We start from the raw sequence: 288,358 nt of genomic DNA, 5'->3' as shown, positions 1-288,358 counted from the left end.
TGGGATCCATCTACATTCACTCCAAATGGCCATACCATAATAATCTTTTCCACACAATAGCTTCCATTATATTCTCTGCCACTTCTATAATTTTTCTGATTTATTCATTTCTGATATGCTCCAGTACTCTGCCCCCCAGTAATCTGTTTCCATGGCCAGTAGTTGATGTATTATCTATTTCTTGTCTCAGAAACCTCTAACCCATATTACATATGCTTTCTATTGCTGTTTTATATAAATCTTATCTCATATTGTTTGTGACCTTAATACTCCAAAAGGATTGACTTTAATTGTTGACTAATATATTGTCTTGTCAATTCTTATTTTTAAAATCTTCTACACTCCTTCAGTTTGCAGGTATAGTTACAGTGCAGTATATACTCTATTTCCTTTGTGTTTATTTTTTAAACCCCACTGTCATATTCTCCAAACATCTTTGTCAGCACATTGTAAGAATCCTCACTATCTTTGACAGTTAACACCCGACCATTAGTGAAGTGGAGGACAGTGTAGTTTTCCACCTCTCACTGATGTTCGCATCAGGCTACATTTACTTGGTGTTAAAACATTGTTTTTACTTCAGCTTGTCTAACAAGCCTCTCTGCTGAGTCAGCTTTGCAACCAAATGGTGGTGCTATTCAGGTCTCCTAGTTGTTAGAGTATATGTCAAAATCTTCTGTCGTGCTTGCAGTAATCCTTGAATGTCTGTGTCAGGCACCTATAAGGGGACAAAACCGAAGTATTACTTAGGGACATGATTAGAGAATGGTAATGACACCAAATAAAGGTAGTGGTTTTGCTATACTTTTATGTGCATGCACTAACACAGTGACTTTTTTATGTCTGGGAAGCAATGCTGCAGGTTGTGACAGATGCTCTGGTCGCAAGATAGGCAGATTCCCAACCTCAGCCGCAGGGTGCTGTAGCTTCAGTGATCACCTTGGAGCAAAAGTGGTCATCAGGAGATCCATGGAGTGTACTCCATTATAAAGAAATGTTGTTGACATTGAATTCCATGTTGTTTTGCTCAGCTGGTTATGAGACTCAACTAAGTGGGTTGAGGCTGATATATCATATCCAATGTGCACATGAGAATGAGTATGTGCTCAAAATTAGCTATGTGTGTTTAGTGAAGTGTTAATTTAAAATAACATTATGGTAAAATGTAGTCATTTATTACTGGAACATATGTAATTTAATGTATTTGATTGTAACAATATTATGAAAAGGAAAGTTGCTACTCACCATATAGTAGAGCAACTCAGCACTCCACTATATGATGAGTAGCAACTTTCCTTTTCATAATATTGTTACATTCCATCTTGGGTTTTCCATTGTTTAATGTATTTTATTGTATCAAAAATATGAAGCTTTGAATGAACATAAAGTACAAGAGAATTCTGTGTTGAGATCAATTTTTTGAAGGGGCAAAAGAAGCTATAGAAAATACACAAAGGGTGTACTTATAAGTTGGGTAACACAACTCCTTGTCAGATTAGTATGGTCCCTGGCATAACCCGGTAAGATTTTGTCTGCTTGTAGTGAATTTTTTCTCCACAGCTGTTTTGCTTTTTCCTAGTTTTTTTGCAGTGGCGGGTGTAAGTGAACAGCACATGGCTGTAAAATTTTGCCTCATGCTACAGAAACTGATGTGATAATGAAAACAGCTTGAAAAGATGACTGTGGGAAAAACAGCTGCATAATTTTTTTGTTTTAAAAAATAGCAGCATGTAAGTTGACTACATATCTCATTATGTATGTCCATCAATTGGATGACTGGAAAAATATGTTGAGAAAATTTGTGAACTTTTCTTGAAGACCAATGATGGACCACTGAACTCATGGTAGAGAGAACTTGATTGCCTTTTGATCTTGTTTTAGTGAATTATGATACACGATTTGGGAATGAGTGGGGTTGCTGCCAAAACTGTACTTTGATTCCTGACTACCTAGCAAAAAGATCACTGAGTACAGCATTCCATGCTTTGAAAGGGTAACACCAAACTGACGCAGAATTTTTGTTTTAAAGGATGTTGCTAGTGATGAGTCATGGTGCAAGTGATGGGCCATGGTGCTATTGTTGTATACTGAAAACCAAGTAACAATCAAGCAGATGTCATTGTCATGTCATTCTCAAGCAAGTTTGTCCAGATATAGTACATCGTACATTAGAGCTTGTTCCACAAAGTCAGACCATTAATCATAGCTTCTATTTAGTGGTTTGAGAATATTGCACAACTGTGCATAAAAAAAAAACCAAATCTATGGCTGACATGGGACTGATTTTTCCATCATCAAAATGCTCCTGCTCAACAGCCCCTTCCGTGTGCCAGGTTTTGTTCACAAAGAAGCATGAGTCTCTAGCATCACACACCTAACTTATCTGACCTAGCTTCATGCATTTCCTTGTTCTTTCCTCTGTAGAGAGGACAATGAAAGGATGACAATGTGATGATGTAGAAGCAGTCAAGGAAAAATGTGGGAGGAAGCTGTCTGCCATGACTGCAAATATGTATAAAAAATATTTTGAACAATGGACTTCCCTCAGTGACATCGGTTTTATGGACATTCGGTTGTGGTGTAAGGCATATTTCTGTGCCAGCAGTTTCAACTATCTAAACAAGTTTACATTTGAAAATTAACTGTTGTAACTATCTTTTGTAGATTATGAGGGTGTCTCTCACAGTAAGGGACAAATTGTCATTAAACACAGAAAATTGCCTTAGACCATGACCTGATTCCTGCAAAACCAATGGTGCCAATTTTATTTTACTTATTTATTTATATTTATTTTATTAGCTGGAAGAGCCTGTCTTGCATGATCAGTGAAATTGCCAACTGGCAAGGACAAGAATAATTCATTTTATTTTATGGCCAAATTTGGTGTTTTCCTTGTTTTTGTATTTTGGAGTTATTTATTGCCTGCTTGTTTCTCTTTTCTGTTATTTATTTCATCCTATGTAACCATTTTTGAATGAACTGTTTAAAATTAAATTATACATATCATTTACATTATGTTTGTTACACATTACACATCATGTTAATGTTCATTAAACTGAGTTGAGCAGGAAGCAGGGGAAGAATTTATGATATAATTGATAATTAAAGAAAAAAATTCATGTTAAGGCGAGCAGGTTTTCAGCCAAATGCTGTAGACAGTTTTTCAAATTATAGCATTGTCACGATTTTTGTATTATCTTCAGAGAGACTGTGCTACCAATATGTGTCAATGGTTTGTTGTGGTTAGAAAATAGCCTCTCCTATGTTTACAATGAAACATGGAATCTAAATAGCTTTCAGTGCCACAACTGCAAACTGTTGACTATCAACTCCTGTTGTCTGCAGATATGTGACCACCAGTATGTTAACACTTCCATGTTATATGAAGATCTGCTATTCAGCAATACTCTGAAGAGATTTATACCCTTTCATAGTATCTTTCATAAGACCATAAGATCTTGGCCTTCCAGTCATAGTGTCCTTCTGTTAAAGTATGAAGACTGGTTTGTTTGAATCTGTGACCATAAGAGCTAACAACCTTCTTTAAAGACACAACCCAGAGTGTTTAGACCCCTCCTGAACTTTTGCATAAAGCACCTGTCTCTTCATCTTTTTTAAAATCGTATTTCAGTCACAGACAGCACAAAAATTAGACTGCTATACATTTAAGCTTCCAGCCAAAAGCCTTCTTCTGAAATAGAGAATACAAAAACATTTACACAATCACAACTGCAGCTGGACTTCAGATGACAACTATGCCTGATGGGAATCTGCAATCTGGTGTGGGAGGTGGGAGTAAGGAGAAGGAATGGGGCAAGGAGGGGGAACGATAGCAGGGTAGTGGTGGGGACGGTATAGTGATGCTTGTGGGAATGGGCGTGGACATGTTGGTGACACAGTGGGACTGCTAGCTGCAGTTGGTTGGTTTTGCGTGTGTGCACATGGGGAGGGGGAGGGGAGGAGTATGAAAGGGGCACAGAAAAGAAGAACAGAAGTGGATAAGTGGAAAAAGACTAGTGGCTGCATTGCTGGAAGACTGTGTAGCGCTGGAGAGGGAGCAGGGAAGGGGATAGGTAGGTGGAGGACAGGAAGTAGCGAATGTTGGAGCCAGTGAATCGATACCAACCAGGACCGGAGCAACTGAATAACATTCTCTGTCATGGTTTTGACTACCTCTTGTCATGCCCTGAAATGAGGAATGTGCTACCTTCTATCCATCCTACCCCTCCTACAGTGGTATCCCATACCACCGTACCTATGCAATATTTTTGTCCACCTGTATTTCCACCCTTGCGCCCAACCTCGGGGCTCAGTGCTCGTATCCCTGCAATAGATCTATATCCAAGACCAGTCCCATACATCCTTCCCCTGCCACCATCTACTCCCATTTTGTCCTAGTCATCTCATATCCTGTCAAAGGCTATGTGAAAGCAACCATTGTGATGCACAAACTAAGTTGCAATGACTGCGATGCTTTCTACGTGGGCATGACAACTAACAAGCTGTCTGTCCACATGAATACAGCCACTGAAAAATTGTGACCAAGAGACAGGTACCCAATATGATGTGCTTCACTTCAATGTTCACAGTCTGTGTCATCTGGATGCTTCCTACCAACACCAGCTTTGCTGAACTGCACGAGTGGGAACTCTGCCTCTAATACATCCTGTGTTGCCATAACTTCCCTGGTACTCCACTAGTACTCCACTACCTATATTCTTCTCTGCTGCCACTCCAGCACTACACAGCCTATTATTCTGCCAACACAGCCACTAATCTTTTCCCCCTTCTCTACTTCTCACCTTTACTGCTCCTCATCCCCCCACCCAAACCTTCCAAATGCATCTAGTATATCAACCCTGTCCCCATCATGTTTCTGCACACTCCCTCAAGCATCACTACACCTTCCCCCACTCTTACCCCACTATCCATCCCCTCCCCACCCAAAGCCTCCTCCTTACTACTGCCGTCCGCGACAGATTACTGCTCCCCATAGGCACAGTTGTAGTTCACAGTCTGGCCACAGTGGCCAGAGACAATGGTCATTTGAGTGACAGTTACAAGTGTGTGTGTGTGTGTGTGTGTGTGTGTGTGTGTTCTCTATTTCAGAAGAAGGCTTTTTAGGCAAACGCTTACGTTTATAGCAGTATTTCGCTGTGCCTATCTGTGATTCAGTGTCTTCTATATGTGGTGAGTAGCAGTGTATCCAGTTCACAATATTTCTGTTATTCCCATTCTGGACTTTCCATTGTTTAATTTTGCCTAACGGCTTTTCTTCCATCTCGTAACACATCGCTGTTTTCTTTCACTACTGTTCCCTAACACAATACTTAACTCAGTGTCCATCTTTTTCTTTCTCTCCTTGCCTGTGCTTTATTTGTTTCATCCAAAACCACCCACTTTATCAAAAGTCTGCTACATGCACAACACATGACTTCATAACCACATGAATTGCTGGTGCAGCATCTCATGTCCCGTGTTCTTCCCATTGAATTAGTTATTCCTAGACCTTAAAATTGATCACACTTCCTCCCTCACTTTCACATATTTTCAAGTAGTGTTTTCCACACCTTCCTGTGCCCGTGTACTTGACAAGTCTCGACCTTATTAAGCCATCCTTCCACTCCCCCTCTCTCTTCCTTTATTCCTGCATGCACGTACTATCGTCATCTAATCCATTTACACTTACTGCTTCCTCTCTTTATACTTGTCCAACTACTGACCTGCATCCCACTTATTGTCCTTTATTTATTTCTCTCTTTGATCTCATTGTGTTTTCACATCAATTTTAGTTCATTTTTATGCTTCGTCATCGGTGCTACTCCCTCTGCATTCACCTTTTCCCCTATACTTCATCCATTCTGCCCTTTTTGTGGGTTTTCCCATGTATTTTACATATTTTTAACCTGCACTGTGGGTAGTTGCTCCTTCCACCTGTACAAATACAGAATACTTCCCTTATCTCTATCCAGACCCCAATCCCACATACTATTCCTGCATTGTTGTGTAGCTCATAGAATCCCTATAAGTAACCTGATCATCAAATTACTCATATCAGGCTGCAACCTCTCCTTCCACAGTGACCTCTATCTGTTCAGATTCTGTCATTCCGTAGCCCTCACCATCCTAGTTCTGCAAAACCATGTAAATCAGGCCCAAACCTCCTTGTAATACTTTCTCTCTATCTGTAAATCTCTACTGCTCTGCAGTTCCAAATTCCTGCATCCTATCTCTTACACTGAAACTCTTGCCCTCCAGGAAATAGAGGAGCATGCACAATGCCACCTCAAAAAACTCTTCAACCTGTTCACCTCCTACTCCCACCATGAACTACCATCATCGGCCGGCTCTACAGGAGCTTTCAGAGTTCCCCTGCATCCCCTCATAGCTGACAAATCCTGCCACCCTGACCCTCAAAAACTCCCATCACCATATAGAATCCAAAACCTAAACATTTGAAACAGTTTCATGAACATTTCCTCCAAAAGCCCTAAACACACAGCGGTATCTGTCCTTTCCAAAAGCCTTACTTTTTACCCCACTTCCAAATTCAGTCATGCTGGACTTGTTAAAGACCTTCTCTAAGTCCTACAATGGAAAAACATTTTCACCACCAACACTGCCAATAAGAATGAAACCAAGTTAATATTGACCTCTGACTCAGTTCAATCCTTCATCCAACAGTGGTCTACTTTTCACTGCCCGCAGATCACACCCCTATTAACATTGCAGAATTTCTTAACCTCATACCTTGCCTCACCATCATTCCCCAAATCCCTAAAATGGAAACTGACCTTACATATGCAGAAAGAACACACCATTTAAAAGATGTTCCTGATCTTATAATCCTACCTGCCAACAAAAGGTTCCACAACTGCTGTTTTCAACCATAGGAATTACCTGGTGGAGGGACTCCGCCAGCTGTCAGATTCGCCCACTTACAAATCCTATCACAATGAATGCATTCCAGAAATCCAACAGGATCTACAGCCCCTCCTCGAATCTTTAGGCCCATCCCAGAGCTCTCTCTCTCTCTCTCTCTCTCTCTCTCTCTCTCTCTCTCTCTCTCTCTCTCTCTCTCTCTATCCTCCCCCCCCCCCCCCCCTCCTCGGCTTCAGCCTTCGCTAGTCCCTGCCCTCCACCTACCTATCCCCTTCTTTGTTTCCGCTTCAGCACTATACAGCCTTTTATTCCACTAATCAGCCACTAGCCTTTTTCTCCTTCTCTCTATTTCCATCCCCCCCCCCCCCCCAATACCCCTACCCCTGACTGCACGTAGCAGCCCTACGCTGTCCCCACCACTCCTCTGCATGGTCCCACAAACAGCACTGCTCCTACCCCCTGTTCTACACTGCTATATTTTCCTCCGTGTGTGTGTGTGTGTGTGTGTGTGTTCTCAATTTTGAAAGAAGGCCATGTGGTCAAACACTTAAATGTATAGCAGTCTTTTCATTGTGCCTGTCTGCTGCTCAGTGTCTCTACTATATAGTGAATAACAATCTATCCTTTTACAGTATTGTTATCACTCCACTCTGAACTATTTGTTGGTTAAAATCTTATTTGCTGTGTCACCAAAAATTTGGAAACAATTTTTGCTCTTGTTTGTATACATGTTATGGTGGGTTTTCACAGGCATGAATTACTTACACATGCATTCTCCCACCACGAATCACATGAGTCAGTTTACATATGGAAACATCCTGCTTTCTCACTGTCATGCCAACTAATGTATAAATTACAAAAGATAAAAGGCATTTAATTTTGTTGCATGATGCTGCTTCTCTACCATTACCTACGAACTTCAGCAACTGTCGATAGGTGGATCTGCTCTCATTCTGCTTTGGTTCATTTGACAGCATGGATCTTACACCTTTGGTAATGAGGTTGAAAAGTTAGTGCCATGACAAAATAATAGGCTTAATTTTCAACTACAGAAATAAATACTTTGTACACTGGCAAAATGTTGTTAAACTGTGTGATAGGAATTTCGAAGTTGCATTTTGCAATTCCTTAAAGTCTCTAATTTGTAACAGAGTGACAGTTGAATGTTGTGCAGAGGCAGTTGAATTTAGTGAAACTAAACTTCCAATTTTTGTTGTTTGTATGTCCCCCAACCCTGACTTCAGAGCATTTCTGCTCAAGCTAGAGAGGGTTCTTGATTCACTTTGTAGGAAGTACCAGAAATTAGTTGTATGCGGTGACTTCAATATAAATTTTGTATATGATGGTGCAAGAAAAAGGGTGTTCGTAGATATCCTAAATTCATATGATCTGAGGCAGACTGTGTTTTTTCTGACTAGGGCGCAGGGGAACAGTAGCACAGCCATAGACAAGATTTTTATTCATTCTTCATTACTAGATGGGCATTCTGTCAGTAAAAGGGTGAATAGCCTTTCAGACCACGATGGACATATTTTAACACTAAAAGGCTTTTGTACTGAAATAAATGTCACATACTAAACAAACTATGTAGGAAAGTTAATCCAACAGCAATAGAAAGTTTTTTAAACCTTGTCAAGGAACAAGAGTGGCAGGATGTTTATGGTGCCGAGAACATAGATGATAAATATAACGCTTTCCTTAACACATTCCTCATGCTCTTTGAGAGTTGCTTTCCATTAGAACATTCTAAAAGGGGTACTAGTAGTAATAGGCAACCCGGGTGGCTGACTACTGGGATAAGGATGTCATGTAGAACAAAGCGGGAATTATATCAAAATGTTAGAAGTAGTCACAATCAAGCTACAGTAGCTCATTACAAACAGTATTGTAAGGTGCTTAGAAATATTATTAGGAAGGCAAAGAGTATGTAGTATGCAAATAGAATAGCTAATTCACAGGATAAAATTAAAACCATATGATCAGTTGTGAAGGAAGTGTCTGGTCAGCAGCACAAGGTTGACAATATAAAGTCAGTTTGTAGTAAAAATATTTCTGTTACTGATAAATCAGTTATATGTACAGTATGTACTTTAGCAACAGACAGCAAAAGGTCATTATCCACAATGTTGATAAAGGCTGCGATGTGGGGTCTGAGTGGTGTACAGTGTACAGTCAAGTGGGGAGGGGGGGGGGGGGAGGCAGGGATCAGTGTTGGGGCCACTCCTGTTGCTTGTTTGTATAAATGATATGCCCTCTAGCATCACAAGTAACTCTAAAATATTTCTATTTGCTGATGAAACTAGCTTGGTAGTAAAGGATGTTGTGTGCGAAATTGGCTCGGTTTCAAATAGTGCAGTTCATGACCTAAGTTCATGGCTTGTAGAAAATAAACTAACGCTCAATCACAATAAGATTCAGTTTTTATAGTTTCTAACTCACAATTCAACAAAACCTGACATTTTAATTTCACAGAATGGGCATATGATTAGTGACACTGAACAGTTCAAATTTCTAGGTGTTCAGATAAATAGTAAACTGTTGTGGAAAGCCCACACTCAGGATCTTATTCAAACACTTAATGCTGCCATTTTTACTGTTCCAACGGTATCTGAAGGGAGTGATTGTTCGACACAAAAATTAGTCTACTTTGCTTATTTTCATTTGCCTATGTCATATGTTATTATATTTTGGGGTAACTCTTGCCATTCTAAAAGGATAGTTTTGGCTCAGAAATGGGCAGTTCGGGCAATAAGTGGTGTAAGTTCACAAACCTCTTGTCAACCCCTGTTCACAACTCTGAATATTTTGACATTGGCCTCTAAATGTTTATATTCCTTACTGTCATTTCTTGTTAACAATATTAGCTTATCCCCAAGAATAACCAGCTTTCACTCAGTTAATACTTGGGAGAAATCAAACCTGCATTTGGATTGGACTTCCTTAACTCTAATGCAGAAAGGTGTGCAGTATACTGCTTCATCCATTTTCAATAAGCTACCACTCAAATTCAAAAATCTTAGCAGTAATCCACATACTTTCAAATCGAAACTGAAGAGTTTCTTCATGCGTCACTCCACCTATTCTCTCGAGGGGTTCCTTGAAAAATTTAGCTGTTTCTTGTTGTATTGTTGATTGTGTTTACTTAAACTTATGGGTTGACTTTTTTCAGGTTCATAAACATTTTATTTTTATCTGTTATTCCTTTTATGTTGTAATTTCATATACTGACACGTTCCATGACCTTGGAGATTTGCTCCTCCATTTGGTTCAAATGGTTCAAATGGCTCTGAGCACTATGGGACTTAACTTCTAAGGTCATCAGTCCCCTAGAACTTAGAACCACTTAAACCTAACTAACCTAAGGACATCACACACATCCATGCCCGAGGCAGGATTCGAACCTGCGACCGTAGCATTTGCGCGGTTCCAGACTGTAGCGCCTTTAACCGCTTGGCCACTCTGGCCGGCGCTCCTCCATTTGGTCCTATGGAACTTGACATATAAGTAAAATAAAATAAAATAATAAAAAGTGGAAATTTACTTGTGACTTTAGATATATAAAGCTACTCTAGATAATCATTAAAATCACATTTAAATACAACAGTGTTCATATTGATCCTATCACTAAGTAATGGCCATTCTGCACAGTAATACAAAGTTTGGTTAACAAAACTTATGTACCATACTGGTAAAGGAAATGCTATATTTACAGCATCACTGACTTATCAGAACCTTGACTAACTCTAAAAATAAAAACAAAGCAGAACTGCTGAGACAAAAACCTTGCGTTGGAATGTCAAGTTCACAAAACAAAAATTGTTCGCATGAATTGACAAGCTCAAGTACCTTCAGTTGTCTTCAGCTCCCACCATTGGTAACACAACACGCACTGGCAAGAGCAGCTGCACCATATGTAATACACTTTTAGCAGCATATTTGTTGCCTTCTTATAGTAACAGTTTTACTTATTATACTATTTTGGTTTTCTGTGATTTCATGTAATTACCACACATTGTTTTATATATATAAAACACTTACTATTATCTATTTGAAACACTGAGGTGCTTATGGCCTGAATAACAAATAAGAGCAAGTCAGTATAATTACATGGTAGCTGTGTGACAGCATTTGGCATTCTGAAATTCAACTTCAATAGTTATGGTTCATGTCCCCATGATACTTTTGCTTTTCATGTTGTATTATTTGTTGATGTGCTGCAAGCATAATACAAATATAGGCAAGGTATACCGAACATAATAACACACTGCATGACAGACAAGTATATGAGAAACAGTCATTTACTGCCAGAATGTCTCAGCACATAATGGCCATGAAAGATAATGTCTTTGCAGCTGTCTGTTGTGATCATTCCAGTGCATATGAAGTGGCAGTCAGAGGCAGCATACAATGTCGCTGAAGCCAGAAGTGGTAAAATGATGGTGAGATATAAGGGTTATTGCCTGGCTTCAAGGGTCAGGCTTGAGAAAAGGATTGATACCTCAGGGAGACAACAGGCCCATTTTTTGAACAATGTTCATCTGAAGAATGAGGCAAATTTTTCTGGATGCTCGCAAACTATTTGCAATTGGTTCTGGCACTGTTTGTGACATCAGAGTACACACTGAAAATGCCCGATGTGGGACTTATCCATTTTCCATGTGAACAGTTTTGTTTTGTTGACTGTTTCTTCAATGTTCTAAATAGCATAAAATTAAGAAATAGCGCCTATCAGAAAGCAATAGATTAGAGATTAGATGTATTTGTTGTTCCAACAGATCCATAATGAGGAGATCCTCCAGGATGTAGAACACACAATAAATTTGAGAATACACAGTAACAATTTACAATAAATAAACAAACAATTAAATAAATAAATATATCTAAAAAGAAAGATGATGAGACTTACCAAACAAAAGCGCTGGCAGGTCGATAGACACACAAACAAACACAAACATACACACAAAATTCTAGCTTTCGCAACCAACGGTTGCCTCGTCAGGAAAGAGGGAAGGAGAGGGAAAGACAAAAGGATTTGGGTTTTAAGGGAGAGGGTAGGGAGTCATTCCAATCCCGGGAGCGGAAAGACTTACCTTAGGGGGAAAAAAGGACAGGTATACACTCGCACACACACACACATATCCATCCACATATACACAGACACAAGCAGGTAGTGGAATGTCTGCTTGTGTCTGTGTATATGCGGATGGATATGTGTGTGTGTGCGAGTGTATACCTGTCCTTTTTTCCCCCTAAGGTAAGTCTTTCCGCTCCCGGGATTGGAATGACTCCCTACCCTCTCCCTTAAAACCCAAATCCTTTTGTCTTTCCCTCTCCTTCCCTCTTTCCTGACGAGGCAACCGTTGGTTGCGAAAGCTAGAATTTTGTGTGTATGTTTGTGTTTGTTTGTGTGTCTATCGACCTGCCAGCGCTTTTGTTTGGTAAGTCTCATCATCTTTCTTTTTAGATATATTTTTACCACGTGAAATGTTTCCCTCTATTATATTCATATCATAAATAAATAAATAAATATAAATAAAATGATAATGTATCTGCCACAGATCCCAAGTGAAATGGTCCTCAGGGGTGTGGAATAAGTCAAAAAAATCTTAAACATGTTTTCATTTTAAAAGTAATAACAAATTTGTTTATAAAAAATGTAAATGTTCAATACACTGAGGAACATATGACATTTTGTAGGCTATTGTAGCCATGCATCATTGATTGAAAAAATCATAAAACACTTGGTTACAATGAGCGCATTATTGCACTGAATTTGTAAGGAAGTCAGATTGCATTAATAACTGCATTATTAGATATTATTCGTAACATATACACATCAACTGGTTCCACTAAGAAATTCATCAGTGGAGTGGGAGAAGTCAACTACCAATAAATTCTTTAGGCTCTTCAAAGGCTTTCAGTGACATCAGCTACATTTGGGCCTCAACATCCATTCTTTCAGTGTGGATGGACACCAAGCCCAATCTTTTGCAGGAATTCCAAAATGGAGAGTAAGGGGTCCATAAGTTATGCTAGAAGTGTATAATAGGCTGAGAATTTGGGTCAAATAGAAAGTGTGCTCGGTTGGCTGAGGTAGTGATGATGACTGCTCATGTTAAGCGGGAAAACAGGATTTCATTTCTGGTTGGCACAAGTTTTTACCTGTTACGATAGTTTCATTTTGATGCCCAAATGCAGCTAACATAATTGAAAACCTTTGAATAGTATTTCTATGGCTGCTGGATCAATAAGGTGTCTGTTAGTTTAGACATGTCTCAAAGAAAAGACACCACATACATTAGTAAGGTTTGTACATGTATTGCCATGTTCCAGTTGCCAGACACTGGGATGTTACTAACAATTTAATGCGAACTTTCATAGCATCTTGCATATGTGTATTAGACTTTGTACAGAGCCAGGAATGTGGCTCAAAAGGATTTTGAAATTGATTTTACCATTAAAAAATTCTTTTTGAAGGAAAACAGCATCTTCAGCAGGTAGCTCCCTTATTAGTGTATTGGATGCTCCCAGATGATTCCTATGAGATACTGGGTATCTCCAAACCTAACATTTGTAGTTCTGCTTTTCCTTCATCAGTGTCACTACAAGCTCTCCAGCTAGAAACTGCACAACTCCTGTATGAATAAATTCACTTGTCACCATCTTGAAAGCCATGCAAATAGCATTCAGCTTCACCCATTTTGCTAGAACAGTTAAATATCACTTTCTTGATGCTCTGTTGTTTTAATACTAATGGCCACTGTAGATCAGCCATTCCAATTTCTGATTTAGACAGCATTATGGCTGTTTCCCTTCAATTAATTACTGGACTACTTCCCCTTTGCTGTTTGAAAACTCTTTCATCTGAGATTATAGTTATTAAATTAATAACACCACTGCACCACTGTTCTTTGCTGAAGTCTCTTATATTTTATCTTTGTCTTTTATTCTATTGTCTAGCTGCTTCCATGTTTGCTATACACATGGTAATTTGAGTATAATTAAAGTGCACACAAAGTGATAAAGAAAACAAATGCATCAATGAACGGAGTACCACAACATTATTCGGAATACTTCTGGAGTTGAGAACAACCCCTTCCACAGTGAAAAGACAAAAAAAGTCCATTGCACAACACACAGTATAAGTGAAACATGAAATTGTTGTGCCAAAGCATCATTTCACTGACTATGCAAATGGTAGACAAAGACATGACCAACATTCATGCTGTACAGACCTTCTTGGCAAGGTTACACCAGAACAAATTTGTGCCAGTTATCAACAACATTCAGTTCAGGTGACAAGTGCAGGCCAATGTAATGAATATGCATGGATGTTTCCCAATCCTTTTGTGTCACTTCCACCGCTGTCGAATCCATTCATTACAAAATATGCAGTCCAGTTGGCTGGGCCTTGTGAGATGTGTTCAAATTTTGCATCTGCACCATGAATTTGTGATGAGTTTGGACTGAACATGCCCTCACAATGTAACCTAGACTTCAGTGCTGTTCTGATAAGATCTGGTGCCATTCCTATACTACTAGCTCTTCAATGTGAGAATGCTGCATTATGGTTTCAAATTGCTGGACTCATTTTACAAAGCCAAATTTGTGATCTTATTAAATAATATTGCAAATTATGCTCTTGTTACCAGCAATATTATCTATGCTTCAGCTGCTAAAAAACTTCATACTGCAAAATCAGTGCTACTTCAACGACTTGTCAAGACTCCTGAACTATAGCTACATTAGGTTATCTATAAGCAAAGAATTGGTAGCAAAGCATCCTCTCAACTATGGTGGCAACTGCAAGAGACTGTCTCTCCAAGCATCGAGTTAGATGCACTCTTTGGTCAATCTGGTTACTCAGACTACCCCCACTAATTCAATGTGCATTGATCTCAAAGGAATATGATTTATGCTATTCTACAACAACGACAAGGAGGACTGGAGCTGTAGTGTTCCCCATGCAGATTTACCAACTAGACAAGTTTCTCAACAGATGCATGGGGTTACGGTCCCAAACACTCACAAACACTGCCAACAGCCCTGGCTACAGTACACTGACCTAAAGTCTGCTGGGGAGACCACACACTCCCACCGAGCGAGGTGGCGCAGTGGTTAGCACACTGGACTCGCATTCCGGAGGACGACGGTTCAAACCCGTCTCCGGCCATCCTGATTTAGGTTTTCCGTGATTTCCCTAAATCGTTTCAGGCAAATGCCGGGATGGTTCCTTTGAAAGGGCACGGCCGATTTCCTTCCCCATCCTTTCCTCACCCGAGCTTGCGCTCCGTCTCTAATGACCTCGTTGTCGACGGGACGTAAAACGCTAATATCCTCCTCCTCTCCACACACTCAGCAGATGGTAACACTTCATGTGTTGCTGAGATGGGACGAAAACAGTGGTGCTGGTTCCATACCTGTTTTGGTGAGAGCGCATGCAACTGCTCACAACCCTGTGACTTCCTGAAACTTCAGAAGTGTCTCACAACAAACACTCTAAATTACAACAGACTGTATAATCACTTATAATTGGGAGCAACAGCCAAACCAGTTTGACTGAGCCAGTAGGAGCAGATGAAAGGCTTTAGGTGTGGGACTACATCTCTAACAGATACTTCCTAACTGACACTGGATCCACAGTGCTTATTTATTTAAATCAACACACAACATGTCAGATGCAGAATTACACACCATCAATGACCTCTTGGTCAAAAATTTCGAAACTGTGGAACAGAGAGTAGATATAGGGCTACATGGCAATTTGTTATAGCACAATGAGCAAAGAAGCCATGTGAAGGCAGAATGATTACTACCCTCCGCAACACACAATGCGTGCTGCAGAACTACATGATCAAGAAATACAAGGAAGCTAAAAGAAAGAGTGTTTCTATGCTCACTGAAAACTCTGTCTCGAGAGAAAAATTATGTCTGTTGGAGACAGACCTCAACAACAAATGAGATTACCTCACACAGTTACAATGACCGCAGCAATTACTACAGCATCCATCACCTTCATCAGCATCATCTACACAGCAGAATAAGGCAGTTGTTCAGCAACTGCAACAGCAGAACCAGCAGCAGCAGCACCACCCATCACCGACTCCACAGCAACAGAATTCAGAAATTGTGACTTGCACATCAGTGTGTGCTCAGATAAGTACAGTTAACAACACTCCCAGTGTGTATGCTACCCCCACCAGTGATACACCAACCACTCAAGCACCATATGGGTGAACCAAACAATGTGGAGTGATTCACAACACTGTTCATAGAATCAATACCACCCCTGGACCGCCAGTGCTTTATGAAGCATGGTGCCTGGCACTGGATAGACTACATGCCACCAGAAACAACACAGATGAGGTACTACAGGTGGATATTTTCAGCCACCAGAGAGTTCAAGAGCCTGACCCATACACTTAGTGACAAATAAAGACAGTTCTTATAGAATCTGTGGTGACTATCTTTCAATGAATACATGTACGATACCCCATTGGTACCCAGTTCCGAATATACTGGACTTTTCATACACTTTGGATGACACTTTTTCAACAACTTGTCAAGACTCCTGAACAATATCTGCATCAGGTTATCTATGAGAAAAGAATTGGTTGCAAAACACCCTCTCAACTATGGTGGCAACTACAGCATCATTATCAGATTTATATGCCAAGTGAAGATGCATTAAAAACTGCCATAATAACACCGTTTGGATTATGTGAATTTATCTTCATGTTGTACAGTTTAAAAAACCCTGCTCAAACATGATAGCATTTTACGGACTAGATACTACTACAGTTCCCTTTCTGCTTTTAGTGTGTGGATGGCATCTTGGTCTTCTCATCATTGCCCCAAGCATGTGAGGTACATCTCAAATGTATTTTCAACACTCTAGAAAAGCACTGTATTGTGATAAATAAAGACGAATGTTAGCTCTGACAGAAAGCAGTTACATTTTTTGGTCACTCTGTCAATCAGGTGGGAATTTACCCTACAGCAGAAAGTATCAAGCTACTGTGCTCACTCCCGCAACTATCATGACTTAACAAGATTCCTTGGCACTATTAACATTTACAGAATACATTTTCCCAAAGCTGTGATGATGCATGTCCTGCTTATGCTCGCACTAGCAGAAAAAAAACAAGCACAGCAAGATAACTTCATGGACAACAGAGAGGCAAAGAGCATTTGACAGTATTAAACTGTGTCTGCAACAAGCTGTCACCTTGGTTCACCCTACAGCGAACACTCCTTTGTCAGTCATAGCTGACACTAGCAAAGCCACAGTTTCAGTGGTCCTGCAACAATTTGTAAATGGACAACAGCAGCCATTATGATTTTTTTCTCACATAAACTTACCCCAGCACAACACAGATGGTCTGCATTTGACTGGGCACTCTTGGCATTTACAAGGCTGTCTCTTCAAAGCAGAGGTGGAGGGCTTGCCATTTAATATTCATATGGACATCCCCTAGTTCACAGATATCATAAGAAATCTGAGTAATGATTGCCCTTCTAAAGTCTATCGCCACCTAAACCATATGAGTCAATTCTCCACTATCATTCAGCATATCAAGGATGCTGAGAACTTAGTGGCAAACTACTTGACTCAAATAAAAGCTTTGTCTACAAAAACTGAAGAACATGAGTCAACAATCTGCACACTAATACAGGACCAGTCAACTGGTTTGATTTTCAAATATCACTCTCTTTGCGAATCTGATAAACAGATCTGGTGTGATGTATCACAACAAAGTGCTGGACAACTAGTTCCACTTTCAATGCGGCATCACCTCTTCTAATGTTTGTAACATCCCAGAATTTGACCTTCCACCACACTAGTCACAGGTCACACATGGAATGCAAACTGTGGACACAGGCTTGCGAAAGCTGCTAGCAATGTAAAACAGGGTACAACGCAAATCTTGTGATTGGAGAATATGGTGTAACAGGAAGATTGCACCACATTCAGCTGGACCTAAGTGGCCCACTCCTGGTGTCTGGAGGATGTAAATACACACTCCCCACAATTGACCACATTATGCAGTGAGTAGAGGCAGTGCCCACTCAAGATACTGCAGCAGAAATCACTGCTATGGCCTTTGTACAACTTTGCATCTCACACTTTGATTATCCAGCTGCAAAACCACAGACCAGGGACGCGAATCTCAGTCAGCCGTATTCTCAGAAATATAAAAACTGTGCAGAGTGAAACTCTATCACATCATAGCCTACCACCTGCAGAGCAATGGGCTGGTGGAGTGGTGGTGCCACACTTTAAAGGTGGCATTAATGTGCCACTGGGGCCATTGGACACAAACACTACCTTTGCTTTCACTGGGGTTTCATTCAGCTTTTAAGGAAGCCTTGCAGGTAGAGATTTTATATGGAGAGCCTTTGAAATTACCGGTGGAGTTCCTCAAGCCTACAGCACTTCCGAATGCCCATCAGTTGCTAACTCTAATCAGCTGTGTGATACAGCATATGTCACATGCTAGAATACCACCGTGGGGACTGATGACCTAAGATGTTAAGTCCCATAGCGCTCAGAGCCATTAGAACACCACCTCCTCAACACCACAGATATTGCATAGCTGCTTCCATATTTCCTATACACATGTTAATTTGAGTGTAATTAAATTGCACATAAAGTGATAAATAAAAGAAGTGCATCAATGAACAGAATACCACAACATTATTCATAGTATTTCCTGAGTGGAGTCCCTTCAGATATTTAACCATTTACATAACCAACCAGAAGCGGTACTGGAAAATAGGTTCACGAAATCGGATTTTGGAAGCTTTATGTAAACGTAATGCATGTAAATGTGACTCATAGTGTTTACAGGAAGCTCCCCCGATTTTGTAACCTGGCTTCCCAGTACTTGTGAGTTAACGAGCATTTCGCTCTCATTTAAATATATGGCCGAAAGAGTCAGTCTTCAGGAATTGTGAAACAAACCCTGTTATTCAGGACCATGTGCCACAAAGAGTGCAGATTTGCCACAAGATGGGGAAATTCACAGGTGTCTATTATGCTGAATGAGGCCTAAGTGCTGCAGTGTGTGATTGAGACAGACGAGAACCTATGTCACAGGAAAATCCCGTAGAAGCTGTTTGTGGCCAGGGATATGTAGCAGTGTTAAATATGGCGGACCTATCAGCCATAAAAGGAAACATTTATGAAAACTATTTAATTCTGTAATAATGCAGGGAGTGAAGCCACGGTAGTTTTAATCTGCCATCCTCCATAAATTTTCATGGCAATCCCAATAAAACTTGAATATTGATCATATCTATAATAGTTTAGGATTTACTGTTAAAGTGAAATTAACAAGTTTTGTAACAAATACCTGACTGCTAAAATCTGAATGTCTTGGTCGATCTTAATGATCAACATTTTGTATAGAAGCGCATCATTAAAATGAAAAATGTTGTAAATATTAACTCTGTAATTGTATTTGTTTAAAACATATAGTAAATTTAAATTATCAGTATTTTCAGTTAAGCATCAGATCATCATTTCCTCCACACAAAACACGTTGAACAATGACAGCATGACACCTTATTGTATCATTAGGTAATAGAATATTTGTTGTAAAGTTCAGTGCATAATAGCTACTTTTCTTTTTTATTTATTTATCAGAAAGCCTGAACTGGAAGTTATCCCAAGTATAACAACTGCACAACTTTTGAACACCATGTTGAGCCAAAGACAATTTCATGTGTATAAGGGGAAAGATGTAAGCAATAAAAGATCATTGAACAACGGGCTACCTCAAGGGTCGGTTCTTGCTCCCTTGTTGTTTAGTCTGTACATTTCAGACATGCCAGAGACACTTTCAAGGAAATTCGGATATGCAGATGACTGGACAATTGCTATCGGAAAACAAACCATTGAACAAACAGAAAAGATTCTGACAGAAGACCTCAATAAGCTGACTCAGTACTTCAAAAAGAGGGGACCAAACCAAACACCAGTAAGTTTATTGCTTTCATCTAAGCAACAAAATGGCTAATAGGGAGTTAAAGGTGTGCATGGACAACAAGTAATTGAGACACAACAGATACCCTAAATACCTAGGGGTCATATTGGATAGAACGCTGTCTTTCAATCATCATCTCCAAAATGTTGCTGCAAAAATAAGAACTCACAACAGCATAATTCATAAACTATGTGGAACAGCTTGGGGATCTACAACTGTGATGCTCAGCTCTAGGGTTGATGTACTTGATTGCTGAATACTGTGCTGCTGTCTGGCTCAATAGTGCCCATACAAATATCATAGATACCCAACTAAATACCACAGAGTGTCTTCTTATCACTGGCACAATCAAATCCACTCATATACACTGGCTACCAGTACTAAGTCATATTCCCCCACCAGATCTCAGACGTAAACACGTTCTCTTAAGAGAATTCAACAAAATAATGGACAATACAGAACTACCAATAGTTTCTGACAGCAGCAATGCAAATGCCAATCACCTACATTTGAGAAAACCACAAACAAGAGACGGCATAAACTTGAGGAACAGCAACTACCAAACTACCACTGAGTGGCAGAAGAGACTTAACGACAAATGCTGCCCAACAATGCCTCCTGTGAAGAAGACACCGCCACCTGGTTTCAACCTCCCTCACAGACAATGGTCCACACTAAACAGAATCCGAACCCCCCATGGGAATTGTGCAGCCTCCCACTTCGAGTGGAACATAACTTCAACATCTGAGTGTGACTATGGTGCTACACAACAGATGATCCAGCAAATCATCACTGAATGTAGTACAAGAAAATATAATGGCAGTGCTAGTGACTTTGGCTCTCGCGACTCCACAAACTATAGACTACATTCGTAATCTAGACACACAAGTGTAAATTTCAATCATGATAGATGATGTATCTCTAGCCATGCACTAAATAAATAAATAAATATCAGAAAGCACATTGTTGCAGGGCTACTGGCCATGGCATTCAAAGCTAACATGGAAATTGTATTGGTTTTATGAAAAAGAATTTATCGTTTATTATGCAATGGATATTATTGTTACTTTATTTAGAGCATGAAAGTGGTCAAGCTTTGATTATTTGAATATGTTAAAATGTAAAATAATGTAGAATAAGCTGTAGCCAATCATATGGATGGCTTTAGGAAAGGGAACTGCGCTAGTCAGTTCAGGAAGGACATTCGGCGCACGGGAAATGTGGCTGGGGATGGGCAGAGGGACAGTGCTGGTGGAGACATGAAAGCAAATGGTCGATCTTTAGGAAGTGAAATGACTTAGAAAATTTTGCGTTGTGTGGCGTCGCAGGACTTGGTCTCTGAGCGGTCAGCAGCCATGTGCCTGGTGTGAACTCTAACATTTCGCATAGTTATCGAGGTGGAGTATTGGACTTGTAATTTGCGATGAGACTGTGAATGATTGAACTGTGTCAAATGGATATGTGCTAGAGTGTAACAGTAATTCTAAATATGCCCACTGTTGTTATTAGTTTGCTTTCTGAATAAACATTATTCTAACCGAACCGCAACTGTGTGGCGTACATCATTTATGGTTTGTTAATTTAGCTCCTGATATTATTATTACAGTTGTTATATTAACATTGTGTTTATACAATTTCGCAAACTCGCCATCAGCCAGACAACTTAACCCAAAGGTCACAAGTGTCTAATTCAGGGCATGTAATGCGACACCTAGACAAATTTGAGCCACGACATTTCGACGAAGAGGAACCTCATATGAGCCCGAACATCTTTGGGATGTTAGCTTGCAATTGGGGGCTTGTCCAGGATAGTAATTTGGAAACTGTTAGTTGAGAGATAAGAATGTTGCAAAATGTTGGAATGGGATCGGATTTTGCAAAGTGTTAGTTGCAGAATATGAACTCTGAAAAGTTTTGGAATTGGATGTTAATTCTGCAGAGTGTTTCCAAAAGTATTATCTGAACTTTGATAGGCAGGACCTCTCGCAAAAGTTAAATGTGAGATCGCTTAAGGACTGAATATTAGCATTCTTTAATAGTTATGAAATTACAGTTGTAATTCTCACAGTTAATGACATTCTGTGATTTAAGTCCCAAGACTGTATGTGTGGGAGCTCCGAGCTAAAAATTTTGCAACAGTTGTGTGCACTGAGTTTTAGCAGTGGTTGGGAGTGATAAAAAAGTAATGCAGAAGAAGAGTCAACATCGAAAGCATGTGGTTCCAGCCAGAAGCGGAATCTTCAACAGCGATTCATTGTGCAGCGGCATTTGCAGTACCACAGCAGAGGCTAAGAGATCTTCAGCTTCGGCTTCAACTGCAACATCGACAGCAGTACCATGGCAGAAGAATCCAGCATGACAAAACTAAGTACCTGTACTCCTGGTGAGATTATGTTTGGTACTGTAGTTCAATCGCCAATAATAGATGTCGCTAATATTAAGCAGTTGGCCAGTTTGTGTGGGTCCGAAAATACTAGTGAGCCACTTAGTCCAATGTCGGAGCAGGAGAGAGTGATTGGTGGTGAATTTAGTGGGGCAAATAGTCTGAAATCAGGCAAAAAGAGATGAATTTGGGGGAGACATGATGTCGCAATTAATGCAAATGATAAGAGGATTGGGATCCAAAATTCTTCCGTTGTGAAAGACGAAATAGGTAAAATTGCTAGTGGAATCGAGGAATTGATAGATGGAAAATTAAAAACCATTCAGGATAAAATGGGCAAAATTACTGATGAAGTTGGCATACTTTACTCTAAGGTAGATCAAGCCAAGAAAAATTTCAGTGATAAGGTGGAGAAGTTGCAGGCAGATCTGGGAGGCAACATAAGAAATTGTATGAGTAGAAAATATGCCATAATGGCTGAGACGACACAGGTTATTTGCAACTTATCCGTTCAAATAGAGAAAGGGGAGAAAGAAGTAGATAAAATAAAGGAACAAGTAGAATCTGGCAATAAAATTGCAATTGGTTAAGTTAAAAGGCAAATCAATGAAATAAAAAGTGAATTGAATTCTTTAGCTGCTCATCAAAGTGATCGGTGATCAGTGTTCCGTTGATGAAATCGGGTACGGTTAAATGTTTTGGAGACGATGGGAAATATCACCCAGTAAATTTTCTAGCAGCATGCACGGATAGCTTTATAAGGGGAATGTCTGACAAGGTGAAGATAAAATTCATGAAAAGACATTTGGAAGGTGAACAACAATCATGGCAAATACACAAAGTGATACGTTCACTACCTATGAAATATTTGAAAGCAGTTTACTGAACAAGTTCTGGAGTGGCGCGAAACAAATGCGACTCCAAAATGAGTTTCTGAATGGGCCAACATTTAAATATGGGAATGGGTCGATGCGAGAATGTTGTAAACGTGAACCTGCGAGATTAATGCATGTAAAACGTCCATTGGGAGTGCTTACTGAAATTACGATGTTGAAAAGGCAATTATTGAAAAATTTGCAGTGGGATCTAGTGCACAATCGTAGCAAATCAATAGGCGAATTTTTGGACTTTGTAGAAAAATTAGAATGGGTGTTGAAATTTAAACCGCCAAGTAACTAGACAAATAGTTTTCAGAGTGGAAATCATAACTACAGTCCAAGTGATTACTATGAAAGACATCCGGAAAATTATCAATGGAATGCAAATAGCAGTTTTGATAAGGGAAACAGTAACAGGAACATATCCAATGATAAATTTCAAAGGTGTAATGGGAACGGACACTTTCGTGACAGGGACTGACACCAAGAATGTAGATTTGAGGGACCTGCACCTGGCAAAATGATCCAACATAATGGGAGATTGGGAAACTAAGTTTTGCCGCAGCTCAGGTCCGGAGATGGCAAAATAAACTGGCGATGAATAGGACGCATGTAAATGGAAATATGATAGGTGTTAATAAATTGGTAGAAAGGCGTCAGAATTTTGAAATGAAATTAGTAAGAGATGAGAATCAAATAGGTAAATTTTCAAATCAGATTGTACATAAAAGGCATAATCCTAAGATAATGAAAGATAACGATAAAGGCGATGATAATGATTTAAGGCTGAATGATTTGTTCTATGAGATGAAAGAGTGTGTGAATGTTAATACAATGAAAGATTCTATGTGCTAAAAGGAGGCTGAGGTGGAGTTGAATTTGGTGCCATTAGATGGTATAGAAAATTCTAAAGAGGTACTAACCAGTGGTAACGATTATAGTGATGAAGGTGATGATGTTTCAGGTGATATTGTGATGGTGAAAGTTGTTAAGGACAGCGCAGCATTAGTTTCGTCAGCTGTTGATGAATTTATGTGTGTATCGGTGGATATTGGTGAATTATTTTTGAAGGAAGGTAGTAATGATGATTTGTGTTCTGAAGTTACAAAAGTTGAAACTGCTGGTATTGGTACTTCAGGGAAAGAAATCTGTGCGTATCTTTCTACTAATGGAGGTGAACCCGAAATTCTGGATAGATTTGTGGATCTTGAATGTTTGTTTGAGAATGAATGTGGATCTGAATTTGATGTGTGATCTGAAATTAATGTGGCACAGGAGCATGTAGGAGAGGAAAAGGTATTATGCTCAGGTTTAAATCAAAAAGCAATGGAATTTAATGGTACTGTAAGATTCTCAAATTGCATGATACTGTAGCTGTAATTTATGTGATGTAATGGCAGAGGATGGTGAAACTATGAATGGTTCTTATATTGGTGATTTGTCAATGGAGGTAAATGAGGTTTTATGTAGCGAGTTGTATGATGTATCAGCAGCTGTTTAAAGTGCTGTTCGTGAATGTGTTTGTAGTGACGTGGAAGTAAAAAGTAAGGCTTTATTTCATGATAATGATGTTGTAGTAATAATGTCAATAATTTTAAGGGAGACTACAGTGAGTTTGATTCTAATATAGAAAGTGATATTTGGACAAAATGGTATCTTAAGGAGGAATGTGATTTTACTGTAACTGATTGGTGATGGCACAGTAGAACATTACAATCGTTATTGCCTCATTTGTGGACTCAAGAGAAGATTAAGATAGTGAGAGGTCTAGAAGGGGAAAAAAATGAAACTTGGGTGAAAGAAGTACTTAATGAAGTATTTTGGGATGAGTATGAAATTCAGGGGTGGATTGAACAGGATATGTGTACTCTAGAGATGGAAGTGAATGAACAAGACACGAATAATGATTTATTGAGGGAACAGTGTTCAGATTATAAGATTATTTGTAGAGGTAATTTGTAATGTTTTATTTCAGGATTTATTGTAGCTTGTTTGCTGTTTCGACGCATAAGGATTTTTTTTTGGCACCAGGTCTGTGCAATTATAAAGAGATAGATTAGACACACATTTGGGTGTGAGGAGGTCAGAGAACTCAATTATTTAGTGAATGGTATCAAATCAAAAATCAGTGCACAGTATACATATAAATTAAGTTTTTGGGGGTATATTAGGTATTTATGTGTTAGGTTTAAGTTTTTGGATGGTTTTATGTTTGTTGTAATTTACAAATTATAAGTTATGGTCACGCCAATTTGGGTGCATGGAGGTCAGAGAAATTTGGAAAATGAAAATTAATAATGCTTACCTAGGAAGACAGATGTATGTTTATCTACTTATCTGAGAATATTTTGCAGGAATAATTTATAGTTGTATGGAGTATTGATTAGTGTACCCAACTTCACTACACGGGATTAAATGAGGGGTGAGATTTGTTCATATTTGTTGTTAGTTTTGAGTCTAAGGGAGTTATTTAAATTAAAAGAAAATATTAATTTGCCAATGAAGTCGATAGGGAATTTGTCACGAGATGCACGTCTCTAGTGGGACTCGAATAACATGTTAAAGAATTTATGATCCTCTTGTAAACACTGTAAATCAATTGTTTACTGTGTAGTCTGTATCGATTCCACTGCTGGAGGTGTTCAGTGCAGATCCTGGGTGATTTTGGAAAGTGTTTGTTTTCTTGTATCTACACCCGATTCGAATTTCAACAGATTTGTTCCCGCAAAATGATGGCGATGGAATGCAGAGCCATACAGAATTTCAGTGGGGTACTCGGCTCAGAATCTGTGGAGTGTCGCTGGAGACTTCGTTGTGATGAAAACGTCCTGTGCAAGTGAGCACAGTGGTGCTGATATATATGCGGCATTTCAATAGACAGTCGATTTTGATAAATGTATAGTTTTATTTGGCATTTAATTAAGATATGGCAAATCATAATTTATGTTAGATATAAGTTTCTTTAAATTTAAAGCATGCTGCTTCACCACCGTTACAAATAATTACACTATTGATCTGGTGCTTAGGATATTTATGTTATTGTATTATGAATTTGTGTCTTGTGAATTTGGGTGCTACTTCATAACACATATGGCACGCCAACATGTTATGAAGTGGAGGTGTGTCAGTTAACGAGCATTTCATTCTCATTTAAATATATGGCCAAAAGAGTCAGCCTTCAGGAATTGTGAAACAAACCCTGTCGTCCAGGACCATGTGCCACATAGAGTGCAGACTCACTATGAGATGGGGCAATTCACAGGCGTCTATTATGCTGAATGAGACCCAAGTGCTATAGTGTGCGAGTGGGAACAGAGAAGAACCTACATCATAGGGAAATCCCGTAGAAGCTGTTTGTGGCCAGGGAGACATAGCAGTGTTAAATATGATGGACCTAAGATCGGCCATAAAGGGAAACATTTATGAAAACTATTTAATTCTGTAGTAATTCAGGGAATGAAGCCACAGAAACTTTAATCTACCATCCTTCATAAATTTTCATGGCGATCCCAATAAAACTTGAATATTGATCATATCTATAATAGTTTAGGATTTACTGTTAATCAAAGACCTGAATGCTAAAATCTGAACTCTTTGGTCGATCTTAAAGATTGATATTTCATATAGAAGTGCATCATTAAAATGAAAAATGTTGTAAATATCAACTCTGTAACTTTATTTGTTTAAAAGATATAGTAAATTTAAATTATCAGTGTTTTCAGTTAAGTTTCAGATCATTGAATGATGACAGCATGACACCTTATTGAATCATCAGGTAACAGAATATTTGTTGTAAAGTTTGGTACATAATAGTTACTTTTGTTCTTTATTTATTTATCAGAAAACACATTGGTGCCAAGCTACTGGCTGTGGCTTTCAAAGCTAAGAAGGAAATTGTTTTAGTTTTAAGTAAAAGAATTTAACATTTATGTAATGGATATTATTGTCACTTTATTTAGAACATGAAAGTGGTCAAGCTTTGATGATTTAAATATGTTAAAATGTAAGATAATGTAGAATAATCTGTAGCCGGTCAGATGGACAGCTTCAGGAAAGGGAACTGCCCTAGTCAGTTGAGCATGGATATTCGGCGCACGGGAAACACGACCGGGAACGGGCAGAGGGACAATGCTGATGCAGACACGAAAGTAGACAGTTTGACTGGAGACACCAAAGGGTACAGTTCAGATTGAGGTGCAAAAGCAGACAGTCAGTCTTTAGGTAGCTAGGAAGTGAAACGACTTAGCAAATTTTGTGTTGTATGGTATCGCGGGACTTTGTCTCCGAGTGGTTAGCAGCTGCATGCCTGGTGTGAACTCGTTAACTTTTTGCGAAGATAACGAGGTGGAATATTAGACTTGTATTTCACGATGAGATTGTGAATGATCGAACTGTGTCAAATGGATATGCATTAGAGTGTAACAGTAACTCCAAATGTGACCACTTTTGCTATTAGTTTGCTTTCTGAATAAACATTATTCTAACTGAATCGCAACTGTGTGGCCTACATCATTTATGAGTCATTAATTTAGCTCCTGATATTATTATTACTGTTGTTATATTAATGTTGTGTGTTTATATGTTTTCGCAAACTTGCCAATAACCAGACAATTTAACCAAAAGATCACAAGTGTCTAATTTAGGGCGTGTAATGCAACACATGTTGTTCAACCCCTAGACAGGTTTGAGCCAAGACATTTCGATGAAGAGGAACCACATGTGAACCCGAACATCTTTGGGATGTTTGCTCCCATACATCTGGTTGCTTCAATAAACACTCCAAAATTGATTCTGGAAATACGATTCTAGCTGCTGGATTCCCTCTTCTGCAATCAATTTTCATTCCCATGTAAACACACAACCGTGTCTGGAACATGCTTGATTTGACAGGTCGCAGGTCAATTTACACTAGCCATCATGTCAAACCATTTCACAATGCATTTCAGAATGCGGCATTCAAACAGGCTGTCAACAGAACATCACTTATGTCATGGTTTCTTGGGAAGAAGGTTCTGATGGCATCGTCGTCAGCTAACATTGGTAGTTAATGTATTTTCGCCACCGTCACTCATATTACAGAACTGCAAATGTTCCACTTATTGAGTGTCCTTTCACAAGTGGGGTCAGACATCTGAAAGCAAAAACTTATTTAGGTTTTACAGTAACAGTATAGAGCTGACAACTACACTGTATACAGAGTGAAGAAAAATGCCGCACTTGGCAGTTGGCATGCGATTCCTCGTCTCACTTGAAGACAAAAACCTAGTACCTCCAAAAGGCCTAAAAAATGAAACTCTGGCAACACTGTAACTTCATGTAGTATGGCCAAGAACAGGTAGCATGAACTCTGCACATTGCCGGAGCTGCCCCATTAGCTCAGTGAGATGAGGCAGTGCAGTGGGGAACAATATGCAGTTTACACTTCCACAATACAGTATCTTGTGTCTTTGTTTTTGCTATGGTTACCTGTTACGTGATCTTCTTACAGATGTATGCAATCACTTTGTTTTGTCCATGAGACAAATAAAGCCAATTGGAAATAATCGTGGATACAGTAGCATCATCTGTATCCAATGAGGTACAAAAAAACACAATAGGTAGGCTGCACTAGTTGCACATCATGCTGCACACAAAAATTCCATTCTGTAGGTTTGACATCCTGCATACATGTATGAACAACGTTCACTTTAGAGAAGATGTTCAAAGTGACCACATTGCATTCGCAAACACTTTTCCACTTCCTGGATCATACTTTGCTGGATCCTATGCGATGCACTTGCATTCACCATTGCCGAAGCGGCATGCACGCTAGCTATTATGTAGTGTACATCCATGGGTGGAGTACTATAAACTTCGTCCTTTAAGTGTCTCCATAAATAAAAATATAGTGAATTAATGTCTGGGGGACACGGAGACCAGAACATTGGACCTCCATGACCAATCCATTTCCCTGGAAATGAATCATTTAAATTCATTACGTACATTCATTCCAAAGACTTTCCCTGCTGTAAACAGGTTAGTTATCAATTCTATTAGTTACTGATGTTGCAGGTCTGGCAGTTAGTCTAGAAGGACAAAAAAATCTGCTCCAATAAGAGACTGTGATGTATCTGCCACTGTAAATTGCCACTAAACACATGGCGTAGCCCCAGGTTAAAGAATAATGTTACTCGACTGTACATTCTAATCTTGGAGTCATTAGTCGTGAATGGACAGCAATCATAACAGCTAGGGCACGGTAGGCGGTGCTGGATATACTGACACTTCTCCCCTGTATTGACCAGGTATTGTAGTTTTGTATTCAGGTCTGTCACAAAAAGTCAGCATGTGTTTGCAATAGAAGTAGTCACTGCTACAGTGTCTGATACATGCTTTCACTTGCAAGGTGGTGTATACTTTAGCACATCATTACCAAACTTCCTGTTGTACCAACATAAGTTTTGTGCTGACAATGACTGACTAAAATCTCATGACTGTTGGTTGCATGGCCATTGATGATTGTGCATTGTTTTTAATGCAGATACCCACGTGGTCAACTCTGCTAATTGTGATTGCAGGGAGGATAGGGTCAGATTTTCTTGTTTTGGCTTTAATGTTAAGACATTTGATGTAGGAAACATTTCAGCTATCATGTCAATCATTTGTGCCAGTGCATTTAAATCCCCCACATGCACTGTGAGAATTTTTTGGTTGTCTGACAGCAATTGGGACAATCATATATTCCATGACACATTATCGCTTACAGTGTTACTTACTAATGCATGTAAATGTCTTAAAGAGTTGTGACGGAGTGCTATTTCTGCACTCCTCAGAGCACAAAAGCTTCTCTAGGAGTTTTGCTTCCGATTGTGACACATGTAATCAATGCATTTTTAATTGATGCATACCATTTGATAGCCAGTGGCATGGGTATAATATACTGGACTTCTGCTGCTAGATACTCCATGAGTGCTCAAACATATAGCTATATTTAGTCTTGTTCACTGATATTTGTGCAAGGATGAACTGACTTTCTTGCTGGGCAAACCATAATAGAGAATTATATTGCCAGAATATATAAAACGTTCTAGGACTTGCAAATACGCTTCTCAGGCTTGCCGCCGGATCGTATTGTGTAAATCACACAATATTTCTTCAATGCAACTGCTCGACATCATCAGGTGGTGGTAGCTGCTGCTGTCACTGCTGCAAGGCGCGACTGATGATGATCGCACGCCGGCGTCAGAATTTATCATGACGGGAGCAGGCAATAAGCATGCGCGGGAAGACGCTCATAGTTGGAGAAAGCGGCGCTCATGGTGCCCCCTACTGGGAGATGCAGAAAGGCCATCCACGCGTGCGCTATGGGCAATAACTGTGCTGCCGGACACTCCTGCGGTTAAAGTCTGAACTAAATCTCAGCTACGCGTTGCGTCACTTGAGGAAACGTAAGTTCTCATTTTCCCTGTTTTTGATTTAATGGCAGCCAGGATTCCAGGCGGCGTTCAGCTGAAAACCTACATCCTTGTTGATAAGATTGTCCACTGTGCGAATATGTATGGCCTCCTTAATAACACAGTCCCAGAAAGATGACGCTGGGGATAAAATTTCCATCTGTTCGTAAAACATACGATGTCCTGTGTCCAGACAATGTTCCGCTACCGCTGATTTATCAGGTTGCCCCATGCGTGTATGATGATGATGTTCGATGCAACGTTCTTGCACGGTTCGGCATTTCTGTCCAATATAAGATTTTCCACATTGGCATGGGATTTTGTACACACCACGTTTTCTGAGGCCAAGGTCGTCTTTGACAGAGCACAATAAATTCCTCAATTTTGCTGGTGGCCGAAAAACACACTTGACGTCGTGCAACGTCACTGGGAAGCTTCAAAATTGCCTGTTCTATGCCAGCTATGACATCTCGGATTGGAGCTGTCCGTGGTGTTGGTGCATAGTTGAAACCTTTCTCGAGCACTGCAACAGCTGCGTCGTCCAGGATTCTACCCGTGAGATTAAACACAGTGCGTCGACGTGGTGCATTCCCTTCTTGCTGTTGGGCCTCGAGACGAGAATACTTAGACATTTGGCAGGTCTTGCCTTGTTGTTTTGACCAGTCTGCTAGCGCCTCTGTCTCCCATGGTGGCCAACTATTTTATGGAAGACTTTGAGGAAAGAGCACTGCAGTCGGCAAGTTTCAAACCTTCTTATTTTTGGCAATATGTAGACGATACTTTTGTGTGGCCCCACGGAGTAGAGACATTACCTGTGTTTCTCCGACATCTGAACTCGCTACATCCCAATATACAGTTCACTATGGAAGTGGAAAAGGATGGCGTCTTACCATTCCTGGATGTCTTAGTCAGAAGAAGAGCTGACGGTACATTGGGACACAGCGTTTATTGCAAATCAACTCATACAGAGCTATATTTGCAAGCCACAAGTTGCCATCCTCCTGCGCAACGCGGTAGTGTCCTATGCTCTTTGGTCCAAAGAGCACATGTAGTCTCAGATGCCGAAAGTCTACCTGGTGAGCTACAACACCTGCGAACAGTATTCCAACAGAATCGCTATTCCGAAAGGCAGATATGCCATGCATTCCGTTCTCAGCAAACTCGAAGCAGGGATGTATATGAAGATGCGGAGGCACCAACTGCAACAGTGTTCTTGCTCTATTTTGGCAGCATGTCTTTGAGAATAGAAAGAATCCTCAAAAAGCACGACGTCAAGTGTGTTTTTCGGCCACCAGCAAAATTGAGGAATTTATTGTGCTCTGTCAAAGACGACCTTGGCCTAAGAAAACGTGGCGTGTACAAAATCCCATACCAATGTGGAAAATCTTATATTGGACAGACATGCCGAATCGTGCAAGAACGTTGCGTCGAACATCATCGTCATACACGCCTGGGCCACCTGATAAATCAGTGGTAGCGGAACATTGCCTGGACACGGGACATCGTATGCTTTATGAACAGATGGAAATTTTATCCCAAGCGTCATCTTTCTGGGACTGTGTTATTAAGGAGGCCATACATATTTGCATGGCAGACAATCTTATCAACAGGGATGCAGGTTTTCAACTGAGCACCGCCTGGAATCCAGCACTGGCTGCCATTAAATCAAAAACAGGGAAAATAAGAACTTCCGTTTCCTCCAGTGACGCAACGCGTAGCTGAGATTTAGTTCAGATTTCAACCGCAGGAGTGTCCGGCAGCACAATTATTGCCCATAGCGCACGCATGGATGGCCTTTCTGCATCTCCCAGTAGGGGGCACCATGAGCGCCGCTTTCTCCAACTATGAGCGTCTTCCTGCGCACGCATATTGCCTGCTCCCGTCATGATAAATTCTGATGCCGGTGTGTGATTATCATCAGTCGCGCCTTGCAGCAGTGACAGCAGCAGCTACCACCACCTGATGATGTCGAGCAGTTGCATCGAAGAAATATTGTGCGATTTACTCAATACGATCCGGCGGCAAACCCGAGAAGCGTATTTGCAACAGATCCGTCGGTAAAGCATGAAAAGTCACATTCTAGGACTTCTTGCTGCATCAGTTCATGGTAAAACCTTGAGCTTTCTGCTATTAACCTCCACCATCTTTGTCAGGAGTAACTGACTTTCAAAACTGCTACTGTGGTGGCAGTCCAAAGATGGTTTCTGATTGGTTGGTAGTTACGTCATACTGTTGCAGAAGGTGGCACTGTCACACCAAAGCATAAACACTGTGATAAATATCTCTGGATCTTCTCTGCATCAAGAGCTTGCTTCTGTGCATGGCTAAGATATCCTCTGTCTTACACATTCTCATTTCTATAACCTATTTAATTAAAGGATCCCAGTATGTTGGAACTAGCACAAAATTTCGTTTCATCAAACAGTATTTTATGTTTGTTTTTGAGGCTGTACTCAGCAACAAGAGATTTGTCCAGCTTTCGATTTTTAGTATGCCATTGATATTCTGCACAGTGCAGGTGGACTGACCAATGTAGTTGCTACAATACTCACAAGGAATGTTGAAAATCCCAGTGGATCCTGAGGCCAAGACTGTCCTTAATACGGCATAGCATCTCCTTCACCTTCTTAGGAGATTTGAAAAATGGGTCTGATACCACATCTTCCCAGGACTATGCCTATTTCGCTGGATGTAGTGCTTGTAATATTATTGGGCTTTCCATCGTGTGAAATCTGTGAGTACCCTGGGAAAGGCATTCACTTAGCTGTGTATTAAATGAGCCACTTATGAGATGAGACCTATTCTTTGAAAGACATTTGATTATATAATTTACATACCGGTAACTGTAAAGATGCGCATCTAGTGCGAACACTAATACATCAATTGCGCAGTCGAAGAAACATTTTAACAGGAGCTGAACTGAGTGTTCCGCTTTGATCTAAATAAAAAATGATCTAAATAAAAAATATGACGGTAAAAACCTTTGTAGATCTTCAGATTTTATCGTACTTCTTCTTGTAATGTGAAAGCATAAAGAAGGTCATCTTAAAGCCATAAAAGTAAGCAGGTCTTGCCAGCGTGCAGACAATGGTTATTAATTAATAAAATTCAAGTAATTTATCTTCGATACTGTACATCGGCAAGTTATTGTTATGAAGATGTTGAACGGTACAAGAATTGTCTCAAAGGAAGGAGAAAAGTAATGAGTGCAATTTGTGATAAAGACGTGAACCAAGAAGCGAGCAGAGGACAGGCTGAAATCTGATCACACCAACACAGTCAGAAAATTACTTATGTAAGTTATACTGTTTATAAATAAGCCCTAATTGCTTGTGAGAATTATTTGAATATATTTAATGTTTACCAGCTTTCTTATTCTATTCTTTTTTTTTACCTCCATGTCATATTATTTTTATAAATGTCAAACAGCCCTTACTACAGCACAGAATACTGTGGCATCCTGGTCATAGACAGAAGACCACTCCTTGTTTTCTATACAACTCATAGCCACCCCATTTATTAATGATTTCATTTGAAAATGCAATGTTTATTGCTCACTGTTAAAGGTCACTTAGGTAATTATAAAATTCATACTGATTACATAAAGGAATCCGTGTTGTTCTTTTCCAAATAATAGAAGCCTTTGCGTAATCAAAAACTAGCCTCCTCCTGACAACAATCGGGAGCCGACTAGAAGACGGACATCTTAGGCCTCTTTCGTGTTTCCCATGGCAAAACTGTGCCAAACTGGGAACATGACATTTTAGTATGAAATACAACACCTGTATAAGTATTAGATCAAAATTGAAAAAAATTGAAATATATCAATATTTAATTTATTTTTGTATCATACTAGATGCTGCAGAAGGGAAAGAATGCAATGAGCGGCTCATCACGTGAATATTCAACATTTACACATTTTATTTACTTGGATAACATTGACTTCATATCAAGTGACCCATAGCTGTTCTTTTGGAACATGTACTTCAGGTGATTAATGTTGGAATACAAGTGGTCTTTATCAGAAATTTGATTTGTGTACCAGTGTATTTAAAGTTGCTCTCTTCTGGATTGGATGGTGAAAACTGGACATTAAGATAAAAATCAGTGTACATTGTATTGCAGTACACTGAGTGGCCAAGACATCCATCTGACCTTTTGTTGTACCGAAACACCTAAAAATGATAGCATTCCCTCTTTCTCTGTCTCAAGAGTGAACTGGATGTTTGGGTGCATGTTTTTCATGGAAGTACTCAAGAGCTTCTATGCCATTTGGTCAAGCCATAAGTGTGTTGTCACATAACAATGAAGTGAAGATGTATGAACGGGACCCAAATTTAATGCACCTTCCTCCAAATGTTCCATAAAAATGTTGGCCATTGCTAATGACAGCAGAGAACCAATAGCTATTCCATTTGTCATTCCATAAAATTTATCCCCTTACAAGAAGTAGGTGGTCATCATAACTTGTCAGAACAAATTTACCATTTCAGGAGGAAAATGCTCTGTCAACAGTTTCAATATGTCTTCCACAGGAAATTGTGTAAATAGTGAGACCACATACAGGCTGACTAAAATATTGTTTGGACCAACTCAAAACAGCTTAATTTTCTCAATGAACAGCTCAGACTTTTTGATGTGTTGTTCACAGTGGTCAACTATCAGAGTCATCAACTTAGTTAAATATTTGGCCAGCCTGCAAACAGGAGAACCAATAGCACTAACAGTTTGCCTCAATGGAATACCTCCCTTGCAGACATTAGATAACACTGTTCTACAAAAAAAGACCTTTTTTCTATTTCTGATAAAAAATATTGTGATCCTAGTTGTATTTTGAGTGCTGAATTGAAAACTGTTTTTGGTTTTTTTCTGTCAGGGATAGATTATGAGTAATCGCAATTTTATTTCTCTTTTCAGTTTCTGATATAGTGCAGCAAACGTGAGGTGAAATTCGACAAACAAATGCACATCTTTATGATGTTATAAGTTCATCACATTAATGGAGGATGGGATCTAACATATAACACAGTAACCTTTGTGTATACACTTTGAAGCATTTATTTAACATAAGAAATTACAGAAAATTGACAAACAATGAGCCACTGCCTTGTAATGCACATCACTTTTTTCTCTTGTATTGTGAATCTTTCTTCTCTCGAATGATATTCCAGCAATAATCTGCCAACATAGAAGGTACCCACTTCCCTTCATAGCGCCTTTCTCTGGTCAAAATGTCTTTATGGGATCTTTCCCCATGTTCATCCGATACGTCACTACAACTCTCTGTGAAGTAGACCAGATGAGAGTCCATCATATGTACCTTCAAAGACATATTGCACCCCAAATCCTGATATGCTTTGATCATATTCTTCACCATTGCTTTGTAGTTAGCAGCTCTTCTTCTTCCAAGGAAGTTTTCCGTCACCATCTTTAAACAGTCCCATGCGGATTTTTCTTTATCAGTTAAACATGCTTCAAAATTTGCATCTTTCTGCAGCTCCCTGATTTGTGGGCCCACAAATACACCTTCCTTTATTTTTGCAGCTGAAAGACGGTGGAATTTGGTAGCTAGATATGCAAACCCACAGCCTGTTGGATCCACAGCCTTCACGAATTGTTTCATCAGGCCAAGTTTGATGTGAAGCGGTGGATGTAGTATATATTCAGGAGCTACCAGACTTTCACGTTGTACATTCTTTTCACCAACTTTCCATCTTCGCCTGGGCCATTTCTTTTTCACGTAGTGAGAATTTCGGTCTCGACTATCCCACTCACAAAGAAAACAGGCAACGTCATTGCAAAATGTCAGTGCTTCGTCAGTTGAAAAATAAGAAATAAAGGCATGTTCTCTGTGCCTGAACACACTGATTTTAGTACTTGGGTGCAGTAGATTATGCTCTTGTAGTCTTGAACCAAGCAGCTGCGCCTTTTGTTTACTTAGTCCTAGATCATGTACTAAATCATTTAAATCTGCCTGTGTCAACAAATGTGGCAATGACTCACTTGTGCAGTGATATAAAGAATCATCATCTGTGATTTCTTCAGTACTACTTATTTCACTGTCACTCGGAATTTGACCTCGAGTTCTTGAAGGTACTGGAAGGTTGTCGGAATGCTGCACTGGCATTCTCGCTGAATGCAGATCTGGGTAAACAATGTGCATCTTCAACTTTTTGTTTGTAAAACCCTGAAGTTTTGTTAGACAGAAATAACAATCAGTAAAACAAATACTAACAAAGAGATAGAGGGGCTGGCCAGTACTTACCTCAGCTCAGTACAGCCGATAGATACACACAAAACAAAACAAAACTGAAAATTTATGTTCCTAGCTTTCGGAACAAATGTTCCTTCATCAGGGAGGAGAGAGGGGAAAGAAAGGGAAGAAGGGAAAGGAGATTCAGTTACTCACAACCCAGGTTATGAAGCAACAGGGAAAGGAAAATAGGGAGGGTAGCAAGGATGGAGGCATGGTTGTCAGAGGGAAGCCAAAGATATTCTACTGTAAGTACTGTGCCAGCTTCAAACCAAAGAGGATGCATACAGAAGTAAAGAGGTATATAGTATAAAGATAAACATAACTATGTAGGATGAAAAGATGTGTGAATGGCTAAAGAGGAAAGGGAAAGAGGAGAAGACTGAAGAGTGAATGGGAGTGAGGTTGTTTAACGTAGGTTCAGTTCAGGGGGATGGCGGGATGAAAGGATGTGTTGGAGTGCAAGTTCCCATCTCCACAGTTCAGAGGGACTGGTGTTGGGTGGGAGAAGCCAAATGGCACATACGGTGTAGCAGGTTCCTAGGTCCCTAGAATTATGCTGCAGGGCATGCTCCGCTACTGGGTATTGGGCATCTCCTAGGCGGACAGTTCCTCTGTGTCCGTTCATGCGCTCAGCCAGTTTAGTTGTTGTCATGCCGATGTAAAAGGCTGTGCAGTGCAGGCATGTCAGTTGATAAATGACATGTGTAGTTTCACATGTGGCCCTGCCTTGAATTGTGTATGTTTTACCAGTAGCGGGGCTGGAGTAAGTGGTTGTGGGGGGATGCATGGGGCAGGTTTTGCAGCGGGGTCGGTTACAGGGGTAGGAACCGCTGGGTAGAGAAGGTAGTCTGGGAATATTGTAGGGTTTAACAAGGATGTTACGGAGGTTAGGGGGTCGACGAAAGGAAACTCTGGGTGGTGTGGGGAGAATTTTGTCAAGGGATGACCTCATTTCAGGGGTTGACTTGAGAAAATCATATCCCTGGCGGAGTAATTTGTTGATGTTTTCGAGGCCAGGATAATATTGGGTGACAAGGGGGATGCTTCTGTGTGGCCTGGGGGTAGGAACATTGTTGTTGGACAGGGAGGAATGTATTGCTCGAGAGATCTGTTTGTGGACAAGGTCTGCAGGATAGTTGCGGGAGAGGAAAGCACTGGTCAGGTTATTGGTGTAATTGTTGAGGGATTCGTCACTGGAGCAGATACGTTTGCCACGAATACCTAGGCTGTAGGGAAGGGAGTGTTTGATGTGGAATGGATGGCAGCTATCAAAGTGAAGGTACTGTTGTTTGTTTGTGGGTTTGATATGGACAGAGGTGTGGATGTGAGCTTCAACAAGATGAAGGTCAACATCCAGGAAGGTGGCTTGGGTTTTGGAGAAGGACCAGGTGAAATTCAGATTCGAAAAGGAGTTGAGGTTATGGAGGAAATTAAGAAGTGTTTCTTCACCATGAGTCCAGACCACAAAGATGTCATCTATAAACCTATACCAGGCCAGGGGAAGCAGCTGTTGGGTCTTCAGGAAAGCCTCCTCCATGCGGCCCATGAAGAGGTTGGCATAGGACGGAGCCATCCTGGTTCCCATGGCCGTTCCCCTGATTTGTTTGTAGGTCTGGCCTTCAAAAGTGAACTTACCAACTTCATCCTCACCCATAATTACTTCACTTTTGAAGGCCAGACCTACAAACAAATCAGGGGAACGGCCATGGGAACCAGGATGGCTCCGTCCTATGCCAACCTCTTCATGGGCCGCATGGAGGAGGCTTTCCTGAAGACCCAACAGCTGCTTCCCCTGGCCTGGTATAGGTTTATAGATGACATCTTTGTGGTCTGGACTCATGGTGAAGAAACACTTCTTAATTTCCTCCATAACCTCAACTCCTTTTCGAATCTGAATTTCACCTGGTCCTTCTCCAAAACCCAAGCCACCTTCCTGGATGTTGACCTTCATCTTGTTGAAGCTCACATCCACACCTCTGTCCATATCAAACCCACAAACAAACAACAGTACCTTCACTTTGATAGCTGCCATCCATTCCACATCAAACGCTCCCTTCCCTACAGCCTAGGTATTCGTGGCAAATGTATCTGCTCCAGTGACGAATCCCTCAACAATTACACCAATAACCTGACCAGTGCTTTCCTCTCCCGCAACTGTCCTGCAGACCTTGTTCACAAACAGATCTCTCGAGCAATACATTCCTCCCCGTCCAACAACAATGTTCCTACCCCCAGACCACACAGAAGCATCCCCCTTGTCACCCAATATTATCCTGGCCTCGAAAACATCAACAAATTACTCCGCCAGGGATATGATTTTCTCAAGTCAACCCCTGAAATGAGGTCATCCCTTGACAAAATTCTCCCCACACCACCCAGAGTTTCCTTTCGTCGACCCCCTAACCTCCGTAACATCCTTGTTAACCCTACAATATTCCCAGACTACCTTCTCTACCCAGCGGTTCCTACCCCTGTAACTGACCCCGCTGCAAAACCTGCCCCATGCATCCCCCCACAACCACTTACTCCAGCCCCGCTACTGGTAAAACGTACACAATTCAAGGCAGGGCCACATGTGAAACTATACATGTCATTTATCAACTGACATGCCTGCACTGCACAGCCTTTTACATCGGCATGACAACAACTAAACTGGCTGAGCGCATGAACGGACACAGAGGAACTGTCCGCCTAGGAGATGCCCAATACCCAGTAGCGGAGCATGCCCTGCAGCATAATTCTAGGGACCTAGGAACCTGCTACACCGTATGTGCCATTTGGCTTCTCCCACCCAACACCAGTCCCTCTGAACTGTGGAGATGGGAACTTGCACTCCAACACATCCTTTCATCCCGCCATCCCCCTGGACTGAACCTACGTTAAACAACCTCACTCCCATTTACTCTTCAGTCTTCTCCTCTTTCCCTTTCCTCTTAGCCATTCACGCATCTTTTCATCCTGAATAGTTGTGTTTATCTTTATACTATATACCTCTTTACTTCTGTATGCATCCTCTTTGGTTTGAAGCTGGCACAGTACTTACAGTAGAATATCTTTGGCTTCCCTCTGACAACCATGCCTCCATCCTTGCTACCCTCCCTATTTTCCTTTCCCTGTTGCTTCATAACCTGGGTTGTGAGTAACTGAATCTCCTTTCCCTTCTTCCCTTTCTTTCCCCTCTCTCCTCCCTGATGAAGGAACATTTGTTCCGAAAGCTAGGAACATAAATTTTCAGTTTTGTTTTGTTTTGTGTGTATCTATCGGCTGTACTGAGCTGAGGTAAGTACTGGCCAGCCCCTCTATCTCTTTGTTAGTATTTGTTTCACATCTCTATATGAGATTTTCCATTAATCATCCATAACAATCAGTAACATGGTCCTTAGGCTCCCTCCACACCATGGGAACAGCAAACAACGCCACATTCTCTTACCTTTCCACCACTGAATTAGTTTGCGGTAATATGTAGCACAACAGAAATGGGGTGCCCATTCTTTATCTTGGTCTCCTACCTCTACTCCAAAGTACTGTTTGTATGCTTTCTTTATGACTGAAGAAATTTTCTTCCTATTTCTGGCAAAAGTGAACTTCCCACAGATGTAGCAGAAGTTGTCCGGCTTATATCGACATCCAAGGCGACACGACGTGGCATTTCTGCAAATTTAAAAATACCACTTTGGTAATACACCTGTATTAAATTAATAGTAGGGAACTATAGGAACGCTGATGTGTAAAAACAAGCAGTCGTTTTACCTTCAGCACCAGGATCAATCAGTTTACACACAGGAACTAAAAAATTCAACCGTGCTCGGAAATATGACATACAGTTACTTGTCAGCCAAAACACCCACTCATTAAAAGACTGACACAAATTGCGGCTAACACCACTGTTGTAAACTCGATGCACCTGCCCCTAGGAGGCGTGAAGCTTTACTGCCGAGGCAGCGACCGGTTTTCGCCGTTCGAGTTAATGAGATGTTTCAGGTGGTCTTAATGACATAGGTGTGGCGGGGGATAACCTAATGATGTGTGATTCTTTCCACCTGCTGTTGCACAAGAAATTATCGTGTTCTACCACTACTGGATGCGGCAACATACCCGTATTTCTCTATAACGTCTCTGTGTTTGCCAAGAACTGTGAATATACATATATATACATATTACATAAAAAGTATCCCTGACAACGATATTTTGTTTACATATTTGAATTTCCCACGGTAAAATGGTCTAGAAGCACATACTTTAATATCAGAAATAGAACCCATGTCGAACAGTGTAATCCGTTCAACCTAGGGGGTCTAGGAGCTTGTGCTCTAAGATTTTTGATAACATCCTCTGGTAGAGCAGAGTTCTTCAGTAGCGCCATGATTCTTCTGCTGTATGATGGAGTTGGGTCCCTTTTAGGCATTTGTATGTGCTATCTTCCAACAATGATGCCATTAGGCTGTAACACTCAGTGGTATCAAGAACAACTGTGGCATTTTCCTTGTCAACCAGAAGTACCAAAAGATCTTCATCTTTCTGCAAAGTGCTGAGTCCCTCTCTTTGCTCTGCTGATGTTACATTTGGGTGGCTTGGCTGCGGCTAAAATGCAACTCGTGGAAAGCATTATGAGTACATCATCAGCATCATCTTGTGAGAGATGCCAAATTGCCTGTTCCACTCCACTAACAAACTCCACAATAGGTAGAGTGCATGGTGTATAAGCAAAGTTCAGTCCTTTATTAAGGACTGATACGGCACCTTCGTCCAGGTCCTTGTCCAACAGGTTGATGACAGTGCATGCCATTCCATGAGATGACACTGATGTTTGAGTGGTTGCAAGTCTGTCACATTTCTTTGTTTCACCACTGTATTGTTATGATGAGCTTTTTGATAAGCTGCCATTGACATGTCAACCCACTCCCAGTCGAGAGACAAGAGAACTACACATTAAAAGAAATGGCAAATATATAAACTGTGTGCATTAGATTCCCGGTCATACCTTGTATATTGTATCCTTTATTTGACAATGGCCAGGTCTGTCTTCCATAAAGTATTATTCACTCTTACCGACCTTATGTGATATTTAACTACAGCAACCTTGGGCATGCTCTACTTATCTTGACAGCATTGCAGGAATAACAAATTATTCTGCAACTGTGCATATTTCGCATGCAGCTTCTCCAGTTGATAAACCTGGTGCAAGATGTCCTCCCAGTAGAGAAATGTTATATAAGACTGAAGTCTTTCACGATGGCACTGTTGTATAAAACATTTTCACACTTGTCGCCATGTCAGTTAAAGGTAAAATCTCAAGCTTTCAATGATTATCTCCATTATCATTTCCAGGAGCAACTGATTGTCAAATTTGCTGTTGTGGTGGTCTTATGAAGTCCAGAGATGCCTTCCGATGGTCAGTAATTACATCATGCTGTTGCAGATGGTGTCAATGTCTGTGCTGGTGGCACCACCATTCCTGGTATAACATAAACATTGTGATGAATATATCTGGCTCTTCACTGCATTGAGAACTTGCTTCCATGCTCCACTAAGATTACATCTGCTTTCGTGGTTGAAGATTTTTTCACACTTTCTTATTTCTAGAGCCTCTTTAATTATGGACTCCTGGTATGTAAGAGCCTGGCACAAAATTTTTGTTTCCTCAAACAGTATTTTATGTTTGTTTGTGAGGCTGTGCTCAGCAACTAGAGATTTCTCCAGTTTTCGATTTTTAGCATGCCATTGATATTCCACACAGCAGTCAGGAATTGTGTGGGTGGACTGACAGATGTAGTTGCTAATACTTCGTCTGTAGTGCCACACTTCAAAAGCTTCTATTCTCTTCTTCTCTAAACTGTCCATGTTTCACTTTCATACATGGTTACACTCCGACTTTCATATATGGTTACACTCCATACAAATACTTGCAAAAAAGACTACCTGACACTTAAATCTAAATTTTATTTTAACAAATTTCTCTTCTTCAGAAATGCTTTTCTTGCCATGCCAGTTTATATTTTATATCCTCTCCATTTCAGCAATCATCAGTTATTCTGCTGTCCAAATACACTATGTGATCAAAAGTATCCAGACACCTGGCTGAAAATAGCTTACAAGTTCGTAGCGCTCTCCATTGGTAACGCTGAAATTCAATATGGTGTTGGCCCACCTTTGGCGTTGATGACAGCTTCCACTCTCGCAGGCATACGTTCAATCAAGTGCTGGCAGGCATACATTCAATCAAGTGCTGGAAGGTTCCTTGGAGAATGGCAGCCCATTCCTCATGGAGTGCTGCACTGAGGAGAGGTATCGATGTCAGTCGGTGAGGCCTGGCACAGAAGTCAGCGTTCCAAAACATCCCAAAGGTGTTCTATAGGGTTTAGGTCAGAACTCTGTGCAGGCCAGTCCATTACAAGGATGTTATTTTCGTGTAACCACTCCGCCACAGGCGGTGCACTATGAAAAGGTGCTCGATCGTGCTGAAAGATGCAATCGCCATCCCCGAATTTCTCTTCAACAGTGGGAAGCAAGAAGGTGCTTAAAACATCAATATAGGCATGTGCTGTGATAATGTCATGCAAAACAACAAGGGGTGCAAGCCCCCTCCATGAAAAGCACGACCACACCATAACACCACTGCCTCCGAAGTTTACTGTTGGCACTACACACGCTGGCACATGACGTTCTCCGGGAATTCACCATTCCCACACCCTGCCATCGGATCACCACATTGTGTACCGTGATTTGTCACTCCACACAACATTTTTCCACTGTTCAATCGTCCAATGTTTACGCTCCTTACACCAAGCGAGGCGTCATTTGGCATTTACCAGCTGCTCAACTATGAAATCCAAGTTTTCTCACCTCCCGCCTAAATGTCACAGTGCTTGCAGCGGATCGTAATGTAGTTTGGAATTTCTGTGTGATGGTCTGGATAGATGTCTGCCTATTACACATTACGACCCTCTTCAACTGTTGGCAGTCTGTCAGTCAACAGAGGTTGGCCTGTACGCTTTTGTGCTTTGTGTGTCCCTTCACGTTTCCATTTCACTACCAAACTGGGAACCGTGGACCTAGAGATGTTTAGGAGTGTGGAAATCTGGTGTACAGGCATATGACACAAGAAACACCCAATCACCTAACCAAGCTCAAAGCCCATGAGTTCTGCGGAGTGTCCTGTTCTGCTCTCTCATGATGTCTAATGACTACTGAGGTCGCAGCACACTGCACCTAATATGAAAAATGTATGTTTTTGGGGGTGTCCGGATACTTTTGACCACATAGTGTACAAAACTCATCTACAACTTAAAATGTCTCGTTTTCTAATCTAAGTCCCTCATCATCACCTGATTGAATTCAGCTACATTCCATTATCCTTGTTTTGTTTTTGATTGATGTTCATCTTATATCCTCCTTTCAAGACACTGTCCATTCTGTTCTGCTGGTCTTCCAAGTGCTTTGCCGTCCCTGACAGAACTACAGTGTTGTCAGAAAATCGCAGAGTTTTTATTTCTTGTCCTTGAACTTTAATTTCTATTCCAAATGTTTCTTTCATTTCCTTTACTGCTTACTCAATGTACAGACTGAATAACACTGGTGATAGGCTTCAATCCTGCCTCACTCCCTTCTGAACTACTGTTTTCCTTTCATGCCCCTTGACTCCTATAACTGCTGTCTGGTATCGATGCAAGTTTTAAATAACCTTTCGCTCCCTGTAATTTACCACTGACAACTTCAGGATTTCAGAGAGAGTACTCCAGTTAACATTTTCAAAGTTTTCTCACAGTCTATAAATGCTATGAAGGTAGGCTTGCCATCCTTAGCCTATATTCTAAGATAAATCGTAGGGTCAGTATTGTTTTGCGTGTACCTCCATTTCCCTGAAATCCAAACTGTCTTCCCCACAGTCAGCTTCTATCAGTTTTTCCAGTCTTCTGGACAGAATTCATGTTTGTATTCTGTGACCATGATTTATTGAACTGATAGTTCAGTAATTTTCACATCTGCCTTCAATCACTCTCTTTGGAATTGGAATTATTACATTCTTCTTAAAGTTTCAGCATATTTTGCCTGTCTCATAAACTTGCACACTAGATGGAAGAGTTTTGTAACGGCTGTCTCTGTTGTCTACAGCCAGGGCCATGTTGCGACTTAGGTCTTTCAGTGCTCCGTTAAATTCAAAAAATGGTTCAAATGGCTCTATGCACTATGGGACTTAACATCTGAGGTCATCAGTCCCCTAGACTTAGAACTACTTAAACCTAACTAACCAAAGGACATCACACACATCCTTCATTAAATTATCTCACAGTATCATACCTACCATCTCATCTTCATCTACATCTACATCCCTTCCATTTTTATACTATTGCCTTAGCTATACAAGACATAATCCTTTCACCTTTCCCTTTTTGCTTAGGACTGGTTTTCCATTTGAGTCCTTGATATTCAAACAGCTGCTTCTCTTTTCTCCAGAGGCATCTTTAAGGTACTGTAGGTGGTACCTATCTTTCACCTAGTGAATTATGCTTTTAAATCCTTACATTTGTCCTCCTGCCATTCCTGCTTAGCCATTTTGCACTTCCTGTCAGTCTCATTTTTTGGACGTTTGTATTCCCTTTCACCTGCTTCATTTGCTGTATTTTCATATCTTCTCTTTTCATCAGTTAAATTCAGTATCTCCAGTGTTATCCAAACATTTCTACTAGGCCTTGTCTTTTTACCTATTTGACCCTCTGCGCCTTCACTATTTCATCTCTTAAAGCTACCCATTCATCTTCTACTGTATTCCTTTCCCCATTCTAGTCAACCACTGCCTAATGCTCCTTCCGAAACTCTCAACAACCTCTGGTTCTTGCAACTTATCCTAGTCTCATTTCCTCAATTTCCTACCTTTCTGCTATTTCTTCAATTTTAATCAACAGTTCACAATCAATAAACTGTGGTCAGAGTCCACATCTGCCCCTGGAAATGTGTTACAGTTTAAAATATGGCCCCAAAATCCTTTTCTTACCATTATATAATAAATCTGAAACCTTGTCTCGCCAGGTCTTTTCCACGTATACAGCCTCCTTTCATGATTGTTAAACAAAGTGCTTGCAATGATTAAATGCTTCTCTGTACAAAATTCTACCAGGTGGCATCCTCTTTCATTCCTCCCCCCACTACTGCCCCCGTCCATATTCACCTACTATTTTTCCTTCTGTTCCTTTTCCTACTATCAAATTCCAGTCCCCCTTCACAATATGGGATGAGAATCAATACAGCAAAAACAAAGAGTATGGTGATCGGCAACAGAAAGAGACTGTTGTATATTAAGATAAGGTAAGTTGTTACTAGCCAAGTGAGACCATTTCAATATCTTGTAGGTATGATATCTGAAGATGTGAGGATGTCATCAGGAAAAGAAAACTCACACTGCTATAGCAATGGAGGCATGCAATACAAAGACGAGATTATTATGTTGCAAACTAGATAAAGGTCTGAGGAAAAGAAGTGGCAAGTATTCTGTCTGGAGTGTGGCACGCTATAGGCAGAAACATGGACACTGACAGGGGAGGATGAGAAAGATCTACAACCAATTGAGATAAGGATGTGGAAGAGAATGGAGAGGATAGATTAAGAAATGAAAGAGTATTAGAAACGTTTGGTGAGAGGAGAAGACTGCTGCAGGTTATAAGAAAAAGGAAGAACTAGGTGGGACGCTTGATGAGACGGGAATGCCTACTAACAGGCACTTTGGACAGTTTAGTTTGTGTGAGGAGACTGAGAGGAAGGAGGAGATACAATATGATAAAAAGCATGCAGGGAAGTGGAAATTACATGGATCTAAAGAGAAAGGCAGAAGAAATGAGAGCATGGAGAGTTACCATATGAAAACCTGCCTTTAGGCAGAACACTGATGAAGAAGAAGAAGAAGAAGAAGAAGAAGAAGAAGAAGAAGATGATGATGATAATCACAAAGTTTTGTCTCCCTTAACTGTCTGAATAATTTATTTTATCTCATCATCATATATTTTTTGAGCCTCTTCATCATCTGCAGAGCTAGTTGGCACATAAACTCATACGACTGTGGAAGGTGTGTGTATCTTCGCTGCAATAATGCATTCTGTATGCTATTCGTAGTAGCTTACCTTCCTAGTTTGTATTAAACCCATTCCTGCATTATCCCTATTTGACTTTGCATTTATAAGACCTGTATTCACTTGACCAGAACTTCCTGTTCCTCCTGGCATGAACTTCACTAATTCCCACTGTATCTAACTTCAGCCTATCCATTTCCCTTTTTAAATTTTCTAACCTTCCTGCCCGATTAAGTGACGTAACAGTCCACAATCGGACCTGTAGAACACCAGTTTTGTTGCTCCTTATGAATGACAACCTCCACAGTAGTCTCACCCGAAGATCCGGATGGGGGATTATTTTACCTCTGGAATATTTTACCCAAGAGGATGCCATCACTATTTAACCATACAGTAGAGCTTCATACCATCAGGAAAACTTACACCTGTAGTTTCCCATTGCTTTCAACTATTCGCATTACCTATACAGCAAGGCCATTTTGGTTGTTGTTACAAGGCCATATCAGTAAATCATCCAGACTGATGCCCCTGTAACTGCTGAAAAGGCTGCTGCCTCTCTTACAGAACCAAATGTTTGTCTGGGCTCTCAACAGATACCATTCCATTGTGGTTACATATGATTCATGGGGGGGTGGGGGGGGGAGGAGTTAAAGAAACTAAATAAAGAAAAAGATGTTCATATAAACTTATTCATTTACTTACGTATGTAGCATAAGTCTTCCCCCGTAAATTTATCAAACTTATTGCAAATTAGAAGAAGAAAGACTACAGATGATGGTGGCATACATCATCTAAGAAATACAACAACAGCTACATAAGAAATGAAGCATTTAGCAGCTGTCAGAACTCTATGGAAAGTCCTACACCTTGCTCTTCATAGTGGAAGGCTTGGATACTTGCTGAATTGTTTTTAACACTTCTGATAATGATGTAAGACTATATTTTGGATTAGGTTTTATTTCCGTCGTGTATTGGAAATAAAACTTAAAAACCAAAATAATGATGGTTGATGGAATTTATTCATAAAATATATATCTTTTGCTCTCTCTATGTGTCACATGAAACCACTATGGATTCATACTAGACTGGAATCCCTATGATCCTGTTGTGTACAGTGATCATTGAATGTAGACAATGGAAAAAAAACCAGCAATCGACTGTGAAAAACGATGGATTTTGCCATCAATTGCTGTTCTTTTCTCCATAGTAAACAGTATGAATTTGCTAAAAAATGAAACATGTGCTCCATTTCTCGCATCTCTATTGCTATACTCCTTACACAGCATGTCCCACAAACATCTGCACTCTTTAAATTTCTTGAGAAACTCTGTGAATAAATTATATGAATGCGTGGTGTCTGTCATTAACGTTTCATCCACCTCGCACTCTTTCATGTATGTTGGGACAGCATTTAATCTAAAGCACAGTAACAGAAAAAGGAACTTTTATCAGATGGTTGGCATGGCAGCGCTACACACAGCACAATTTGTTGAATGAAATAGTGTGTGTGTGTGTGTGTGTGTGTGTGTGTGTGTCTGTGAGTGTGGGGGGGGATGGGGGGGGGGGCAGCTGTCAGATGTTCATCATACCTACCTGACCACCTGACAAGAAAAGTTAATCGTTCGGTTGGCCAAAGTGCCAACAACCATCCAATTCGTTCATGCATGTGACCCTGTAACATGTAAACATGGCAGCAAGAAACAGTTTCTGAAATTCAGTTTTCATCTTCTGGAAGCTGTGTCTCATGTAAACGTATCAGCTAAAACATGGTTGAAGTTGTTTTAACTTTGAAAAACTTTGAGTGAGGTGGGATTTTTCAAAGTGAAGTATCTCAGAAGATACTGGCATTTAATGATATCAGCAGGTATCAGAACATCAGCAAAGAGGAAGAGAGAGAGCTTTTCTCCCTCAGCAAGACTAACCTTAGCAAAAGTGAACAATTTAAGATTTACTTCAATGTAAACAAAAGAATATTTAGAAAGGTGGTGTACGCTGCTAAAAAACTACAAAATGTCATCCTTCTGAAGTCTTCATATAATAAAAGTAAATACTTGTAGCAAATAATTAATGCAAAAGCAGGTAGGAACAGGACAGTGTTAGTACCATTAAACTTAAAGTAAATGCAACATTGATTACTGACCAAGAGGAAGTAGCTCAGAAATTTAACTCATACTTTACTGAAAGTATATAAAAACTAACAGAACATCTAAAAAGTAATTTCCCTCTGAATCAGTGCTCAGTATCTTCATCAACACAATTTATCACCAACATTGGGATCAGAGATAGAAAAGATAATTTGTACATAAATAAAGAAAAAAATTATCAGCAAATGACTGATCTGCTGCTTCCTTCTCCAGATTCAGCAAACTTATTAGTAAGCCACTGTCTCATGTAATAAATGCCTCACTTTCAGATGCAACATTCCCAACAGAACTTAAACTAGCAAAAATTATACTCATACATAAAAAGGAATCTAAAGAAGATTCCAGCAACTACTGTCCAGTTGCAGTGCCATCTGTATTCAGCAAATATTTGAATATGCAATGGCTGCCAGATTAAAATTACTTCTTAGAAAAAATAACATTCTTTCTTCTGCTCAGTATTTTTCCAAGAAAATAAAACCACTGCTAATGCAATACACGAATTTCCTGATACTCCACTACATCTTTTTGACAAGAAATGCCCAGCCATAGGTGCCGTTCTTGACCTCACAAAGGCTTTTGACGCAGTAAATCACAACATACTTTTGCAAAAGTTGGCTTCTTACATGATGAGTGTAGCTGTCCACAGCTGGCTTAGCAGTTATGTTAAAGATCAAACATATTACATTCATGTAAATAAAGTTATTCAATCAGGAATCCTAAATAGGGTGCATTCACATACACAAGTCATAAAACATGGCGTGCCACAGCACTCAGTTTTAGATTCCTTGTTATTACTACTTTATATACATGATCTCCCCTCCAATTTAGCCACTAGAAAGGCAGTTCTGTTTGTTGATATAAACATCTTTATCTCAAATGCAGATAAATCTCTCCAGTCAGAAGTTAACAGAAACCACAGGCCAACTAACTCACACCTTACATCAAATGGACTGCTCCTCAATGTGAATAACACAGTATGCCCAACCTTCCACATCATTCATTCATAGCAGAACTGTCCAGGTTCCAACTGTAACACAAAGTGGCAGCGATGTTGAATTTGTAAATGAGACAAAATGTATAGGGATTCATATCACTGACACTTTCACTTGGAAAACCACATCGACACAATTAGTTCCTGGTTAAGCAAAGTCTGTTTTATGCTCCACTCAGTGAGGGATGAGCTAAATGCCAGCACAATGACATGTGCATATTATGCTCTTTTCCACTCAGTGGAATTATTATTACTATTATCATTTTTTAAAAAGAGTAGTCAGAATAATACTGTACAAACAGCAAACAGAAACCTGTACACCACTCTTTAAAAAATTAAATGTACTGCCTCTCCTTAGTCAATTTACACTCATGGAAAAAAACATCACAATGCCAAAAAGTAATTAATGTAGAGTAATTAATTTTTGGGAATACTTTTGTCTAGATAAATGTGTAAGTGATTAACATTGTACAATTGCAGGTTCATGTAACCACGAGATAAGCCACTGCAAATATGAAATGCCAGTATATTAATAATAATAGAAATAAACATGCCTCTTTAGTAGAAGTTGGCACAAGCCTACCACAGGGCTCAGTCCTTGCCCCTTCTTTTTCATTGTGGCTATCAATGACCTGCCCCATTGTGCATCACAGACTGCTGATGATACAACTTTACTTTCTTCACATAATGACATCCCAAACCTTAAAAAGATCTCACAAGAAACTCTTGACTCTGCATCGAACTTGTTTCTGGCCAATAAATTTGTCTGTAATCCATACAAAACTCAAAAGCTTATGTTAGGATTGACTAAAGAGATAGAAAATAAATGTGTCAAATGTTTGATGCAAACTCAGTTGGGAAGTATATATCAATCAAATCTGTAAAACGGTCTCAAGAGCGTCCTATCTCACATGGAAACCTAGAGATATGGTCAGTAATAATTATCTTCATATGGCACATTTTGGGCTCTTTCAGTCACGCATCTCATATGGCCTTCTCATATGGGGACATTCTCCTCATATCAGCAACATTTCAAAAGTCCAAAAAAAAGTTGTCCGCATATTATGTGAGGCTGGTCCTAATTAGCACTGTCACAGCTGTGAACCTGTACATCTATGAGTCTGCACTCTTTGTCAAGAACAGCATTAAGGAATGTGTTCTAAGGAAACAACACACAAACATGACACCAGAAATAAGGCAAACATTGACATTCAAAGGCACAGAATAGCTATTACAGGAAACTCCCATAAAGTAAATGCCCTGAAAATTTTTAACTAGCTGCCTCTGATTGCTTGATCCCTGACATTCAAAAATTCAAAACAAAATTGTATGACTGACTGACAAAAAACCTATTATACAATATGAAAGAACAATATGATATGGACAATATTAATATTAATATTTAAAATTATAGCTGTATATAATTGAAGGTTGATTATAATAATTTAAGTGCAACTGTAACTTGATATTATTAAGATATTACCTGATATTATTAAGAAAGACTATTTTATTGTATGTGGTCAATGGTAATGAAAGATTCTGATTCTGACCCTGATACTGATCATTGTAACAGACAGAATGATGAATATGTGCATGCACTGTGTTGTACAGGTGCTGGATGTCAGTTTGTGGGATTGAGTTCCATGCCTGTTGCACTTTGTCGGTCAACACAGGGGTGGTTCATACTGTTTGTGAATGACATTCAAGTTGTTGTCCAGTGAAATCCCACACATGCTTGATTGGAGACTGATCTGGTGATTGAGCAGCCCAAGGAAACATGTTGACACTCTGTAGAACATGTTACATTACAACAGCGGTATGTGGGCTAGAATTATCCTTTTCAAAAACAGTCCCTGGAATGCTGTTCATGAATGGCAGCACAACAGGCTGCATCGCTAGACTTATATCAAAATTTGCATTCAGAGTGCATAGGATAGCTCCTGCTGTTGTACGAAATTGCAACCCAGACCATAACTCCAGATTCACCCAAAGAGCCAACACATATCTATTGATCGATGGTCAAATCCTGATGGTCCCATGCCCACTGCAGTAGTAAATGACAACATCATTGGGTCAACATGTGAGAATGTAGGGGTGGTCTGCTGCAGAACACCATGTTCAACAATATACAATGAACAGTGTGCAACAAAACACTTGTGCGTGCACCAGCACTGTGCTCTTTTGACAGAGATGCCACAGTTCACCATCTGTCCTACTTAACAGAGCAGACAACCCTCCAAACCTCACATTCTGTGAAGAGTCATGGAAGTTCAACCATTTAGTGCCCAGTGGTAGTTTTACTGTCCTTCTACCTCTTTCTGTAGATGTCTACAACAGTAGCATGTGAACATTCGGCCACCTTCACTGTTTTCGAGATATTCATTCACAAGTTCTGCATAATAATAATCTGCCCTTTGTGAAAGTCACTTACCTCAATGGGTTTTCCCATTTGGAGCCCACATATTTGCTAGGGTGATCCACCATCCAAGTCTGCTCTGCTTACATACTTTTGTTACCACGTCATGTGCCCGTAATGGCACCAGATGGCAGCCAACATTGCGATGGGCAGCAGTCATAATGTTTTGGCTTATCAGTGTATATATTCAGTGTGTTTTACACTATAAGAAACAATGTTGTGTCTGTATGTGTTTTCGTATCATCTGTTTGAATTGTCCTGTATCATATTGTACACCTCTGTACAATGAATGAATGAGTGGATCAATAAAGATACAATACAATACAACGTTCTTTACTGAACATGGCCACCACAAGAAACCAAATCACTTTGTCATACAATAGCTTACTGACACACCATACCAAATACCAACAACAGACAGCTCCACATTCATCACTAAGAAAGAATCCAATCATTTTTTCAAAATACGGTGTCACATATGTGGCTGTAGAGAGTGATGTGTTCCAGAATCTCAAAACTGGAAGAGGAAACACTTCTGCATCTGCCTTCTTTCGCTCCAGAAACTGCAAATACAAATGTTTATTATTTCTGGTGTTCAAGAACGCACTCTTTAAGTCGTGTGTCATCTTTCACAATTTTTAAAATGCCATTGATGTTCTGTACAGTGGTTGGAAATGATGCGGATGGGCTGACAAATGTAATTGCTTCCACATTCACATGGGAATGTTGTAAATTCCAGGAATCCTGAGTCTGAGACTGTCCTTAACAGAGCGTAGCATTTGCTTAATCTTCTTAGGAGGTTGGAAAGCAGATCTGTACATCTTCCCAGGACTCAGCCTATTTTGCTGGATGTAGCACTAAAGAAAGAAAGAAGTGAATCAGTAGCTCATCATGTGAATGTTCAACATTTTCACATTTCCTTTTCTTGGTGAATGGCATGATATTACGTGAGGTGTAGCCTTTCTTCCAGTACACACACTTCAGATGACTGATTTCAGTATTGTAGTGGTCTTAGTCAGAAGTGGTTTTTGCTCTGTCTACCAGTTGTGTTTAAAGCCGCTCTCTTCTGTACTGGATGGTGTAAACCCTTGGTGCTCAGATACAAATCAGTGTGCATCAGCTTACAGTACACTGAGTGGCCGAGACATCTATTCAACTTTCGTTGTAGCAGCACATCTGAAAACAGCAGTCTGCCCTATTTTTCAGTCTTGGCAGTGAACTGGATGTTTGTGTGCATGCCGTTCATATGTTCCTGGAATTGCTCAAGAGCTTCTGTGCTGTGTGGCCAGACCATAAACGTGTCACCAACATGACGATAAAATGAAGGTGGATGATAAGGAGCTCAGTTTAATGCACATTCCTCAAAATGTTCCATGAAAATTCGGCCATTGCTCTAAACAACGAAGAATCCATAGCTGTTCCTTCCATTATTTCAGAAAATTTACTGCCATACAAGAAATAGATGGTCGTCATGACATGTTGGAAAAACTTCATCATTTCCAGAGGAAAATGCCCTGTCAACAGTTTCAATGTGTCATCCACAGGAACTTTCATAAATGGTGAGACCACATCCAGGCTGACTAAAATACCATTTGGGCCAACTCTAATCCTTTTAATTTTCTCAATGACATCTGAGAGGTTCACATATGTTCAGTTCTATCAGAGTCATCAACTTGGTTAAATATTTTGCCACCCTGTAGGTAGGAGAATCAGTGGCGCTAACAATTGGCCTCAATGGAATACCTTCCTAGTGGACTTTAGGTAATCTGTGCAGCCTAGGGGGTCGAGGAGCTCTAAGATTTTTGACGACATCTTTCAGTAGTATAATTGTCCGTGTCTTGGAGCCAGAACTGCACTACAATCGTTTGAGGAGCATTATAGTTATCTCAGATTGATGCCTCAGTGACTAAATTTGCCTGATGTAAAACCATAAGGGTCGTTATCGAGCGCCATCACCATGTACACAAATCAGCGACCCGTTATGTACGCAAATTACATGACCTTGTTTCGGAACACACCGTCCATCGTACATTGTTGAACATGGTGTTCTGCAGCATACCACCCCTACGTGTTCACATACTGACCCAATGACATTGTCAATTATGAGTGTAGCAGGCACAGGACAATAAGGATTCAACTGTCGATTGATCAATGGGAATGTGTCAGCTCTTTGGGTGAATCAGTTTTTTGCTACACACACAAATGCCATCACTGAGGTGAATGGAGGCTCAAAACGTGCAGCACACCATGGACACAGGCTGGTGGGAAGACATTCTTCTGAACTTGAATGGGACCTATGGTAGTAATCGAAAACACACTGACACCTATAAACCACCTGCATCATGTTGTGCTTGATGTCTTCGCTGATGGCGTTGTCATCTTTCAGCTGTATGACTGTCTGTGTCTTGGGGCCAGAACCATGCTACAGTCATTTGAGGTGCATTATAGTCAACTCCCATTGATGTCTCAGCAACCAAATTTGCCTGACATATAAATCCAATGGACACATCTGGGACACTATTGGGCATCATCACCACGTACGCAAGTCAGTGGCCCTACATTTACATGAATTATGTGACCTGTGTGTAGATGTCTAATGCCACATACCTCCAAAAACTTACCAACAATCTTTCAGATTCCTGATATGCAGAATCAGTGATGTATTTTGTTCCAAAGAGGGCCAAACAAGCTATTAAACAGGTGGTCATTATGTTTTGGCTCATGAGTGTACATATACTGGGATTTGGATAAACATGACAATATAAATATGAAGTTTGAGTCACTTTAAACTTGCTACAAACATAACTATGTTATTGCATTTACTCTCAAGGAAATAAAAGTAAAAAGTAGAACTAACACATTGATAACACAAGGGATAAGAGGATCTGGAGTGAGACAGAATGTTAAGTAAATCATCAAGGGTAAATCCAATTTTGAAACTTAATGTCAACTATTACAGGAAATTGTACAAAAAATCATTAATACAGAAAAGTTTTTACACCAGTAAAACCAAAGGTAACAAAAAATGAAATCAATTTGGAAAGTAAGAATACAAACATAGACGGAAGCAAAATAAGAAACAACAACATTGTTATGAAATGTGAGGACAAAACTATTAATGACCCTTAACATATTGCCAGTATATTCAACTGTCATTATACTAGTACAAACCTTATAAAGACCTGAAGTCATACAAAGATTAATCATAAGACCTCTGTAAACCCTAAAACTATGTTTTTGTAACCTGTAATAATGCAAGACATAGAGAATACAATCCACAAACTAAAACACTAAATTTTTCTGTGGCACTCATTGCATTGCAGATGATGTAACAGCAAATATATTGTTTTTCTGCTTGTAGACACAATTGTGGTGCCAATGAGGTCAACACCAGCATCAATATACATTTGTCTCTAGACTCCGAGCATCGTCTTTGGATGCGGAGCATTGTCTTTGGGCTGTTCTGCCATGTCTGTTCTTTGTGAGCCTTTGATGTGTTTAGGTGAATAAACGAACTACTGTTTAATTGGTGTTGTTTGGTGTAACCAACCCGAACATCCACCCCATACTGGTGACCCCAATGCTCACGAACACCGCTTACGATGCCAGAAATGTGCACTGGAACATCGCCACGGACAAACAATGCAGCAACCCTTTGTCGGATTTCTACATCCATCGACTTCGCATTGCGCCGCATCTGGATGCAGTGTACACGAAGAGTAATTAGTGTGTAAATTCCCGACTCTTGTGTGAATCGTGCTTTTTGGTAACTTCCGTCACCTTCTCACACATCGACAATGTGATCAAGGTGTACATGTCGTCCGTCAAAACCCGCTCAACGTGCCGGTAATTTCACTTCCGGACAGTGCAGTGCTCCTTCGCTGATTAATTTGGACAATTTTGACTTGATTTTGTGTAATGAATTAACTTTGTGCAGTGCTTCAACATCGGACAATCATGCCAAACAATGGACTGCAACAAACGAGGACTATCATTATATAATTACATACATTATCTGTGAAAATTTGAGTGACAAGTACACCAGAGCGAAAGCCGCTTTAATTCAGCACCTGGCACCAACATCACAGGAACAATTTCATCAACGACATCCTACCGATCAACGAAAATGCACCAATTACACCGACGACAAAGCTGGCTGTTTCTCAGTGCAACACTGGACATTGCCACGCCTCCCTCTACGCAGCACCCGAGCCGCACCAACTCTACTCGACTGCTACCGACAGCGACGTCATGGCCGCCACCTGCTGGCTCACTGACCTCGACCCAGTGAAAACAAACAGCTGCGCGACATATGATCCCGCCACGGCTACCACACCCGCATCTTGTCAACAACTCGCCGACACTATGCACACTTACCGCCCGGCCGTTCACTACTCGATCGTGCCCGCAACTTGTTCACCCACCCCAGAAGATGATTTCAACCATATCAACGCTTCATACAGCAGTAAACGTGTTCTCACTCCGCCGCTGCTGAGTACTGAGTTTCACATTCGCGATCATACACACGATGTCTTCAACTCAAACTGTTACGTCAATACTGTGCCGCCGACCTTGTCTTGTACGCCAGGTTACCCTTTGATAGAGAGAGATTCTGATTTCGACCCCATCTTACTCAGTGATACACAGCAGACTGCTTCACAGCATACATTTTTGCCTGAACAACTGCAACAACTATGTGAGCAAATTGCGACATACAACTTGTTGGTACAAGATCAGTTACACATGCTGCAGCCGACACCGACCGAGCACAACATGCAACGAGATGCTCCTGTCATTGTTCCACCTTCGACTGCTGACGAGCAGACTGCTTCACGACATACATTTTCACCTGAGCAACTGCAACATCTACGTGAGCAAATTGCGACATACAACTTGTTGGTAGAAGATCTGTTACACATGCTGCAGCCGACACCGACTGAGCACGACATGCAACGAGATACTCCCGTCATTGTTCCGCCTCCGACTACTGACGATCCTTCGCCATTACTACCAGCTAAAACTAATACCCTGACGATCATGCCACATGGATCTACGCTCCAGATGTCACAACTGTCATCATCACGCTGCCTCAAGTGAAAATTCTATGTTACTGATGTGATACAGGCAACTTACTTACGCCGCTGCCACCTTTCCTTGGTAGTTCCAGACACTTCATTTCTGTACCACGGCATAACCAGCTGCATTCCAGTGCCGCTCGCTTTGTTGCCCTCTTCACTACCTCCACGATGTATGACCAACACATCTGCCGTTTCTGCTTCGACGAGTGAGCATCTTTCCGCTCCGACACACGACCGTGCAGCAGTTTCGCGCAAGCAGCTTGCAGCCTTACAACTTGACCACAGTGCCGACAGCAACAGCACACACGCAGCTCCAGTTCCATCGAACTGTGTCACCTCTCCACCACAGACCAGTAGTTCATCCACCGATTCGACTTCTTCACGTTCACATTACGTCTCATCGGCTTCCTGCTCCGACCATGGTTTTGCCGACCATGTCTGCCCTCCACCGCCTCTTGCCGTCACCATGCCTCATACACAGGGCTCACTGCCATGCCCCCCCAACCTTCGATCACGGCTGTTTCGCACATCAAAACACTAACACCATCAACTCCGTTTGGAACATCCTGCCATCTACCGCTGTAACACACACACCGTCCACGGACTCTGAGGTGACGCTTCCGTCTACACTGCAGTCATCTGCCGCCAAGGTCAGTCATGTGCAGCTTGCTGTTTTCTCCCCTGCTGTGACATCAAGCGCCTCTATAACTCCCATCATTACCGCGAGAGTTGCTCATCCGGCATCTCTTACGCAACCTGTTAAGCCACAGCATGCTTGCTCCTTTATGTCATATGGCCAATAACAAACTGTTACCGGACACGATGCACTTACCATGGCGCTCGCCAGCAAATACTTTGCCAATACATCGCATCGCATCTTCGAAGCGCTCCGCACCTTTGATCGGATCAAAACCCCGCTGCGCTGCACAGCCTCGGCACGACGATGTCCTCCCCACCAACACGCCGCTGCCTTCTGCTTCCACCGTGCCATCAGCAGCATGGCACGGTCAACCTGTGGATGCCTTCCGCGCCTCCTTCCCTCTGCTGGTCGCACCTACCAAGACACCGAGAAATGGTCCGATCGCGCCTCGCACTAGAGCCTGCCACGACACGATCGGTCATGCGCACCTGCGTTATCAGCCGGCCAGGTGCACAAATGCCTCTCATCCTTACCATGCTCCACACTACCGGCGGGGGCTCTGTGGCGGTTATCGACTGCAAGAATCGACCGCTTCATCTTTGAGAACGAACTTCTTTGAAAACTATTGATCTCAGTGTGTTCCGAACTCGAGCGGATGTGTTTGTACCGACATGATCAAAATAAAGTTAATTCATTATAAACAAGTGAATACTTAATGTTGGGTTCAATATTACCATACGTAATATCCCGATCCCCATACAATTAATGCTTCTTTCAGCACAGGTACTTTCCCTATAGAACTTAAGCTACCAATAATAAAACCATTATATAAAATGGTGCTCCTTAGATGAAAGAAAAGGCTACAGACTTATCAAGGTTATCTTGTTCCTCAAAAATTATTGAAAGAGATAAGTATGAAAGACTCTGCTTTCCTGAGCAAAAATGAAATATTTGTAATGAATAAAATGGATTAACAGGGTGTATACGTGGACGAGGATAAAGAAATCCTGGATTTCCCTGTTAAAAATACACTTTCTCCCAGATGAAAATACACTTTTTCTGTGTTAAGTAACAGTATACTTTTCCTCGGAACTGCAAAACTTATAAATCCTTTCAAGGTTGTGGTTTTAAACAACACTGTAGAATTTCCCGACACTTCAGAAAACGAAACTCAGGGGAAAAAAAAAAAAAAGTTTCGGAAAGATGTCTGATGTGCAGCAACATGAACAGGGATGTAAGCCAGTCTTAGCTCATGTTATTCATATCACAGGACATGTGATGTAGTCAGCCAAGAGCAACATAATTGTCAAGTAGCGCGAACACACGAAAAGGTAATGGTTTAAATTTACATACTAGTGTTGCTACAAGAAAAGAAAAGCTTTCACACATAATGTTGGTATTTTTTGCACGTGTTACACTTTCAGATACATCACACAAATGCGCCAGTAAAATTTTTAACAGCGACATATATGTCTGGTCTTCTGGGCTCAAAATTATTCTAAATGGTCATCCTCAAAGAGTAGATTTTTGAATGAGAGTCAAACGCTCTGTGATTTAAGAAATTCATCGTACATTCGAGCACAGAGTTCACCTTGCATAAAAGGAAATTTACTTTGAAAGTAACACTTTTTAAACAACCATTCGGAATATTTTTTCGCAAGCTGTTAGAAATAGGTTCGCTTCAGCAGTTGCCAGAGAGCGCCAGATAAAACATGTCACCGTGCTTGCACAGCTACGATGACGCAGGAAGCCCATATGTTCGTATGTGTAAAACATTAAAAGATCATACATTATATCACACAAGAAACAAGACATTGGAGGATACTCCAAGGGCATGGGAGCTTTGTGAACCCTAAAATGCATAATTCGGCTTAAAGTGCACATTTGTACGTCCAGATTCAGATGTAAATTTTCTTTGAGTACCAGTAATGTATTACTTCATGTTTGGTTCTTTATTATGGCATAATGCCAAACATGCCAGAAGATGAAAACGTGCACTTGAAATGCAGCGAACAGTTGAAACTAGCCAATAGTGTGGAATTAAACACACTGCTTCAGCAGAAAAGATTAATAAAAGTCAAATTTCTTTTACAAACCGACAAAAATAACTTCATTGTTCTCCAAGGCGATTAATGGCTGACTGTCAGAAATAAAATAAAATCTGAAACTAATAACGTATTTTAGCCTTCCGTAATTATTTGAATGTATTTTAATTCAGTTGATAGCTCCCAGTCACAGTAATCCGTTCTGTTTTCATTTGACGTGGGAGCAATAAACAAAGAGGAAACAGCAAAATCACTTAATGTAAACACTGGTCACACTCCCCACTACAACTCAGACTGCTCTTTGTATCGGGTCCGGATCTACGATATTCCCGAACCATGGCAATATTAGATAGTGGTGCTCCCCCTCCCTCAAGCATTTGAGGTAGGATGCCAAAAATGTAAAAAATCGACTTTTCAAAAAGATTGTCATTTTGTAGCGCACGTCTTTCTGAAGAGTTTGATACATAAAAGTTATATGTTCGAGGGAATGTAAGACATATTATTTGGTTGTTAAGTGTGCCAAAGTGCAGTGTCATGCCTCTGCACACTGCTGTCTTCCATTACACATCTCTGTATTTCGGTCTGTGGAATTCAAACGTGTAATATTTCCTAATGGGTGCCATCAAACCATATTCAAGGCCAGAGGAAATTAAAATGTCCTGTAGTGCCTCTCCTGCTCCCAGTCGGCTGGTTTGACATCCTGCCCCTCTTTTTTTTTCCTTAAAAAAAAAATAAAGAATAAAAAACTCGCAATTGATACTGGATGGGATTATTTGTAACCGGCAGAACAAGAACTCTTCAGAAGATTTGCAGTCTTTACTGCCTATTAAATAATAACTTGCTGTTTTGTGTAACATAAAATTAAATATAGGATACATAAAACCAGTTAAGACAAGCACAACAGTACACATTTCTTCAATCCTTAAGTCCTAGCATTTTTTTCTCTCTAACCTTAGTACAGCTTTACATGGCATGCTTTCCTTTCTGGAAAAGAATCTATCACCTCATCGAAGTTCGTCAGCGTTTTGCTAAAGAAAAAACGAAATGTCATTGTCTAATACTAGAAATGCTGTTAATACAAGTAGTACCCAAGACTGGGGTGGTTTCTCGATCTGATTACATATATTTTGTCATTGCTTGCTAGATAAAGAGAAATAGGCCTGCCTAATACTAGGCCTGCCAAATACTGCAGCAGTTGTTACACCAAATAAATGAGACTGTTTTGGCACAAATGGCCATTTTTATAACACGACAGAATGTAACTCACTTAGTACCAATATCAAATGCCTATCGGCCCAACTACAAACAAAAAAGTTTTATATTAGGAAACAGTTTCACATTTCATTTATACTCTCGAGCAAAGTGGTAGTACGAAATTTTTATATAAATTTGGAACTGTCACATTCTTCCGTAATTTTGTGTGTCCCCATTTCTTCTCCTTCCTCATTCTAACAAACAATCTGGTCATCACTCTTTCTGTAACTATTCCTGCCAGCATCAAAACTTATTCTCTTGGTTAACTTCACTGACCCTGCCACAATCACCGCTTTAGTTATCCCACATTTATTCTCTGGTTAGGCTTTATTACATGTTCGTACAACCCATTTTCCGCACTACTCCCAGAATAAAACTTTAGCGGCTGCTAGCCGGGGACTGTATAACTCGCCCTTACTAGTGTAGCGGTCTGTCATAAATTTTCTGTCAAAATTTCATCTTCTTGGATACACGGAGATGATAATACGTATTCTTTGTTACCTGTTACTCCTGTTAGTCATTTATTTCCACTCTGGTAGTCTGAATCTATGGATTTCGCTAGTAATTATAACAACGCTGATCATTTTCAAACCCAGCCAACCACATAAACAGCGATTGGCATTCACCAGTTCGACTTCATTCCGCTCAGCTCGTACAGCCTCGTCCCCTTTCGTCTGCAGGAAGTTTATTTCTAGATGTGACGGGGATTCCCCTGGCAGAGACATCACGTACACTATGCATGTATTCAAAAATCAACTTACGATTCATTCAGAAATCAACTTAGAATTTGTTCAAAAACCAACAGGGATGCGTTTCAAAATTATATGAATAATCGATAGACCAACGTGCGCTGGATGCTATGCGCTTTGTGAAACAAGGTCTTTTTCTTCCCTGAAATTGCCACCCGGGGCAGATACCCCTATTTGTGCCCGCATCCTAGATCCGGGCATGTTGAGCGTTCGTGAATCTGGCAGCTTAGCCGCACCAGTAAAATTTTTGCGGATAACTGGCTGCTTGCCGCTATTACTTATACTGCCACACTTCTGCAGCCAGAAGCTGGAGAAGGTGCTACTCATATGCAACTCAAGTGTGCATGCACATGAGCTCAGTTGCAAATGCTCAAACGAATCTAATGTGAACAGTTGTGACGTCACGCTCATAAGAGGCAATTTGTTGTTATGAAGCATTGCATATAGTCTTTCTAAAGCCTTTGACACATTGTGCTGTTGGCAGACACTTGTATGAGGACTGTGTTGTTGTTGTTGTATTTCCTTTTCAACTTAGGTTTTATTTTCTTTTTTCTTTTCCAGTTTTCGCCAGGATGAAAAACTTACCGGGTTTCTCCCGGATCCTGTGTGCCTGGTCCCAGCAGAGGTTCGAGTCTTCCCTCGGGCATGGGTGTGTGTGTTTGACCTTAGAATGATTTAGGTTAAGTAGTGTGTAAGCTTAGAGACTGATGACCTTAGCAGTTACGTCCCATAAGATTTTACACACATCTGAACATTTTTTTCCCTGGATCGTATACACCCTGATTAAAAAATTGGCCAACCGAAATTGCTATACATAATTTCCTAAAACTTGTTCTATATTCTATAATCATAGTCATCTGTGGGGCTTTTTAGATTTATCCAAGGCACTCTTATGTTATCGATTGTAAACTATTGATCAAAACACGATGCTACTATGGAGACTGTAGAACTGCTCACATGTGATTTAAATCATACTTAACTGGCAGACACCAGAAAGTAAATTATAGAGCACCCCATGATTCGATGGTAGAACCATTTTTGTTCTTGATATTCATACGTGACTTACTAGCTGTATAAAACATTGTCAGAATCCTTGCCACTCAGTTCAGGGTAAAACCTCGAGTTTTTGATGATTTCCACCAGCGTCATTGTCAGGAGCAACCAACTATCAAAATCACTGTTATGGTGGCCTTATATAGCTTGAAGATGGCTTCTGACTGATCAGTAGCTGCATCATACTGTTGCAGATGGTGTCAATATCTCCGCTGGCAGCATCAGCATTCACCAAATTTTGAACATTCATCTGATGTGCCACCAATTTCATTCCTTCCCTTCTGTGGCACTACATCATGCATAATAGGGAGAGTCCTGAGAAAATGAGGTATCAGATCTGTTTTCTGACCTCCTAAGAAGATAAAGCAGATGCTACGCCCTGTTGAGGACAGTCTTGGTCTCAGGATTCCTGGAATTTACAACATCCCATGTGAAAGCAAAATCAGTTACATCAGTCAGTAAATACGCACCATTTCTGACTGCTGCGCAGAACGTCAATGGCATATTAACCCTTTGCACTATGTAAGGCTGACACAGGGCGGCTCCGCGCACTCTTATTTAAATCGCCGCCGCCTGGGCGGCAGTGCACCGCAGAGATTTGTGCGGATCTCTTTGTGGAAACAATGTGGCCATTGGCCAACAATTGGGGTATACATTGAAACAAAATGTGTGCTTTCATTCATATATTTACGTAAGCTATTACAGTACAAAACTTTCCATTGTGTGGTATTTTTTGAAACACTCTTCAGGGTGGAGAGCTGGGTTTCGTGAGCATGTTTCGCAGTAATACACAGTTTCACGCGTGCCACTTTTCTTTTTTCTTTCTGAGCACACTGCACAATCCTTATGCTTGTTCCCAGGAAGCTTGTTGATAATGTGCAATTTTCCATTCAAGCATTCCTCGTCGTCAGAAGTTGAACGACGTCCTCGTTTCTGTCCTCGAGTTCTTTCTTCGGCAACTAATCCTCTTATAACACTTTTACGGAATGCTTTGTGAGACGGTATTGTCAAGTTGTTTTTCTCATAGTGGTTCTTGTATAGTAAATAGCTGTTTACAAGTCCTATCTCCAACAGCCAGAAGTATAGTTTTCGCCACCACTTGAGACTTTTCATTAGAAAACCGTAACTGGAAATAAAATTGTCAGATCGATCAACTCCACCCATATTTGAAGTATAATCAATAATCACATTTGGTTTCTTTATTTCTTCCCTTTCCTTTCTGTTTCTCCTTTCCATAAGTGACACTGAGTTATTGGCTTTTGTAGAAAGCATGAGAACTGTTCGTTTATCTTGCCATGCCAGAACCATCATTTTGTTGTTGCGGAGGTTTTTTTTATTTTGTGCTTCCTTAGACGCAGAGCTCATTTCTTGATTGCAGCTGGAAGGTTTTTGCGATTGGCCTGAATCATTCCTGTGAGATGCATGTTCTGTTTCAACAGTTCATCAGCTAATGCAACACTTGTATAAAAATGGTCAGTGTACAAATGATACCCTGACTGCCCTGTAGCATTTCTGATATTAGCTATCACCTAAAGAACTATTCTCTCAGAAAAATTCAAGTGTGGACAAATCAATGACTCAGTTGTTATAGCGCCAAAATAGGGTATCAAACTGCAGATATAACCATTTGATGAATCCAAAATTACATAAACTCTGAGTCCCCATTTTGTTGGTTTTTGAGGATTGTACATTTTGAATAATACATGACCCTTGAATGATGCTGTAGATTCATCAGCAGCTAAATACTGATACGGTCGAAAAATTTCGAGAAATATGCGAGACAAGTAATTCAGTACATTTGTCACTTTACTCAGACGTGACTGAACCTGACTGTTGACATGTGTAGCACTCGTCGGATTAGAAACATGAAGTGCCCAGAAAATTTGCATAAATCGTTGGCAGCTAAAACAGTCTGGAAAGAAGTTGGATGATTGTAACCATTCTCTTGAAAAAAAAAAAAAAACTCATGCAGGTTCTTACACTTTTGTAATGCCATATTCAGTAGCACACCATGGAAGTGTTTCATTTCTTCCATGGTAACATTTCTCCAGTCCCACCATGCAGAATGTTAGGGGAAGTGGTGTCACTTTATGTATTTTTTACGTAGAATACCTATTCATTTCATCTGCTATTTGTTGAAATAGGTTATCTTTAAAAATTAATTGAAAGAATCCGACGGGCGATGATGGACCAGAATTACTTTCTGTTACAAAACCACACTTTGATTCGTCAAAAGGAAAATCTGTGAAGTCAGTGTCAGTGTCGCTCCACATTCGCCACGAATGCTCTGCTGAATCACTAGAAACATGCACATTGTCAATGTTTTCTTCGTCATTGTCACTCGAACTGTTTTGAAATGAATCACTATCATAATCAAAATCATTTTCACTCTCGATTTCACTTAGAGATTGCTCTAAAAGATCTAAAATCTCTTCCTCAGAAAGGACTGTACGTGAAGAACTAGCCATTTCGAGCGCGTGGACTTGAACGTAATAATTACAATCTTTGACTTAACACAACTGCTACTGTTTGACACTGAGTTAACACTAGTTCTCCTAGATGGCAGCACACTGCAGCAATAATGCCTAGTAGACTCAAAATACGTCTGAGAGCTTCGAAAAGTCATGCCGAATGAGGCTCGACATCGGAGCGGAAAACAAATTTCGCGATGTCGAGTGGCACTCGACATTGGAGTGGAAAGGGTTAAAAATCGTGAGCTGGAGAAATCCACACCTGCTGAGCACAGCCTCACAAACATACATAAAATACTGTTTGACAAAACAAAAGTTTTGTTCCAGGCTCCTTCAAGACAGTGGGCCTCTTTAATTAAAGAGGCTGCAGAAAAAAGAATGTGTAAGAAAATCACAACTGTGACGGTGGATATAATCTTAACAGTGAATGGATACCAGCTCTCTATGCAGAGAAGATCCATATATATTCGTAGCAATGTTGACGCTATGGTGGGAGCAGTGGCACCACCAACAGAGACGTTGAAATCATCTGCAACAGCATGATGTAACTACCGACCAATCAGAAGCCGCCTTTCGGTTATATAAGGCCACCACTGCAGTGGTTTTAACAGTCAGTTGCTCCTTACGATGATGATGGTTGAAATCGCCAGAAGCTCAAGGTTTTACACTGAACTGACGTGCCAAGAAGGCCATGAATGTTTTGTACAACAGTGCCGTCACGAAAGACCTCATTCTCATATGACTTACTAATCTATCTAACACAAGCTCATGCTGTACTGCTTTTTTAATATTGATAGTCTTGTTACTAAAGGTCAGGATGAGACTGACTTCCACAAAAAATTGAAACAGCAGCAGAAGAGGCAGGTAAATGGTTTAGAGGTAACTGATGTAAATGACAGAAAAACACTGTGGATGAATTTCAGCCACAGATCAAACAATGTGAAGCCCAGTGTAATTGTGATGTTAGACAAACAGAGGATATTACAAACACCAAATATATATTTTTTACTATTTAAAGTGAGATAGACATAGAGAAGTGATCCATTTAAAGGTGAGCAAATGCTGCTACATATTTAGAATGCTTAAAAACTGCTGCAGTGAGCAAACAGTAATGTGTGCTAATTATGCACTAGTTTATTGTGATATTGTATTACTTTCGGGGTAATTCAAGTCTGGTAGAACACTCATATACTATTCAAGAACTAATAATAATAATAATAATGATAATAATAAAGGGGCTGCACCTAGGTTGCCCTGTAGGGTAATTTTCAAGACATTTACAATTGTAACTCCTCCATCCACTTATATCTATGAAAATATCTGCTTTTTGAAACTCACCCTCCAATTTCCATCCTTAAACAGCAAGATCCATGAAGATCCAACAATACAAAGAAATGGTTTTCATAGAGAACTTCATAAGAAACCAGACTGAAGCGCCTAGAACCACTCGGCCACAACGGCTGGCTATTGCTCTTCCCTTATGAATTAAAAGGATACCAGAGTTGTACATTTTTTAAAAATGAGTTTAGAAATGTGAATAAGGTAAAGCTTTTACAGTGTTGTTGAGTACACGAATTTTCACAATTTCAGTACACCTGTCTCATAATTCAAGTTAAATGTAGCCGTATTGACTGACTGATGCACCGAGTTACTACAGAAGTTGGTTGTTCATAACTGTTGTTATGGTCTTCAGTCCTGAGACTGGTTTGATGCAGCTCTCCATGCTACTCTATCCTGTGCAAGCTTCATCGTCTCCCAGTACCTACTGCAACCTACATCCTTCTGAATCTGCTTAGTGTAGTCATCTCTTGGTCTCCCTCTACGATTTTTACCCTCCACGCTGTCCTCCAATACTAAATTGGTGATCCCTTGATGCCTCAGAACATGTCCTACCAACCGATCCCTTCTTCTGGTCAAGTTGTGCCACAAACTTCTCTTCTCCCCAATCCTGTTCAATACCTCCTCTTTAGTTATGTGATCTACCCATCTAATCTTCAGCATTCTTCTGTAGCACCACATTTCGAAAGCTTCTATTCTCTTCTTGTCCAAACTAGTTATCGTCCATGTTTCACTTCCATACATGGCTACACTCCATACAAATACTTTCAGAAACGACTTCCTGACACTTAAACCTATACTCGATGTTAACAAATTCCTCTTCTTGAGAAACGCTTTCCTTGCCATTGCCAGTCTACATTTGATATCCTCTCTACTTCGACCATCAGCAGTTATTTTGCTCCCCAAATAGCAAGACTCCTTTACTACTTTAAGTGTCTCATTTCCTAATCTAATTCCCTCAGCATCACCTGACTTAATTTGACTACATTCCATTATCCTCGTTTTGCTTTTGTTGATGTTCATCTTATATCCTCCTTTCAAGACACTGTCCATTCCGTTCAACTGCTCTTCCAAGTCCTTTGCTGTCTCTGACAGAATTACAATGTCATCGGCGAACCTCAAAGTTTTTATTTCTTCTCCATGGATTTTAATACCTACTCCGAATTTTTCTTTTGTTTCCTTTACTGCTTGCTCAATATACAGATTGAACAACATCGGGGAGAGGCTACAACCATGTCTTACTCCCTTCCCAACCACTGCTTCCCTTTCATGTCCCTCGACTCTTATAACTGCCATCTGTTTTCTGTACAAATTGTAAATTGCATTTCGTTCCCTGTGTTTTACCCCTGGCACCTTCAGAATTTGAAAGAGAGTATTCCAGTCAACATTCTCAAAAGCTTTCTCTAAGTCTACAAATGCTAGAAACGTAGGTTTGCCCTTCCTTAATCTAGCTTCTAAGATAAGTTGTAGGGTCAGTATTGCCTCACATGTTCCAACATTTCTACAGAATCCAAACTGATCTTCCCCGAGGTCGGCTTCTACTAGTTTTTCCATTCGTCTGTAAAGAATTCGCGTTAGTGTTTTGCAGCTGTGACTTATTAAACTGATAGTTCGGTAATTTTCACATCTGTCAACACCTGCTTTCTTTGGGATTGGGATTGTTATATTCTTCTTGAAGTCTGAGGGTATTCATACATCTTGCTCACCAGATGGTAGAGTTTTGTCAGGACTGGCTCTCCCAAGGCCGTCAGTAGTTCCAATGGAATGTTGTCTACTCCGGGGGCCTTGTTTCTACTCAGGTCTTTCAGTGCTGTCAAACTCTTCACGCAGTATTGCATCTCCCATTTCATCTTCATCTACATCCTCTTCCATTTCCATAATATTGTCCTCAAGTACATTGCCCTTGTATAGACCCTCTATATACTCCTTCCACCTTTCTGCTTTCCCTTCTTTGCTTAGAAGTGGGTTTCCATCTGAGCTATTGATGTTCATACAAGTGGTTCTCTTATCTCCAAAGGTCTCTTTAATTTTCCTGTAGGCAGTATCTATCTTACCCCTAGTGAGATAAGCCTCTAATCCTTACATTTGTCCTCTAGCCATCCCTGCTTAGCCATTTTGCACTTCCTGTCGATCTCATTTTTGAGACGTTTGTATTCCTTTTTGCCTGCTTCATTTACTGCATTTTTATATTTTCTCCTTTCATTAATTAAATTCAATATTTCTTCTGTTACCCAAGGATTACTACTAGCCCTCATTTTTTTTACCTACTTGATCCTCTGCTGCCTTCACTACTTCATCCCCCAAAGCTACCCATTCTTCTTCTACTGTATTTCTTTCCCCCATTCCTGTCAATTGCTCCCTTATGCTCTCCCTGAAACTCTGTACAACCTCTGGTTGTTTTAGTTTATCCAGGTCCCATCTCCTTAAATTCCCACCTTTTTGCAGTTTCTTCAGTTTTAATCTACAGGTCATAACCAATAGATTGTGGTCAGAGTCCACATCTGCCCCTGGAAATGTCTTACAATTTAAAACCTGGTTTAAATCTCTGTCTTACCATTATATAATCTATCTGAAACCTGTCAGCATCTCCAGGCTTCTTCCATGTATACAGCCTTCTTTTATGATTCTTGAACCAAGTGTCAGCTATGATTAAGTTGTGCTCTGTGCAAAATTCTACCAGGCGGCTTCCTCTTGCATTTCTTAGCCCCAGTCCATATTCACCTACTAAGTTTCCTTCTCTCTATTTTCCTACTACCGAATTCCAGTCACCCATGACTATTAAATTTTAGTCACCCTTCACTATCTGAATAATTTCTTTTATTTCATCATACATTTCTTCAATTTCTTCGTCATCTGCAGAGCTAATTGGCATATAAACTTGTACTACTGTAGTAGGTGTGGGCTTCGTATCTATCTTGGCCACAATAATGCGTTCACTATGCTGTTTGTAGTAGCTTACCCGCATTCCTATTCATTATTAAACCTACTCCTGCATTACCCCTATTTGATTTTGTGTTTATAACCCTGTAGTCACCTGACCAGAAGTCTTGTTCCTCCTGCCACCGAACTTCACTAATTCCCACTATATCTAACTTTAACCTATCCAGTTCCCTTTTTAAATTTTCTAACCTGCCTGCACGATTAAGGGATTTGACATTCCACGCTCCGATCCGTAGACTGCCAGTTTTATTTCTCCTGATAACGATGTCCTCTTGAGTAGTCCCCGCCCGGAGATCCGAATGGGGGACTATTTTACCTCCGGAATATTTTACCCAAGAGGACGCCATCATCATTTAATCATACAGGAAAGCTGCATGCCCTCAGGAAAAATTATGGCTGTAGTTTTCCCTTGCTTTCAGCCGTTTGCAGTACCAGCACAGCAAGGTCGTTTTGGTTATTGTTACAAGGCCAGATCAGTCAACCATGCAACTACTGAAAAGGCTGCTGCCCCTCTTCAGGAACCACACGTTTGTCTGGCCTCTCAACAGATACCCCTCTGTTGTGGTTGCACCTACGGTACGGCTATCTGTATCGCTGAGGCACGCAAGCCTCCCCACCAACGGTAAGATCCTTGGTTCATAACTAGCAGTGTTATTATGAAGTTCTGCTTAAGGAAATGTCAATCATATGATATAGTTCAGTGTAAAATACTTATTTTTTATGTACAATAAAAATTTGATCTGCCATTACAGAGTATTAAAAAACACACACATGATGTGCGTTCAAGAGGTATTGAGAATCTTCATTTTTTTTTTTAAACAATTTTATTTGTTCTTCTACATTAATGTTACGTCATTAGATATTATACACTTCAGCCAGCACTTCCTCCGTTCCCCGTAACTCTTCCAGAACTTGATCTTTGTGACAGTACTTGGTTGCTTCAGCATCGCGCATTCAATCTCCTCTATGTTTGTAGGATGATGGCCCTTTAAAGTTCTTTTTATTTTTGGAAACAGTCGAGATAACAGAGGTTCACATCTGGCGAATATGGAGTGTGGGGTATCATTGCAGTGTGGTTTTTTGCCAAAAGCTCATGACCAAGCAATGAAGCATGAGCAGGTGCATCATCATGGTACAAAACCGATGAATTGTTTCACATCAAAAACATCTGAAATGATTTCATGGTGTAAGTCAACTAACAAATAAGAGAAATCAGCATGCACAGAAATATTTCAGTGCTTGTTTCTCCTGCACACCGTTCGAGAATGGAATGGTACAGAAAAAGCTTGAATATGGTTTGGTGAACTATCCGCCAGGCACTTTACTGTGAACTGCAGAGCATCATAAAGATGTGGATGCCAACATCTTCAGCAATGTCTCTAATTGTGATTCGGTGTTTGTTCATAGTCATTTCTTTCACTTTCTCCACATTTTCATCAGTTGTTGATGTTCTGGGATGTGCAGAATGTCATCATCTTCAAGGTCATCTTGGAAACAGTTATACCACTCGTAAACCTTTGTTTTATTCGTAGCAGACCCACCAAATGTATTATTCAACATTTCCAAAATTTTGTTATACTTTATTCATTTTTTGGCAACATTTAATGCAAATTCTCTGATCCAATTGTAAAACCAATCAGTAATCACCGCAAGCAAACACGTGTAACCTTCTTGACAACTGGCAGCAGAGTCAAATACTGAATATTTAGTCTGTGTGGCTAGCAGCACACAGTTACGTTTCACATGTGTGTCAACACAAGAATGAAAAATTGTACAAATCAGACTGAAATTGTACAAATCAGACTGCTACAGCCCATGAAATTGAGGCAAATTCACACTATCTGTCACGTCATGTCTCATCAAAACATTCTGCAATACATTTCAAATGGCGGCATCCACACTATCTGCCCCATCACATCACATTACTTCATGTCACCGTCAAGGTTTCTTGAAATGTACATTTTAATGAATGACTTAAACCATCCATTGTTGATCACGATCCCCGAACTCATTTCCTCCCAATACACTGTCATGTTTTATCCTTCCACAGCCCGTATTTTGTTTCGTCGTGCTGGTGCTAGGTCACGGTTAAAAGTTATTATTCTCCACCTTTGTTATTCATTCCTTGTTATTGTTTTGTTATAGATTGTTAAATTGTTATTCCTTTCATGAATTTCAATAAAGAATAATGAAATTTTAATTGAAGCAGTAAGGCAACAGTCCGAATTGCACGATACAAGCAAAAGCAAGATATTCAAACACCGCTGGAAAAGAGGCCTTATGGAATAAGATGCCAGGTAAGAGACAATGAAATACATTTGTTATACTGTAAAATTTACTTAAAACAAATAATTTAGACTAGGCATACACAATTTCAAATTAAACTGTCTCATATGGCCCCTCCCATGAAATCTCTCCATGGGGGCTATGTAAAAAGTCCACGAATATCGTTCTTACAATGAATGCAGAGTTCTTGGCGAAGCCACCTTGCCTGTTGAGAGTATTTATGTTGGCTGGTGGGTTTGAAGCATTGTTTGGCCACTCAGATACAACATAACATTTTTTGAGTTGTGCAAAATGTATGTAGCCAAAACTAAAAGCACACGAACAGAACTGACATAATCACTGCACTACACTGCTAGACGAATGATGGGCAACTGATTTTCGACATACGTGTAGCTCTTCCGGAAAAGGCCACTTCCTCTCACAAGAGCGCTGCTTGCTTGTGAGTTTACTGACAGATTATAGCAGTTGACTACACAGTTCCCTCCATCGACATCCAGGTCAAAACTTTCTTCCCGACAAAACTTGACAGTGACATCCCAGATTGTTCCATCCTACTGACAATCTATGTAAATGCCACCATATGAAATGCACTGTTCATTCTGTATCATTCTGTGACCTGTGAATCAACTTTGAAACAATTATATGATCAAAACACTTGCAGTAATATGAAATTCAACTGAGTAAATAGTTGTGTAGGTTTTTCTCTGAATGGAGAATCTCTTCCAATGACTTTTGAAAAAATATCCAAATAATACGGTGATATTAAATAATATTTTTTTAAGTCGGTACACATTACAAGCTGCACTTACACTGTGAGAGATACAGTGTTTGTTGGACTTTCACCCCCATGATGCATGATGAAGTGTTTCATCTAATTGAAATTTAAATTGCATAACACGTTTAAATGTTCAATAATGATACTTGTGTTACAAAAATATCTATTAGCAGTAATGAAGCGCAGCATTCAACGACAATGCTATTGTGCACAATATTGTTTAATTGCTAAGGTTGGCAGCAAGTGGACGCAAAACTGCTCCAGTCTCATTTTTTAGTGCGAGAAATGAACTACTGCTTTCAACTAGGTCGAATAACACAATTTGTCCTTGTTAAGAATTCAAAGAATTCAATAATTAATTTCAGCATTAAATGGCTACCTGCTGGCACTGACATCCTCTGATTTACAACACTTTTTTTAACTGAGAAATGGAGAAAATGAAATTTTCCTTGACATATCATTAAAAACTGCTGATTTCACATTAGTCATCATATTATCTTTTAAACAAAATTTGCCTCTGTCCACCAATTGGGCAACGTATTATGTAAGTCGGTTCATTTGGGGGAAGTGGTCAACAGCGAGGTCATCATTCCCCTCGGACTAGGAAAGGATGGGGAAAGAAGTCAGCCATGTCCTTTTGAAGGAACCATCCTGGTATTTCTGAAGCAATTCAGAGAAATCACAGAAAACCTAAATCAGAAAAGCCAGACACGAGTTTGAACTGTCGTCCTCCCGAATGCGAATCCAGTGGGCTAACCACTGTGTCACCTCGCTCGGTAATGTATTATGTACAAGAGAGGCTATGAAGGATATGTTTTCTAATTTTCGTAGGAGCTCCTATTTATGCACTCAGATAAGAAAGAAAATATAGCAATATTCAAATAAAAATCTACAAGGCTGGGTGTATAATTTTACAGCTCCCTTCCTCTCTCTCTCTCTCTCTCTCTCTCTCTCTCTCTCTCTCGTGTGTGTGTGTGTGTGTGTGTGTGTGTGTGTGTGTGTGTGTTTTTTGCCAATAGGTAAGAGAACCCTTTCTTGCTGTGGAGTAGACCATACTCCAAATTTTTACAATATCTTAATCAAGCTTGATATACAAAAATAAGGGTCAAAATTATAATTGCTGTTCCTCTGTATCTGTACAAAGAGCTTTCCAAAAGTTGCTGAAACTCTGGAAATGCGTGTATTGCTGTTCAAGTGGTCTAATGAGAACAGTGTAGTAACAATCATTAATGACATGAGGGCAGCTTCTTGAGGGTGACATTGGGAGGTCTGCTCAGCACCACGGATCATTAAGAGCTTTCTTCTTCAAACTGACACCCATAAAAATGTACGGAGGCCTGACCAAATCTCAAGATCATTAAATGATTTGTCAACAGATATGAGTTGTAAATATTTTTTATAAAAATCATACATCCATTTGACAACATGTAGTCCATAAATAAATATAAATGCTTCACAGGTACTGTCTTAAACAAAAATGCTTATTAAAATGCTCAGAAAAGATAACCAACATACAAACATATATACAAAAAACAAAATATGCATATATTAGCTGTATGCATCTCTGATCATGAGCACATTTCTTGCAACATCTTTGTTATACATTGCTGAGACACACTTTAGCCGAACTAAACCACTTTGGTAACCACTTGCTATCCAAAAGAAACTTCTGAAGTTTGGATTCCAAGCAACCTGTAAAAAAAAGAAAGACATATCATTATATAAGAGTACATAGCATGCTGTTTCAAGAAACACAAAATAATATAGGACTTCTTTAACATCTTGCACTGCTTTCAGGTCTAAAAAAATATAACATTCAGTCCCCATTCTCACTCTGTCTTTACACATAACTCCCTTCACCAGTCTTCAAGATATATAATTGTGGAAAGTGGGGGCCTTTAGAAACATTGTCTTTTTTAGACTGCCGGGAAGAGCCTCCACATTGTTGGCTAACAGAAAACAAACAAACAACATTTCAACATAACCTACATGTAATTTTCATTATACTTGATGAGGCCTTAACATTCCTTGAACATTCAGATGGATGACCATTGAGTATAGCTGTAGCTGCAACTCTCTCTCTCTCTCTCTCTCTCTCTCTCTCACACACACACTCACTCACTCACTCACTCACTCACTCACACACACACACACACACACACACACACACACACACAATGTGTGCGCACGCACAAGAGTAGGTAGAGAGAGAGAGAGAGAGAGAGAGAGAGAGAGAGAGAGAGAGAGAGAGGGGGGGGGGGGGTGGAAGGGACCGGAAAGGGGAGGGGGGGGGGGGGAAGAAATGGCCATGTTATGGCTCGGTGCACAGTCTGCACAATGACATGATTAGATTAATTAATTCTTTTTCCATAGACCATCAATATGACACTTTGTTGAAGTAATACATGCACACTTCAAAGCAGCAGGCATTAGAAGTGTGTTGTCATCGATGAGGGTGTGCTGTGAAAGAGCACTACTGTGAACTTCTGATAGAGTTTGCCACAGGTGAGAGCCTATTTAAACTCTGCCTCACTATGCTCGCAATCAGTTATTGTGTTATTACTGTTTGCATACATTTGCCTTATCATATTGTGTTTAGTGTATGGTATGGTGATTGGCGTACATGCTGCAGTCTAATAAAGTTGTACTGACATTGTTGTTTATGTTGTGTGTCCAAGTCACAATATTTGTAATAATGTGGAACATGTCAGTTTAATGAAAGGTTTCTTTATATGACATAATTCAATTTCTTAAGTAATTGTAAAATTTCTAATTTATATCTGAAAATTCATCTTCTGAGTAGGAGCTGCTATTTAAAAATTCTTATAATTTATTTTTAAATGCTGGTTGGTTATCTGTCAGACTTTTGACGCTATTTGGTAAGTGACCAAATACTTTTGTGGCAATATGCTTCACCCTTTTTTGCGCCAAAGTTAAATTTATTAGCTTTAAGCCAGAATAGTGAAGTTCAGCCTTTCTCCTACTGTTGTAGCTGGCCACATTGCGGTAACAACATTTTTTAAGCAAGTCCACATTAATCTGTAATAGTGAGTTATAGCTGTTAGAAGCTCTACAAGGAGTTGTTTTCTGCTTTGCAGAATATTCTGTTACTACCTATCACCCATAAACTCAAAACAACAGTACTGGGTTCAGGTGTGAATGTATGCCGAGAGCAATTAATTTAGTACCAGAGTTATTCTCCTCCTCCGGTCATGGTCTTCAATTTGTTCATCAAATTTACTTCAGAACATTTCTTATTAAGGTAAAAACAGATCAGGACCAAGCAAGAGCCAAACCAGAAATCAAGTGGTCATTGTACGTACCTATGTTCCCCAATCACACTTGTCTAATGAAAGTAAATGTACAAAAAATGTGGACAAAAGATTGGTGCATACTTTCTGTATTGCAGGTGGACTTATTATGACATTCATTCAGGCTTGAACAATGTAGGTTAAAAAATGAAAACTGCTATCCTGTAACATGTATTCCAAATCATATTGCCATAAAATCACCAAAGTTCAGTCAATAAGGAAACTCATTCCGCCACAGCAATATGCCAGCTTATATGCCAACCAAATCTTGTATGTGGTTTTAGAAGTTCAAAAACAAACACTTCACTACGTAACTTTCAACTCCAACATGGCTTCATGCAATCTATTTCTCTTCCTAAAAGTGAAAGAAGCCACCTGTGGGAACTTTTTGGATCCTTGAAAGCAAGTGTGCTTTCCTACAAAGTGTTCACACAAAGCTCCCCCAAGAAGGCACATAATATGCCTTGAAGAACAGTCATTGAGAAATCTTGGAAGTAAATATTCAGAAAAATGGGTGGGGGATGGGGAGAGGGAGGGAGGGAGGGAGGGAGGGAGGGAGTGAGTGAGTGAGTGAGTAATATGCATTGCATGGCCCTTGGGTGGTTGTTGAAAGGTGGAAAAATGGTCGCAAATCCTGAATCTTCTAATTCAGATGCAAGTTGCATGATTGGTTTATGGTCTTTGGCACTAACATCCCAGCCAGATAGTTAAAATATTTTGTTATTACCTTTACCAAACAAACACTTTCTGCTGATTCACATTTTCCCCAACCTAATCCAGTAATAACGTTTTGTAGAGTTCAGCTGCTGCTGAATAGTTTGTCTTTCCTTTTAAAAGCTGTAGGCACAGTTCTGTTGTACATTTGCCATTTGTTTTATGAAAATCATCTATTTTAGTTAACATAATTTTACCTCAAACATTTCTTATTTATCAAGATCCAACTTTCTTGCCAATCAAGCTGCTTACTGCAATCAATGATTTAGTGCTTCCAAAATTAATAGGTTGATCAAGATAACTGTCATTCTTTAGTGTCATTGCTTTGACTTTGCCCAATTTTTCTAACACATACTTCTTAAGTTTTTAAGGGACCACACAGAACATTTCTAATTTTACTTCTGCATCTATACTCTGCAAATCATTGTGAAGTGCATGGTAGAGTGTACTTCTCACATATTATGGTGTCACTCCACACGAAGACAAAGACAGCCACTAAAGGTCTGATGCACCTCCTTAACTCACTCTTGAAAATCAGCACACAGCTACTGTGGATGATGATACCAGGTCTCTACCACCATTCACTGACTGCAACAGGTGAGTGAAAACACTGTTCACTTTCAGTCAGTCTGATGACTGCTAATTTATCATCAATATGTGCAGCTAAGAAGACACTTTATACTGATAGTGATGACACAAATTCTGTCACAGAGGGCATTCATCAACACGGCACCTGCGATATCAGTATTTGCTTCAATACAAAAATTTTACAGGTGGGAATATTCTCAAAAACATTTTTGTTTATTGTTTTTATTTTCTGTAGTTTCTTTTGCACTCTGCAACGTCTGTTATTTGATTTCTTTGTTTCATCTTCTTCTTTTTTTATTTCCTTCAGTACTTGTACTTGTTTTATATGCTGCCATTATTCTCGGTCTTACTTTCTCCTTCCCTTATCTCTAAATTATCATCTGTCACCTCTGTAACACCTAGTTTCTTAGATTTTGGAAGGACAACTTCCTTGACATGCCTTGTGAGATGTCTTCAGTTTCATGCTGTAAAGTATCCACAACATGTGTTTTGTCATGGTTACTGGACACTTCAGAGTCCTGACATCACAAAGAAACATGACAGATCTCATTACTGATTAAACTGAAATTCCAACTGCACATTTTCATGAACTGACTGCAATTACAGTACGCAGCCCCTGGCTGGCACTGGCAGCAATTCTTGCACTGTCTGTCTGATATTTATCTAGATATTTACATATCCTGCAATGGTTATTGAGATTGTGGGTGGGATGATCTGGAAATTATTTCAGATCTCTAATGTATGGCAGGTGGGATGAAAATCTGCAAACTGTTCAGGCTGTGTTTTGCACAGGAGAAATGATGAGAGGGTGGGAAGAAAAATTATAGTTGGAACACAAGCTATAATTAGACAAGTATGGTGAAAGAAACTGGTTATGTTCTTTTGAAATAAACAGTTCTACAATTCACCTAAATTTTATAGACAAAGATTTGGATCTCACTCCTCTCAAATGTGAGTCCAGTGTATTATCTGATGCGTCAACTTGCTTGGCCGTTCTGCAAAATGTAGCACTGGCTGAGCACAGAGCACGGAAGAATTGTCGAAAAGGGAGGAAAATATATATATATATAAAAAAAATCATGGTTTTTGCCTCACAAAACCGAAACCAGTTCATAAAAACAATGATGACAGTGTTACCTGAGGATAACTTACTCGATTAATAGATATTGCTGGGTACATTTCAGTTGGAAATATTCTCATTTGATCAGACTGCCGCATCCAACGTCTGGCTTCCTGTGGCATTTGTGAAAAATCATCCTGGAAACATTAAAAATAACTATGTTAAAAATATTGTTACAAGACTGTTACTCTTTCTTTTGATCCTCCTCCAGTTTTTTTGTCACATTGTTACATTTCTAGTACACTAGAACTATGTGTAAAGTGGATAGAGACTTAAGCTGTGAGGCAGCTGAAGAAGACAATTATTGTGGATTATTAACAAACCAAGTAAGACAGCTATTACAGATTTAATATTTTGTCTTTGTGAGTGATACAGCATTCAATACATGTTCCATTACACAAGCACTAGGAAGGTGTCAACTATGTCTTAAAGTGTTACAGCACTCAAAGTGCTCTTTATGTATGATGTAAGACAGCTGGTTGCAACACTTGATGAATTGACATTCTCAGCAAGACTGCAGAAAAAAAGTTTGTAGGGTCTGATTTTTACATTCCACTAATTTTAATGTCATTATAAATGTTACATGAAGGATGAAAAACAGATTTAAACTAGCCCAGAAAACTATAAGACTATACCTAAATGAAAGTCATAGAAGAGTGGTTAAAATCAGATCATATAAGAACCGAGTTTCATTATCTGGGAAAGAAGAAGGGGGTAAAAAAGAGGGAGAGGGGCCGCAATCAAATATTAATACAATCAACAATCTGACACGGTAAAATTGGTCTTCAAACCACTTTTTATACACCTAAATTTACCCATAAATGAGAGGCTTTATGGCATAAACACGTGGAACAAAAATAGGAAGGATGAGAAATGAAAACCATCTGTTAATGCGTGTTCCCAATTTCTCAAGGCCCTAGAGACTGTTTTGTCGAACAGATCTGGCTTTTCTTTTCTAGTACAGAAATCGACTTACTAAATTTCAGCCTAAATATTGCATGCAAAATCAAAAGGAAACAAGCATAACTTTTACCCTGTTTGTGCTTGGCTTCATGACCCCTACAGCTGTATGAATACTGTACCTACATGTGAGTCTCCATTTTGATGTAGTTGTTAGTTTTGTTGTATGGCAATAAAACTGTCCATTAAACATTAAGATTTCTGTGCTTCAGGGTTTACTCACTTTCAAAACTTGTTTCACTTCCTCAACAGCACCTTCAGTCCAAAAAGTTTTGGGACTAGATTAATGAAAAATAGAATGAAGTTAAGATGCTTCAGGTGTTCTTTATGGTGTTCCCCCACTTAAGTACAGTGCACAAAACATTCATACAACCATCTAGAACTCAGAGAAGTCCTTCTTTGGGATGTTGTTCAACTAACACATCACATTGGCTTCAATGTCTCTTATGTTTTCAAAATGGTGAACCTTCATGTGAATTTCTGCACAGTGTCATTTTGTGGCAGGTTCATATTGATAACACTAAGTCTCTTCACTCGTGATAATTTTTCCACAAAATAATTGTTCATATTTTGCATTTGAATCAAGTTGTGGCAAGCTTCCTTTTGTTCAGGGGTCAAGGTGTGTGGGCTCTACTATGCTCTCATTTTTGTCTTCTTCAAAACATTCTGGAGAATGTCTTAAACACTTGATTTAGAGATGTTGCTTCATTGCGATTTGTGACACAACACCACTGACACACTACTTGACAGAGCCAGCTCACAAAAGACATATCAAATGTATGTGTTGTTTACGGTTACCAGCTTCACCCTTTCTGATATGCCCATTCCCAGACTCTGCCCATAAAAATCTTTTCTTCAGCGAAGTTACCAATGTTAGTGGATTCTCCCACTTTCCCTGTTGTGCCACATGCCTGGCAGCATTCAAGCTCTCAGTAGGCAGTAGTTATAAGGTTTGATTCATTGGTGTATGTGCCTATCAGCCTCTGAAAACTACAGTTATTAATTCCAACAGTGTGGTTATGCACAGTTTTTGTAAAATGTAAAACTGAATGAAGGACTTAAAAATCTCATGTATTAGAAACAATGATTTTTACTGTAAATACCTGTTTCTTGTCATGTGCCTGTTCTGACTCTAATATCTTTCTTTACATGGTTATTTCTATAATGGTGACATCATTCGACAATATTCTACATTATTTTCTGATTTCTTGCTGCATTAATTTATGAGGAAAGAATTTTAGTCCCAGGGTTTTGAACTGTATGCACCTGGGCATGGCTTCAGTAAGCTATGTAACCATTTCTATCACCAGTTAGTATTTTTTCTGATTACGCACTTTATTTTCTGTTTTTCTTATTGAAATCGCCTCCCTCAAACACACACACACACACACACACACGCACAGACAGACAGACAGACAGACAGAGAGGGAGGGAGGGAGGGAGGGAGGGAGGGAGGGAGGGAGGGAGGGAGGGGGGAGGGGGAGGGGGAGAGAGAGAGAGAGAGAGAGAGAGAGAGAGAGAGAGAGAGAGAGAGAATCATCTTCACTTTCCCTTATTCACACATAATCGTGATGCAAAAGACTCTCAGAACAGGACTAATTATAGTTGCAAACATTTTGTAGAAAAGGTGAACATAATTTCTCATACACAAGACACAGTACTTAAGGCTTGATGTATGATTATTAAAATTTGTACATACCGTTGGAAAATCACACAAAACAATTCCGAAGCTTTTTTCGACATCACTGTAAGTCCTAGGCTTTAATATCAAAGTTTCTTGTGCTTTCTCTGCTGCCTGCTGTGAGTCATTCTGCTCACTCCTAACTTCTTTCTTCTTGCACTGCTTGTTGGCATCAGAGGCTTGGCTAGATGTGGGTGAGTTCACCTGTGAAGACAGAACACTCTGACTGTCATCGCACGTTGACACATCTATCTCGCAATCCCTTACAGAGCTGAAGCTTGTGCATGTTACATCTTCAGAATATTGTTCAGTCTTCAGCAGATATTTCAGATCACTTGAGTTTTCGCTCACACTGACACTGTCATTTATTTGTTGACTCTCGTCCAGTCCTGCCTCTTCTTTAGCAGTTGAAACAGGGTCATTCACACTTTTGTTATCATCGCTGATTTCAATGGGTAATAATTCATCCACCTCCCTTTCCATGCTAGATCCACATGCCTTTTCTGAATGTGTGCCACTGGCAACATTAACAGTTTCTAAATTTTTTCCTGAATCAATACCAGAAGAAACCTGAGAATTCAATGATACTAAGCTAGGGACACCACCGGTCGTGAACTTTGATGCTGATGCCTGTTGCTCCACAGTCTCAGATGGCACGAGTTCCTTCTTTTCATCTTTCCCAGCACTTCCAGACAGTTCAGATGTGGAAGAGGATTCTTTGAAATTAATAAGCTCTGCGTAACTCAGAATCTGAAACAAGAATTACCTCCTTTAAACTTGTAAATAAAGTAATATGGTAAAGCTGTGTACAACAAAGTGTTTCACAGGTGATGGTAAAAAATAACATAAGATACTTTACAGACATAAGCATTAAACCAAATATACACTAAAAACATAGTTACAAACACAAAAGTATTAAACAAGTAATACCAGAAAGAAAGAAAAAAATTATTTGAATCTTGGGAGAAATGAAGAGGAAACTGATCTGGAACAGGAATAAATGAGTCCTGTCTCTCTAGCTGATGACAACAATAATAAATTAGTCAGTAATGTCACTCTTGCAGAGGTTAGTATAAACAAGGGAACAGGGTGCTATCTGCATTTTTAATTGGCTTTCCATCTCCACTCTTTATCTGTACATAAGACAGCTCCTTCTGAGTAGACGGTTGTCACCTAACTGCTGTGTCATCAAATGGGAACCACTGGGTGGTGTTCTGTTCCCTGTACTTTTTAACTGTGTCTTAACCAATTATTCAAACAATGGAAAATCCAGGATGGAATGGAACAATATTATGAAAAGGAAAGTTGCTACTCGCCATGTAGGGACAGTGTGTGTGTGTGTGTGTGTGTGTGTGTGTGTGTGTGTGTGTGTGTGTGTCTCGTCTATTTTCGACAAAGACCTTGTTGACTGAACACTTATATTGTGACAGTCTCTTTTGTAACCAATTATTCTATGTAAGAAACCCTACTCTTTTGATCTTTCACCTTCCTTCATCTGATACTACAAAAAATGAACATTCATTCAATACCTACTTACCTCAACAAAGGGAGAGATAGATAGATAGATAGATAGACAGACAGACATATACATAGATAAATATAATGTAATCAGATAGATAATAAATCTATTCACCAAGCGGCAGCAGGAGAACACACATATAAAAAGTATTGCAGTTTGTAAGTTTTCGGAGCCAGTGGCTCCTTTTTATGGCAGGAGGGTTGAAGGGCAAGAAAGAGGGGTGGAGGAAAAGGACTGGTGGAGTCCAGGAAAAGAGGTTGAGTTTGGAAAAGTCATCCAGAACCATGGTTCAGGGGAAATTTAATGAACAGAATGAGAAGGAAAGACTGACTGTTGGGGACTGCACCAGCTGGGATTTGAAAAAGTGAGAGCTTAAAGGTGTAAGACAGTGTAATATGAAAGACAGAGATTACTGTTAAAACACAGTGCACGAGTTAATAAGAGTGGAAAGCTAAATCCATTGTATGTGATAGAGGTGGGAGAGGGACAGTGAAAAATAGACACGTTCGAAAATGTACACATGCTAGATTGGCCTGATTGGTGGTGGTCTCAAGTGGTCGATGAAGTCTTTAGGACAGGTAACAAACCATTTAACAATAGAAAGTCAGCTCTTATTATGGGATGTGTCCCATTCACAACTGCCACTTGAACTTATAACATAGGCTTAAGTTTAGTGCAACCATTTGTCTTTGTTGTAGACCCAGCAGTGAAGAGGTGACGACCATTACAGTTATGATGAGGCAAAAAGTGGACGGATAAACAGGCACAACCGTACTGGTATCCACCAAGAACTGGAGTTTGTTACAGAGATCGGTAACAAACAATCGACAGCTGCTCTTCGGAACACCAGTCAACATCATTACCGACTTCCTGACATGTTTCCCATCTCGCATGGCAGAATGCATTTCTGTGCTTGAGGTACAAACCTTCTGTGGTACCAACAGATCTTATTTGACAAAGGTGGTTGGCTGTGTTTTCCAGTGAGCGATGCCACTGAGATGATGTGAATGGAATGTCTTGTTTGCAGTGCAGCAACTTGTACAGTGAGCGCCATGATCTGCACCCGTAGTGGTGCTGTAACAGAACTGGCCGATGAGCTAACAGTCACTACCATTGCAGGTAAGTCCATATTTGTACTGCAGTCTGTGGTCTGCACTAACACGTCAAGGTGTCCAGTGCAGACTATAACAATCTTCTGTGCATCTGAAGGGAACCACGAGAGCCAGATGTTCCTTACAATGTCCTCATTAACAGCATTGCTCGCTAGTATTCGTAACCAGCACAGCAACTGCTAAGGAGTGCAGTCACCTAACTCCTCTGTGTGCAACTACTTCTCAAGCTGTTTTACCTTGAACTGGGATAGATGCATGATCAGGGCATTATTCAGCGTCATGTATCAGTCAATGCTTGATGTTAAGGCCAAAATATCTTGCTACGTCTTCGTTAAGTGCAGTGACAACATAACTGTACTTAGTTTCATCAGCTGTGACATTAGTGAGCACCAATTCAATCTCATGTTGCATGAACCATAGAATGGGGTTCTGCTGCCACAAAGGTGGTCAATGGATAGTGCTGTGTGTGACACTGCTATATCTGTTGACATGCAGTAAATCGGTTCTTGATGTCTGAAGCACGTGGATGATGCAGTAAGCGGATGATGCGCGATTGATTTGCACTTGATGTTTGGAATGACAGCACAAATGCTATGCTAGTTGACATAGGCTGTTGCCTACAATCACTTGGGGTCACAAAAAATGTTGCAGCTCATGAGCTCTGGAGCTATAGAGATTTTTGGAGTATGCAATGTGCCAGGAAGCTGCATAGAAAATATAAGAAAACTAAGAAAACGAACATGCAGTTGCTAGTCTGTGTAGATAGTTGATATACACAATAGTACTTCACATCAAATTAAATAATGCATGAGCTGAGAGATACACCTGTATGTTCCCCACATGATCTGGGATTAGAGGGACAGACAGTGGAAGAGAATGTAAGAAGGAGGTAGAAAAATGAATTAGAACAGTCAACAAGAGGACTAGAACAGGAGTAATGCAGTGCTGTTTGCAGCAAAACCTTAATGTGTTTTAGCATCTACGAGACACAGAGACCTTTTTTCCAATGTCACTATTTTCAAATTTCACAGATGGAAAACCATCTCTCACATCTCTATCTTTTTCCATCATTTTCCTTTGTTTTTGCAGTCACCACCCTTATTCCATTCCCTGAACCAATCAAATGTGGATTTTTCTCTAACTTCCCATCCTTCCTTCTACTTTTTCTCTTCCTCACCATATTATATCTGCTATTCTTTTGAGTTTTGTGTATCTCTGCCAATTCTTTACTTTTTAATTTTGTTCTCTGCTTCTACTGCCTTGTTTCGCCTTTTATCTTTGATCTGTTATGGGCAGTTTCTACACATGCAAACTTTTAAAGAGGGAAGCTTCGGGATTTAACGCCATGATGACAACAAGGTCACTAGATATGGAACAGAGTTGGGAAGGATGGAAGGGGAAATCGGCTGTGCCTTTTTCAAAAGAACCATCCAGACATTTGGCTTAAGAAATTTAGGGAAATCATAGAAAACCTAAACCTGGTTGGACAGATGGGGGATGAACCACCATCTTCCATAACCTGAGTCAAGTGTCTTAGCAATAAGCCAACTCACTAGCGAACCGTAAGTCACTGTCATGTGACACAAATTAATTGTGAAGGAGTAATAGGATAGAACATGTAATTTACAAACACACACACACACACACACACACACACACACACACACACACACACACACACACATGTTCAGCAGAACTGCACATAACTAAGTGTGACAACGTAGCTAAGTGGTAAAGTGCCAGACTAACAATCCAAAGGCCACGGATTTTATCCTGCCAGTCTTAGGATTTTAATCTGTTGCTTAGCAAATAATGGAAAATCCAGGATGGAATAATGACAATATTGTGAAAAGGACAGATAGCTACTCACTATACGGTGGAGGTGTTAGATAGCAGATAGGCACTACAGAAAGACTGTCAAACAAGTAAGTTTTTGGTGGTCTCATCAGCCAGAGGTAGTGATCATGTGTGTGTGGGACACGTTTGTGCATTTGTGTGTGTATGTGTGTGTGTTTATTGTCTAATTTGGATGAAGGCCTTTTTGGCCAAGTTTACTTGTTTGATAATCTTTCTGCGACTAAACATCTCCACTTTTTCATGATCTGTAATTTATCATTTTTTTAGACTCTGGAAATGAGTAAACTGCAGGCCTGGTCCCCCTACAACTGTCTGAATTAGTCAGTTCAAAGTTTTTGAGGACAGCAACACATACCACCTCCAACAGGACAATGCTTTGTCATGCACTGTGGTGTTCAAACACTCATTGCACCCCCCCCCCCCCCCCCCCCCCACACACACACAAGGAAAAACTTAATTTAGGAAACTAAAATGTTTGACGAGACAAAAATGCTGGCCAGCAATTCCTTTTGAGATCAAATATTCAGTAAAAATACACACACTATCACTGGATGTTGTGTGATGTCCTTAGGTTAGTTAGGTTTAAGTAGTTCTAAGTTCTAGGGGACTGATGACCATAGATGTTAAGTCCCATAGTGCTCAGAGCCATTTTTTGAACACACACTCTCCTACCTTTCAGAACTACTAGTTCCTTGTGAAGGAGAAGGATAGGTCTCCCAATCTGCCACTTCTTTTTAACGTCATAACCTATCCCTCTTTCCTCCCTAAGGAAGGAACTAATGGTTCTAAAAGCAAGGATAGTGTTTGTACTTTTATGTGTGCATTTCAGTAGCACAGAAACTTTCATATTATGAATTTATTAAGTGATTACCATTTTCTGAAGCAATGTAAATGTTTTTGTCCAGTTAATATAGGAGGGCGTGCGGAAACATAATGCCTCTGAATTTTTTTATGTGAAAACTCATAAAGCTTTTTAAATAAATCAAACTTTATTAACATTCTACATCTTTATTCTTCTTGTCTACATGTTTTCAGCCCCTTGGTGCTAGAAGGCTCCAATCTATAGCCTGTAACATGGCTTTGTGTGACGTAACTGTCGGTGGGTGAGAAACAGCATGCTGTAATTGAGTTTCAAATTTGAATAGTCCATCTGTACACGAAGCACACACTCCTTCAGCATGATAATGCCAAACCACACATGAGTGCTGCAACATCTGCAACAATCCAAAGCCTTGGGTTCACAGTCATCAATCCCCCTCCATACAGTCCCAATTTGGCTCCCTACAATTTTCATCAGTTTCCAAAACTTAAAGAGCATCTTTGAGGGTTCCACTTTGATAGTGATGAAGCAGTGCATGTGGAGTTGAGGTTATAGCTCCATCAACAAAGTCAGACATTCTACAGTGACGGTAACAACAAACTGGTCTCTTGTTGTGAGGGACTGTTCATCACCAGGGTGACCGTCGAAAAATAAATATCAAACAATGGAAACTCCAGGTACAAATATCAACATTGTAGGAAAAGAAATACTGCTATTTACTGTAAAGAAGACACATCAAGTTACAGATAGGCACAATTAAGAGACACTTACATAAAGCTTTCGGCCACAGCCATCATCAGTAAAAGAGAGGCACACATCATTCACACATACAAGCAAGCACAATTCATACACACACACAACCATCAACTCCAGCACGTCGGGCCTTACGTGCTGGAGTTGGCAGTCGTGTGCATGAAGTGTTCTCGCTTCTGTGTGCGAATGGTGTGTGTGTCTGGTGTCTTTTTTTTTTTTCCAGCTACGGCTGAAAGCTTTATGTAAGCATATTTTAATTGTGTTTGTCTGCAACTCGTGTTTTCTTTATGGTGCGTAGCAATTTGTCTTTTCCTACATTGTTGAAAAATAAATATGCAGAGATGAAGAATGAAGATGTAGAATTTTAGTAATGTTTGTTTTATTTAAAAAGTTTTAACAGTGTTCACATAGAAAATATGGAGGCATTACTTTTCAGCATGGCCATGTAGTGTTCATTTTTATTGAACCACAGCATTACTGAACCCTACACTGAGCTCTTTTTTACTAGCAGAGAAATCAATTGCTTTGTGTTATGGGGGGGAGGGGGGGGGGGGAACAATCTGAATCTTTTCCTTGCCGAGAATGTGCTCTATCATTTGTCCACCTCAAGGAACAAATACAAGTTTCTAAAATGATAGGAAAAATGAAGCACCAGATTCAAAGCTTAACATTTATGGTCTGTGTGACACAACAGCCATTTAAGATTCAGAAGAATCACAAAAATTACCATTCGTTTGTTCTTCATGCCCTTCTCTGTATCAACACCAATTAATAGCTGATGCAGAAAAATGGCTGACAGTTCTCCTGCAGAAGTTCCCTGTGCAACAGAATTCACCCAATCTGATGATGAAAGGGTCTGAAAAAGAAAAAGATTGTGAATAAATGTAAAGACTTTTTTCCAGAAAGTATCACACTTTATTTCAATTTCTTCTAATGCTCTTCAATGTGCAAGAACTATGCCTGACACACAATGAAATTCAATGTTTCCAACAGCCACATCACTTAACCCACCCAAGCAACAGAGTTCTGTGCCATCACAGGATAGCCGCTGTACCCAAAGTTGCGCACTGGCATCACTGTAGAGTTGGTGTGGCACCGTCTGTCAATAAGAAAAAAAAAAAAAAAAATTCATTCCGCAGTAATTATCACATCATTGTTTTTTTAGCAAATGAAGAAACAAATAATTAGAACTATATATGTTTTCTTTACTTACGAGTAAACATCATCATATGCACTGACAGCTGATGGCCAATGTGTGAGCCAAATTCCATCCGTCACCAGCCCCTTGAATGTTGAAGTGATGGGTTCAGCAGTGTCATGTGTATCCCAGAATTTACAAGTTCTATCATATGAACCAGTCATTAAAAATCGCTCATTCAGTGGGTACATTGCAAGAGCTTAAAAAAGAAAAAAAAGGACAATAATCTTATAACTATAAACACTACTAAGTATTTCACTGTGAATTTTAGTGCACCAGTGTTCCCACCAACCTGTCACAGGTCCACCATGCGGCTGAAATGTATGATATGGATATATTAGTTTCCTCTTTCCACACATTTTGTACAATAACCTTGATGATGATTCAATATCCCATAAAGCCACCATGCCATTAGAAAAACTGCCTGCAATTATTCTGAAAATAAGAGTTATTTCACTTTAACAGAAAATTAAAGATACATGAATTCATTAAAAGCTTGAAATATGGTAGTGAAATAATAAGAAATGAAACATTTTCACACCTATACAACTTAACAAAACAGTACAGTTGAAACACACAAAGATGGAATTACTCTGTTTACTACCATTCTGCTCCTTTACATAACAAAATTTTTTCTTGTTTTTTAACTGATTGAGCATTTTACACGAAACATGGTAATTCACTACACAGATTGAAACCAGGTAATTCACCACATAGACCTACAATGTACCAATCCAATTGTACCTTTTAACTTTAATACTTTTATAAATATCTAGCACACAATTAACCAAAATTATTGTTGTGCTAAATAAGTTGAAACTACTGCTAAATTTGAACCTTATCTTATTATAAATTAAAATATAATTACCGATTTCACATAGTATTCATACACTTGTCTTTATCTACTCCCACCAGATATTTAGTCCTCAGTGAGTGGCTAGAATTAAAACAGTTAACATCCATTTGTCAATGTCTATGTTTAAAGTCTGCGCCTAGTTACTAACCAATTAATACTTCAATATTGAGGTCTCTCGCAGGATTCTTTTGAGCAACATCTCTGAGCCAATCACCTTGAAAGTCTGCGATTAGTCATGAACATTTGGATACCTGTGTATAAGAATATTCCACTGAGTTGTGTCTTTTTTGTGAACTTTTTTTTTTTTGGGGGGGGGGGGGGGGGTTATTGTGTGTCTAGGTATCCATTCACAAACATCTATGAGTGAATATATGTATGTATTTTTGTGTATGAACTCAGTGGGACAGTCAGTCTGTGCGGTTTGGAAGTACAATGTGGGTGCGAGCTATGACTCCCCCTTATGAAGGAGAAATCTTCCTAGGGAGGGGAATGCAAATGTACAATTGGATTTTAGCTTAATTTTAGCTCATTAGAATTTGACTAGGGCTAACTGTATATCACTGCAAAATAGTTCCTTTTATTATGATCTCACGTTTAGTCCTTGCAGATCTGTTAGCTGTGTTCCAATCAAATCTACGTAGCTGGGTTTTACAAATAAAGCTAGATGACACAATAAACTTGCTGAAATTGCTCTTGTTTATTTAATAGCAACAGTTTATCAATGTTATCTGAGTAACTTCTGCATTTGCCAATTTGACGGACGTTCTTAAAGTCTTGCTTACAATTTGCGAAAAACCATTCCTACTTTTCTCGAGTTTGACCACACTTCCCAAAACAATTTTACTCCTCAGATGTAATGCCACTGACAAAAGTTTTGCAAGGCAAGGTAAGTCCACTGAATGCCTGAAGTTTGTACAGTTTTGACCACACAGAAATCTTCTCAATTATGGTATACTCTCCAGATAAAGCAAAATTCAGAAACTTATACAGTTCAGGAAATACAGCCCCTTGTAAGACTGATACATCTCAACCTTCTGAAGTCCACAATCCACTAAAACAGAAACAAAGTCTGGACTCTTCAATTCACTAAAGCAGGAGCCACAGCTTCTTTTCTAATGAGTAAATCTGGACTCTCTCCAGTCTCCATCTGGACTCTTTCACGACTTAGCATCAGTCCCTACCTTAACCTTCTATATCTCCACTATAGCTTAACCTTATATATCCACCCTATTTCTTACAGTCTGTCTGAAACTGGCTGCCAGATCTACGCTGCTGTAAGGTGAATTTTAAACAACTGTGAACCAATTGGCCAATCTTAACAATGTTCATAGAAAAAGTTCAAGGTATAACTGCACTTAAAAGCTTGTTTTAATGATACTAAACATTATATATTTACTAAACTAATCTCTCACAAAACTTATGTTAACTTGAATTATTTCATTATCATGAGTTAATTTTGTCACTGACTTAAACACATGCATCTTCTTCACATTTCACTAACAGACAATGCCATTCCTGTTTTGATTTAATAACACAGTTGACTAAAAGCAAAAATGGGACAAGCAGATTGAGGCTGAGTGTTCCTACATTACATGACCTTATGTGGGTGGTCTCCCTAAGCAGAGGTAACAACAGTTATTTGGGTAATGTTGCAAGACAGGCCACCTCCGATGCCTGTCCTTCAGTGGTGTTTAATGAATATGCCAACAACAAACCAGTTGAAAAATACAAAATCCAGACATCCACTCTTAGATGGCTAAAGTGTATGACCATCTCACATGTTTTAACAAAGACAACGTCTCTTTGTCTTGTCAAGCCTTTGAAACACATGCCCTGCAAACGCCTGGATAACCTGCAGCATCTAACAAATATTATCACTTTTGGTCACTAGGCAACACAAACTGATAACTAATTGTATCTGTGGGTTTCCAAATTCTTTACCTTTGAAAGTGTGCAACCAACACCTACCTACCTATTAGAAGAGACAATGTTTTCTGTGTTGCATTTTAAGACAGGTGTCCCCTTGGTGCTGGTGTCATCTTCAGAATGTAAGGAGTGAGTCATAGGACAGCAGTTTACCTCAGGGCACTCCTACTTGACTGTGACACACCTAGCCTCCAGGAATAAAACAATATTCTCTTTAACAGTGAACTTTAAACATGCATCTCGCTGGCCCACGTGTTGCCTCCCAACTCACTCAAACCCACAGGCAGTCAACTCTGAGCAGCATGTGTTAAAGACACAACCCCCAGATAATCCTGGTCCTCCCACAGAGCAATTGCCACATGGCACAATAAGCCACATACAGCACACAGCCCAGCATTCCATTGGCCTGCTCATATATGTTACAGAACACAACTGGGTCCTCCTCTGTTAGCTCTCAAGAGGTGACACTAGCAATTAACTTGTTAAAATACTATTTATGAATTATTCTGTCACTTTCTAATATTTGTATATAGGGTAACTAACTTGGCTAACAAGTGTCATCATCTTGAAGGAAAGTTAACTCATCAAATGAGAGTTATTAATGAAAGTCTCACCAAACAAACTTCTGATTATATGAGGAAATGTAGGGAAGACTGGCCATTAATTTGAATAAATGTGCAAACAAGTGAAACTTAAATCAATAGTGTAGTGTATGTTACTGCTCAATTTGGTTACAAACCTGTTAGTAATCTTATATAGTGTGAAACAAAGTCAAATTTAAAACAGTTATCAAGGACGTCTATCCAAGTTCATTGTAAAATTCTTAAAATTTAATTTTATTTTATTTTTGAGGTTACATATGTGTACTCCAATGTACTTCATCTGCGTACACTTTACTACTATAAAGGCTGGGGACCTGACAATAACAAATTATTCGAACAACTTACAGGAATGCAGCTGGTTGATGTCTTCAGCAAATGCCAATGTTTTGTCGGGTGCACATCCTGTCATTTTCAAGGCATAAATGCAACAAGGGAGTTCTGTGCAAGAATATTTAATACCTCAGTAAATGCAGAAGACAACACATACACCATAAACAACTAGCACCACCACACAAACAAAGATGACTAGTGTTCAAAGTTATCAGTGGTGTATATTTACCAAAGATGCTGTAACTTACCAAACGAGAAAGTGCTGGTAGATAGACACAATAAAAAACACACAAACACACATACACAAATTTCAAGCTTTCGCAACCCAAGGTTGCTTCATCAGGAAAGAGGGAAGGAGAGGGAAAGACGAAAGGATGTGGGTTTTAAGGGAGAGGGTAAGGAGTCATTCCAATCCTGGGAGCGGAAAGACTTACCTTAGGGGGAAAAAAAAAGGACAGGTATACACTCGCGCGCACACGCATGCAGACATGCACACAAACATACATACAGACACAGGCAGACCTCTTCCCTCTTTCCTGATGAAGCAATGTTGGGTTGCGAAAGCTTGAAATTTGTGTGTGTGTGTTTTTTTTATTGTGTCTATCTACCAACGCTTTCTTGTTTGGTAAGTTACAGCATCTTTGTTTTTTATATATATTTTTCCCCACGTGGAAGAGAGAGAGAGAGAAGGGGGGGGGGGGGGGGAAGGATTCCAAGCAGAATTTAAACAAAAAGCCTCCTCCTGTAATTATAAGATCATTAGCTAATTTAATCACAATTGCTTTCGTAATAATACTATACCAATTGCTGGAAGTGCATGCCAGAATCCCTGTATTATATTATGTAGGATGATAGGTGCCAAGGCAATGAACCACAGTTTAGCAAATTGCTTAGCTGTTTTAAGTATCTGTGATGCTTATGCTCAATGCACTGGCCCACCACAGTCATGAAGGTGTGACTGATGCATGACATGCCACAACTGCACGGGACATAGAAGACACCCAGCTTTCACACACTGATACCATCCTTTACAGACCATAGAAGGGCTCTAATGTTAGACAAGTCATCGAGAACATACTTCACTCCCAGGGTTTCCACAAAATATGACCAATACTGTTGGGTATGCTACTTGTGTAAGGCAAATAGGATAAGTAGTGAGTCTGCAATACATCGGATCAGATAGTAAACACTGCATCCTTTGAATGCAATCCTACTTATCCAAAGCCACCTGAATATTCGCTTCATGACAGAGGTGGAAAAGGATGGATGCCTTCCACTCCTTGATGTGTTGGTTAGGAGGCAGATTGATGGTAAGTGTGGACATGTCATTTACAGGAAGCCAACTCACATTGATTTGTATCTTTGGGCTAACAGCTGTCCCCCTCCAGCTCAGCATAAAGGGGTACTTTATGCCTTAGTTTGTAGGGACCGCATCATCACCTCAGATTCTGAAAGTTTGTCTTTGTCGGCTAACTTCAAAGTCATCTTTTGCAAGAATGGTCATAGTGAAAGACATACCAGATGTGTGTTGTGCTACTAACCGACCTCGAATTGGGTGAGTGATGAAAATAAATTGTTCCTAAGTACATGGCCCTTTTGCCCTATGCAAGTAGCATTTCCAACAAGATTGGTCATATTCTGCAAAAACACTGTGTGACTTGTGTTTTTTGACAACCATCAAGGGTTAGGGCCTTTTTAGGATTTCTAAAGGATGACCTCGGTTTGCGAAAGATGGGTGTCTACTGTATCCCTTGCAGTTGTGGCATGCCATACATTGTTCAGACCATCAGGACCAAAGCAGATTGTATGAGAGCCACACATTCTTACAACATCCTAGCAATCTGTTACTGCAGAACAATACCTTGACACAGATTGTGCTATGGAATACAACACAGAAATCCTAGTGCACACTTCCAACTATTGGTATAGTACCATTAAGTAAACAGTTGAGTTTAAAATAGACAGAGACAGATTTTTGTTTAAATTCTGCTTGGAATCCTGCTCTTTCCCTGATCACACATTGGAAGGGGGTGCAGAGATAGGATCACATTCTGATGACTTAAAGATGTTGCATTCGGTAATGAGGACCTAAGATATTCCATTCAGTTATGTATATTTAGGACTGATCAGAAGTGCCAGGCTCTAGTTTAAAGGAAAAGGAAGTATTCGCCTCTGGAATCTTTTCTTCATGGTACAGAACGAGAGAGCAAGAGTTTATTCTATCTATTTACTACAGACTGTAACCTAATTTACAGTACCAACTTTCCTGGAATGTTAGAGAAATTTAGCACCAGTATGATGTTAATGAATGGAGGCTTCACTAATTTGTCTAAAACAACCTCAAAGAGCAATGGTTCTCCATAATGGCAACAAATAAGGACATTTCACAATATAAATAGATAGCATTCGTGACCGATGTCAGCCCTATTAAAGTTCTTCTATATGTACTCCTACATCATCTTATAAAATGCTGAAGTACTAAAATAATGGACACTTTGATTTTGTTGTAGTGACCTTCATCAAGGCAAAGATTAATTAGCTGGGTAGTGTGTGCCTCAGCATAATGGTGTCATAAGACCACAGTTGTCATGTTTCTTAAAATTTTACTGACTCAAAATGTCGTTAGTCAATGTAAGGAGAGAGGGAGGAGATGTGTGGCAGACGATTTGTGGGCTACACAGCCTGGTAGCCCGATAATGATGGGTGACAAGAAGCAACCACGGCTATTTTCAAAAGTATCGGTGATGGGTTGGAATAAAGTCAACAAAGTAACACACAGGCAATCCAGCATGCAAGAATTGCTCTAAAACCAACAGAAGAAGAAATCTGAGGAACTTACAAGAAGACTCTTGGTACATGGACAGTACTGAAAGCATCGCAAACTGTCATAAACCTGTTATCATAGAATATCAACAAGACAATGATGTCAGTACTGACTGTGGGGCTGAACTTTGCGATTACACCCACATGGACCTTTACAGAAAAAATTATTCAGCCCATCGATGCAGCACTATGACGAGTCCCACAAGTTAAATCTGAAAGAGTAAGACAAAAAACAGTCAGAATTTTACAAAGAGCAAACCCATCCAAACATAACATCTCTTGGGAAGAAAGAATTACCACAGTTGTAACGGATATTATGCAATATGAATATAAAATGAGTGATTTGTTGAGTTATCCCACCACCGAAAACATCAAGCATTACCCAACGGCAAAGATAATGAAGACGGGAGCCTTAATTAAAAACTCCATAACAAATTGTGACACAGCCAGGGGACATTTCACCAGTCGTTAATGGGATCAACTCACCTACCTACAGTCTGGTGAAGAATCAGGCTAGAAAACTATATCCCTTCGTAGGACACACAGAATCATTTGTGATAGATTTTTATTCAATTCATCCAACTTCTATAGGGGCAACATGTACAGAAAAGTGATGTAATGGTTATCTTTGACATTAAGTGTCTTTACCAATCGGTCAAAGAATGAGATTAGCAGTATCATTCAGGAGTGAATACCACCCAATACCTGAGACCTGGTTTGGTAATTTTGTAATGAATCTGTTTCACCTGAAATAAATATTATGAATAACACTCAATAGCAGCAGACATCTTCATGGGTGCATTTGAGAAAATGCTTTAAGCTCTGCATAGTTCTGCCCACCCGATTGGATGACACATTCATCATTCGGCCACACGGAGAAGCAGAGCTGCCTAAACTACATCAGCACATTAACAGTCTGTGTAAGAATATCCAATTGATGTTAGTACAGGAAAGTAACTGTATGACTCTTTTCCTGGATGTGGAGGTCTACAGAATTCCCAGTGGAATTCTGGGACACAAGACTACCGAAAATCTACCCACATGACTGGTCTCTACACAATGAAACCCATCATCATCTGAACCATACATATTCCACACTACATACGCTGACTGAATAAGCCCACAGCGTCAATCAGAAAAACAACACTAAGCGAGGACTGAAAGATCTGTGCAAAACATTCCAAGCCAATAGAAATGAAGGACTGTCTGTGATCGCAGGGCAGTGGCCTCACAGGAGACTCCTGCAACTGGATAAACAAGCAGCACATGCTCTGCTAACGTAGTTTCTCTACAAGTTAACAGCATGAAAACACTGCCCACCAGAAGTTTGTCACTGACTGGTAGTGGGCCAAGTCTGCAGCACAGCCCCCTTCCTCTCTCCTAACATTGATCAATGATATTTTAGGGCCAATAAAATTCTTACAAATTTGGCACAGTTGTTCCTATGACGCCCTTAGAAAGGCACTTTATTCATTCGGCCACTCCCCAACTAATTAGCCTATGCCCTGATGAAGGTCACCACAACATGGCTTAACAAGATATGGCAGTACACCAAGAAGGATCTTAATGAGGACATTCTACTTATGCTTTGCTTTCATACTCGCAAAACTGTAAAACAGTGGTAATGGGCGGATAATGTGTGTTGATTTATTTCAGAGCTTCTTGGGCAGACCTTCCCTCCTGTTGATATAAATGCTACAGCCATGACAGAGGCCAGTACTGAAGGAAGAAGAGACTGTCTTCCAGAATTAACTTAGAGCCTAAAAATATATGTACCGTATTTACTCGAATCTAAGCCACACTCGAATCTAAGCCACACCTGAAAAATGTGACTCTAAATCAAGGAAAAAAATTTTTCCCGAATCTAAGCCGCACTTGAAATTTGAGACTCGAAATTCAAGGGGAGAGAAAAGTTTTAGACCACCCCTCCAAATAGAAACAAAGTTGGTCCATTGTAACATGCGACACAATTGAGGTCGAACAGCTGCAGTAGTGTGGTTCGAGTCGTAAGCTTAACAGTTAACCTTTACCAAGTAGCCATTGCTGTGTGTCAGGCGCTCCATCCGTATTTATACGGGTACCCTTCCTTTTTCAAGTGCTTCGTCTGGTTTGAATCAATTGCTTATTTTGCTTTGATCTGATAAGTGCCGTTCTCTTTGTTATAGGTGTTTACGTCACTCTAAGCTGAAAACGCATTATTGTATTGTGTCAGGCATTGTTTGTCGCATTCTGATAATGAGTGTCGCCGCTCGCGGCATGGCTTGCTTTTGTGCGTGGTATCGTGGTTTACAATTAAAAAAAAAAAAACAATGGCAAGAGACTGCTATTTGTTGTTACTTACACTGCTTTGATAATGATCAACAAGAACCAAATAACAGACTGCGTATGATAGAATTTATTCCGAATGAGAGTTTAGCGAAAATTTTTCTCTGTTTGAAAATCTTTGCAGACGCCTCTTTAGTACATTACATTCTGCACAGAAATTAGTCATCTTAGATTCGTGCTTCATTTCCGGCTGTATCACAATTCAGCATAAGAATAATACGAATATAAACATGACTTATATGTACATTCTTCCGCGTTTGCTGTTGTCTCACTCAAGTTTCGTAGTTTATTAGGCAGACAGAATTTAAATGAGATAGCAGCAAACACGAAAGAATACATGGCATAATGTTTACAGTCTTCTACCTTTTCTTTTAATTTATTTACTGACGCATAGGTTTTGGCGCCAGTATTTCTCTTTGTGCGTGCAAAGCATGCCTGTGTAGTGCTACATATATTAGACGGCAGAAGCTAGTTTTGGCGGCACCTACCAACATTTTTCAGAACTTCCGCTTACTTTGCACTCGATTCTAAGCCGCACGTGGTTTTTTGGATTACAAAAACCGGAAAAAAAGTGCGGCTTACATATGAGTAAATATGGGTGTGGTCCACCTCCCAAAATATTCCTACCTCTATTTTAAATAAGATAGGCTTAACAAACATCCATGATGGCTTTGGCAAAAGAAAGTAAATGTTTTAAATATAGTAGTGATAATTTTCTGGCATTGTTAGAAGCAAAACTGAAAAAAAGGTGTTTTTGTTCATTGAGACACACTAAATCATTTTAGAGATATTTTCCTTGTGTCAGAAGTGTGCTAAATATATACAATTAAATATACACAATTACATAACAATAATTGTTATATCTATGATAGTATTATGAAAAGAAGAGACAGACTCACTATATAATGGAGATGTTGTGTCGCACACAGGCTCAACAAAGATTGCTAAACAAGTAAACTTTTGGCCAGAGACATTGGTCATGTGTATGTGAGTTGTGTTTGCACGAATGAATGTGTGTGTGTGTGTGTGTGTGTGTGTGTGTGTGTGTGTGTGTGTGTGTGTGTGTTTTGTCTACTTCAGAAGAAAGCCTTCTGGCCTAAAGTTTACTTGTTTAGCAGCGTTTTTTTCTTTTTTTTTTTTTCCCCCACACCTCTATTGTAGTGATCCGTGCCATTCATTGAAGGGTATGTATCACATGCAGAGCTCAGAGTAAAGATGTGCATGATCACAGTAAGTTTGTAAACATAGGGCCACATACTGTGGGAAAGTATTACTGGACAAGTTTGGAGCCTCCTGCTGGAGACCACTTGTAATCTCCATGGAGCAAGGGTGAGCAAAGAAGTTCCTGTACCATGGAAGAACTCTGGCACCACGGAAGACGAATATGATGTATATAAGCGATTGTTGTTTTCTACTATTCACATGAGATGTCTTTGAGACAGCAATATTAGTTGGTTCTGGAAGCAGTAACTTTCCATGTAACTTGTAACTGTTTATGAAAGTTTGGGACACTATACAGAATTAATTGAAACCAATCTACACTTTACTTAAGTAGAGGAGCAATGTTTTGTTTCACAGCCATTTCACTTAAAGAAATCTGCACAGTAGAAATTAGTTTGATGCGAAATAAGAGAAGGGCACAGCATAGCTGGACCCTCAGATAAATCACAAGAGTTGCGAGGTTGAATCTCTACGCCCATGTAATGTGGAAGTGTTAAGGCAGCGGTGTTATGTGCAGCTGCATGGAGTAATAGGTCTACAACAGATGATGTTCAAGCAGTTGAAACATCACCATGGCAGATAAAAAACACATTGAAAGGAAGTAATCGGCAAAAACAAAGCCAGCACACAGCCCTCAATGACTGATCCATCACCAGAGTGCAGCCTACATCACTGTGATGTCAACACACAGCCAACATCAACAACTGATCCATCGCCAAAGTGCAGTCTACACCACCGTGATGTCAGTACGCAATCTACACCACTGCAATGCCAACACGCAGGCTGAACCACTGTCATCATCATGCCATCGTCAGTGACCAGACCACTGCCAGCATGCAGTACGACTACAGTGAGGTACATCACTATTTCACTTCAAAACTGTTTTTGTTGTTGTAGTGAGGTGATTCAGTAATATTTGTGAGTTTGTTTATGCCAGTGATAACAAGGAAAATGTCGACAAGAAGTTAATCTGGAAATATTATTACAAAAACTGGAAGACATACAGAGAGAGTCTTCACAAGTAACACAAAAATCTAATGAAAAATTTTCGAAGATCAATAATAGACAGTCATGATAAATTTCAAGTGAATATTAATGATAAGTTTGTACAGCTACATCAAGACTTATGAAATCTGATTAAAGACACTCATGAGCAAGTAATGGGAAACCAAAACAGACTGCAACAAGAATTAGAAACTTGGATTAAAGATGCTCATGAAGCTTTAGAGGCATGTTTAGGACATAAGCTAGATCAAAGACTCAATGTGTTAAGAGAAGAAACGCACACCGAAGTCTTGAAACAATGTGACTTAGTTCGGGAAGAGATACATGAACATATTAAAGATTTGCATACGAACGTAGATAGTTTACACAAGTTTGCAGAAACAGAATGTAAATTGGTAAAAGATCACATCAGATGTGCAAACGCGGACAGAAATTTTAGAACAGAGAAGCGGCAACTGAGCTTCTGTTTATTCACACAAGATACTTTCAGGTATGGAGGAAAAAATACAAGCACTGTTACATCAGAAATTGCACGAGACTTCACCCACTTTAGGTAATGGGCAGCTTTCTCGGGAGGAAGTCGCTAACAACATCAATGATTTTAAAAGACTATGGGACAAATTGGCAAAAAGTAGAAGGGAATTAACAAAAAGTCAAGCAAAGCTAAATCTTTCGATGCAACAACGCTATTAGAGGAATTGCACATGGGGAGCACAATGAACTTTTATAAACATTTTCCACAGTTTAAACCCGGTGGGGAAGAACATCCAATGTACTTCCTGTGAGTGTTTTCCAGGCCATTACCATAAAAGTGTTTTGAGTTACTTATTAGGGGATGCTGCTGAGTGGGGAAACACTCGGAGGAGTTTACCTCATAGGATGATTTTCAGGACAAATTCAAGTGTAAATATTGGTCTAAAACAATACAAGAGAAATTGACACTACAATTATTAGACCAGGAACACTTTAACACTTCATGGAGTAGTTTCAAAAAGTATATAAAATGGCAGATAACAAGATCTAAGTATTTAGATAACCCAATAGATTAAGTATATCTAGCAAAGATACCGGTAAAATATACCTAAAAACAAAGATGATGTGACTTACCAAATGAAAGTGCTGGCAGGTCGACAGACACACAAACGAACACAAACATACACACAAAATTCAAGCTTTCGCAACAAACTGTTGCCTCATCAGGAAAGAGGGGAGGAGAGGGAAAGACGAAAGGATGTGGGTTTTAAGGGAGAGGGTAAGGAGTCATTCCAGTCCCGGGAGCGGAAAGACTTACCTTATGGGGAAAAAAGGACGGGTATACACTTGCGCACACACACACATATCCATCCACACATATACAGACACAAGCAGACATATTTAAAGACAAAGAGTTTGGGCAGAGATGTCAGTCGAGGCAGAAGTGCAGAGGCAAAGATGTTGTTGAATGACAGGTGAGGTATGAGTGGCGGCAACTTGAAATTAGCGGAGATTGAGGCCTGGTGGATAACGGGAAGAGAGGATATATTGAAGAGCAAGTTCCCATCTCCGGAGTTCGGATAGGTTGGTGTTAGTAGGAAGTATCCAGATAACCCGGACGGTGTAACACTGCGCCAAGATGTGCTGGTCGTGCACCAAGGCATGTTTAGGGATCACCCAGTGGCTAAACATGCCTTGGTGCACGACCAGCACATCTTGGCGCAGTGTTACACCGTCCGGGTTATCTGGATACTTCCTACTAACACCAACCTATCCGAACTCCGGAGATGGGAACTTGCTCTTCAATATATCCTCTCTTCCCCTTATCCACCAGGCCTCAATCTCTGCTAATTTCAAGTTGCCGCCACTCATACCTCACCTGTCATTCAACAACATCTTTGCCTCTGCACTTCTGCCTCGACTGACATCTCTGCCCAAACTCTTTGTCTTTAAATATGTCTGCTTGTGTCTGTATATGTGTGGATGGATATGTGTGTGTGTGCGAGTGTATACCCGTCCTTTTTTCCCCATAAGGTAAGTCTGTCCGCTCCCGGGACTGGAATGACTCCTTACCCTCTCCCTTAAAACCCACATCCTTTCGTCTTTCCCTCTCCTCCCCTCTTTCCTGATGAGGCAACAGTTTGTTGCGAAAGCTTGAATTTTGTGTGTATGTTTGTGTTCGTTTGTGTGTCTGTCGACCTGCCAGCACTTTCATTTGGTAAGTCACATCATCTTTGTTTTTAGGTATATTTTTCCTTCATGGAATGTTTCCTTCTATTATAACCGTATCATTAAAAAGATACCGGTAAGATATTTACATACTATGTAACAAAGATAATTTTATATAGACTTTGGTCTACCATGAATGAATCGCTGTCCATTATTGACAATCTAGCTACAATGAATAATGAGCACAATAATCCCAGTCATAAACCTATGTGCCAGGAAGGAGGTAAATTTAACCCTGAATACCAGAAAAAACAAGAGGTTAATTGTTGTCAGGTAAATAAAAGTCATTAGTAAATCTAAACAATAATGACGGGGAGTATGAAGCACTGATAAACAAACATTTATAAATAGTGGCCTAAAGAAAGGTGCTAGAATAATGCAGCTTTTTTCAACAAACGAAAAAACAATAGTAACCGAAAATGATTGGCATCCTGGTCAAGGGGTCATGACTCAGAATGTGTCCAACTAAGTGTAGGCCCAAGAGAAAAAAAGTTGGTTGCCTCTCATGAGGTGACACCACTGCAAAACTGGTTACTTGCTGAAGAAGACAAAGAAACAGGTATCGAGTTTACCAAACCAATAGTTTCAGTAATGATGGAGAATCAGGAAGTGAGTGTGTACATAGATTCTGTTGTGTGCAAGTCTCTGTAAGAAGTATTAAAACATAAGAGTATCCAATACTGCCAGTTACTGGGCTATACGTAGTAGGAATAACTGGGAGCAAAGCAAGACAAGTCAGGAATGAAGTGCGGTTACCGATACCATTAAACAGTTTTACGTTTATGCTTGGTAGTGCCTAATGTAAGTTTGCAGTTGTTACTAGGGACTGTTTGGCTGATAGGATTTAAAGTAATACTGAATTTTCCAGCGCAGATATTAACAATTACTTATCAAATTCAAATGGCTCCAAGCACTATGGGACTAACATCTGAGGTCATCAGTCCCCTAGACTTAGAAATACTTAAACCTAACTAACCTAAGGACATCACACACATCCATGCCCGAGGGAGGACAAACCTGCGACCGCAGCAGCAGCAGCGCAGTTCCGGATGGAAGCGCCTAGAACCGCTCGGCCACATCGGCCAGCATTTACTTATCAAGACCAAGTATTTGTAGTACCATTTAGTGGGAAGATTACTCTTAATACCAAAACATACAATGTACGCCTTGCAGAATAAGCACTGTGATGGATTTAGAGAACACTTTGGATATGCAAAGTATTCTGCAAGAACTAATTAGGACGAAAGCTTATGAATCTGATCTGTTGACTGAGTTGCAGAAAAATGATCTATACCATATACTGTATGATCTATACCATATACTGTTCAAATGTTGTAAAGTTTTCAAAGATAAAACTGGAGTACTTGGTGACTATGTATGTAGTTTTAAGATCAAAGATGAATCGCATCTTTTCTGTAAACCCTATCTGGTACCATTAAGCTTACAGCCAGCCATACAAGAGGAGATTAATAAAATTTTAGAAGGAGAAATAATGGAAAGAAGTTCTAGTGTAGTAGTGTGTAAAGAGATGTCTAGTATTGGATGTATGTACTCTAAATAAGCACACAGAACCTGGAAGAGATTGACCAGTCAGTATACATGAAATATTGATGATGTTTGAGCACACAAATTATTTTAGCTTCATGGATCTCTGCTTTTTTTTGTATGAGGCTAAGTCACACCAATTCAGAGTGTCGCCCTTTGGATTAAAAATATCAGTGTCAATATTCATATAAGAGCCTTGGATGCTGTTCTGGGTAAGGACTTATTGAAAGAACTAATAATCTAGGTAGATGACATATTACTAGTATCCAGGAGTTGGGAAGAACAATGTGATTTACTGGTTAGAATAATAGAAAGGTTTTACATTAAATGAATCACTTTATGACTATCAAAGTCAATTTTAGGGAGACAAGAACTTAAGTTTCTTGGTCATGTGGTAGGCACAAATGGAATAAAAGCAGATACAAACAGGGTAAGAGCCATAAAAGAATGTCCAGAACCTAAGAGTATGAAACAATTGAAAGCATTTCTGGGACTAGTAGTCAAAACATCACCACACAAGCTAAATACATTTGTCATCAGCCATTAATAAACACTCCACAACTATATGGTGAATAGAAACCTATCCTTTTCATAAAACTGTCTTCATCCCATCCTGGATTTTCCGTCGTTACATTTACATAGATCCAAAAAAATAGACTAACAAGACAAAGGATGTGACCAAATCTTCATTTAGATAACATTTCTCCAAAACTGAGCCACACATATGGTACTGTCATTAGCAAGAAATAAATCTTGTTCTTAGCTAAAAATGGACTTATATGACTGACTCTTTGTTCTTGACCCACTCATGTTTGCTGACCTCTGATGCAAAGCCTCACGACTTCAGCAATGACTTAGCCCTGATGTCACCAGTCCATATTCAGTTACGGGACCTCCAAATACCCCAGTTCTCATTGTAACCTTTCTTGATTTCAGTAAAGGTAGACAGCAAAACAGTAAACGATCTTCAACATTTTCTTTTCAAGTTTCAGCCATTCTTCATCAGCAGTAAATTATCGGTGAATTCCTGGAAGTGCAATGGCAGCAAGACAACTTATTTTCCCACCAGAGGTGGGTTTTAGGCATCCAGTGATTAAGCTGCAAGTTTTGTTCAAGGCAGTATCCACAGTATTGGGGTGGATTGGCCTATACCACACATGATATGCATGTTTTGCAGCAGAATAACACAGAGCAAAAGCTGTACTTCGAAGACTCGTGGTTTCGCAGCCCAATTTGTATCTCTTAGCTTCCTCAGGATATGTCTGGCACTGACTTTAAGCTTGATGTTGGAGCAATGTACTGTAAAAGTAAGGGAGCAACCCAGCACTGGGGAGCATAGAGGAACCACACAGTGTGCAGCCACAGTATGCCAATCATGCAGTTCAACCAGTATGAACAGATTGTGACGATGGTGCCCCCAACAATGGTAGAAAGTGCACTTATCCACCAGCTGATTCTTCCAATTTGCATGCATCTTTTGGAAATACAGTAAAACTTCCCTTAATGGACACTTCCCGATAGTGGATTCCTTGCAATAGGAGACATTTTAAAATACTCCTGCCAAATAACATTAGCCCTTACTGAAAAACTCTTCTGAATAGCGGGCATTCTCAGTAACAGACATGGACACTGAAACATTTCTCCCAAGAACAATTAAAAATTCCTAATATGTGACAACAGCATGAAAACATTGGCTGTTTTAAGTTAACGTAACAATCTAAATCACGCATGCCTTCATATGGCGCAGTGCCGCATGTCATCACTGAGAACCATTGCAGCTGTTGTTGCTAGCAGCTCTGATGCTGCTGCGAACTGCTTTGATGATGCCACTGCTGCTACATCGATTTCATGTGCAGACTTTTCATATGCGCCGACACACTGCTCGGCCGTTCAATCCACACCTCTGGTGGTGAGTCAGCCACCAAGTGCCACAGAAGGCTTGTGTGAAGGTGCTCATTTAAACTGTGTTTCGCCAGTAGAAGCACCAGTGAGAAGTGCTTTTCAGTGGCTCTGTGTATGGGGGGCTTAAAGTGCATACTGTTGCTGCTTTTGTGTGAGAGAGTTTATGTACTGTGGTGCTAAGATGACACAAAAATGGAAATGGTTAACACTGAATGAAAAGGTTTAGAGGATCAGTGTCTAAGAAAAGGCAAAGCTTAGTGTTAGAGATATGGCCACAAGATTTGATGTTGGAAAAACACAGATCAGTGATGTTTTTAGAGACAAATATGGAATTCTGAAATCGTGGACTGGAAATGATAACCTTACCAGCAAATGTGCTTTTCCTAATGCACCAGGCTTAAAAGTTGACAATCTGACTTTTGAATGGTTCTGCTGTTTTGCAGCAATAACTTGCCAGTTAGAGGAACCCTGATCTACGAGAAAGCACTCGCAATCACCAAGGAGTTGGGGGTTACCAATTTTAAAGCATCTGTAGGTTGGCTCCATCCCTTTTCTGTGTGTGGTGAATCCTGTTCAGTGTATGAAAGCATAGTGTCAGACTGGCAGAAAAGGTGAGCAGGAATGTTGTGAGGGTTGTGAAGAAAGAAATATTTTTAACTGTGATGAGGCTGATCTTTTCTTCAGAACTCTTCCCAGAAAAACAATGGCCCTGCAAGGCGAAAAACTACCCAGAAAGCAAAATTTCAAAAGAACGACTCACTGCTCTACTGTGTTTTAATATGATAGGCAAATCTGAAAATCCTTTAAATACTGCTAAGGCTGTGAAGCCTAGACGTTTTAAGGGTCTTGATTTGAGTAGACTGAACATGGAGTGGTCTGCTAATGAATGACCTCCAATGACGAGAGCAATGACTGACAGGGTGTTGGCATTTGATATACGAATGGAAAGACAAAGGAGGAAACTGATTTTGTTTATAGATAATGCCACTTCCCACTGTGATACTGCATTAAAAATGTGAATGTATTCTTTTTGCCACCAAATTCAACTTCACATTGCCAACCACTCGATCAGAGGATTATTCAAAATTTCAGTGTTTTAAAAGCAAAAAGTGTTGAGACATATTTGGTCCCGAATGGACATGAACTTGGAAAGTTTATTAGTGTACTGGATGCAATTCTGTGGCTTTCCTTACCCTTAAAACAAGTAACTGCATAACAATAAGCAACTGCTTAAAGAAGGCAGAGTTTGTTTTTAATGACTGTGCTTTGGGAATTGACAACAGTGTCAAAGAAAACAATCTCAAGGAACATGGGCATGAACTTCAACTTTAGTAGAGGAATTTAGTGGATTTTGGGGATACGCCATTATCGATGATGTACTGTCCACAGAAAGTACATCACCTAGCATAAGTGAAGTTGTACAAGAGCTGCACCAAGAAGAGTGTGGTGACAATGTTGAGAATGTAAAACAAATTGAAGATGATGAAAGTGATGTGAAACTGAACCAGACTTTACGCCACTTTCAAGTAAGAAGGCAGCTGAAGAGGTAAAAAATTTAAAACACTACTATTCAGTGAGAAGTGATGAAGACGGACTCAGTTTAATTTTAGCAGTTGACAAACATACTGAGAACACATTTATAAATGACTCTCTGGTTCAAAAAGAAACGTGATTATTTCAAACCAATCTTCCACGTGCATGAAAGAAATTTTAATGCTGTATTATTGTATTTGTTAATGTAGTATTGTACTTAAATAAAGGTAAATTTTTACTACTTGTAAGTAGTACAGCACTACTCTGCCTACAGTACACTGAACGTACTGTGTTGTATACTGTATTTTTTATCCTTTCCTGAATAGAGGACACTTCTTAAAAGCAGACATTTTTATTTTCCCCACAGATGTCCATTACTCAGAAGCTATATTATACATTTTACAGATTAAGAACTTGTAATGAAAATGGAAATTGTTCAGGAAAAGGTATTGATAATTTTCAGTGAAGTTGCACAAAAATTTCTGGAGAACTATATGGAATCCAGTGCTTGAGTGCATGGTGGGAAAACACACTGACTGAATTTAAAAAGTTGGACTGCTCAATTACTTAGGAAAAAGCACTTTGGCAATTCACATTTCCTACTACTTCTACTTATACACTGGTGATGACAGTGATGAGTAGGGAGGAAGGTTTCACCAAGATGTTGAGGAAATGGAAGACAGATACCACACCACGTGAGACATCTCAATGCTTGATGATTATTGCTAGATTTTATGCAGATATCACACACACATTGGTCACACGAGAATGCCTGAAACATTTTTGAGGCAAAACAGTCAATGAGGAACAAAAACCTGAAAAAGTATGAATACATTTTCAGACTTATTCAATACTTACAATCACTGTATATGTTCAATTTTTTTCTGGAAATTATATGCCATTCAGTACAATAAAGAAACAAATATTTGCTCAACTTCTTATGAATGATTAATGAACAAAACTGAACTGTAGTTTTATTTTAAATCAGCACAATAAAACTGTGTCAGAAGCACTTGAAAATTTAAAAAACATTTTTTAATGCACCAACTTTTGCAGACCTGTATATTTAACCATCTAGGAACTAATAAAAACTGTCTGTACTTACTTTGAAAAAAGATCTGCTTCCTCAGTTGTGTTAAACAGCTGCTGTTTACCTTCTATTGGTGACTTATTATCTACAGAAAATGTTGATATTTATCAAAGGATGCCAGTTATTTTTTGTAAGAATAGATGATTGTTTGCAGTGAGCATTGTTACTTGCCATACAATTAATAGGAATCTTCATACAATAATTTCATACCCGAATACAGAACATAAAAACCTAGATAAGGATGCAAAGCTTACATGAAAATTATTTTTCTGTTTACATTGTAGTTGTGTAGACATCAATTCAATTGGAACTTTTTAAAATTATTAACAAAAAATATCATTATGAAGTAAATATGCGGGAAAGTGAGTGTAAGGATTCTACAATCTTCAATGAGATCTCTGCTAGACCTGCAATTATATACTTTATATGTTTATAGAACTGAAACTGCTATGAGGTTATCCCAATTTTAGTACCTCACGCCACATTAATTCTGACTTCATGACATTTATGCTTTTCTTTGTTTTCTTATAAAATGATATCATAACCATTACTGCAAATGATGTAACTACCTATAGCAGCCCTCAAACCACTGGCTGTTTGACGCCAAAGCGCTTAATTAGGCATGGTTGTATTGGATGTGGCAGCCCACTGATGTCCTCTGACCTCTGAACTGACTTACCTAACCAGTTACAGGCATACCCACCATCTAAGATGGGCTCTGAACCACAGTGAACTTGATATAAGTAAATTTCAAAAACTGCTCCTTCATTATGTTTGACAACATGCTTCAGAGTAGGAACAATAGTTGTTATGAGCACGAGTGCAACAATCAATGCAGTATGGAACCTGCAGCGCCGACCGGAGTGGCCAAGCGGTTCTAGGCGCTACAGTCTGGAACCGCGAAACCGCTACGGTCGCAGGTTCGAATCCTGCCTCGGGCATGGATGTGTGTGATGTCCTTAGGTTAGTTAGGTTTAAGCAGTTCTAAGTTCTAGGGGACCGATGACCTCGGCAGTTAAGTCCCGTAGTGCTCAGAGCCATTTGAACCATTTTTTTGAACCTGCAGCAAGGGATGTAAACCAATGTACTACTCAACAAGACAAAACTGAAACTTTTAATTTGTGACACTGTTTATCAAAGTACACTATACACTAAGAGCAAGATAAGGCAACAAAATAAGAAGCAACCCATTTGTAGTTAAGTCTGGATGAAAAGTTCCTTACACGCTTATTCCTTCAACAAAATGGATGACAGTATTTTGTCTGACATCTTATTCAGGAATCCAGCCGGATGTTTGCGCATTTCCATTCACACACAATATTTCAACAGCATACCTCGCTGTCTTCTTCAGGTGCTACCTGAGACTGGTCCTTGGGTTGATCGAGTCCAGTATTTATGCCTGGAAGGAGCTGGGCGTTCTCTAATCGGTCTGCACTGAGTCGAGTGTTCCGTCTGTGGTCTGCGCCTGCCAGACTTGGTTGCAATGGATCCCTCCAGTCGCGGATGTTCCGACTGCCGTCTGTGCCCGTTTTGGCCGTCCTCAACGGTTGTGGTCGTCATCTGAGGTGTGTCCGACCCGATCTGAGATGTTGGGTACTCTGTCTCTTGACTGTTACTATGATTTCCACTTCTGTTTCGTGCTGGGCACTCCACAATCGGTCCGCGCCACATCGTGTGTTCCGTCCGTGGTCCGCGCCCATCAGACATGGCTACATTGGCCTTCTCTGGTTGCCGGTGTTCCGACCACCATCCATCCGCACCCAGCCTGGCCGTCTTCTGAAGTCTAGTTCATGATCTGGGATGTGTCAAAACTGGTCTCTTATGTCGGACACCTTGTCTCACACCTGTTCTCTCGGTGTCCACTTCTATTTCTTGTAGAATGCCGGAGTGTCCTGCATTGAGTTTTCACAAGCTCAAGTGCTGGATTCCAGGCAGTGTTGATTTGGTATGCCGAGTCATGGTTGATTAGATTGTCTGTGACCTTAATCTCAATGGCTTCTTTAATGACACTGGCCCAAAATCTTGAGGTCTGTGTCACAATCTTGGTGTCATTGTAATCCACTGAACGACCAAGTTCCAGACAATGCTCTGATATGGCTAATTTAGTTGCCCGTCTGCGACTGGTATGTCTATGGTGTTCTTTACACCTGATGTCCACAGTTCTGGTGGCCTGGCCAATGTATGACATCCCACACTGGCATGGTATGTTGTAAATACCAGGCTTGCGTAGCCCCAGTTCATGTTTTACATTCCCCAGTATAGCCCCAGTTTTGGTGGGTGGGCAAAATATGCTCTTGATTTCATATTTCTAGAGACTCCTGCTGATTTTGGCAGAGATAGGTCCGGTGTACAGCAGGTAGCCATCTTCTTTGCCTCTTCTGGTTCTTCTTCTGGATCCTTTGGCTGATAGGCAAGTTGAAGTGCCTTCTAAATATCTCTGGAGGAGTACCCATTTCTGCTGAACACTGATCGTAAGTGTTCTATTTCTGTGGACAAATTACCAGGATCTGACAGAGTTTGTGCTCTGTGGACCAGTGTTTTGAGCACTCCATTCTTCTGTGCCGGATGGTGGTAACTGCTGGCTTGTAGGTATAAGTCAGTGTGCGTAGGTTTGCGGTACACACTGTGTCCAAACATGCCATCTGCCTTTCTCTTCACTAGAACATCCAAGAACGGAAGTAGTCCATCCTTCTCCATTTCAACTGTGAACTGAATGTTCAGATGTAGCAGGAATGTTTTACTGGCTCAGCCGTTGCAGGAAATCTTCTGAGTTCCGGATGTGATGTGCACATTTACCCATATGTGGTGTCAACATCTTCTTCAGGTATTTCGCAGTAGGATAAGTTGCTGCGCCAATATTGCTGACAATAGGTCGCAGAGGAACCCCATCCTTGCGAACATGCTTGTGAACTGGCTGAGCCAGCAACACATCACTGACACAGACATCATGGTTAGTTTCGATGTGGCGTCTCTCTTCACACGGGTACCACTGAAGGAGTCACTTGAACTTATTGGAGAGAAGTCCAACGGGGCTCTCCTTGACCAATTTAGGCATGTACTGACCTTGACATACTTCCTATATGGGGGTCAATTTTATGAACAAACACAAGGGGTGGCAATGGGCAGCCCTCTATCACCAGTGGTGGCCAACCTATTTATGGAAAGGTTTGAAGAGGAGGCACTGTCTTCAGCCACATATCAACCCAAGCGCTTTTTAGGTATGTGGATGAAACCTTTGCCATCTGTCCCCGTGGTAGGGAGAAGTTAGATGAATTCCTGTTACATCTGAACTCTTGCCATCCGAACATTCAGTTCACAATGGAAATGGAGCAGGATGGACTATTTCCGTTCTTGGATGTTCTAGTGAAGAGAAAGGCAGACGGCACATTTGGACACAGTGTGTACCGCAAACCTACGCACACTGACTTATACCTACGAGCCAGCAGTTGCCACCATTCGGCACAGAAGAATGGAGTGTTCAAAACACTGATCCACAGAGCACAAACTCTGTAAGATCCTGATAGTTTGGCCACAGAAATAGAACCCTTACGATCAGTGTTCAGCAGAAATGGATACTCCTCTAGAGAGATCCAGAAGGCACTTCAACTTGCCTATCAGCCAAAAGATCCAGAAGAAGAAGAACCAGAAAGGGCAAAGAAGATGGCATACCTGCCGTACACCGGACCTCTCTCTCCCAAAATCAGCAGGTTTCTCCAGAAATATGAAATCAAGAGCGTATTTTGCCCACCCACCAAAACTGGGGCTATGCTGTGGAATGTAAAAGATGACCTGGGGCTACGCAAGCCTGGTATTTACAACATACCATGCCAGTGTGGGATGTCATACATTGGCCAGACCACCAGAACTGTGGACATCAGGTGTAGAGAACACCATAGACATACCAGTCCCAGACAGGCAACTAAATTAGCCATCTCAGAGCATTGTCTGGAACTTGGTCATTCAGTGGATTACAATGACACCATGATTGTGACACAGACCTCAAGATTTTGGGCCAGTGTCATTAAAGAAGCCATTGAGATTAAGGTCACAGACAATCTAATCAACCGTGACTCGGGATACCGAATCAGCACTGCCTGGAATCCAGCACTTGAGCTTGTGAAAACTCAATGCAGGATACTCCGGGATTCTACAAGAAATAGAAGTGGAGGCCAAGAGAACAGCCGTGAGACAAGTTGTCAGACATTAGAGACCAGATTTGACACATCCCAGAACATGAACTAGACTTCAGAAGACGGCCAGGCTGGGTGCGGATGGATGGTGGTCGGAACACCGGTGACCAGAGAGGTCCAATGTAGCCGCATTTGATGGGCGCAGACTGCAGACGGAACACACGATGTGGTGTGGACAGATTGTGGAGTGCCCAGCACGAAACAGAAGTGGAAATCATAGTAACAGTCAAGAGACAGAGTACCCAACATCTCAGATCGGGTCGGACACACCTCAGATGATGACCACAACTGCTGAGGACGGCCAAAATGGGCACGGACGGCAGTCGGAACATCCGTGATTGGAGGGGTCCACTGAAGCCAAGTCTGGCAGGCGCGGACCACAGACAGAACACTTGACTCAGCGCGGACCAATTAGGGAACGCCCAGCTCCTTCCAGGCATAAATACTGGACTCGATCGACCCAAGGAACAGTCTCAGGTGGCACCTGAAGATGACAGCGAGGCACGCTGTTGAAATATCGTGCGAGAACGACGCGAACATCCGGCTGGATTCCCGAATATCCAAGATGTCAACAGATCGTTGGGAAAGCATGAAGAATTACATCAGTATTTTGTCTGTTGCTGCGGTATCTGTACTAGAGTTGTTAAAAGAAATCAAGCACATACAATATAGATAGTTCATGAAAATATTCTGGACACATTCCTATAGTTAATCAAATTCTTAGATTGTGTGTCTATTCAGATGTATGTGAGCTCCATTATCATGGTAAACAAAAGGAAAACACAAAGAAGTACCAACAAAAAAAGTGTGAATAAATTGAATGTAACATGCTACAACTAATGTGCCACAAACTACATTTTATATCACTTTACTCCTTTCTGGGAAAAAATTTAAATTTACACAATATGCATGATCTGTGGTAACAATTTTCATGGGAAAAAGGTCTACATCTACTAAGATGAAGTAAAAGCAATAAGTTACCTGTGATTTTTTATTTTACTCCATGACAAACGAAGACACTGCCAGTCTGTACCACCAAGCTTTATATCTGCCTCCTCTTCCAGAATTAGTGACACAACAGGTTCTGTCTTGAAGACTGGGTACCTGTGCATGACACTTAATAACTATATGTCATCTCTTAGTATCAACTGGAAGCTTTATTTATAATGCTGATAGTAGGCAGTGAAAACCTCATAACCCCATTTTGTTAAATTTTATGGGTGAAGCAAAAATGGTTTCTTAAAAAAATGTATGAAGTGATATAGATAATGCTGCTACATATGTAACTATATAATAGAAGCCTAGTTACTTGCATATTAGAGAAATCAATGCACTTTTAAATCTCTTTTTGATAATGGAGTTACTGGTTACTGGAATTACAAGATTTTCACAGACAGATGAAGTTAAGTGATTTGCACTGCCTCCCACTGATAAGCAGAATGCTATGGTCAACGACAATACTTATTTCTGTCACCAATTTCAAATTTAAGGAAAATGGCACACCACACATCTTACAGTACAACCACGAGTACACAACAGTGATGATAATCAACAGTTCTTGCGTTTTTTTAATTAATCAGTGTTCTCCCAAAAGTTAAAGAGAGAGAAACACAGTAAGTGTGTTGGTAAACAGATGCAGTAAGTGATCCAAAAAAGAATGGAAGGCAGGGAAGATTAGGGTTAAACATAACATCACCAATGAGACAATTATACATGAAGCTAAAGCGGGGATAAGGAAGAAAATCATTCATATTGATTTTTAAGTGAACTATCCCAGGATTTACATGAAGCGATTTATGGAAACCAAGGAAAACTTAAATTTGAATGGCTGGATGCAGTTTTGAACTGATACTGTGCCGAATATAAGTTTAGTACCTTAACACACCACTACCTCACTTGGTGTATAGTAAGTGATCCAATATTGTCGATGGTAGGAAACAGAGTGGAGGCAGAATGTGACACAGATGTAACAGCAAAGTAAGTAAGGCAATGGAAGAATCTAATGAGTATCTGTACAGAGGTTTTAAGAATGGAAGTGAAAGAGAAAATCATTGGTGAAGTTAAAGAAGAAGGGGGTGGAATAATGCATGGGTTTAAATAGATCCATAAAACAGAATATTCTGTGTAGTTGCACATATTGTAAAAGTTCTCCCATGTAACACACTATCATTTTAAATGATAATGCAAAATGCTGGGGGTGGAATGTAAATCGCAGTATGATGCCTAACACCTCTAAAAAGAATTGATTATTGCTGGGTAGTGTCAAAGTTGTGTTGTTTCTTCACAAAGGTAAGATGGCTTGTATTACTAACAAACTAAGAGGGTATTCCCACAAGTAAGGTCTCCTATTTTTTTATAAGTACACAGACCTGTTTATTTCTGCAATGGATTACATCAGTTTACAGCTTGAACATTCAGCTATTTTTCGACATAATCACCATTTCTGTCGATGCATTTTTGTATACGCTGTGGCAGTTTTTGTATGCCCATGTCATACCAGCTTGCCGCCATGCTGTTCGGAAAGTTATGAACCTCTTCTTTCACCTCATCGTCGGAGCTGAATTGCTTTCCGGCCAAATGTTCTTTTAAGCTAGGGAACTGGTGATAGTCACTGGGTGCCAAGTCAGTACTATAGAGTGGGTGGGTGATTATGTTCCACTGAAACTGTTGCAAGAGAGCAACGGTTTGCTGAGCAATGCACGGGCAAGCGTTGTCATGGAGAATGTGTATGCCCTTGCTCAACATTCCTCTTCTCCAGTTCTGAATTGCCCGTCTGAGTTTTTTCAGAATCTCACAGTACATGTCAGCATTAATTGTGGCCCCAGCGATTCAGCTCTGACAACGAGGTGAAAGAAGAGGTTCACAACTTTTTGAACAGCATGGTGGCAAGCTGGTATGACATGGGAATACAAAAACTGCCACAGCGTCTACAAAAATGCATCGACAGAAATGGTGATTATGTCGAAAAATAGTTAAAGTGTTCAAGCTGTAAACTGATGTAAACCATTGTAGAAATAAACAGGTCTATGTAATCATAAAAAAATAGGAGACCTTACTTTTGGGATTACCCTCGTATTGGCTGTGAGGTATCAGTGGACGAATGATAGTCAGCTTACATGCTCCTATACTGTGCACTATTTAATCAAAACTGATCAATGCGGTGCTTACTACAGACTCCACTGGTAAGCAAATGTAGCTGCGTCCCTCATTGAAACTGAAGTGTATAAACATTATGAGCTGTGGAAGGAGTGAATGGGGATGAATGTGGATCCAAACTGATTCTACTTTGGAAGTGGCAACCAATATATATGAACATATCTGGTATGTATACAAATTTGTAGCACGAGTCTCATTTCCTTTGTGTCAGATCGCATATAAAATATTTTCTGATGAAGTGTGAGAACAAATCTGTAGTAAACTACTTATCCACTGCCAAGGAACTGATCAATTTTGATGGAACTTGTCCCAGCATAAGGGCACAGTTTAAGGCTGTAAAGCAGTTGTGCACTAATAAACTAAGCCACAGTAAATTTTCTCTCGGTACTGTAAGTAGTCTTTCTTTCCAGAAATACTATCTTTTTTTTGTCCTTGTTCTATGTTATTTTTTTCGTTATTTTCATTACACTGTAACCATCAGTTCTAATGTGCTTTCTGTCTTTCCCATTCGTTTTCACTACTGCTGCCCCCTTCTCCCTCCCTCCAGCCCCCGTAGCCTCACTGTACATATAAATTCATTTCTTACTTTGTTAAATTTGTAGTCATGTCTGACATTCTTCTTACAGTATCTATTCTTCTGCAATACAATGCTTGTGTTTATTATACAGTACACGTATACTTCTACTACAGGCAGACATATCCACCACCCCTCTTCCCTTTCATTTTCCTCCTGTGCTGCATCCCACTTGCTGCTTCATTAATCATTCCAGTTTTGGTTGCAGTGTTGCCCACCACCAGACTGTTTGACTACAAATTTTTGGGAGCACAGAAATTAATACAAGATCGCAAAAGAAGTACTCGAACCAATTAAAAGCTGGAGAGGAAATTCACACTTGCAGAATGAAGACTGATGGTGCTGAAATGGAACACACAAATCCAATGTGTGGAAAGGTGGGCACTGAGGTCCCTAATATTTTGATATTTTGGACACTTTACTCTGAACAGTGTGCTTTGTGTCCCTGGCATACAATAACTGTCAGTATTCATTAAGTGTCACTAACAGCTTTATGTTTTTCATTCTGCTGAGAAATGTGTTGTATGGTACAGTATCCTCAAAGTAGTATCCACCTCCAGTGGTTTAAATTTTTACAATAAAGGAAGTCACAAGAATAGCAACTGACAGAGTAACAATAACTCTCTTCACCAACACGTAGCTGTTAAGGATAATATTTCACTTGAAACTAAAAATTACACAAAAAACATTTGTGCATCACTGTTTGTTCAGAATGTTTTCCAAGTTGTGCTGGGTGATTTTGTATGTTTATGATAGCTGACTTTTTGGCCATTAGTGGCCTGAGCTGCCGATTATGTCTGCACGAGATGTGATCACTTGTATGTATAAATGGTGTGTGTTTCTCTGCTTCTTTTTTGCTGAAGAAGGATGTGGCCGATAGCTTTTGTAAATGTCTCTTAGTTGCGGCTGTTTGCAACATAATGTGTCTTCTATATGGTAAGTAGCAATCTGTCTTTTCTTACATTGTTAATAATGAAAGTTCTGTATACAGCACTCAAAAACACATATTATCAAATATGATTGAAAAAAGACAGTGTAGACATGTATTGTATAGGGGTATTAAAAGCATAATATCAACATGCTTTTGTTGGTCTTATGTTTAGTACCTGCCACATCCACATTCTCTCAGTTCATCAGGATGACAAACTGAGAAGATGTGTACACAACCATCTGAGCAGGCAGCTGCCAGCAGGCCTAAACGTTGCAGGTGTTTCTCTTCCGTTTCACATCCGTTCCTTTCATAACAACCTGAGGGGCACCATTCCATACACCAAATTGCTCCATAATTGTGCGCTATCCCAAGAGTAAGTGACGGAATTGGGGGTGACCTGGAAAGTAAGGAAGAAATACATGTACATAAGTATATAATCTAATTTTCTCTGCAGTACAGTTAACATGTACCTTCAAAATAATGTGAATTTTACTTGCAAATATTAGTGCTAAATGAATGAACATTATTCTGACAGTAAAATGGCACAATATGCCTCTAAAGAAAGTATGAAACAATTAACAACTAACACAAAAAAGTGGAAATTAACACTAGAAAAATAACAAGGTAGAAGAATTTCACATGATTGTCATAATCAGTTACAGTAAACTGAAACAGCAGGATGGGTTGAAAAACAAATAAATAATATTTAACATCAATTTTTCAGCATAGGCAGTTCACATCTAGCAAACAAAAGACACTGCCTGCACTACGATGGTCCATCCTCTGCTAGAGTACTGCTGTGTGGTATGGGATCCTTATCAAACAGGACTGACAAATGACATCAAAAAAGTTCAAAGAAGGGCAGCTCTTCTTATACACATAGATAGATGAACTACACAGAGAAGTTTGCTAACTTTCAGGTGAATCCTTCTTTTGAGCTTTAGAACACACATACACATATGCATATTCATGCACACGCGTGCTGCTGCCACACACACACACACACATACAGACACACACACTATAGCTCAGGAGGATTTGCTTGTAAACTGGCAGCAGTATCTGTCCTGTTAACATCCCTATCCCCTATTGATGATTCAGTGCTTCAAATATTCAGTGGTTGTTACCTTTATTCCTTAAAATTATTTTCATTTTACCAGCAACTTTTCATTACCATATTTATATTTACACATTCTTTCCTCCTTCAAGTGGTATGAACTGATGCCTTATCTTCGATCAATAAATTTCATTGGGGTGGTAATTTGAAAACAGTTGAAGCTACTGACTCAAGAAGAGGCAAATTGATGGTATTTCTCGTTTTTGAACAACCTATTTACTGTAAAGCTGATGCAAAAGTTTCTGGATATCTAAGTTCTCAAGAAATGCTTCTGTCCTGGCTATCCTGTGAGCAGGCATATTGCCGTCTTGTGGCCAGACTGAATCTTTGTCCATATTTGGCTGCTGCCAACAGTCCCAATCCCTCTTCACTTTCTTTATACTGTACAAACATCTAAACTCTGCAAGCCACCTTACCAAAACTGGCAGACAGTATTTCATGCTCCTCAATCATTTCACCTCCTTCCTGATTCATTCACAAACGGTATGTCAACGCCCGCCCCTCTTCTCAATCAGTCTCCTGATTGGTCTGATGTGGCCTGCCATCACTACATTTTCTGTAACGAGGTTTATAACGTAAACAACAATCAGTTCCAAGTATGGTTTAAAAAAGTTAACTTAAATGAAAACATTACCAATTATAAATATTACAAATGTACAAAAACTATGGTTCTCAATACGTTCACTTTTGACAAGAGAGCATTCCTCTTCTGTGACATCCTCTTTACCTCAGTCTTACTTCCACCCAATGTCCTCAACTGTTTGTTGTGTATATCCCAATTTCAGTCTTCCCCTGTCATTTTTGTGCTCTACGGCTCCCTCTAGTACAATGGAGTTACTTCCCAATGCCTGACCATATGTTATTTCATCCTGTCTGTTGCCCTACTTACAATTTTTCATGTATTCCTTTCCACATCAATTCCGCAGAAAGCCTAATTTCTTACCTTATCAGCCCACTTTGTTTTCACCACTATTCTGCAACACCACATCTCAAGTAGTTCAGTTTTCTTATTTTCCAGTTTTTCCACAGTCCACAATTTTACTTCAAAGCAGAGCTGTACTTAGGACATATGTTCTCAGGAATTTCTTTCTCAGATTAAGGTCTATGTTTAATATAAGTAGACTTATTTCAGAGAGGAATGCTCTCTTTGCCTATGCTAGTTGCTTTCTTTGCCTATCTACTCTGCTTCTTATATCCTTGCTTCACCTATCAGTGTCAAAATAAGTCTACACAAGCTTTATTTACCTGAATACATAGTTTTGAAGCTGTATTCTAAGAAAAAATGACAATATAGATACTGCCTTAACATCTTTGTGTATGCTGATTTCCTTTGACAGCCGTTAGGCACACAAGGTAACAAAAAGTAAAGTCCAACTGGCATGTGTAATCTAAACATCAGAAAAAACTCAGATGTAAACAAATTCATATCCCTAATCCACATAAAATTTTATATACGTATCTTTCGAAACCTACAAAAGGAAAATCCACAGAAGGTGTCGCATCTGAGACGTGTTTGGGGAATAAAAACTGTGTTCTTGCAAGAATGTGGATCCTTTTGATTCATTACTAGCTGAAAAAGGCATGTTTCACATGGTTTTTATTTTCATTTGTTTTCTGGAAAACATTTCAGATCACTTGAGAATATTTGAGGATATAGTAAAAATGAACATTCAAAAAGCAGTAAAAATGTTAGTATGCCATGCTAAAAAGTAGTCTCAAATACTCAAGAATACTCTTTAGTACTCTTAAACCCACTGAAGTATTCAGCAATACCTTAATTTCAAATAAAGTACTCCGCCAACCACTACTTTACAGAACACTGAAGAATATTACAAAACATTCAAGAACTTAGGCACAAAAAATTATATGTCAGGAACTTTCTACAACATAGAACAATTGAGAATATTTTTGAACACTCAAAAAATTCAAAAATATTAATAAAAGCTCAACAACATAGATAAAGCTCTAACTTTTTGCCTTAAAATATACATTCCTGTGAAAAAGACTGAAGGCATCCTGGTGACCACCACAATGTGATAGTGATCACTTCAAGCAATCATATCTCCAGAAACACAACAGCTACCACCATACAACCCTGCAATACATGATATGGGAACCAAGGGTAGCATCTGATACTCAAACCTGAGCAATACCCTAAAAGAATCAACCTTTAAATACAGAAATTGTAAAGCTCTACTCTCAATAGAGTTGTATTTAATTTAGTGAAAAAAACTTTATTTTGTTTTCACTATATTTCATACTTACTTAAATATGACACAGTCAGTCACAGAACTTGCGCACGAGTTGCATTTCTCATCTTGTTATATGGTGAGTAGATACATAAATTCTTTGGGTATCCTATCCCTAGAGCAAGCTACATATAACTGAGCATGAGAAAAGCACACGTCTTTCAATTTAATACCGCATCATATTAACATTTATCTCTGTGCCTTACTTATAGTGATACTAAATGCTAATCTTACTGGAAATTGCAGTCTTCTGAACTGAAACAGCAGTTTGATAGAAACAAGCAGAATCCTCAGAATAAATTCTGTTTTTCCTTTATCTTTTCCTGATATTATTTTGATAACTGTTCCTTGTTCCAGTATATAATCTTCGTTAACCTAAATCTGTCATCAAAATAATTGGTAATGATACCTTTAATAGTAAACGATGTAAAGCAATCCTGACACTTGCATCAAATTAAAAAAATTCGGTGGAGAAATTAACACTTTCATTTGCATCGACCACTGAAATGATTGATTTATATATTATTTTGTTATCAGGAGAATTTATATATTATTTCGTTATTAGGAGAAATAAAACTGGCGTTCTACACATCAGAGCATGGAATGTCAGATCCCTTAATCGGGCAGGTAGGTTAGAAAATTTAAAAAGGGAAATGGATAGGATCAAGTTAGATATAGTGGCAATTAGTGAAGTTCGGTGGCAGGAGGAACAAGACTTGTGGTCAGGCGAATACAGGGTTATAAATAAAAAATCAAATAGGGGTAATGCAGGAGTAGGTTTAATAATGAATAAAAAAGTAGGAGTGGGGAAAGCTACTTCAAACAGCATAGTGAACACATTATTGTGGCCAAGACAGACATGAAGCTGACGCCTACTACAGTAGTCCAAGTTTATATGCCAACTAGCTCTGCAGATCTTGAAGAAATGTGTGATAAAATAAAAGAAATTATTCAAAAAGGGTGAATATGGATTGGGGGTAAGAAATGAAAGAGGAAGCTGCCTGGTAGAATTTTGCACAGAGCACAACTTAATCATAGCTAACACTTGGTTCAAGAATCATAAAAGGAGGTTGTATACATGGAAGAAGCCTGGAGATACTGACAGGTTTCAGATAGATTATATAATGGTAAGACAGAGATTTAGGAACCAGATTTTAAATTGTAAGACATTTCCAGGGGCAGATGTGGACTCTGAGCACAACCTGTTGGTTATGAACTGTAGATTAAAACTGAAGAAACTGCAAAAAGGTGGGAGTTTGAGGAGATGGGACCTGGATAAACTGAAAGAACCAGAGGTTGTAGAGAGTTTCAGGGAGAGCATAAGGGAACAATTGACAGGAATGGGGGAAAGAAATACAGTAGAAGAACAATGGGTAGCTTTGAGGGATGAAGTAGTGAAGGCAGCACAGGATCAAGTAGGTAAAAAGATGAGGGCTATTAGAAATCCTTGGGTAACAGAAGAAATATTGAATTTAATTGATGAAAGGAGAAAATACAAAAACACAGTGAATGAAGCAGGCAAAATGGAATACAAACGTCTCAAAAGTGAGATCGACAGGAAGTGCAAAATGGCTAAACATGGATGGCTAGAGGATAAATGAAAGGATGTAGAGGCTTATCTCACTAGGGGTAACGTAGATACTACCTACAGGAAAATTAAAGAGACCTTTGGAGAAAAGAGAGCCACTTGTATGAATATCAAGAGCTCAGATGGAAACCCAGTTCTAAGCAAAGAAGGGAAAGCAGAAAGGTGGAAGGAGTAAATAGAGGGTCTATACAAGGGCGATGTACTTGAGGACAGTATTATGGAAATGGAAGAGGATGTAGATGAAGATGAAATGGGAGATATGATACTGCGTGAAGAGTTAGAGCATTGAACGACCTGAGTCGAAACAAGGTCCCGGGAGTAGACAACATTCCATTAGAACTACTGACAGCCTTGGGAGAGCTAATCCTGACAAAACTCTACCATCTGGTGAGCAAGATGTATGAGACAGGCAAAATACCCTCAAACTTCAAGAAGAATATAATAATTCCAATCCCAAAGAAAGCAGGTGTTGACAGATGTGAAAATTACCGATCTATCAGTTTAATAAGTCACAGCTGCAAAATAGTAACGCGAATTCTTTACAGACGAATGGAAAAACTGGTAGAAGCCGACCTCGGCGAAGAGCAGTTTGGATTCTGCAGAAATGTTGGAACGCGTGAGGCAATACTGACCCTACGACTTATCTTAGAAATTAGATTAAGGAAAGGCAAACCTACATTTCTAGCATTTGTAGACTTAGAGAAAGCTTTTGAGAATGTTGACTGGAATACTCTATTTCAAATACTGAAGGTGGCAGGGGTAAAATACAGGGAGCGAAAGGCTATTTACAATTTGTACAGAAACCAGATGGCAGTTATAAGAGTCGGGGGGCATGAAAGGGAAGGGAAGCAGTGGTTGGGAAGGGAGTGAGACAGGGTTGTAGCCTCTCCCCGATGTTATTCAATCTGTATATTGAGCAAGCAGAAAAGGAAACAAAAGAAAAATTCGGAGTAGGTATTAAAGTCCATGGAGAAGAAATAAAAACGTTGAGGTTCGCCGATGACATTGTAATTCTGTCAGAGACATCAAAGGACTTGGAAGAGCAGTTGAACGGAATGGACAGTGTCTTGAAAGGAGGATATAAGATGAACATCAACAAAAGCAAAACGAGGATAATGGAATGTAGTCGAATTTAGTCGGGTGATGCTGTTGGAATTAGATTAGGAAATGAGACACTTAAAGTAGTAAAGGAGTTTTACTATTTGGGGAGCAAAATAACTGATGATGGTCGAAGTAGAGAGGATATAAAATGTAGACTAGCAATGGCAACGAAAGCGTTTCTGAAGAAGAGAAATTTGTTAACATCGAGTATAGAAGTCGTTTCTGAAAGGATTTGTATGGAGTGTAGCCATGTATTGAATTGAAACATGGACGATAAATAGTTTGGACAAGAAGAGAATAGAAGCTTTCGAAATATGGTGCTTCAGAAGAATGCTGTAGATTACATGGGTAGATCACGTAACTAATGAGGAGGTATTGAATAGAATTGGGGAGAAGAGAAGTTTGTGGCACAACTTGACAAGATGAAGGGACCGGTTGGTAGGACATGTTCTGAGGCGTCAAGGGCTCACAAATTTAGCATTGGAGGGCAGTGTGGAGGGTAAAAATCGTAGAGGGAGACCAAGAGATGAATACACTAAACAGATTCAGAAGGATGTAGGTTGCAGTAAGTACTGGGAGATGAAGAAGCTTGCACAGGATAGAGTAGCATGGAGAGCTGGATCAAACTAGCCTAGGACTGAAGACAACAACAACAACAACAACAACAACAATTCAATTGCAATAAAGTCTGAAAGGATCTGAAATTGCTCATTATTATCTACTAACTTTTTTTTTATTTTTTAGCTGGAATTAAATAACAACTGACCTCTCAAAAGTAACATGATCAGGAAACATATTTTTCTGTTACAAATAAAACAATAAACACAGACAGATACCTACTTTAAATTGTCAAGTTCCTCAAAACACCATATTTGTATAATCCCCGGTCCATCGTATGACCGTGACACACTATACTGGTCCTCCATATTTCTATGACAAGTTACGGCAAGATACTGTTTTGTATTTTGTGGATCTGCTTGTAGTGATAGCCTCAAGGGCAATGGGCACCAAGCCATTGCCCATACTGGTCCTCCAACAAACATTGTCACTGCATCTGTCAACATATAAGGAACTATTGTATATCACTATGGATTAGAAGCAGCTTTATGGAAGAACATTCACAAAGTAAAGTTTCACTATAACAATACTGTTCATAAGCAAATCCAAATTATGTTTCAGTATTCCACCATAAAACTGTGAAAGTTCAGTTGCTACCTAGTGGAACGGGAATTATATAAAATTAAACACATATAACCACTTAATAATAATAACAACAATAACACTTCTTCTTCTTAATGTGCTGTCTCCCTTCAGAGGCTGGCTATCATTATAGTTAGTCCTGTTTTTGACTTTGTGGATCTAAACAGTTGTAGGGAAGAGCATCCAGACTGCATTTGTATATTTTGTAGCCACAATGTTTGTAATAACACATGAAATGACAAAAAATGAATGGCGAGACTTAGGAAATTGAGAGACTTTGAAAAGTTGGCCAGAATCCTGGGCACAGGGGAGACTTAACAGTCAGGATGGGAAGAAAAGTCAGATTGTTGAGGACTGCACTGGATGATCTCATCCGATGCAGTCCACAACAATCAAACTTTCCTTTTCATCCCACTTTGTAAGTCTTCCCCTTCCCCAGGGTTCTTGCTGACTTTTCCAAACTCTCCTCATTTCCTAAATCTTGGCAGTTGTTATTCATCATCCCTCTGTCCTTCCTCTTCAAATGTTCTGCCAGAATGAGCCACTGTCTCCAAAAGCTTGCAAATTCCCTTAACCTCTATATATTGTGCTCTCCTGCCACTGACTGATGAGTAGATTTTTTTATCTATACAGTTACATTATATTTTTAGACAGGCTGTTAGATTGATGTACTCTCCTAAATCAGCTTGTCTCACTAATAGCTAATATCAGAATGTGAAGATAGTGGTAGTACAATGAACATTTTTCCCTTGACATGGATCACTAAAAACTAGTACCATTAGCCAATGTTGGTCAAATTATGGCAGTAGCAATGACTCATGTAGCCGACTAAACTGTAGGTTCCTGGTGATGGTTTTCTCCATATACCATCTTAATTCAGTTGTGATGTGACAACTGATTTCTTTGGACAATAAGCCTGTGGAGGCCATGCAAAAGCCTACTGCCTGTGCTACTCTAGCACGAGATTAGCAGGCAAATAATTGAGAACTTCAACAGCATGAACAGAGAGAATGGCTACAAGTTGCTGATGGCCTGCCTGCCAGTGAGCCCAGTCCAATCAACTGCTTGTGTTCACCAGGCAGCAGCTCTACAATGCCCAGGTTCACCAGGAAAGAAAGCAGCCACATGACAACTACTGTGTGGCACTTCTACTATGCAATCTGCACTTGCTCCAGGAAAATGCGACCCCAGGGTGCAAGCTGCTGATTTGCTGTTGCCTTTATGTACAGTCATCCCTTCACAGTGATCTTGACTTTGAACAGTCCAACAACATTCAGGGAACTGATGTCCACTGTCATATGGCAACCGAAATAGGATGGTACATATGGAAGATCATCCTCACGGACCAGCAGTTCAGTTGTATGGGAGAGAAATGCTGCAACGAAGATCGAAATACCAATTGTAATAGACATTTTGTTTTTAAAATGCTGAAACAGATTTTATTCTAAGTATTAACATTGATTACGATGTTGTAAAACTTGCTGGTTAAAGTTTTTCACATTTATTGCAAACGGTCAGTTGTCATTAACAATAAATTTTCAAATTAATTTGTTGTGGGCATTGGCTATTCTGTTGCCTCTTTTTTGGCCAACAGTTAATGAACTGCCATCAGGTACCAGCAATCCCACTCACAGACTAGCTATGTTGAAGTTTACCATATCTAAGTGCGAACAGTTAGTAATAGCTGGAGATCTGTTGTGGTCAGTTGTCTTGCTAACTGTTGAGTTTCAGTCACAATATTTACCCACTTAGAAGTTTAGTGCCTGTCAATAGAACTATTCGGTGAGTTTTTATCAATACTCCTTTCATTAACAGGGTGTATATGCAGCCAAGCAAAAATATTTACCAGATTTTTCCCGGATTTCCTGGTTAAAAACGCACTTTCTCAAATGTGAAAATACACATCTTCCAAGGTGAAAAATACACTTTTTTCCTGATAATTGGCAGTAAGTTGGAGTTGTAAAAATATCAATCCCTTGAATGGTAAAGGTTTTATATACAACAACGTGGAACTTCAGAGAACGAAAAAATTAGGCAAAAAAAGTTTTGGAAAGATCTGTGATGTGGAGCAACATTTCCGCTCAATGCGTTAAGTTTTAAATGAGAGTCAAACGCTCTGTCATTAAAGAAATTCATTGCACATTCAACATGTAACATAATTCATCTTGCGTAAAACCAAATTTACTTTGAAACTAATGCTTTTCAAAGCACCATTCGCAATATTTTACTGCAACCTGTTAGAAATAGCTTCGTTTCAGCAGGTGCCAGAGAGCACCAGAAAACAGGCGTTACTGCACGTGGGCAGCTACAATGACATAGGAGGCCCAAATGTCCGTACATATATAGTATTGAGAGATCTTACATGACATCATAAAAGAAATAGGATACTTCAAGAGCATCAGAATTTCGTACACAATACTAAAATGCATAATACGGCTTAAAGTGCGCATTCATATGTCTGAATCCCCAATGAAGTAGGTCCCAACCTGATGTTATGCTTTCAGTGCTGTTTTTGGGATGCAAATTTCTTAGAGTACCAGTACTGTACTATCTCATATTTGTTTCTTTATTAAGGCATAATTCCGTACATACCATAAGATGAAAATATGCACTTGAAATTCAGTGAACAGTTGAAACTAGTCAATAGTGCAGAATGAAACATTATGTTTCTAATAAATTGACTGCCTCTGGAGGAAAAGATTAATAAAAGCCACATTTGTTTATCAAACTGACAAAAATAACTTCATTGTCCTTCAAGGCGACTGACTGCCAAAAATGTGGAAGTAAAATAAAATCAGAAAACGAACTAATAACATATTTTAGCCTTCCTTAATTATGTGAATGTACTTTAATGCACTTGATAGCTCCCAACCACAGAAATCCGTTTTGTTTTCATTTGATGTGAGAAGTGTAAACGAAGAGGAAGCAGCAAAATCACTAAACGTAAACACGGCTTACATGGAGACTTACCCCCCTCCCCACTACAACCCAGACTGCCATACACACATATATGAACCTGGCATCTTGGGCATGCCAGAAAAAGTTTTCCGGATAGCATCTGGCTGCTTGTTGCTACTGCAGATACAGCTAACAGCCACACTTCAACTAGCCGGCAGTGGGAGAAGTCATTGCCCATACAAAACTCAATCGCACATGGGTGTGAGCCCACGGGCAGCTGCCCAGATGAAGTTAATGTAAACAATTGACTTGTGACGTCACGCTAGTCGGCAGCAATTTATTGTTATGAAGTATTCCATGGTCTTTGTCCTAAAGCCTTTGAAACAATCTGCTATCAGTTTTTACCAGTCAAAATTACAAAAATTTAACTGAAGTCTAAAACAATGAAAAATTCCCAGAATTCTAAAGAATTCCCGGGTTTTTCCCAGTTTTCACCCAGATGAAAAAATTTCCAGGTTTTTGCCAAATTTCCCAGATGTCCCAGAACGTATACACCCTGATTATTTATATTCCATGAAGGACTTTCCAATTACCGCACAGAATTCCATTTAACATAGTTCAGTGTTCCTCCCACACCTTGGAGTAAAAATTCAGAACGAGCAAGTGAACTGTGTCAAATTATGGTCTGGCAATGTTTCAAACCCAAAAATAATCCAACGTATCTTAGCAATGCATAAGCACTTAAATCTGTAGATTCTGCAGCACTAGAAACATCCAGTGCTAAGAGGTATGTACAAATAGATAAAACTGCAGACACTGTGCCTTCACATGAAAAAAGGAAAATACAATGAAACCTTCCAGCAATACTGAAGACAGACCTGTGTGCTAGATTTTCAGTGAACACTTAGCAAATGAAAGCTTACTGATTTAAAGAGCTACCAACTTACAAAAATTCTTCGTATTCCAATAGAACTGTATCATTATTTTTACAGCTCCTGGAATACTACACAATACAAAAAGGGCTACTGACTCCCACATATTGATTGATAAGAAGCACTTAAGAGCATCCTTTGAAGCCTCTTACTATATTAATACTATAGGTGAAGATTTTGTGTTAGTAGTAGCAGTAATGGACATTAAACCATGCCGCAAACTCTTGTGTCGGAATAAAGCAGTCACACAAATGGCATTAATGGTACTTTATCTTATTTCAATTTTTCTATTTGTATGTTATTAATTAATTAATTTTCTAATTTTATTATTTATTTCTTGTTTGTTTCCACTGTTAGTGTTTTAATGCACTACTTTAACCACATGTCATACTTTAATGAATGAGACTCATGGAAACAAATGCAGACGAAACTTGTACATTATGAGTCACACTTGTGGAACAAAAGTTGGGCCACAGTTTTTATGTATGTTGGATATGCCTCTATTCAATAGGTTTATAATCCAAAAAGTAATTCACAGCCAAAGAAAGGAAACATACATTGATAATCAAATAAATATAGCAGAGTCTATGTTAAAATATGTCCCACTGCCGGACAACAAAAAGCATGGAAAACCATCACTAGGTGAAACACCACTTCAACTCCAAACACAATATTGGGCCCATTTCTGGACACACATTGATCATATGCCTAAACAAAGACTGATCAGGATGTGCAAAATGTGCATGAAACACTAAGTATGAAATGAAATAACAAGAAAATGGACAGAGGGTTAAATGGCATTACATCTGCCACAGTGCTTTTGAGAATAATGTGCCATGCAGGGCTACTAAATTTTAGAGTTGAAGGTATTTTCTATTAGACATTTGTTCAAGGGAAGCATTTCTTAATGCAATTACATTTCTTGTTGACAAAATATTTGTTCAGGTATCATGTTATTACAGTCCTTCTCCAGCTGTCACACCTGAAGACGCCTATGAATATTATAATTTCTATTAAAGTATGACTTGTGTGTAAAATTTATATTTATATTTTAAAGTATTATTTGAAATAGTGTAGAGTTCCGTTTGTGTGTGTGTGTGTGTGTGTGTGTGTGTGTGTGTGTGTGTGTGTGTGTGTGTAGTGACCATCTCGCACATCCCTGTGGCCTCTTTCACATGTTCCAATGGCTTAGGTACAGATTTCATCAAACAAAATGGCACAACAAGGGGTTAATCAAGGTTCTTTAACAATACACTTACCTAGTTCATGTGTTTTTTCCTCGAATATTCTTTATGTGCAAGAATTTACTTGATCAGGGTTTCAGAAAAGAAAAGATAGTGTCCACGCAGTAGTACTAATTACATTTATGACAATGAATGGGGTCACAAAGAAAAGCAACCTTATGAAATGGGTTACAAATGAAAAAAAATTGAGACGGCTAAATTTGTATATTGCTGCAATGGATGGAGAGCAAATCTTCAAAGGGTAACTAAAAAACAGTAGGTGTATACGAATTTCTAGTATGTAATTCACTTACCATCTTTAACAGTTGCCTCAAATAAACTGTACTTTCTCCACTCCAAATTTTGTGTCTCTACATCAACCACTTCCTTTCTCATAGTCAACTGACTAATCATCATACTTTCTTTAGCAGCAGGCAAATACTCATGTACGAGTGAGTCTTCTATTGCAGTCCAGTCTTCTACTGACGTGTGATATGATGGGAAGAGACTATCCTTGTAATGTTGTGTCTGGCTGTAGAGTACAAACAAAAGGAGGGGTGAGTATGGAAAATCAATATACAATACATTTATAGTACACAAAAGGCACCTAAAATGCTACAAGAGAAAGCTGCCGAGAAGGACATAAGTAAAGTACTGCAAATATGGGTAACACAGTGCCCGCCTGGCTAGCCGTGCAATCAACATGCTGCTTCCCTAGCATGAAGGCATGCCGATCCCCGGCACGAAACCACCCGGTGGATTAGTGTCGAGGTTCAGTGTGCCAGCCAGCGTGCAAATCTTTTTTAAGACAGTTTTCCATCTACCTTGGCAAATGCGGGCCGGTTCCCCTTATTCCGCCTCAGTTACACTATGTCGGTGATTGCTGCGCAAAACACTGTCTCCGTGTATGCGTACACAATAATTACTCTACCGTGCAAACATTTGCTGTTACACTTGTCCGGTATGAGATGTTCGTGGGGGAGGGGGGAGGGGACGGTCCACTTGGGGCCAAACCACACAATAACACTGGGTTAGGTGTGGGGCAGTAGTGGGGTGGGTGACTGCCGTGGCCTGTTGTGGGGTTGTGAACCATTTAGGGCTATGGTGGGATGAAGCTTCTCCATCGTTTCTATGTCCCCAGTTTAATACACAACGCACAATGGGTAATTCAACCATGTTCAGAAAGATTATTTACATTTATTTTTCATGTTACACACAAAGAAACAGTCCAAACTTCTTACTGTGTCATTTCATTCAGTGTAAATGCATTAATAATCAAAACCAGAGAATAACACATGATTCATGTGCACATATATGGAAAACTATTGAAAAACTCTGCACCAAACTGTCCACATGCCATGTATTGAGTTGTGTCATAACTAGTGCCTCAATATCTCCAAGGTACACAATGCTCATTACAAGACTGATAAATTAAATTTATCACTTTGAAAACACATAATTACATACATCATCCTCCATTTGTGCACCTGCAGACCACAACTTGCAGGTGTTATTCAAGTGATAAATGACCACTAAGGCTATGAAACCAAATACTACACACAGTGAGAAGTCAAACAACGGAAAATCTAGGAGGGCATAACAATATGAATTAGGATAGATTGCTACTCACTACTTAGAGAAGGTGTTGAACAGTTTTTCATACAAAACTGGAGAAACAAAGCGTTCAAAGTTATTGAAAAAATATGCAAATCATTCTAATTTCCAAGAAGAGTTGTAGAACATGTATGAACAACTATAGGCCCACATCAATTATGTCAGATTTTAGAATGTATAAAGAGCGATAAAAGAGTTCCCATTCAAAGACCGTACAGTCCAGAATCAGCATGTCGATCACCCACAATCACCATGAGCACTGACACAGTCATCACACCGGTGCACCAGTTGAAGAGACTTGTTTGGTAAAACAATGTGTCCTGCTGTGTCAAGGACTCCCTAACTGCCTGCTGCACATCTTCGTCTGGCCGGAATCGTTGACCCTTCAAGTCCTTTTTTAAGGGACCGAAGGTGTGATAATCACACTGGGGAGAGATCAGGACTATAGGGTGGACGCTCAAGTCTCTCCCACTTGAGTTGGTGTAACTTCTGCATTATGACATCTGTAATACGGGGGCTTGCATTATCATTAATGTCGCACACCATTCCAAAATGCTGGTTTTCAACGGACATACTGCCTCTTACACATTCTTTGTTCTCCAATGGATGTCTGCCAGTGTTTGTCCTTTGGGAGCGAAAAAAAGAATAACAGCATGCTGGTCTTGTTTGGACACATTTGGTAATAACATCACCATAGTTCATGTTTCTGCGTTTACTGCTTGCATGTCAGAATGACACAAATCCATATCAACCCATTGTCTACAAGTCACTGCTTATACTGCCACATTGGAGCTGTGCTACGTTGCATATACGCTGCAGCAATACCCTCAAATGGAAACTTTTTGATTGCTCCTTATATTTTATGGTGATGTCTAATGACCTGTTTCAAGACCAAAAATTTCCACTATAGGATCTTACATCGGTTCTGTAGGCAACAAACTTGTGAAACCAACTCATTATTTTCGTCTTCAAAACCCAGAAGATAGTAATTACTGGCACTCAGGTTGATGCCTTATTCATTTGCGGTTCAAAACAATTCCATGCTGTAATTTAGTTAATAAAGTATGAGTATATAGAATATCAGAGTAGATGCTTGATTGGATTAAATAGTTCCCAGCAAATAATACACAGCATGTCATTCTTAATGAATAGAATACCAAGACAACAGTGGCCTTGTGTGAGATATACATAAATATCATAAAAATGTAAATTCCTCGTTGGGGCAATCATAAAATAAATGAAAGACAACCACTCACATAGAGCAGATTGATGGGCAGAGCACAGATACACAAAACAGAAAACATCATTCACACTAGCTTCCAAGCTCTAGATGTTTTTCTAGCTAGAGCACGCACACGCGCACACACACACCCTGCCTGCCAAATCATTTATGTACACAGAGAACAACAGCAGTCCTATCTCACTTCCCTGGGGCACTCCTGGCAATACTCTTGTCTCTGACAAACACTCACTGTCGAGGACAACATTCTGGGTTCTATTATTTAAGAAGTATTTTGTAGGCTGGGTGTGCGGTGAAACACTACCTTGGCATAGTGGGTAGGATTTTGGGTGGGCTGTCACTCATATCAGGACACAATGAGAGGTAGTCAAAGATCTGGTGGAGGATCTCACTGTCGAGGACAACATTCTGGGTTCTATTATTTAAGAAGTATTTTGTAGGCTGGGTGTGCGGTGGAACACTACCTTGGCATAGTGGGTAGGATTTTGGGTGGGCTGTCACTCATATCAGGACACAATGAGAGGTAGTCAAAGATCTGGTGGAGGATGTGGTTGAGCTTTTCACGGCCATGCCAATAGAGGCTTTGATAAGGTTATCCGTATATTTCAACATTCCCCTGCTTTCCACTGCAAATCTGGCAACCCAGGTGGCAAGGCTGTAAGAAAGAGACTTATTGACATGAAACAGGTGACACCTGTCAAAGTGGAGATACTGACTGAGGCTGGTGCACTTGACATGGACAGACGTATTTATGGAGCAATCTGAGAGGTGAAGACTGACATCTAGGAAGATGGCTGGATGAGTTGAGAAGGACGAGAAGGAGCAGATTTGGAAATAAGTTTTGAAGTTCTGGAGGGAAGAGCAAAGGTTGTCCTTGCCGTGACTGAAAATCGTGAAAATGCCATCAATGAATCTGAACCATACAAAAGGGCTTTAGGTGTTGACTGAATAGGAATGATTCCTCCTGATGGTCCATAAATAAGTTGTCAAAGAAAGGTGCCATGTGAGTACCCATTGCAGTACTACAGATTTAGCCTTTAAAAGTGCAATAACTGTGGGTTCAAATGGCTCTGAGCACTACGGGACTTAACTTCTGAGGTCATCAGTCCCCTAAAACTTAGAACTACTTAAACCTAACTAACCTAAGGACATCACACACATGCCCGTGGCAGGATTCGAACCTGCTACCGTAGCGGTTGCACAGTTCCAGACTGTAACGCCTAGAACCGCTCGGCTACCCCGGCCGGCAATAACTGTGGGGCAGGATGCAGTTGGTTAAGAGGATTAGGAAAGAGGTGGTGTGTTTGTTATCAAAAGGACATTGGGAAAGGTTGCTCCGACTACCTCTTATCATGCTCTGGGTCATTCCCTTTAAGTTGGACCACGTGCAACACCCGTTCCACCACCTTCAACTGCAGTATAGTCACATGCATTTCCAACTCAACATAAGACAGTGTCATACGTGAAAGCATCAGGATATATGCTATATCTGTGAGTAGGAAGATATTTATGCACACATCATAACTCTATAATAATGGAGAAATGGAGGAATCCAACAGACGAGAGTAGCAGTAGGCAAGCAAAACATCACAGACAGACTGTGGACAAGACAACAGACCAGGACAACTTCAAACAAAATAGACAACAATGAGCCACTAAGTGAAACCTTTGCCACAGTTATGACACCAAGGCCAAGAGCAGCAGAGAGACAAATCCAAAATGTGACCAAAGAGAGTAATCGGGTGACAAGCATTGTAGTTACCAAGCAGTCCTAGAACAGTGGAGATGGATCCGACAATATCAAACACGAGCACTGAACTGACCAGCTGTGTGCTAGGTTGCCACTTATATACCAGCCACGTGGAACACTACTGGCCACTGCATTCATGTGGCGAGACAGTGGAACTTCTCTTGCCACATGCACAGTGCTGTTTAGCCATAGTGCAACCTAACAGCCATCTAAGTCCATACCCTCTGGCAGGTATTCAATCTCTGTGGTGCACAATACCAGATCCCACCCCCCAAAACAGGTGTATAAGGGCATAAATGTTACGGACAGTTCTGTTGGGGCCAGAAAGGTCTGGGTGAAGACCTCGTCCCTTCTATTTCTGGTTGTGAGAAGGGAAGGGAGAGTGTTTGGCGGTGTCCATTGTGACTTCACTGGAGGTGAGGGTGCTGGAAGGTTCCCCCGATCCTCGCGGTCGCAGAAGGTAGTGCCAGTATGCCCAATGCAGTCACCAGTGGTGGTTCTGCAGCATAACAGCTACCAGAAGACAGAGGGGGATGGAGGAGCGGTGGCAGTAGGTATGACACTGTGCCCGAGGTTGGAGCTGGTTGTGGTGGCAGCAGTTGAGCCCTTTCTGTGTCTAGACAGATGTAACTTGTCGCCTTTGGGTCTCGACTACTTTTGCTGGTATCCACGATGCAGTACTTCCAAAGGAGTGGGCCCACACAACTGCGCCAGGTGTGAAATGCTAGGAAGGCCAAGGGTGGGCTACAGATGGGGGCCAGCATCAGAAGGTGAAGCAGGGTCCACAGTTGCCACCTGTGAAGGAGATTATTGGAGCTACAACAATCAAATGGCATGGTATAATAGATGCTCATAAACAGGGTGAGGGCTGATGCAGTGGCAGAGGATTCAACAGCTTTCTTCACTGGAGAAAGGACAGAGCAGATGGCTGAGAATATCTTTTACACCATTGGCCATACAGAACTCTTTGAAAGTAGAGCCCATTAATTGGGGTCCATTATCAGCGACCAAAGTATGAGGTAACCTTTCAATGACCAAATCCTCGGCCAAGGCAATGAGGGTGGCATTGTTTGTGGTGGACATAATGCATACCACATGTGTGTGCTCTGAGCTGGCATCCACATTGAACAACCACACAATCCTGAAAATGGACCTGCAAAATTGAGATGGATGCGGTGTATATACCAGGATGCAAATGATTTTGGATGTGCTGCTTGGTGCCAGGTGCACACCATGCAGCCACAGACCATTCTCTCAATTTTGCCATTGATACCATGCCAGCACATGTGACAACAAGCCAACATCTTCATGCAGGATATCCTGCAATGACTTCGGTGCAGCAACCTCAGGATTTGTTGCTGCAATTCGGCTGACATGATTACCTGATGCATGTCAGTCTCAGTCACCAAAAGAATAACATCATCGACAATTGAGAGACTGTGAGAAATGTGTTTAAAGGGGTTGAGCTCAGTCGCCAACTGATGGGTGAGGTAGGCTGGTCAGTTGTTGGTCACTTAGCGGAGGAGCTACCATAGGGTGGAGTCACAGTGTGTGACAGTGGTGACGCTTGCACCTGCAATGGGAAAACTTCTTAATGTATGTTGTAGTATAGTATCAAAGTGGAAGCAGAGAACTTCCTGTTGGTTGAAATAAAGATCTGGGCCAGCAGGTAGACAGGTCAAGGTGTAGGCACGGGAATGTTGTACCATGGGCCTAAACTGGACAGTATAATTATAGGCACTCAGGAACAATGCCCTGTGCTGGAGGCAGTGAGCTGCTCACTCTGGGAAGTTGGAACAGCACCCGAGTAAGTGGTGTGCAGCTGAAGGGTGATGATGTCTCTATGAAAATATGAGGTGCACCACAAATCCGGCTTAAATAGAAGCAAACACAGAGAAAGGATCACCTAGTTCCTGGAAAGGGACTGCAGTGGATATGATCTTGATTTTGTCGGAGATAGAAAACCCAAACAGTGTAAAAATATTGTGGACAAAAATGTTAGTAGCTAATAGGTGGTCGACGACAAATAACGTAATCAGCCATATAACATGTTTGTAGGCTGCAGTAACCAAGAGCCCTCCATGAAGGGGAATATGGCTGTTTTGCTCTACGCAGCACTACACTGTCATATGTAAATAGTTCCTTGTACTTAGCAACTCACAGAAGCAATGTGGCCTGTGTATGGCAGCCTTACATGGATGGCTCAATGTAACTGTCTCCATAGGCCACCAAATGCTAGATAGATTGATCGAACAGATGATTGCCCCCCCCCCCCCCCCCTCCCGTGTCCACCTGAAAATGGCTGTCCACATTACAAATGTGGAGCACGAGACAGAACTCCCTCACGGAAGGGTCCCCCAGCAGGACTACTGACTGTGGCGCATATACTGTGTCCTGACGCTTTCTTCAGGTGGGATGGGAGCATGTTGTGTGGCTGTGGCAAACTCTTTGCCACAAAGTGTGCAGGTTTCCCAGTGATCTGGACAGTCTGCCAGGGAGTTAGTGGAAAAACACTGGGCACGATGGGAGCAATCGCAGTGACCTGCGACAAGGTGTGATCAGAGGCTCAGATGCCATAGAAACGTCAGGCAAGTACGAACCACAATGGTGCTGCAGCCTGGGAGCTCTCCTAAGCCTGTAGCACAGGAGTGAAGCGCATGGAGGCACAATGACTGCTGCAAATTGTGACCTTATCATAAGTCATTCTCTAGCTACCTGTGCAGTTTTGAACAAGTGTGCTACACTCAAAATGTCCTGCTCCCCCAATGAGATGTTACCTAGTTTCAGCGCTGCAGTGCACACTTCTGGATCTGGTGTAAGCTGGACCACCACTTCACGAATAAAAGGATCTATGTATGAAGCCTTGCAGCCTTGAGTGATGCAACCAAAATAACATTTGCAGCTGACACCTAACAAATCGGTGCCCTATGACACTCAAAATGTCCTGCTCCCCCAATGAGAGGTTACCTAGTTTCAGCGCTGCAGTGCACACTCCTGGATCTGGTGCAAGCTGGACCACCACTTCACGAATAAAAGGATCTATGTATGAAGCCTTGCAGCCTTGAGTGATGCAACCAAAATAACATTTGCAGCTGACACCTAACAAATCGGTGCCCTATGAGCAGTTTGATTGTCCCAGCCGTTTATGGTACTGATGGAACTCGAGCCTGGAGGTAACCACATGCTATCTCTGGGACTAATAATCAGAAAAAAGAATGCATATCTCCTGAAAGGAGATTATAACATGGTCTGACAGATGGAACACCTTTCTGAGCAGAAAGAACTTACCTGGTAAAGCACAAGACAAAAATAATGATAGCTGCAATTAATTATCCACGACTTAAATGCTATGAAATGCTGTTTCAGATGATGTAAGTATGTGCCACAGTCATCCTTAGCACTGTCTGTGCTGGCGTAAACTGTTTCCAGCACACCGATCGGCGAAGGTAAAGTGTAAAGATCGATAAGCAGGTGCTGGATCAAGAGTGCCTATCACGGGAGGGGCCTGAGACACACTGACAAGCAACTTGCCGCCAACGCCCTCTAGACAGCAAGTATTTAGGTCGCCACCACTGATCTGAGGCCTCACTGACTCACTCTCCAGTTTGGCATCTGTCAGATAGTTGCAGAGTGGGCTTAGTTCGTAACAGGCTATGATAGTATATAGCGTCCAGATTAATGACTATAGTGAGACTAAAGTTTGTAATAGCAAGTTCACCGATATTGTCTGCAAGAGTACTATTACAGATGAGCTTGTACCACAACACATGGGCTCTATTGCAGTTAAGCATCCAGTCCAACGAGTGCATTTGTGTTGTAGAAGAGGATACCGGCCACCCATAACAACCTCCTCTCCCTTACTTCCTTACAACACATGGCACTACATCATCAAAAGATGGAAATGATGGAGGATATGGGGGTGCCAGTAGTGGAAGGTGCTGAAGCCCGGTGCAACTGGGCATCAGGTACTCCGAGTCTGTCCGCCTGAAGCTGAAGTGATTTCTGTAACAAGTCTAACTGGAGCTACTCCTCTGCTGCTGCATTAATTGCTACTGTTGCCCCAGCGAGAAAACCAGTTTAGCACCCGTGCTACTGAATAACTTCCTTTTACCTCATCGCCCATGCTACATCTGTGGGTAGCCAGATTTTGGTGCACACACTGAAGCTCCGAAAAAATGGAGAAACGGAGGAAGATGCCAGGTGGGAGAGCCGGCAGCAGAAGAGTTACCCAAATTAACAGTAGGCAAACAAAATGCAACAGACAGACTGTGGACAAGACAACAGACAAGGACAAGGACAAACAACATGGACGACAACAAAGTGCTAAGCAAAGCCTTCACCACAACCATGAAAAGAACACAAAGATCAGCAGTAAGACAAATCCAAGATGCGAACAAAGAGAGTAATTGGATCAAAAGCAAGATAGTTATCAGGCAGTCCTAGTACAGTGAAAACAGATTTGACAGTATCAAGCACGAGCACTGAACTGACCGGTTGTGCAACGGGCAGCTGCATATGTACCAGCCGCATGGAACACTATTGGCACTACTGGCTGTCATAATGAAATGAGGAGACTGGTGCTCTCGCCATGCAAGAACAGCATTGCACAGCCACAGTGCCACTTAATGACCATCCAAGTCCACTTCCTCTGGTGAGCATTTAAACTCCACATCGCCCAATACAAGATTATATAGCAGCTATGCTCCAACAACTGTACAGCATTCTATGGGCGCATAACAAGTTACCAACTATCTATTTGCACGAATGACTATCACGAAAACTGTGGCAAACCACAAACTTGACCATCCTGTTGCCGAACATGATACACATCACAATATGAATGACTTCAATGGCTGCTTCAGTATGCAGGCCATTTGGGTACTCCCTTCCAGCACAAGTTCCTCTGAACTTTGCAGCTGGGAACTGTCCCTCCAACATATCCCGCACTCTAGCAATCCCTCTGGGCTATATCTCCACTAGTCTGTTCCCACTGCCTCACCTTACCTTTTCCCTCACCTCTACTGTCCACACCACTGCTTCTCCCCCTTTGTTAACCAATCTCCCTTCTCTCTCCACTCCCTTTCACCATCTTTGTCTTCATCTTCACCTTCGTCTTCTTTCCCACCTTCATTTTCCCCCCTTCCTATATCACTTTTTGCTGTTCTCTCCGTGTTTTCTCTTGTTGTGTGGTTGCGAAGTCACCTGATCATAGATCTGCCTCTTTCCCACTACACCCTCCTTATCTCCTTTCCTACTTTCTCCCCATCTCGATCAGCTCAGGCAACTATTTTCAGTAAACAAGTGTCAATAATTAGTGTCACTGTTTATCTTGAAAATCTGCTAGTGCTCAAAAACTAGTGTGAATGCTATTTCTGTTGTGTGTTTATGTGCCACCCATTAGTCAGCTATAGGTGAGTGGTTGCCTTTCCTTTATTTTATACACTAAAACTATAATGGTGCTATGTAACACAATCATCATACCAGTCATAACCTATGGAGCAAAAACATGGAATTCAGTTTAATTAGCAGAACATCAGTTACAAGTATTTGAAAACAAAATTTCTTTGGTCCATACTATGATAATGAATCACAAAGCTGGAAGAGAAGACTTAACATAGAAATTCATGTGCTATCACAACAAGCAACAATAATCAAATTAATGAATTCCAGATGACTCCAATCAGCACGCTCTCTGATGAGAACAAAGATTTTCATGTGGTTTCAAGAACATTCATGGAGAAATAATTTGGTGAGAAACCGAGAGAGAGATCCAGGAGTATATGGGCAAATAAAATTAAAATAATATCTAACTGAATGGGTGCAAACAACTGGCAGAAGGAACACAAGACCAAAGCATTTGAAGGCAATATGTGAGGTCGGCATTGGAGCTTCATTTAGCTTACAAGCCATTAAGAAGAAGGAAATCTAAAACTTTTTTGGATGAATAAACAAGCACTGAATTGCGATGCAATCAGACATTGAGATATAAATCAAACTTGCAATTTGTTGGTCCATGTTCCCTGGAACATTCACAAAATCAAACAAACTTACTCCTGAGAGAGAGAGCACTCTTACATTTAAATAACATCAAACATTACAGAACATATTATGTTGGTGCATAAGTTTGGAGGTTTTTGTTTTGTATGTTGGTATCATAGTTTCTATGGGTTTGTTTATTGACTGCCATTTTTTATTTGTAGCTTACTTTTACTAATTGAATTTACATATTGACATTCTGTCATTTGAAGAGAGTGAGTGGAGCTGTGGATACTAGAAAATGGATTGTTAAGTGGAGAAATCAGAACATTTCCGACGTATTCCCCTGTTTGAGTTCAAAACATGGATGACAGCAGTGGAGGCAGTCAAAGATTTGCACTGCCATGAGGATAATGCCACTGAATATGAGAACGGCAAGAGAATGATTTTCCTGTTTTAAGGGTTTGATGAAGATCATTTAATCCACAATGATCCATGCTGTGTACTCTAGAACTGACAAATGTGATGAACTGTGATCATAGCTTATTTGTAGGGACATGATAAATTAGCATTTACAACAAATGCAAACATATGTATGAGGTCTGCCTCAAAATTTGAACTTACATAGTAAAGGCTGTTCCATAGAAAACTGTATCTGTAGGAACCATTTTATTACAGATAGTTTGAAATAGTTTTCTGCATATAAATGTTGATTAAGTCACAAATTTTTTATTAATGGTATTGTACAACCTCTGACAAAATCCAATCTGGAAAAAGAATGTGTGTAAGAACATATCTGGAAAATAAAGAGCACACCTGTGCACCAATGCAATGACGTATCAGTGGAGTCATAAGTTATGCTCTGGCCCCATTTCTAACAGTGGGTGGCTGTGCAGTAGCCATACTAAATGCTTTGTGACCTCTGCATTGTTTATAGTTAATTATTTTGTTTTCTTACTTTGAAATGAGCAAAGTGGCTAACCTTGGTCCATGACAGAGTTAGAGTATGGTACAGTGATACAGCACCAGAACAGACCAGTGATCCAGTTGTCAATTCTGCTGTCACAGAAGCACAGAACACTGCATGTGGGCTGGCTGGCTGCAAGAGGGAGGCGATGCCCCCCCCCCCCCCCCCCCCCCCACCACCACCACTCCTCAACTATCGGGTGTTCGAAGTTCTCGTTTGTTTATACTCGCAGTCACCTGCTACCTGCTATGTTGTAGTATCCACACTGTAGTGACTGCCCCAAAACTTTTTCCTGCATGAACACAATTATTTTTGATTCTACTTTCATTCTAATTGTCTTGTCAATTCTGTTTGTATCATTGTCAATTATGGGTTGCATGGCCCACAAAAGGACTCTGCAACATGCTACTAAGGGCTTATATGCTACAGATTCAAAATCAGTATTCTGTAGATTTTATAATTATCAAACTGGATGGGAGAAGAAAGTTAATGTTGAGAAACACTTAAATCAAAGAAGCACTCTGCTCATAGGTTGGAAAATACTGCTGTTTCTCAAAAGAAACAATCATATGTTGAATGATTAAATAGAGCCAAAAGAAGACAACAAGCAAAGAGTATTTTGGAAAAAAAAAACTGCTGAAGTTTTTGCAGGAGCAAATATTCCAATTTTCTATTATTATAGGCTAAACTATTTATTCTCTTTTCTTATAATTTTATTTTCAATGACTGTTTTTTTTTATTTTTATTTCCGTTTTTCCCCTTTTGCAAGCAATTTTGTTTTCAGGCACATAGTATGGCAAACTTTGAAACTTACACGTCTAACCTTTTACGAAAAAACATGCTTATTTCTGCAAAAATTGATGCTTAACACTGCCAAAACGGATGTTTAAAACAACCAAAACAGATTCTTAACACATCCAAAACAAACTATCTTTTTAGGTATTTCAAAGAAACATTTCACTTCTTCCAAAATCTGTCTCCTTCAAAAGTTGAGTGGTCAAAATTATCATATTACAAAAGATTTCAATCTTCCAGTGCAATCCTTCCAAAATTCCAATGTTATAATTTTGGAGGCCTAATTTGTCTTATCATAAAAATGTATAAATTTCCAGAACTACATGTTAGTTTGTAAAATATGCCTTTTAGAAAATTTAACTTCTCAAAAAGTTCTTGGTGGGCTTTTGTAGATATAGGTGTGCAGAAACTTAAACTCCATAAAACAGAACCATAATTAATATAAATTTAAGAATACTGGTACCATAGTTAAATGAAACGTTGTTTCTGCTTGATAATTTCTTTTTTTTTTTGTTTGTTAATATTTAAAACATAACAGTTTTGTATTTGACATATTGTAATTTATGTACTACTCACACTTATATAGTCACCAAGCACAAAGACATATTTAGATGGGGTTGAGTTTTCAACCACTGCAGACATTATGTGCAGTAAGTTGTCTTTGTCTGTCACTCACTACACAAACTTTCATGTTAGTTAGTCATAGTCAAGAAGTCAAATTCTATAGTTATTATGTTAGAACTTGTGACTTGTCACATTTTGGGAGACCATTCATGGTCTACGTAGCTTATCAATCCGCGTTTGGAAATGTTATTAATGCATTAGAAGTTAGCTAATCATCATGTGATTAATAATGACAAATATAAAAGAATGAAGTAATCTCAATAGTGTTCTGTTGAAATTATTGTTATTGTTGTGGTCTTCAGTCCTGAGACTGGTTTGATGCAGCTCTCCATGCTACTCTATCCTGTGCAAGCTTCTTCATCTCCCAGTACCTACTGCAACCTACATCCTTTTGAATCCGCTTAGTGTATTCATCTCTTGGTCTCCCTCTACGATTTTTACCCTCCACGCTGCCCTCCAGTACTAAACTGGTGATCCCTTGATGCCTAAGAACATGTCCTACCAACCGATCCCTTCTTCTGGTCAAGTTGTGCCACAAACTCCTCTTCTCCCCAATTCTATTCAATACCTCCTCATTAGTTATGTGATCTACCCATTTAATCTTCAGCATTCTTCTGTAGCACCACATGTCGAAAGCTTCTATTCTCTTCTTGTCTAAACTACTTACCGTCCATGTTTTACTTCCATACATGGCTACACTCCATACAAATACTTTCAGAAATGACTTCCTGACACTTAAACCTATACTCGATGTTAACAAATTTCTCTTCTTCAGAAACGCTTTCGTTGCCATTGCCAGTCTACATTTTATATCCTCTCTACTTTGACCATCATCAGTTATTTTGCTTCCCAAATAGCAAAACTCCTTTACTACTTTAAGTGTCTCATTTCTTAATCTAATTCCCTCAGCATCACCCGATTTAATTCTACTACATTCCATTTTTCCCGAGGACATGCAGCTCTACTGTACGATTAAATGATGATGGCGTCCTCTTGGGTAAAATATTCCGGAGGTAAAATAGTCCCCCATTCGGATCTCCGGGCAGGGACTACTCAGGAGGACGTCGTTATCAGGAGAAAGAAAACTGGCGTTCTATGGATCGGAGCGTGGAATGTCAGATCCCTTAATCGGGCAAGTAGGTTAGAAAATTTAAAAAGGGAAATGGATAGGTTAAAGTTAGATATTGTGGGAATTAGTGAAGTTCGGTGGCAGGAGGAACAAGACTTCTGGTCAGGTGAATACAGGGTTATAAATACAAAATCAAATAGGGGTAATGCAGGAGTAGGTTTAATAATGAATAAAAAAATAGGAGTGCGGGTTAGCTACTACAAACAGCATAGTGAACGCATTATTGTGGCCAAGATAGACACAAAGCCCATGCCTACTACAGTAGTACAAGTTTATATGCCAACTACCTCTGCAGATGATGAAGAAATAGATGAAATGTATGACGAGATAAAAGAAATTATTCAGGTAGTGAAGGGAGACGAAAATTTAATAGTCATGGGTGACTGGAATTCGTCAGTAGGAAAAGGGTGAGAAGGAAACATAGTAGGTGAATATGGATTGGGGGGAAGGAATGAAAGAGGAAGCCGCCTTGTAGAATTTTGCACAGAGCATAACTTAATGATAGCCAACACTTGGTTCAAGAATCATAAAAGAAGGTTGTATACCTGGAAGAATCCTGGAGATACTAAAAGGTATCAGATAGATTATATAATGGTAAGACAGAGATTTAGGAACCAGGTTTTAAATTGTAAGACATTTCCTGGGGCAGATGTGGATTCTGACCACAATCTATTGGTTATGAACTGCAGATTGAAACTGAAGAAACTGCAAAAAGGTGGGAATTTAAGGAGATGGGACCTGGATAAACTGAAAGAACCAGAGGTTGTAGAGAGTTTCAGGGAGAGCATAAGGGAACAATTGCCAGGAATGGGGGAAAGAAATACAGTAGAAGAAGAATGGGTAGCTTTGAGGGATGAAGTAGTGAAGGCAGCAGAGGATCAAGTAGGTAAAAAGACGAGGGCTAATAGAAATCCTTGGGTAACAGAAGAAATATTGAATTTAATTGATGAAAGGAGAAAATATAAAAATGCAGTAAATGAAGCAGGCAAAAAGGAATACAAACGTCTCAAAAATGATATCGACAGGAAGTGCAAAATGGCTAAGCAGGGATGGCTAGAGGACAAATGTAGGGATGTAGAGGCTTGTCTTACTAGGGGTAAGATAGATACTGCCTACAGGAAAATTAAAGAGACCTTTGGAGAGAAGAGAACCACTTGTATGAATATCAAGAGCTCAGATGGCAACCCAGTTCTAAGCAAAGAAGGGAAGGCAGAAAGGTGGAAGGAGTATATAGAGGGTTTATACAAGGGCGATGTACTTGAGGACAATATTATGGAAATGGAAGAGGATGTAGATGAAGACGAAATGGGAGATAAGATACTGCATGAAGAGTTTGACAGAGCACTGAAAGACCTGAGTCGAAACAAGGCCCCGGGAGTAGACAACATTCCATTTGAACTACTGATGGCCTCGGGAGAGCCAGTCATGACAAAACTCTACCATCTGGTGAGCACGATGTATGAGACAGGCGAAATACCCTCAGACTTCAAGAAGAATATAATAATTCCAATCCCAAAGAAAGCAGGTGTTGACAGATGTGAAAATTACCGAACTATCAGTTTAATAAGTCACAGCTGCAAAATACTAACGCGAATTCTTTACAGACGAATGGAAAAACTGGCAGAAGCCGACCTCGGGGAAGATCAGTTTGGATTCCGTAGAAATGTTGGAACACGTGAGGCAATACTGACCTTACGACTTATCTTAGAAGAAAGATTAAGAAAAGGCAAATCTACGTTTCTAGCATTTGTAGACTTAGAGAAAGCTTTTGACAATGTTAACTGGAATACTCTCTTTCAAATTCTGAAGGTGGCAGGGGTAAAATACAGGGAGCGAAAGGCTATTTACAGTTTGTACAGAAACCAGATGGCAATTATAAGAGTCGAGGGGCATGAAAGGGAAGCAGTGGTTGGGAAAGGAGTAAGACAGGATTGTAGCCTCTCCCCGATGTTATTCAATCTGTATATTGAGCAAGCAGTAAAGGAAACAAAAGAAAAATTCGGAGTAGGTATTAAAATTCATGGAGAAGAAGTAAAAACTCTGAGGTTCGCCGATGACATTGTAATTCTGTCAGAGACAGCAAAGGACTTGGAAGAGCAGCTGAACAGAATGGACAGTGTCTTGAAAGGAGGATATAAGATGAACATCAACAAAAGCAAAACGAGGATAATGGAATGTAGTCAAATTAAGTCGGGTGATGCTGAGGGAATTAGATTAGGAAATGAGACACTTAAAGTAGTAAAGGAGTTTTGCTATTTAGGGAGTAAAATAACCGATGATGGTCGAAGTAGAGAGGATATAAAATGTAGACTGGCAATGGCAAGGAAAGCGTTTCTCAAGAAGAGGAATTTGTTAACATCGAGTATTGATTTAAGTGTCAGGAAGTCGTTTCTGAAAGTATTTGTATGGAGTGTAGCCATGTATGGAAGTGAAACATGGACGATAACTAGCTTGGACAAGAAGAGAATAGAAGCTTTCGAAATGTGGTGCTACAGAAGAATGCTGAAGATAAGGTGGGTAGATCACGTAACTAATGAGGAGGTATTGAATAGGATTGGGGAGAAGAGGAGTTTGTGGCACAACTTGACTAGAAGAAGGGATCGGTTGGTAGGACATGTTTTGAGGCATCAAGGGATCACAAATTTAGCATTGGAGGGCAGTTTGGAGGGTAAAAATCGTAGAGGGAGACCAAGAGATGAATACACTAAGCAGATTCAGAAGGATGTAGGATGCAGTAGATACTGGGAGATGAAGAAGCTTGCACAGGATAGAGTGGCATGGAGAGCTGCATCAAACCAGTCTCAGGACTGAAGACCACAACAACAACAACATTCCATTTGTTGATGTTCATCTTATACCCTCCTTTCAAGACACTGTCAATTCCGTTCACTGCTCTTCCAAGTCCTTTGATGTCTCTGACAGAATTACAATGTCATCGGCGAACCTCAAAGTTTTTATTTCTTCTCCAAGGACTTTAATACCTACTCCGAACTTTTCTTTTGTTTCCTTTACTGCTTGCTCAAAATACAGATTGAATAGCATCGGGGAGAGGTTACAACCCTGTCTCACTCCCTTCCCAACCACGGCTTCCCTTTCATGTCCCCTGACTCTTATAACTGCCATCTGCTTTCTGTACAAATTGTAAATAGCCTTTCGTTCCCTGTATTTTACCCCTGCCACCTTTAGAATTTGAAAGAGAGTATACCAGTCAACATTGTCAAAAGCTTTTTCTAAGTCTACAAATGCTAGAAACGTAGGTTTGCCTTTCCTTAATCTTTCTTCTAAGATAAGTCATAGGGTCAGTATTGCCTCACGTGTTCCAACATTTCTACAGAATCCAAACTGATCTTCCCCGAGGTCGGCTTCTACCAGTTCTTCCATTCGTCTGTAAAGAATTCGCGTTAGTATTTTGCAGCTGTGACTTATTAAACTGATAGTTCGGTAATTTTCACATCTGTCAACACCTGCTTTCTTTGGGATTGGAATTATTATATTCTTCTTGAAGTCTGAGGGAATTCCGCCTGTCTCATACATCTTGCTCACCAGATGGTAGAGTTTTGTCAGGACTGGCTCTCCCAAGGCTGTCAGTAGTTCTAATGGAATGTTGTCTACTCCTGGGGCCTTGTTTCGACTTAGGTCTTTCAGTGCTCTGTCAAACTCTGCACGCAGTATCATACCTCCCACTTCATCTTCATCTACCTCCTCTTCCATTTCCATAATATTGTCCTCAAGAACATTGCCCCTGTATAGACCCTCTATATACTCCTTCCAACTTTCTGCTTTCCCTTTCTTTGCTTACAACGGGGTTTCCATCTGAGCTCTTGATATTCATGCAAGTGCTTCTCTTTTCTCCAAAGGTCTCTTTAATTTTCCTGTAGGCAGTATCTATCTCACCCCTCGTGAGATAAGCCTCTACATCCTTACATTTGTCCAGTATCTATCTTACCCCTCGTGAGATAAGCCTCTACATCCTTACATTTGTCCTCTAGCCATCCCTGCTTAGCCATTTTGCACTTCCTGTCGATCTGATTTTTGAGACGTTTGTATTCCTTTTTGCCTGCTTCATTTACTGCATTTTTGTATTTTCTCCATTCATCAATTAAATTCAATATTTCTTCTGTTACCCAAGGATTTCTACTAGCCCTCATCTTTTTACCAACTTGATCCTCTGTTGCCTTCACTATTTCATTCCTCAAAGCTACCCAGTCTTCTTCTACCGTATTTCTTTCCCCCATTCCTGGCAATTGTTACCTTATGCTCTCCCTGAAACTTTGTACAGCCTCTGGTTCTTTCAGTTTATCCAGGTCCCATCTCCTTAAATTCCCATCTTTTTGCAGTTTCTTCAGTTTTAATCTACAGTTCATAACCAATAGATTGTGGTTTGAGTCCACATCTGCCCCTGGAAATGTCTTACAATTTCAAATGTGGTTCCTAAATCTCTGTCTTACCATTATATAATCTATCTGAAACCTTCTAGTATCTCCAGGGTTCTTCCATGTATACAGACTTCTTTTATGATTCTTGAACCAAGTGTTAGCTATCATTAAGTTATGCTCTGTGCAAAATTCTACCAGGCGGCTTCCTCTTGCATTTCTTAGCCCCAATCCATATTCACCTACTACGTTTCCTTCTCTTCCTTTTCCTACTCTCGAATTCCAGTCACCCATGACTATTAAATTTTAGTCTCCCTTCACTACCTGAATAATTTCTTTTATCTCGTCATACATTTCATCAATTTTTTTCATCATCTGCTGTGCTAATTGGCATATAAACTTGTACTACTGTAGTAGGCGTGGGCTTCGTGTCTACCTTGGCCACAATAATGCGTTCACTATGCTGTTTGTAGTAGCTTACCCGCACTCCTATTTTTTTATTCATTATTAAACCAACCTACTCCTGCATTACCCCTATTTGATTTTGTATTTATAACCTTGTATTCACCTGACCAAAAGTCTTGTTCCTCTTGCCACCGAACTTCACTAATTCCCACTATATCTAACTTTAACCTATCCAGTTCCCTTTTTAAATTTTCTAACCTGCCTGCACGATTAAGGGATCTGACATTCCACGCTCCGATCCGTAGACTGCCAGTTTTATTTCCCCTGATAACGACGTCCTCTTGAGTAGTCCCCGCCCAGAGATCCGAATGGGGGACTATTTTACCTCTGGAACATTTTACCCAAGAGGACGCCATCATAATTTAATTATACAGTAAAGCTTCATGCCCTCAGGAAAAATTACGGCTGTAGTTTCCCCTTGCTTTCAGCCGTTCCCAGTACCAGCAAAGCAAGGCCGTTTTGGTTAGTGTTACAAGGCCAGCTCAGTCAATCATCCAGACTGTTGCCCCAGCAACTACTGAAAAGGCTGCTGTCCCTCTTCAGGAACCCCACGTTTGTCTGGCCTCTCAACAGATACCCCTCCGTTGTGGTTGCACCTACGGTACGGCTATCTGCATCGTTGAGGCATGCAAGCCTCCCCACCAACGGCAAGGTCCATGGTTCATGGGAGGGGGGGGGATTATTATTACTGACTATTTAAGTCACTTGACAATCATCTGAAGAATACTGATGAAGATGAAAATGTAAGAGACTTAAGAAGCATAGTCAGTAAAACTATACTATTCATTTGCCAATGGTATATAAAAGAACTGATTGTAAGGCTTCATATGAGATCAGATTTCTCGCAGTTTTCCTGTCATGATTATTTCACAGGACATATGTGACAGTAAGTACTAGTGAAAAGCACTTTATTGTTTCTCAAAATATTTGACTTTATCATTTTACACAGTGTCACATGCATTCAAACCAATTCTGCGAACTTTTTTTCCACTCTAATGTTGACACTTCAGAAATATGGCATTGGAATGATTAAACAGTTTCTTGAACCTGTGTCCACAAATTCCTTGCTTGGCACAAGGGAACCAAAAGAAGCTGTTCAGTGATCAATCAAGTGGATACCAAGAATGAGACATTTATCTGTTACTTTTCTCGAAACAATCGCTTGACATACCGTGTGATGGCTGCATGATCATGATGAAGAATGATGTGAGGTTCCTAGTAGTTTTTCCTGATTTCATCACTCATTTAAGAGCAAACAAACTGTTGTATACCAATCAACATTTAGTGTACTTCAATCCCCTAAAACTAAGGTCAAGACACATCAGTGAGACCAAACTAACTAGTGATCATTTTCTTGAAAGTGTATCCACAGCTTGTGGTCTAGGGGCTAGCGTTGCTGCCTCTGGATAACGGGGTGCCAGGTTCGATTCTTGGCTGTGTTGGGGATTTTCTTTGCCCGGGGACTGGGTGTTCGTGTTGTCCTTACCCCACAAACCAAAGATCAGTGCCCCAAAAACCAAAGACGATCATCATCATCAAACATCTTGGAAGTGCTTCCTGAACGTACTATGTTTGGTGGTTTTGGTTCATCTTCTAACACCCAAACTGTTACCAGTTTATATGAATATACCCAACTTTTGTCTCATGTTAAAATGTTGTATATGGATTTTGAAGTTCCACAACTGAATTTTTTTCACACCATGTGAAAGAAGCCCAATTTTGAGCTTTGGTCAAATTAAATGGAATCAGTCACAAATATGTTCATGCAAAATCAAATGTTCTTCAGTCTTTTATATTCCAAAGGAGGCCTCTAACTCGCTGGAAGGCACACGCGTTGATTCTCTTCAAACACATTGCTCAAAACACTGCTGTTTTTGTTGAAAGCCAACCAATTTTGGTCGACCTTCGTGAAATTCCTCATTAATAGATGCATGACTGAGACAAAATCTTCCAAAATAATTGTAAACAATCTATTCTATCAATTACCAGAAGTTGAATGAAGTGATCTGAGGCACAGAAACCTTCCTGTGAAATTTCCATTTTTCCACAACTCATTCTTTGAATGTTTGCTGTGAAGACACTGCTCAGCCAACTTAAACTACCATGTCCCACTCAGTAGTACTGCCTAGCAGTCATTTAAGCAAGGTGACCCTTATAATATGTTGTCCGATTCTTCTTGGAATGTATACACTCTAAATTTTATCATTAAATCCTTCCATTATGCACTATACCTCATTTGTTGAATCTTCCACTGGTGTTTGATGCGTTAACACTTAATTAATGAACCTCTGATGAAATGTCTGAATCTTCCATTAATCCTATTTGGTAAGGGTCCTAGACTGATAAGCAATACTGAAGCATATGCCAAATGAGGCTTTTGTTAGCTACCTTTTTTGTAGATGAATGACGTCCAGGGATCCTGCAAAGAATTTCAGTCTCTCATCTGCATTTTCTACAATTAGTTTCATAATGTCATTCCACTTTTGGCACTTTGAATGCATTATCTTAGATATTTTACAGTTTTATGTTTCCAATATGATTGAATGCTAGATCTACATTTACATAAATATTCCACAAGCCACCGTATGGTGCATGGCTGAGAATAACTTGTACCACATTTGGTCATTTTCTTTTCTGTTCCACTCACAAATACAATGAGAGAAAAATGAGTAACTATACGTCACCAAATGAGCGCTAAGTTTTCTTATTATATCTTTGTGGTCCTTTGAGAAATGTCGTTGCTGGCAGTAGAATCATTTTGCAGTCAACTTCACATGCCAGTTCTTTAAATTTTCTCAACAATGTTCCTCGAAAAGAGCGTCACCTTCCTTCTAGGAATTTCCATTTGCATTCCCGATGCATCTTGGTAATACTTGCATGTTGATTGAACCTACTGGTAACAAATTTAGTAGTCTGTCTCTGAATTCCTTCGATGTCTTCCTTTAATTTGACTAGTGGGGATCCCAAACACTCAAGCAGTACTCAAGAATGGATTGCACTAGTGTCCCATACATGGTCTCTTTTATAAATGAGCAATGATGTCCTAAAATCCTTCCAATAAAATGCAGCTGACCATTTCCCTTTCCTACTACTATCTTTACATGCTTGTTCCATTTCACATCATACTGCAATGTTATGCCTGCATATTTGACCAAGGTGACTGTCAATCCTCACACTCCTAATGTTGTATTTAAACATTAAGGGATTGTTTTTCCTACTTATCCACATTAATTTATATTTTTCTACATTTAGAGCTAGCTATCATTCATCACACCAATTACAAATTTTGTCTGTCATCTTGTATCTTCCAACAGTCACTCAATGATGACACCCTTCTGTATACCACAGCATCATCACCAAACAGGTGCAGATTGCTGCTCACCCTGTTCGTTAGATCATTTATGTATACAGAGAATACGAGTAGTCCTACCACAATTCCCTGAGGCACTCATGATGATACCCTTGTCTCTGACAAACACTCACCACCGAGGACAATGTGCTTGGTTCTATTATTTAAGGAGTCTTCGAGCCACCCAAGTACGTGGAAACCCATTCCATATTAACAGTCTGCAGTGGGGCACTATGTCTAATGATTTTTGGAAATCTAGGAATATGGAATCTGCCTGTTAACCTCCATCAATGGTTCACAGGATGTAATGTCAGAAAAGGACAAACTGAGTGTTGCACGAGCAATACTTTCTGTAACTGTGCTGATATGTGAATAGAGGCTTTTCCATCTCAAGGAAGTTTTATGATATTTGAACAGAGTATACGTTCAGAAATTCTGAGCTAAGCCATGTTGAGGATGGTAATTTTGTGGGTCAGTTCTTTTACACTTTTTATGCACAGGAGTCACCTGCACATTTTTCCATTTGCTTGGGGCTTTGTACTGGGCAAGAGATCCAGGATAAATGAAAGCTAAGTAAGAGGCAAATGCTGTAGAGTACTCTTTGTAAAATCGAATTTTAAACACTTTTAGCTGATTCTCTACACTGCAGATGCCTTTTAGTGTGTCCTCTACACGAAGTTCATTTCTTAAATGCAAAATTTGGAACTTCGGCTTTCCTTTATCTTGTATCGTCACACCAAACTGGTCGATGGGTGACTGGATAGAAGCCTTCAATCTGCTAGTGGTTTCATATAAGACAACAATTTTCTCAGGTTCTTGGTAAGATCTTTGTTAATGTACAACACTGATAGCAGTTGTATGCTTTGCGCATCACTCTTTTTACAGACACACAAATATCTACTAACTTTTTCCTGTTGTCATTTATGCATTCTTTTTTGAACCATTAGTTGTATAACAGAGAGAGAGAGAGAGAGAGAGAGAGAGAGAGAGAGAGAGAGAGAGAGAGAGAGAGAGAGAGTCCTGGCTAATGATTTCCAACTCTGCTGGCAATTTATTCAGTGTGTGTCAATTTTTCCAGATGACTATATTTTAGACTTCTGTGTTACTTGACAACCTTCCTGACAGCAGCAGTGCATGATGGGAGTAGTGGGGTAGGAACTAGAGGAACTCCAGGAAGTAGAGCAACATGCACACCATCACCTCAAAAAACTCTCCACCCTGCTCATTTCCTACTCCCGTTTTGGAGTAACATTGTCTGCCATCTCTACAACAACTCCCAAACCTCTTCCACATCATCTCATAGCTGACAAACCTTGTCTCGCAGACCTACTACATTTACCCCACCCTCCAAAACTCCCTCCCAACACAGAATCCAGAACTTAAACTGACCCAAAACACAGTCATTAACCTTTCCTCCAGAAGCCTTAGCCCCACAGAAATATCAGTACTTTCCAAAGGCCTTACCTTTCCCCCACTCCAAAATTCAATCATGCAGGGCTTGTTATGGATCTTCTTGCCTTGTCCTGGTTCCTGCAGTGGAAACACTTTTTTGTTACCAACCCTACCACTCGGAGTCAACCAAAGACCAATACTGAACCCTGCTTGACTCAGTTCACACCTCCATCCAACTGTGATCCACCCCCACTGCCCCCAAAATCACACCCTGTTAACTTTCCAGAACATCTTAACCTCAACCATGCCTCACCATCATTTCCCAAATCCCTAAACATGCAAAACAACCTCACATCTGCAGAAAGAACCGCAGTCCGTCATCTAAAAACTGGTCCTGACCTTATGATCCTACCTGCGGACAAAGGCTACCCATTGTTGTTTTGAACCACAAGGATTACCCGACAGAAGGACTCTGCCAGCTGCCAGATACACCCACCTAAAAACCTTGCCGCAGGGACCCCATTTCAGAAATCCAGCAGGATCTCCAGTCTCTCCTCAACTCCTTAGGCCATTCCCAGAACCTCTCCCTCAAGTACATCTCTCTGCTCACCCCTATCACTCCCCTCACTCCTACCTTCTATATGCTTCCTAAAGTCCATAAACCCAACCACCCAGGACACCCTGTTGTGGCCAGTTACTGTGCCCCCACTGAGAGAAGCTCTGCTCTTGCAGACCAACACCTTCAGCCTATTACCCAGAACCTACCCTCCTATGTGAAAGATACCAACCATTTCCTCCAGCGACTCTCAACAATTCCTGTCCCTTTACCACATAGTGCCCTGCTCATCACTATCGATGACCTCCCTTTACACTAACATTCCTAATGCCCATGGCCTTACCACTATTTGACACTACCTTTCCCAATGCTCGATGAATTCCAAACCAGAAACCTCCTTCCTAGTCACCATGACCAACTACATTATCACCCACAATTTCTTCTCCCTTGAAGGCATTATCTACAAGCAAATCCAGGATATGGCTATGGGCACCCGCATGGCACCATCCTATGTCAACCTATGCATGGGCCATCTGGAGGAATCCTTCCTCAACACCCAAATCCTAAACCTCTTCACCTGGTTCAGATTCGCTGATGACATCTTTGTAATCTGGACAGAGGGTGCGGATATGCTATCCACATTCCTCTAAAAACTCAACAGCTTCTCCCCCATTTGCTTCACCTGATCTTACTCAACCCAACACCTCCTAGATGTTGACCTCCACCTTGAAGATGGCTACATCAGTAGCTCTGTCCATATCAAACCTACTAACCACATGCAACACCTCCACTTTGATAGCTGCCACCTGTGTCACACCAATAAGTCCCTTCCATACAGCCTAGCCACACATGGTCGTCACATATGCAGCGATGAGCGGCCCCTCTTGAAATATACCGAGGGTCTCATTGAGGCCTTCACAGCCCATAATTATCCTCCCAAACTTGTGCAAAAACAAATGTCACATGCCTTATCTTTCCAGTCTCCCACAACCTCCCAAAGCCTCACCGTCCAGCCACAGAGGATCACATTCCCCTCATAACTCATTACCACTCAGGACTGGAGCAACTGAATTCTCTGCCAGAGTTTCGACTACCTCTCATCGTGCCCTGAAATGAGAAATGTCCTCCCATCCCTCCCACAGTCGTATTCCACTGACAACCTACAAAATATACTTGTCCATTCTTATACAACCCCTGCTCACAACCCCTTACCTCATGGCTCATATCCCTGTAATAGACCTAGATGCAAGACCTGTCCCATACATCCTCCCACCATCATCTACTGCAGTCCAGTCACAAACATCACCTATCACATCAAAGGCAATGCTACGTGGGAAACCAGTCATGTAATCTACAAGCTAAGCAGCAACCACTGTGCTGCATTATATGTGGGTATGACAAACATCAAGCTGTCTGTCCACATGAATGGCCACCAACAAACTGTGGCCAAGAAACAAGTGGACCACCCTGTTGCTGAGCACACTGCACAACACGACATCATCCATTTCAATGAATGCTTCACAGCTTGTGCCAGTAGAACCTTCCAACCAACACCAGCTCTTCTGAATTTTTCACCCATCCAGCCCTTTCCCTGCTCCCATTCCAGCACTACACAGCCCTCATTCCACCAACGCATCCAGTCTTTTTACTTCTCCCCCCCCCCCCCCCCATCTCCCCTGCCCTCTGTCTAAGCTCCCAAATGCACCTAGCTGCCTTACCCATTCTCCATCTTGAGTACGCATGCTCCCCACCAGCATTTCACTGTCCCCCACTCCTATCCTGCTATCCCTCTCCCTGCCTGCTCCAGCCTCCTCCTTACCACCACCCCGTTGCCATTCCCATCATGCACTGCTGCTATTGTTTGCAGTATGGCTTCAGCTGTCAGAGGCTGCAGTCGTGTGTGTGTGTGTGTGTGTGTGTGTGTGTGTGTGTGTGTGGGGGGGGGGGGGGGGTTGTGTTTGCATCTGTGTGTCTCATCTATTTTTGACAAAGGCCTTTGATGGCCAGAAGCTTATATTATGACAGTCTTTTTGTTGCGCCTCTCAGCAACTCAGCATCTCTCTAACATGGTGAGTAACAACTTTCTGTTACATAATATTATAAATTATATATCTTTCGCAAAAATGTAAATAGTATCTGCAATCAGTCACACTTCGTTGAATCATATGACATGAAAAAAATCACTGATTAAAATTGCATCAGTAGACACCCCTATTTTACTTGTTCAGTAAATTGCGTGAAGAAGAGAGAACTGTATAATTTTAAGTACCGTATTTACTCGAATCTAAGCCGCACTTTTTTCCGGTTTTCGTAATCCAAAAAACCGCCTGCGGCTTAGAATCGAGTGCAAAGCAAGCGGAAGTTTTGAAAAATGTTGGTACGTGCCGCCACAACTAACTTCTGCCGTCGAATATATGTAGCGCTACGCAGGCATGATTTGTAGGCGCCAAAACCTCTGCGTCAGTAAATAAATTAAAAAAAAAAGTGGAAGACGAGCTTTTTTTCTCTGCCACGAGTTTCGACCACTGCATTTTCATACCTTATCCAACGAAGTAAATACAAATTCCGTATTGTTCATCTTCGAATGTAGCTGAATTTCAGTGTACTACGAAAATCTGACTGGCAAGACTGTTTGGGATGTTTGTCAATATGGCCAACTCTACGTTCTGAATTTTTTCCTATCTGTGAGAAGAGATGGTTGCCAATAGGAACCTGATGAAATTTGAATCACATACAGTATTCTCTTCACCATAAGAATAATACGAATATAAACATTTTGCCATGTATTCTTCCGTGTTTGCTGCTATTTCATTTAAATCCTGTCTGCCTAATAAACTACGAAACTAGAGTGAGACAACACAACAGCAAACGCGGAAGAATATACGTATCGTGTCATGTTTATATTCGTATTATTCTTATGCCTAATAGTGATACAGTCAGAAATGAAGCACAGCAAGTGACTAGATTTTTAGATCTAAGATGACTCTAATTTCTGTGCAGAATTTGATGTAATAAAGAAGCAGCCGCAAAGATTTTCAAACGGAGAAAAATTTTCGCCTAACTCTCGTTCAGAACATGTTCTATCATACGCAGTCTATTATTTGGTTCTTGTTGATCATTATCAAAGAAAGCAGCAGTGTAAGTAACAACAAATAGCAGTCTCTTGCCATTGTTTCGCTAATGAGACGATTCCTCTCTTTTTTTAAAAAAATTGTACGCGGCGGTAGCGCGCACAAAAGCAAGCCATGCCGCGAGCCGCGACAGGCCGTAAACACGCACTATCAGAATGCGATAAACAATGCATGACACAGTGCAGTAAAGCATTTTCAGCTTAAGAATGACGCAAACACCTATAACAAAGAAAACGGCACTTATCAGATCAAAGCAAAATAAGCAATCGATTCAAACCAGACGAAGCACGTGAAAAAGGAAGGGTACCCGTATAAATACGGACGGAGCGCCTGACACATAGCAATGGCTACATGGTAAAGCTTAACTGCTAAGCTTACGACTCGAATCAAACTACTGTAGCTGTATCGTCATTCATTCGACCTACATTGTGTCTCATATTACAATGGACCAACTTTGTTTCGATTTGGAGGTGCGGCCTAAAACTTTTCTCTCCCCTTGAATTTCGAGTCTCAAATTTCAGGTGCGGCTTAGATTCGGGATTTTTTTTTCCCTTAATTTCGAGTCTCATTTTTCAGGTGCGGCTTAGATTCGAGTAAATACGGTAACTTTATGCTCAACACGCATACAGTGAAACATACAATTTGCTTTTTGTCTTTTGCTGTTCAAAATTAATACTTACAACTTGGCTGTCCACCTCAAGGCTGGACCATAGATACGATCCCCGATCACAGTTCCACTTGTTTCTCTTGCCAGAAAACTCATTTTGTTAGCTATCTCTGAAATATTATAGTGAAAAATATCAGCTTAAAATATATTTTATAATTTGCTACAAATGACAGACTTAATGTTACATTCACTCTAAGTTACAGTTCCTTAATGTTACTCCTCACCTGCTTTCACATGATTGTACTAATGTTCATTCAGAAGTGTGGCACACTCTCACTGTTACATATTACACGTATTATGCTAGAGAGGTCTACATCTATAAAGTACAATGCCTGATAATTGTGGAGTTCGATTGATTGGCACCATTCTTAGCAGACAGCCTAGCTGCTTAACAGTTTCAAGAGGAGTGCAGCCACACCATGAAATTTTTCTGGATGGGGACCACAGGGAACCATAAGCAGATCCCATCTGTAACAATATGGCTGAAGTACTACAGAAACCAAAGGAGTTGTAGGGAGAGAGGCTTCACATGAAACTTGGTACCAGTCCAGTAATCTCTCTGAGATTTGTCTAACAGCCATGTTAAAGAACCGAACTCTGGTTTTGGTAGTAGCATTTTATCTAAAAACTAGAAGATTCTGAATCTGCTATCTTTTTACTCCTTGTAGTCATATCCTGGTGGCTACAGTCTCACTGGAAAGCCATGAAGCTGGATAAGACGGTGATCTTGCTCTACCTCATGTTACCATACACCACATGCTGCACTCATAACAGGAACCGTTCATTAGGAATGATGAGGCCATTACATTCATTAGAAAGTATCCTCTGCTGAGTTAATATTCCTCACCTTCTCATAAATAGCTAAAGACTCCCTTAGAAACAAGTAAAAACTGACAGGGGCCAGTTAAAGCACGCACAATAAGAGCACTGTTGATACACTGTTCATTATGTGATTATCCTTTATCAGTGATGTGCAGTAGCATTATTGCCTGCAAAACTAAATACTTTCCTTTTTCCAGAAATTTTCATTGTGGCTGCTTCACTCGAGGTGGCTGATGGTTCTTAACCACAGCCTGACATTTCTGAGACACAGATTTCAAAGTTACCCTACTTGTACATGTAAAAAAATGCACTTAATATCCAGTGTGAGGCGAAAATGTAGTATATAAAGTGACATAGCATGGAGAAATATGCTGTAAAGTATCTCCATAATCATGAGAAGGGTTTCGAAAATCCCATGTTGTAGCACTGAAGCACATGAAAAATTTTTGTGCACGTAAAATCTGGTCTGAGGTGTAAAATTAGTTATGCATTATTTCAGTTTCACATTAGCAAACTACCAAAATTTTACAGACTCAAAGTTCTTTTCATATGAAGACATGCACAGCTGTAGCAGGGAAAAGAAGGGAACCAGCAGAAAAATGCTTCCATCAGAGCACAAATGATGCTAATATGCTCCTTTTTCAAAAGACTATGACTGAAAATTGGGATAGCAGGTGCCTCATTCTCCCTTCCTCAGCACCCTTAAAATTTTTCCCAAAAATTTTGGCATGTGAACATATTCACGCATCTTTATGCTGAGAGGGAAGGAGACAGTGGTAGTGGGAAATACAGACTGAAAAGTAATAAATACTGGAAGATAGCAAACAGTGGTTATAGCACAGAAAGAGCGAAGTTGACAATGGCAGCATGAGAGAAAGAGACGGACACCGTGGCAGTGGAACATTGTTGACAGTGATAAGTGAAGAAAACAATGGACACGGTGGTGGAACACTGTTGACAGTGAAAAGACAATGCTACAAAAAGAGACAGAACGAAGGAGACTGGTTGTGAGAAGGGAGACAGTGACAATTAAAGAGAGACAAAAAAGATCATGACAATGAGCTGGGCTGAATGAGTGAATGAGAATGGGCAAGTGGGAGTGGAAGGATAGCAGCAACTTAACGGTGATGGTGTGAGTTGCAATTAGGGGAGCTTGTGGGAGTGAGAGATGAGTTGCACACTAAAAAGAGCACGAATATGATCACATGCCAAAATGTTTGGAAAATTTTTTAAAGGTGCTGATAACGGTGGAATGAGGCAGCTGGTACTCCACTTTTCAGAGTCTTTTGAAACAGGAACACATTTGCCTTTTTATGTTGTAATTGGAGCATTATTCCTCTGCTCACCTCCTTCTTCCATTTCCTTATTTGAAATTTTTTCTGCCTTAAATATAATTTTGTTTCCCACCCAACCGATTATTAGCATTTTTTTAAGGGATACATTGAAGATGCCAGTGTTAACACAAATACCGACAAAAAGCAATTCACATTAAGCAAAACTGTAAGATCAGCATGTGTGAAGATACAAAGTGAAAAGAAACTCTGCATTGAAAGGTTTAGATAAAGATAGTACTTACTTTACGAAAAATGAAATAAGTAGGATACAGCAGTTTCATGTTGTGTTCAAGTTTAATCTACAAATGATACAGAAAATAACACAAGCATGAACTTGTGGGAAAAGCAAACGTGACTGAACAATGGGTTTACTTTCCATTCATTATAAACTTTACACTATGAAATTTTGTACACTTTATTAAATTTTCCATGTAGTGAAACAAAGCTATTAATGAAAATAATCACACTGTTAAATCTCTTGAAGAGGCTATAGTGTCACATAATCACAGTGCAAAGATATACTTACTGTATCTCAGTTTCCTCGGTTTTCCAACTCTTAGGCTAGTTAATAGACCATTTCGTTCATGAAATACTTCACCATCGTCATCATCTTCATCATCTCCACTGGAGTCTGTTTCTTCTGCTGGATTAGAGGTTTCATGTTGTTTCAAATGTTCATGTATCTCAGATTCTTCATTACAATGATGATCACACAGCTTACATAAATAACCCTGTGAAAATGAGAGCATTAGCTTAACAGTTCAAGACCCACAATACCAGATAGTAAATGTCTAAAATTACCTACAATTTCACGAATCTCTTTAGTGGTATTTGTTATTTTTCAGAAATGGTCTTTTGTAATATGAAAACGATAGTTGCTACTCACCATATAGCAGAGCTGCTGAGTTGCAGATAGGCACAACAAAAGGCTGTCAGAAAGTGAGCTTTCAGCCAATAAGGCCTTTGTTGGAAATAGACTAAACACACACACACACACACACACACACACAAACTACAATCTCTCTCTGGCTGCTGAGTCCTCAGTAGCCAGGGACTGTGGTCATTTGTGTGAGAACTGCATTTCCGTGAGTGTGTGTGTACGTTGTTTATTTCCGTTGAAGACCTTGTTGGCTGAAAGCTAGCTTTCTGACAGTCTTCTTGTTGTGCCTAAATGGGACTCAGTATCTCCACTATACGGTTCCATAATATTGTTACATTCCACCCTTGGTTTTCATGGTCTGTTATTTTTATATTGTTTGGTAAATTGTCAACATTGTCAAAAAGTGACAAAAATAATTAGATATGTATTATCACATTTCCAACACTTTTCAGTTCCTCAACTGAAGTACCTTACACCCTTGACACCAGAAATAACAAACCACCTATGTCATTGTAATAATTAAGATATAAGCATAATGAATAGAGATATTGATCATTATAATACACAACACAAACATGATTGTCAACGGATACTGAGTACTAAAACAGCTACAGATCACTGCCCACTTGCTGCCAGAAGGCAGTTCTATAACAGGCTACCAAATATTACAAAGCAACTCCGTTGAAATCTTTTTAATGGCAAAGTGAAACTGTTGTTAATTAGTAGAGTACTTTACTTGCCCAAAGATTTCTGAGCTCCATTATAAGTAGTTAAGTAGTACTATCTCTCTACATTGCAGTATATTAGTGATGGGAAATAGTTATGTAATGCTATCTGGTGTTTTAAATGTACAAAAAAGCATATGACAGCAAATAATATTACCTTGCGTAGTGCCTTTGGGCAGTTCGAGTAGTGCTCTTGCATACTGCTAAGTTCAGATGTTTCAAACAGACAGTTAGGGTTGTTGCACTTTATTTTCCCATTCCGTTTTATTTTCATCTTCCACCTTCCAACAAGGGAATTGGTTGGCTTTGTGTAACCAAGTCGTTCAAACAATTCATCCTGGAATAACACAATTTGCAAAATATTACAACACTGGAACACTTTCATACCCTAAACAACAAACAAAAGCTGGACACGAAGACACGTCAGCACTCAATGTGTGTGTGTGTGTGTGTGTGTGTGTGTGTGTGTGTGTGTGTGTGTGTGAGAGAGAGAGAGAGAGAGAGAGATTGAACAATTTCCACATAAATCATTAGTTTTCGTGATAATTACATTTATGGCTATATCTGCTAGGCAAATGTGAAAATGATGCTAGCAAAGATACAGGGCGACAATTATTGAACTACATGAAGTAAAATCATCATAAATTCTGAATGGTTTGTGTTAGGACGTGCAAACTGCATGGTTGGCCGTGGGGCATGATGAAAATTAGTATGGTTTAGTTTAGCGACGAAGCCCACTTTCATTTAGATGGGTTCGTCATTAAGCAAAATTGGTGGATTTGGGGGACTGAAAATCTACAGTTCCTGATTGAAAGGTCTCTTCTTCCTCAACAGGTGGATTGTGATCTGCAACGTCCAGTCACGGACTAATCAGTGTGATATTACTTGATGGCATGGTGACTACTGAATGGTACACAAAGGTTTTGAAAGGTGATTTCATCCCCATTATCCAAAATGACCCCGATTTTGACAAGATGTATTTCATCCAAGACGGAGCTCTGTCACATCAAAGCAGGAGAGTGTTTGATGTCCTGGAGGAGCACTTTGCAGCAGCATTCTGGCTCTGGGGAACCCAGAGGCCACTGGCATGGACCTTGATTGGCTGCCATATTCTCCGGATCTGGACACATGCAACTCCTTTTTGTGGGGCTATATTGAAGACAAGGTGTACAGCAATAATCCCAAAACCATTGCTGAGCTGAAAACAGCCATTCCAGAGGTCATCGACAGCACTGATGTTCCGACACTTCAGCATGTCATGAGGAATTTTGCTATTCGCCTGCACCTCATCGCCGCCAATGATGGCACGCATATGGAACATGTCATAACCTAAATCCGAATATCTGTAGTGATGTTTACATGTTGAATAAAGTGTGTGTACGCCGTAGTTTGTAACTTTTTTTACGTAATTGAATAATTGTCCCCCTGTAATTATTTCTATGTCATCAAAACAGGAAATCTGAACATACAAAGAGCAAAGTGGGCCAAATATCAAACCTATGTGTCACAGGTAAAGATTTTTCCCCAGTCAAATGAGGATTACTTATTCCTACAGACTGACTGCCCAATATGACACTTTGCTTCTGATTAGTCAAATATGACATAAAGCTGTTACTGATCATATATTTAACATCACAAAATTTATATATTTTAAACAGAGTTGTGATTAGCTCATTCTATGCCTTAAACCAGGGGGTTGGAGCAAGCTCACGAAGGCTGATGATATGGCTCTTATATGGATTGGAAACCCAGATGTTGACATTTAGTTAGTTTTATACGTAGTTTTAATATCTCATGAAATAAGCATCAAATTAACAAACTACAGAGAATGAAACTCATCTAGCTTGAAGGGGGAAACCAGATGGCACTATGGGCCCGCTAGATGGTGCCATATGTCAAACGGATATCAACTGCGATTTTTTAAATAGGAACCCCCACTTTTTATTACATATTCGTGTAGTACGTACTGAAATATGAATGTTTTAGTTGGACCACTTTTTTCGCTTTGTGATAGATGGTGCTGTAATAGTCACAAATGTATAAGTACGTGTTATCAGGTAACATTCCGCCAGTGCGGATGGTATTTGCTTCGTGATACATTACCCGTGTTAAAATGGACTGTTTACCAATTACGGAAAAGGTCAATATCGTGTTGATGTATGGCTATTGTGATCAAATTGCCCAATCGGAGTGTGCTTTGTATGCTGCTTGGTATACTAGACGACATCATTCAAGTGTCCGGACCGTTCACCGGATAGTTACATTATTTAAGGAAACAGGAAGTGTTCAGCCACATGTGAAATGTCAACCATGACCTGCAACAAATGACGATGCCCAAGTAGGTGTTTTACATGCTGTCACAGCTAATCCGCACATCAGTAGCAGACACATTGTGCGGGAATCGGGAATCTCAAAAACGTCGGTATCGACAATGCTACATCAACATCAATTGCACTCGTACCATATTTCTAAGTACCAGGAATTGAATGGCGATGACTTTGAACGTCATGCACAGTTCTGCCACTGGGCACAAGAGAAATTACGGGATGATGACACATTTTTTGCACGCGTTCTATTTAGTGACAAAGCGTCATTCACCAACAGCGGTAATGTAAACCGGCATAATATGCACTATTGGGCAATGGAAAATCCACGATGTCTGTGACAACTGGAACATCAGCGACCTTGGCGGGTTAATGTATGGTGCGGCATTATGGGAGGAAGGATAATTGGCCCCCATTTTATCGATGGCAGTCTAAATGGTGCAATGTATGCTGATTTCCTACATAATGTTCTACCAATGTGACTACAAGATGCTTCACATCATGACAGAATGGCGATGTGTTTCCAATATGATGGATGTCCGGCACATAGCTCGCGTGCGGTTGAAGAGGTACTGGATAGCATATTTCATGACAGGTGGATTGGTCGTCGAAGCATCATACCATGGCCCGCACGTTCACCGGATCTGACATCCCCGGATTTCTTTCTGTGGGGACAGTTGAAGGATATTTGCTATCGTGATCCACCGACAACGCCTGACAACATGCATCAGCACATTGCCAATGCATGTGCACACATTACAGAAGGCGAACTACTCGCTGTTCAGAGGTATGTCGTTACACGTATAGCCAAATTCATTGAGGTTGACAGACATCATTATGAGCATTTATTGCATTAATGTGGTATTTACAGGTAATCACACTGTAACAGCATGCTTTCTCAGAAATGATAAGTTCACAAAGGTACATATACCACATTGGAACAACCGAAATAAAATGTTTAAATGTACCTATGTTCTGTATTTTAATTTAAAAAACCTACCTGTTACGAACTGTTCGTCTAAAATTGTGAGTTATATGTTTGTGACTATTACAGCGCCATCTATCACAAAGCGAAAAAAGTGGTCCAACTAAAACATTCATATTTCTTTCCAAACTATATGAATATGTAATAAAAAATGGGGGTTCCTATTAAAAAAAACACAGTTGATATACCCCTGTGTGTGTGTTATATACCTGTAATTGTAACTGCATGTGAGCCCCATACGAATAAATATTTTAAAAAATCCATGCCTTAGACGTTGTTGTGGTCTTCGCCCAAAGACTGGTTTGATGCAGCTCCCCATGCTACTCTATCCTGTGGAAGCCTCTTCATCTCCGAATAACTACTGCAACTTACGTCGTCCTGAATCTGCTAACTGTAATCATCTCTTGGTGTCCATCTAAAATTTGTATCCCCCACACTTCCCTCCAATACTAATTGGCGATCTCTTGATATCTCAGAATGTGTCCTATAAACTGATTCCTTCTTCTAGTCAGCTTGTGCCACAAATTTCTTCTCTCCCCATTCTATTCAGTACTTCCTCATTAGTTACATGATCTACCCCCATAATCTTCAGCATTCTTTTGTAACACCACATTTCAAAAGCTTCCATTCTCTTTTTGTCTAAGATGTCTATCACTCGTGTTTCACTTCCATACAAAGCTACACTCCAGACAAATACTTTCTGGAAAGACTTCCTAACACTTAAATCTATATTTGATGTTAACAAATTTCTCTTCTTCAGAAATGCTTTTCTTTCCACTGCCAATCTACATTTTATATCATCTCTACTTTGTCCATCATCAGTTACTCTGCCGCCCAAATACAAAACTCATCTACTACTTTAAGGGTCTCATTTCCTAATCCAAGTCCCTCCATCATCACCTGATTTAATTTGACTACATTCCATTATCCTTGTTTTAATTTTGGTTGATGTCCAGTTATGTCCTCCTTTCAACACACTGTCCATTTCATTCAAATGCTTGTCCAAGTCCTTTCCTACCTCTGACAGAATTAGTGTCATCAGAAAACATTAAGATTTTTATTTCTTCTTCAAGAACTGTAATTCCTATTCCAAATTTTTCTTTTGTTTCCTTTACTGCTTGCTCAATGCACAGACTGGTAGAGAAAGCAGTGAGACTGGGCTGTAGCCTATTCACAATGTTATTCAATGTTTCCCTTTCACACCCATCAACTCTTGTAGCTGCTATCTGGTTACTATGCAATAGCCTTTTGCTCCTTGTATTTTACCCCTGCCACCTCCATGATTTCAAGGAGAGTACTCCAGTCAACACTGTCAAAAAATTTTTCTTAGTCAACAAATGTTATAAAGGTAGATTTGCCTTTCTTTTATCTTCTACGATAAGTCGTAGGGTCAGCATTGCCTTGTGTGCTTCTACATTCCTCCGAAATTCAAACTGATCTGCCCTGAGGTCAGCTTCTACTAGTTCTCCTGTTCTTTTGGAACGAATGTGTGTTAGTATTTTGCAATGATGAATTATTAAATTGATAGTTTGGTAACATTTACAATCATCAGCACCTGCTTTCTGGAATGGGACTTATGAGGGTGGTTTTAAAAGTTTTCGGAACAGAATAGAAAAAAAGTACTTACATCACTGAAACTTTTCTTATTTTTCAATGTAGTCTCCTTGTAGATTAATGCACTTGGTCCAATGATGTTCCAGTGCCTTAATCCTATCTCAAAAATGAGTTTCCTTCAGGCCTGCAAAATAGTTGTCAACTCCGGCTATCAATTCTTCGTTTGAAGAAAATCTTCGCCCACCAAGAAAAATTTTCAGTTTCGGGAAGAGATGGTAGTCTGGCGGAGCCATATCACATGAATAAGGTGGGTGTGGCAAGATTTCATACCTTAGTTCATGTAGTTTTGCCATAGTGATGGCACATGTGTAGGGGCGCACATCAAGAGTCGTGGCACCCAACCTGCAGGTAAGTTTTTCATTTCTAATTATTCAGTTAAAATGTGATATACCCTTTCAGATGACATCTGGCAAGTGTGAGCAATTTCACACTCTTTCCATTGGAGATTTTACATGACCATTTTGTGCACTTTTGCAATGATTTCTGGAGTAGTAATTAACGGAACAGAATGTGACGTAAAAGGATCGACATTTCACCTGTCAGCCATTGTTATAGGTTTATGTAGGTATAGTGCCAGATGAAAAAACAATGAGGCATTTGTGTCAGCATGGCAGCAGCTCATAGAAAATCTATATTTACTTCTGGAGGTGGTCAAGTTGATAATATAATACATGCAAAATACTAGCTCACTTTGTTAAAACCTCTTGACGGTATGTCTTCACCAATATCACTTATTCATCACTGCGTTAGGCAGTCCTTACTTGTGCCTCCATTGTTTACCATCACTGACGCGAGACCTATTTCTTTGGATGACACCACAATAGAAGAGATGAAGTTAAACATAACACAACCACTGTTGCATTGGCCAGATAAGCTGCTGGAGGTGCTCCCAATGCAAAGTTTGATCTATGTGATTGAAACATTATACCCTGATCCAGTCCTTTCCTTCAACTGGCTAATGGACACGCAAGAAGGAAGAATTTCAACAGAGTGCATGCTTTAACATTTGCAGCAGTACCAAGGGGAGCAAAGATTTACAGTCATGACCACGTATGTCACAATAACAGGCACAGTGTTAATTTTGACTCTGGTTTGTGCAGCCTTTGCCTACCTTAGATGGAGGGCCGCTAATCAGTGTAACCCTCCATTTTATCACATACCACTAAACTGTTTAAGTAATCATATGTAAAGCAGAATGGTGGCGTACAGAAAATTTGCATCAACGGAAGCGTATTCTAGAATTAAGAATGTGTGGAACTCACAGGGCGGGGCACGGAGAGCCGAGTTGATTGATGGAATGAGCACTGTTGGTTGTTTGAATGAAGAAGAGCTGTGATAGAACAGCGAGTGAGAAATGGTGATAACAGTAGTTATATGTTCTTGTAAAGGGGTTTTAATGCATATTGAGTAGTGAGTAATAAGGCCTGAAGTTCAACGTAATAATGCGAGGAATGATGAATGAGTATGGATCACCAAGAAACCAGTGGACCAGAGCGCAGAGTGAAAGTATGACCTCTGAACCTTGAGGCTCGAGATGAATAGTGTAACGAAGGAAACTGAAAATAACAACATTGTAGGCATGTATACGGAGTCTCTTGTTGCAGACTGGTCATGGGTAAAGATATGAGGGTTGCATCTTCCCAAAGGGGGATGATATGTAGCACCATTGCTATTTTGGGTGTTATTGTGGAAATAGTAGTTCAGCTATGGCTGCACTGAAAGCCATGGGTGCTGAGGCATTGGTATGCTGATTTCATCAATAGGCCTGTTTACCCACCACAATGCAGCAGAAGTGTTGGATGACTGTGTTGATTCATAAGTGATTGGAAGAATTGCATCAGCATAACAACCATGCCATTAACCAGTATAGAAACACACTGATTTTAGCAGACATTTGAGCACTCTAGCAGCACCCTTGATAATGAAGGGTGTCACCAGTCACCACCGAGTTATGGGACAACAAGCAGCCAACACCGGTCCAGGTCACCACCTCCACAAGACCAGCTCCCTGTACTAAGCACACGGCCTGTGGACTTAGCTCTATGTGATGGATGAGCCACTTCCAGCCTTTCTTCAGCAGCACCTGAGCTTCTGTCTTGGAGGGCAGCAATTTGTATCCGCGACGGTGTGGCCCACTGCACACCAACACTGGGGCACGTGCTCCAGCAACCAGGGTCACCTGCGAGGGCAAGCTCTTCTGCTGGGTCCTGACAGTCTCCAAGAGGAAGCTGGCAGTCTTACATACTGCTGGTGCTTGTTGCATGACTTCCCACCATCCATATTAGTGTAGGCATTGCCGAGTGGGCTAAACAAGTGACAGCATCGCTGGCCACAGATATCAACCAGCCGTGCCATATCCGGCTGGCTTCTGGTGCTGTCGGTGGGACTTCCACACTGCACAACTGAGGGGTTGTGTCAATGAAATCATAGCACTACAGGTATATATTTTACCTTCCAGCTATGTTTTCCTAGCTACGCCCACCCACCATCCTCCCCATTGCACCTCAAACTCTACGCGATGGTGGCCCTTCATCCCCGAGCTACTAAATCAGTATGAGATATATAAATACTGACTGAACTATGTGTAAAGCTTGCTCAGAAGGCTATATTCCAGTCATTAACAGTCCAGATGACGTGAGTATCCCACCGAGTCAGTTATTTTTGGCACTTAACCTCTCTTCAAACATGTGTCCAGGTTTGAGTTGAATGGCCCACTGACATTGTTGCATATTGTGTACTCACCTGGTTGAATAAAGATGATGAAGCTAGTCGAGTTAGTATATGTAAAGACCTGGTCTGAGATTCACCTGTCGCTGGCTTAAGAAGCTGAAAGCCAGTTTGCAATCCAATAAAGGTCAAGTCAATTATTATCTGCAATTTAGTTATATTTTTGTTTATTTTGGTAGTACTGTCGTTTTACCCTGATGACACATGCTTTGTTTATTTGTTGTTATACCTCTGCAATTTTCAAGCTGCTCTGTTAGGTTCATTATCACTGTCATGCTATTAATCAGGGCTGCTCCACTGTCTATTTGCACCAAAGAAGAGCAACATTCAGTGATCCGTTTTTTGTGGTCGGAAGGCGTATCAGGGGCCAAAATTCATCGAAGAATTTCTGTACAGTACCGGAACAGTGTTTTGCCACAACGGAGTGTCTACGAATGGATTGAAAAATTTCTAAATGGTCACACAAGTGTTACGCACGATAAAGGAGCCCGACAACCGTTTACCGCCACAAATGAAGAAACCATTGAGCTTTCACATGAAATATTCTCTTAGACAGACGATTAACTATTGACGAAGTGTCACATCATCTGCAAATTAGTCACGGTTCTGCCTACGAAATCATCCACAACAGACTTAGGTTTCATAAAGTTTGTGCAACTTGCATAAACAAACGTGCTTGGACATCTGCAAAATGCATCTGGATCGCTAGGGTAACGAAGCGGACAATTCTTAGACAGGATCATTACTGGTGACAAAAACATGGATCCATCGTTACGAGCCGGAGAGTAAACGGCAGGATATGGAATGGAAACATCCAAATTTGCCGTGCAAGAAAAAGTTCAAGATCCAACTGTCCACAGGATCTCCATAGTCGCATTGCATCCCAAAAGATGCATAAGGTCCATTACTAGAACAGTATGGGCAAAGGAGCACAACAATAAACAGTGTACTTTACAGTGAGATGCTTACTGCCAGGCTAAAGCCTGCAATTCAAAGCAAATGCTGAGGACTGCTGTCAAAAGATGTTGCATTGTTGCACGACAATGCCTGTCCACATACTGTTGCCCACAATGCTGAAACACTCTAGAAACTCAAATTAGAAGTACTGGATCAACCTTCATATAGTCCTGATCTTGCCTCTTCTGACTATCGCATGTCTGGTCCACTCAAACAGGCATTAAGAGGCCATTGATTTGCCTCGGATGAAGCAGTAACAGAAGCGGTGCATTCCTGGCTCACAGCTCAACCAAGAACCTTCTTTTATGAGGGCATCAGGAAGCTTGTACAACGATGGATGAAGGGCATTGAAACGCAAGAGACTATATCGAAAAATGATGTAAGTTTCCTATTTGATTACAATAAAATTTTATAACTACTTTGCGGATAATAATTGTTGTACCCTTGTATACAGCAGTAAATTAGGAAAGTATTTCATATTTAATATTGTTAACATATTCTGCCAGGCACCAAAGGAAAATTCGGTTAATGTTACTATTTGTATCATCATCAAGTGTACAAGTATACAACTATGTGATGTGGCAGTTATTCAGTGATTACTCTATGTGTATCCTCATTTAGTACACACAGAAATTTTAGAAACCTTGTCAGCTTTCTGCTCCCCAGGTGGTTCATCATCTTCACCTCCCTTCATGAATTCTTGCATGAGAGTGGTTGCTCTGAAAAAGAAATTGAAAATTTCATAGGTATGAATATAACTTTTTGAATTCAGATGTAAACTAATGTTATACTGACAACATCTGAAAGCAAATTTAGTGAGAAATTATTTAGTTTATTGTTATAAAGATCGTCAATGAATTTAGTACCCCTGCAACATTTAAGCCTTCGAGGAATATATTAACAATACAATTTCCTTAACAATGTACCAATCAGAACATTAAAACAAAGTACAATGTCCGTGGTCTACTGGCATAAATGTGGAAAGTACTGTTCAGTGCTTTTATGTATTGCTAACTTCACTCTTTTTATAACAAAATAAGCAGAATGAGAGAATGAGGAAGTTTTATTTCCTTAAAATGTCAAAGGAGCCTAAACTTGAAAGTACGTATCAGGATGGGACTGATGGTTGGTTGTTTTAAAGGCAGGAGAAGGGACCAAACTATGAGGTCATCAGTCTCCTGTTCCTATTAAAACAATTCCACAAGTGTGAGAATAAAATGGATGAAACATATAACACAAAATGGAAAAAAAGGAAAAGCCAAAAGAACGAGGGAAGGCAATGAACACTAAAAGGAAAAAGAGGACAATAAAACAACAGAGAGACACTAGAAAGAGAAGAGAGTAAAACATGAAAGCAGATTACAGTGGCTGGCCAACCACGAGAATAAAAAGGAAAAGCCAGCCACTCTGCAACACATTAAAATCCCTGTCCTAAAAGCACTAGGGTGGAGGACACAGAGGGACAAAGGACATGTGCTAAATCCTACATAGAAGTATAAAACCCACTCTCACGGATAAAATGTAAAACTATAACTTCTGTGGAGGCATTGTTGACCAACATCGAAGGCAGAGTGCTGGAAAGTCTGCCACAGAGCGGCTAAATGTGGGCAGTCCAGCAAGAAGTGGACAACTGTCATTTGGGAGCCACAGCAACACTGAGGTGGATCCTCACAACGGAGTAGGTAACCATGCATTAGCCACGTATGGCCAAATAAGGAGCAAGCAGAAGACAACTGATTCCCTGTGAGAGGCCTGCATGGAAGACTTCCACACATTCATAGTCTCCTTAATGACACGCAGTTTGTTGTGTGTGCTGTTACGCCATTCAGTCTCCCGAAGCCGGAAAACCCTGCGATGTAAGACAGATCACAAGTCAGCTTCGGAGATGCCTATCTCCAGAAGCAGTTTCGGCGTCGCCTGTTTGGCCAGCCTGTTGGCCAGTTCGTTGCCGAAGATTCTGATGTGTCCTGGGGTCCACACAAACACCACGGAATGGCGGGACTGTTCCAGGGCATAGATGGACTCCTGAATGGATGCTACCAGAAGGTAGCAAGGGTAGCACTGGTCGATAGCTTGTAGGCTGCTCAAGGAGTCAGTACACAGGAGAAATGACTCGCCAGGGCACGAGCAGATGTATTCAAGAGCACAAGATATGGACGCCAGCTCTGCAGTGAAAACACTGCAGCCAACTAGCAAGGAGTGCTGCTCAATATGTCCTCCATGAACATATGCGAAGCCTATGTGACCATTAGCCATTGAGTCATCGGTGTAAACCACTTCAGAGCCCTGAAGCACATCGAGTCAAGAGGAAGTGACTGAAGAGCGACGGGGTTAACGGAGTCCTTAGGGCCATGCAAAAGTCCAGACAAAGCTGCGACCGTGGTGTACACCATGGAGGCATACATGGACGGACCACAAGTAGAGGTGGTAAAGGGAAGGACTCCAGTTCAGAGGGAAGGGACCCCACGCAAACTGCAATCGTTAGCCCCGATCTGGGTCGCCGATGCGGGAGATGGACTGCCGCGGGTGGTAAAAGGAGATGGTAATTCGGATGCTCAGGGGAACTATGAATGTGTGCTGCGTAACTGGCGATCAGTTGCGCACATCTGATCTGCAGTGGAGGGACACCAGCCTCCACCAGTACATTGGTCACAAGACTCGTCCTAAAAGCTCCTGTCGCTAATCAAACCCCACAGTGGTGCACAAAGTCGGGTAAATACAATGCTGAAGGCACTGCCGAAACATAAACCACACTCCCATAGTCAATTTGGGAGTGGACAAGGGCTCTGTAGAGCTGCAGCAGTGTAGAGCGATCTGCACCCCAATTGGTGTTGCTCAGGCAATTGAGGGCATTGAGATGCTGCCAGCACTTCTGCTTAAGCGGACGAAGATGAGGGAGCCAAGTCAATCGAGCGTCGAAAACCAGTCCTAGGAATTGATATGTCTCCACTACAGTGAGTGGATCGTCTTTAAGGTAAAGTGCAGGTTCCGGATGAACGGTACGATGCCGACAGAGGTGCATTACACATGTCTTTGCAGCTGAAAACTGGAAGCCGTGGGCTAGAGCCCATGACTACACCTCGTGGATAGCTCCCGGGAAGCGCCACTCAGCAACAACAGTATTGGAGCAGCAGTACGAAATGTGGAAGTTGTCTGCATACAGAGAAGGTGAGATGGAGGGTCCGACAGCTGCTGCTAGACTGTTAATGGCCACTAATAGAGAGACACTCAATACAGAGCCCGGGGGACTCCATTCTCCGGGACATGGATGCAACTACGGGAGTCACCAACTTGGGCATGGAAAGTGGAGTGGTCCCCGGACATGGAGCCAGCAAGCCATGTGACTCCAGGACCCAACCCAACCGCCAACATACCATGCGTTCCAGCAGCTTACAAAGAACATTGGCGAGGCTGATGGGCAGATAGATATCCACATCAATCGGGTTTTTATCAGGTTTGAACACCGGAATGATGGTGCTCTCCCGCCATAGCGATGGAAAAACGCCATCGCACCAGATCCGGCTGAAGATGACAAGAAGATGTTGCTTGTAGTCAGATGAGAGATGTTTAATCATCTGGCTGTGGATGCCATCAGTCCCAGGAACTGTGTTGGGGCAATGTGCAAGGGCACTGAGGAGCTCCCACTCTGTAAATGGGGCATTGTAGGATTCACTGCAGCGTGTAGTGAATGAGAGGACATTCCATTCCAGCTGCTGTTTGAGTGTGCGAAAGGCTGAGGGGTTGTTCTCCGATGCAGTGGCTCGAGCAAAGTGCTCAGCAAAGTGCTCCGCAATCACGTTTGCATCGTTACATAACTCGTCATTTATGGTAACACCGGGGACAGCTGTTGGGGCCTGGTACCCGAAATGACATTTGATCTTTGGGCAGACTTGGGAAGGTGACGTGTGGCACCCAATGGTGGAGATGTATCTCTCCCAACACTCTTTTCTTCTGTTGTTTGATAAGGTAGTGAACAAAGGCATGGAGCCTTTTAAAGGCTATGAGGTGCTCCAGGGAAGGGTGCCGCTTATGCCGCTGTAGAGCTCGCCGATGCTTCTTAATTGCTTCATCTACATCTACATCTACATTTATACTCCGCAAGCCACCCAACGGTGTGTGGCGGAGGGCACTTTACGTGCCACTGTCATTACCTCCCTTTCCTGTTCCAGTCACGTATGGTTCGCGGGAAGAACGACTGTCTGAAGGCCTCTGTGCGCGCTCTAATCTCTCTAATTTTACATTTGTGATCTCCTCGGGAGGTATAAGTAGGGGGAAGCAATATATTCGATACCTCATCCAGAAACGCACCCTCTCGAAACCTGGCGAGCAAGCTACACCGCGATGCAGAGCGCCTCTCTTGCAGAGTCTGCCACTTGAGTTTGTTAAACATCTCCGTAACGCTATCACGGTTACCAAATAACCCTGTGACGAAACGCGCCGCTCTTCTTTGAATCTTCTCTATCTTCTCCGTCAACCCGATCTGGTACGGATCCCACACTGATGAGCAATACTCAAGTATAGGTCGAACGAGTGTTTTGTAAGCCACCTCCTTTGTTGATGGACTACATTTTCTAAGGACTCTCCCAATGAATCTCAACCTGGTACCCGCCTTACCAACAATTAATTTTATATGATCATTCCACTTCAAATCGTTCCGCACGCATACTCCCAGATATTTTACAGAAGTAACTGCTACCAGTGTTTGTTCCGCTATCATATAATCATACAATAAAGGATCCTTCTTTCTATGTATTCGCTTCAGCAACTTCCGGCGACCACCAAGGGACTGCCTTACATCTCGGGCACCCTAAAGAGTGAGGACTCGCATTTTCTGCTGCAGAAACAATTTTGCTAGTCACCTGCTCAACCATCACACTGATGTTACCGTGTAGGGGAGATTCAGCAATGACAGCAGTCCGCCTTGTTCAAAGCCCATCTGGGCAGGCGTCCATGTGCCTGATGCTGGGGCAGTGACAGGAAGATGGAGAAGTGGTCACTACCACACAGGTCGTCATGTGCTCTGCAGAGGATAGATCGGAGAAGTCCTGGGCTGCAAATCGATAAATCAATGGCCGAGTAACTACCGTGAGCCACAATGAAACGTGTGGCGGCCCCAGTATTTAAGAGGCAGAGGTCGAATTGCGACAGTAAAGTTTCGACATCTCTGCCATGGCCAGTAAGCATGGTACCACCCCACAAGGGGTTATGGGCATTAAAATCTCCCAGAAGTAGGAAAGGTTTAGGGAATTGATCAATCAGTGCAGCTAATACATTCAGGGGTACTGCACCATCTGGAGGAAGATATACAATGCAGACAGTTATTTCCAGCGTCATCCTTATTCTGACAGTCACAGCTTCAAGAGGGGTTTGAAGGGGCACATGTTCACTACAGACCAAGTGTAGGACATAAACCCAAACTTCACCTCAAACTCGATTATAGTCGCTACGGTTCCTGTAATATCCCTTATAGCCATGGAGCGCATGGGTCCGCATTGCTGGGAACTAGGTTTCCTGGAAGGCAATGCAGATAGCAGGTGTAAAGCTTAACAGTTGCTGTAGCTCAGCCAGACAGTGGAAAAAACCGCTGCAATTCCACTGGAGGATGGCATCGTGAGACTGGGAAGGCATGGAACATTCAATGAGGCAGTTTATGCCTCAGAGTCACCTGCTGCCACTGATTTATTGCCCGAGCAGTCTATATCCATTGTGTCTGAGGGTCTGGCGAGATCTAGATCCTCAGCAGCCACCAAAATCTCCACCCCATACTCAGCCGCAGATCTTATAGGTAGCGGTGGTGTGGGTGCCACCGTAATTTCCTTGGTCTTAGGGGTTTTCTTTTTGGATTTCTCTCGCTGCTCCTTGGGTTTCCCTGGCTGGGAGGACTTCACTGGCTCAGTCTCCGGGACTGACGATGAGCGTGAAGTCCTATGACCAGCTGCTTTTGGGCTCTTCAGCCACTGGCTGGGGTCACCTTTCCCACTAGAAGAAATCTGGGAAGGGAGTGACCCAAGGGACCCCTTCCTAGTGAGAGAAGCTGAAGAAGACTTATGCTTCTCCGGCTTAGAAGTGGGAACGGACGTCCTCGATGGTTCTGATGGAGTTCCGATGCCCCAGGGGGATGGGCATCAACACTTTGGCACACGTGGGGAGTTAACGGTGCAGGCATCAGCAGAGCGATCCCTGTGTGGTCAGGGGGCTACAACCAAAAGGGTACAATGGCGGCCCCACCACAACGGACTGGCTACCGAGGTGCAAAGAAGTCCATGGTCATCGTTGATTCAGAAATCGACACTGCATAGTGCATAGTGGAAAATGCACCCAGCCCAAGAGATGGAGAATGGGCAGGACTGCAATGCGATGATGAGAAAGTGGGCTAAAGATCTCAATGCACAATGGACACGATGCACCTTGTAAGGCGACCTTCTCCAATTGGCACGCTCTTCGGGAAAATTTTGAAGAATGGAGGTCAAACCCTACAGGGGACCATCACATAAAGGCCAAAACGTGTGAAACTCCTTTTATTCACCTCGTATGACAGACAGGGATCCCTCGGGCCTATTCTAACCCCTGGACCCACAGAGGGGAAGGGGATATGGGACTGTTATCTTTACATTTGATACAAAACTACTGACACAGAGGGCACATGGGAAGTAACATATCCTGCCATCCTTCTACCCGATAACTTCTTTTTGACTAAAAAAAAAAAAAAAAAAAAAAAAAAAAAAAAAAAAAAAAAAAAAAAAAATCACGTGTGTGGCAGTGTTGGGATGTCTGTTCGTTTCAGTTTCTCATAGCAGCAATTGCTAGTGTTCCTAAATTTCCTCTCCATCCTCTCAAAAAGGGGTGGCTTAAATTTTTTTTATCTGGTAACAAGAAAATAGTCAAAAACTTATTACCTATAATCTGCTGCTGGAAAATACACTCCTGGAAATTGAAATAAGAACACCGTGAATTCATTGTCCCAGGAAGGGGAAACTTTATTGACACATTCCTGGGGTCAGATACATCACATGATCACACTGACAGAACCACAGGCACATAGACACAGGCAACAGAGCATGCACAATGTCGGCACTAGTACAGTGTATATCCACCTTTCGCAGCAATGCAGGCTGCTATTCTCCCATGGAGACAATCATAGAGATGCTGGATGTAGTCCTGTGGAATGGCTTGCCATGCCATTTCCACCTGGCACCTCAGTTGGACCAGCATTCGTGCTGGACGTGCAGACCGCGTGAGACGTCGCTTCATCCAGTCCCAAACATGCTCAATGGGGGACAGATCCGGAGATCTTGCTGGCCAGGGTAGTTGACTTACACCTTCTAGAGCACGTTGGGTGGCACGGGATACATGCGGACATGCATTGTCCTGTTGGAACAGCAAGTTCCCTTGCCGGTCTAGGAATGGTAGAACGATGGGTTCGATGACGGTTTGGATGTACCGTGCACTATTCAGTGTCCCCTCGACGATCACCAGTGGTGTACGGCCAGTGTAGGAGATCGCTCCCCACACCATGATGCCGGGTGTTGGCCCTGTGTGCCTCGGTCGTATGCAGTCCTGATTGTGGCGCTCACCTGCACGGCGCTAAACACGCATACGACCATCATTGGCACCAAGGCAGAAGCGACTCTCATCACTCACGCCTGTCACGACACCACTGGAGGCGGGCTGCACGATATTGGGGCGTGAGCGGAAGACGGCCTAACGGTGTGCGGGACCGTAGCCCAGCTTCATGGAGACGGTTGCGAATGGTCCTCGCCGATACCCCAGGAGCAACAGTGTCCCTAATTTGCTGGGAAGTGGCGGTGCGGTCCCCTACGGCACTGCGTAGGATCCTACGGTCTTGGCGTGCATCCGTGCGTCACTGCGGTCCGGTCCCAGGTCGACGGGCACGTGCACCTTCCGCCGACCACTGGCGACAACATCGATGTACTGTGGAGACCTCACGCCCCACGTGTTGAGCAATTCGGCGGTACGTCCACCCGGCCTCCCGCATGCCCACTATACGCCCTCGCTCAAAGTCCATCAACTGCACATACGGTTCACGTCCACGCTGTCGCGGCATGCTACCAGTGTTAAAGACTGCGATGGAGCTCCGTATGCCACGGCAAACTGGCTGACATTGATGGCGGCGGTGCACAAATGCTGCGCAGCTAGCGCCATTCGACGGCCAACACCGCGGTTCCTGGTGTGTCCGCTGTGCCGTGCGTGTGATCATTGCTTGTACAGCCCTCTCGCAGTGTCCGGAGCAAGTATGGTGGGTCTGACACACCGGTGTCAATGTGTTCTTTTTTCCATTTCCAGGAGTGTATGTGATTTTCCTGAAACTCTAAGGGGAATAGGCCTGAAATCAGTTTTAATGTAGATGGTAGTCATCTCTGAAACGAACATCCCCTTCAGAAATAACAACTCTAAACTGGTTGAGAAACTTTCTACATGCAGCTGGGCCATTTACAATATTACAGCATCTTGCATCTTTTGGAAATCAAAGACTATTAAAGTTTCTTAGCTCGGTACATCTGATCGAAAGCTTAGTAAATATAGATATCCATCTGCTGGGAATACAACAACCAATAGGAATTAATCTACAGATGACCTGACATAGGTCACACATTATTTTATTACTAGTTTCATTCATCAGGTGCAAGCATCTTCAAAAATGGCCCCGTGTAAAAGGCGTAAAGCTCCCCTAGTGCCATCATAACTACAAGGTACTTACAAACAGTCCATCAATTTAGGAACTACTCAGCATCTATGTATGAAAGAAAAGTAACTTCTTTATACTACAGAGATATCCTGCTTTTACACTTTTCAAGGGACTTCAAAAAAATGTTGTAAAATGCGGGAAAATGTAAAATGTGGGAAATAATGTTTTAAGCTGTTAAAATTTATGGATAGGATATCCCCTTGCATTTTTTACTTTTTGTATGATATATGTAGATAACAGGCATCAACAGACTTGTCAGGCAGTTTTTTATTACCTAATAAAGGTTAATTATCTAATAAAAGCCCCTGATGTAACTGGAACTGACAACTGTCTGGGAAGTAGGAACGTTTGCTCAATTTAATACATCAGACTCGATGTTTTTGAAACCCTGCAGCTGCCAGTCATTAGTTAAATAATGAAATACTGCACTAGTTACGTAACTTTTCATGCTTAGCATGACACGTTTTGAGAATTTTTTCTTGTTGTCAAGTGCAAATATGTACATAAGTATTTTGTGTGGTGTCTGAAGATTTGTTATTTTGCGTCTCTTGTACTGTAGCCATCTTTTTGAGGTGATCTGGTACTATGCCTCCTCAGTTATGTGGAAAACCCCTCACATGCAATCTAACACTCACATCACTTGTTTGTCTAACTTCACAACAAATACATATGTAAATACTGCACTTGACAATGAGAATAAATTCTTGAAACACATTTTGCTCAGCATGAAAAAAATATATAACCAGCTATGTTTTTAACCTAAAAACATTTGATCAATGCAAAGTGAATGACGATGTCAACTTGTGCTACAAGTGGCCAAACGCTGAAACACACTAAATATGGTTCGACAAAGGTATCAGGGTAATCACAACAATCACGAAACTGAATTTGCGCAGTAGAGACAGTTTGGAAATAGTTGTGATTTGTCATGATATATTTACTCGAATGGACCTATTTACTCCCATCAGTCACCACGCCAAGTAGAGCCTGGCAGTGGCAGGAGATACGGCATGAACTGTTCCAACTTTTCCACATTTACTGGTTCAAATCCACTGAGTAGAGTGCCCTGGTGTCAAGAAACTTAACCACGTAATATTTGTAAACACTAGTGGACGGCCAGCGTAATCTTCTTCTCCACAAACATTTTTTCGTAATATGTAAATAGTGGGAAAATTATAAATATGTTGACACAAAATCGGGTGCAAATTAACATTGTGAACATAAGAAATTTGACGGGGACGATAAAAATGTCATAAATGGCGAAAAAACATTAATTCCGGGAACGTAAAAGCAGGGTTATGCCATAGTTCGGTCTTTCAAGGAAACATTACATTCATGGTGGGATCATCCCATTCAGTAACAAATGTGCACTGAGCGACCTACTTCACCTAAGTTTTGTTGTCCTTTTGCTTTTGCTAGCCTTTCTTCAAATATTAGGTGAGTTGTAGAGGCAATGAAGCAGTTGTTTATGCTGCTTATGTTCGAACAGTAGCAGCTCTCAGTAGTGCGTTTGTTCTACACTAGGCTATCTGCTGCACTTATTATTCTGCCACCACTGTGTACATGAAGGCGATACCTCATTAAAAGTCTGCCTCAGAAGTGATGTGGATAAGAGAGAGAAAGTTTAAGGGTCTTGCCTACTTCACTGGCGTCAACAACCAAAATAGGCCTTGCCATCCTCAAATAGTTTATCTTCTCCCTTATATGCTATCAATGAAAACTTGGGAGAAGCTGGTTCTTTCTTTGGCAGTTATCAGCTCCTTATATGTATTTTCTAAAGTTTTTACCTCATCATTTACAACTGTTCAGCATGATCTACATTATCTCCTTATGTTGCTACCATTCTGAAGATACTGAAGAATTCTCCTCTCTTAATTCAGTAGAGCTACAAATTCTGGTTTATTTATTAGTTCTGCACCTAAAGATGCAGTTATAAGTAGTTTGAAAGATTCAGTTTTTAAATACAAAATTAATGGTAAATGCTGACAATTTGGGATCTGCAAAAATTGAAAATGCATTTCAGATACTTACTTTTCAGCTGCAGCTCGTTTGCGTTTTCCAGATTCCATGTTGAAAGCAATTATTTCTTCCTGTTGTTGCTGCCTTTCTTGTTCAGACCTGTGTAGCTGCAAATGGACCTTCAAACTTGTGGGAATTAAATATCTCTCGCAAAATGGGCACTGCTCTTTCATAGATTCACGTTCCTGTAAAGATATTGTGATATGTGAGTGCCACCATCATGGAGATGAAATTAGTGGCTTCATATTTCTTCTACATCAGTGGGCTCAACTTTTCTGGGACCATTACTGCAGAGTATGATAGCTGTTAGTAATGCCCTCCCCTTTCCCACCCTTCTGCTATAATCTGTGTTAGCACCAATCTAAACTTCAAACTGAAAAAGAATTTTCTTTGAACATTTCAAATTTTAAAATGACAAAAGATAAGTGGTATTCAGTTTCTGTAGGTAAGTTATTAAACCACAAATTAATGAATCAATGAGACAACTATTGCTGTTTATTTCTAATGGCTATTTTTAAATAGAATGATGAAGTAACTCTCAGTGCAATTTGAGTGCTACCTACATTTCCTACGAAGAGAAAAAAGTTAGCTATCCACACAGAGGTTAGACACTTTAAAACATGCTTCCTCTGCATAACTCCTCTCCCTAGCAACACGATTCACTGAACCCTGAACTCCCATTTAAAATCAACCAAATTAAAAAGAAAAACTTAGGCTTACTGTTTGTAAATCACTGGAATGCTAGGATTCTTACTTCTGAAGTGGCAAAAATTGGAAGACTTCAGGCTTCCAATGTTTTGTGTCTAACCATTCTCACTAATAATAATAATAATAATAATAATAATAATAATGATCTGTTCACTAGGCGGTGCAGCTATAAACATGCACCAGGAACTCTCAATCTCTGGTTTTACACCATTAGCAAAAGCTAGAAAATTGACGAGATGCAAACATGATTCATACAAATAAAAACATAATTACCCCAGGTGGACGATACACCCACTGCTAAGTGGCAACCACGCATTCGGATTTTGGGGAGCTTGGACCTATATGAGAGAGAGCAAGTTGGAGTGCTCTGGTAAACGTTCAAGAAAAGCACATACCTACATTGGCACTTGCGACACTACGACATCCATTCGAGCAGGAAAACTACACAATCTCACAACAGAACTCATGAAATACAAAATCTAAATTCTCACCCAGCAAGAAACACGCTTCATATATTCAGAAACGATAGACTACAATAATTACAGAACCTTCAAAATTCTAACAAATAAGAAAATTGGTAAAATAGCAGGGAGCAGAACTTTTTGGCATGGCTTTCTTTTTAGGCAACAAAGATGGCCAAAATTCCATAAGATGACGTGAAAATTCTACTCAGTGATTTTAATTTCCAAACTGGCAGGGAACACAAATACAAGAGGACAGTGGGAGACTATTCTGCTCACTAGTTCACCAATAAGAATGGCACATGACTCATTGAGTTATGGGGAAAAGAAGAAAAAATTAAATTATGTCAACTCACTTTGCAAAAATTCCAAAACACACACACACACACACACACACACACAGACACACACACACACACACACACACACACACGGTTGTCACCCACCCATCATTTAGGAGAATTTTAGACTGATCATTTGGCGATATAAATGACAAGTACAATGTGCAAGTAAGCTAAGGTGCAAACATCGATTCGGATCATTATTTAACCAGAATTGAAATTAAATTCACACCCAACAAAAAATTCAACAGGAAAATGCTGGTGGTTCTGAAATTTAGTCTACAGAGAAAACAAAGATTCTAAAATAACAGAAAAATGGAAAGAACAACCTGAAAAAGACTGGACGAAATTTCAAACTGAAGTCATCAAAACAGTGAAAGACCTGATCCTTCTTCACAAAAGACCAAAACACTCTTGGTAGAATCACGAATGTGAAAATGCACAAGAACAAAGAAAAACAGCACCTCAAAAATTAAAATTTCAACAAATGAGATGAAACACACAAGAAATTCCTTTATGTTTGCAAGCAAACAAGAACGAAAATATGTCGATGACCGACTGCAGTCAACTGAAGACAACTTCAAAAATTATAACACACACAACTTCTACAAGACCTTTGCAAACCAAATCAAAGAGTACTCATCAAAACCTATTATTTCGAAAGTAAAGTGGTAAATTAGCATTGACAAATAAAGAAAACTGTCAAGAACTAGCCACACAATTTTCACAGCTGTTAAACTGTCTGGAACCCAAAGACAGATTCCAAAAAATACATCCAGAAATCACAAGAGAAAGTCCGTCACCACCACTCACACATCAAGAAACTTAAAAACAACAGAGCATCAGGAGGAGGAATTTTTGAAAAATTTAGGTCCAAATTCAGTCAAAGAAATTACACACATTTGGCAAAGAGAAAAAATCCTGGATGACAGGGCTGGAATGTTTCTCTAATCCATTCACTACATAAAAAAGCTGTAACCACTACCACTGTGTATCACGTGTTAAAGAATTTGGGGGAAAAAAAGTGTAATTACTCATATGGTAACTTATGTAATCAGTATTACAGCCTTACAAAATAGTGATAACAAAGACCTTTTAAAAATAATTTAGTTTTGTGAATGAAGTTCAACTGAACCCTTTTGTTTCTATCCCTGAGAAAAGTACATTACACTCATCAGGGGTAATTACCAACAGGTTGAAAACAACTGTTCTAGATTAATTATGTATTATATGTTTATTGGCTGTATGAACTGTACCATGAATCAATCCACCACCAACTGTTCCACTTCTGTATCTAGTATATTCTATCCTATTAAGACAAGCACCTTTGTTGCCACTGCTGCACAGTGTTCTACATTAGGATAGTTAAAAAATTGTCCATCTGTAGAACACGCTATAGCCAAACTAAGAGTATACTGAACCATCCAGTTCAAGCCTATTACTTTGCACAATTTGGTCAACTTCAGTAGCTGCTTCACAAACCATACTTTGCAGATCCTCACTTGCAATACAAGTATTCTAAGCTCAAACTTATAACTCAGACACATCCTTTAACCCACCCCCACTCTCTATCTCTCTTGACCTACAACTGTATTTTACCCGTTTTTGTTGAGGCGGATGCTCAGGTGAGATACACCAAACAACACCTTATAATCAGGGGTTCATTTATTTATCTCTTCACACAAGTAAGGCTTATAGAGAACTGGATGGCGGAACTATACAAAGATAATGTTTTGCTCAGTTCAAAGATGATCCTCAGATCACTACTGGTGTCGATCTCAATGGCGCCACATAGCCGAAGACCCCCTCCCCCCCCTCCGCAGTACAGAGTACTCCTAAGAAGCTGGGGAGGGGGGAATATGGCGTCGGCAGGGGTGGTCCACGGGAGCCGGACCACAGTCAGCTTGACAGCGTCACCGAGAAGCTGTGTGGGTAGATGACGTGAAGGACGGTCCGGCCACCGAACCTGGAAGTCGTTGAAGCGCATCGTGCGGTGACAGGTAGGCCGGCGGTATGCAGGAGGAATGGAGCGATGACAACGATGTCTCCGGTGGGCGTGGCGAACACGCGAAGCATGTCCAGGTCAACGTCGGGTGAGAGGGGAACACATTTCACCAGGTGGCAGGAATGGCGGAGGTTGTGTCATGAGCACCGGATGAAGGGAAACACACAACGAACAGTGTGTCATCACGTAGTTTTATAGAGATGTCGTGGATTATGTCTGGGGGGGACAGGCACAACCACCTCCAGCGAGGGCATGTTCAAGGTGGGTGGGTGGGGGGGGTGGGGGCGTAAGAAATCTCAACAGGGCGAGGCAGGCGACAAGGGAGAGGACAAAGGGAACAGAGAAGGGCCCGGCGGCGAGGGCGTGATCGTAGGTAAGCTCGACGTGGGGAGCATGTGAACACTTGACGGAGTGCGTGAGACCGGAGTAGAGGGTGAGAGCGGAGAAGAGCTCGACGATTGGAGCTGGAAGTCACTCGACTGAGTAAGTCTGACGTGGAGGGAGTGATCGGAGCATCGTGAGCCACGACAGTGAGTGGCACGGTCATGCCTTGAAGGGTGTAGAAGCGGGCTCGGCATGAGCAGGCTCAAGTCTGTTGAGAGAGACTGTAACAGCTGAATCTTTTATCTGGATGTCATAGTTGTTGGCTGAGTGCCGGAGGACTCGGTACGGGTCGGTATATGGAGGTTGGAAGGGAGCACGGACAGTGACACCTCGGAGCATGACATACTCGCAACTGTTCAGAGGTTTCGGAACGTGAACCTTAGGGCAGGAATGGCTGGCAGGCGGAGGGATGTAGAGGTTGATGAAGTGGCGTCTGACGTGGTCCATGAAGGAAGGTAAGTCAGACTGAGGGACAGAAGCGGAAGGGCTCACATGTTCGCCAGGGAGAACAATGTTCTGGCCGTATACGAACTCGGCTATTGTGCCTTTGAGGTCTTCCTTATAGATCGCACGAATGCCGAGTAGCACAAGGGGAAGGGCCTCCGTCCAAAGAGAATCGTGGCATGGAAGTGGCGCCTTGAAAGTGCGGTGCCAGCGCTCAACTAGCCCGTTACTTTGCGGGTGATATGCTGTGGTATGGATGTGCCGGATGCCGCAAATGTTACAAATCTCATTGAACAGGGCCGACTCAAATTGTCTCCACTGGTCAGTAGTGATGATAGCTGGACATCCGACACAAGATACCCATGACTCGACGAATGCTCGAGCAACAGTTTCTGCCGTGATATTGGGGAGGTGGACAGCCTCAACCCAGCGATTTGTTCAGTCGATAGACGAGAGAAGATAACGAAAGCCGTTAGAGTGGGGGAGAGGGCCGACAATGCCAATGGGAATATGCTGGACACGCCCAGGAGGGATCGAAAAGGCGCTGAGGGCGGGGGAAGTGTACTTGTGTACTTTGCAGCGTTGGCATGCGATGCAAGAGCGTGCCCATTGCTGGCAGTCCTTGATGACATTTCTCCACACAAAGCGCTCCGCTACGAGGCGGGCGGACGCACGAACACCAGGGTGGGCTAAATTATGCAGTGCGTTCAAGACAGCTCGACGGAGCATGGTTGGGATGAGGGGGCATAACATGCCGGTACTGTCGTCGCACCAGATCTCACCAGAAATGCCAGGGAAGGTGGTGCGGACGAAGTGCAGTGAAGAGGTAGAGTTTGAAATCAGGTTTTGTGTGTCCTCGTCAGCAGATTGGAGGTTAGGCAGTTCAGAGAGGTCTAACAGCGAATGAACGGCGTCGAATCATTAAAGGAAATCAGCAACTATATTGTTAGCACCCTTTATGTGTCTGACATCGGTGGTGAACTGAGATATGAAGTCCATGTATCTGAAATGGCGAGGATTGGGTCCACTGGCGTGTTTGAAATGGCTGCAGCCAGGGGTTTGTGGTCTGTTAAAATATAGAAAGGGCGTCCCTCAACGTTGGTCTTAAAAATGCTTGATCACTTCGTAGACCACGAGCAACTCCCTGTCAAACGCGGAATATTTCCGTTGTGCATTGGTGAGCTTGTGCGAGAAGAACTGCAGAGGCGAAGTTTGGCCGTCAACTGTCTAGCTAAGGGCAGCGCCGATGGCAGTATCGCTCGCGTCTGTGGTGATGAAAAGCTGTGCATTGGGATGAGGATGCGCGATAGTGCAGGCCTCAGCAAGATGATTTTTGAGGGCAGTGAAAGAGTCAGTCATAGCAGGAGTCCATGGAACAGGCCGAGATCCAGTAGCCTTGGTGCCTGCCAAGGCATCCATCAGTGGAGCCTGAATCTCTGCAGCCCGAGGTAGATGACGGCGATAATAATTAACCGTCCCCAGAAAGCGCGGGAGCTCTTTGAATGACGAAGGTCTGGGTAGGTTTAGTATTGTTTGTACTTTGTCAGGGGGCAGTGAAATGCCGTCGCCAGAGACCCGAAAACCAAGAAAAGTGACAGTGGGTTGATGTAGCTGCAATTTGTCTTGGTTGATCTTGATACGTGCTGCCGTGAGAGTGTCCATAACAGTTTGCACATGTCGAATTTTGTCCTTGACGGAGGAGCTGAACACAAGAATGTCATCAAGATATGCAAAGCAGAATTTTAGTCTGAATATCACTTCGTTGATGAAGAAGCATTGCCAGGTCTGGGTTGCGTTTTTCACACCGAAGGGCATGAATGAAAACTGAAATAACCCGATGGGGTGGTGACTGCTGTTTTCTCGATGTCTTCAGGAGCCATGGGGATCTGGTGGTAGGCCCGTTTGCAATCAATTACGGAGAACGTGGTTGCACCTGAGAAGGAACTGGTAAAGTTGGCATTGTTAGGTATGGGGTAGGGGTCCATAATTGTTCGTGCGTTTAGTTGACGGTAGTCTCCGCACATGCGCCAGGACCCGTCTTTCTTGGGTGTCATATGAATGGGCGTAGACCAGCTTCTGGCAGAGGGTTTGATGACGCCAGAGCTTAGAAGTTCAGAAATCTGCTTTTAAAGGTCGGAGAGGCGCTCGGGACAAAGTCGACACAGCTTACTGGAGATCGGGGGGCCTGGCGTAAGGTAAAGCTTGTGAACCGTGCCGTTGGTGACAACAGAAATGTTGCCGGCGGCACGGGAGGCGGTTTGTTTACAATGTGAGGCGGGCGGGGCAGGCGAGGTGAGGTCGTGGTGTTCGGAGCCACTCGGTGGATCCGACGGGAGCTGAGGCAGCGAAGTGTCGCAGGAGTCAACGTGACAAGATGACCGCCAGTCCGTAGCAGTGGCACCATGGTCGGGTGAGCTCGGTGGAGTTCGTGAAGTGTTAGTGAGTCCATTGTCTGAGGGCGCAGCCTGTGGCAGCACGGTCACGGGCGAAGGGCTAGGCGCAAATGCACTGTTTGTGTTGTCAGTGGCGGTCGCAAGGCGGTGCGCAGAAGCCGATGTTGCATAGTTTGAGGTGCTGTCCACGAGGGGAGGGTAGGAGCTGTCAGTACGGGAACACATGACGCTCGTTGCGCATGCGCACTTGTGTCCGGCTGAGTGTCAAATGCTGCCGTGTTAGGGGGGGTGTGGTCCTGTGGAACTGTCAGTACACGTTATGGTAGACTTCGATAGCACAGTTTCGAGGGGTAGCGAGAGGTAAGCACACGGAGGCTCGATTGCTGGGACTACAAGCAGATTCGGCACACTTACTGACCTTGCTCTGTCCTTGCTGCAGTGTCTGTAATTCCTTTGCTGTGTCGCATAGCTGGAGCTGAGTTTCATAGAACCGGATGGAGAGCTCGAAGTTTTCCTTGCGTAGGCAAGCGACATTTTCAAGCTCGACATGGCACTTGTGCGTTGTTTCTTGTAACATCGTCAACAGAGCCGAGCATGTATGAATGAGATGAGCCCAGACCGACGTGAAACGGGGGGGGAGGGGGGGGGGGGGGTGTTTGCTCGACGGAGCACATGGGAAATGAGTTTTGGACGGGTGATGAAACACGGGCGTTTCGCAGTAGGTCCAGTGAAAGTTTGTGGTGTCGCAAGAAGTCAATGCCTAGTATAGGTTCCTCAATATTGCACACTAATAAAGTTCACTCGAGTTTGCAGTTTGTGGAGAGTGAGACGACGTGGTAGGTTGAACCCAAGCATTGTAGTTTAGTAGAATTCACAGCTTGCAGTGAAGTATGATGAGGGCGGATGTTCAACGACACTAAGGATGTAGGCGGCAGCAAAAGTCTGCAGTTCTGTGCCGCTTCACCAAACTGTGTGTGGAAGTAACAGTATGGGTAGTGCGGCTGCATTTCCTGCGGAAAGTTCGTTGCCAGAGGCGGTGGCTGAGGTTCTGTGGCTGCAGCTGATTTGATTGCAGGAGGGGGCGTGACCGAGGGTGGAGCCGGTGACGTCCCAGCTGTTTGTATACTTCGTCCCGGAGTGAGCGGAACAGTCGGTACAGTGCGGCCCCGGCTGCGGGACGAGAAGCCTGAACCTGAGACTTGCCAGGTAGTCAGTGGCCGGTGAAATTGGGTAGTGATGCATCATGTAGTTTGTCAGCAATTGTCATTCATTCCTCGACAGGCTCGGGAGACCTCTGAGCCAGAGCAAAGCGGATGTGGGGAGGTAGTTTATCTGTCCAGATGGCAAGGGGAGCTGTGTCAGAGAGTAGATCATCGCTGACCAGAGCCCGTAGCCGTCTCCAAAGTAGTGAAGGTTTGTCATTGCCTAGTTGCTCGACGTGGAGCACTTGCCATATTGCTGTCTCAGTTGAGCGCGCAAGCCGACGTAGAACTGTCTTTTTGGCTAGAGTGTACCGGGTAGCTGAGTCCGGGGTGTCGACCAGGTCAGCAATCAAGTCCTCCTGGTCATGCAGGTGGGTGATAAGGCACAGAAATCTGGTTGATTCGCCGAGTTTGAAATGGTCGAACACTTTGTCCACAATTTTGAACCAGGTTGTTGCCCTGTCAGGATTGAACAGCGGCAGTGTCAGTAAGCGTTGTAGAACGTTCGGAAGAACAGGGTGAGTTGAATTCGTCAGGACACTGTCTTAAACGAGCTGTTGTTGCTGCAGTATTCCAGGAGAGTGTGTCTCCAGGGTATGTGGCGACGACGGCTGGTCGGGTGGCAGCATGAAGGTGACGCGTTGCAGTTGAGCGCAATCCGTCGTGACGCAGAAGGCCGATGCAGGTGAGACACTGTAATGTGTCAATTGTGTTTGCGGAACTTCGACACATTGTGGGTGTGTTCAGATTGGCGTGTCGCTGAAGACCAATGCGGATGAGGCACCGAGATGTGCTGAGAACGGGAGCGGAAGCTCGACTGGAGCCGGCCCGGGGGCGACAGGTGAGAAAAGGTCAAAGTTTGAAAACGCATGCCAGTCCGCGTAAAACTTGACACGCGATCAGAGTTGGAGCCACTTGTGTTGCAGGGAGGCTGCAGAGGTGTGGGCTGTCCAAAAGCACAGTGAGGAAAATGGTGTCGAACGTTGGGCGAAATGTGTGAATGTTCACTGTTCGAAGTCACTTCACTCAAAACGGTGGGCAGAAAAGGTGAATGTCTTGGCACAAAACGCTGCGGCGTAGCAGTAGGACGGAGATGGAGGTCAGGCACAGATAACAAGCCATTATTGCTGTTGCAGACCGAGGTATTGAAGCAGGAAGGCATGTGCTGATGCTGAACCGAGGCAGGCGCAGGCGTGGTCGGATGCTGAGGAGATTGATCCGTGAACAAAGCAATTCCAGCCACGTGCCAGGAATCCGCTTGGAACTGCACAGATTGTGGCATGGCAAACCATTGTCCTGGCAGTGGTAGGTTATCCAACGGAGCATTTGCAGAAATCGGCATTGATCCCGCACTGCACGGAGATCTGTAAGAGGTAATTGCACCGTCGATGAGTGAAGGCACATGTGGCGGGAACAAAAAGGCGTCTGATAGCCGGAGTCATGCACGCTCCTAACCTCACTTATTGTTGCAGACACGAAAACGTCTGGCAAAATTGGTGTAATCAAAAAGTGAGAAGCATCATGTTGCAGATGAGATAATGAGGCCAGGGTACTGGATCAGAAAGATGACAATGTAGTGCTGATGAGATCGACACCAGTATCGATCTGAGCATCATCTTTGAACAGAGCAAAACATAATCTTTGTATAGTTCTGCCATCCAGTTCCCTGTAAGCCTTACTTGTGTGAAGAGATAAATAAATGAACCTCTTTTTATAAGGTGTTGTTTGGTGTATCTCACCCGAGCATCCACCTCACTGGTGACCCCGAGTTGTAACGTATTCCGTTTTCGCCGTTTTACTGTGTCCACAGCCTCCACGTCGGTTATTTTCACGTGTATTACATCAACACAACATTCGGATAATGTGTACATCGCCCACAACACGATGCACATTGATCACAAAATCCGGCGTTAGGCCGAAGCCATTGTTCGAATGTTGTGTTAATGTAATACACGCAAAAATAACCGATGCGGAGGCTGCGGACACAGTAAAACGGCGAAAACGGAATACGTTACAACTCGGGGTCACCAGTGAGGTGGATGCTCAGGTGAGATACACCAAACAACACCTTATAAACAGGGGTTCATTTATTTACCTCTTCACACAAGTAAGGCTTACAGAGAACTGGATGGCGGAACTATACAAAGATCGTGTTTAGCTCAGTTCAAAGATGATGCTCAGATCGATACTGGTGTCGATCTCATCGGCGCCACATTGTCATCTTTCTGATTCAGTACCCTCGCCTCATTATCTCCTCATCTACATCACTTCTGAAACACTAACTTCATTCTTCCCTCTGTCCCTTACTTCAATATTAGCATTTCACTTCCCTTTTTGGACTTCTGCGCTCATTGTGTGTCATCTACAGTCCTGTATCATCTTTGTTTTTGACAGTTGCTCCCATATATGGCCCACTCCAGTAATTTTACCAGGAACCTGCATTCCTGCATCTGTGGGAACTCTCCTTGTTTCATACATCTGTGTTCTCCTCCTCCGTTGCATCTACCTCTTCCTACCTTTCTTATCTCCCACATTTACACAAATAACTCTACGACAACAAATAGAGGACAAAATTCAAAGCTAGGCACTGATAAAGATATACCTTAGCTAGCATATAAGTTGGCAGAATTGTTCTACATTTAATTATTTGAAAATAGAAACTATAACTGTACCAGAAATAGTACAGCTGCAAATACATAGATGCACACACACTATTGAAACAAATGAGTGCTGAAAGACAAGATGTGGAAAAGCATTTCTTCTATGGTGTTACACATTTATACGTAAACTTGAGATGGAAAGAGTGGGGAATAACAGAAGCAAACTATCACTAACTACGAAAAAAGAAAAATTCTGTGTTGATTTCAAAAACAAATCACAAAGGTTCTTTTATACATTATAACTGATTTCAGATCTGTTTGAAAATATTTTCAGATCTCAAATATCACGTAGTTTTACTCTGAGATATCAGTGTAAGAAATGAGAATTTACCTGTACAAGATATAACATGGTTAGAACAATGTTCAGAGATTTATCAACTTATATGCATTTTCATTTTTCACATTATTCATTACGGCAAAACCTTGAATGAGTTGCCTTAGTAGAGTAGGAAGAAAATGCAAGGTACATTATCACGAAAGCGTGAAATGAATGTACTTTGTAATGCTGCAAAAGCAAATGTACCACATTTGTGATTTTGGTGATCTCTTAATATGCCTCAGTGTATTGTGTGAACATGAATGTGAATGAATTTTCTTACATGTGATTACGATCACATATTTTGTCATTACTTACATCACTTTGCACATAACAATGTGACTGACAACACAACAGCTATTTATTTAAGAGGATAGTTCATTATACACAGCCTTATTGCTGAACAAAAATAAATTTTAACATTGCAACTAGGATAAGAGTACGCATTACTTGAGGTTGCAGGATGAATCCTCATCCTTTTCTTACCCTCACAAAGCTTTGTAATGATTTTGTAAACTTTGAAAATAAGTAGAAAGACGTGTCTGAAAAATCCAATGCAAAATGTTTGTCTAGGGATGGCCTTCAGCAAATATGTCTGTTCCCAAGCCACACACAAAAAAAATTCTGATGGCAGCAGCAAAACATACAGTTCTGCTATTAATATGAGAGGAACATTTGATTATAGGGAACATACAGAATATTACCACAGTTTGTTGGGCAATGAAACTGTGTGTGTGTGTGTGTGTGTGTGTGTGTGTGTGTGTGTGTGTGTGTGTGTTTTTCATTGTGCCTGACCCCTCTTCCTCTGTCCTATACAATGATGTGGCGAAAATCATGGGATACAGTTCACACATATACGAATGGTAGTAATATTACATACACAAGGCACAAAAGGGCAGTGCATTGGTGGGGCTGCTATTTTTTCTCGGGTGATTCATGTAAAAAGGCTTCCACATGATTATGGCTGCACGACAGGAATTAACTGACTTTAAATGCAGAATGGTAGTTGGAGCTAGAGGCATGGGACATTCCATTTTGGAAATCATTAGGGAATTCAATATTCCAAGATCCACAGTGTCAAGAGTGTTTGAGAATACCAGATCTCCAGCATTACCTCTCACCATGGAGAACGCAGTGACTGATGGCCTCCACTTAATGAAAGAGGACAGTGGCATTTTCATGCAGTTGTCAGTACTAACAAGCAAGCAACATTGCAAGAAATAACAACAGAAATCAATGATGAATGTATCTGGTAGGACAGTATCGCAAAATTTAGCTTTAATGGGCTATGGCAGCAGACAATCAACGTTGATTCCTTTGTTGACAGCTTGACTTTGCCTGCAGCACTTCTCTTGGGCTTGTCAGCACATCAGTTGGACCCTAGATGACGAAAACTGTGGCCTGGTCAGATGAGTCCGAAGAGCTGGTGGCACAGACCTCTTGAAGTCATGAAACCAAGTTGTCAACAAGGCACTGTGCACGCTATTGGTGGCTCCATAATGGTGTGGGCTGTCTTTAGTTAGAATGGATTGGATCCTTTGGTCCAACTGAACTGATCGACTGGAAATGGTTACATTTGGCTACTTGGAGACCATCTGCAGCCATTCATGGACTTCATATTCCCAAACAACAATGGAATTTTTATGGAAGATAATGCGGCATGTCAGCGGGCCACAGTTGTTCGTGATTAGTTTTTGAAGAGTGTTCCAGACAATTTGAGTGAATGATTTGGCCACCCAGATCGCCCAACACGATTCCCACCAAACGCTTATGGAGGCAGCATGGCTCAATATTTCTGCAGGGGACTTCCAACGATTCACTGAGTTCATGCCAAATCAAATTGCTGCACTAGACTGGGCAAAAGGAAGTCTGACACAATATTTACAGGTATCCCATGATGTTTGTCACTTCAGAGTATTAGCCCTCAACCCCTTCCTCCAACCCCTTCTTCCAACTCCATTCCCCACTTCACTGTAAGCTATCCACAACTTTCTCTGTCCACACTGGGATGACCTCGTTGGAGCTGAATTTCTGTGATGTTTCCTTGCTAACTACTCCTTAGCTGCCAGCCTCCCCACCCCTCCCAGGTTTCTTGTTCATTTCACCCAACAACTCCTCAGACAAGTTGTGCTGCAACACTAGGATAATGTAACCGTGTGCATGCGCATGTATGCCTGTGGGCACATGCACATGCTTGTTCTGATAAGTAACGCTGTCCGAAAGCTTAACAATGATTTCAATCTTATTTATGTGCCTGTTGTATGCTCAACACCTAATCTGAATGTTAATTGGTTATCTTTAGCCTTGAAATTTTTTGTACTGCACACACAACTTTCTCAAAATGGTTAATGCTACAAGTAAGCTGTCAAATTTGTCATGAAAACTTAGTTACCATACACTGATAATACAATTCTGAGAATCTAATAATATTCTGCAAACCTTGTTTACAAATATCAAGATAACAATTACAGTTCAAGTACGCATACCCTCCTTTGCAAATGATTAATGTAATTTTCTGTGAGAGCTCGTTTTTCGTAAAGAAAGATCTTATTGCACAAAAGAAGAATAATTATAACAATCCTCTTGCACATCTCTCCTCAAAGAATTTTGATTTTAATTAAATTTTGTGCAGCTCGGTGGTTAACTGCCAGACTACAGATCCAGTGGAATGGGGTTTAATCCGCAGTCACTCCTACAATTTTTACCTGTCTTTCGTCACTTCTTCCACCTCTGGCAACACATGTTAATGGGAAAAATTCCAAGTTGCTGCAAGGTTCAGTATCCCTATATCCAGCAAAGTAAGTCAGTTCAAAGATAGGAAAAAGGCAATGAAATACCACCTCCATAAAACCCTTGGCTGATAGGGTACTCATTGTTCATAGCAAACTTTGGATTGATGACAGCTTTATCTTTTTTAACTGGAACTTCACTGTACATATATTCTTTATTGAAATGTATGGTGATCTACCTGTCACACAACAAAAGGAGTGACAATGTTTGTTATTAATTAGAAAAAACTGAGTAAGTAAAATTATCTCAGGATCAAAGAAAGTTGAATTTTGCTGTGACAAAATGTTCGAGTTTTTTATCGAATGACTGATAGCAAGGTCAACTTAAAAAGTAAACTGACAATTTCTTTTCTCCCCCAATGCATTTTTAGTTAGAAAGATTTAGTCTCACAAAACAAAGTGGTTTTTTTTTTTACTCTCTTTTGTCCCACACAATATGCTTCAGCTGCTTTACTCTGCAACAGCTTAAAGCTTCAGCATGTTCCCTGTGGGATAACTTTCTCTTGAAAAACTAATATCCTCCAAAAAATGTAACCTTCACTAGTTTGATCAATCCTTGGTATGTTTCCTTCCAGACACCCATAGTGATCACTATGACATGATAGCTTCCAGTGCACAGGAAAACCAGAATTAAATGTTCTGCTAACATGCAACAACAATGACATAAATGGTTGACATGCATGAGATACATACTTCCTCTTACTACTGTGCCACCTTTGTACATCCACAATCTTTAATCAAACTGAATAAAGAGAAATAAGATAACATACCTCAGAGGTCTTCTGGCAGAACTGCATGTGGCTATAAAATCCAACAACACTCTTCTTTGCAACATCACACTTTTCACAGGTGAACCACTTCTTTCCTTGCTTGCGGACCTTAAGAAGTATTTTTTGAACAAGTTTTTCATCTTTCATGTCCTAGAAATGTAAAGTCAAGGACAAATCACTGTAATGAATAAGAACTTCAAATTGGGTGGACACAATGTATTTTTCTTTTGAGATCACATAAGAAGTGAAACATGTAAAGAAATATAAATTGCATTCAATATTTTAAGATAGTCAGAAGAGCAAATATATGTAATTTTCCAGATGTAGCTGAGTTCAAGCAGGAGTGTGTACCTGACAATATGCATTAGTGAGTTGAGGGCTACAGTACTTAATAATAATAAGAAGAAGACTATCTCTCTTCAGAATTTTTCAAGTTTCTCTCTCCTCCTTTTCCTTCTTATACACAGAAGTTCCCATTCCAAGATTCATCACCTTCATCCTCTTACTACCTATAAAACTATTATTTACTGATTTTACTGATTAATTCACTTACACTTGCTTTATCAGGGACTCATGAATACAATTGCTATTTTTCCTCTGATCACACACACACACACACACACACACACACACACACACACACACATTCCTTCCTCATCCTGTCCAGTAAGTCACTGTCTGCGAAAGGTTGCATACTTACTTAACTTTAATGAGTGTCTTCTCCTGCTACCGCTTGGTGAGTAAATATTTTATACATCCAATTTTCAAAAACCGATTATTTTCGTTTATGAGCCTTGGTGACACAAGTAGCTACCCAAGCGGACAGGCTAGGAGTGAAAAAAACAAGATGGAAGGGCAAACACGTGGTACCCCCAGGAGGGTGTAGGAGAGTTGTGAGAGGCAGTTGAGTGCACAATGAAAAGTAGCTCTCAGTGGCAGTGGCAAAATTTGGATATCTTTTGGAACAGTTACTAAACTATGGGACTGAGGCATGTAAGAAAGAAAGAAAGAGAGAGAGAGAGATATGTTCTTCTATTGATTATCATTTATAGTGTGGTAACAATATATAACTTACAATTGGTTCTTGGCCCTCTATCCATGAGAGCCCGTTATGCTTTTGGTAATTATGTGACTCAAATTTCCAGTTGGTTAGCTCCTCTTCCGGGCATTTTACACACTTGACCTGCAAAAGAACAAATATAGTGAGACTACTGTGTGTGTGTGTGTGTGTGTGTGTGTGTGTGTGTGTGTGTCAATTTCTTGTATAAAAGTAGGTGGATATGTGGTCTTTACTAGTGCATATGCAGTAGATATATTATGTCAGCAATTCCTTGGCAGACGTATTTTCAGTTCTAATGTACAATGAAATTCATGCCATTCTAATGGTGTAAGACTGTGGTTGTATCAGTAACCTGTTATCTATGATGAAAGAATGCAGTATAGCTTCCACAGAAAGATGTGCACCTCTATACATACTTAATGACACTTTTTGCAACAAAGAAACTTCTTACGTTCCAGATGGTAGCTTCTTGACCCATCTCTCAAGGTCTGTGGCACCAATGCAGGTGTATTAAAGGTTAAATGACTTTCCTAATCAACTGGAAATGTATTCACTCTAAAATTGTATCAGCCAATAAATGAAAATATTACAGCAGGTAAATATTTTGTTGAGTGATTTTCAAAGCCTTGGTGGTATGTGATAATATTCCTTTTTTAATAACATTAGTTCATCTGCATCTATGTGACTACTCTGCAGTTTACACTTAATGCCTGGTGGAGTATTCATTGAATTATTCTCAGACTATTCCTCCAGCATTCCACTCTCGAATAGCATGTGGAAAAGATGAATACCTCAATCTTTCTGTGCAAGCCCTGATGTCTCTTATCTTATTAGATTGGTCATTTCTCACAATGAAGGGTAGAGTCAATAAAATATTTTCAAATTTTGAGGAGAAAGTTGGTGACTGAAATTTCATGAGAAGACCTTGCTGCAACAAAAAACATATTTATTTTACTGCCTGACACAACAAGTCTTGTATGATATCCATGTCATTCTCTCTCATTTCATGATAAAACAAAATGAACTGCCCTTCTTTGAACTTTTTCCATGTCCTTCGTCAATCATATCTGATAAGGATCCCATACCGAGCACCAATCTCCAGAAGAGGATGGGCAAGTGTAGCGTAAGCAATCTCTTTAGTAGATTTCTGGCATCCTCTTAGTGTTCTGCCAGCAAACACAATCCTTAGTTTGCCTCTACACATTTTGTATGTGATGGTACCAATTTAAGCTGTTGATAACTGTAACCCCCAGGAATTTAGTTGAACTGACAACCTATATATTTATGTTATTTGTTGTATAACTGAAATTTAACTGATTTCCTTATACTCTTTGGGAGGACCTCACACATTTTCTTGTTTATAGTCAACTGCATTATTCATGCCATACAAATATCTTGTTTAGCCTACGTCATTCTACAATTCATTTTGATCTCCTGATCAGTTCACTAGGTGATAAATAAGAGCATTATCTGCTAACAATTACGATGACCAGTTACTTCTCTGATAGGAGATCATGAATTCAGCTGCACGTCTGAGGCAATATTCCATAGGTATGCAATCTATGTTACTAAATAGCTACCCTAGTTCATGGTTGACGGACCCAGTCACAGGCTATCTATCTAACAGCTTCCACGGTCAACAAAAATGTGGTTTTCAATATTTTGCATGCTGATTGATCAAATTTAAAAATTTAGCAAGCTGTTGCAATCTACTCATTAAGAGGTATAATTGTATGTCAAAAGTTTAACACAATACATTTAGAAACTGTGAATATGTTTTGAGTCAGCATAACTCACAGTGTGCAAATACCCAAGTTATAGTTTTTTGGTGTTTGAGAATGCGAGAACTTAGTGACTTGCAACTAGTTTCACACTTAGTAACAAATCTTTAAGAAACTCTTTCTTAATGAAACTCCCCACAAAATGGTAAAAGGAAACAAGTTTATCACTTCCTACATTTTCACGGTAGTTCTTATTTACTGTTCCCCCTCAGTTGCACATTTTTAATGAAATTACATGTTTTAATCACTCTGGATCATCTTCAGTACCCCCTCTTGCCAAACCCATATCATCCCTGCCACTATGAACACCCCCCCCCCCTTTTGCCTTCTTTGCCCATTCTCAGTTCCCCTTCATTCTATTTTATAATTTCACTATTTTATGCCATTTACATCGTCACTGTTCCACACTATTAGTGATTAAACAAGAATCTATACATAGTTATATGTTCTGTAGTTTTAGCATGACCTATCTTATTACTCATGACATCCCAACCAACTCCTCCCTGTTTTCTTTCCCCTACACCAATCATCTTCACACTATTTCTCATTCCCTCATTCCCCCTCCCCCACCACCTCTTCCAACACACACTTATTTAAAACACTGACCAAAGTTGCAAAACACAGTACTCTGATATGTGGTTCTAAGTAGAAAAAACAGGTTGCTGATGCAACTACTCAGGTAAATTCTACATTTATGTGCAATTCTTTCCTTTTCTACATATTGCAAAATATTAGATGGTACATATTTAGTTTTTTGTTTCAGATCTAAAGATGATCCAGAGGGATTGAAACATGTAATCTAATTAAAAATGTGCAACTGAGGTGGAACAATAAATGAAAATTATCTTAAATATCTATAAGTTTCTGTATCTCTCAAGATGATTATGTTGACTATAGTACTACATTTTTGCTGTTCATGTGGGAAAACTGCTGCTCCAGGCATGATATCTGAATTTGTTACTGCTTTACTTCTAACTCTAATCGCAATACATTTTGCAAATAGTGTCTAAATATACCACTGAATGTACCTCAAAAATTATATCATCATACGACACATAGTATTGTTGTATGTAGTTCAGGAGAAGTGGCATCATAAAGACTGAGATGCAATAAAAATTAGCTTTAATTTAAAATGGAGCACATGTTATCTACACTATACTCATACGGTGATCGCTAATGAGAGCACCTGCAGTTTCAACAAACTTTAAACATAATTTGAAATCTTTTATAAATTTTTTCTTACTTACATGCTTAACATCAGACATTTAACACATTAACTCAATTGTAAAATAATCAGAAGTTTGAAGATGTTTTATACATGGGAATTTGATTCTTTACATAATCGAGGGTTTACTGGTTTGATTAGGAGTGGCTTTTGAAGAACAGTCTCGGAAGCCTTCTGGAAATATAGGATAAACTTGAGATCCCCTGACAACAGCATTCATTACCTCCTGTAAATAAAGGGCCAGTTGTGTTTTTCTTTTGGGATATATTTCTAATATTTGTGAACAGAATATGTTCTAAGTCATACCACAAATCGACAGCAATGACATGGGTCTATAATACAGTGGTTTACCCCTATTTTCTTTCTTGAGTATTGTTGTGAACACTGCAACTTCCCAGTCTTCTGGTATGGTTCTTTCATCAAGCAAGCTGTCATATATAGTTGCTAAGTACAGAGATATTATGTTAACATACTCTGTAAGGAACCCAGCTGGTATACAGTCTGGATGGGAAGAAATACCTTTATTATGAGATTTAAGTTGCTTTGTTACACTGAGAACTTCAGTGCTCTGTACTTCCAAGTTATTCATAGGGCAACTATTCTTCATTCAAATTCTGGAATTTTTACTGCATCTTCTTTGGCGAGGAAATTTCGGAAAACCCTGTTTAGTAACTCTTCTTTAACGGCACTATTATCAGTAACGTTACCACTGCTATTGTGAAGTGAAGGAATTGATTATGTTTTGTCACTGGTATCCTTTATACAAGACCAAGATCTCCTTGGATTTTCGGCCAAATTTCAAGACAGTTTCATTGCGGAAACTACTAAAACCATTGAAGTTCACACTGAATTTCCGGCTTCTGTAGAACATCGTCAATCTTGAAGCTTTGCTATCACTTTACATCTGGCACATTTTTTCCATTGTTTCTGCAACAGTATTCTGATCTGTTTAGTGTACCACAGTGATCTGTTCCACTTCTTACTACTTACTTGTTACAAAGCTCTCAATTACTGTCACTATTATTGCTTTGAATGTAAGCCATATCTGGTCTACGGTTTGGAGGGAATGGAGACTGTCTCTTAAGTAGGTGCCAAGAAGTTTTTATCTGCTTATTTTGAATGGCAATATTTTGTGTTTATTTTTGATGGATTTGGATGTTGAGGTATTTGGGCTTCTTACAATGACCTCGTGGTTACTGATCCTGGTATCCGTCATGGTGTTCTCTGTTTGCTAGGGCTGTTTGTTGCTAAGAGGTCAATTACATTCTTGCAACTTTGTGTGGGTTTCTGAACTTATTGCTCAAAATATTAAGTTTTGGAGGAAGGATTTCGTACAATTTCTCATGATGCTTTAAGCGTGCCACTAACTTTAACGTGCATTTTTGCCAGTATATCGAGGGCAGATTTACATTACCACCAACTGTAACTGTACGAATCAGGTACCTATTTGAAATGAAGGGGAAGAGATGTTGTCTCTAAAAGGAAACAATTACTAATTTATTCTGAGTGTTGAGGATAACCTCTGCTCATACCAACTCACAGCAACTAGCTACTTCAATTCCACTACAAAATGAACTACTTCTAACACCACCACCAATTTAATTTAATCTATCCTTTCTGAGCAACATTATGTCCTTGGCAAAAAACTTCAGCTGAACTTATCTCTAGCTTTAGCCAGCTTTCAGTACCTATAATGATTTCTGCTTGAGTGCTTTCTATGAGCACTCGGAGATTTGGTTCTCTCTCAACAAAGCTATGACAATTTACAATAATAATACCGATGTTTCCTAGTTCTACCCTTGTCCTGTGTTTGACTTGCACTCTTTGAGACTAAAGCCCTGTTTGTACATTTCCAAGACCCTCTAACCTAAAAAAGCTACTCTTTCCACTCCTTGCAGCCCCTTTTACCCATGTACCCTGCTCCTGTGGGTAACAGACCTCTGATCTATTAAATGGATCCTGACAGCACTCTACCCTGTAGCGCAAGTCTATGGTTCTACAGCCTACACAGTTGCAGGACCATTTGACCCTCCAATTCACACCCTCCACTCGGCTCTGTGCTAAAGATCGGCAGTAGGTCCCATCAATGATGCTCCTGATGGTGAGCTTCACCTTTATCTTACAAGCAAAACTTACTGTCCTTAGCACTTCAAATAGTAACCAGAAATTAGACAGAGAATCTTTTCCACTCCAAAGTGACATACATGAATTATACCAATGTGAGCCATTATCTGCAGCTGGCTGCACCCTGTGTTCTTATGACATCTGGGATGACTCCCCCAAGGATGCACACAGAATGCATACTAGACTTGTTTCTCTCATAGGCATCCTTATCCCTAAGTGACCTCATCATGCACCTAACCATGGAGCTGCCTACTACCAATAGTCTCACACTCTGTGAATGACCAGACCTTCAGGTGCAGAGGCTTCAAAAGACTGCAGCTAGCTCAGGATCTTAATCAACTATAGATAGTGCCTCAAACCTGCCTGTCCGACAGATACAGGATGTCTCCTATCGGTCACTGAGAATGTCTTTGCTGTCTGCTGCACCTTGTTTAAAAGCAATGTCTTACGTCAGTAAAAAATAAATAAATAAACTTTATTGGCAATAACAAATAAGTTTCCATAATTTTACAGCAGCAGCCACTGATGCATATACATGGAAAATAAAAGTGATTCGGATGAACATCAGGAGCCACTCTTGACACAAAAAACAGCAGAATCTGTTAATGAACAGAACACACATTTTCTTCCAGACTACCAAGTCTACTAAAAGAGCCTTAATTACTGATAAGTGAGGATTAAGGGGCCTATCTGGGGTAAAGCCTGAAGTCCAGTACAGATGTTCATGTTGTGCAGGGAAACAAATTGCGATGAAGCAGACAGGGATGGGCTGCTCACCAGCCCTGACTACAGGCAATGTGGTCAGTCAAAACCTGCTCTCTTCTCGACTAAAAGTGTTACAGGCACTCTATAAAGTAGACTTTCAGAGCCAGTATTTAAATTTGCAATGACATTAGTTGTAAGCACAGACGCACGTTTTACACGACAGCCTAATGTCCATATAATTAAAATCACCAAGAATTCAAACTAAATACTGAAAATACTGACTGGTGCCTTCAGAGCTTATGACATTATGGGGCGTTCTTGACTCATTACTAATTCAGTCGATGCCATCTACTGACAGTGGGTGGGAGTTGAAGAATTTTGTGTCTCATCACGGGACAAACACAGGGATGATGCTGTGCAGACTGGTAGCCACTATGGCAACTGGTCATGGGAACAGAATGAGCCCACAGGCTATTGGCTGCTGCGCATTATGGGACGGTGCAGGATGTTGAAGAAGAGATAAAGAGCTGGCTGTATGAGGCTTCCCAGCTCAGATCAAATAAATGGCAGTGGTGCCAAAATAAATGAGGGTCTACTGTTAATCATGTGGCTGGAAACCTGCTGTGACACATCAATGTCCGAAATGGTAACAGGCTGATGATGCCAACTGTTGCTTCTATAGGGGACTAAGTTGCAAATTTGAACCACTCATTGTAGCACAGCATACTGATGCAAAATATGGATTACCAGCACCTTAAAACTCCAAGTTTGGCTCTATAAAAAAAAATCACATGTACCACTGAAACCCAACTACTTCTACTACTTTTTCTTTGGGGAAAGAGAAACTTTAGGATCTGGCGATTTTTAAGTGATGATGGGAAAGGAGTTTAATAAGATCAAATGAGATATTGAAGGTAAAAAATTTTCTATTCTATTATGGCAGGGTGCTACAGCAACCAGTTTTGAATTATTTCAAAATAAAAACAGCCTTTGCAAGACTATTTTTATTCTGAGATACTGAATGGTTACTAGAATTATGGAAAAAAGTAAGCCCAAATAGAGTTAAAATCAGGACATATGTTTTATTATACGGGAACACAGCACAGCTGCAATGCAAGTGCAACAAGTAACAACAGAGGGAAAGCTGTACAATCATTATAAGATCTTTTTTTAAGTACTAGTGTCATTGAAGAGATGAGCTAGAAAAATAGAAAGTCATACACGATCATGATGTTCAGAATTATTCCAGATGAGACGCATAAAGCCATTCAAGGCAAGAAGAAAATCAAAGAACTCTGGAAGTGGTGTTTTAATATAAATGATTGAAATTTGGGGATGAAGTAATACTAATGGAACTCGCGAAACTCTCTATAGAGAAAGACAATTCATAAAAACTGCGACAATGCCAGATTGTTCTACTACACAAGAAAGAAAGAAACAATACAAAAAAAGTTCTTTTAACTATCAGCTTACATCCCAGAATGCATAAGACCTTTACTGTAACTATTAATAGCAATCACCAACAGTGTAGATTTCAATCAGGCAAAGGAACAGGTTTCATAAGTGGATACAGCACAATGGATCATTTGCAAGGAATCAATGATATTATGAAGTTGGGTAACGAGTTTGAATTACCGCTCTGTGTGGGGGGCCATAAATACTGAGAAAATGTTTGACTCAGTTTCAACATTTGTACCAATGTGTTAATGGAACATATTTTAATTACTGTCATTTTGCTGGTAACATTGTAACGTCTGCCCATAATGCAGAAAGACTTCAACAATTAATGGAAGGGCTAATTAGAGCAAGCCTCAAGTTAGCATGGAAATGAACTATAATGATGATAAAAATATACACCGAGGTGACAAAAGTCCTGGTATAGTGATATGCACATATAAAGAAAGAGGTAGTATCGTGTACACAATGTATAAAAGAGTAGTGCATCGGTCAAGCTGTCATCTGTACCCAGGTGATTCATGTGAAAAGGTTTCCAGTGTGATTATGGTCACAGGATGGGAATGAACAGATTTTGAACGTGGAATGGTTGTTAGAGCTAGATGTGTAAGACATTCCATTTTGGAAATCATTAGGGAATTCAATATTCCGTGACCCACAGTGTCAGGAGTGCGCTAAGAGTAACAAATTTCAGGCATTACCTCTCACCATCATCAACGCAGTGGCCAATAGTCTTCACTTAAAGACTGAGTGTAGGTCAGTTTGCATAGAGTTGTCAGTGCTAACTGACAAGCAACACTGTGTGAAATAACCACAGAAATCAATGTAGGACATACGACAAATGTACCTGTTAGGACAGTGCAGCAAAATCTGGCATTAATGGGCTATGGCAGCAGATGACCGACGTGAGTGCCTTTGCCACAGCACAGCTCCTGGGCTCGTGGCCATATTGTTTGGACACTAAATGACTGGAAAACCGTGGCCTTGTCAGATGAGTCCCAATTTCAATTGGTAAGGCTGACAATAAGTTTTGAGTGTGTCGCAGACCCTAAGAAGGCATGGAGCTAAGTTGTCAACAAGGCAAAGTGCAAACTGGTGATGGCTCCATAATGATAAGAGCGGTGTTTACATTGAATAGACTGGGTCCTCTGGTCCAACAGAACCTCTCAATGACTGGAAATGGTTATGTTCAGCTACATGGAGACCATTTGCACCCATCAATGGACTTCATGATCCCAAACACGATCGAATTTTTATCGATGAGAATGCACCATGTCACAGGCCACAATTGTTTGCAATTGGTTTAAAGAATATTCTGAACAATTCGAGTTAATGGTTTGGGCACCCAGATACCCCAACATGAATCCCATTGGACATTTATGGGACATAATTAAAAGGTAAGTTTGTGCACAAAATCTTGCACCAGTAACACTAAAAATGGCTCTGAGCACTATGGGACTTAACATCTATGGTCATCAGTCCCCTAGAACTTAGAACTACTTAAACCTAACTAACCTAAGGACATCACACAACAGCTCCAGTAACACTTTCGCAATTATGAACTGTAGATGGAGCATGGCTCAACATTTCTGCAGGGAACTTCCAACTCCTTGTTGAATCCATGCTGTGTTAGGTTGCTGTGCTACACTGGAAAAAAGGAGGTCTGACACAATATTAGGAGACATCCCAGGACTTTTGTCACCTCAGTGTAGTCAACACACTGAAAAGAAAATATTTATATATCAAAAATGAAGTCCTAAAACAAGCCAATTAGTTCTTGCAGTTGGGCAGAATGACTGGATGATCGGGAAAATAACAAAGGGAGTACGGGTAACGCCCACCATCTGATCGAAAGCAACCTGACACTCCATGTGATGCAGCACCAATCATTAGATGTCATGACAGCTGGACCCGTCAGTATAAAAGGATGCAGAGAGCATTGTGTTGTCAGTAGAGAAACAGTAATAGCAGAACAGGTCAGTCAGAATAGCTCAGTGACTTCAAACACAGACAAGTCATTGGATGTCACATGGGTAACAGATCCATCAAGGACATCTCAGCCTTTCTAAAGCTGTCCCAGTGGACTCTTGGTGATGTGATTGTGGAGTGAAAATGTGAAGGAACAACTGTAGCTAAACTGGGTGCAGGCAGACCTCATGTGTGACGGACAGGGAGTGCTGGGCTTTTGAAGGTTGGTAGTGTAAAAAAAAACACCATCAAATCAAAGGACTCACTCACAAGTACCAAAGTGCCACTAGCAGTCCAGCTATCACAATGACTATGCATAGTGTATTAAAAATAATGGAGCACTGTCAAGCAGCTCCTCCTAAGCTACGCATTTCTGTAGTTAATATTAAGCAATGTTTGATGAAGTGTAAAGACTGATGCCACCGGACACTGTTTTCTATTCTATTCTGCATTCATAGTTTACGATCATTTGCATTGGTGGTAATGCAGAGACAGGTCAGTGACAACAGAGTTCACAAAATGAACGGGTAAGCAAAACAAGTCCAGAATGTAGCAAAGTCATCTTAAGCATTTACAACAGTTCAGGGAGTTACCCAAGTCACAAACACACATCAGGCAAGATCAAGACACTATTATTTGATGATGCATGACTGAAGGCTTCAGTGAATACAAAGTGACTGGCCAACCTGAGGTATTTGACAGCATACACAAGCCAGTGTGCAGAGCCTCTTGAGGTACTTGCCACAGCTACTGCCCTTCACCTGGGCACAAGATGTATCTGTAGTCTTTAGCCCAAATATCTCTGATGTGTTCTACCTATCGACAACCAGGCTTGGTGGGGAATATGAATCACTGTCAAACACTAAAGTCATCCCCCTTTAATCAGCACACAGGGCAAGAAATGGCCTAGCCTGTGTCAACTTTGCTGACGAAGGAAGAGAGAGATGCACGAATTCCTGCCAAAGGTTCCCGCAGTAGGTCCTCACCGAGCCCGGCTGGGATGGAAAGCAGCCTCTGTGGGAGTCCTGGGCAAACAACGGAGTCTGGGGTCCAGCTCGGGTCAGCCTGCAGGGGAATGGGTGACAGGTGTGGCAGAGACGGGACCAACATTTCGGCCCCACCACTGGTGAGGTGGGAGCCAGAAGGGATGTATGAGGAGGAAATGCTCCCATGTCCACAGGCTCCCATGGCTAGTCATCAGTATTTTGTGCATCTGCGCCTTGACTGTCCTGACCATCTGCTCAGCTTCTGAATTGGACATGGGATGCAAAGCGTTGGTTGTCAGGTGCTCAATGCCATTGTGATGACAAAAATCCTGGAATGTGGATGCTGTGAACTAGGAGGGGGGGGGGGGGGTCATTGCTGGAAATCAAAGTAACAGGTGCCGCCTCTATTGCAAATATGATGAATAGGGGCCAGATAGTAGCTGCTGTAGTAGTTTTAGCCATCCCCGTAACATATAGAAAGTTGGAGAGGTCAACAATTAGCAGTCACATTGCTCCCCGGAATGGTCTGGTGAAATCAAGATGCACTCTTTGCCAGGGGTGGTCAGGGCATGGCCAGGATTAAAATTATGTGCCGGGATCAATTAGTTCTGGGCACAGGCATGGCAGATCCAGGCAGTGCATTTAATTGTGGCATCAACCCCAAGCCAATACATGATGCTGTGCAATTGCCTTCATTTTGCATGTTCCCTAACGTCCAGTATAGAAGAGCTTCAAGCTTCAGCATGCAGGGGTGGAGTGACAGAAGAACTACCACCAAGCAATCAGAATCGTCTATAACTAACAAAATGCCCCTCAGTGGCGTTAAGCATGTGATGTAAGGAATAATAAGTGTGCCATTCAAGGGTTCCAGTCAATGCAGCTGTACAGCAGACAACACTTTGAAGAGGAGAGAATCGTGGCCTTTTCCTGCTGCTACTTTGCATTGCCATAAACAGAAATTCATCAAGTGTGTGTTACTGATTTGTGTCCAAGGCAAAATATTCATGCCTATCAAATTGGGCATCTGGGCCGCACACCAAATAGGAAAGAGTGTCAGCGTTGGAGGGCTGTGTGGTTGGTTGATAATAGACCTCATAGATATAATTACTTAGGAACAGCACCTACCACTGTATCTGCTCTGCCATTTTATCACGAAGTTTCGAATGTAGGTTGAACAGCACAAGAAGGAAATTGTGACTGATGATCACATGAAACTTTTGCATATCATACAGCCCACAGGCTAGAAAATGCTGGGGATATAACACTCAATTCTTTGCAATATATCCATTTCTGCTTTAACTTGCTCACGAATTGCAAAAGATACTGGATGAACTCTACAAAACTTAGGCACTGCTAGTTGCTTTAACGATACATGGGCATTGAACCCTGTTGCATAACCTAATGTAAATTCAAACACCTGCTTCAATTGTGCACACAGTGTATCAATATTCAAGTTCTGTGAAACTAGATTGACCCTGTCTTGAATTTGAAAACCAAAAATCACAAAAGTGTCTAAACCAAAAATGTTAGTTATTGTTCAGGAGTTAACCACTAACAAGGTTAGTAGAACTACATTTTTTTATTTAGCTTGGATGATGGTGATCTGATGCTGCACTGGGACAGACTGCTCATTGTACATTATCACTTTGCAGTGAGGGGATCTCACCAGTGGGGAGCCAATATGCTGGTAAGTTCCTAGCATTAAAAAGAGAGACAACCACACTCTCCAACTGGAAATGCGCCACTCCCATCACTGTCCAGTTGCAACATGAGAATTTGTTTCCCATCTACCATTGCCATGGGTACCAGCATGATAAGAGTGCTGACAACCAATACTGTTGACTCATGTTGACCGACCCAGACATCACGAGGTGCCCAGGTTTGCGGCATGCGAAACAAATGACATCAAAAAAGGTCATTGACATCAGTGCTACTGCAGGCAGCAATCTGGACACAATTTGATGGTATGAACTTCTCTGAGGCCCTTTGAGGGAGATGGAGAGGAAAACTTTGCACAAGCCTCTGCTCACTTTGGGACAGACCAATGACAAACAAAGTGTTTCTGTTTTTGCATATCTACTGGTCAAAAGGGTGGGCAATCACTAACTTCTGACTCCAATGTGCCAGGCTACTGGACAAACAGGTGCTCAATAAATTGGATGACGACGTTAACTGGAAGTCAATAACTGATCATGGAGCACAATAGCGAATAATACTATTAACAACATTGAACCCAGAGGAATTGTGAAACATAGCTTGTATTGATGCAGTTACTTCGTGAGCTTTGGCAATTTTTGACACTTGACTCAGTTTGAGATCAGGTGCCTCTAAAGCCTTCGCACTAATGACTCGATTAGAATCAAGTTGGATAATAACATTATGGATTAAGGAGTCTGCCTGCGATGTCCCACATTATTTACAGGAAAATCCTACTTGCCAGCCAAAACTTGAAAGTCAGTAGCCCATGTTGTGAAGGATTGCTTATGTTGCTTAACACACTGATTAAACTTGAGCCTAGCTGCAACAACATGACTTTGGTGATCATAATAAACAGCCACCAAATTACAAGTATCAGAAAAAGTCAAACAACAAGAGTCCGAGAGTGAACGTTATTTTTGCACCATTTCGTATAGTTTACTAGCACAAGAGAAGACAGTAACAGTACCTCACCAAAGCAAGTGAATAGTAAAGCAAAGGGAGAAGCACGTAAACAACAGCTGTCAACTGTTGTTAGTTTCACAGTGGTTGTAACAGCTATGTGTCCTATTACTGGCATTATTCCCACTTTTTTCCTTACTGTTGCTACTGTTGTTGTTATTGATGATGATGCTTCTGCTGCTGCTACTACTACTGGAAGTCCCATTGTTTTTTGCTAATACAGCTGCAACACCTTCAGAAACTCAGGATCCAAGCTTCACTGGAATAACTGCACAGTGAGAAAGTTCTCGTCACCATTTTTCTATCCTACTCTGCATAGGTAGAATATACTTTTATGATCACTTATGATGGTGATAATGCAGAGCTCAACAGAATGAAAGAGGTGCTCTCTACGGTTGATGACAGTGGAGTTCACGAAGTGAAAGGATAACCAAAACAAGTACAAAGTGTGGCGAAGTTGTCTTTAGTGTTAATAAAAGTCCAGGAAGCAATATTGATTACAAATGTAAATCAGACAAGGTCAAGACTCTACTATTTGATAGTGAATAACTGAAGGCTTCAGAGACTTGTGAGAGACTGGGCAGAAACAGCCAGACTGCAGTATTTAGTAGCATACACATGTCAGCAGGTGGGGCGCCTTGACACGCTTGGCGTGGCTACTGTGCTTCAAGGAGGTCCAAGCTGTCTGGAGCCTGAGTATCTCTGACGTATTCCCCTTATCAATTCTCAAGCTAGGTGGGGAATCCAAAACATCATCAGATAGCAAACAATGGATGACTGGAAACTAATGATTTTGAGTGTTGAATCACGCTACACCCTGTGGCAATTTGATGGAAGGGTTTAGGACTGATGAATATTTGGAAAACTTTATCTGCCATTATGTTTGGTGACAACAGTGAAGTACAGAGGAAGCAGTGGTATGGTAGGGGGGTGTTTTACATGTTTAGGGTGCGTGCGTAAGAAAATGCTCAATATGGAAGGATATGAGCACATTTTACAGCACTGTCTACTATGTACAGCAGAGGATCAGTTTGGAGACTACTATTGTTTTTATCAGCAGGATAATGCACCCTGTCATAATGTAGCATCTGTGAGACATTGGTTTGTGTACAATAAAATTTCTTAAATGGATTGCCCTGTTCAGAGCCACAAACTGAACCCAATGTAACACCTTTGGGTTGAGTTAGAATGTTGATTTTACTCCAACATTCTCTAGTTTCAGCTGTTGCGGAAGAATGAGCTGTCATTCATCCACAGACACTTTGTTGAAAGTGTCCCCATCAGAGTACAAACTGTCAATGGTGAAGGGTGGACACATCCCATATTAGTGTCCACTAAAATTAGTGTCCTCTAAAATTACCAGTTTAGATTTAAGATAGTGAGAGATGCACTTTTAATGCAAAACTTATGAGGGTCACTCCAAAAGAAATGCACACTTTTTTTTTTTTAAATACGTCTTTTATTCTACCTGTCTGAAAGTTTTACAGTACGAAGATACATCCTTTAGGAACAATATATTTTCATTTCTCCACATAATTTCCATCCCTCTCAACTACCTTACGCCATCTTGGAACCAGCGCCTATATACCCACACAGTAAAATTCTGAACCAACCTGTTGGAGCCATTGTTTGGCAGCGTGCACAAGGGAGTCATCACCTTCAAGCCTTGTTCCACGAAGAGAGTCTTTCAGTTTCCCAAAGAGATGATAGTCACATGGAGCCAGGTCAGGACTATAAGGCGGGTGTTTCAGTGTTGTCCATCTGAGTTTTGTGATCGCTTCCATGGTTTTTTGACTGACATGTGGCCGTGAATTGTCGTGCAACAGCAAAACATCCTGCTTTTGCCAATGTGGTCGAACATGACTCAGTCGAGCTTCAAGTTTCTTCAGTGTCGTCACATATGCATCAGAATTTATAGTGGTTCCACTTGGCATGATGTCCACAAGCAAGAGTCCTTCAGAATTGAAAAACACCTTAGCAATAATTTTTCCAGCAGAAGGTGTGGTTTTGAATTTTTTTTTCTTGGGTGTATATGCATGATGCCACTCCATTGATTGCCTCTTCATCTCTGGTGAAAAATGATGGAGCCATGTTTCATCACCTGTCACAGTTCTTCCAAGAAATTCATCTCCACCATTCTCGTACTGTTCCAAAAGTTCGATGCATACCGTTTTTCTTGTTTCTTTGTGAGCCACTGTCAACATCCTGGGAACCCACCTGGCGCAAACCTTTTTTAATGCCAACACTTTCAGTATTCTGCAAACACTTCCTTCCCCTATCCCAACGTAGCGTGACAATTCCTTCACTGTGATGCGTCTGTCAGCAGTCACCAATTTGTTAACTCTCTGCAAATTGACTAGAGTGTGTGCAGTACAAGGCCTGCTGCTGCGAGGACAATCCTCAATATTGCTGTGCCTGGTTTCATCACGTAACCTGCTTGCCCACAAACTAACTGTACTGCGATCGATAGCAGCATCTCCATACACCTTTTTCAACCTCTTGTGGATTTTTCCCACCATCTCGTTTTCACAGCACAGGAATTCTATGACAGCACGTTGCTTCTGACGAACATCAAGTTTAGCAACCATCTTGAAGACATGCTGTGATGGCACCACTCACAGCAACAGGTTGAACTAAGTTTGAAAACAAGCGGGAAGGATGTATTTACACTCTGTAAAACTTTCACACATGCAGAATGAAAACTGTATTTTTACAAAAATAGTGTGCATTTCTTTTGGAGTGACCCTTGTATTCAGAAGCTGGAGGTTGCTTAGCAAGCAGAGAAGAGATGCATGATGAGAATTACTAGTGGAGTTAGAGAAAAAAAGAAATTAATTGGGGAACAGACTAGAGGCAGATTGTTTTTACAACTGTAATGAAAATGGAAAATGAAATGGAGATGAGCAGGGCATGTAGCCAGATGAATGGTTGCTAGACTGACAAAGAAAGTTATTTGCTGTCTTTCTAGGAATAATAATACAATGAGGTAGTTATCTAATGAAGAGTGGATAGATGATGTTAGAAAATATATTGGAGCAATATGAATACATAAGTCTTAACCCTCCGGCAGGCGTGCGCTTTTTTATTGCACAATCAATCGCGCAGCGCATTTTGTGCGCCCCTTTCGTGGCTCAGTTCTATAATTATTTTCGTATGTTCTCACGCTGGTACTGATACTAATTAGTTTATTGTTTTTAAGGGTAGATATAGTATCACTCAAAATGATATTAATAATATCGAAATAACAAATTTTATTGTGCAATTAATAATATAGGATTAATAATTTATTATGGGTACAGTGGAAAATATTAAGGAATAACATTACATATCTAGCCAAAAAACGTCTATACACTGTTGCTCGCTTATAGTGGGACAGAATGTTTCGTTATTTAACATGGCTGTTAATTATACTTTATTTAGAAAAGTTGATACACATCTAAACACCTAAGTGACATAGATCAAAAAAATCTATATTTTGCTGTCAGCATTGAAAATTAATATCTTCATAGTAAATGCCTACGGAAAACATATTATTACAGCTCACAGACAGGCCATGTTCACTACTTAGTAATTTAAGAGATGTCAAGATTCAAATCACAAATCATCTGAGTCTGACAGTGTAACTTAACACTTTTCACAGGTGTAACTAACATTCATATGCTTCCTGAAAACAAAAGTATTACAAGACTCACACTTTACTGTTGTGTTAATACTCTTGGCCCTTGCACAAACAACACAGCATCCCCATTTCTTAGCCAAATGCTTCTCAACTTTCTCAGATGTTGTCCGGTACCTTTGAAGTAATGGCGATATGTCCTTGAGAAGGCTCTGGATCTTGGCTCTTTCTATTAGATGTGGTTTTATGAGGTCATAAGCCAGGTTTTTCAGAAATACTCTTCTCGCAACCTTTCGATTTTGTCCATTTGAGTAAAAAAGAATCTGGGCATTCATACCAGCAATGTCCATTAGACCAAAACAGATTACCAAAGACCACCTTCTCATTATACGAGCCACAGAATATGTGCCACACATCTGGTCGACTGCAACAACACCACGCTTAGCCTCATCGTAATCTAACACAATCTCTGGCTTTCAAGAATCTTCATGATAGTACCTGAATCATGCATAGTTGACAACAACAAAACTGCCTTGTTCTTCCTTGGTATGTACGAAACCAACATCAAATCATTTTTATATCCAAAGAGGGATGAAACAAGTACTCGATTTGTCTTAGGCAGGAATTCCAATGGAATTTCTCGTTTATTCTTTCTGGGTGTCCCAATACACGTAAGCCTTTTATATAATAGCAACATAGCCAAGGGGCAACCTGTATACCACTTGTCCATAGTTATATTCCTGTTGGATCCCTCTATATGTCTCACAAGTCTGTGAACTATTTCTGACACTGAATTTGACACTGCATAAGGTCTTTCGGGCTGTTTTCCACAATTAAGTTCAAGGTTGCTCATAAAAAATGTTTTTGCATTACAAAGTGCAAATATTTTAATGCATATTTGACAGGTTTGTTGGGGATATATTGCACAAATCCACAACAGCCATGAATAGCTTAAAGTTTCTCATCAATGGTTAGAATTAACCAATTATGGTTTTACCCTTCATAAATTAAAAAAAAAAAAAAAAAAAAAAAAAAAAAAAAAAAAAAAAAAAAATCAAGATTTCCTTCTTCATCCCAACCAACACAGCAGATGAAATACCTTTCCTTTTTCACGACCAAGACAAACTTCCACTCACTGCTTTGATTAGCATTTCATACATGGGGTGAACTAACATACCCACTTTCGCAAACAATAACACATTGTGTACAAAATTAGAGAGAGATTCTTTTTGAAATGATCCACACAAACTGAAGCATTTGTTCTAGCATTTCATTCTGGAAATACTCAACAAAACCATTATCCAACTTTCACAAACTCTTGTTAATGCTCATTCTAATATATGCCATATTGATTCACATGATAGGCCTGAGTCAGCAATTTCACACACCTTTAATCACTGACTGTCAACAACCATACACTGCACTTTCTCCAGATTGTCATGTATAGTTATAATTTTAAGATGTCCTACACTTGGGTTATTTTCACCATATAGTAAAACCCCGGTTTTACGTTCCCACATTTTACGTTTTTCTGCTTTTTATGTTCATTTTTGTTGGTTCCAAAAGAAGTCCTATTTGATGTGTTGGCAGAAGAGCCAACACCGTGTTGCTAGAGGAGGCCGAAATGCACACGTTAAGCTCACGCAGACTGGCGTGAGGTCTGGAACAGTTAAGGGAATTTATGGTAGCAAATAAAGTACGTAGTTGATGTAGTACTTAACTTTAATCCATAATAGGTGTACATCGGTCTGGCGGTACAGGCATCACAAGATGAATAGCAATTGAATATGGCGCCTTGCTAGGTCATAGCAAATGACGTAGCTGAAGGCTATGCTAACTATCGTCTCGGCAAATGAGGGCGTAATTTGTCAGTGACCATTGCTAGCAATGTCGGCTGTACAACTGGGGCGAGTGCTAGGACATCTCTCTAGACCTGCCGTGTGGTGGCGCTCGGTCTGCAATCACTGACAGTGGCGACACGCGGGTCCGTCGTATACTAGCGGACCGCGGCCGATTTAAAGGCTACCACCTAGCAAGTGTGGTGTCTGGTGGTGACACCACACTATTCTCTCAATACAATACTTTTCCATCAATACCAATTCTGTGTTAACAACATTTTCGATATCTGAAGTTTTATCAACAATGTAGGAAAAGATAAGATTGCTACTTATCATGAAGAAGACATGTCAAGTTGCAGAGAGGCATGGTTAAGAGAGACTCACATATAGCTTGGCCACAGCCTTCATCAGTACAAACACACACACACACACACACACACACACACACACACACACACACAAAAAGCAAGCACAACTCACAGTGGGATTATCCCGGCCTCAACCTACAGTAATATACCCCCACTCTCTCGACCCATCAGTTTCCACCCCTATGTCCTATCATCCCCCCCCTCCCCCATTCTCATCTCCCACCCTTCTTATTTGCAGCCCTCTGGCAACACATCCACCCATCTTTCACCATTCCGCTCCTTTTCTTGTTACTTTTTTCCCCACCTCCCTGCCCCATAACCTCCTCATTCTGTACCTGTTGGCAGTCTAGTCCCTGCACACTTCACCAGCTGGAGTTGTCTCTCTCCCACCCATACACTACTATCCCTTGCCCTTGCCCTTGCTCTTGCCCTTGCCCTTGCCCTTGCCGTAGCCCTTGCCCTTGCCCACCCCTTCCAGATTGCAGCTTGCATATCATGTGATGTAGCATTCTGGCCCGATAAGCTGAAATTGGTGGTCGTGTGTGTGATGTGATGTAGCATTCTGGCCCGATAAGCTGAAATTGGTGGTCGTGTGTGTGTGTGTGTGTGTGTGTGTGTGTGTGTGTGTGTGTGTGTGTGTGTGTGTACTGACAAAGGCTGTGAGTGAAAGCTATGCCTTTTAATCATGCCTCTCTGCAACTTGAAATATCTTCCTTACAGTAAGTAGCAATCTTATCTTTTCCTACATTGTTTATGTTCCTACCTAGAGTTTCCATTGTTTGACATTTGAAGTTTCCTTTGATTTTATCATGACCTTTAACAGTGATTTTCCTGCTGATTTCTGCAAATGATGCATCATATCCCTGCTCAAAGTTGACCTTGGAACAAATCAAAAAATGCAGAATATACACAAAATTATTTATACTGTAATGTAGTGTTAGCATGATAAGCAAGATTTTCATTGTTGGTGTTTGGGTCAAGGCCACCTGTATTATAAGGTCACAGTGTTTGGAAGGGTAGGGAAGTATGCTGAGCTACTGGCTTAATGATACTCACTAACTGATGCTTCTGTGTGTGTAGCACCCAGTCACTGCCTTTGTAGTACTCACAAAGCTATGGCCGAGTGCTGACACACAAATGCATGCATGTGTTTCCCTCTCCATTCTAATCATGCCCAATGGTGTAAATAAACATGGGAGCAAGTGTCTTTTGCAAAACACCTTAAAATATATATTTGTGTTCTAATGTGAGACTTATTACTGATAACCACTATAAAATTATGGCAAATGACACCTGTAACACAATATTGGTTAAAACACTAAAGTTGGAAATCTTTGTAATCAGACAACAACAAACATAAAACCTAAGGCTTGTTGCATTTCCTATGCTTCACTATATTTTACACTTTCCTGCATTTCACTTTTAAGGTCAGTCCAGTGAAAAGCGTTAAAAGGGGATTTTACTGTATATGTATCATATTTCAATTCAGCCACTCATTTCTTAAACTTTTCCACTTCAATGCTGCATGACATCAAACACACTGTTTTGGTTACTTTTGCCGCCTCCTGGTTTGCCAATGCAAGCAGGCCAAGACTTTTGTTGTGCAGTACCTATTTTGAATGACACACAGCCCAACTTGTCCATTCTATATAACAGCAGGCAACGTGTTTAGATTTGAGCAAATGGTCTTGTCCATTCTGGGGGATACAAAGGTTGAAGTTTGCTGGTGAATGAGCAAGAAGTTCTTCCTGCATTCAGCAAATCTTATGAAGCGATAAAGAAGATGGTGGTGATAATGTGCAGTCTGTCTCGTGTAAATGAAAAATTTGTTGTGATGGTAATCTGAAGTTCTCATTCTCTGCCCAACAACAAGGATTCATGTTTCCTCAAAGTGATCATACAATAACAGAACTTTAACATTTGCAGCTCTATCTTACCTTATTTGTGTAACTGTATCCACAAAGGATGTATATGTAGCAAAGAAAATGCCAGGTGACTCTACTAACTGGAATTTCTTGGCATAATCTGAACAAGGGAGAGTTAGGTGAGAATTTTACTGAAGACTGACTAGACTGAACTTTGTTCTTGAAAGATGTTTTCTCTTGTCTGTGATATTCCAAGATATAAAGTAATCCTAGTTCCCACACAAAATAAATACCAGATGGGGAGAACACAGTTGGCAAAAACACTGGGGCAGAAATGTCATCAAAAATGAATGATCAAACAACTCATAAAATCTTAATGAATTTTGGACAAATATCTGTAGACAATAATAATGAAACAAGTAATTTTAAGAGTGTGGCATACCAGTTCATCCAGATGAATGAAGCACACAGAACAAAATTACTTTAAAACATTGTATAAACAAAACTGTCTAGTCGACACATTATTGTGTAACATAACACCATAGCAAAAACATAAACAAAAAATTATTGGTATCAATGTCGTCTCTCTGCCAGATTGAGAAATAACCATCTTGACTTCGTATAATGATGATATGATTTGTGTACTACATGAAAAATGCTACTACTTTGTAAAATGCAGTATAGCCTTCCCAGTAAGCCATCACCATTCTGGGGCTTCACTGAAAGCAGACTTCTCCGGAGAATGGCATTAAAAAACCGTCATTTTTGGACTACAGGAAGTTCCATGTGATAATTGAATTAGCAATCATTCTATAAGGGTAAGTGATTTGATATTACCGATAACCATCTACTAGGGTCAGTTGCTCATCCACAATGCTTTAACAGACAAACATTTCTAGAAATTATGCTGACTACGATTCCTGTTGTGCTTGATGATGTGTCATTGGTATGACCATAGTACGATACTCATGTGGCAGTTATCTGTTATAAAACTGAAAGCAATAATATTTAGTCTAATGTTGCTTAACACATGCACCACTGCAGACTCACTTTCTATTTCTGGATATAAGTGATAACATAAAATATCTGTTATTTCTTCCACCAGATACCAATAATAATTTGCCCTTTAATCACAACTCACCTATAAATCCAAGTTTACACAACAGTTTTGAGGGAAAATGCATACGGATTACACTAGCATTTTGCTAACTTACACAAAGCACTTGCAGCCTAGCCTGAACAGCACATTTCGACTCTAAAGTAAATCCTAGCCGTCGACAGTAAATTTTTCATCAATACAACATATAATATTTTATACAAAACACAAAGAAGAATTACCTGAATTTCAATAGCATCTTCTCCAGTAAATTGCGTTCCTTGTCCTCTGCTGCTACATATGCCGCCTCTGCCTCTGCCTCTTCCTCTTCCTCTTCCCCTTCCCCTCCCCCTCCCCCTTCCTCCTCTTGTCCACGTCTTTCTTTGCGCATTACCTGTACTTCTTTGATGCGGTGAATAGTCATTGTCCTCACAGCTATCTTCACAACTCTGATCATCTTCGTTACTGTCATTACCAGATGTTTTACAAGTGCTAGATGTTGCCACCATCCCTCTTTGCCCCTGTCTCATGCCTCTTCTTTTACCTTCAATGCTCTCGTTTGTCATACTGTCTTCGTGGCTCTCCCCCCCTTGACTGCTGGACACTCTGGCACTAGTTCTCCTACATTCTCTTTTTCCTCTCATTCTAGGCTGTGGTAAATATTCATCATCTTCAAATATGTCATCAATTGTGTTGTCTTCACCACTCTGTTCATCTTCATTGCTGAACATACTGTCATTACCTGCCATCATTTTATCCTTTCTCGGTCTCCCTCGTCTTCCACTGCCTCTTCTTAAGCTTGTTTCTATGCTTCCTTCAACACTAGCTCTTTTTGCTCCTGCTTTTCCTCTTCTTCGATGCTGTGGTGAATATTCTTCATCTCCAATGGTATCATTGACTGAGTTGTCCTTGCCACTTTGTTCATCTTCACTGCAGAACATACTGTCATTACTAACTATTATTTTATCCTTTCTAGGTCTCCCGCGTTTTCTTCTTAGGCTTGTTATTGTCCTTCCATCATTTTGTTTCGGTAATGGCTCATCTTCCAAGTTTGAATTAATATTTTTATATCCATCGTTCTGATTGTCCTCTCTTGGCGTTACTGAATTGCTTTCATTTATTATGCTGTCTTCGTGGTTCCTCCCATCTTGATTGTTGGGAATTTTGCTGGTACTAGCTCTTCTCATGTCTGTTTTACCTCTTCTCCTATTCTGTGGGGAATATTCCTCATCTTCAAAGGTATCATCAATTGTGTTCCTTTCTTTACTTTGTTTATCTTCACTGCTGAGTATACTGTCATTACTAGTAATAATTTGATCTTTTCTTGTACTACCTCGTTTACCATTAGCTCCTCTGTAGTTAGTCATTACTTCTCCTTCATTTTCTTTTGAAAATGGCTCATTTTCAAAGTCTGAGTGAATATTCTTGCATCCAGTGCTCTGCTCACCTTCTCTGATTTTAACTTTATCAATTTCCTCAGGGCCATTTACATCTGCTTTGCCAGCACTTGAGGATGATCTGATATTAGTATCAAGATCACGAGATGGATTAATGAAACTCAAAGAGCCACTGTCTTTCTTTTCTTCATGTACACTACCATCAATCTCCGTCATCTCTGCAGGCCAGATTTTTACACTTGCTCTGCCCCTCTTTCTTTTTGCAGCTGGCACAGTTCCACTGGGCTCATTGCAACTACTTGCAATATCTAAACCAGTGATAATATTGCCTTCATTTTCAGTACCTACTGATTCAGTTTTCACAAGAGCAGGACAAGAAGCATCTTTATCAAGCAGTGTGAGACCACTGTCTAGCATCTGGCTGCAGCTATCTGTCACCTCTCCTTTCCCATATCCTCGGCCTCGTCCTCTTCCCCTGCCTCTGCCTCTCCCTTTCCCCATCAGCTCTTCCTTCCTCCCTCTCCCTTGGCCACACAGGGGAGAGCCCTCACCTTGCCCCACTGTCTCTTCCTTCCCTCTTCCTCGGCCACAGAGTGGAGAGCCCTCACCTTGCCCCACTATCCCTTCCTTCGCTGTTCCTCTACCTCTGCCTCTCCCCCTACCTCTACCAATAAGTGGGGAACAAAACCCAGAAGCTTGATCTAATTTTAGAACAGTGTGTAGTGTTCCTTTATGCCGTGTGTTATAAACACACTTTGCAATGGACAATTCTGCCTTTTCTTTGTTGGAACAAAGTGAAACACTTTCCAAGATTCCCTCTGACCATTCTGGACATCCAGTTTTTTGTGTGGGAGAAGGAATATACTTCTTCTTCTCCAATGGCATTTCAGCACTGCTTTCTGGCAAACACAACTCACGTTGGCTGGTTTTTCTCTTCTGGCCACAAACCACACTGTGTACATCAGCATCTGATTCTGTACCATCCTTGCTCTTTATTATTGCTGCACCAACTGTATTGTTATAATTATTATGGCTGATGTGGTTATTATTTGACTTGGTCACTTCTGATGCTCCAACACTGCTGTCTTTAAGCAGTTCATCATTCTGAGTATTACCTTGTGATTCAGTTACATTTTGACTCGCCCTAAATTTTGAATATTCATGACAATGAAGTGTACCATTGTCGTCAGTAGCAGAGGTTTTCAAATGACCAGACGTCTCCTCTATGTTCTCAGACTTGCCTGCTGCAGATGTTTCATATGAATCTGATACTTCACTTGGCAGCTGAAGCTTCCTTTCTAGAGAACAGTTAAAATCTTCTGTAAAAACTTTTTCATTGTGGCTTTTATTTGAACCAGAGTGGCATTGTGCTGCCTCCACTGTTGCTTTTATGCAACTGGGAATAGTCAATTTGTCACTGTCGAGCTCTAAAACTTGGATCTTTGAATTACTATTCTCTGTATTTGTACAATCACTATTTTTCCTTTTCCTGCAAATCTTAGATGCTGAAAGAAGTGAGCTGGTATTTTTAAAAACATCACCCAATTCTTCTGAATTTGACTTTTCATCCACCTGAAGTAGACTTGTACCACATTCTCCAGTTTCACAAGATGAAACGGTTAAGTGGCCAGTTTTTCCCAACAATGTTGGAGAAGTTGAGATCCCTGTAGAGTTAACGTTCTCTATATTTTCTTCACTAGAATTTGGAGAACTTAAATTTTTAACATCTTCAGGGTTACTATCAAGCACAGTAGCATTACAAACTGTCACATCAGATCCTGCATTCAGTTTCAAATCAGTCTTCATACTTTCTGTGGCCACAGGACGGCTATTAACTTTCTGACTGGTTGTACGTGTTACTGTATCGTTAACTGGGTCTGACATGTTTAACACTTTTACTGGATTTTGTGACTTTTCATCAAAATTTATTTTTTCATTGCACCCGCCATCTGCAGTTGCCATTTTATCCTCACATTCTCCTTGCAAGAGCAAATTCTGCATATTCTCATATTCTTTACTTTTAGCATCTGATTCTGAAGCAGGACAGTTACCAGTGGCTGGGATTTCTTTATCACACAAGTAACCATTTCCGCAGAGATTATCAGATTTTAATTTTCTACTTGTTGCCACTTCATTGTCAACAGATGACACACCTTTACAGTTCAACACATTTGTTTCGCTATCTGCATGTTCTGACATTTGTGATGGATCAAAAGATGAAGCAGCAGATATCCTTTTATCTATGTCTGCGGCTAAACCGTTGCACAGATGTACTGATTGATTAACATCTTTGCCAGGATTGTTTTCTTCCAGTGTTATAGTATTGCCTGTAGGCTGTTCAAACTTGTCATTCAAATTGTCTTGGTAGCTCAAAAGATTTCTGATAGGTGGCATGCTACTAGAACTTGCATTATGAGCAGCTCTACTCTCTTCACTAGAAATAGCCTCTGTTTTGTCTTTATCTATAACACTTTCATCATCTAATTGCTGGGTGCAAGAAGTGATACATACTGAAACCACAGGTACAGGATTTACAATGGATCCCTGAGAAGTATCCATACTGTTGGAAGTTTCCAAAACATAAGAATTACATCCTGATAAATCTGCGGACATCTCATTCGATGTTATAGATGACAGTGTGCTCTTTACAGGCATGGTATTTTCATAGCTTGATACCGCTTCAGCATCTGATGGATTTCCATCTTCAGGCAGTTTTTTGTCATTATCTAAGTGGGAGGTTTTATCTTCTACACTTTCTGACATTGCAGTGTCAGTAATCAACTGTTGCCTGCTTGTGTTCGAATGCACTGTAGTTGATCTATATTCCTTATCTTGAGAAGAGGTAATGCAAACCAAGCACTGTGAAAAATCTGCAAAGAAAAATATCCGTTGAAAACTGTAATACATAATAGTGCCACAACAGACAAAAAAGGTGATGCTTACTTCCATAAAAGTAATGTAAAATAATTCATAAATATTAAAGTATAATAGTACATAACGTTGTTACCAATTTTTCAAGACCAAATATTGAAACAAATGGAGCAAAGATGGACTTACAAACATGAAATACAGACAGAGACAAGCCATTTTATGTGCAATTAAAATAAATTAAATCTTAAGTCTAGAGAAAGTTCATTTGTGCAAAATAATGACAATGCTGTAAAAGAGATTAGATGAATCGGATATACTGTAACATACACTAAAACTCTTGAGTATTCTATGGAACTGTTCTTTCACCAGGTACGACATTTAATAGCATATATAACTTGTCTCAACACCATGTACAATGGAGATGTCAATCTATTAAAGCTGAGAAATTGCTAGTAAATTAGCTTTTATTTTGCAACTGGTGTTGCTTATGGCAATTTTCACGAGTCTTATTAGCTATGGCAGCCTCTCCAGTTACCATATCACCTTAAAGAGACCATTCCTATTGACACTGTCATAAGCTGTTTTAAAATCCACATATAGCTGATACACCACAATACTGAAGTCTTAACACTTTTCTAACTCAAGGGCAAACATCTCATTTGTTGTTGCTCTTTCCTTCCTGAACATGCACTGGAATTCCCCAACCATAGCTTCCACATATGCTTTTAATTTCTTGTTCAGTATTCTAGCAAGTATTTTGTAGGCAGCATTTTCTAGTGCTATTCCTCTGTGCTTACTGTAAATTGTTCTATTACCATTCTTATGTATTGGTATAATAATGGATGTGTTCCAGTTTGTTGGTGTTTTTTCACTTCCCCGTATTTTATGAATTAGCTTATGCATTTTCTTTAATAGCTATCTATAACACCGTACTAATAAATTTCACTTTGTATCATATCGCAACAAACAGTTCTGTAGTTCCTTGTCTCCTTAACAGCTACAATCACTTCTTCCAATGTTGGTTCCTCTGTATCATCATTTCTATCAGTTTGTTCCACCTGTTCCTGCTCTTCATATTCCTGGATTGCCCCAGATTTCAATAGTTCTTTGAAATATTCTTCCCATCTTTCTATGACTTTAGTTTCATCTCCTATCAACTTTTCTTCTCTATATCTGCATAGTGTTCTCCAAGGCTGTCATTCTTGTTTTATATTTTTTCCTCCCTTGAACATTCTTCTAACATCCTTTTCACTTCTACATGCCTCAATGTCCTTCAATCTATTTTTCTCAGATTCTCTCTTTTTTCTGTCTGTAAACAGTTTTGGCTTCACATCTCGCTTCTTCACAATTTTCTCTAGTAGCCCATGTATCTTGCTGGAGCACTGTCTATTGTTTGTCTTTCCATCAATTGCCACTTCTCTTTGGAGCCAGCTTCCTCCTCAATGGCAATCACTCTCATCCCTTCTATCCTTTCTCTTTGGAATTCTGCTCTTTCCATTTCACTGGTGATGACTGGGTACACATTATACTTCTTGTCCATTTCTACATGGTTATAAATTTTTGTTGATATCCTCTACCTATATTTGACCATTACCATGAAATGGTCCCAAATCAGTATTAGCCCCCCCCCCCCCCTCTTCACCTAACATCCTTAATGTCTCAGCCATGCTTTGTTTGGATAAGCACATGATCTATCTAGTTGACTGTGTGTCATCCACAGAGTTCCATGTCCCTTTATAGACCTTTTTTGGTAATATTATGACACTTATGGTGAGGTTTCTGCTCACAGAAAAATCAACCAGCTTCAATCTGAGTGGCCCTAAGCAACAGAAACAACAAAATAATAGCTAATGACAAATAGTCCAATAATTTTCTGATCTTTCAAAGACTTTAGGAAAGAGATTCTTTATCACCAAACATAATTTAATGTTGCACTGGAGGCTATCAGGTGAAAATTGCCAAGCAAAACAGACTATCGTCAACAGGACAAGAGAGAATATGGCATTTGCGGACAGCAGTCATGCTTGAGAAGATTTGAGAATGCTGGAAAACCAAGTAGTTTTGGAACATGAAGCAGCTGCACTTGCGTTGGTCACAAGTAAGGAAAAGACTAAATACATGATCACCAACAGAAACAAAATAAGATGGAAATTTGTTGTCCTGTTTGACGGCTTTGAAAGAGTAAATCAGTTTATATGATTGGGAGGAACTGTTACATAAGATAATATGGCAACAATAGAAATAAAGGCAAGAACAATTGCAGGTTCAGCTATTACAGCTTCCATAACACATTGCAATCAGCCACATCTTAGTGAGGAGACCAAGAATGTGACAGCTGGATGATGTAGAGACAGATATGAGAAGATTAGGAGTGTTGAACTGGAAAAGACTGGTAAAATACAGATGACTGGAGGAGACAGGTGGTCAACAAGACCTTCATGGGCTGCAGTGCTGGAATAGAAGAAGAAAACGAAGAAGAAGAATTGTTAATAAATTACACCTAATGTCATCTTTGCAGATGCATTTTATACACATACTCATATAACAATAATGGCGATACTATTTATGCAGAATAAATGTGATTGGGCTCTTCTAGTATCTGCACTACAGAGAGTGACTTATGAATGACAATACTAACTGGAGACCTGAAATACCAGCTAGCATGCAAACTGGTTGAGTTGATCCCAGGCTCTGATCTACAGAAGCACTCACTCAGATTTTGAATGGAACTGCAGTCAGTAAAATCTGTCAAGGTTCCTCCATCTACATCTACACTTCACAAGCCATCTGCACTGATCTCCTGGCCTGCTTTCCACAGTTTCCAAAGATTTCCAGGCCCTTACGCACCATGTAACCTTTCCAAATCATTGACATCTCACATACTTAAAAGAGTATATAGTTCCAGGTTGTACATTCAAAGTGCAGACATTTTGGAAACCATCACAAATGCAAATATTTTTGTAGCTTGCTATAAATAATATTTCTAATACTCTTGTACCTATCACACCATTACCCACCAGTTTTTATTTAGATCACTGGTATTTATATATGTTTTGGCTTTGCACATCATAAGTCTTTTTTGTTGTTTAAAGTGTTGCGTAATATTTACCATAACTCAATGCTCTCTGAACCACTATGGCTTATGACGGTGTGTCAGACAAATCAAAACAGGGGAAAAGGATTCACATTGACACTTGGCAGTGTGCACTACACAGATAAATTATTTTCCCCGTTGTATCCATTTGTACTTAAAATGGTGTATGTTGTAATTGACAAACTATTCATTTTGAGATTGTTTTAAATTCAAATGCACACCTTGTGGTACTATTAATGAACACTGTAAAGCACAAAACTGGGAGGTCCATGCTCCATTCAATTTACAACAGCTTATCTCCTACATGAATGAAGATGCAAACTTAGGTAAATTTTAGATTGTGCACTGAAACTAAAGTAAGGTTTTGGTTAGTGTGGTTGCTGGTAAAGGTTTGTGAGATGCAACTACCTTGCTCGCACACTCATTCATTACCAGATGAGCTTCATGTCAGAATGGTAGCAACACAGTAATAAAAGGCACTTAACATTCTCCATTTCAACAGGCACAGTTCAGTTACAAGAGAATGTAAGACCATTTCTTAATGAAGAGCTGTCTGAACAATGGATCAGTCTTAATGGGAGTAATAATCTCACATTATGACACCATCTGATATTTGATTTTGTTTTTTGTTTCATAGGGGTTTGTGAAAGACACTGTCTATGTTTCACTCCTTCCACCAACTTTGAGTGATGCTACATATCAATAGAAGTGAAGGTAGCAACTTCGGACATGCTTGCAGAAGTATGGAAAAATTATGACTATCAACTGGTTGGTTGTTGTTCATCTGGTGGGGGACATATTGAACATTTGTCAAAGGTAAATTAAAACTTTGATCCCAAATGTAATTGTAAAAAGTACTCCATACTTGTATGTGTATGCATGTGAAAGATACACCTTGTAAATTCAGATGGTTCATTTGGAAATGAAACGTTTGTAGTTCTATGCATAAGTTAAAATTCACCCCTAGTTTATATTTTCAGTCAAGATAAAGTCTTGTGAAATCTGATGAATCTGTTCAAAATACCCTATAATTTAATTTCTAGAAGAAGCAGTGCATGACAGAGAATATCATGTACCACTACTAGTCATTTTCTTTCCATTCTACTGGCTACATGGCTACCATTACAGACTTTCTAGCTGGATGTGTGTACAGAGAATGTGTACAGGAGAGGCTGGTTGAAACAACAGGATAAACACCAATGTGAGCTCTGCTCTCTGTGGCAGGCATAGCACCTGACAGAGTTCAGAAAATGGTTCAAATGGCTCTGAGCACTACGGGAGGGACTTAACATCTGAGGCCATCAGTCTCCTAGAACTTAGAACTACTTAAACTTAACTAACCTAAGGACAGCACACACATCCATGCCTGAGGTAGGATTTGAACCTGCAACTTTAGTGGTCATGCGGTTCCAGACTGAAGCACCTAGAAACACTCGGCCACATCAGCCGGCACAGAGTTCAAATTTTCAGTCTCTGTCTAAAGGCACAGTACCTCTGTGAGGACACTACTTGATCACAGGAGTGAATCATCCATTTATCTGAACTGGTGGAAGACACGAAACAGTGCATAAATTTTTTAAGACTTTCTGTGTGGGCTGTTGAGAGAAGACAAAAGAGTGTACAGACAATGTAGTTGGATGAATTTTCTCAAGTTCAAATGGTATTTTTTGAAGTTAAAGCTTGTAGCAAACATGACTGTTAAAAAAATAAAGGGAAATGACAAATAAGGATGTCATCTGCATTTTGGGGGAGACAGCATCATGGCAGAGTGCGTGATGGAAGGCAGCGTGTCTGATGGACATGCATTTTCTGGATCTTATGCTACCAATAGCTTCAGAAAAGCTGTGTCACTAAAAAATTGTTGAGCCTTATGTAGCCACCCGTTCACATCTTACTTGTTGACTTTTGTTTCGGGTTCTTTGGCCAACATTTCTTTAATGATTTTTCTCACGTTTCGCCAGCACAGGTGGCTCGCATGTTCAGAGACATGCCCTCCATTGCTAGTGGTGCAACCAGCAATGGAGGGTGAAACTTAGTCAATGTCAACCATCCAAACCGGCAAAAGTCAGAAAAATTGTGGTGGAAAAGGAGAGAAATAAAAAGACTGGGTGTGATGGTGGAATGATGGTTGTGTAGGGCTGGAATGGGAACAGGGAAGGGGCTGAATGAGTGAAGACAGTTAGTCACATACTTCTCCAGAGCACAATTTACAGTCAGTGTAAACTGTGCACATAAGTCCTCAATGTTCATCATATTGAAACTAAATGATGACCATTCATTGTCCAAGTAGCAAATGCCTGTTTTAGTTCTTATTTAAGAACCAAAATGCAGAGAGTTACTCCAGACAATTCAAGTAATACAATGATGCCACATCATCTGCATCAGGATGCATTACAATGGGAGCCCCACAGTGTTCTATCACTGGCTCACTGTTGTTCATGCATTATGTTAATGATCTGCCGTTTTATTTGAATCATGAGGCAGAATTAATCCCGTCTGCAGGAGGTGCAAGCATTGTTGTGAAGCCAAACAACAACACATCAACAGAGAAAACAGTAAATGATGTTCTTGAGAAAATTACTGAATGGTTTTGCACAAAAGGTCTAGCATTAAACTTTGGAAAAAAACTGCAGGTCATCCACTTCTGTACAGTCAAAATCATCTCACCTCCTATTAACCTAGTATATCAATGTGAAATAATGAACAGGACAGAGAATTGTATATTCTTAGTGTGCCTATTGATGAAGACTTAAATTGGGAAAGCCACATAGTAGACATAGACCTGCTAAGATGTTTAGGTTTGGCTACTTTTTCCATAAGAATAAATGCTGACTCTGGGGATACTGAAGTCTGCAAGTTAACATAATTTGCAATGTTCAATCAGTGATGTCTTATGGGAAATTTTTTGGGGTAACTCCTTGCTTAAGCAAAAAGTATTCATTGCACAAAAGAGTGTCATTAGAATTATGTATGTACTTCAGAAACATACGTCTTGCAGGTACCTCTTTAAGCAGATGGGAATATTAACTACAGCCCCAAAGTACACTAACTCACTTATCAATAATCCATCCAAGTTTGAGAGTAACACAGATATTCACAAGTACAGCACAATAAGGAAAAAATGATATGCATTACTCTTTAACTAATCTAACTTTGGCAGAGAAAAGGGTGAAATATATAGCTATAAAACATTGACATTCTACCCATGGAAATAAAATGTCTGACAGACAGCAAAAGTGTCTTCAAATTTAGTTTACTGGTGTTTCTCCTCAACATCTCCTTCCTTACCATAGAGGAATTCTTGAGCAGAGGTAGTCATCAGAAAAACTTTAAATGGTCAGCACGCACCCATAGAAACATTAAATTTTATTTTTACTTTTTAGTTCTATGTGAGTGTTTTATGCTTATTCTGTTGAGGTATTCCACATCACAGCACTTATCATGAACCTGATCCATGTAAAAAGTAGCCAACTAAATTAAAATCTCTAAGCAGGTCAAGGGCTTCTAATCAGGCACTCTGGTGTGGCAATAAAAGACAGCAAAAGAAACACTTGTTGTAAATTCTGCATTTAAAAAAATTGCTCACAAAGGAGGTTCATAGAGTTTTTTGACTGCCATTTAGACTCTAGCACAGAGGACATGGAAGCAGGTATCTCTAGTAATGAGAAGCAACTGAAAGAGTTGAAAATACATAGTCAGCCAGGTCTGGATGGAATTCCAATTTCTTTTTACATAAAGTATTGCTTGGCACTGGCTCTTTACTTGCTATTGTGAATCTCTTGCCCAGTGCAAAGTCCAAAGTGACTAGAAAAAAGTGCATGTAACTACTGTATAAAAGAGTGGCAAAGGAACAGATCCAAAAACTTACATACCACTGCCCTTACTGATAGTTTGTTGCGGAACTCTTTAGCATATTCTAATTTTCAGTAACAGAACCCAGAATATTGTCCTGGATGACGAGTGTTCATCAGAGATAAGGGTATCATCAGGAGTGTGCTCCAGGGAAGTTTGACAGGAACGTTCTTGTCCTCTATTTACATTACGGAGTTGACAGATAGCTCAGCAGTAGCATGTGACTGTTTGCTGATGATGCTGTTGTGCATGCAAACCATGGATTTGTTGTTGAGTGACTGTGGGAGGATACAGAATGACTTGGACAGAATTTCTATTTGTTGTGATGAACAGCAGCTTGCTCTCAATATGGCGATGAACAGCAGCTCGCTCTCAATATGGCAAAAATGTAAACTAATGCAGGTAAGTAGAAATATCAGCTGGGTGCTAGTAGGACTCATGCTCTGAGGGTTCTGAACAAACTTAACGATTTATATGACAGTTAATCCATCCCAGGAACGTAGACTCTTGATGAGTTTTGTCCCTTCTCAACACTGATACTGGCAAGATATTGGTCCCAGGAAATCCAAGACTTTTGAGTAAGTTTTAATTTCAAGTTTGAAGTTGGATAACGAAAGACAAAAGAAATATTTTTTAGTGTGATATAATTAAACATTTACCATTTTCTGAGTTTTCCCTTTACTTGCACTTTGAAATACTGCTTCCTGCCAAATTTCATGATTCTTGGTCAACAGTTAGTACCCTATATGTTTCGATGAGTGAGTTTTCACTTTAAGGGTAAGGAGTCATTCCAATCCCGGGAGCGGAAAGACTTACCTTAGGGGGAAAAAAGGACAGGTATACACTCGCGCGCGCGCACACACACACACACAAATATATTTTTCCCACGTGGAATGTTTCCCTCATTATATATATATATATATATATATATATATATATATATATATATATATATATATATATATATATATATATATAGTTATAAAGGAAGGAAACATTCCACGAAGGAAAAATATATCTAAAAACAAAGATGATGTGACTTACCAAATGAAAGTGCTGGCAGGTCGACAGACACACAAACGAACACAAACATACACACAAAATTCAAGCTTTCGCAACAAACTGTTGCCTCATCAGGAAAGAGGGAAGGAGAGGGAAAGACGAAAGGATGTGGGTTTTAAGGGAGAGGGTAAGGAGTCATTCCAGTCCCAGGAGCGGAAAGACTTACCTTAGGGAGAAAAAAGGACGGGTACACACTCGCACACACACACATATCCATCCACACATATACAGACACAAGCAGACATATTTAAAGACAAAGAGTTTGGGCAGAGATGTCAGTCGAGGCAGAAGTGCAGAGGCAAAGATGTTGTTGAATGACAGGTGAGGTATGAGTGGCGGCAACTGGAAATTAGCGGAGATTGAGGCCTGGTGGATAACGGGAAGAGAGGATATATTGAAGAGCAAGTTCCCATCTCCGGAGTTCGGATAGGTTGGTATTAGTAGGAAGTATCCAGATAACCCGGACGGTGTAACACTGCGCCAAGATGTGCTGGTCGTCCCACCAGTTCCAAACTGAACAATCCATTGCCCTCACCCACCTAATCCTTCACCTACACATCAACTCAGCCAATGAACACACCCGTCAACTCCTATCCTTAATAAAAGGCCTCAATCTTTCCTCTCCCACATCCACACCGGCTATTCAGAGCATCCTCCTACAGGCCAACCGCCAATTAGAACAGCATGCCACCCTTCACCTCAAAAAACTATCCAATCTCCTGGTTTCCCACCTCCGGAAAGGCAACTCACTCACCCTTCACAACCTTTCCAGCAAACCTCAACCACCTCTCATTGCACACAAACCCAGTCTCTCCCATCTACTCAATCTCCCACTTCCAGCTCCACTCCCTCCAAAACCTCAAAATTCCGATCAACACAATCTGGCACCACAACACCCCAATTCAGTAGTTAACCTTTCCTCCAAACCTCTCTCCCAATCCGAAACCTCTGTCCTATCCAAAGGCCTCACCTTCAGCCCCACTCCCAGATTCAACCAAACAGCCCTCGTCAAAGATTTACTGTCCTACACTCGTACTCTCTGCTGGAAGTATCACTTTGCCACAAAGAAAAATGATCCTAATCCTACCCCTAATGATCCAACTCCCCAAGACACTATCCAAATTGAACCCTGCCTGGAACAGTTCCGTCCTCCGTCACAGCGGGACCCACCTCCTCTTCCTCAGAATCACCCTCTCCAAACCTTCCAGGAATTTCTGACTTCCAGCCTTGCCTCTCAATCCTTCTTAAAAAACCTTAATCCTACTCCCAACATCACCACTGCTGATGCCCAGGCTATCCGTGATCTGAAGGCTGACCGGTCCATCGTCATTCTTCCGGCGGACAAGGGTTCCACGACCGTGGTACTTGATCGTCGGGAGTATGTGGCTGAGGGACTGCGTCAGCTTTCAGACAACACCACATACAAAGTTTGCCAAAGTAATCCCATTCCTGATGTCCAGGCAGAGCTTCAAGGAATCCTCAGAACCTTAGGCCCCCTACAAAACCTTTCACCTGACTCCATCAACCTCCTGACCCCACCGACACCCCGCACCCCTACCTTCTACCTTCTTCCTAAAATTCACAAACCCAATCATCCTGGCCGCCCCATTGTAGCTGGTTACCAAGCCCCCACAGAATGTATCTCTGCCTACGTGGATCAACACCTTCAACCCATTACATGCAGTCTCCCATCCTTCATCAAAGACACCAACCACTTTCTCGAACGCCTGGAATCCTTACCCAGTCCGTTACCCCCAGAAACCATCCTTGTCACCATTGATGCCACTTCCTTATACACAAATATCCCGCACGTCCAGGGCCTCGCTGCGATGGAGCACTTCCTTTCACGACGATCACCTGCCACCCTACCTAAAACCTCTTTCCTCATTACCTTAGCCAGCTTCATCCTGACCCACAACTTCTTCACTTTTGAAAACCAGACATACCAACAATTAAAGGGAACAGCCATGGGTACCAGGATGGCCCCCTCGTACGCCAACCTATTCATGGGTCGCTTAGAGGAAGCCTTCTTGGTTACCCAGGCCTGCCAACCCAAAGTTTGGTACAGATTTATTGATGACATCTTCATGATCTGGACTCACAGTGAAGAAGAACTCCAGAATTTCCTCTCCAACCTCAACTCATTTGGTTCCATCAGATTCACCTGGTCCTACTCCAAATCCCATGCCACTTTCCTTGATGTTGACCTTCACCTGTCCAATGGCCAGCTTCACACGTCCGTCCACATCAAACCCACCAACAAGCAACAGTACCTCCATTACGACAGCTGCCACCCATTCCACATCAAACGGTCCCTTCCCTACAGCCTAGGTCTTCGTGGCAAACGAATCTGCTCCAGTCCGGAATCCCTGAAGCATTACACCAACAACCTGACAACAGCTTTCGCATCCCGCAACCACCCTCCCGACCTGGTACAGAAGCAAATAACCAGAGCCACTTCCTCATCCTCTCAAACCCAGACCCTCCCACAAAAGTGCCCCACTTGTGACAGGATACTTTCCGGGACTGGATCAGATTCTGAATGTGGCTCTCCAGCAGGGATACGACTTCCTCAAATCCTGCCCTGAAATGAGATCCATCCTTCATGAAATCCTCCCCACTCCACCAAGAGTGTCTTTCTGCCGTCCACCTAACCTTCGTAACCTCTTAGTTCATCCCTATGAAATCCCCAAACCACCTTCCCTACCCTCTGGCTCCTACCCTTGTAACCGCCCCCGGTGTAAAACCTGTCCCATGCACCCTCCCACCACCACCTACTCCAGTCCTGTAACCCGGAAGGTGTACACAATCAAAGGCAGAGCCACGTGTGAAAGCACCCACGTGATCTACCAACTGACCTGCCTACACTGTGATGCATTCTATGTGGGAATGACCAGCAACAAACTGTCCATTCGCATGAATGGACACAGGCAGACAGTGTTTGTTGGTAATAAGGATCACCCTGTGGCTAAACATGCCTTGGTGCACGACCAGCACATCTTGGCGCAGTGTTATCTGGATACTTCCTACTAATACCAACCTATCCGAACTCCGGAGATGGGAACTTGCTCTTCAATATATCCTCTCTTCCCGTTATCCACCAGGCCTCAATCTCCGCTAATTTCCAGTTGCCGCCACTCATACCTCACCTGTCATTCAACAACATCTTTGCCTCTGCACTTCTGCCTCGACTGACATCTCTGCCCAAACTCTTTGTCTTTAAATATGTCTGCTTGTGTCTGTATATGTGTGGATGGATATGTGTGTGTGTGCGAGTGTGTACCCGTCCTTTTTTCTCCCTAAGGTAAGTCTTTCCGCTCCCGGGACTGGAATGACTCCTTACCCTCTCCCTTAAAACCCACATCCTTTCGTCTTTCCCTCTCCTTCCCTCTTTCCTGATGAGGCAACAGTTTGTTGCGAAAGCTTGAATTTTGTGTGTATGTTTGTGTTCGTTTGTGTGTCTGTCGACCTGCCAGCACTTTCATTTGGTAAGTCACATCATCTTTGTTTATATATATATATATATATATATATATATATATATATATATATATATATATATATATATATAGAAGGAAACATTCCACGAAGGAAAAATATACCTAAAAACAAAGATGATGTGACTTACCAAATGAAAGTGCTGGCAGGTCGACACACACACAAACGAACACAAACATACACACAAAATTCATGCTTTCGCAACAAACTGTTGCCTCATCAGGAAAGAGGGAAGGAGAGGGAAAGACGAAAGGATGTGGGTTTTAAGGGAGAGGTTAAGGAGTCATTCCAGTCCCTTACCCTCTCCCTTAAAACCCACATCCTTTCATCTTTCCCTCTCCTTCCCTCTTTCCTGATGAGGCAACAGTTTGTTGCGAAAGCTTGAATTTTGTGTGTATGTTTGTGTGTCTGTCGACCTGCCAGCACTTTCATTTGGTAAGTCACATCATCTTTGTTTTTAGGTATATATATATATATATATATATACTAACACAATTATTCTATTCATCGTCACTTTCTTCATCATTACAAGCAGAAGAATCATCGTTGTCGTCGCCATCTTCCCATATAACATAATTCTCGGTTCTGGCCAGTGAATTTGTGATATCACATATTTTGATAGTTTTTCCACCAGTGAAAGCAGAATGGAGTTCCATGCACATTTCATCCACCTAAAAATCAGAGACAAATATGGTCACCTGATTTTTCCACTTGGCTTGACCTTGTGGTTTTCGTCAGCTATCCATTGTGTATATCGCTGCTTAAGTGCAGCTTCGAATAGCCAATTCATACACTCTTCTAATAGTTGCTGGATATGTGTGTACTGGTACATAGGAAAAGCCATGGATAACCGTTGTAAGTGCCTGCAAAAGATGTATTTTGCTACGCTGGAAGGGAAGAACAAATGATAAAGACCTCATTCAATTTTTTGTCACCGTATGTCTTGAGTTCTCGTAGAGAGAGGATGTGTTTAGATACGAGATGCGTGTAGTAGCTTTCATGGTATCTGAATAGCAATTTCTCTCAGTGCAAAAATATTAGGCCTTTTTATTTTTTTCCATGCACCACGAAGAGGTCATGTCACACCTGCTGCCTGCATATGAGGAAGAAGTCCGATATATGAAAATTACATTACCTACACGGTCAAGAAGGAGAAGTTTTGCGGCGTCGGAAGAAGGAGCACCTACAGAAGTGCATAGATCTCGACAACATGGAAATAAGTTCAACTCAATACAAACCCAGAGGAGAGAAGATATAAAGTTACAGAATTTGGCCATTAAGTGAAAAAAAAAAAAAAAATTGCTCAGATGGACATGAGACCTCCAGGATTATTGATCAAGTCAGTTTTCCCTTTTTGTAACTTGCTTCAAACTTCCTCACTCCACAGAAGCTGTCCACGACCAGCATGTTTGGTAAATTCAATAACGCACCAGGATGACACTGCCAAACATCTAAACATGCATTACCCAGTCAACCACACGGTCATCATCCATCCACCCTTTTGGATTTGCTCTCACCAAGATGCCTTTCACTGATATTTTCAGAATAGTTTTCCTTTGAAATATCAGTAAGCTGGTAGCTTTTGTCCATCGGCAGTTACACACAACATGGCTGTACACCTTTGCTTGTCGTTGCGGCCAGTTTGCGTAATGATGCTGGATTCCCCTTTCCTGTTCATTGTTGATCAGCAGCATCTCAAAATAGACTGGCATTTGATCCACTTTATCAATCTGCAGCAACATACAGGAATGGTTGTGGTGCAAATTTATCACGTAGTGAAGAAAATTCGCTATTTTTTCCTTGTAACTGTCTGGAACCTATTGAGTGATGGTAGTTTTTTTCCTCCAGAAGCCTAATACATTTCGTATGAAAAAACTTGATATCCAGCTCTAGTTATTTTAAAAACCTGTGATGCCTAGTTCTTTGGCTAAGGCTAATGCTCTGAGTTGGCACATTTTACTAGACACTGTGTATCAAATGTTACCACTTCATATCTACATAATAGCTGAACCTTTTTTGCAAGTTCAGATGCTTCACTTTTGGCCACAAAATTCCCAGAAATTACCGTTCATTTCTTGAAATCGCATTTTGTGTTTCTGCCAGTAGCGAATACAACCCTCGTTCTCATCGTACTTTCTTCCTACTGCACAGTTTCCAATGTTCTCTGCTTCTGCAATAAAAAATTAAGTTTTTCTTTAGCTGTGTAAAAGTGATAATGAGAACTTGTAGTCACAATTGACAAGTTAACATGTGGTTAATACTTCTCTTCTAATGTGCTATTGATACATCACCGACTGAGGCCACCACAATGCTATAGAATAAAGGGGCCTACTCTTGGAGGTGGAGCAGAACCAACACTATTACAATTAATTCGTGCACCTCAAATTTTTGTCCTTAAATTCGGGAAAAAATATGCATGGATTATTTGTGTGTACATGGTAAGTAGGCTAATCCTTTGACTGCACAAACTTCGAAGCTCCAATTTTTCACACCACCAAGGAACCATAGCCTTCTGTTAAATGGCATACATTTCAACTTGTTACGTCTATCCACTGCTGAGAAAAGGAGTTTTTAACAATAAGACAGAGAGACAGACAGAGAAATGGATGGAAAGCAACATGGTCCTATTAGGTTTCTCTTTTTACAGACTGATGTACGAAACTCTAAAACCAATTCTGTAATGTTTGAATACAATACCAGTGGTCTGTTGCTTGACACAGTAACAGCGATTAAACATCTAGGTACAACATTAAAGAATGTCATCAAATGGAATGAGCAAGCAAGACTGATTTTAGGGAAGGCAAATAGTCGACTTCAGTTTAGTTTAGCAGGAGAATTCTAGGGAAGTGCAGCTCATCTATATAGGAAACCCTGCACAGAAGACTTGTGTGACACATTCTTGCTAAAGTGTTTGAGATCTCCACCAGTCTGATTAAAGGAAGACCTCAAAGCAATTCCAAGGAATGCTGTTAGATTTGTTACCGATAGGTTCAATGAACACACGAGTTTCATGGAAATGCTCTGTGAACTCCAATGGAAATCCCCGGAGGAAAGACAATTTTCTTTTTGTGAAACACTATTGAGAAAGTTCCGTGAACTGGCATTTGCGGCTGACTGCAGAACAATTCTACTGCCACCAACATACAGCTTTCATAATGATCATGAAGAAGATGTAAATTTGGGCTCATGGAGACACTTTTCCCTCACTCTGTTTCCAAGGACAACAGCAAAGTTATGACTAGAGTGGTACAAGGTTCCTTCTGTCATGCACAGTATGGTAACTTGTGTATTATTACGTAGATCTAGAACAAATGTGGCCAACTTGCCCAAAGCCCTATTGCCAGCAAAGTTATCAGCATAGCACCAATCATGAGGCTGCACAGGATTCTCATCTACACAATATTAGGAAAAGGATAGACTGCTACTCACCGCTACTCACCATAAAGATGATACGTTGAGTTGCAGACAGCCACAGTGAGAAGACTGTTACACATTTAGCTTTTGTCCAAAGCTTTCTTCAGTAAAGGAAACGCACGCGCACCCGCACGCACGCAGACACAAGCGCGCACACACAAGCGCGCCCGCACAAGCGCGCACACACAAGCGCGCCCGCACAAGCGCGCCCGCACACGCACACATGACGGCCATTCGGGCCGCTCACACTGCTCACTAGCTGCTGGAGATGGCAGTTGTGAGTGCGCAAGGCGTGCTTGCTTGTGTGAATGTGTGTGTATTTTCTTTTCTGAAGAAAGCTTTGACTGAAATATAAATGTGTAACAGTATTTTCATTATGCAACTCACTGTGTCATCTCTACTGTGAGCAGCAATCCATCCTTCCCCTAATACAGTTGACATTCCAACCTGGAGTTTTCATTGTTGGATCCTCATCTCATATAGAGATACACACAGTTCTCCACAGCCATTCTCTCAAATTGATAACATTTTACCTGTAAATAAAACTGCTGTTCTATGGTCTGACTTTTTATAAGTCATTTTAGGGGCTTTCTTACTTTTTTTCTCTGGTTTCTTTTCACAGATATGGTGAGATGAACCTTTCAATCAGTTGCAATCTAGCGAGTTATTCTGCTACTGAAGTGTAGGGATCACACTTGCTACAAAGGTCAGTTCTCTAAAAGTAATCTCCAAAAGAAACATGTTGGTTTCCTCGTGGTTGAAGCAATATGAAATGCAAATATTGATAACTTTTAAACTATCCTGGACTATTTAGCCATCTTCAATTTCATTCCCCCCACCCACTCTCCTTTCTAATGAGATATGACAGATTTGACTCAACATAAAATGTCTCTTGTATACTCATCTGAAAACACCAAAAGGGTGGAATACTTCAGTTGATGACTTAGTAACCTTAACAAATAAATTTAGAAAGAAGAACAGTTTTATGTCAGTTACCTGACTGTTGAGGGTGACTGGCTTCATTTTCATCCATAACTGTCACATCTTCAGCTTTCCAGTTTCCCAAATTTTTATCTTCACAGTCCTTTTCCTTCATTGCAGAATCTGATGGAATTTCGGTACAATCCTCATCCTTTACAGAAATACTGTTCATACCATTATTATTTCTGGATAAACATAACTCAGACATAGGGGTATTTGCAGGCTTCTCCAGTTTAACATCATTAGCAATGACTGCATTAGCATGCAGTTGACTGCTCGTAGCATCTTCAGTTTCAACCTTACAGTCTTTGGCTGATGAGGTAGCTGGTGCTGTAGCATTACTCACATGATTACAAAGTGGTAGAACAGGTTTTACTGAACATTCACTACAAACAGACTTTTTCATTTCCATATCAACAATGATTATGGTTTCTCTTCCATGACTGGATGAACTGCTCTCACAGGGAATTTCATTTGTTTCTATCCTCTTTTCACGTAGTTCATCTTTTACTTCCCTTTCATTATTATCTCTGGACAAATGTACCTCAGACATTAGAATATTTGTAGTCTTCCCTGGTTTATCATCTTTAGCTACAATAACATCAGGGTTCAGTCCATTGCTCTTTGCACCTTTAGTTTCACACTCTTCAATCTCTTCAACTGATGATGTGTCTAATACACTTGTTTTTCTTTCCTGATTAGAAACTAGTAGGTTAGTTTTCAACAAGCATTCAGTAGGTACAGCATTTTTCATTTGCATATCAGTACTGACTGTGGTATCTTTTACAAGAGAGAATGAATTGCTCTCATAGGGGACTTCATGTGCTTCTAGCCTCTTTCCATTTGGTTCATCTTCCACTTTTTTTTCATTACTATCTCTAGATAAATGTACCTCAAACACTGGAATATTTGTAGTCTTAGCAACAATTACATTTCCCTTTACACTCTTAGTTTCATTTTCACGCTCTTCAATTAATGATGTATCTAATACGGTTGTTTTTCTTTCCTGATCAGAAATTGTTAGATCAGGTTTAAATATGCATTCGGCAGGTACAGTATTTTTCATTTCCATATCAACAGTGATTGAGGTTTTGCTTATGTGAGAGGATGAATTGCTCTCACAGGGGACTTCCTGTGCTTCTATCCTCTTTTCATTTGGTTCATCTTTTACTTTTATTTTATTACTATCTCTAGATAAATGTACCTCAAACACTGGAATGTTTGTAGTCTTCCCTGGTTTATCACCATTAGCTACACTTACATCAGGATTCAGTCCACTGCACTTTACACCTTTAGTTTCACTTTCACACTTCTCAGTTGATGATGGTTCTAATGTAGTTGTTTTTCTTTCCTGATTAGGTACTGGAATGTCAGCTTTACAGAAGCATTCAGTAAGTACAGCTTTTTTAATTTCCATATCAACATTGGTTGTGGTTACTCTTGCACGAGTTGATGAATTGCTCTCACAGGGGACTTCATCTGCTTCTATCCTCTTTTCATGTGGTATGTCTTTTACTTTTCTTTCATTACTATCTCTGGATAAATGTACCTCAAACATTGGAATATGTGTAGACTTCCCTGGTTTATCATCATTAGCTATGGTTACATTGCTCTTTACACCTTTAGTTTCATTTTCACATTCTTCAATTAATGATGTATTTAATATAGCAGTTTTTCTTTCCTCATCAGAAAATGGTAGGTCAGGTTTAAATAAGCATTCAGTAGGTATAGCATTTTTTATTTCCATATCAACATTGATTGTGGTTTCTTTTACATGAGAGGATGAATTACTCTCATGGGGGACTTTGTGTGTTTCTATCCTCTTTTCATGTGGTTCATCTTTTACTTTTCTTTCATTGCTATCTCTGGATAAATGTAACTCAAACACTGGAATATTTGTAGTTTTCCCTGGTTTATCACCATTAGTTATGTTTTTATCAGGACTTAGTTCACTGTTATTCATGCTTTTAGTTTCACTTATACATTTTTCGATTAGTGATGTACCTGATATAGCTGTTTTCCTTTCCTGATAAGAAACTGGTACATCAGGTTTCAATAAACATTCAGGAGGTACATCATTTTTCGTTTCCATTTCATCAAGAGTGACTCTGGCTTCTCTTACACGGAGAACAGCATTTTTCTCACAGTGAACATCTAATTCTCCATAAGTTTGTATAATCTTTTCACTTGGTTCATCTTTAACTTTTCTTACAAGCTCATCTCTGCTCATTTGGACCATAACACATTCACCTTTATTGTTGTGTGGGTAGATACTACACACCTCTCCATACTGCTGAGGCTGAACTGTATTTTCAGTATCTGTGAGTGACACACCACAAACGGAATGTGTACTGGGTTCTTCCTTGGTACTGTTTAACATAGCAAGGTCATCATTAGAAACTACCAAATCCTCACTTCTTATGTTGAAACAATTGTTGTTGGAATTATACTCCTTCGTTCTATCATAATGTTCTGCCAAATCATTTCTGAAACCTTTTTGTGTGCTCATTACAATAGGGACACTGCTTTCTTGTTCTTCCATGCATAAAGTGCAGGGAGCATCATCCACATTCAAAATTTCATCTGTAGTATTAATAGCTAGAGATACTTCACATTCTTCCTGTAACTGCTTTTCACACAGTGTCTTAACACTCTCCTTTATACCATCATTGATCATAGATGCTATAGCGAGGCAAGAGTTGTCAACTGCCACATCAGTCACATTTGTTGATGAAGAGAAAACCATAATCTGTTCATCAATTGATGAGATAGCCACACTTCTATTCCCATTATCTGATGAGTGTCTATCATCATCTTTGGTTTGCATATTACTTCCAACAGGTTGTGCAGGCACTTTAGTTTCAGTAGTTGTCTGTGTCTTACGATAACTAACTGGCATTAAAGTAATTGTTTCACTTTTTTCAGTACTAACCATACCACAACCGCCAGTATTTTGCAAGGGAATGCTTTCACCTTTTTCTTTTACTATAGCAGTTTCAACCCCTATGGGGGAGGAGGTACCTGACGTCACAGTGTCTCGATTATGTTCACAACTTCCTATTGGCATTAAGACAGTATCGTTTTCCAATAAATTCTTTTCTTGGAACTCATCAGAGTTATTCAAATACATTGAAAGACTTTCATCTTCTATAATGAATTTATCTGCTTCAGAACTGATGTAATCAATGTTCATTTCTTGTACAAAATTAGCTACGGACGGCTTTGTAGTCAATTCATTTTGTTCTTCCTTTGAGGATTCAAGGTCATATACATTCATCTGCACATTGGAAAAAGGCTCTTTGTTGCTGCCTTCACTGTCATCACAAATACTTTTAGCTGATGAGTCCACGAAAGATCTTTCAGACACAGAAGATGCACTAATCTCACTGTTTTGCTTTGATGTGTTAGCTTTGCCAACACATTTCTGAACCTGCAAAAAAGAAATCCACAATAAAATAAAGAATACAATTCATCTGCAGGCACTAATTTTATAATTCTAATATAGTTTATACTGAAATCAGCACCAAAATGAAAGAATGTTACTTAATTTTGTATGGTCCAGAAAGGAGCCCATTATTCAGGAAAACACATTTTCAGTTACTTGCCCACAGCCACAGAAACTTAACTACTAGAACATTCAGATTAAAATGAACTTAATGGATCAGTTAGTAGATCACTCCTCCTACAAGGTTGATAGATTTCTAGTAGAACCAACTGATGTGTATATTACTAATAATTCAAAATAAAAGTAATGTTATGTAAAATCTGACTTACCTATATCTTCATTGTGGTAATGTTATCACAGTATTAATAGGTGTTGTAAACTGATAATAATTATCATATGCACCTTGGTGTAATTTTACAACTTTCTGTGACAAGTTTGTTATTACCTACTAAACGAAAAGATATGTTGATTTATTCCACATCCATGACGACCACTTCACTTAGGATATGTGGGAGGAACATGAGCATCTCTCTCTTTTTTTTAACAAAAAATATATCTACCATGTATTCTTGTTTTACAACACCTTCTACATCATTGTGTATCTCCTCTCACTATGGAACAGTGACAACAACAACAAAAAATGTATCTAATCTACACTGGTGCGCAATACATACAGAAAAATGTAACTTTCACATGACTTGTCACTACCAAGTAACACAGTCTGATGAAACTTGGCCACACATAGAAAGAACTGCTACAGTATAGTACAGAATGTAACAAAGAAATACGTAATGAGATGAATGGAAATAACAATGACAAGAATTACATGTAAGTCTCTCTGATTCATAGTAGTTCCCTGGACATTACAAAAGGCAGCACATAGTTCTTAATATAGCTTGTGATCATCATGGAGTTCTGTAATGTGCCCCTATGCTGACCACAAGGTTGGTAGCGAGTCCTTGTGGTAGGGCATTCCATTACTCCACCAGCATGTTGGCAACCACTGGATAGTCAGTGCAAGTAGATTTGCTGCAATATGTCTCCCCCAAGGCATCCCACATATGATCGGTGGGATTTAAGTCGGGGGGAACAGGCAGGCCAGTCCATTCACTGAATATCCTCTTGTTCCAAGAGCTCCTTCACCTGCATTGTTTGATGCAGTTGCATCATGTCACCCACAACAATGAAGCCAATGCTGAATACAACGTGAAAAGACACACATGGGAAACCCTTACAGTGTCACAATAACATTGACCAGTGTGTGTATTGTTTTCAAAGATTTGGAGGCCAGTAAACCCATGCAACAGTATGCCTCCCAACACCATATCCCTTTCGATAACATTCCTAAGTGCATTACGTCTTACCACCTTTTGTCTTATGAGGGTATGTCCAATACTGTTGAACATGATCACTTTGGTAGTCCAGGTGTTATGGAGGTATAATGTTGCATAGTCGTACTGATCCCAAAATCTTTGAACACAGTACACTCACCAGTCAACATTATGCTACATGCACTACTTCCCCACAACCATCTATTTAGGGGTACGTTCACCCTTGACTTCATTTTTATGGAAGACAAGGTGCGACCGCATCGAACATGGGAGGTGGAGGATCTCCTGGGATGAGAGAATATTTGGCGAAAGGGTAGGACTGCCCGATCACCTGACTTAAATCCCACTGAGCACGTGTGGGATGTACTGGGGAGACACAGTGCAGCACATCCAAATGCACCAAAGACAATCCAGTACTTCAACCATGCTGGCAGAGGAATGGAATGCTGGACCATAAGAACTCCTCAACACCTTGTGGTCAATATGAGAGCATACTGCAGAGCACGCAGTGCCATCTGTGGTTATCAAATACCATATTAAGGACTATGACCCACCTTTTGTAATGTCCAGGAGACAATCACGAATCGTGGGGATTCTTTGTAATTACTGTCTCTGAATAAAAGTGTCACTTCCACTCATCTCATTGTGTATTGAGCGTAATGTGTAGAGTATTGTAGCAGTTCTTTCTACATATGGTACACGTATAAATAATGTGGGGTAAAATACAGGGAGCGAAAGGCTATTTACAATTTGTACAGAAATCAAATGGCAGTCTTAAGAGTTGGGGGACATGAAAGGGAGCAGTGGTTGGGAAGGGAGTGAGACAGGGTTGTAGCCTCTCCCCAATGTAATTCAATCTGTATATTGAGCAAGCAGTAAAGGAAACAAAAGAAAAATTCGGAGTAGGTATTCAAATCCATGGAGAAGAAATAAAAACTTTGAGGTTTGCCGATAACATTGTAATTCTATCAGAGACAGCAAAGGACTTAGAAGAGCAGTTGAATGGAATGGACATTGTCTTTAAAGGAGGATATAAGATTAACACCAACAAAAGCAAAACGAGGATAATGGAATGTAGTCAAATTAAGTCGGGTGATCCTAAGGGAATTAGATTAGGAAATGAGACACTTAAAGTAGTAAAGGAGTTCTGCTATTTGGGGAGCAAAATAACTGATGATGGTTGAAGTAGACAGAATATAAAACGTAGACTGGCAATGGCAAGGACAGAGTTTCCGAAGAAGAGAAATTTGTTAACATCGAGTATAGATTTAAGTGTCAGGAAGTCGTTTCTGAAAGTATTTGTATGGAGTGTAGCCATGTATGGAAGTGAAACATGGACGATAAATAGCTTAGACAAGAAGAGAATAGAAGCTTTCGAAATGTAGTGCTACAAAAGAATGCTGAGGATTAGATGGGTAGATCACTTAACTAATGAGGAGGTATTGAATAGAATTGGGGAGAAGTTTGTGGCACAACTTGACTAGAAGAAAGGACCAATTGGTAGGACATGTTCTGAGGCATCAAGGGATCACCATTTTAGTACTGGAGGGCAGCGTGGGGGGTAAAAATCATAGAGGGAGACCAAGAGATGACTGCGCTAAACAGATTCAGAAGGATGTATGTTGCAGTAGGTACTGGGAGATGATGAAGCTTGCAAAGGATAGAGTAGCATGGAGAGCTGCATCAAACCAGTCTCTGGACTGAAGACTCCAACAACAACAACAACGGTCCACATTTCTTTGAGTTATATTACTTGGCAGTGACACAACACGCAGAAGTGTTGCTCACCAGTGTGTAAATAACAAGAATTAAGATAGAGTACTACTCATCATGTAGAGTAGGCATTGAGCAAACACACTACTTTTTGAATGCACCTCTCTGCTCCTCAATGCCTCCTCTATGTAGTGAGTAGCAATCTATCCTATTTCATATCATTATTCCATCACACATTATCCGTTGTCTAATCTATAAACAGATAGAGGAAAAGCTCTTCAGGTACAAAGTTAATGTTGTAACTCATTCCCCATCTGTCGCAATCACACTTGTCCTAATGAACACAAATCACTTAGTTGGATCACAACGGCAGAATGTGACTAAGCAATCAGGGTGAATGCTATTTATTCCTGTTGGATCTTATTAACTCTGCATCTGTCAATGACTGTTGGTGAATAATGCAACACAAATGCTTTTAAAATGCTTTAATTCAATGCCATGACAGGTTTCAGGCTATCACGTCTCTCTCCAGATGGCTAACATTTCTGAATACATTGATGTCTTGGTCAACAACATGTCCACTTCTGCATTGCATAGGTATACTGGAATATTGAGCACCACTTTATAAGTTGTTTCAATAGGGGGAAAAAATGTTGATGTGCCTACATTTATTTAGTTTTTAGAGTGAAACAGCTGTACACAGTTACTTAGATTCCAGTGGATGGCACTTCATCTTGCTCAGGTCTTTATGATGCATAAACTGTGTCAGTGCAAACAGCACATACGTTGAAAATAAATCTTTGTGGCACACAAACATTTCATAACATGCTTCACAACAGTTTGAGCTACAAACATGTGCTTTACATTCGATGCTTTTGTTTATAGTGCAAAGAGCACCCACTAAACAAAGGTACCATGCATTTCCTATTGAACAAAGACGTAAACTAAGCAAGGAAAATGTGTGGGTGATGGAATTTGTTATTAACATAAAGATGCTTAAACTCTAAAAATGAATTTATTATTGAAGCATTATAGAACAAGTTTTCTCAGGAGCTTTTTTAAACCAACTGGCAGTGGAAATTTTAATGAAACATTATAATGCTACAAGATTGCATACTATAAATTAGATATATATGTATATATAAATACTGAACTTTTGATGGTCATTACAGTTTATAGTTTAGTTGACAGCAATATGCAATTAAAAAGGTGAAGATAACACATTCGTTCAATATTAGGGTTTTGATACAATTAACTTCATGCTGACTTCATAAAGAGATTACTTCAAATATAAATATCTGAAAATTATTGTTATAGCATGTTCTACATAATGTTAAAACTTAAAAATATTTGGCACTAAGCTACTCTTAGTGTTTATTGTGTTGTGTTTGATCCCTGTTCCTTTCCTTCCGTAGTAGCTGTTAGCATGTTATGTAGGGTAGCTGTTTTTCTATTGCAGTGAGGAAATTCTCGCTCAGATTCCTGACTGCTGTGTGTCCATGATGTGTTTAATTTATTTGAAGAGCAACTGTTTGTTAGCTAACTCCAGTTGCTCATTTAGAATGTGTTGTGGTGAATGGAGGGTGTGAATATATGTCAATAATACATTACCTTTCTGAGTATAAGCATTTTTATGTTAATAACATATTGTGCCTCCTATATATTTTCTTTCCTTAGTTTAGATCTTTACTCAACAGGAATGAATGATACCTTTGCTTAGTGCACGCTCTTTGCATTATAAACAAAAACATTGACTGTAAAGCCCATGCATATAACTCAAACTGACATGAAGAATTTTATGAAGTGTTTGTATGTCACAAAGGTTTAAGTAGAACGTGTGTGCTGTTTGCACTGTGATGGCTTATATGTTGTCCTGGAAAACTATAATGACTGTAGCAAGACAAAGCACCATATATAAGTACATACAACAATTTCACCTTATACTTAAAAGAATGCAGGCACTTTAGCATGTTTCACTATCAAAACAATTTATGAAGTGTCACTAAATACAGGGTGTTTATCAATGAATATCGGGGTTTTAACGCTTTATAATATTTATTATATTAAACATACAGTTCTAAACGATATGTCAAATGAAAAAGCAACTCAAACAGTTTTACCAAGAACCTTATAAATGTTCAATGTGAGCACCATTTGTCACATGGCACACATCAAGTCTATAGCCGAGTTCTTCCCAAATGTTGGTAAGTGTCTCTTCAGTGATTGTAGCAACAGCTGCTTCAATCCGGTTTCTTAATTCAGGGTGAAGATGAGCCAGAGAACTTCATTTTCCAGCAAGATAATGTGCCACCTCACTGGCATAGCAAAGCATGCGATTAGATTAACTTCACTGTACCGAAGCGCTGGATAGGACACAAGGGGCCCAATGATAAAGCTTGCTTTGCATGGCCTCCACGTTCGCCTGACCTAACGCAATGCGATTTTTTCCTTTGGGGCTTCATCAAGGATCATGTGTACATGTCTCTGCTAGTAGCAGACATCGCTGAATTAAGAAATCGGATTGATGCAACTATTGCTACAATCAGTGAAGAACACTTATCAATGTTTGGGAAGAACTCGGCTGTAGACTTGATGTGTGCCGTGTGACAAATGGTGCTCACAATGAACATTTATAAGGTTCTTGGTAAAACTGTTTGAGTTGCTCTTTCATTTGACATATCATTTATAACTGTAAGTTTAATATAATAAACATTATAAAGCATTAAAACCCCAATATTCATTTATAAACAACCTCTATTAACAATTCTTGTGCAGTGCAGAAGCAGATGACATGCTGCTGACCAACATAATCAATATAATCATAAACTTTAGCCATCAGAAGATAGGCACAATGGCCCAAAACCATTTGTGGCATTGATGCAAAGCATTTTAAAAGTATTTGTGGTTGGTTGTCTCATTCACCAACAATCACAGTGAAGTCATGGAAGAAGTAAATTTTATCCGTATTGCTCTTTATTGGGCAGCAAGCAAGTGACATTTGTGTGAAGCAAAATCTGCAAATCCCAGCAGAGGAACAAAGAAGATATATGCAAATGGAAATTTTTATTATTAAAGAAGCACAATAAACTTGTAGGTTTTGCAATAAGTTTTGTAACAAATTTGAGGGCAGCACACTGAGTCTCAAATCACTGTATTGTTTTAAGATGAAATAGAATATTCAGCACTGAAAGTGATATATTTTCTGAACACTTACACTATGTGATTAAAAGTATCTGGACACCTGGATGAAAATGACTTAAAAGTTCGTGGTGCCCTCCTTCGGTAATGCTGGAATTCAATACGGTGTTGGCCCACCCTTAGCCTTGATGACAGCTTCCACTCTCGCAGGCATACATTCAGTCATGCTGGAAGGTTTCTTGGGGAGTGGCAGCTCATTCTTCATTGAGTGCTGCACTGAGGAGAGGTATCGATGTCGGTTGGTGAGGCTTGGCATGAAGTCGGCGTTCCAAAACATCCCAAAGGTGTTCTATAGGATTCAGATCAGTACTCTGTGCAGGCCAGTCCATTACAGGGATGTTATTCCTGTGTAACCAAACCACCTCCGAATTTTACTGTTGGCACTACACTCGCTGGCAGATGACGTTCACCAGGCATTCGCCATACTCACACCATGCCATCTGATTATCACATTGTGTACCGTGATTCGTTACTCCACACATCGTTCTTCCACTGTTCAATCATCCATTTTTTATGCTCTTTATGCCAAGCGAGGCATTGTTTGGCATTTACCAGTGTGATGTGTGGCTTATGAGCAGCCGCTCGATCATGAAATCCAAGCTTTCTCACCCCCCACCTAACTGTTTTAGTACTTGCAGTGGATACATATGCTGTTTGGAGTTCCTGTGTGATGATCTGGATAGATGTCTGCCTATTACACATTACGACCCTTTTCAGCTGTTGGTGATCTGTCAGTCAACAGATGAGGTCGGCCCGTACCCTTTTGTGCTGTATGTGTCACTTCATATTTCCATTTCACTGTGACATCAGAACCAGTGAACCTAGGTATGTTTAGGAGTGTGGAATTCTCACGTACAGACGTATGACACAAGTGACACCCAATCACCTGACCACGTTCGAAGTCCGTGAGTTCTGCGGAGTACCCCATTCTGTTCTGTCACAATGTGTAATGAGGTCACTGATATGGAATACCTGGCAGTAAGTGGCAGCCCAATGCACCTAATATGAAAAACATATGTTTTTGGGGGGGTGTCCGGATACTTTTGATCTCACAGTGTATGTTGACAACTCACAGAAACAGATAACTGGGTTCTGCTCTTTGCTAACACTTGTCATCCACAAATGTGTGTGAAATCTTATGGGACTTACTGCTAAGGTCATCAGTCCCTAAGCTTACACACTATTTAACCTAAATTATCCTAAGGACAAACACACATACCCATGCCCGAAGGAGGACTCAAACCTCCGCCGGGACCAGCCACGCAGTCCATGACTGCAGCGCCTTAGACTGCTTGGCTAATCCCACGTGGCTTTATCATCCACAAGTTACATATGACAATATGGCAAAGCAATTAAAGCCACACACCATCATATTTTAGGATTATGTAGAGGATAACAAGAAGTACTTCATAGTCCCTGCACCATGGAATTGGGAACATTTGTGAATACTCACCTTTTCTGAAGACTACTTGAATTACAATGCCAGAAAAAAATGCAGCTGGTATACATCAGCTGTTTGGTTTTCAAGCTTATCTCTACAGAGCCCAGAAAAGACACAACAGGGAAGGAGGAAGGGGTTGAGGGAAGAGGCTCTGAACAACTTGTTGCTAGAATGCAATTTCAAATTGTACTGCAAGTGTGAAGTATTGATACTCAAACATACATTTAGGACTTTTACATCACCTATGTAATACAACAATGATCTGAGTGCATAGTTCAGCGATGTTTTTTAAAGTCTGAAATGTTTGTTATAGTGATGAAAATGACGTTTTTTCATTTAAAGTACACAATTAAGCATACGATTCCAATTTCATTGCTGATGTGGTCCTGTATCCAAACCCTGAATATCAGGAGGTTGCTGTCTATATAAATTGTGTAGTGTATTCCTCAGTAGAGGGAGTGAGTGATGACAAGGATATTTAAAAGCCTGCTATCATGACACTGGGCACTAAAAGGTACTGATCTGTTGTTTGAGTATGAAGGAAAAAACTCCAATAACTCTCCAGAAAATGAGAACCACTGTAAGGGGTGGGGGGGTGGGGGACAGAAAAGGGATTGACAAGTATTTCCTGAAACTGAACTGAATGCAAGTAATCTGAAGCAAAGTGTATTTTACATTCTTATGTGTAATTTTATAAATAAGTTGTCAGTTTCTGGCAAGTGAAGTGTACATAATGCAGGGAGCTTCCAAATGTGCAAATACAGTCAATAGCTGTTTCTGGAAAAATGTGTGTTTCGAATTATCTGTGCGCCCTTTGCCCCCATTATCCTGAATGATCTGGAATTTCCTGCATCCTGCACGTCAATTGCTTGCTCAGTTTCTTTGGACAGTTATAATAGTTTGAATGTGTGTGCGCGCATACACAAATGCACGCACACACAAATGCGCGCGCACGCGCGCGCCCACACACACACACACACACACACACACACACACACACACTTATATCTACATACAAATGCATCTTACTTACCTCAGAGGATACACTGGCAGTCACAGGCTGATCGATAAGTTTAACACAATGGAAATTTTCTTTTTCTTCCACCACAGCAGAATTATGGAGATTGGGAGACAAATGGTCAGATGATGTAGCAGTTCCATTTAATGAGTCACCATGCACGTCTGTTTCTTGGCTAAGTATAACATCTGATGATATGTGCACCTTATCACCATTGGAGCATGCGCCCACATCTATATCCAGTAACTTTTGATCAGCCACAGCTCCAGTGGCCACTGTTCCTAAGCATTTGCTACTATCCTGTGGCCTTGTGTTACTTGGCTGATGCTCTTCAAGCACACTGCTGTCACATTCTACAACACAGAAAACCTGATGTGAGCATAGACTGAGCACACTAAATGAGGGAATGAAAGCATTCAATATGTAAACTGGAAGAATAGTCCCCATGATTAACCTACCCTGCATGCTGCCATCTTTCGCAGGAACATGTTCTTTGTTGTACTGGCTGTTATGACATCTGCAACATAGATGAAGGTTGAAAAAGTAATACCAGCAATGAACTTTTTTTTGTGTGTGGCCAATGAGAAATGTAAGGTAACAAGAAATTACAAACGCCTCAGCAAAAGTAGACACTTTCACCATATTCTGTGAAATATTATTAATTTGATTGTGAATTTGCTTTCAGCTTCCTATCCCACTGTCAGGCTAATGTTAACGGCATTAAAAAGCAAACACTTTCATGTTATTCTGCAAAATATTACTTATTTGATCGTGAACCAGCTTTCAGCTTCACTGACGGCTTAACAAGCTGAGGGCCAGTTAATGATCAAATAATTAGTATTTTGTTGAACACCAGGAAAGTGTTTCTTTTTAATAACATATTCGTGTTCTGTTGAGATCTAATAGAAAATTCAGTTAATGTTAAGAATTATATATTTAAGTACAATTAGGTTACAACTTGAACCAATTAGGAACTGAAAACAGAGTGAATGCTCATTTCAAGAAATGGTCAAAGTACTATTCAATAAACAATTTCCTGATGCAGTTCTCAAAATCTCCAGTTTAGACAATGAATGGAACCTGCTCACATCCCTTATATGGCCTCATTGGAATTTTTGTTGCACATACCACCTGACAATGGGGATGACCATCTATCTGTTGCATCATCATTATGGTGTTTCATTGACAGCAGCTTATTCTTTTTTACTTCCAGCCATTGGGCACACATGAATATTGTGTTGAACAGTTCTTCAAATGCTGTGGCACAACCACTGATCTAGATACACGAATACACTAGCAGTACTGGAACACTAGAAGCAGCCAGCAGGAAATATCCTGTCACGCTGTTCGGGACAATGTTGAAAGGTTAGTTGCAGACTCATCATTTATGGTGACTTTAGTTCATTTTTCTGTCCAATAGTACTGTCAAATGCAGTGATTGGTTGCTGGTTTTGGATAATTTTCCACAGTAAAGTTTACAATAAGGACTGAATATTATAATGCATCAGTCATTGATAGTTGTTCTTATGGGTACATAATGTCAATGATTTAGATGAAAGAGAAGTCACAACAATTTATCTGATAATAAAAGAAAAACAGCATACGACAGAAATGTAGCCAATGATTCAGCCATTGCATTCAGATAAAATGAGTTAGAACAACACTAGCAACAGATTTATAAAGTAGTTAACAATAAATTTAATTTATTTCTTAAGAATTTGGAGCCTGATTTTCCCACAACAAACAATGGCAAATTAAGCAATAGCACGGACATGGGTGGTTAAGTAGTAGGTTTACAATATCTTGTCCAGGAAGAGGAATGTCTACCCAATTCACAGGACAGATAGTGCCCAACAGATAAATTTCACTACCAAAAGTATTGTTAAGACTCTCCAGTCTGTTATCGAAAATGAGAAAACACAAGTACAAATAAAACAATTCATGAATGAAGCAAAAAGTCTTGAGCAAAAAACTAAATAAAATGTGTTTCAGAAGTGACATAAATAACTATACATTGAAATTATTGGGTACCAATCTGAACGATAATTTACAGTGACAAGCAAACACACACCGACTTATTACATTTACTTTCACATATACCTTTTATATCATTAAAACACACACACACACACACACACACACACACACACACACACACACAGTTTTGAAAATATAACACTTAACAGTATTTTTAAAAAGCATTATGCTGAGTGCAAGACAGGCATGATGAGCAATAGCAGAGCATTTGATCATGGTCAAATTGTGGGCACCTGCAGAAAGGGAACTCTGTCTCCAATGTCATAAATGCACTAAAGTTTTCACATGCCATGCCAACTTCCATTCTCACCTTAAATATAGAGTCACTTTTTGGGGAAACTCTAAAACAGTGAATAGCAATTTCAAACTAAAAAAAGGGGCCATTAGAATCATGATTGGAGCAAACCTAGAAACTCTTGCAAACCTCTGTTTAAGATATTTGGTATTCCTCCATTAGCATGTGTATACATTACAGAAACCCTTATATTCTTAAAATAAATGTAATAGGTAAGAACTGCAAACTGCAAAAAAACTATTACATACATGATCACTTTACCACAGAAAATAAAAATTTACATACACCCCAATCAACACTGCTCTGTGCCAAAAAGGTACTTTCTGAAAACAGAAAAGCTATTACTGAGGTCAAAACCTTTTTGGAAAATCTCTAAAATCATATACACAGCATCACTGATATTACTCCACTGAAGAATATTTAAATTTACGAAGTGCTTTATATAAATACTTAATGTATAAAGAGTTTTATTATACCCTCACATAAGTATGCCTAGAAATCACTTTCAGAAGTGTACTTATAACCTGACACGTCCAGCATCTTACGTAAAAGATACTTTTGCACACAACAGAACCAATAAATACAATACGTGAAGGAGTATTGTTAGCATCCTGAGTCCATCAGAGTCAAACGCCATGGTAACTATTTTCTGATGGTGACTCACTGTAAACTATAATGGATTTCAACACTGGATACAAGAGTCACAGTACAGCAATTTCATAGCCTTTGCTGTGCTGGACGACAGCAACCAGCAAAGAACTATACCATCCTGATCCATTTTCTCTATACGATACAAAAAGCACTGCTGCACATTTGTGTGGGAAAAGGAACAGAGCCACTAAACACCCAAAGAACAGAAAAACGTTGTTTCAACTGACAAGTCATAAAACACAAACAAGTTTGTCAGTACATAAAGCACTGCATAAAGCATGGGTCCCACTTGTCAACAGGACACTGTTCAGACAGTTGGAGGAGCTTTTCTCATATGAGGGATGGTCACAAGTGGTGGAAAGTGCCATCTGATATGTCTACCATCATCTCTCCCCGATGAATGACAGGCACCAAACCTAATGTTCAATTGTGAGCATAAATGAGGATGGCACACACTATTAGGGAGATGTTTGTAATTTAATTGTTGAAGAATGTTTACAATCAGAGATAAATAAATCACTTCCAATTATAGCTACATCCATCTCTTTACAGAACAATGGAAAAACTGATAGGAGCCACTATCAGGATGCTCAATTTTGGTTCCAGAGAAATACAGAGTAACCAAGGCAATTATCTTAGCAGATAATTTAAAAAAGGCACACCCAAGGAAAAAAAGAAAAGAAAAAATTTTGGAAGAAGTAATGCTGTGAGGGAGGGGCACGACTTATTCTTGGACAGCTCAGTAATTAAGCACTTGCTTGCGAAAGGCAAAGGTACCATGTTCAAGTCCCGGTATGGCAAACAGTTTTAATCTGGCAGGAAGTTTCAAATCAGCAAACACTCCAATGCGAAGTGAAAATTCATTCTGGAAGGCAAACCTGCATTTGTAGACTTAGAGGAAGCTTTTGACAAACTTGACTGGAATACATTCTTTGAAATTCTAAAGGTAGCAGGGGTAAAATACAGAGAGTGAAAGGCTATTTACAACGTGTATAGAAACCAGATTGTAGTTATATCAGTCCTGGGGCACGAAACGGAAGCAGTGATTGAGAACAGAGTGAGACACAGTTGCAGCCTATCCCCGATGTTATTGAATCTGCACACTGAGCAAGCATTAAAGGAAACCAAGGAAAAATTGGAGATTTAGTGCACTGTAACTGGCATTCCACGAGTACCAAGAACTGGAGCTACTTCTCCATGCAGCATGTGGTCATGCGTCTCAGGCCAGTGTCCTAGTCCTAAGTCTTGCTTCTGTCATTCTGACCACCACAAGGACAGAAATGGTACCTGCCGTGGGTTTTTAGTAGGCTTCACCTGATGTACCTTTTTCTCCAGCCATTTGTCCTTACAGTGGCACATAAACTTTCTTCCAAGGTGAGACAAGGTAGTATGGGATAGAGTGAACTGGCACATTGTGTCCCCATCTGTCTCCTACAGGCACTCCTGACTGCACTGTCAGCTGGCTCATTTCGATATGTACCCACATGCTAAAGGACCCAGATGAATTATACCATCTTCATATGATGCTATAAAAGGAGATCATTCTGGAGCATTTTGTTCAATGGGTAAATTTACTGAATACTCTGAAATGCATTATGAGGATCTGAGCATATGAAGTTTGTCTCATTTGTGCCAGAGCTATTAAATCTTGCATTCATAATTTTAAATTGATATGGTAGATAAAACATGATAAAACTGGTGATTTTTGTTTTATGGGATCTAAATCATGGTCCAAGGCATATTTCTCTGCCTACAGCACATCATCTTAAAAGATCTGGAGCTATAGTGAAATAGAGCCTGTTTGTAAAAACAGTCACTGGCCACATCAGCAGAATGCTAAGAAGACATGGTATTGACACAAGAGTTTAAAGTGCACTGGTACCAGAATTCATTTCTCCAATATTATGGATTCATCAAGTCTAATCATTACTGTACAAGGCTATACAGACAGGTCACAGGCATTCACAAGCCCAAAAATACCTTTAGAAGAAAAGGAGGAGGATTGAATTGGACAAGCTGCAGGTCTTAGTGCAAAATAAAGCAAAGAGCACCAACTCTATCACTACAAGCTCTGCAACACATGTCAGCACGACTCCACAATCTTAGGTAGGGTTCTGGTGATAGCACAAACCGACCATTGAGTGGATATATAGTACAGTTAAGCTTGCAGAGCTTGTTTAATTTTAGTAATGCTTTCTGAGTCTTTATAACCTCTGATAATGGCTCTAGCATTGAGAGATAAATCATTAGGCATAGAAAAATGCCTTGGACCATAGCCTAAAGCCCCTTAAACCAAACACCACCAATAATGCAAAGTGAAAGCCTGCATTGCATGATCATGGCAAAACTGTCAGGACTCACAGGCAGACTTTGGGGCCACCCATGTAAAAAGCTCTAGTATCACAGACATAATTTAGAAATTTTTAAAAGAATGGTCTAAAAGCATAATCGAGAGTATCAGATTTCTTGTACTCTGCTCAAATTCAAATATCATCTCAGCCCTATTACCGGCCATGGGTGATCTTCATTCTATCCCTGGATTAGGACATTCACGTTCACCACACCTAAATTTGTGAGCTGCTCCTTTACCTGGTGCATAAAAGATTTTGTTACTGCTCTATGAATTACAAAGACGCTTTCAGATGCTGTTTGGGAACAAAATTAAATACTGGCAATTGGGGAAAGAACTTCACCTTATAAGCGAATTGCACTATCAGAAAATTTCACTACATGGAGAGGGACGGCTCACCAGTTTCTGCACATATTCTAATCCAATTGTGCCCACCTGGTGCCAATCTGGCAATGTACACAGTTTGTAAGATGGCATGACATCCACACTGTCATTTGACAAGCCATAACAGGAATGAACAGTATGGCTATCGAGAAGAGAGACCATGTGCTGTTAGTGAAACTGTTTTATGTGAATGGCAGCTTTCACAGTGCTGTATTGAAAGGTTATCACCAACTGAAAGGTCTGAGGAGATACCTGTTGTCATTAAATGGTTTAAAGAAGATGATAATGAAATTAAAAAACATGGATGGGTTTGGTGTGGTACCTTGAAGAGGAAGGCAACTTATCCCAATGGAAGTTAATGACAAGGTTGCTACTGCTGTTAACTGACCATGCAGCATGTGCCACAGGTAATGCTAGTGCTTGTGCTCATACAGTATCACGAGAACTGTCCTTCCCATGGTCAACAGTATGGAAAGTTTTGCAGACTATTTTACTCCAACACTCATACAGATCCAGGTGGTGCAGCAACTGAAACCTCATGATCTCCTACAACACTCCGAATTTGCTTTTCAGTTTATGGGATGGATCAAAGTTGATGACATGTGGTTGACCAATATTCTATGGAGTGACAAGGCACATCTTATACTACAAGATGCAGTCAATAGACAGAACTGCCAAATGTGGGGTCTGTTAAACTGTGCGTTGAGCACTCACCATACGTGACTCTGTCATGTGGATTCACAAGCACGTATATTCTCAGTCAGTTCTTCTGAATACATCCGGAGGGTCTGCCTGCTGCATCGCAATGTCTACACATTATTGACATGACCTTGTACCACATGTCATTCCTGCTTTGGAGAAGTGCAACTGTGTGGAAACCACTATTTTCGTGCAAGATGGGACACCATCTCACGTTGCTCGCATAGTGAAAGATCTGCTAAATGCAACCTTCCAAGAACGTGTTATCTTCAGGGGTTTTCCAGATGCATGTCATGCATGATCGCCTGATATGAATCCATGTGACTTTTGGCTCTGAGGATATCTAAAAAACACATTTAGCAGGAATGTGTTCAGCCTCTAACTGATCTGAAGGCCAGTACACAGGAACACATTCCTCCAATTCCACAGGAACTGCTGTGAGTAACTGTTGATCATATCATTTTAAAGATGCAGTATCTCACAGTGTCTCCAGTGCTCACATTGAACAAATTGTGTACATGATGGTCAATAATAAAATCAACATTATGCCTTTCATATTAGTCTGACCTTTTCTACCTGCGTCCTGTTCCTAATCCATTACATATGGAAACATTTTTATATGTCGATTTTGCATTCACAGCACTAAATTTACAGCTGGTGGCCAAAACTGGAACTTTTTTTTCCAGTGCAAATCAGTTCCACATTAATGCATCAGAATGGCTGCCAATCATTGCTGCCGTATTACTATTGTCCACACTGAACGTCTGTGAATGGCTGCTCTTTAATTATAACCACCCAGCACATTATGAAAGTCAATGTCTTGGTCACATAATATTTTATTTAACTGGTTACCAGTTTTGACTTTGCAGCCTTCATCATACCTAGAAATTGTACTGACTATGCGCCTATGTGACACTACTTAATCTTTAGATCTAATGATGGATGCAGCACCAAAACTAGCAATCAATTTTCATAAAATTCTATGTGGCAATCACATGGACTTCTACAATATAATCTGAGATGAAGGTCACCGGTCTCCTCAAGAAGTACAAACAGCCTTATTTTGTGACTTAATAAAACACTAATATGGAAGGCATGCCTGCATTCCAAGTCCCTACATTGATACACTTCAAATGTTTAGAGCCTTCAATGTTCTTAGTTTTAAGTTCTTTCAGGTATAGCAACCAGCTAAGTTTCTCATCAATTTTGGGATCAAGAAGTTTTATCGATTCCTTAAAGCTGAGAATGGTGTCTCCCTGTGACAATGTTAGCACGTCAGAGACATGACACATGTGGTTGAAACTAATAAAGCTATTTTCTCTGGGTTAATGTAAAACTTGTGGCCTTTGCCCAAATCTTCAGTATCCTTGGCGTCATCTATAATTGGTGCTCTGGAGCCTGAACCGAAGACTGTAGAACTATCCACAAATAAATAACAATTTCCTGAACTCATTATTGTTGATGCTATACTGTCAAATGCTACAGCCAAAAGTATGACACTTATCACACTCTCCTAATGAACACAGTCCTCTCGTGGATATTGGTCCATCAAACATTACTAACCTGAAATATGGAGTGTCCTTGAGACAGGAATGATTGCAATATAACTGTGACATTGCTGTGTAATCCCCAAACATCTACTTGTTGTAGGATGTTATAGCAGCAGATTGTATCATAGGCTTTTTTTTTTAATATAAGCAAATACACCTCTTAACTGCTGCCAGTGTACACAGACCCTCTGTACTGCCAGCTCCAGTACAATCAGTAATGTCTTTTGAAACCACACTGAGCTCAGTTTAGTAGCTTCAAAGACTCAATGGCCTCTACTAAGTGGCAGTTGATCACATGCTCTTCCCAACGCATCTGGTAAGGATTACACTTTGTTAGCTATCTGGGTTTGTGCAGTTCTCTTTAGCTTTCAAGAAAAGCACAACTGTTGCTCCTCTAAATGAGTCTGAGTATTCACCTTCCTTCCAAATTTGGGTAAAGAAGAAGATCAAGATATGTTCCTTCAAGGTAATATTCAGATTATTTAACATTTCATAATGAACTCCATCTGGCCTTGGTGTTGTACTGCGGGCTCAAAACAAGTTCCAACTCCCACATAGCCAAAGGATGGTCTACTCCTCGAATTTGCTTTACTAAAATTCAAATGGCATTTTACAGCCAACTCTTGATGACGAAGGTGTGTAGCATGAAGGCCACATTTGACATTAGTCTGTATAACTGTTTGCCCGTTAATGGCTTGCTTTTCATGTGGTGTGACTACGACAATGACATTTGCAGTATCGCTTTTGAAGATGAGACTGTTTCTACCACCAATTGTCCTTACTGACTTACAAACTTATACTGCAGCCTAATGAATCACCATTGTGACATGAACCATCGAGACCTGGACACTATACTTTTGTTCCAATACTGCTAGCTGGCTGCAGTGGCCCAGTTCTCTCTGTTTAGTATCAATTTTGGTGACCTCCTTCGGGATGGTGCTATGTCAAGACTTCAGATGGGAAAGTGATCACACAAATGGAAGTCATCTGTTATTTCTCACTGCAATTTACTGGCTATGGCAGAAGAAATAAAATGATAAAGCAATGGCTGAGGACATTTCTGGTACTGTGCTGAAGTGTGTTGGTTTCCCAGACTTCAGAAGGCAGATGATGATGCGTAGGAGAAAGATCTCGATCGCGTGATCCCTCAGGGAAGTTGAGCTGGTCCAAATTGCACTTGATGAACACTCTTGTCTTGAAGGAGGAGAAGTGGGCAGGGAAGGTGACCAGTAAAGCCTTCAGTTAAATCCATTGGATTATGTGGTGAAAGCTACAAGGATCTCTGTACCTATATCCAGGTTCAGATGATGTGCAGATTCCTGCAGCTACTGTCTCAAAGTTAGTAGCGACAGCCACCAGCATGCAATAGTACGAGTTCTGGACAAACACTTTCATTTCTCCCTTAGTTCTCTCTAAATGCAGATTACCCTTACTGTGATGTTAGTACCTGAAGTGTTTCAGATGGCTTACAATGAGTTTCTTGTAAGCAGAGGCACTGTGGCCTACTCTCTGCCAATGGCTTAATTTTCTTGAAATGAACTTGAAAACTATTCATATTCTGTAGTTACACTTCTCCAGTCCTTTTCCTTCTCTTCATCTCTTCTGCCACAAGGAGCCACTGGCTCCGGAAGCTTGTAATAATTAAATCCGTGTGTGTGTGTGTGTGTGTGTGTGTGTGTGTGTGTGTGTGTGTGTTTTCTCCTGCCGCCACTTGGTGAATAGATTTTTTATCTATCCTGTTATATTGTAGTTATAGGTTAGCCATTTAGTCACAATGAGTTTTCCTGACATATGTACTTTTTGATTGAGACATTTTAGTACAGCACTTGTGGCTGCCGCATCGTGCTCACGAAGTGGGGCCGAGACAGTTTCAGATAAGTTTTTACAGTCTGACAATAATTTATGGATTTGTAGCTTTAGCTTGACGATGTCCACTATGGACAAACAGTAGTTAATTTTATTCTGAAGAAGGTTGGGTTATCCAGACTGAAACCTAGGTAAATCTAGGTAAACTTTGCAACTGAGTCTGTCGGTTTTTAAAATTAAAATCAGGATATGATAAGCCTTATACTCCTTTTCAGGTTCAGCAATGCAATTATACATGTACACCTATATTCCACAAGTCAACTTATGGCCTATGGTGGAGGGTACTTCTGGTGCCACTATTACCTCCCCCCACCCCACCCCCTTTTCCTCTTCCATTCACGAACAGTGTATGGGAAGCAAACATGCCAATAAGAAAAATCTGTTAGATTTCAACCTTATCAAGGTCATTTAGTAAGACGTATAGTGGTCACTTTGCAAAATGTATATAGGAGGAAGTAATATATTGTCCAATTTCACTGAACACAAAACTTAACATAAACTCCATCCACATGCCCTATGCTCTCAAAATTTCTGCAGTAAACCTCTCCCTGATGCCTAATGCATCTCTTGTCGAATCTGCCACTGGAGTTTGTTGAGCACCTCCATAATGTTCCCACACTGACTGAACAATCCCTCGATGAAATGTGCCGCTCATCATTGGAGCTTTTCTATTTCTTCTATTAATTCAACTTGTTCGGTGTCTCACACAGGTCAACAGTGCTCAAGAATTGATCAAACAAGTGTTTTGTAAGCCACTCCTTTTGAGGGTGAATCACATTTCCATAAGATTCTCCCAATGAATCTCATCCTGGCCTCTGCTTAACTTACTATTTATTTTGTGTAGTAGTTCCACTTTAGGTCGCTTCAGATGGTTACTCCTAGGTATTATACAGTAGTTACTATTTGCAGAGATTTGTCACCAATAATGTAATCACACAGCAGCGAATTTTCTTCTTCTTCTTCTTCTTCTTCTTTCTTCAAGTGCTAGGCATTTGCCTCTTATGTCCTCTTATTTGGTGCCTTGTCTGAAATTAGTTGCTGTGTGTCCTCTCCATTTCCTCTTGGCAGCCTACTTATCTTTTCCCTACTGGCTGATAATTTATTACTACTTTCGTCATTCTATGTTCATGTTTCTTCTTTGTTTTTCAGCCTCCTTTTTCTGCAGCTGCAGATATACAAATTGTATAGGTTAATAATTTTTTATTTATTTTTTTCAACTGTAATGAAGTCTCATAACGACTAAATGCACTTCATTTCAGTGTAAAGTGTCTTCCATGGTCACTGTAACAGTATGTTCCCCCCCCCCCCCCCCCCCTACAACTTTGTTTGCTAGGACCATGAACAGTTTGCATGCTTTAATTTACTACTATAACCAGTACTAATTCTTATCATTACTCAAGGTTTTTTGTTGTTTACATCATTCTTCCCGTTTGACGTAAGAAACATACTCCACAATCCCAGTCATACAAAGATAATAGAACAAGAGCTAGATACTTACTGTTACCATAAAAGCACATAAAAGAGATAAGCACACTTCTACACTTCATTACCAACTAAAATTATTTGAATTCAATAAAGAATTCTGTCTACATGAAGGAGGATTGCCAATGGGATCCCTAATTTCAGAAAAGTTAGCAAATACCTTCATGAACAAAACAGAAGGAAGAATTTTCCAGAAGATAGTACCCAGAAAATATAATATACTGTATTGGTGGAATACATGGACAGCATCCTCTGCTTCATAGATGTATCAGAAAATTTAGAGCAACCACTGAGATGCATCTACATATGTATTCTAATGAAAACAATGAATTATTGACAAAATAATTTAATTGGATAGAAAATCTACTCACCAATCAGCAGCAGAACACACACATGAAAGATGTTTTGTAACTGGCAAGCTTTCAGAGCAAGTGGCTCCTCCTTCAGGCAGACGGGTTGAATGGGAAGGGAGAGGGGTGGTCTAGGAGACTGGAGAGATCTAGGAAAAGGGGTAGATTTTGGGAAAGTCACCAAGATTCGCAAGTCAGAGGAGACTTACCGCACGGGATGAGAAGGAAAGACTCCCCTTCTCATCCCATGAAAGACTCTCCTTCTCATCCCGTGTGATAAGTCTCCCTTGATTCACAGTTCTGGGTGACTTTCCTGAAATCTACCCCTTCTCTTAGACCTCTCCAGTCCTTTTCCTTCGCCACTCTTCCTTTCCCTTCAACCCTTCTGCCTGAAAAAGAAGCCACTGGCTCCAAAAACTTGCCTCTTACAACCGTCTTTTTATGTGTATGTTCTGCCGCCGCATGGTGAGTAGATTTTTTATCTATCCAATTAAATTACATATGTATTTTGCAAGCTGCCATATAGTGGAGGGTACCTTGTACCTCACCTAGCCATTTCCTTTCCTCTCCCTCTCGTAAACAGAGCAAGGGAAAAGTGACATTTTATTTGCCTCTGTATGAGCCCTAATTTCTCTTATCTTCATGGTCCTTATGTAAAATGTACACTGTCAGCAGTAGAATCATTCTCCAATCAGCTTCAAATCCCAGTTCCCTGCATTTTCTGCATTGTGTTCCTTGAAAATAATGTTGCTTTCTTTCCAGGGATTCCCTTACGAAATCCTGAAGCATCTACCTAAATCATATCTGAGTGACGTCATGTAGGAGAAAGAGGAAATAAGGACTGAAACATGGAAAAACTAAAAATTTCTGGTCAACTTTTATACTGAAATAAATTGTAACTGTCACAAAGCTCAAAATGAATATTGGAATAACCTGTGAGCATCTTAACTCATACACTGATAAAGAACGAAACTATCTTTTAAGTTGCTAAAAATTAAAACACATAACAAAAGAGTGATGCAACAGTTACTCATTTGCAGATGTTCACCAGCAGAATAGCACACACAGTAAACAAGACATAACCCTTGCATTATAAGGAAGCAAAATCAAGTAATAAAAAGTCCATACAACCACAGAGACAATCTAACTAACATGCAACTACACAGCTCAAATTGTAGAGTGTGTGGAACTTGACTGCTACATGCCACGGGCACATCACGGTATCCCAATCACTAATGCTTAACTGTGGAAAAATTAAACTACATACATAATTAAGAGGAAAAAGAACAATAAATCATACAATAATGGGTCTTTCTGCCTATTTTGTATATGTTACTTTTTGTTTATGTTGAGAGCCAATTGGCACTCTACACCAAGTTCTGACCCTGCAGGTATTCCTGCAGTTTACTACAATTTTCTAGCATTGGAACTTCTCTGTATACAACAGCATCATCCTTGAAAAGCTGCATGGAGCTCATGACATTATCCAATAGGCCATTACTACACAGTGTGAAAAATAATGCTATTTAACACTTCCTGAGTGTATCCCCTAAATTATCTTTACCTCTGAATATTTGTTTCCATTGAAAATGACATGCTGTGTTCTGTTTGCTAGAAAATCTTCAGTCCAATCATCACAAAGATGGTCTGATATTCTGGTCAATGGTATGGAACAAATGACTACTTAAGTGCTTCTGGTTATTCCATAATTAGTCTAATCTTGTCTTTGTGGCCCCTACTGGAACAATACATATAAGCTTGCAGCATATTTCTAGATTGATGCTTAATACTGGCTCTTGAAACTTATAAAGTAAGCTTTTGTAGACTAGTGGGCATTTATCTTAAAGTGTCTACAGTTCAGGTTTGTCAGTATTTTTGTGACACACTCTTCCAGATCAAACAAACATGTGCCCATTCATGTTGCACTTCTCTGCATATGTTCAGCATCCCCTACTAGTACTATTTGTTTGTTACACACACCTAAGCAATGTTTTAGGATGGGTCATACGAGTATATTTGGTAGCTAATCTCCTTTTGAACCACAGTCTACCACCTCCCATATTTACCATGGAGCCTATGTGGTCATTCCATTTCATTTCCCACAAACATCCAGATGTGAGCTGACTGATTCTAGTTACAACTAACTGAAATTGTTGCCATCGGATACTACAATTATATTTCTGTACATTTAAAGCAAAATGCAAAGCTTTACAACACTTTGAAATCTTATCAAGCTCCAAACGAATATTTGTGAAGCTTTTTCAGACAGTGTCTGTGTGGTTCTGAGTAAAATGTTTTGCAGAAATCAGTAAACATGGCAACTATCTTGTTACCTTGACCTGAGCCTTTCAGGAAGTTATGTAAGGAAAGTACAAACTGGGTTTTGCATTATTGATGTTTTTGGAATGTAAGCTAGCTGCCATATAAGAAGTCATTCTGTTCAAGATATCTCTTCAGGTTTGAGTTCAGAATATGTTCTAAGATTTTATAACAGACAGAAGGTAGCAAAATTGTGTGGTAGTTTTGTTGATCACTTGTGCTACCATAACTTCCTTGCATACAGATGTGACACAACTGGGAAGTTTGAGGCTCTATGGTTAGTTATGACTGAAAAAGTGCAAACACAGCCACAAATTCTGTGTAGAATCTGACAGGGACTCCACCGGAGCTTGGGCCCCGCTCAGTTTTAGCAAGCAAGTGTACCTGTTTCTCAACAGCACTGACACTAACATATGTCTCTCTTGTTCTTGCCATGGTATAAGAATTAAACTACGAGAGTGCTCCTGGATTTTACACTGTAAATGAACATATGAAAGGGGAGTTCAATATTTTTGTTTTTGCTTCGCTACCCTCAATTTCAGTTCTGTAGTCATCATCAGTGTCTCAACACTAATTTCGGTGGCACTGATAACTTTCACACATGAGAAAAATTTCTTTGAGTTTTGTGAGAGTGTTTTTGATAAAATTCTGCTGCCCTTTTCACAGAGTTTTTCTCTATTTGTAGCCCTTTCCTTCGATTTACATTTATTGTGCAATAGTTACCATTTATTTAGAAGTTGCTTTATGAAGTGTCCACCTAATCACCTATCTCTTCAGATACTCTCAACAGAGACTGAAATATAAAATGATGTTTACTTTGCCTATGGTTTTATATCAACAAATAATAGTGTCTACTCACAATATATATTTAAAATTCAAGAAAATGCTGCTAGAATGAGCTGTGATGTTATTTCATACACTCTGTTTAGGCTTTTTTAATTTTTTTAATGATGCTGCCACCATTTGACAGTAACAATTTTTATTTTATTGCTATACTATACATATTTTGGCCTTAGGTCACTTTCAAGTACAAAAAATTATTTATATATCCAAAGACATCAGACTGGTGTGAAATACAAATTCTTGTCAAAAAAGCATAACTCAGCAGTTTCATAAAACAGTTGTGCTATAGGGTAAAGAAATAAAAGTCTGCAATATATATTATGAAAAGGAAAGTCGCTACTCACCATATAGCAGATGCTGAGTTGCAGATAGGCACAACAAAAAAACTGTCACAAATAAATAAAGCTTTTGGCCATTAAGGCCTTTGTCAACAAGGGACACACGCGCACGCACGCACGCACACACACACACACACACACACACACACACACACACACACACACGTGTAGTGGCCGAAAGCTTTATTTATTTGTGATAGTCTTTTTGTTCTGCCTATCTGCGACTTAGCATCTCCGCTATATGGTGAGTAGCAGCTTTCCTTTTCATAATATTGTTACATTCCATCCTGGATTTTCCATTGTTTGATGTCGCAATATATTTCAGCATTTTAGAGATGTTCTCACTTTTACTAATGACAGATCTGGCCTATATGACCAGATATGTTTTCTCGACAAAGACTTTTATTTCACACCAGTCTGTTTTGATATATAAATAAGTTTTGTACTTGAAAATGGGCTAAGATGGAAACATGGATCATACACTGAAGTGCCAAAGAAACTGGTATAGGCATGCATATTCAAATACAGAGATATTTAAATAGACAGAAAATGGCACTGCAGTTGGCAATGCCTATATAAGATAACAAGTGTTTGGCACAGTTGTTAGATCAGTTACTGCTGCTATAACAGCAGGTTATCAAGATTTATGTGAGTCTGAATGTGATGTTATAGTCGGGGCATGAGCGATACGACACAGCATCTCCAAGATAGAGATGAAGTGAGGATTTTCCCGTACAACCATCTCATGAGTGTACTGTGAACAGGTTGTACAGAGTTTCTGGGAGAATGTAAGGGAACAAGTGGCAGGAATGGGGGAAAGAAATACAGTAGAAGAAGAATGGGTAGCTTTGAGGGATGAAGTAGTGAAGGCAGCAGAGGATCAAGTAGGTACAAAGACGAGGGCTAGTAGAAATCCTTGGGTAACAGAAGAAATATTGAATTTAATTGATGAAAGGAGAAAATATAAAAATGCAGTAAATGAAGCAGGCAAAAAGGAATACAAACGTCTCAAAAATGAGATTGACAGGAAATGCAAAATGGCTAAGCAGGGATGGCTAGAGGACAAGTGTAAGGATGTAGAGGCTTATCTCACTAGGAGTAAGATAGATACCGCCTACAGGAAAATTAAAGAGACCTTTGGAGAAAAGAGAACCACTTGTATGAATATCAAGAGCTCAGATGGAAACCCAGTTCTAAGCAAAGAAGGGAAAGCAGAAAGGTGGAAGGAGTATATAGACGGTCTACACAAGTGCGATGTACTTGAGGACAATATTATGGAAATGGAAGAGGATGCAGATGAAGATGAAATGGGAGATATGATACTGCGTGATGAGTTTGACAGAGCACTGAAAGACCTGAGTCAAAACAAGGCCCTGGGAGTAGACAACATTCCATTAGAACTAATGACGGCCTTGGGAGAGCCAGTCCTGACGAAACTCTACCATCTGGTGAGCAAGATGTATGAGACAGACAAAATACCCTCAGACTTCAAGAAGAATATAATAATTCCAATCCCAAAGAAAGCAGGTGTTGACAGATGTGAAAATTACCGAACTATCAGTTTAATAAGTCACGGCTGAAAAATACTAACGCGAATTCTTTACAGACGAATGGAAAAACTAGTAGAAGCCAACCTTGGGGAAGATCAGTTTGGATTCCGTAGAAACATTGGAACACGTGAGGCAACACTGACCCTACGGCTTATCTTAGAAGCTAGATTAAAGAAAGGCAAACCTATGTTTCTAGCATTTGTAGACTTAGAGAAAGCTTTTGACAATGTTGACTGGAATACTCTCTTTCAAATTCTGAAGGTGGCAGGGGTAAAATATAGGGAGCGAAAGGCTATTAACAATTTGTATAGAAACCAAATGGCAGTTATAAGAGTTGAGGGGCATGAAAGGGAAGCAGTGGTTGGGAAGGGAGTGAGACAGGGTTGTGGTCTCTCCCCGATGTTATTCAATCTATATATTGAGCAAGCAGTAAAGGAAATGAAAGAAAAATTCGGAGTAGGTATTAAAATCCATGGAGAAGAAATAAAAACTTTGAGGCTCGCCGATGACATTGTAATTCTGTCAGAGACAGCAAAGGACTTGGAAGAGCAGTTGAACGGAATGGATAGTGTCTTGAAGGGAGGATATAAGATGAACATCAACAAAAGCAAACCGAGGATAATGGAATGTAATCGAATTAAGTCGGCTGATGTTGAGGGTATTAGATTAGGAAATGAGGCACTTAAAGTAGTAAAGGAGTTTTGCTATTTGGGGAGCAAAATAACTGATGATGGTCGAAGTAGGGAGGATATAAAATGTAGACTGGCAATGGCAAGGAAAGCGTTTCTGAAGAAGAGAAATTTGTTAACATCGAGTATAGATTTAAGTGTCAGGAAGTCGTTTCTGAAAGTATTTGTATGGAGTGTAGCCATGTATGGAAGTGAAACATGGACGATAAATAATTTAGACAAGAAGAGAATAGAAGTTTTCAAAATGTGGTGCTACAGAAGAATGCTGAAGATTAGATGGGTAGATCACATAACTAATGAGGAGGTGTTGAATAGGATTGGGGAGAAGTTTGTGGCACAACTTGACTAGAAGAAGGGATCAGTTGGTAGGACATGTTCTGAGGTATCAAGGGATCACCAATTTAGTATTGGAGGGCAGCGTGGAGGGTAAAAATCGTAGAGGGAGACCAAGAGATGAATACACCAAGCAGATTCAGAAAGATGTAGGTTGCAGTAGGTACTGGGATATGAAGAAGCTTGCACAGGATAGAGTAGCATGGAGAGCTGCATCAAACCAGTCTCAGGACTGAAAACCAACACAACAACAACAACACTGTGAATATTAAGGATCCAGTAAAACATCAAATCCAAGACATCACTGCAGCCGGAAAAAGATCCTGCAAGAAAAGGGACCGATGATGATTGCAGAGAATCATTCAACGTTTACAGAATTGCAACACTTCAGCAAATGGCAGCAGGTTTCAATGCTGGGCCATCAACAAGTGTCAGCATGTGAACCGCTCAACGAAACATCATTGATATGGGCTTTCAGAGCCAAAGGCCCATTCCTGTAACCTTGATGACTGCATGACACAAAGCTTTATGCCTCGTCTTGGTCCATCAACACCGGCAGTGGACTGTTGATGACTGGAAACATGTTGCCTAGTCAGACGAGTTTCATTTCAAACTGTATCAAGCAGATGGATGTGTACAGGTCTGGTCTGGAGACAACTTCATGAAACCATGGACCCTGCATGTCAGCAGGGGACTGTTCAAGCTGGTGGAGGCTCTGTAATGGTGTGGGGCGTGTGCAGTTGGAGTGATATGGGACCTCTGATAAGTCTAGATATGACTCTTGACAGGTGAAGTGTGTACGCATCCTATCTGATAACCTGCATCCATTCATGTCCATTGTGCATTCCGACGGACTTGGGCCATTCCAACAGGACAATGCAACACCCCTGTCCATAATTGTTACCGAGTGGCTCCAGGAACACTCTTCTGAGTTTAACCACTTCCACTGACTATCAAACTCCCCAGACATGAAAATTATTGAGCATATCTGGGATGCTTTGCAATATGCTGTTCAGAAGGATCTCCACCCCCTCATATTCGTATGAATTTATGGACAGCCCTGCAGGATTCATGATGTCAATTCCCTCCAGCACTACTCCAGACATTACCAGAGTTCATGCCATGTCGTGCTGCGGCACTTCTGCGTGTTCGCGGGGGACCTACACGATATTAGGCAGGTGTACCAGTTTCTTTGGCTCTTCAGTGTATAACAATAAAATAAAAATTGTTACAGTGAAATGGAGGTAGCATCATTCAAAAAATTTACCTTGGCTTTGGCTCCAACCAAAATACAAATTATATGTTCAGGCTATTGTTGAAGAATCTTGGAATCCTCTCTTGGCCATCTCTGCACATGCAATGAATTATGGAATTTGCAGTTAATACATTGGAGTTGTTCACAAGGAATGGCAACATTCACTCAATATTCATTAAGCATAAAAACAGTTTTCACACGTGTAACATATGCTTAACCACTGTGCGTAACTTTCTATAGGTTCCCTCAGCAGATTTCCAACGTAACTGAAATATGTGCACAATAAACTGAAACTTTTTGAGATCGAAGATGAAAGGCTTTGTAAGCATACAAAGTTTAATATTCTGTACTAGAGTTTCTCAAAATAATCAGAGCGCCTTTCACCGTACCATGTTACTCAACTGTGTACACTACATACTACTTCCTTTATCTTCCAAAGTTAGTTTTCTGTAAAATCACATATAAAGATTTATCTTCCAAGCATGGGGATCTATAATTCTTTGCCTTAGAATCATACCTGTTTAATTAACAGTTTTTCATTAACACCAAAACACCTATGCTGCAAGAAAATGAATCAATGGAAGCATAAACCTGTGACAAAATTAAAAATGGGTCTATATATCTATCTAGCAAGAAGTATTCCTCAATTTCAAGGTCAGTATTCAGCACAATACATGTTACATCCAAATAGGAACTTTGTTTTCACCTTATTGCTTTTATGTAATGGTGATAACATACACAACATTGTTTAACTTTCACACCAAAGTACTAGATTCATCTTTAAATAAAATACTGCAAATTTTTTGTCAGAAACGAGCACAATATGAACTTCAACTATTTTTCTTCCTCTGTAAACACTGAAGCATTACCATGTCTCCTATACTTCTGGACAGTCTTCCAACTTTTGGCAGAGTTCTTCTGTCATATGTGGTCTTTGCTTCCCGAAATTACAGCAGACTTTATAAAAATATTAATTTTGTTATGTGATTTCCACTTCTGTTACATCATTAAAGCTAAAATGTTTTCATAGACTTTCATTTTTATAAAGTCAGACTTTCCTTTTTATAAAGTAATTCCGCACAAGTAATAAATCAGGTAACCACCTGAAAGTCATGTGCAAGCTAAACAAAAGCGACATTTCAGAAGCAGAAACGGACAATGTGTTCATGTTCCTCATTCATGTTAGGGAAGCTTACACATCAATAAAATGGATTCATGTGCTCATTTCTAGGTGAAATACAAGTCACTTAAATGAGTGAATGACGGTGCTCTGCTCACAGCCTTGGGTATCTACCAATCAGTTTTATGTCGTCTGTATGGAGAAGGGTGTTTCCTCGGCATTATTACGAAGCTGCAAAGGTTTTCTTTTATGACACCACATACTGTATACTTTCTAATGAGCAGGGAATGCCTCAGAACACCTCACAGGTTTGTAAATATTAGCTGATTCACAATTTTGTTAAATACTTTAGACCAATGCACTATCCTTCACAGGAATCTGGGGAAAATCAAAAATTTAACCTCTGGCTCCAAATGTGTACATGATTATGTATTTCACAGACAAATAAAGCAAATCCTTTACTTGAAGTGCATTAACTTCCAAAGAATGTCTGTAAATTACCAGTTCTTGTAAAAGATCGTGAACCAATAAAGCTCTAATATTTTGATATACAAGCACACTAAGTATTACACAAATGTAATTCACAGGTTACACATGCATGCATGCACGCATACTCGCTTGTTTGCATGCTTGCTTGTTTGCTTATTTGTTTCAACAGTACTTACGAAGTGCTGACAGCTGCCACAGTTGCTTCAATGCTGTTATTTATATATACATCCTCTTCAAAATTCACAGCTGATGGTCTATTAAAAAGTATTTGACTCTCAGCACAGCAAGGTGATTTCTGATTCTTTCTTTGTTCAGTGAGTGAGGAAGGCGAATTCTTTTTGCTGTATGTCTTTAAGCGTGATTTATCTGTAATAATCTTCTCATTAGGGGGCTCCTCAAACCTGATGAAACTGCAGAGTGTTTACTTCCCCATTGACGGTCACTGTATACAAGAGTGTGGCCACTGCTCAGTGCCGAATATGACAGCAGATCGATATCAATATCGTCTTCATCTCTACATGCCAGACTCTGTTGGACATTTGGAGATGATCCAGTATTTGTTACATTTTTAATTTGACGTAACCCCTGAGAACTAGGCAGAGAACATGTAAATGAATCTTGGTGACTTGGTGCAACATGAGATCCTGGCTGCTCATTAGTATATGTAATGGTTTCACCCAGCTTATTAATATTGGATAGTGGTTTTATTATTTCTTTATCACAGCTATCAGATAGCATTAACATCTTTGGCTGAATATACTTTGGACAACTGTTGCCAGTTTTCTGCCATGTTTTACTGCTGTTATCCAGATCATCTACACATATTGTATCATTACAAGTAACATTTGTGTTGTCATTCGAAATATTTGAAATGTTAAAACAGTTTGAATCTCCATCTGACTTTGTAAGAACTTCCTGTTTGTTATTTCCACTACAGAGGTCACTTACACTGATCACTCCACGAATTACATCTGTTGCATTAGCATTGCAACTGAAAACAGAATCTGATTTATCCAAGTTTTTTATGTTTAGTGTGTTTGTCTGTATAATAGGAACATCACAGCCAGACACTGCAGTCGATGTGAGTGGTATCTCTTCTTCATTTGATGTTTTTGTATTTACTTTAATGACAGCTGACTCTTCACTAGATGGCATTGAATTTACTTTGTGCTGAGTCACCTGAATTCCTTTCTCCAATTCTGTAACATCCGAAATGTTTAATGATAGTCTGATGGTTGAAATTCCTTCTGCTTCCGTGATATCATTTGGATCCACATTGACAATTACAGTCTCACTACTGTGTACATTAAATCCTTTCTCTGAAATATTTGCTTGTGCATTAATATGACTTGGGTTAGATTCTTCAACTTCAGTACCAACTATCTCACCATTATTACTTTGACAATCTGATGACCTTGTGCTTGGAGGGTCTTTCTCTTTCTCTGGCACAAATTCTTCCAGGAGGTTGTTTTCACCACATGAGACGGTTATTAAGTTTTGTAATGAATCTGACCCATCCTTAGTAGGTACACTGTTGAATGTTTTTACACTATTAACCCCATTTGCAAAATCTTCATAAACAATATCTGGCAGAATATACTCGGTAGTCTTTTGTCTTTGATCCATTTTATGAGGATAAAGTTCTGACGCATTTTTAGCGAAAGACTGTTGGGTCTCAGGCTGACTCACTGTCAATTTCTGTGGATCCTTTTGGCCATTGCTATTCTCTGAAAATACAGGCTTAAGATCTGGTGTTCCTACAACATCAATAAACTCATATTCGGTACCAGTTTGCTTTGATTCTTCTGCATGAGATATTAAAATGTGTTTGTCCAGCTTATCCAAGTTTTCCACACGTCCACTGCAGAATGGACATGGAATGTGGGCCGAAGATCCACTCTGTAAACAAAAAACCCACACTGTAAAACAAAAATCCATGAACAATCATATCATGTAATCGATGTGTAAAACAGAAAACATGTAACATTTACAAGTTATTGAGAATAAAACGGTTCGTTATTACTGGCAATAGTTGTAGAATTGTCACACACAATTTAAAAATTCACACCATACATTAATTCTGCAATGATACAAAGTCTTCTTAAAATGAATAAGCAAATTTAATATATAGTGGTTGGACAAAAACATGGAAACACCATGCAAAATGCATACTTGAACATAAGTGAAGATACCAGCCAAGCCTGCAGGTTCTGCTAGTGTATCTATGTTAAGTCCTCAATACGTTCCAAGTGTCAGTCATGGTTGGAACAGTGTTCTATGTAGTTGTGAGTGCATTATGTCAGTACTAAGTGAATGCGAACTTGAGCGAATTGTTGGCACTAATATGTTGGGTGTAAGGAAGCTGAAGTGTTTGATGTTTGCAAAAGCACTGTAATGAAGATTTATAATGCATACAGGGAAAGCAGATCATCATCCTCCACTAAGCCACAACACAGATCAAAGTGTGTGCTGAGTGAGTGTGACAGACACTTACTGAAGAGGATTGTGAAGAAAAATACAAGGATGACAGCTGCAAAAGTCATAGCAGAACTGAATGTCACATTCGCAAACCTCGTTCCAAAACCACTCGTCTGTGATGCAAAAGCCCACAATAGAAAAACACAGTGCCGAAGCCATAAAACCTTGACTATGGGGCACTGGAATAAAGAAGCTTCTTTATACTAATTTTGCACTTACACTACGAACCCCACGAACATGGCATTTTGATGTATGCATCTTACTGACAACTCTCACAAATAATGTGATAACTTTCTGAAGAAGAGCACTAAGTGCCCAGCACTAGCAAAGAAATTAAATTTATTTTATGCAACTGGTTACTAATTATTTTGTTATTTGTGAAGAACTGTATAGTATTCCCTTGAAAACCACACAGGATCTGTATTTACCAATTCCAAGACAAATGGAAGCTGTTTTGGAGCCCAATGGGTTTCCTACACTGTATTAAGCATGATAATGTGTAATGTTTTTTGTGTTTCCATATTTTTGTACAGTCCCTGTATGTCCAGCAATGTTATAACAGACAGGGTAACAAAACCAGTTACACAGAGTAACATAAGAAAAATGAAATAATTTCTACGTACCAGACAGACTGAGCTTCAAGGGACACACAAAGTAGGAAGTGTAAGAAGCTTTGGAAGAAACCAATCATTTTAAATTCAAGAACTGCCATAGAATTATATGAAACTGCATAGGAGGCTAATTTGTGTATCTTTAAATCAACATACAATGTGTGTAGGCCACATTGCTTTCCCATTTTTTCAATGGCAAATGAGTTAATATGAATCTCAAATTATGGTAAGATTGGCAAATTCAAAGCACAACGTTCATCATCAACTTTTCTAACTATCATAAACATCAAGGATAACTAAAATACATTTAAGGCATCGGAAGGAGTAAAGGTAATCACTCATCATGTAGTTAAGACAATGGTGTGCCGAAAGGCACATAAAAAAAGATTGAAATAACTGCTACGCTTTCGGGCACAAAAAAAAGCGTGCCATGGCCCAGCTGGCAGCATTATCCTGGCATTCGCATGCCTATGTGTAGGCAAATGTGCGTGCACCCATGGTTTTAGTAACAATTTTTTCACATTCCTGACACTTCAACTATCTGGTGACTGGTCAGTTTTCTCCTTCCATTATCATATTCCACCCAGGGCATCTCAGTATGGTTTAAATAATAATAATAATGACAATAATAAGCATGAACAGTTTCCAGCCCTTGGCTGGCCTTCTAGTTGTGTATTCTCACCATCGTTTTGTGTTTGCTCTGGTCCAGTCCTCGCCTTTCTTTTTCAAAACACACCTCCACCCCTATCACCCATCTATCCCTTGGTCTTCCTCTTAGTCAGTTTCTCTGCCTCTCCATTTCACGTATCTTCCTGGGAATCCTCTTGTTTTCCATTCTTTTTAAGTGCCCATGCCATCTCAGACTATGTTTATATCCTCTTCTGCAAGGGTTTCTCTTTCACTATTTCCCTTAGCCTATCATTCTTTGTCCTATATCTCTTGTTATTTCCATCCTACTTCTGAGGCACTTCATTTCACATGCCTATAATCTGCTTACCTCCATTTTCTCCATTACCCACATTTCAAATGCGTGTCAGTTCTGGGATGTAGAATACTACTTACTTTTGTTCTTCTTCTTTTGTGTACTCTTTACTCCAAACCAGGCTCCTAATACTTTTCACGACTGCTTCTCTCTGTCATGTTCACTGATCTCTTTCTCATTTCTTCCAATTTCATCTATCACACTTCCCACCTTCTACAACTGTTCATCTCCAGTTCTTATTCCACTAGGTGGTCTACTTTTCTTTCTTGTTAAAACAAGAATCTCACAATTGTTTACATAAATGTGAGATTCTTCCATACTGTCTCACAATTTCTTCCCAACCATTGTAATAAAATAAAGAGAAATCAGAGCTAGCTTGGAAAGATTTAACTGTTTGTTTTTCTCATGTGGTTCAAGAGTGGAATAGTAGAGAAACAGCTTGAAGGTGGCTCAATGAATCCTCTGCCAGGTCTGTGAACTACAGATTAGCCATGTAGGTGTAGATATTTTAAAATAACATTATCGAGGTACATCAAATCTGATAATTTAATAATAACAATATTATATTCTTTAACTTGTGCCAGTCATGAGATTAGATTAACACCAGCATACAATTTGTATAAAACAGGAGAGTTTATTTCTATGTACTCAAACACTGTTGTTGATATAACTGCCAGAAAATAATCTTACAACTGAAACTAGTTCTAGGACAAAATACAACTATTGTAGCAGAAGCTTCGATAGTCCTCCATGATGACATTTTTTTTTTTTTTTTCCTGTTCCATTTACATGTATTTTATTTTTGTCATGTGGCGTCACACATTTCTCACATGACATACACAGACCAGTTTAGTACGTCTCAATTACATGTGGTCAAATACAGATAAGGTACTTGCTTGTTGGAAGCTAATTATATCAATCATCATAGACGAAAAAGAGGAAGCTGGATGGTGCATATTAATATTAACATCAAGAATGAAATTTTCACTCTACAGCGGAGTGTGCGCTGATATGAAACTTCCTGGCAGATTAAAACTGTGTGCCGGACCGAGACTCGTACTCGGGACCTTCGCCTTTCGCGGGCAAGTGCTCTACCAACTGAGCTACCCAAGCACGACTCACGCCCCGAAGTTTCATATCAGCGCACACTCCACTGTAGAGTGAAAATTTCATTCTAGAAACAACCCCCCGGCTGTGGCTAAGCCATGTCTCCGCAATATCCTTTCTTCCAGGAGTGCTAGTTCTGCAAGGTTCGCAGGAGAGCTTCTGTAACGTTTGGAAGGTAGGAGATGAGGTACTGGCAGAATTAAAGCTGTGAGGACGAGGCGTCAGTCGTGCTTGGGTAGCTCAGTTGGTAGAGCACTTGCCCGCGAAAGGCAAAGGTCCCGAGTTCAAGTCTCGGTCCGGCACACAGTTTTAATCTGCCAGGAAGTTTCAATATTAACATCACTAACAGATTACCAGACACTAAAGATATGGATAACCTGAGGATGTAAAGGTGCAAAAACTAATTACACAGTGAAAAGCATGATGCTACACCACATAATGAAGCAGCAGTTAGGCCCGAAACTATCAAATAACTGGTAATGTATGAAGCTGAAACAGTCAGTATGGAGGACAGTATGGAGGATACCACTTTGTCTTCCCGATTTAAGAGAGTGTTTTCTTCCTACACATTTCCACCTCTCAATGTCAAGTCACTAATTAAATTACTCGTAAGAATTTATATCTTATAATGTAAATTAACTGCTGTTACAATTATTGTGTCGCATTTATCTTACACTGCTCGAGAGAGACAGAGCAGCAGTAGAGCTGTCTACTAGCAATAACCTGTACCACAGAAGCTGCCAGCAGGTAACATCATCAATCAGAGAATAACCGGCTACTAATGACAAAGGCTCTGCTGTTATGATAATGATTTTGAAGAATTAAAAGATGCTCCTCTGTCCATAGGAAATGGGTTATGCAAGTTTTTTCACGATTCCATGTTGGAGCCAGCCACTGCAATTTGGTGACATGTAATACCGTATGCATTTATTTTTGTTCAATATTGGTTGGCACTCTCCCCACAACTCTTGCAAAGTAGTAATTTTACATGTGTGTTGATGTATTCCTGAAGATAGACTATAGTACTGTCTAACACTACCAGATGGTGTTGCTGCTTCCCTTAGGTGGCGCACTGCAGCAGCACTTGTTCCAGCTTGCGAGCACGCTGGCGAACATTGCTAAGACAACACGGAACCAGACAAGCAAGCACAACAGTGGACAGTGTCATTTCTCTGGAGAGCAAGAGTGATTGCTTCAGAGAACCACAAGAGGTTAGTAGCTGTATAATGGGAAAACAGCGCCAAATCGCAGATACATGTTTCGTTGGTTATCAGAGTTCAGAGGCGGAAGGGACATGCTGAAAATGCACTGGGCATCCAGAACTGCATGTCACCAAAGAACGCCCAGCATGTCAATGATGAATAATCACTTTTGATGAACTAGGGAAGGCAACTGATCTATTATGGGGAACCCTCTACACCAACAGCCATGAGGATTTGAAGATGAAGAAGGTGTATTGACAATGGTTACCCCATTCCCTCACGACTGTACAGAAACAGAAGCATGTGGAAATATGCCAACAGTTGGTGCAACAGCAAAATGCAGATCCATCGGGACTTCTTTTCCCATCTGGTCACCGTAGATGAGTTGTGCTTCTTCCATGAAACTCCAGAAAAGATACGACAGTCTATGGAGTGGATGCATACTGGGAGATATTCTAGGATCGGGAAAAGATAATGCTACTGGGTTGGTTCCCTCCCAATTCGATCCTTAACAGCTATCAGCACTGCAGTTCACTGCACCAACTCTGCCAAAGCATTCAACAAGACCGCCATGGAAAATGGAACTGTTGTGTGCTGCTCCAACACAACAAAGTGCCGCCACACACCAGTCACCAGACCATCGTCACCACGTGTAAACTAGGGTTCACTGTGCTGCCACAACCTCCATACTTAACTTCCTTGCAGTTGTCCACCAATGGCGCTGGGATACCCACATAGAATGGTTTTCTAGATATATATAAAAGTTTCCAGAATGGTGGTAAAGGTGCGCAGATGCTGGCGGCGAGTGCATATAATATAATCTGTAGTTGTTTGAACTGTAAATGGTTCCTGTCAACACAAAAACATTGTAGTGCCCATCACTTTTGAACACCCCAAGTATATTAATACATTCGAAGAGAACAAAGGAGCACATTTAAATTCTCAAGCCAGATGTTGTATTCGAGTATGATTGGCAGAATATTATGTAGATTCATACTGCAAGATTTTTTATGATAAATGGAAGACAATGCTTGAAGAGAAACAAGTATGTTTCCATTTGTTAGTTTGAAAAGTGCTGTGCCAAGTAGCACAAGCTCTGATCTTAGTTCAGAAAGTGGGATAGCTAAGACACTTGTTTTGGCTCAACACCATGCCAAGCCAATTAGTGTATTGATTTTGATAAATGAAAAGAATACAGCGGTCCATTAATCCATGTTCGATATCCACCATATTGAATATTACCACCAATGCTCTTTTAATTTCTTTGTACTTGTTCTAACTTTTCAATAATTTAAAAGCAATCTAGGATCAAGCAATTACAATAGAGACAGAAGCACATCAATTTTAAAAATAGGAATTCCATTTTTACATTTTTTAATAATGAAATCATTTCTTTTTGTGCAATTGTCTATGCACTGATGCGTATAAAACAGAGATACTGCTAGGGCAGCTAGATGCATATTACAGAACTGTTACTATTCGATGCTACATAATGTTATTTTGAAGCTAAAAAAGTGTGCTCCTGCCACCTAACTAAGAGATGTTATATTTGGTGATTTGTTCTAAACATCTAAATAATAAATATGGGAAAGTATTACACTAAGAATTTCTTATAAGAAAAGTAATAATTATTATCTGACCACAAATACCATAGTCCCACAGGACATATTAGATACCATTATATTAAAGCCATACACGACCAAAATTATTAATGGATTTAATGGAGTTAACATTTGTCATCACAATTTGTTTTAAGCCAGAAATAAGAAAAGAAAGATACCACATCTAATAGCTGGAGGGCTGACAGGAGACTGAACTACTGGAAATGAAATAGAGGACAGGCAAATGTGTCATCAAGCCAAGATGGAGGTTAACATTATGCTGAACAGGACAGTGAAAAGGAAAATTGGGATTTAAAGCCCCACTGATCATCGGGTCATTAGAGATGGAGCAAGATCTCAGACTGCAAAAGGATGGGGCAGGACATAACCCTTCCTGGCATTTACCATAAATCGTTTAAAGATGCCATGAAAAACCTAAATACAAATAGCTGGACAGCAATATTAACAACAGATTGGTACAGGAAAAATCCTGTGCATCATGAGTCCCAGAATGGGACCATGGCAAAAAATCAGTCTTAACATGGAAACACAAGGAGACAGAATGGCTGGCCAGAGCTTACCTTCAGAGCTGAAATTCCAGTGCTGCTGAGAGGCAATCTAAAAGCCAAAAAGCTACTTTTAACATATATATCAGCAATATGAACTTGAAGACAATATAATAGAAATGGAAGATAAAGTAAATGAGGGTGACATGGGAGATATCGTACTGCAAGAAGACTGACGGGGCAGTGAATGGACATGGGGATACGGTGCTGCATGAAGACTTTGACAGAGTAGTGAATGGTCCAAGTGAATGGAAGTAGATAACGTTCCCTCAAAATAATTGAGATACTCAGGAGAGCCAGCTGTGACAAACATTTCCACCTGGTATGCAATATATAGTGTGAGTATTACAGAACTATTTCTTTAATAAGTCAAAGTTGCACAATTCTGACACAAAATATTTCCAGAAGACTAAGAATTTTTAACACGTTGCAGCCCTGTCAGCAATTGTGATAAATTAATACGCCAAAGATCCGCCTCAGTTGCGAAAAGTTACTGGTCTTTACCCAGATTTCAGCTTGAGTAATCTAGCCTTCTTCAGAAGCATAAAATAAACTAATACATGCCAGAATATGGCATGGTCAAACATAAAAAGCTAAAATATCATGGTACCATGTCAAGCTACGTTACTTAGCTGAGGAACGGCCCCGGCCCCACTTCATGAAGTGCTGCGTTTGACCAGCCTCCAGTTGCCCTAGTATTCTACCCCTCATAATGTCAACAATACATGTTCTTTGAGCCATTTTCAACACACAGTCACCATTTGCATGTCTGAAAACGTCTGCACACTTACTCGCTGCACCGTACTCTGACATGCACCAACACACCTCTGCATATATGGACTGCTGCCAGCGCCACTGTGCAATGAGCGCATGTCAAATGCACCGCACGGTCATACCCCGAGGAGATTTAAACACGCAAAACAGCCCACCAGAGTGTTGTTTCATGATGTATCAGCATTATCTTTAATTTATGAGCATGAGTGTAGTAAGTGAGAAGTTGATCAATCAGAAGGCTCCAACCAGACGAAGTGGAACTCCCACATAGGAAGTGGTGTGAACTGAAGTCCCCAAACGGAAGAGAAGGGGAAAAGTTGTTGGATTAAAGTGGTCAATTCAATGCAAGTAAGTGGCCTGCCTGGAGGTAGGTCAACGTTGGAAATGGTAATTGCAGGCTTTTTCACCTGACTTATTACCTCCAACAAGGTGCAAAGGGAATCCAGTCATTGACAACATCTATATGAACAAAAATATAATCCCCTCCAGATACCCTCTCAGGACCAGCAGGAAAGTGACAGAACCCATGATAACCATGGAGCACTGAAAAATGGTCATCAGTGAACTGGGTTTCTTGGAGAGCAATGGAACCACAGAAAAAGAGGAAATAAGTTGCAGTTCCGGCAGGTAACAGTAGTACCTATTATAATGATCACATGACTGGTGACCTGGTTTGACGTGAAGGAGCTGAGAGGACCAGTCACACCACAGGGTCACAGCCTGTCACAAGTGGGCATGGAACCACGTCCATGAACATCACCTCACAATCTGACTGCATGGGAAAAGGGGGGGGGGGGGGGGCATTGCACTTCCTGGGGGTGCCAGGGGAGCCTTGATCCGATTCTTATTTTTCTTCTTCTTCTTTTCCTTTGTAAAGTTTTGTGGGCAAGGTTTGTTCAAGGGACTACCCGCATTGAGAGTGGGGACAGATGAAGAGTGGACAGCCCAGAAACTCACAGGCTGTGGCTCATTCAGCTATGTTTGGTGTCAGACTTCCATCTGGGGGTTGCCAGGGATAGAGGTCCCAAGAGGATGCCCTGCCACTGGCAAATGCTGAAGGAGGAGAATGCTCCTCTGGCTGCATGCAAGAATTGGTTCCCAAAGAAGGTGCAATTGGAACCACGGGAGAGGAGGGTGGTAGGAAATCTGGTTGGGGGAAGGATAAGGTAGGGGTGGCCCATGATCATCACATTTGCATAGCTGATTGTCATATCCACAGGATGTATGCATTCATACTTCTTCCATGCCTGAGTATGCAAAAGACGATTAGTAGATCTGTGTCTCTAGATATTCTGTTCTTTCTTGAAAACTGGGTAAACTGGCAAATGTGGAGGGTGATGTTCATGCAGTTGACACACAAGTGGTAGGTGTTCACAAGGACTGCCTTCGTGGAGTGATCATCCACAGTTGCCACATTTTGGGTACACCACAGAGTAGGATGACATATGCCCAAAGCCTAAACATCTCAGGCATCTCATATGAGGTGGGACATAAGGTTTCAAATCACTTCCATGCGCCATTCCCTTAACTTTCTCCAGGAGGACATTCCCTTCAAAGGCTAAGATAAATGTGACTGTATCCATATGATTGTCCCTGGGCACTTTTAGTACACATCTGGTAAAATGTATGCCTCATCACTTTGGACCATGTTCAAAGTTTTGTGTGGGGCAATGGTCACAGGTATGTCACTTAGATAATCACATGCTTGAACAGCTGTAGATTGTGTAGCAGAGGAATTTCAATTATCGTATTTACTCGAATCTAAGCCGCACTTATTTTCCGGTTTTTGTAATCCAAAAAACCGCCTGCGGCTTAGAATCGAGTGCAAAGCAAGCGGAAGTTCTGAAAAATGTTGATAGGTGCCGCCACAACTAACTTCTGCCGTCGAATATATGTAGCGGGAGGATGCTAAGTTCACCCAACCTGGATATGATGTGACGTCATTATGACTTATATACGCTTTTGTCGATTAACACACCTATCGACTTTTACGAACGTTCGAGATACTAAACTGTCGTCTGTTAGTGGTTTGTTTTGACATGTGCGATTCTGAAAACAGCTCAATGTGGCAGCGTATATGTATTTCGCCAAAATAAAAGTAAGAGAGCTGGATATTAGTAGAAATATTCCTGACCGTGGCCTTGAAAACACCACGGACAACACGTTTCGTAAGAAAGTGAAGTCTTCTTATGTCCCGACCAGATTAGATTGTGTGATTGTTGTATTGAATGCTTACGCCGAAAATAATATTTATTTGCTATCAACATTTTAGTATGGTTTCATACAATTGGTCTTGTCAGTACATATTAGATTGTAGCAGCATACTCTTGCTGACTTTTTTTCTTAATTTATATAGCTGAAAGAGAACTCGTGCACGTTTGTTAGCTAAGTAATTTATATGTCCATCCCAAGATAGTCTTTTATCAACCATAATTCCAAGTAATTTTACACTCGGACCGCAGAGACAGGTACCTTAGTGTCCAGTAATGACTGGTGTGTAGAATGATTGAATTTCGAACTTAAAAAGAAAAATATGAGGCATTGTTGAAGAAAAATCGTCGACCGGAGATGAAATACGAGGGGAAGTGGATTTCTCAATGTAATCTTAACTAAAGGTTAGTGTCTAGTACTGATTGACGTATGAAATAATTGAATGCAGTGTCAAAGCATTCCACGGTGGTATGATAAACCAGACGTACTGTTTATTAAGTCATGTATACAACCACAATAGTTTTAGCATGTACCTGGCCATGTCAATGTGGTTTATGTCAACAGCATAATTTGCTAAGACAAGATTATGCAAAATACGAATTGCATCACAACATGAGCGGATACCTTAAACTATGCAGAAGTCTCGTTACTTTTGCTGGATGCAGCTTGCAGAAGATGGCAACAGTAAACGTCTCTGACTCGAGAACCAATGTGTTAGGTCATCATATACTCAGTTCAGCTTTGGAGTCTACTGTTCACAAACGAATGGCGCAGAGCACAGCGCTACCCTGTCACAACCTCTCGAAAGTTCACAAAAGTCGAATAGTTGATATACGGTTTCTATCGTTTTCGATGTAGCGTGTATACGTCATAATGACGTCACATCGTATCCAAGTCCGGTGAACTTAGCATCCTCCTATGTAGCGCTACACAGGCATCCTTTGTAGTAGGCACAAAGATAAATACTGGCGCCAAAACCTCTGCGTCAGTAAATAAAATTAAAAAAAAATTGGAAGACGAGCTTTTTTTCTCCGCCCGAGTTTCGACCACTGCTTTTTCATACATAATCCAACGAAGTAAATACAAATTCCGTATTGTTCATCTTCGAATTTCAATGTACTACGAAAATCCGACTGGTAATACTGGGATTTTTGTCAATATGGCCAACTCTACGGTCTGAATTTTTTCCTACCTGTGAGAAGAGATGGTTGCTAATAGGAACCTGATGGAATGTGAATCACGTGCAGTATTCTCTTCACCATAAGAATAATACGAATATAAACATTTTGCCATGTATTCTTTCGTGTTTGCTTCTATCTCATTTATATCCTGTCTGCCAAATAAACTACGAAACTAGAGTGAGACAACAGCAAACGCGGAAGAATATACGTATCGTGTCCTGTTTATATTCGTATTACTCTTAGGCCTAATAGTGATACAGTCAGAAATGAAGCCGGCAACTGACTAGATTTTTAAATCTAAGATGACTAATTTCTGTGCAGAATGTGATGTACTAAAGAAGCGGCCGCAATGATTTTCAAACGGAGAAAAATTTTCGCCAAACTCTCGTTCAGAACATGTTCTATCATACGCAGTCTATTATTTGGTTCTTGTTGATCATTATCAAAGAAAGCAGCAGTCTAAGTAACAACAAATAGCAGTCTCTTGCCATTGTTTCGCAAATGAGACGATTCCTCTCCTTTTTAAATTGTAGGCGGCGGTAGCGCGCACAAAAGCAAGCCATGCCGCGAGCAGCGACAAGCCGTAAACACGCACTATCAGAATGCGACAAACGATGCATGACACAGTATAGTAATGCATTTTCAGCTTCGAGTGACTGACGTAAACACCTATAACATAGAAAACGGCACTTATCAGATCAAAGCAAAATAAGCAATCGATTCAAACCAGACGAAGCACGTGAAAAAGGAAGGGTATCCGTATAAATACGGACGGAGCGCCTGACGCATAGCAATGGCTACCTGGTAAAGCTTAACTGCTAAGCTTTCGACTCGAACCAAATTACTGTAGCTGTCTCGTCATTCATTCGACCTAAATTGTGTCTCATATTACAATGGACCAACTTTGTTTCGATTTGGAGGTGCGGCCTAAAACTTTTCTCTCCCCTTGAATTTCGAGTCTCAAATTTCAGGTGCGGCTTAGATTTGGGAATTTTTTTTTCCTTTATTTCGAGTCTCATTTTTCAGGTGCGGCTTAGATTCGAGTGCGGCTTAGATTCGAGTAAATACGGTAATAGAGAACCATTTCATATTTTTCCCAGACGTTCAACTTCCCAAAATTTGTCTTCAATGTTTTTGACAAAAATAATGATATCATTGCAGTTAAAGTATCCCCATCAGTTCAAGAACATGCAGGTATTGGGTGAAATGTTTTACTCCCAGACATCTTGCTTCTCCCTCTTCTCCCATCATAGCCAGGGAAGGAAACAACTGTGGCCACCATCAGAAGAAAGTTTAATTTGTGTTATGTGTGAATCTTCTGTCATGGTACCTCCCACTCCAAACAGGGGCTCTCCCCATGGGCACCACCAGTGGTTACCTGATCAGTAAACCATTGTCTGGAGTTCCTGTGGCCTACCCATGATAGGCACACTCTCCTCAGCTTTCGTGGGGAGTTTCCAGCTCAGGCACCAACAGTGTGATCCCTGCGTGGTGATGGGGCTATCAGCGGGCAGCCTTCATGCTGGGTTTTAGGCATGGTACCTTTACAAGAAAGGAAGGGCGCAAAGAAAGAAAGGAATGATAAATGAAAAACATGCCATGCCGGACAACCTTCCGCGCACAATCCCCACACTTCTGTAAAATCTGAAAAAGGAAAGGAGTAGCAAGTGAAACCCAACAAGGGGATCATATATCTCAGAATGAAAAAGTGCAGAATGCCGAAGGGAAAAAAATGAATGTCCAAAATCACACACCAGATTCAAGCACAATCAGCGCCAAGAAGACTATCCAATGGAAAAGCAGAGAGGAAAAAAGAATAGCACAAAGACAGACTTGCAGCATGGGAAGGGAAGTAGCCTTGCATGGTGTTGGGCCCTGCATGGTGTTGGGCTTTATGTTGGCCAAGCATGAACTAACGAAAGAGATTTGAGTCCCCTGGGCAGTGTAGCATTTGAGTTCTCTCTGATGGAACATCAAAGACCAAGATGGATTAAAGGTATTACTTAAGTCCATAAGCAGTTGCAAGGGCACCGATGGCTGCTTTAAGTCTGCAATGAAATCTTTCAGTTTTTCCATTTAATTGAGGATGATATGCTATAGTTTGGTTTTGGTTCCATTCACATATTTTTGACAGTGCTTCGAGTAGGTCTGAGTTAAACTGTCTTCCATGGTCGGTCTTTACTTGGTATGGTGTTCAAAATCTAGTGATCCAGCAACTGAAAAATGCTTGTGCTTCTGCTTGTGGTTGTATGTCCTGAAGAGGTACTAACTCCAGCCAGTTTGCAGCACTACTGATGCATGTTAAACAATAAGTATAGTCAGTAGAAGGAGGCACTAGTCCTATCAACTCAAAGTGAATTATTTTGAATCATTCATCATTACTCGGAAAGTGTCTTAATAGCTCTTGCACATGTTGATAACATTTTGTTTTCCACCATGCAGTACATATTTTCACCCAATTTCGGACATTCTTTTTTTTTTCATATTCATCCAGACAAAACTTGATGAGATCATGTTTAGAGTTGTCTCAACACCTGGATGGGCTAAATTATCACAGTGTTGGAAAATGGGATATCTAAATGGTTAAGGACTATAAGGGCAAACAGTGTGTTTCAACACATCACACAACAATTGTTTTCCCCCATGTGTCACATGGTATTTTAATTTCAGTGATGTATGAAAGATGGACTCTAGTTGATGAAGCTCTTCGCCATCTTCTTGTGCTTGGGCTATATCTTCACAGTTAACAAGAACTAATTCCTCAAGCCTTGATAAGCTATGTTTGCCAGACATAAGCTGTAGATCTGTAGTACGAGGTGCATTCAAGTTCTAAGGCCTCCGATTTTTTTTCTCGGGTCTGGAAAGAGATAGAAACATGCGCATTGTTTTAAAATGAGGCCGCGTTCATTGTCAATACGTCCCAGAGATGGCAGCACTGTACGGCAGATGGAATTTTACTGCCAGCGGCGAGAATGAGAACTGTTTCAAATACTTAAAATGGCGACGTTTTCCTTACTTGAACAGCGTGCAATCATTCGTTTTCTGAATTTGCGTGGTGTGAACCAATTGAAATTCATCGACAGTTGAAGGAGACATGTGGTGATGGAGTTATGGATGTGTCGAAAGTGGGTTCGTGGGTACGACAGTTTAATGAAGGCAGAACATCGTGTGACAACAAACAGAAACAACCTCGGGCTCGCACAAGCCGGTCTGACGACATGATCGAGAAAGTGGAGAGAATTGTTTTGGGGGATCGCCGAATGACTGTCGAACAGATCGCCTCCAGAGTTGGCATTTCTGTGGGTTCTGTGCACACAATCCTGCATGACGACCTGAAAATGCGAAAAGTGTCATCCAGGTGGGTGCCACGAATGCCGACGGACAACCACATGGCTGCCCGTGTGGCATGTTGCCAAGCAATGTTGACGCGCAACGACAGCATGAATGGGACTTTCTTTTCGTCGGTTGTGACAATGGATGAGACGTGGATGCCATTTTTCAATCCAGAAACAAAGCGCCCGTCAGCTCAATGGAAGCACACAGATTCACCACCATCAAAAAAATTTCGGGTAACCGCCAGTGCTGAAAAAATGATGGTGTCCATGGTCTGGGACAGCGAGGGCGTTATCCTTACCCATTTCGTTCCAAAGGGCACTACAGTAACAGGTGCATCCTACGAAAATGTTTTGAAGAACAAATTCCTTCCTGCACTGCAACAAAAACGTCCGGGAAGGGCTGCGCGTGTGCTGTTTCACCAAGACAACGCACCCGCACATCGAGCTAACGTTAGGCAACAGCTCCCTACTCACCTGACCTGGCTCCTAGTGACTTTTGGCTTTTTCCAACAATGAAAGACACTCTCCGTGTCCGCACATTCACCAGCCGTGCTGCTATTGCCTCAGCGATTTTCCAGTGGTCAAAACAGACTCCTAAAGAAGCCTTCGCCACTGCCATGGAATCACGGCGTCAGCGTTGTGGAAAATGTGTATGTCTGCAGGGCGATTACGACAAGAAGTAACACCAGTTTCATTGATTTCGGGTGAGTAGTTAATTAGAAAAAAAATCGGAGGCCTTAGAACTTGAATGCACCTCGTAAACTGCAAAATATACTGGAGATAACTTAATTGGGTTGTCATTGCTTTCTCATTATTTTGCTTAAGTGTGTATGTTAGAGGAGCATGGTCAGCATAAACAATCAAGACTCTTCTTTCTAAAAGACATTTGACATCCGCGTATGTATATACTAAGCAACTCTCTGTCGTCTATGGAATACTACTACTGTGACATTGTTAACTTTTCTGGAAAAATAAATAAATAAAAATCAATCAGTCTCCATCATTTATCTTGCCACTGTCTCAATGCAGCACCTACTGCAAAATCTGATACATTGACAAATAATGCAATTTGATTGTACGAACCAGGAAATGCCCAAAATAAGGTATTTGCAAAATGATGTTTCCATTTTCGGAAATGAGCAATTGTTTCTTCTGTCCAGTCAGTATGCCTTTGGTCATTTTTTGTTGTTCCTTTTAAGTAATCGTTTAACAAAAGTTTGTTTTTAATATCATTTCCAAATGTCAACAATAGAAACTGATTATCTCTAAGAATGCTCTATGTTCATGAACTGTTTCGGGTCATTTGTAGTTTGTTATTGCCGCAACCCTTTCTGGATCCAGCTTTGTTCCTGAAGGTGTAATTAAATGTTCTAAGAATGTTAGCTGTTGTACACCAAATACCGATTTTCCAAAACTCATTATGAGACCATACTTATTCAACTGTTTAACAAGTAAATTTAGATGTACAACATGTTGCTCTGGAGATTCAAACGCTATTAAAATGTCATCAAAATACAGAAAACAGAAATCTAGTTCTTTTACAATGCTGTTAAAAACTTTTGAAATGTGTTGGATGCACTGTGAAGTTTGAAGGGCAATAATTATATAAATGAAGACAAAAGGTGTAATAATAGCTGATTTTGGTTTATCATTTTCAGTTAATGGAGGTAGGTGATAGACTCTGAGTATATCAATCCTTGAGATTATCTTTTTATTTTGAAGCATAAAATTTATGTCAACAGCTTGTGGAACTGAACATCTGTCTGGGAGAAACGTATTATTCAATCTGTGATAACCTCCACAAAGTTAACACAGGCCATTTGTCTTCATAACAAAGTGTA

The 288,358-nt window shown here is 40.4% G+C and overlaps 1 protein-coding gene and 1 non-coding gene across 2 annotated transcripts; one reads left to right on the top strand and one right to left on the bottom strand.

Moving 5' to 3' along the window:
• Positions 1-14,982: 14,982 nt before the first annotated feature.
• On the top strand, positions 14,983-15,055 carry Trnaa-cgc (transfer RNA alanine (anticodon CGC)). The gene has a single exon. It is a non-coding gene; the product is annotated as a tRNA-Ala (tRNA).
• A 59,397-nt stretch (positions 15,056-74,452) lies between these two features.
• LOC126092062 (uncharacterized) lies at positions 74,453-221,525 on the bottom strand. Its single transcript, XM_049907474.1, has 19 exons — positions 217,797-221,525; positions 195,885-195,992; positions 194,810-194,959; positions 180,349-180,521; positions 170,254-170,329; positions 161,161-161,340; positions 159,925-160,129; positions 157,256-157,352; positions 129,529-129,746; positions 123,802-124,015; positions 117,082-117,303; positions 113,227-113,349; positions 88,988-89,130; positions 88,711-88,894; positions 88,509-88,596; positions 88,225-88,353; positions 81,455-82,186; positions 78,828-78,932; positions 74,453-74,754 (listed from the first exon to the last, which is right to left on the bottom strand). The coding sequence occupies exons 1-19, from the start codon at positions 221,508-221,510 to the stop codon at positions 74,611-74,613; spliced, it is 7,005 nt and encodes a 2,334-aa protein (XP_049763431.1). The 5' UTR covers positions 221,511-221,525; the 3' UTR covers positions 74,453-74,610.
• Between the last annotated feature and the right edge of the window lie 66,833 nt (positions 221,526-288,358).

Source organism: Schistocerca cancellata, chromosome 7 (assembly GCF_023864275.1).
Source record: "Schistocerca cancellata isolate TAMUIC-IGC-003103 chromosome 7, iqSchCanc2.1, whole genome shotgun sequence".
NCBI lineage: Eukaryota > Metazoa > Arthropoda > Insecta > Orthoptera > Acrididae > Schistocerca > Schistocerca cancellata.
Note: the sequence above shows the minus strand (reverse complement) of the source record. Positions and strands in the feature narration are given on the sequence as shown.

Excerpts from the sequence above, each read along its gene's own strand:
- LOC126092062 (XM_049907474.1), bottom strand. The coding sequence starts at position 221,510 with ATGGATACTTCTCAGGGATCCATTGTAAATCCTGTACCTGTGGTTTCA. Across the intron at positions 180,522-194,809 it reads TCTGCCAGAAGACCTCTGAG|GAACGTGAATCTATGAAAGA; the intron begins GTATGTTATCTT and ends ATATCTTTACAG. Across the intron at positions 161,341-170,253 it reads GGGAGCAGAAAGCTGACAAG|GATGAATTGTTTGAACGACT; the intron begins GTTTCTAAAATT and ends GTGTTATTCCAG.